Consider the following 221,636-nt stretch of genomic DNA (forward strand, 5'->3'; position numbering starts at 1 on the left):
CGCCTCACAGGCCACTCTAATCACCACCCAAATCACCACCCACGCCTGTGGGAGGGCGCAGCTCTCCAGTCTGCAGGGCAGACAGGCTGCAGTCTGTCAGAATCCTGAAAGAGGGAAGGTCTTTGAGAACAGAGACCTCATCTGCATGGCCCTGGGGGCCCTGCTTTGAACACAGCAGAGATGAAAGGGTAGATCTCCCAGACTACTAGACGAGCTGGTACACACGCAGCACAGACATAAAAATATTTATCACAGTCATCTATAAATGTATGCAAGAGCCTGAGACCCTGAGAGATGTACCTCATTCCATGCTAACCTCTTAAATGAATATCTGGATTTATTAAGAATGACTTTATTAATTCGCTATTATCAAGAATGATTCCCATTTTACATAATGGTGGATAATTTGAAAAGGAATTTCACACCATTGTCCGGATCCTCATAACGAATCGTGAAGGGTAGGAGAGCAGTTACCCTTGCTGGGACTGCAGTTCAGAGAGGTGACGTGTGACCTGTCGGATATCACACAGCTGGAAAGTGGTAGAGCTGGTGTAGAACCTCCAGGTATTCTGACCCCAGGTTTAGCGCTCTTCCCTCAGTCCTCTGTGTTGAGTGGAAGACTGTTTTCTCATCAGGTGGGATGCCTTAATAAGGAAGTACAAGGAGGAAAAGAAAGAGATGAGCTAACTGATGCCTAGAGCCAGCTGAATCGGCTCTGCCTACCAACAGAGAGCCAGCTGATAGGGCCAGATTGGGCCCCAGTCCCGAATCCCCTCTTCTTGACTCACATATTGCCCCTGGCTTATAAAAAAAAAAAACAGGTCAGAGTGCAAGCACTGTGTATTCTTTACAAAAGGAATCATCATAGAGAGCTTTGAATAGTCATCTCCCCAAGGGCATCTAAGATCTGGTTCAAACTACACAAACGGGTACGTAAACACAATTTAGGGAGAGATCAGTATATTGTATAAGGTTCATATACATAAGCAGTTACATATGCAGATAGACATTGGGGTAATTTGAGACAGGGGATGGGACAAAATAACCTCTGAAGGGTATAGGGGTGATGGTCTCTGACTCTTTCTCTCCCACGCTCTATAAAGAGGTTGTGGACTCACTCTGTGTGTGTGTGTGTACTCGTGGAAGAAGATATACACAGTGGGGGAAAGCCTGGTTTTAACACCAAGGCTGAAGTTCAATGATGCTGCTTTCCAAGAAGGTTGCCTTTGACTTTTCTAATGAAAAATTAATAGGCACTTACTTGCTGCTGCCTTTAATTACATTTGCTAAAGACAAGTGTCTGCCAACCGGCATGGCTCTGGCTGTCTTCTGTGCTGGATCTGCTCTCAGCAAAGCTCATTGGTTTGGGAGGAGAAAGGGTGCCATTTTGCCTGAGCAGTTGAAGAGGCAGAAACATCATGGGATGGAAATTGTATCACATTTTCTGCTAATGGATCCCCACCCATAAGCATTCACCTGACAGAGAAGCTGAATCAAACACGCCTTGGTAGAACACGGACCAGGATTCTAAAACTGTGGGTTGAGGACCCCAAAGGACCAAGGAGATTTTGAGAGAGGGCCACTAAGCCTTGTCTGTAGGCATATAAAATGCTCCCGTACAAATACAGAACTACTTTTCTACCGTATATAAATACTACTGGGATTAGTAAAGTATTAATTCATTTACTAAATGAAAATCTAAATTTATAATAGCTTTTTACCATTATGAATTTTCTTAACTAAAAGTACATATATACCATGTTGAGGTCCTCGAAAGTTTTTTACCTTAAAAATGAGCCTTCAGGGAATTCCCTGGTAGTCCAATGGTTAGGACTCCATGCTCTCCCAGTTGAGGGCCCAGGTTCAATCCCTGGTCAGGGAACTAAAATCCCATAAGCCATACGGTACGGCCAGGAGAAAATAAAAAAGAGACTTCATACAGGAAAAGACTAGGAACTTAAAACTAGGGTGTTCCTTCTATAACTAAGCAGGATTACTGAGGGAATGGTCTTTTCGGATCCCACTTTTTCCCCATTTTTAAACAGCTTTATTAAGATATAATTTGCATTCCATAAAGTTCATCCATTTAAAGTATGAAATTCAATTTTTCTGTAGTATATTTAGAGTTGTGGAACCATCACCACAATCTTAGAACAGCTTTCACCATCCCATTGTACTCATTAGCAATTAATCCCCATCTCCTACACCCATTTCCCCTGAGCTCTAGGCACTCAATGATCTCTTTTCTGTTTCTATAGATTTGCCTCTTTGGGACATTTCATATAATACGTGGATCATACAAGACGTGGTCTTTTGTGACTAGAGGAATGTTTTGAATCCTCAAAACTCCATCCAGTTGTTGTATATCCAACTCCCACACATACTTCTGTCCCCTTCTCACATCCCCCAGAAGCCTCTTGCTCCCCCGCCTATAAGAATACTTTCTCCTATTAGTTCTCAGCCGTCTGTTCAAGAAGCACTTGGCATGAGCTGCAAAGCCCATCTCTGCTGGCACTGTGCTGTTCTCCAGCTCCTTCTGTGATTTCCTCACCTCTGACTTCCTGGGGATGGCATCTTGCTGGTATACTTCTTGGGCTCCCCCCACTCGACTATGTGCTGCATAGTTTTCTGCTCGAAATGGGTAATCAGTTTATGTGTGTTGAAAGAATAAGTGACTCATGGGGATGTTCCCATACTTCTAGGAAAAAAGGATTCAGGAGAAAGTGCAAGAAAGCAAAGTCAAGAACAGGAACAAAGATACAGCGTGGAATGTGGGCATTCCAATCCAAAGGGCTGGCAGCTGTGGATCAGGAGTGATCTAGTATTGTGACTAGAGGGCATTAAAAGGCCCTGGGCCGCAAAGGGTCTCCCACTTCCAGCAGCAACTGAAAGAACATGTTAGTCACTCCAGCTGATGGCATTAATGGCCTCCATTACAAAGCAAATGTCAACACCTGGGAGAGTGGCAGATCGAGCTATTATCAGCCATTTCCACCTCAGCTACAATCTGAGCTCTTTGAACATTTCCTCTTCCCTGAGGCCCAGAGGTCTGGAGGTGAGTGTAGAGTCTGCAAAAATCTAGGGCCCAGTTCCCTATGGCCAACTGCACACTTTTACCATCCTTGATTCCCAAGCCAAGGAAGACAGAGGTCAAGAGTAAGATGGCTGATGTTCTTGGTTCCTCCTGAGAGCTCCTGGTGGGGGACGGGCTGGGGTGGAGGATGGCTCCCAGGGACCTCAGCCATCTGTGCCCAATGGCTAAGACACTGGGGCCCAAGCCTCCACAGATGACCTACCCTCAAGACACACAATGTTCCATCCTGTTAGCTACTCTCTGACTTGGGGAGAGTAAGTTAGTTCTTCAAAGGAAAGGTAAGTCATCTAGTCTGAGGTGTCGGACTTGCTCTCAAAATGCAAATATCCAGGGGAGGTTGACACACCTTTGGGGAATTAGATGATCTTTAAGATTCTTTCACCCTTAAGAGAACCTAGGGCTCTTAGAGTTCTTTAATTCCTTGTGAAGAACTCATTACAAGGCAGGGCTCTCCTAGGCAGTAGGCAAAGTTCGCTTTTAACCTCCAATTCCTAACTGGCTGTCATTTCTGCCATCCTCCTTCCTGCTCCCAGGCACCTGTGCCCTTTTCTGGTTCCATTTGCTCTGGAAACTGCTTAGTGGCCCCAACTGTTCTTTCCTTCCTTTCCCTAACTCATTCCTACTCCTAAGGAGCAAGCATCCAAACACATATATATGGAATCTAAAAAAAAAAAAAGGTCATGAAGAACCTAGGGGCAGGATGGGAATAAAGACGCAGACCTACTAGAGAATGGACTTGAGGACATAGGGAGGGGGAAGGGTAAGCTGGGACAAAGTGAAAGAGTGGCATGGACATATATACACTACCAAATGTAAAACAGATAGCTAGTGGGAAGCAGCCACATAGCACAGGGAGATCAGCTCTGTGCTTTGTGACCACCTAGAGGGGTGGGATAGGGAGGGTGGGAGGGAGGGAGATGCAAGAGGGAAGAGATATGGGGATATATGTATACGTACAGCTGATTCACTTTGTTGTAAAGCAGAAACTAACACACCATTGTAAAGCAATTATACTCCAATAAAGATGTTAAAAACAAAACAAAACAAAACAAAAAAGAGCAAGCATCCATTCTCTCAGTGAGAGAAACTTGTTTTGGCCTTAGCGGGGGAAGCCTGCTGATTAAATCCACACTAACTTAATAACGACTGGCAGTCCTGGTAAAAGTCCCTCAATCTCCCAGTGGTATCTGCATTCATTTTTTCAACCACTTTCTTGAAATGTAATTTATATACCATAAAGTTTACCCCGTTGGATTAAAGTGCAATTCAATGGTTTTTAGTATATTTCTCGAGTTGTGCGATGATCACCATAATCTAATTTTTTTTTTTTTTTTGCAGTACGTGGGCCTCTCACCGTTGTGGCCTCTCCCGTCGCAGAGCACAGGCTCCGGAGGCGCAGGCTCAGCGGCCATGGCTCACGGGCCCAGCCTTTCCGCGGCATGTGGGATCTTCCCGGACCGGGGCACGAACCCGTGTCCCCTGCATTGGCAGGCGGACTCTCAACCACTGCGCCACCAGGGAAGCCCCATAATCTAATTTTAGAACATTTTCATGACCTTCCCAAGGAAGGAGGGTCATGAAATTTTGTACCCATTAGCCATCACTTCCCATTCCTCCTCTTCTCCAGGCCTAAGCAAACACTAATTTACTTTCTGTCTCTAGATTTTCTGCATTCATTTTTAGGGAATAATTGTCATCCCAAAGCATGACTATCTAATGGTGGGATTTTCAGCATTGTGGGGAAAGTAGTTTTAGGTACAAGAGTATTACTGAGACCCACTTGTACAAATATTTCTAAACATTCTAAAATGTTAATATTCTAATTTCCAAAATGGAGCTATTCTTCCAAAAAGATGGCTGGGGGAAATGAAGAATGAAGTCCTGAAGGGTAACTGAGGTACAAGGGGAAGATGGCTGGAGGTGGGTGGTCTGCAGACCTCCCAAAAGTCCTGCTATGTCCTGAGGTGCATAGGCACCTCCCCTCTGCAAGCCAAGTACTCACTTCAGAGAGAGGCCCGAGGTGGTCAGCCCCTATCTGATGACAACGGCCAGGTGCACATCCTGGAGCAGCTCTTCAAAACCTCTGCCTTTTGTTCCTGTGACCCCCACCTTTCTTGGTTTTCATCTGACCTTTGGGACTCCTCCTCTACATGGTGGTTGACCTCTGGGTTTCCTCGTCAGCCCTTCACAGGTGTCCTCCAGCCAATGGCATCATTCCCATCACCATGTCACTTCTGGGCTCCATCAATCAATACATCTGCTCTGCCATAGCTTCCTGACTGGTCCCCTCTGCTCTTGGATCTTGCTTTTCCTATCTCGTTACAACATTGCCAGAGTTTGCCTCCCAGAATATAATGGCCCTTGACACCCCTGTCCCCCAATTCATGGACTCTTCATTGTCTTTAAACTGAAGCCCACCCTCCTCCACATAGCGTTAAAGAGCCCAACCCACCTTCACCCATGGTTGCCAGTCAGTCCCCTCACTCCACCCCACCCTTCAGACTCAATTCCCATCACTAATCCCCAGATGTACCATTTCTTTATCCAACAGACAGCCAAGGGGTCCCTCCTATGTGCCAGGTATGGGGCACAAGAATGAGTAAGATACCAATTCTGCCCTCAAAGAGTTCAGCAGACTGTGGAGACAGCTCTGAAAACAAGTCAAGATAATACAATGTAACAAGTGCTATAATAGAGATAAAAGCAAGGTGTGCTGGGAACTGAGGAAGGAGTGCCTAGCAGCCTGGGGCGGTGGGGGAGGAAAAGGCATTAGAGAGGCATCACAGAGATGCTACAGATTCGGTTCGTGCTGGGGGTGCATGTGAAAAGGGTGATCTCTGCAGAGATTTAAAGAGCCGTTACGGTGGCTGGATGATGTGCGGAACTGGTGGATAGTGAAAGCTAGCAGGGAGGAAGAGGCAGTTTTGGGGACAGTTTTCAGTTGGGTTGTGACAGGCATGATCAGATGGGGACAAAGTGGAGGACAGATTGGAGGGCAAGGAGGGAGAGTTGGTAATTGTCTAGGCAATGAGTAGGGAGGATCTGGGCGAAGGTATTAGCCAGAGAATGTGGAAGAAGAGACAGAAGTGAAAAGACAAGGGCACGGTGGCAGGACTCTGGGAACTGGGATAGGAGGGCTCACCACTCTAAGATCTGGGAGTTCTGAATCTGGGGTGCTGGTGGATACCAAGGAACATCCATGGGGAGTTCTCCAGTAGACAGGGGTAAGCTTGGAACTGGGAAGGGAGGCAGGGGCTGAAGACTCAGATTTCAGAAATCCTTAGCGAAAAAATGTTTATCCTTTGGCCCAGCAATTCTACTTGTAGGAATTTCTCCTAAGGATACAAGTAAAGATGTGTGTGAAGATTTATCTACAAAAATGCTCATTGTTTATAACAGTAAAACAGTGGAAACTTTACAAACTGCCAAGACAGTGAAAAATGCCCAACAGTAGGGGACTGGTTAAATAAATGATGCTGTATTCATGCAATGGAATTCTGTTTGGACAATAAAATGGATATTGTAGATGGATGCTTATTGGCATAAAAATATATCCACAATATTTTGCTAAGTAGAAAAAAGCAGATTCTAAAACTCTTTGTAAAGTCCCATTTTTTGTTAAGAAAAGAATTAAGATGTTAATGGTTCTTTCTAGGTGTTGTAATTATGAATGTGTTTTCTTTTCTTTCTCTATTCTACTTTTTACACACTTAATCATACACAGCTTTTGCTATAAGATGATGGTTACTTAAAATTTTTGAATAAAATGGAAAGGAATGACCTAGGGAGAGCTCAGGGAATGAGAAGGGAATCAATGATGGAACCCAATCACATTGAAGGCCATCTGGCTTCTGTCCATGCAGTGTTCCTCCCATATCGTATTTGCTACATGGCTGTGTGGCAGAGTGCAAGGAGCAGACTGAACTTATGTTTCATTCTACTACAAACTCTGGACCCTGGGCAAACTTTGATTCTCTAAGTCTCGGTTTTCTCACCTTTATAGTGGAGAGAATAACATCTTCCTCAAAACGGTTATGTGACAATAAGATGCACAGACATATTGTTGTTGCTTAATAAATATTAGTCCATCCTCCTTTTCTTCTGACTCCTCCTTCTCTGCTGGCCCCAGATTCAACCTCTAGAGTCTTTTTGGCCCTTACAGTGGGAATTAATGCCTCCTCTCTCCAAACTCCCAAAACGCTCTCTTTGGACCTCTATTGAACACTGACTGAACTGTGCTCTGAACTGGAATTAGTGGCTTAGCTCCTCTCCCTCCCTGACTGTAACCAGAGTTGAGTCACCTCTCTATCCCTAAGGCACCTAGCACGGTGCTTTGCACACAGGGGATGCTCTATGAATGTTTGCTGACTAAATTCATGGTGCTTTTTATGACTTTGCTAATCCTGGATTGATTACTCAAAGGCCGGAATACTCTAGGGTTAGTTTATTCAGATCTCTTGGAATGTTTCTCCTCCCAATTTGTAACTCTGGCAAGGTTTATCTTCCAATTTGTAAAGAGATGACCAACAGAAAAAGAAAGAGAAGCTCACCCAGACCTCTAGCCTCTTTGTCAGAAGCTCTGCAGAGAGAGCTGGAGGAAGAAGAGTAAAGTGAAGGTTGTTTCTCCCTCCCCGGAGTAGAGGTGACACGTCCCCACCCATCCCAGTGTTTAGACTGCTGGAGCTTCCAGCAGGACAGCTTAGGGCCAAGGGGAATTGGATAGGTACATCATTCCACAGGCCTAGGTCCTCTCTGACCCGAAGTAAAGTCCTCTCCACTCCTGCCTGTTTCTCGCTGGCGCTGTGCAGGAGTAACTTGTCCTTCTCTGCCCTCTCCCCCGTCCTCCTCCAGCCGGAGCTCTCCACCCTGCCCTGGGGCGCATCCTTCCGGCTAACACCTTGCTAGGTAGGCTAACACCTTGTTAGGTAGGGAGCCAGCCTGGCGCTGACGAAAGATCTTTCGGTTGCAAGTCAGGAGACCTGTGTGGCCCATGGCAAGTTAATTAGGCTCTGAAGCCTTAGTTTCCGCATTTATAAACTGGGAATAATCACACGGGCCCTGTCCCCTGTCACAACCCAGGGTTATTGAGGGGAATCAAATGAGATTTAAAAAAAAAAAAGTATGAACGGGCAAAGAGCTCTTCACAAACGCCAGGTGTTCGTAATGCTGTCTGTGGGGTTCCCTCTGGGTAACTCTCCACCAAAGCGTTCCTGTCCGCCCCGCCCTAGCTGCATCGGCCTCACCCACTGCATCTCCATCTTTCACGTCACTGTCTTCCTGCGCCTCAGAGATACTCAGTCTTTCCATCTCCACCGTCCATTTCCGGGTCTGGCTCTTGGGCCCCTCCGGCCCTCCAGGGACTCTGGTCTTCGTCTCCCTGCGGCAGTCGCTGCCTGGGCGCCCCCAGGCCGGTGCGCCCTCCTTTGGTATAGCCGCCCGGCCAGAGAATCGCCCAATAAGAGCGCCGGACTCAAATATGACAGCTCAGGAAGCGGCCAATCGAGCCGGGCCGGGGAAGGGGGGCGCAGCGCGGGGGCTGAAGTTGGGTTGAATGGGGGGATGGGGATTAAAGGGGGATACAAAAGAGGGGAGCTAGGACTAGGGGCGCAGGAACCCAAGCAAGGGGCGGGGGAGGACCGCACGGCAGCCACGTCCGGCGAAGGGACCACGGGCTGGACGCGGCTCCAGGCGCCAGGGAGGGAGGGGGCGCGGCGAGAATTTTAGGTGAGGAAGGGGAGCTGGGGCCCCCACGGTACCGGGCGCCTCACGAGGCCGGGCCTGAGGATGCCAGCGGGGCGCCGAGGCGGGGGCCGCGGCCCGGCCGGGGGCGGAGGCGGCCGCGCGCCGCTGTGAGCCGAGGCCCGAGCGGCGCGGGGGGCGGGGAGGCGGCGGGAGGAGGGGATGCGGAGGGCGCTCCGGCGGTGGCGGCGGCGGCGGCGGCGGCAACCGGGCGAGAAGGGAGGAGCGGCGCGAGCGGCCGGAGCAGCGCAGGGCCCGAGGCGTGCATGGCGCGCCCTGAGCCCGGCTCCCGCGGGTTCCCCCGCAGCGCCCCCGGGGCGCAGCGGCTCTTGGGCCGGCCCCTCTCGGCCGGCTGCCTCTGAGCGCCGGCCCTCGATCTCTGGATGCCGTGCTCCCTGGGAGAAGCCCGCCTGCGTTGGGGCGGAACGGCGGCGGTACTGCGCCGGATTCCGCCCTCAGCTTAGTCCTTCTGCGCCCGGCAGCGGTGGGCCCGCAGCCGGCGGCGAGGAGCCTGGAGCTTGCGGAGCCGGCGCGACAGCCCTCCTGGTCCAGCGGGTCCGGGCCAGCTCCGCTCCGTTTTGGGGGAAGGGGGAGGTGAGAGGGGAAGGGCCGCGCTGCAGGAGCCGGTCCTCGCCCCCGCCCCCCTGCGCGGACACGCTGAAGGCTGGGCTCGGCTTTCTAGGGGGCCAAGCTCCACTCTCAACGCGGGAGGTGGGGGATGCGGGCGACGGCCCCCTTGGGCTCCAGGACCCTCCCCCCAGGGCTCGGGAGCTGTTGCTCCGCCCGCCGCCCCCTCCCCCGTCCTCTCCACCCCCCCATCCCACCTCCCCACCCCTCGTAAGAAAATAATGCTGGCTGGCGCCCGCACCTCCCAGTCGCTCCCAGTCCGCCGCGAGGAAAGGGCGCCCGCTTGGTCTCCACGCCGGGACCCCTACCGAGCCGCCCTAGCTGCCGCCTCGCCGCGTGTGCCGCTGGGCTCCGCTTAGGCAGAATCTGCGAGCGCCGCGCCCGGGCATTGCCAGCTCCGGGGAGGCGCCGCCCGCAAGGACACCTCTCCGTCCCGACTCGTCCGCAACTCCGGTCCTTGTCGAGCTCGACGCGAGCCAGGAGTCCGGACGTCCCTCTGCGCGCAGCTCAGGAGCTCGAGTAGTCCCCGCTGCCCCAGCTCGGAGCCAACTCCATCTCGGACCTGGGACTCCTGACGCGGATTCTCAGCCACTTCTCACCTCGGGGCTGTGCCTGCCTCCCGCTTGCTCTCCCGCTGCCCTCCTTCTCCGCTCAGGACGGGGGTGCCAAGATGCCCCGCTACTGCCCAGGGCCCCGGGCCGCCCCCGACGTGTGACCCCAGCCTGGTCCCCCTGCTCGGCCGTCCGCCCTCCCCTTGGAGAACCCCGGCCCGGCCCCCGGGGGAGGAGGAAGAAGACGACGAGGCCGAGGGGGGGATGTCCAGCTCCAAAAGCGTGAGCCCCCCGGGCTACGCGGCGCAGACAGCGGCGGCGCCGGCGTCCCGGGGAGGCCCGGAACACCGCTCGGCGTGGGGCGAGGCCGACTCCCGCGCCAATGGCTACCCCCACGCCCCCGGGGGTTCGGCCCGCGGCTCCACCAAGAAACCCGGGGGGACGGTGACCCCGCAGCAGCAGCAGCAGCAGCGCCTGGCCAGCCGCTGGCGCAGCGACGACGACGACGATCCTCCGCTGAGTGGCGATGACCCCCTGGCTGGGGGCTTCGGCTTCAGTTTCCGTTCCAAGTCGGCCTGGCAGGAGCGCGGCGGCGACGACTGCGGTCGCGGCAGCCGGCGGCAGCGGCGGGGCGCGGCCGGCGGGGGCAGCACCCGGGCGCCCCCTGCGGGCGGCGGCGGCGGCTCGGCGGCGGCGGCGGCGGCGGCCGCAGCTGGCGGGACGGAGGTGCGCCCCCGTTCTGTGGAGCTGGGTCTGGAGGAGCGGCGGGGCAAGGGCCGCGCGGCCGACGAGCTGGAGGCCGGCGCCGTCGAGGAAGACGAGGGTTCCGGAGATGGCGGCAGCTTGGCGGGCTCGGGCGCGGGGCCTGGCGCGGTGCTTTCGCTGGGCGCCTGCTGCCTGGCACTGCTGCAGATATTCCGCTCGAAGAAGTTCCCGTCGGACAAGCTGGAGCGGCTGTACCAGCGCTACTTCTTCCGTCTGAACCAGAGCAGCCTCACTATGCTCATGGCTGTGCTGGTGCTCGTGTGCCTCGTCATGTTGGCCTTCCACGCGGCACGGCCCCCGCTGCAGCTGCCCTACCTGGTCGTGCTGGCGGCTGCCGTGGGTGTGATCCTCGTCATGGCCGTGCTCTGCAACCGCGCCGCCTTCCACCAGGACCACATGGGCCTGGCCTGCTACGCGCTCATCGCCGTGGTGCTGGCTGTCCAGGTGGTGGGCCTGCTGCTGCCTCAGCCGCGCAGCGCCTCCGAGGGCATCTGGTGGACTGTGTTCTTCATCTATACCATCTACACGCTGCTGCCCGTGCGCATGCGGGCCGCGGTACTCAGCGGGGTGCTCCTGTCTGCCCTCCACCTGGCCATCGCCCTGCGCACCAACGCCCAGGACCAGTTCCTGCTCAAGCAGGTAGGGGCCCACCTGGGCATAGGGACTGGATAGTGGGGTGCGCAGGCCTAGGCCTGACTCCAAAGAAAGGCAACCCACTTTCACCCTTTAAAGTGGTGAAAAGAGCCAGAAAGACATGGCTGTGTCAGCTGTGTGGTGTCTTCTAGCCCCCGAACCCCCTCTGAGCCCCATCATCTTCCTCTACAAAAAGTGCTCTTGTATGTAATGTTCCCGCTGGTAGAAGACACACCAAACCTTAGCCATTATTGTAGGGATGCTAACGAGGAAGAGTTGGAGGAGAAAATGCTATGGAGAGGTCCCCTTCTCTTCCTGTGGTTCTGTCTCTGTATATAAAAGGCCCCTGACAAAAGTGGCTGGCCCCTGTAGCAGCCTCCCCGCTCCTGAGGGTCACTGATGGTTTGTTAACCGAATGTCCTGGATGAAGGGTTGGGGAGGGGAGACCCTGGGCGCCCCTTGCCCAGTCTTTGGGAGGGGAAATGATATAATCCTGCCAGTTGTCTGGGACTGGGGGTTCGGGAGCTGGAGATATTTCTGAACTTGAGGGAGGACTGACAAGTTTGTTTCATTTGTGAAAGTGCCCCAAGCCAAAAAGCTGCCTTCAGCAAAGGTGGGAAGGAAACTTTGTGTGTGGTGACGGTCCCCCTCCTGGCCTGAGCAGAAAGCTAGTGTTGGAAGTCGTGACCCCTTCATGTGGGTGCTCCTGGTGGTTGCTTATGGTGGGGGCTTTTAACCCTCCTGGGACGGGTTAGGCCAGCCTTGAACGGTAGGCTTAGGAGGAAATAAAACTTCTCCCTGGTTAACTGGTGACTCCCCAGAAGACTTGTGGGAGAGAGGTGTGCTTGCCATGGCGACCTTGGGCGAGACCGGCTCCTCTGACATGCACACCTTCCCCCTTAGCGGTCCCCTTGTCTGTGGCTCCATGGGCCTCATCCATTGGCCCCTGCTGAGCCTGCTTGGTTGCGGTGCAACCTACTTGGCTGTGAGAGTCAAGTGGGCCTTTGCTGCAGGCCAGTCTCCTGACTGTGGAACCTAGTGCATCCCCCGACCTCTCTCCAGGCAACTGCATCCTCTAGCAGAACTTCTTAACTCTATTCCCTTGTCATTGCCTTCCTCCTCCCCACTTCTAGTGCCTTTTCTCAGACTTCAATCTTGTTGGGTACTGCGTCTTTCTTGAGGGGTTCTCCCGTGCCCCCTGGCTTCCTGGGTATCATACTCTCCCACAGGGAATACTGTGGGCTTCATGGCGCTGGGCTCTCGCTGCACCTCCAAGGTGCTCTGTGACTGGGAGGGAGGGAGCCTACAACCTCTCTGGGCCCCGGGTTCCTTGCCTAGTAAATGAGAGGCTTATGCATGCCCCTTCCAGTTCCAGCCCCTCTGTGCCAATCCTCACCTTCTGCAAGGAGCCCCTCTTTGCATTCCAGCCATACTGGCCTCTCCCTCTTTTGCATGGCCAACAATGGAGTCAGAGCCACAGAGTGGGGCACTTACTTATTCCCCAGTACCCCTTGGTTTTATTCCCCATCAAGTGTAAGCTCCTTGGATGCAGGAATCCTGAGGTGTGTGTGTTTTTCCTTCTCTACCCTCTCTCCCTTGTCTAGCACAGTGTAGGGTACTTAGTAGGGACTTAATAACTGCTTAACAATTTGATTGTGTTCCAGTAGGTGAAGTAGTTGGGCTTGTTGATGCTGACTTAAAGTTTTTCTGATCTGGGATCAGAAGGAAATAAAACCTTTAGAGATCAGCTTTGAACTTAAGAGAACAACCTATTGAGAGCTGGTTAAAAGAAAGTTAACTACTATTGTTAGTGCTTATAAAGGATCCAAATGTTTTGACCTGGGACCCAAGCTCTCACATGAGTATTATACCTTTGGGGGTTGTTCCTGGCTTGGATGGGAGGCAGGTTGCTTGGGTGGATATAGCTTTTCTACGGAAAGAAAGGCATGACATCCACATGGAGCAGCAGAGATTTCCAGGATCATTCAGAGTATTTACTGAACCAGATTTGGGACTCAGGGTCTGATTATAGCCCTAGGAAATCCTAGATGTGTGATTTTAGGAGACTGGAGTCAGATCCCAGGACAGGAGTGCTGGACTAGGGAGCTCCGTCTCCATCTTAGCATGAAGATGCCATTGCAGCAACAAGAGTTGGCTGACTGACTTCCCCATCTAGTTCCTCAGGCCTGTCCCTCTCCCTTCTCTCCCCACCTCCACCACCTCCCACCCCATGCTTCTTTTACCCATTATGGTCTTCAGACCTTCCCTTGTCTGTAGGCTTTTGGGTGGGTTTGCACTTAACTTCTCATGACCTACTCTGCTGAGTATAGCAGAGCTTGTTAGGAATGGTCTACGATAACAGAATGCAAGCATTCTTTCTATTTGACTTCAGAGAAAACTGTATCTTTTTTGGTTTGTATTTGACTTGCCTTTCTGTTTATGTCTGATATAAACTTTGTATTTCTTGAGCAAACCCTATTGGATGGTGGGAAATATTAGTGGGACAGGCAAGCATTATCCTCTGCCTCAGGTTACCCCAGAGCAGCAGGTGTTAGAAGATGGCTTGCGTTAGATGCCTTGTTCTTTTCTTTGGTGAAGATACACATCCAGGGGAATGGGGCAGCAGTATGCGGTCTCTAATGCGGGGGCTTTGGGAATTTGGGCCCTCAGGAAACTGTGTTGGCATTTTCCACTTCTCCTGAGAGGCCGGCCCCCTTGCTCCTACAGCCTAGATCTTCAACATCAGTATCTGATCTGGATTATTTTTTTTCCCTGGCCCCTCTTCTCTTTGGGGCTCTTCCCTTTGCTCCAATTAGGAGGAGAAACATCTAGTATCTCATCTGGTGCCTCTTGAGAGAGCGGAGAGGCAAGATGGGGCAGCCCTTTTGGGGGATGATGTTTCTTCCTTTTGCTACATCTCCTGATCTAGCTCTTCCCCTGGTATTCATCCCCCTCCCCCTGCTCTTCTTCTGTCCCTTCCTTTCTCTTGCCTCCCCCTTCAGTCCCCTGTTGTTCTCTGCCTACCTCTCCTCTCCTCTGCCTGCCTGCTTTTCTGCTTCCCCATCTCTTACTTCCCATTTGCAGCCTCTCAGCCTCGCCTTCTCTGCTCGCCTCACTGTCGTCTCCTTGGTGGGGTACAGTAGGGGCGTCACGGGTTGTCTTTTTTCTCCTTCTTTGCCTGTTAGAAGTCCCTCTGCTACACCCATACCATAAATAACACTCAAGCATCTGCCAAACACATTCCTCACTTGTGTTAATAGGCTGCAATGATGCTGGAGCCTGTTGCCATGGCAACCTCATTTTTGTTTGACTGTATCCCACTCTGCTACATAAAGCCTCTGCATGCACTCACACACAAACAAGTACACTCACACAACTATTGCACGTGCTTAACTATTAGAGATTATTTTGGAGAAAACATCTTTGGGCCCCATGGGGGTGGGCAGTCATTTGGCCAAGGAGATGAACGTCTCTGCTTGTCCAGTGTTACTCTAGGAGGTGATAATGGATGCAGGAGCTCTTTGAAAAGCAGAGAGTCCTGTTCAGATGTGGGGCATTATTCTGCAGCCACATTAAACCCACCTGACATGATTTCTGAAAAGAAGGTTCCGACCCTGTGTGGGTCCCCGTGAGCTTGGGAGTGCTGTCAGAGGTTGCCTTTGTGGTGTGGGCTGACCCATCCCTACCCAGCTATCATCAGCTCCTTCCTCTCTTCCCCCTAACCCTTTTGGAGAAACTCAGTGATTTCCTGCATTTCTGCCTTTGTGCCTGTTGGAACACACAACTGTCACCAGTTGTTCCAGAGATCAGAAAGGCACAGGTGCTGTGTGGGTGATGTTCTGTGGCCATGAGCACGTGTGAGTGTCTAAACTGAGGAGTCTGGGGCTGGATGGGGGTGGGGAAGCAGACCAAGAAGTGCCTGCTGTGGTTGCTGAGGGGTGGGTGCCTGGGTCCGTGTGTGGGAGTGTGTCTGTCACGTGGGCTGGCCCCAGTGTGTACGTGCATGCATGTGCATATGGACACGTGTGTGTGTGTGTGTGTGTGTGTGTATGTATCTATCTATCTGTCTGTCGTGTGGGCTGGCCTGGGTGGTGGAGGGGGGCCCAGGGAAGCCTTTGTGTTGACTTTGAAAGGAGATCATCACAGCTCTGTCCTGTTTATTCTCGGTTGGTGGCTGGCTTCCTATGGCTGTTTGCATTTCTTATTCTGGGCCTTGATTGACTTTCCGACCTTGACCTCTGGCTCCTCAGGGAAATACCCTGGATGCACACGCCCCCCCCCTTATCATAATGAGGCTGGGGGCTAGACTCGAGTGGTCAGCCCACTCCATGGAGTCCCATGGCTCCATGGAGTCCTACCCTTCCCTTTCAAAAACGCAAGCTGCCCACTCACTCAGCCATCCGGTGAGCCCCGTGGAGAGCTGGCCCCTCGCTCTGGAACTTGGTCCAGAGGCCTGTGCAGTGGGTTACTGTGTGTGCTGCTCCAGCCACTGCCTCCCTGCCCACGGAGGGGTGGGAGGACGGGGTGGTGGTATGGAAGAGGACACACACTTTCACAACTCCGGGAATAGTCTGCCGCCAGTTACTTCCCCCATTACCCCCATTTCTGGAAGAGAGAAATCTGGCCATAGTGAACCCCAGCAGCAACTGCAGGCTGGGGTGGGAGGCAGGCTCTGAGTTTGTAGCCGGGGAGGGTCTGCTTGTCTTGCCTCAACGATAATTGTATTTGCCAATTATATTTGCTAATTATTTTCAATGATTATGTTGCCTTCTTCTCTATGCAGCGGGAAGGGGGTGCTTGGAGGGGAGCAGAAGCCTCTGGGGTGGGGGTCGAGCAGAGCTTCTAGATGGAGGGTCATCTTGTGGATCTCAGGGGTGCCTCGAGGCCTGTGGGGGGGACTTCTGGAATGGCAGAGACCCAGCCGAGGAGCAGAACGATAAGCTGCTGTACTTGTGGCAATGTTGACTGTTAATAATTCAATCTAAGTTTTGATCTGGAGCAAGAGCATGAGGTCTGCGTGCTGTGCAACACGGAACAGCGTGCTCGTGTGTGTCTGTAAAGAGGACACAGACGATGTATTAAACCCCAGCTCGGAAACCTGCCCAGCTTCACAGAAGAGTTTTAAGTATCAGTGTAAAAGGCCTGGACAGAAGCTCTCCTGGGCAGACAGGCCCTGGCCACGGGTCACTCTGTCAGAGGGTGCAGCTGGCAGCAGAAGCAGAGCTGTGGCCCTTGCTGGGCCTGGCCTCGTGTTCTCCCGAGAGGTGCGGATGGAGCGCCCTCCTCGGTTCCAGCCAGGGGTGGGGTGGGTGTTGGGAGAGGGGACCAAGGTGGGAGCCTCTCTGTGACTGTACCAGTCTCTTGCTGGGTGACTTCCTGTCCACGGCTGTCCGCTTGGCACCTCCGTTAACTTTATTTATCTTGTGGTGGGTCCAGTTTGTGGTCGTTTACTTCCCAGGAGCATCGCCTATGTTGGGAATGGAAACAGTTTGCCCCAGGAGCTCCAATGTGCTGGTGCCCATAAATCCTTCGGGTGCAGTTACATAAGTCACACTTTAGCGTATCGTACCCTTCTTTCATCCCTGCCTGTGAGAGGTGGGGGGAGCTCGCTAGTGGAGGGCAGGATCAGTGTTGGTTTTTTGGTTTTTTAAAAAAATAAATTTATTTATTTATTTTTGGCCGCGTTGGGTCTTCGTTGCTGCACACAGGCTTTCTCTAGTTGCGGCGAGCGGGAGCTACTCTTCGTTGCGGTGCACGGGCTTCTCGTTGCAGTGGCTTCTCTTGTTGCGGAGCACGGGCACTAGGCATGCGGGCTTCAGTAGTTGTGCCTCGCGGGCTCTAGAGCACAGGCTCAGTAGTTGTGGTTGTTGGGCTTAGTTGCTCCACGGCATGTGGGATCTTCCTGGGCCAGGGCTCGAATCCGTGTCCCCTGCATTGGCAGGTGGATTCTTAATCACTGCAACACTAGGCAAGTCCTAGTGTTGATTTTCTCTCCCAAACACAAAACTCCATGAAGATGATCGGAAAGCCCTACTTCCGCCCACGCCCCCCCACATTTTCTCCAGGCAACGTCCAAACGTGGGGCAGGGGAGATCTCTCTTTATAACATTGAACAAAATCTAGGAGTTTCTAGTTAATGGACCATGAGCTTCATGTGGACCTGCATTTTGGTCTGGCTGTTAGAAAAGACCAGTGGGGTCTTGGTTAGGCTTATGGGCATATCCAGTTCATAGGAAGACTGAGGCCAGATCTGAAATACTATGTTTGATTCTAGAATTTAGAGGAGGGTACCAGATTGGTAAGGGGACTGGAAACCTTGACTTCTGAGAGAACACTTGAAAGGGTGGGAGATGTTTAGCTGGGAAGACAGCAGACTGTACAAAGGTAAGAAGGCAGAGACATGGGCAAAGTGTTAGTTATTGCTGGGATCCCTGTTGTCACATGTTAGAAGAGGGACTAAGTTTATTTTCGGTTACTCCCAAGGGCAGAGTTGGGGCAAATGGGTGGAAACAGTAGACAGATTTCAGCTCCAGGTAGAAGATATCTTTCTAGCCTTTGGGGTTGCAGCCATCTAACCATCTAGCCTCCTGAGGTAGCCAGCTGTGTCAGTGGAGGTGTTCAAGGGGAGACTGGACGGCTGACTGCCAGGCCTGTTACTGAGGAAGTGGAAGGCTCTGCTTCCAAAGGTCTGGGGCGGGTCCCAGGAAGGGGTCTATTTTTTCAACAGCGTGGATTTAGTTTTCCAAGCTCTCCAGCTGATATTGTTGATCAGCTCTTAGGTTTGGGATCATTGGCTAAGATAGCCGCTCAGGTCACACCCAACCCTCGGATTCTGTTGGTTTCACGTCTTACCACGGCATGAATGCCTGCTGCAATCTGTTGGGGTGTCCTGTCGTCATGCCCAGCTCAGCCTCTGTTTAAAAGAAAGTCACTGCAGACCTGCAGGCCCATTAGGAGATGTCTAGGTGGGGCTGGCAAGTGGACTGATGTAGGATGCAGAGCTGGAAGGCAATTGGTAATGGTGACGTAGGGTGGGAAGGGTGGCCCAGACCTGGACACATATTCTCCTCTCATCCTGCCTCCCAGCTGTTCCCATCCCCCAACTCTTGTTTGAGGCAAAGCAGGCTGTGAATCAGCACTGGTGGTGGTAGGGGTCAGCAGAAAGATGGACCTTAGTTTGACTCCTGGTTTATACATTCATGTGGTAAGTGAATATGAAAAACACTGAGGATACCCCAGGTCCACAATGGATAGTACAGAACGTGGCAAGTGGGGAGATCAAGGGGTAGGCAAGAGGTCGGGAATTAGGAGATGGTTTGAAGGAGGAGGAGTAGGCTGTAAGGAAGGGAAGAGGAGATTGGAGCTGTGAGTATGGGGAGGGGAAAAGCTTGGAAGTGGGGGCAGGGATGCTCTCTGGGAACAATGGGATATAGTCACAGAAAAGGGGGGTAAACAAACACACACCGGGGAGACAGTAATAGCTTTATTCTCTAGCCCAGCCTCATGTGTCAGCCTGGACACCCCCCCCACCCCCCCACCCTGACTCCCACACATACTTCTTGCTCTGAGAGCGTTATGAGCTGTTGCTTCTGGGCTTGAGGCATCCTGACCTCACACTTGGGTGGTCTCCTCTCCCTTCCCCTTAGGGGCTCCCTAGGGGTTATCACACAGATCACCACAGTCCCACTTGGCCCTTGGAAGGGGTCCTGAGGGACCTTGGTGCGCGACACGTAGTAGGTGCTCGGTGAGAGTTTGAATGAATGAATGAACGGGTGGTGGGGTGGGTGGGCAGCTGCATGCAGACTCTCAGCTGTACCGAAGTGCTAGACCAACACCTCCACAGAAGGAAGCGATACAGCTCGGCTTGGAAGCCTATTTTGGTGGATTGTTATCCTACACTCCGAGCGGGGCTTCCAAAATCCCTCCTGCTGCAATTTAAAACGTGTGCCTTCTTGGAAACAGAAAGCTGTTGCCTGGCACTGCCGGTACTATATCCCTTCACAGATTTGAAAACCATTATTAAGTTATTCTTTCAGCCTTTTCCCCATTCATTCAGACAACAACCGTTTATTAGATGCCTACAGTGTAACAGGCACTGGGCTAGACCCTGAGGGTCCAAAAATGACTCAGCCTGGGTCCCAGCGCCCAGCATTGCCTTTCGCCCAGATGCTCCCAGTGACTGTCCTTTGGGGGGATGTTAATAGATGTTTCACGTACACACATTCAGTCCCGTGTCAAATAAATTTAAGAAATACTGGGTTACACAGAATTCTTTATTGTAGAACTTTAAAGCTTTTAATATGTTAATATGCAGTAGAATTTGCCAAGAGGAGGCTATTGCATGAAGCCTTTATCAAACATATCTGACCCCAGAACCAGTTTTTGAAGGAACATAACAGAGGCATTAGTGTTTGTTGGAACTCCTTTTGGGACACACTGCTTCAGGGGCTGGGAGAATCGTTGAAAGTTCTCAGGGTCCAGCCCCCTGCCTCTGGGGTAGGCCTAGGCAAAGTCATCTAGATGGGGGCATTGGTTTGTTTGGGGGCTTTCCTCCCTCAAGAAGGAGATTACTCAGCTTGCATTGGCTGGCTACCTGTTTTAAAGTCTCATTCTGCATCTGCATCTGAAATCCTTTATAAAGTAAGATGATGGGGCTGGGAGGGACCAGCGAGATGCCTCCTTTATCTAGTTTCAGTTTCCTTTAGGGGTTTTCTGCTGTCATTAGACAAAGGAGCCTGTTGGGCTCTGCCCATGGGGAAGTCGTGATGGGCCATTTCAGAGCATCCTTCTTCCCCACATTTTCTTTGTATCCTTTGCACTCCCACCCTCCAAAAGGAGGAAGACCTTAAAGAATATTGATTATGAACCATGAGTATATATTGAGTTTTTGTTGTAAGCCTGGCACTGGGCTAATCCATTACATATGTGACCTCATTTAATCGTAATATTAACCCTTTGAGAAAGATATTTTTACCCCTATTTCAGGGCTGCAGAAAATGGGATAAGAGAAGGTAAGTAACTTCCCCAAGGTCACTCAGTGAGTGAGCATAGCAGATGGTTCAGCGCCCGCCCATATTCCCTGGGCATGTACCTTTCTTCTCTTGCCAGCCAGAGTGCCAGCTGTCAGCACCTGAGGGCTTTCTCTGGCCCTGAGCCTCTCTGCCTGTTTGTGGGACAGGTCAGAAGTGCTGGGGAGGGAGTGCCCATCCCTAGAGCAGTCCTCAACCAATGACTGTTGGGAGCTGGTGGATAAATACCCCAGCTCCCTTGACCCTGGTGTGGGGGGAGTATAACTTTGAGACAAGCCTTCTCTGTTGGCTTCTAGTCCTGCAGAAGGATTCAGCTCGGTTGCCCACAGTGCTATAGGTGTGAAAACATTTCTTTTTCTTTTTCTTTTCTTTTCTTTTCTTCCCCTTCCTCCCACCCTCCCTCCCTCCCTTTTCCCCTCCCTCCCTCTCGTCCTCCCCCTCTTTCTTTTTTTTTTTTCTTTCTTCCCTTCTTTGTCTCATTTCTCCATTCCCTGTCTAATGTTTTCTGGGGTCACCTCCCAGGTAAACCACTTCTTTCAAACCCTTGTCTCAGGATCTTTTCCCAGGGACAATCCAGATTGAGAGTGGAGAAGCTGGAATTCTAATCTGGGTTTGACTTGAACACTAGGGAGGGGAGTGGCCGCTTTGCTAGGGCAAAATGCATCAAGTGCAGAACTCTGTGGCAGAATCAGAACCCTAGTCCTGCCTGGCCCCTCACTCCTATCTGATAACATATTTTGTCACCAATAGAGTGGTTTCTGGACTAGTGGAACGGTGTGAAAATTTAAAAACTATATACATATTTTTTGTTCATATATATTTAATTTCTGCTTCTTAAAAATGTATGACTTTCTGTCACCTAGACAGTGGCTCAAATATCAGCCAAAGACTCAAATACTTGGACACCTGATTAACATTTTATAGAGGACACAGGACTTTACCACGTGTGATCTTACTTGCTTCTCATGACGGCTCTGAGGAGGTGATGAGTTAAGAAGGTGCAGACATTGGCTTTTGGGCCCACGGGCCCAGGAGAAGTCCCTGGTTATACGGTCCTGGCTGAGTGGCCTTACTCTCGCTCAGTCAGTTCCCTGACTGACAGGCTCTGTTGTTGGGTGCCGATAAGGTAATGCACGCAAGAGTACTCATAGTTACAGACCTGTGCTGCTGGTATTGTGTTGGAGAGGAGGAAGTAGGGGTTCAGAGAGGTTGAGTGACCTCACTCAGGTCACACAGCCAGTTAGCTTAGGAGCTACTATACAAATCCAGATCTCTGACTCCAAATCCAGTGCTCTTTTCACATTTGGACCCAGCCCTGAGTCCATCCCATGGTGCCGAAATTAGAAGGCACAGCTGCTATCAAGCAGTCGTCTTGGGTGGTGGAATGTGTGGTTTCTTATTTGTGATGCCTTCCTTCCCACGTGGTGTCTGGCTCAGATGGGCGTTAAATGATTTGTCATTTCCTGAGCCTGCAGTCATGCCGCGAGCGGGGGCAGCGCCGAAGTGTTCAGGGGGCACCTGGGATCAGATGTTTACCTGTGAAGAGCCCCCGCGTGGTCTTCTGGATGCGTGAGGAGGGACCGAGACCCAGGAGATGGGTCAGGCTCAACGCTGGGATAGCTCAGGTCTGGGTGTGAGGCTGCCTCATGTCCAGGCTTCTGGTGGTGTACGTGGAACAGGGGTGGGAAGGAGGTGGCTGGGGACACACATCAGGATCACTTCTCGGAGGTCAGACCTGGGGTCTTTCTGTAGAGTTGCATCTAGTAGATGGTGCAGTTTAGCGCTTACTCTAGGAGGTCTTTATTTCGTTTATTTATTTATTTGACCATGCCGTGATGCACGCAGGAGTCTAGTTCCCCGATCAGGGATCCAGCCCACGCCCCCTGCAGTGGAAGCGTAGAGCCTTAACCACTGGACCGCCAGGGAAGTCCCTCTAGGATGTCTTTAGAGCCCAGCTCCCCACAACCATCAACATCCTAAAAAGTACCCCAGACATCCTGCTTCAAATCCACTTCTGTCCTTGTCACTCTTCTCAAGAAAACTAAAGGAAAATGTAACTCCTACCCAAGTGCAATTCTTTTGCTAAGTGGATTTTCAAGGTTTTATTTTCGCATTCTCTTTTGGGGATGGGAAGGCTGTTTGTTTGTTCACTTCACATGCCCAAGCCCCCAGTCTTCCTCTGGCCAAGTCCCTTTTCCTGTAAGCATTTCACCACGCCATCTGGGAGGGACCCAGCCATCCTGACAGGCTCCCAGCGGGTAACACCAGCTCGGAAGTGCCTTGGCTCTGACATCTCAGCCAAGGAGGCTGCTGAGGGAGAGGGATCATCACTGAATCCCAGGTGAGCAGGGTAGGCTTGTACCCCTCCCTGCCGAGGGAGAGGCGCCCTGCCTTTGCAACATCTGACACTCTGCATCTAACATCTGAGTCACTCTGAAACACCCTCTTCTTTTTCTCTGTAGCACTCATACTGGTTTATAATTTTATCTCTATAGGTTTATCTCTGTCGTTCAGCTTGACAGTCAGCTGTCTGACGACAGGGGCCTTGTCTGTTTGAATACTCAGATATTTACTGAATGTTACTGACTTTCCGACCCCTACTGCCCAGCACTGTGGGAAGAAGGTGGACAGTTCCCATTCTCAGGTTCTGCAGGGAATGCTGACTCTTGGCAGCCAGGGGTCCCTCATGGTGCCCCCTCCCTGGACCAAGGCAAGCTTGTCCTCCACTGGCAAGGGGCTCTGGGCCTGGGGGTGTGGTCTTAGAAAATACTACTTTCCACCTTTGCCCTCCCTCCCTTGGGTTCCCTACTGGTGTGTTGGGTGATGTCAGGAAGGGTCCCTGTTGCCCCCATTTGCCTCTTTCTCCCATCCTTGGTCCCCTTTCTTCTTCTCAGCTTTCTTCTGGTATCTTTTTCCTCCTCCTGAGTCCTCCCACTTCCCTCTTTCCAGCTGTAAGATGTGGGAAAGACCTCAGAGACTTGCCAGGAGGCAAGTTCAACTGTAAGGACAATAAATATGAGCCTGGGTAACTTCACAGATTCCCAACAGTATTCTTCATTCTTTTCAAAGCAATCCCATGAAACAGCAGTTCTCACCGTGCGTTATAAACTCCCTTATGGTTGATTGCCCTGTATTACAGTGCATGTGTCAGCTCCGTTTTTCACCTCAAACGCCCAAGGCTGAGACTTCAGCTTTTGGGGTGGGTTAACCTCCAGTCACCCTACGGAGCTTAAGGCGTGGGAAGTAAGGCATATCTAGGAGTTTTTACATAACCCTGGTATCCAGGCTCATCTGGGGTGGGCCTGGGCACCAGCATTTTGGAACGCTCCTGCTGATTCTGACGTGCCCAGGGATGAGAGCTACTGTCCTGAGCCGCCCTTCATCAGCAGAGGGCTCACAAGGAAGACGCCGAGTCTGATTTATGGCTATATTGAAAGGGAAGTTGCCTATATCGAAAGGGGTTTATTGTGGTGATTCAGTAAAGAGTGATGGCCACTAAAAGTTATTACAGGCATGTGATAGGGGAAGAAAACTTGGTTGGTGTATAAAACCTTGTCAGGCAGGGCTCTGGCTCAGTATGTTTATGTTCCTCGTATCACCAGCAATTAGTCCCAAACATGGCTCGATAAATGGATTAGTGCAGTGCTATAATAACTGCAAGGATATTTTAGAAAATGAGTGCTATACCATGTGTTCAGTGGGGCCACCTTAGCAGAGCAGCAGATCTCACTCAACGTTCCCGACGGCCTCTTAGCTACAAACAAATGCCTAGTGATGAGTGTGAGCTCTTCCCTTCTCTCTTTTTTATGTGGTATTTCCCTTTTGAATAGGAGAAATTGTACATTATTCTCTGTGAGTCTCCCTCCAACTAGAATGTAAACTAGAAAATGTCTGTAGTAGATGCTCAATAAATACTTGTTAAAGGAATGGATGAATTTGCTCACAGCAGGTAAATAGCAATGTGAGTCCAGCACTAATACCGCCATTACTTTTTCTTCGACTCTTAAGCTCATGAAACATGTAAGGAATTGTATAGTTAGTGACTCCCCATTTGCACGTATTGTTATCAGCATGTGTGGCAAAGGCTAAAAGAGTGAAGAAAGGTGATGTGTAGGGTGATGAAGAGGTGGAGCTTGCACCCTGAAAGGATTTCCTTCCTGTGCACTTTGAAGCTACTTCTTTCCTAGCACCTTTGGCTAGAAAGGTACAGGATTCTGCTGTAGCCCTTGTGCTCTGGGAGGACTGAGAGATGCACATGAAATCAGGGTCCCTCTGAGGACTTGGAAGGATTGAAAACCACCAGGTGTGTGGGCTGAGGCCTGGGAAGCATCCCTTTCCAGCACCGAGAGACATCCTTGGGTTAAATCCTCTATGAAAGGCCACATGTGGATTACGACGTGGTCTTTTTTGGAAAAGGGTTATCTGGGGAGAGTTAATTTTGGATTTTGCTTTACATTTATTTTTAAAGTGGAATATTTCTCCGGCATTGATGACAATGGCCTAGAAAAGCCAGTTAGTCACCATCTGACATCTTCCCCATGTGGGGTGTTTGCTGCCCCTGCTTCTTTCCCACCTGATGTCTCTGGCGCTGGTTTAAATCCTCTCCCTCGGGGGCCTCTGGGGTGATTTCACTGGCAAACAGATCTACAGGGAAGTCCTGCTGGATCTAAGTGGTGTCACCCTCTGCTCTGGTCCTGGGTGACAGGGAGTGGCCCCTGGAGCTGCCCTTTGCTTCTCCTTGGAGGGGGCGATGGCATCCAGGTGAGGCCTTACCCTGCCACATCCAGGTCTGTAAGACTGGTTCCAGCCTGTGTTCTCCAGTAGTTTTTTTGTTCTTTAATTTTACTCTGTATAGTCTGCAGGGAGTAAAAGGAAAATCACCCAAAGCCTGTATTTAAAGAGCAGACTGGGTTTCTCTTAAGGGATCAAAAATATACGGACTGTTCCATCCCACCTCCCCTAGGGTCATCTCTGGTTCCACTGTGGAGCAGGAAGAGGGTCTCAGGGCAGACGCTGGAGCCTCTGTACTGCGAGGGGGTGGAAGGCGGGGGGAGGCACTGGGAGAGGTGACAGAGGCGGCATCCCTGCAAACTCAGTTGAGAGGTGGGGAGAAGGGCCGAGGCTGGCCCTGGAGTGATGTGCAGGGCATTTTCTGCTGGATCTTCACACCCCCAGTTGTAATTCATCTAAGAGGGACAACTTGAGGCCTGGAGGGAGTAGGGCAGTGGCTGTGGGCAGGTGAGCTCAGAGGACCTGTTGCAGTTGAGTGCAGGTGTAGAGTAGGGCACAGAGGCTCAGAGCCTTGGATCTCCAGGAAGCCAAGAAGCCACCGGGCCAGCCACACGCAGGTGCCATATGCCACCCTGACTTCTCCCACCTGTTCCCACCCCCTTGTGCAGCACCGCCCTTCCAGGGAATGGGTATCAGGTGGTCTCAGAAGTGCCTCCCTTCGTGTTTGCGTGAACTCTGACCTCTCCAGGCCCCCAGAGTGAAAAGCCTGGGGAACCTACCTTACTGGCAGGTGGGAGTGGGCAGGGCCAGGTGCCTGGGCTCCTGCTCTGAGGAGAGGAGGGCTTTGGGATCTGCCTCCATCCAGGGCTGGGGAGGGGCTGAGCACAGGCACTCCCTGGGGAGGGGGGCACTCCTCCTACTTCCTTTTCTCCGGGAACCCCTCTGGACTTGGAGGTGTCCTGATAGTAGGGTGGGCTGTCCACTGGGAACAGCAGCTCTTTCTTTTCCATTCACCAGTCTTTGCTGCAGTCCTGATGAAGCCCCGGGGCCTTGGGCATGGGGAGGAAAGAGGGGGCTTTGTCCTTCCCCTGGGGGAATGTTCAGTCTGATGGAAATCTTTTGCCTTTCTGAGATACCCAACTTAAAGATAGGACAGTGTTGCTAATTCCTACCATTTATCACGCACTTACTGCGTGCCAGGAAGCGCTGAGCACTTGGTAACTTATTTGATCCTCGTAATCTCCCTTTAGGTAGGTGTTGCTTTTTTTTTGAAGAGGATCATTTATAGATGAGAAAATTGAGGCCCAGAGAAGGTAAGTGGCTCCTGTAAGGTTGTACCTTTAGAGAGCGGTACAGCAGGCTCCAGAGCTCGTGCTCCCAGCCGGTACACCAGCAGCTCCCAAACTAGTGTGTGCGAGGACTCCCCATGAAGTTTATTTAAAAGTCAATTCCTGGGCCCCTTGTCAAGAGAGTCTGATCCAGTAAGATTAAGGTGGACCCCATGAATCTACATCTTAAGTAGACACCCTAAAATTTGAGGTAGGTGCCCCAGGGACACAGTTCCACCCTACAGTGCCTCCCCAGGTGGAGAAAGGATTGAGGCTGAAGTGATGGGGGGCGGTGCCCGGCCACCCGCAGAGACAGAGGTTTCTGTGTTGACTTCCCCAGGAGGTAGCTGGGGAAGGCAGAATGAGATGGTTAGACTGAGGGTAGGAGGTCCCTTTCTGCTGAGCCTGTGCCTGGTGGGTCTCAGGGGGCAGAGCTGGAGGAGGCTTTTGGAAGAACTGAGGGAGGGACTCTAATCTGGGGGGTGGGAGCGGGGAAGTGGTCCAGGAGAGAGCACGTGTCAACTGCCAGAGAAAGGAGGCAGACAAAGGGATTCTCAGATGATGGCAGGGACGCCGGCTGTGACACTGCAGGCACAGAAGTTTTGACCGGGAGACATCTGCTTCTGCCTCAGTTTCCTCATCTGGACAACGCAGATCAGACATTCTCTGAAGGTGCTTCCAGTGTGTACATTAACGGGGGCACTGGGCCCAAATGAGAAAGGACTTCACTCCAGAGGCCTGGATGGGGAGCAGGATGGGGACGAAAATGATACAACCCTGGGGGGACTGAGAGTCACACGGCCAGACAGTGCATGGCCCTCATGGTCCTTGTCCATTGATCCTCCTGGTCAGAGTCCCTCCAGCTCCTCGAACTCGGCATGTCCCCAAACAAAATTCGTCATGATCCCTAAATTGGCTTTATTTTTGTCAGGTCAGTTCTCTCTTTGCCTAGGTAGTGGTGTTAGATGTTTGCTGGACTGAATTATTTAACAACATCTACCATGTGTTAGGCACTGGGAAGCGAAGAGGAAAGAGCTGCAGACCCTGCCCTCAAGAGCAAGCCTGTGCACTGTGCCTCCCATGCGCCTGACTCTGTTCTAAGAGCTGTATTTTGTTCTGTTAACTCATTTAATCCCCACAACAGCCCTAGGAGGTGAACACTGTTGTTGTCACCCCCATTTGCAGATGAGGACACTGAGACTGGCAGGTTCAAGCTCACACAGTGAACCGGGCAGCCTGGCTCCAAGTCTGGGCTCTGACCTCCCAAGGGCAGTGGACAGACGGGCACTCACACCCTCTGGGCGCAGCATGACACCTGCGGTTTTAGCAGCAGAGCTAGCACGCAGCCTATACCAGGGAGGGAATGGGAAGAGGTATGTGGCAAAGGTGAGGCTTGTATGTGGACTAGGTTGGGAAGAGTATAGATTTCTGGGCCAAGGGGGTTGCATGTTTTGGAGGCAGTGGGGATCTCCAGAAGGTTCTCATGGCCCCATCTGTATTTGGAAAGGTGGCTCTAGTGTGTGGATCTGGAGGGAGCAGGCTCTTGGAAGAGGGAGAGCTGGTGCCGAGTGCAGAGGCTGCTGCCGTTGTCTGGGGAGGCTGGAGAAGTCCCGGGGGTGCTGGGGGGTTGAGGGTCAGGGCCTTTCCCTATTAGTTTCTCCTTGCCTTGGTTACCAGTGGTGCCACATCCACAGCCTCGTGCTCCCTAACTAGGAGACCAGCTCCCCAGCCTCCGGGAACTAGAGACCATCTTTTTCCCAGGGGACCTGAGGTGGCTCCTGAGGGCCCTCCTCCTTACTTTTTCTTGGGCTTTAAATGTCCCATGTCAGCCTCCTCTCCTCAAATGCCCGGGGCTCTGCGTTTATCTAGGTGTTAAGCGCCCAGACATTCAACCTCTGAGCTCCTCCTCCCTCTGGAACCCGGGAGCCCCCACCCCAACCCGCTCCGTTGCCCAGAGATCTCAAGTCTCTGAGAACTTCATCTCTCTCTGGGCCGCTGGCATCCTGGTCACCCTGACCCCCAGCAGAGCTCCTGGTGCTCCTGTAGGCCAAATATGACACCCTCCACGCACTGCCCCTTCTCGGGGGCCACTTGACAAAGTGCACATTTAAGCCCCTTGTTCATTGCTTGCCCGCTTCCCCTCCACCACTAGAATGTCAGCTTCCCCAGGCAGGGACTCCTCATGCTCATGGCTGTGTTCTCTGTGCCTACATGGTTCACATCCCAGCTCCCCCATGTCCCAGCTGTTTCTCCTTGGCAGGCTCCTTGTCCTTTCTGAGCCCAAGTGTACGCCCCAAAATGGGATATAATAAGAATTGCTGCCCCTGAAGGTTGTGTTGACCATTCTATGTGATGATGTATGCAAAGCACTTAGCACAGGGACTGCCAAGAAAAATGCCCTCCGTAAACGACCTGAGGTCTGTCCTGGCTACGTATAAGCTTTCAAATTCCCACACATTACAGGAGAGCCTGGTGTTTCTCTTGAAGGCCTTTGTGTTTGGACAGCAGTAAACAGGGTAGGAGAAAATTGCATTATATCCCCAAAGAAGGCTGACTGGAGGAAGGACTAGGTCCTGGGCCATGGGTTTTCCCCCCACCCCTGCCCCATCCTTATGCTGGCTGCTGGCCACCAAGGTCCAGCACAGACCGTCCAGGAGTGAGGCAGCCTCTAGAACTGACTGGGACCAGCCTGGGAGCTGGAGCCAGGAGTACCCTGGGTGAGTGTGAATGGGGGATGGGCTCAGCCAGGTCCCCCTGAATTTGGGGGTGGCTGTAGCTGAGGGATGCTGCAGGGATGTGACCAGCATCCTCTCCAAGGACCATTCTAGAGAGGCCAGTAAATAAACTGAGGATGGTTTTGAAAGGGTTGGAACCACTAGGGAAGAGAACGGAAAAACATCTGCTTTTCCCAGATGTGCTTCCTTCTATAACTTCATTATGACATGCACACCCAGCACAAAGGACAACAAAAGCACCCTTGGACCCCAGAGGCCTCAGGGTGGAGAACGCTCAGAGCCGGTGAGGCCTAGAGAAGGGCCTGAGAGAAATCAGATGAGACCCTTGAGGGATCTGGCCGAGGTCGAGCGACAACCAGGACATTGAGTCAAATCCCTCGCCCCCAAGTGAGTGTTTAGGGGGGGCAGGGCCCATGCCCAGGGCAAGAGATTGTGATGATGTCCAGAATATTCCCCCAGCTGGTTGGACCTTTGGGACTGGACACAGGGCTGGCCAGCTGGGTGGACCGTAGGAGGACTGCTGGCATGTGGCCTGCCGGCTTTCTGCCCATCCGTAATCTTGTGTGCCCCTGACTGGGCCCCTTCTCTCCAGGGCTGTTACCCTCACACTGAGCGAGGGGCCCCCTGCACCTGGGCTGCACTTAGGATGTGTGGGGAGGGGCTATGCCAGAGCCAGAAACCGCAACAGCCCCTGATCCTGGCTAATGGAGGCGGTCTTGAAATGGACATTTTTTTCTCTTTGGCTAAATTAACATTTGGCATTTCAGGGTGCTGGCCCAATGCCCGGCCACTTTGGCCTTCTGCCTGTCAGCTCCTTTGAGGCTATTTTTGCCATTCACTTATTTATTAACTATTATTGCTCCCCAGGACAGATGGGCGTGCGCACGCGCACACGCACACGCACACGCATGCACACACACACACACGCACACACACCCCCTTCAACCCAGAGCCCATTGGAAAAGCCAGCCTGCGCTCACCAGGCTGAACATGGGATGCAAAAGGGGGAAATGACCAAAAGATGGTCTCTCTGAGTCAGGGTGGAGGAAGGGCTGTGGGGGTGATGGGAGGCAGCGACCTCCCCACGCTCATCATTCCCCAGAAACACCTCCACCCCCAAGCCATTTCTGTTCCCCTTCTTTCGCTCTCAGGGGTGTTCAGCCCTGGGAAGGAGCCACGTGGGAGGGGATTGTGGATCCTGCCTGAACCATCTTTCCAGAGAAATCAGCAGGGAGACCTGGGAGATCTAAGGCCTCCTTGCTAGGAGGCAGGAGAGCCCTTGCTTCCTTCCTACAGGAGGCCTGCTTTTCTGCCCTGCCTCACCAAACCCTCACCTTCCAGAGGAGGGAAACTTGGCTTCTGCCTTCAGAGAGCTCCCAGCCTGGTGGGGACAACCCTGGGCTCTGGTCGTGAGATGAAGAGCTGCCACTGTCTGAGAGCAGAGAGCATCAGGAGGAACCGGCCTCCACTGAGGGGCAGCGTGCACATGGCCCTGACCACCATTTGATCCCTCTGAGAGCAGGTTGCTGGCAGCAGAGCAGGCGCCAGCCCCGCCACCCACACAGACCTGCGTGCAGGGCACTGTGTGCATGGTGTGAGATGATCCCCACACTTGCATCCAGTCTCCTTGCCTGAGGGCCAGCTTGTCTGCTCTGAGGCTGGGGCCCTGGCCGTGTTCCCTCCCCCGACAGCCTTGACCCTGGGACTCCCAAAGGCCAGCATGGGACCAACAGGAGGATAGAACGAGCGATAGGGACCTTCCTGCTTCCTTCGGCTGCCTGGTGCCTGACCTGGGCCTTGGTGTGTGCTTGTGAGAATTGCGAATGATGCTTTTGCCGTGTCCAAGGCAGTGAGTGAGGGGATCGGGGGCTGGAGTGGTGGCGACCAGGCCTGAGTCCCGGGATGGCTCCCTCTTTTCTCCCACTCAGCTGGCCGACCCCACCCTTCCCATCTTAGGGCACGTGCCATCCACTTTCCTTATCCTCAAGACCCCTTTCTTGGCCTCAGGAAGACACTGCACTCCTGGGACTGGATACTTACTGCAGAGGGACTGCCAGCTGCCAGGCTATGTCCTGTGGGGCTTTTCTGCCTTGGGTCTCAATGCCAGCCCTCTCGGAGTCAGGGAACTCCTTGAGGGCAGGGGCTTGCCCCTTCCGTCAGACTGGGAGTGAGGCCAGGGGCTGCATTTCCTCCGCTGAGACTAGGAGCTCCTGAGGACAAGGACCGTATCTCCCCCATCGGACTGGGAGCTCCCTGAGAATGGGATCAGGGCCCTCTTCCACCACTCAGGACCCAGTTCCTGGCTGTGGGACACAAAGGTGCGCCTGGGTGCCTGGAAAGAGGGTAGAATGCTGGGGAGCCACACAGCCTTATCTGGGGATATGGAAGATGAGAAACTTCCCATCTCCCTGCAGGAAGTCAGAGGCAAGAATTCCACCCCCTTAGTCAGGAGCTTCCCTCCACTTCCCCTTGTTCCCAGGGGTGGGGTAGGGATGGGTTTTATAGCTGGGGTCGGGGCAGGATTTCACAAGCCTGAGAGCCAGTTGGGCACTAAAGGTTTGTGCTAATAAGCTCAGGGCAGTCCGAGAGGCAGGCACAGGTGTGGAACAGGTGGGCAGTCAGAGAGGGCTGGGCTGGTGCCCCTGGTGGCCTTAAGACTAAGTGCCCTTTTGAGCTGCTGCCCCGTGTGACCTACTCCTGAGCTGAGGGCCAGGGCAGCCCCCGTCACTGGCCTGTCCCCTCCTCTGAGGTGCAGGGAAGTATCATCTCCTTGTCCTCGAGGTCAGTGCTGATGCTTCTCCCCGGGAGGGACGGTTGGGAAGTCCTCTCTGGTCTGTGCATCCAGACTGTGCCAACCCCTGGCAGACTGATGTATCTGTGTCTGTCTTTCTCCCCTACTTGATAAGGGACCATCTCATTAATTTGTGTGCTCGCGCCTCTCCTGGACTCAACCCTTGGTCTCTTCTGGAGTACAGTGGCTTCTCAGGGCTCCCAGCAGCACAAGGAGGGGGACCAAGCCTGCTGCTGGTGGGCCCCGCCTGGAAGCCAGTGTCCTAGGGTCTGGGAAGAGGTGGGTCCTCCTGGCTGGGTGTTCCGGTGGGGGCGGTGGCAGGAGATTTGCAGCCCCCAAGTTGTGAGCTGAGCTCTCTGCCCCTGGTGTGCAGGTCATGACTCAGTGGCTGCGTGGTTTAATGGCAGGCTTGGATTTGAAACTCAGCTCTGCCGCCTACCTGTGTACAGGTTACCTTGGATGAGTGACCACAGCTGTCTGACCCTCAGTGTCCCCATCTGACCACTTGGGGCTGTCGCTCTCCACGGCACAGTACTGCTGTGAGACTTGTGCACTAGTCTGTATAAAACACCCTGACCTTCCCCACTACCCACGGAAATCCCGTGGACAGGCCGAGAGAGGAGGTGGGTCAACGAGATGTCTAGCTCCTCTGGCCACTGCGCTGCCCTGATTTTTCCATGGTCTTGTGTACTTTACTTTTTAAAATTTTTCATTTATTTTTAAATTTTATTTATTTATTTTTGTCTGCGTTGGGTCTTCGTTGCTGCGCGCGGGCTTTTATCTGGTTGCGGTGAGCGGGGGCCACTCTTCACTGTGGTGCGCGGGCTTCTCATTGCGGTGGCTTCTCTTGTTGCAAAGCACGGGCTCTAGGCACGTGGGCTCAGCAGTTGTGGCAGGCTCTAGAGTGCAGCCTCAGTAGCTGTGGTGCATGGGCCTAGCCGCTCCGCGGCATGTGGGATCGTCCCGGACCAGGACTCGAACCCGTGTCCCCTGCATCGGCAGGCGGATTCTTAACCGCTGCGCCACCAGGGAACCCTGGTCTTGTGTACTTTAACTTCTGGCTGCTTTAACTACTCATCTAAATCTGGACTCAGCTTTGGTGCCACTTTGCTGAGAGAATTGGAGTGAGTGTGGCCGTATTAGGAGCTGGGCAGAACCCTTCGAGGGCCCCTTTCTGCCAGGGAGGAAGCTGGCAGTCCCAGTGCCTGCACGGTTTTTTGCCTCCCGGTAAAGACTCCACTATTATGAGCTAATGTCTGTGCTGTCCCCAGAGTAGCCAGGGAAGAAACACCGAGTAATATGATTAGTACAACAGTAATAATAGTAGCAGCAACATCGACAATCACACACAGTCATGGAGAAGGCTGAGACTTGAGGGCCTGGTTCCAGGCCAGGGCCGCGGTTAGTGTACCAGGGATGGCCGTGGGGCTTGAAGGCAGCAGATTTCAGGGTTTTCATGCTCAACTCCCTCTCCCACAGCCTTCCCCTATTAAAGAAAAAGCCTTCTGGACAAATCAGTAAGTTCCTTCCAGTAGAGCACAGTGTGGTCCTGTGCCCATCTAGGGACGGGTGGGGATGTCCCAGAAAGGGAGGCAGTGGGCTCCATTTGCCTTATGTGTCCCCTGCCCCCTGCTCTTCACTCACCCACTCAGAACTCCTCCCACCTTTGTATTGCCCCACTGCAGGCCTGTCTGCTCTCTTGGGTGGTGACTTGAGCCAGGGTCAGGGGGCAGTTGCCCTGTGAGACCTCGCCATGGCTCAATCTAATGGCCAGAGTGGACCACACCCAGGCTCTGGATTTAGGACAAGGTGTCAGAGTGAGATGGTACCTGTGTTGCCCAGAACTGGCACAAATGCTTACATCGTATGATGTGATTATTACAGTGCAATGGCTGAGGACCACCTGCGTTAGAATCCTGGCTTTGTCATGCATAAACTCTGTGACCTTGGGGAAGTTCCCTAACCTCTCTGGGCCTCAGCTTTCTCATCAGAAAGTGGAGATAATAAAAGTAACTTCATAGTGTTCTTATCCATGCTTATAATGGTACGTGGGACATGGTACGCCCGTGAGGGTCAGCTCTTTTTCAGTTACTATTTTTTCAGTAGGAACAATACCAGTACCTTCAGCAGCTCCCACCCTTGGGATCTGTTGTGCATTGAATTGTCTTCCTAAACGATGTTGAAGTCCTGACTCACAGTACCTTTGACTTTATTTGGAAACAGGGTCTTTGCAGGGTACTCAAGTTAGATGAGGTCATTAGGGAGGGCCCTAATCCGATATGCCTGGTGTCCTTAGAAAAAAGGGGAAATTTGGACCTAGAGGTAGATATACGTTGAGGGGAGATGGCCTGAAGACACAGGGCAAGTGCCGTCTACAAGCCAGGAACACCTGAGAGAGTCTCCCTCGCAGCTCTCAGAGGAACCAACCCTGCTGACTCCTTGATTTGAACTTCTGGCTCCTAGAACTGTGAGGCGATTATTTTTTGTCATTTGAGCCACCCGGTTTGTGGTCCTTTGTTAAGGCAGCCCTAGGAAATGAAGGCAGGGTCTGATAGGGGTATGGCCCCCTGCTTCCCACTGCTCCTCCGAGCTACCTGCCGCCTGCAGGGGAGAAGAATGGAGGTGGGACGAGCAGGCCAGGGTCCGGGGCCTCCCATCAGGCTTTGGCTGGCTGTGAGGCTCTGGCATCTCAGATGACCTGGGCTTCTGGCCATGCAGGTAAATGGAGCTGGAGCCGTTCGTAGGGCCTGGGGTGCAGATAGCCCACCCCTCGCCTCCCACCCTGCCTTCCTGCCTCTCGCCTCTGCTTCTTGGAGCACTCCCTACCTCACCCCTGCTCCAGACGGGAGGACATGGAGAAAGGAGGTAACAGATCCCTGGAGAGGACAAGCCACAGGGGGATGTAGGCCTGAACATCTCTGCCGCTCTCCTCGCCTGTCTCCTGGAACTTTAGCTTTGATCTCTAGTTGGGAAATGGTCTGCCTGTCTGGGGTGTATCCGTGTGTGTGTGTGTGTGTGTGTGTGTGTGTGTGTGTGTGTGAGTGAGTGTGTGTACTGAGAATGTCCCTCATTAAGCTTCTGTGGGCCTCGTGACCATGACTCATGAATGCACAATCAGGCTGCGCTGGACGGAGGAGACCTGTCCCCGGGGTGGGTGATGCCAGCTCCCGAAGCGCACCTCGGCAGCCCGCCCCTGCCTGCTCCCTCCAGAGAACGGGCTGTGCAGTATCACTTGAGGGAACAGACAGGTCTTATGTGTCTCTGTCTGCATGGCATGGGGATCCAGCGATGAGGAAGGTGCTGGCCTCGCCCGCCGGGAGCTTGTCATTTGCCGGGGCGGAGGGGTGGGTGGGCGTCTAAGACGAGCACAAAATAACTCTGAATCCGAGGGGAATAAAACAAGGAGTGCGGAGAAGCGCAAGCTGAGAGTGGAGGTGGGGGCTGTGGAGGAGGAGGAACTCAGCACAGGCAGTCGGGGACGTCTTGTCCCACGGAGGGGTGGAGGAAGATGCAGAGTAGTCCTCCAGCACGGTAAGACCCTGGACTAGCCATGGCCACCAACTCTTTTGTTGGGGCAAGGAGATAGCTCCTCTCAGGAATCAGAGTGGGTTCATTTCCCTGAAGAGCCCTGGCCACTAGGCCCACTGGCAGGTCTGAGCTACAAGCAGCCAGGGGCCCGGGAGCCAGGACCCACACTGGTCACAAAGGCCAGTGGCACATGTTCACCCCAGGATCCCACTTCACCACCTGCTCTGTGCTCCCTCCATCCCAGGTACCCCAGAGAGGGCCCTGCATCCCCCTTGTCCCACAGTGATTCTCCAGAGACCTGCCCTCTACCACACCAGAGGCCTGGTGTTGCACAGGTGGACGGCACAGAGCCAAGGCCAGGGAGGCACCCTCCCCCACCCCCCACTTCTCTTTGAATGGCAACACTGTTCCTTCACCCTGGCTCATCCCCCATGCCTCCTCTTCCTCACTTGCCAAATTCTGTCAGTTTTCCAAGAGAAAAGTCTTCCCTTCACTCTTTCTTCTAACTCCCACGATGCTCCCTCACCTGCGTCGGGGCTCATCCCCCAGACCTGCTTCAGCCTCTTTCCAGGGCACCCCCGGCTACATGCTCCCCACCCCACACACTCTCCTTGTCCACTCCCTTCTAAGGTGCAGCCTTAACCATGTGCCCGTGCCCACAAACCCCAAGGAATCCCCTCTGATGGCTACATTATACAGACACGCCTCGAGCCAGCATGTGAGGCCTCACTTCCCGCCTGCCCCAGGGAGGACCCTGCATGTGGGTCACTGGGAAGACTCAGTGCACCAGACACGTCCTGCCCGCTCCAACTTCCGGGCCTGTGCTTCCTCCCCGCCCCCTGCAGCAATGCTGGGGCCTCAGAGGCTCCTTCATGAAGCCCCCCATGGCCTGTGAGGGAGGAGGGCTCGCTGTTTCTGGCTGGCTTGGCTCGCTGTTTCTGGCTGGCTCGCTGTTTCTGTTTCTGGCTTGGCTTGGCCATCCAGCAGTGGTTTCCCTCACTGCCCTGTGGTGAGCCTAGGAAGAGGACCGAGGGGGACGGGGGGGCTCTCATTGGTACAGCTCCTCTTCTTCCCTGGAAAGGCAGACTCACTGTGGCCTTTCTATGCCTCCTGGCCCAGATCATGCGTGGTGGGACGAGGAGGAAGGAGGGAACTTGTACCTTGGGAGATGCTAAGAAATCAGGGGCACTTGAGCCAGACAGGTGTGCTTATTGGGTCAGTGGGACCACAGTGTGCCTTTGGGGTTCGTGTCTCTGAGGGGAAGGATTAGTCAGTTTGGGCTGCCCTAACAAAATACCACAGACTTGGTTTAAATAAGACATCTATTTTCTCACAGTTCTAGAGGCTGGAAGTGCAAGATCAAGGTGCCAGCAGGTTTGGTTTCTGGTAAGAACTCTTCTCCTGGCTTGCAGATGGCTGCCTTCTTGCTAGGTTCTCACATGGCCTTTCCTTTGTGCATGAGCTTGGGGGAGAGAGAGATCTCAGATGTCTCTTCCTCTAGTTATAAGGGCACCAGCCCTATTGGATGAGGGCCCCACCCTTATGACCTCATTAATCTTAATTACCTCCCCAAGACCCCATCTCCAAATACAGTCACATTGTGGGGGGGACCAATCAATTTAGGAGGACATAATTCAGTCCATAACAGAGAAGATTTGTGAACGAGAGCCTTGGGTTTGTATCTTCCTCATCATCAGGGTGCCCTGTCCATGGGTGTGAAAGACCTGATTGGTAGGAAATTTGCTCAAAATCTCAAGGTCTCTACAAATTTCTGTGAGAGAATTGTCACATCCTGTCAATTACCTCAGATGATGAGGCAGAGTCTGAGTGTCCCTCGTCCTTAAAGCTCCCTCCCCTCTTTCCCAATCAGATTGGGGTCAGGGAGGACCTTTGGGAGGCCAGCTAGGCTACTTCTCTGTGGGGCAGCCTGGTGTCTAACCCCAACCCAACGGGACAAAATGCCCTGATGATAAAAGTTCCAGAGAAGGAGATTCTTGCTGTTGGCCCTTTGTAGGAAAAGTCTGGAAGTGAGTCCTGAAGAATGAAGTCTCAGAGAGCTGTTGTGGGGGGAGGTGACCTGCCCAACAAGACAGCGGGTCCTGGAGAACACCACTCTCTGAGGGACAACATCGTCTCCGCTTCTGGCCCCCCTGCACCATCTCTTCCTTCTTTCTGTCCCTCCGTCTCCCTTTCCCTGTGTCCTCCCTGGGCACCTCACCTGGGTCCTGCATTATAACTTCCTGCCCTTGGGTGGGGCCTTTGTCTCAAATTTTTTAAATACGAAACACGGCAAAGTAGAGAGAATAATAGTGAGCTCCCACCCACCCATCATTCAGATTCGACAATTAGCATGATTTTTCCCACATTTACTTCCTTTATTCTTTTTTTCCTCTTGCTGAAATCTATTAACGCAAATTCCAGCCATCATGTCCACGTACCTGTATATACTTAGTGTTTCTGAAAAAAAAATGTGCATCCGAATTTGATCTCTGCCTCTCTGTGCCATCCCAGGTCAGTCAGTGATGCTCTCACTGCTCAGTTTCTTCACTGTGAATTTTTCCCAAGGGTGTGGTATTGGGTAACATAAAGGAGAACTTGAAAAGAACAACAGTGTAGTAAGAAGGTATGCCAGATTAAACCTGAGACCTGGGTTTTGTAATTAGACTGCGTTTTCCCTGGTTGGAGCTCCTCCCTAAGGCCACAGAGGCACTGTGGGGTGTGCCACCCCCTCTCTCTGGTCACAGGAAAAGTAATCATTTTCTAAACGGTCCCGCAGACACTGAAGAGAGGCTCATTAGTCCTCCCAGGGGCCGCTGTCACCCCTGGGAGGACAAGTGGCCCAGCTCAGAAAGAATCTGGGTCATCTTATCTTGTACCATGACGATCTCCCCAGGGCTCTGGTGAGAAGTAGCCCGACCAGCGAGGCCCCAGGCACACTAGCACGTGGCGTGGAGGTGTACTAGTGGATGGCAGGACTGGGGAGAGGCTGCTCAGGGTTCTGTCCAGGGCTGATTCCACCCTGTCCCCTGGTCCCCTGCTGAGTCAAAGGAAGTTTAATGGTTTCGTCTCATTCCTCTCTAACAAATGAATTTCTCTCCCTCTCTTGGCAACCTAAGCTGTGTTTACAGAAAATATCAGAGTCTAGAATAAACACTTCCTGTCAGACCCAAGGGCCAGTGGAGACCGTGGGAGGACTTGCAGGTCTGCTCCCTGTTGACTGGGAGGGGGCTGCAGGCCCCGCTGTGGCTCACCCCTCAGCTCTTCTCTCTGGGGGTCCCAGAGATTGCTGTGGTGAAGCTTTGGAGTCAGACAGACCCACATCAAATCCTGCTTCCCGCCTTGGTTACCCATGTGACCGTGGACAGGTTACCTAACCTTGCATAGCCTCAGTTTCCTCATTTGTAAATCCTCGGAAGGGTCGCTTTAAAGATGAGTTGTCAAGTCAAATCCCTAGCTTAGTACTGGTCCTCAGAAATGATGCTGCTTTCTCTCCCCGCTGACCTGGAGCTCCCATGTCCCTCTGGCATTCGGTACTGGACGCAGGGAATTATTGGCAAAAAAAAAAAAAAAAAAAAATTATTGATACAGTTTCTGAGGACCATTTCCCATACATTATCTCATTGGAATATCAGTGAAGTAGGAATTATTATCCTCATCCCCATTCTGTAGGTTTGAAAATTGAAGCTCAGAGAGGATAAGAGGATTGTGCAGAGTTGCACAGTAAGTGTGGAGGTGGGGCTCAGGTGTGGCACAGGCTAGTGGGTGAAATTGGTGTGGAGTGGCCAGAGGGCCAGGATTGTCCACCTGGGAGCAGAGAAGGCTGGGGGTGGAATGAGAAGTGGTTCAGGCCTTTGAAGATTCAGTGTCCCTGCGAGTCAGTCTTCACTCACCCATCCTGGGCAGATCCTCCAGCAGTTTGTATGCCTTTACCTGGCAATATACTGTCTGGACCATTTTTCAATCTCTCTCTCTCTCTCTCTCTCTTCCTCTCTGAGTTTTGTTTTATTTGAACCAGAGCTGACAGGGACTTTGGGGCTCACCTCCCCTAGCTCTGTCTGAGAGGGAGGCTCTGTGCACAGAGGTGAAATGACATGCCCAGGGGCACACAGTCTCCAGTGGGGCTGGGACGTGACTCCCAGGCATTGCTCTGTCCACTACACGGCCCAGCCCCTCCTTGGTCTTTGCTGCCTCTACGCTCCTTCGGGACAGAGCCTGGGGTTCCTGTCTCACATACCCACCACAATCATGTTTAATAAATACTCATCGAGCAAATCAAAGGGGAAGGGAACTGCTTTCTCTGTCCTTTCTGAGGCGAGAGTAAGAGATCCCTCAAGTTGCAGCCCGAGGCTCAGGCAGGGCCGCTTCCTGCGGTGGCCCTGCTGCCCCAGTCTCCGGAGACTGTGGACTCAGTCGTCCCCTCTGCTGAGAGTCACACTGGTTTGGGGGTGGTTTGGAGGAATCCTGGGCAGGTCTGGATGCAGAGCTGACCCCTGACTTGGCCTCCCAACTTCAGGCCTCGAGTTTCTGACGGGAGGCCCTCCCCATGGGCATTTTCTGGGGCTCTACTCCGCAAGTTCTGTCTGGGAGGGAGCATCTCCCTCCCTCCTCGGACTGAGGTCAGAGGCCTCCCAGGAACAGACAACCTTCCTCGGGCCCCAGCCCACCCATAGGCCTGAGCTCATAGCTCTGGGATCTCATCAGGGACGGGAAGTGCTCCTGCCTGCCTGCGTGCGATTAGGGTTCGGGGAAATGTGACGCGTTTTAGGCACGCTCAGCGCCTGCCTTCGGAAAGGTCACTGCTTAAGAAAACAGCCTGGTCTTGGGCTTGGCCTATCTGCCCGGAAGCAAGGTCTGCAGCTCCTCTCCCATAGACTGGCAGCATTTCTCAGATGAAAACAGGAAAACAGAACAGGGGAGAGAGGCTCATCGTCTCCTGGATGAGCCTGTGTCGTAGCCTGTGTCGTGAAGTCTGCTTCCGACGCCGAGTACGTCTCCGGGGGCGCAGTGATTTCTCACAAATCTGGATTTAACCAGGAAACAAAGTCCACGTCTGAGCTCTGATGGCCTGCTCTGGAGGCCCTACTGGGCCTCTGTACCTGGCAAGTGACGGTCCCCAGCCTTTGTGACAGGCGTGTGCATGGACGGGGCTGTTTAGGGCAATCATCGCCTGAGCACGTGACCATGACTGCCCTTTTTAGTTTTTGTTTGTTTTGTTAGCCTGAGGAGGGATCCAGATGTTTCTAGTTCTCCAGATGTTTTTCGTGGTAAAGCTGAAGACCAGAGATAGGAAATGACAGATGCAGGGAAGGTGGGTCCCAGAGCTTCCCACGTAACAGATAACCAGCTGATAATTTGTCTTCCATGGGGGCTCAGATTCTCTCTGCCCTGGACTCCCACCTTCAGCCCGACTGTTGAGTATGTCCCCCTCTTAGGTTTTTGTTTTTACCTTCTCTCAGAGCTCTCTTGCACTAGCACTGGAACTGCCATCTTCATTGCCTTAACACATCATCCCAAGAGCCCTCCGGGGGCGCTGGCCCCTTTGGGAGTCACTCGTTAAGGAGTGCCTGGATGTGGGGGACATGGTGGTTGCATTATTTGACATTTATTTGGAGTCAGAGGGAGACACACGGGGACAGTCCTCTCAGGTTTTTTTCTCTGTCACTCTGGTCCTATCCCTCCCATCGCCCCCATTTCCTAGTGGGGAGAATGTCTTCTCTAAGCACCTGCTGGCAGGGATCTGAACTACGACAGGGCAGCCAGGCTGGCCCAGGATAGCCCACAGGGGAAGCTGCTTTCTCTCCTCCGTGGCATATTCCCCTTTGGTCAGGAAGTCTCCCCGAAGTCTAGCCTCCTTCCCTCTTGTTGTCTCTTCTGAGCGTTCCCTACGTGGAGGAAGATTTTTGTGAGTGGGAGCCTTCTTGGCACCTTCCAGAGAGGAGGGCAGGTATCCCGAGCTCCTGGCTTGGTGTTTCGAAGCTTTGCTGGACTTTGTGGGGGGAGGGCGTGCTCCAGAAGATGGGAAGTTCTGTTTGGGTGGGTTTGCTAAGTGGGGGCCCACAGGCTGAAGGGACAGGAACTGGGCCGTGTGTGGGGAAGGGTGATGACAGCTGTGGTCTGTCCACCTGGGACTCTGTTGTGCAGTCAATGTGGGCTGAGAGCCGTGCATGGACTCCCTCACCTGTATTGACATGTCAGCCCAGCTGTCCCTTTAGGTTGAGCCGTCTGGGGACAGGCATGCCGGAGCCCGGAGGCCTGGGTCCCCAGGCTAGAGTCTGAGCTCGGGAGCAGCTTGAACCCCCTCCCTGCTTTGCTTTTAGGACTTGGGCTGAGTCCTGGGGGCAGAGCAGGTAGTGCTGGGCTGGCACTCTGTGAGAGCCAGGACTTGAAGCAACTCTGGATTAGCCATTGCAGGTGTTTGAATAAAGGACGGGCGTGATGGAGGCGATGAACGTAAGCGCTTCCGTTATTGAGCCTTTCCTATGTGTGCTTTGTGTTGTGTCCTTTGATTCCATCCTCGCTGCAGCCCTCTAAGGAGGGTATTGTTATCCCGGTTTTCCAGAAAACCGAGTCTCAAAGGTCACCCAACTAGTACGCGGTGGAAGTGTGATTCCAGAGCCAGATCAGGTGCAGGGTGTGGCCAAGGGCCTTGGAATAACGGAGGGAGAACTGACACCTGGGAGGTGGTGGTGGTCCCAGGCTGCTCCTTCCAGGAGAAGGAGAAGGAGGAGGGGAGGAGGACTCTTCCACAGGGCAGAGATGCCCCGGAAGGGAGTCTTCACGAGCTGTTTCCTGGGGAGTTCTAGAGAGGAAACTCCCAGTCACTCTGCCGCCCTTAAGAGTGATCAGCTGAATAAATTTTTTAAAAATTAAAAAAAAAAAAAGGGGGCTTCCCTGGTGGCGCAGTGGTTAAGAATCCACCTGCCAATGCAGGGGACATGGGTTCAATCCCTGGTCCGGGAAGATCCCACATGCCGCGGAGCAGCAAAGCCCGTGCACCGCAACTACTGAGCCTGCGCTCTAGAGCCCGTGCTCCACAACTACTGAGCCCGCGCACCTAGAGCCTGTGCTCCGAAGCAAGAGAAGCCACTGCAATGAGTAGCCGGTGCACCACAACGAAGAGTAGCCCCAGCTCGCCGCAGCTAGAGAAAGCCCATGCACAGCAACAAAGACCCAATGCAGCCAAAAATAAATAAATTAGTTAATTAATTTAAAAAAAAAGGGTGATCAGCTGTGTTCCCGCCCCCATCCCTCCCTCCCTCATCCCCCCAGCTCTGGAGGGGGCCCTGGGGGCAGATGGGGGCTTCCTGCTGAGCTGATAGGATCCGGGCCCTGGGCTGTGTGGGGAGAACAGTGGAATGTCCCTTTGCCTCCTCCTGTCTGGGGACCTCCGGGCTATGCGGCCACTGCCCTGGGGAGCATAGGTCTGGGGGTGGGGGAGTGGGTGTGGGAAGGGCTGTGGAAAAAGCTGGGGCCGTGTGACAGCAGACAGATTTATGATGGCTCTCCCTTTAGGTGTTTGCGTTTCCCAGGCCGGTGAGCTGGTGAAGAGAGGAAGAGTTAATCTATATCCAGCTGATAGATTAGCTCCTCTGAGCCCAGGAAACTTTCTCAGCTCAGCCGACTGGGGCCTGGGGGGTGGGCGGGGCCAGGCCGGGAAGGAGTGTCTTTCAGGGGCAGTTTCTACACTGTTAAGAAAGCAGGTGCTTAGAGGAGCAGTACCTTAACCACTTGGAGGGCTTTCCGGGGTGGGGCGGGGGGCACCCCAGAGTTTCCAGTTCCCAAGGTTGGGATGGGGCCCAAGAATGCACATTTCTAGCCAGTTCCCAGGTGATGCGGCTGCTGTTGGCTTGGGGATCCCACTTTGAGAGCCGTGGTGCTAGACACTCAAATGAGAGTTTATGGTTACTCTTCCCTCACCCCACCTTGCTGCTTAGATGGGTCTGTGATTCGGAACTCGCCCTCTCCACCTGAGAAAGCCACGTCCTGCCGTGAGGCCCTGGTTCAAAGGACACCTTCCCCCATGGCCACACTGAGAGCCAGGTGTACTGGGCCATCTGTCCTCATTTTCTTATTGTGCCTGGTTTTACAGTGCTGTTGCACACTCCCTGAACACTGCGAGTCACTCTCACTAATCCCTGGGCCCCTGTGGTGCCTCGCACAGGCCCTGGCACATAGAGGAACTAGGGGCAGAGTGGGTCTGGTTAAACTGAACCATTGTCATGGTTAAGCCGTTCTCAAAACCAGGAAATCAAGGTTCAGCTGGGGAGAGCATTGCACAGAGGCCTCCTAGGCTGGTTAGGGGCAGAATCAGAACTAGAATGTGGCTTCCTGGACTCCTACTATATACTCTCTGTGTAGACAGTTTTACCAAAGAAAGTTCATAAGCTTAAAACACCAGCTAGTTCTCTAAGTCTTTCCTATATCTACATAGGTGCATTGTGTATATGTAAATGCAGTCTGCATAGCTAGAATTTTGTGTCTACTGTTTTTTTTTAAACTTAACATTTTGCATACTAATTTTCTTGCTGAGACAAATGACTGTCTTCCGTGTGATGGCCCTATATTATCTCATTTAATTCTCACAACAGCACTGAAGGTAAGTATTATGACTGTTTTCTTGGAGTAGAATATCCCATGGAGGTGATGTTCTGTGGTTTGCTTAATGTTTCCCAAGCATCATGAACATTGAATTGGTGTTTGGAGTTTTCACTCTAGGTCCAGCTCTCTTTGTACCATCCCAGACCACCTCTTATATTTCTTTTTATGTGCCCACTGTACACTGTATATCATGGATGATTTGATCTGATTCTTTTTTAAAAATTGAGGTGAAATTCACATAATACAAAAGTAACCATTTTAAAGTATACAGTTCAACAGCATTTAGTACATTCATAATGCTGTGCAACCATGAGCTCTGTCTAGTCCAAAACATTTTTGTTACCCCCAAGAACACCCCATACCCATTAGTAGTCATTCCTAATTCTCCCCTTCCCCCAGCCCCTGGCAACAACGTTTCTGCTTTCTGCCTCTATGGAGTTACCTCTTCCGGATATTTCATATAAATGGAATCATGCAATATGTGTATTTTTGTGTCTGGCTTCTTTCACTTGGTATAGTGTCTTTGTAGTTCATCCACGTGGTAGCATATATCATGGGCATCGTTCCTGTTTGTGGCTGAATGATATTCAGCTGCATGGCTGTATCACATTTCGTTTTTCCAGTCCCATTCTTTTTGGTAACCAGGGAAATCCAAGGGCTAATGTTGGATTCTGGAGTGTGATGCTAATGTTTTGAGAAGAGAAGGGGGTCTCAAGAGGAGTTTAGTGATGGGGGCTGCATGGGACATGGGAGAGTGGTAGGGAGTCTTGAGAAGGTAGAGTTGGTGGTCAGAGGTGGGACTGGGTATGTGCCCTTGAGGGATCAAGGGGGCAGAGCAGGATGATGGAGCTTGGCATGGAGGGGCAGCTGAGCGGGTGTCACATTCCTAGAACAGAGGAGTAGTCAGTTCAGGGAAATGTGGTGGTTGAACTCCAACGATGTCCCCAAGCCTGCACGTGAATGGCTTCAAATTGAGGAATTTTGATCCACAACCAAGGCGTGACCTCGTGCCCAGATGGAAAAGGTCCTGGATTTCCTGGGAAACAGGAGCAATAGCTGTGGCCTGGCCTGCTGGGCGGGTGTGGGAGTGACAGGCTGGCTGAGCATGGCGGCGTATCCCTGAGAGGAGTGGCGTGGGACAGGAGAGGAGCGGGGCCTTATAAGGAGCCCAGCTGGGCGGAGTTGTGGGAATGCCAGCTTGCTCAACCCCAGGTCACCCGGGCGTTCTTGTCCCTCCCCGCATTACAACAGTCAGTGTTGATTAGAGCGTTGTTTGTGCCATCTGAGTGATCATGGGAGAAATGGAATAGCCCTGCGTCTCAAGAGCACAGTTTCAGGAGGGAAAAAAATCCATTTCCTCTCCCCCTCAGTCCTTCCAACTCAGATGAAACACCACTTTGCTGGTCAGTGGCACCAGACAGCTATCTTCGTAACTGACTGAAGAACCGTAGGGTTAAACTTATTTAAGTTTAAAACACTTAAAATGTAGGTGTTATTATTATCCAGGTTTGGTGAGACCAGCAGATCAGGAGACGGCTGCCACTGAAAAGGTAGTTTGTTACTCACAGGTCCCGAGAGGAGAGGATGCGTTACGCCATGGGCTGGGGGGCACCCGGGGAAGCACAGGGGTCAGTGAGGAGGCAGCGTGAGGGGAAACGTGGGCTAGAGCCTCTGTTGCGGTTTCTGCATGAAGGAATGGGTGAGGCAGGGTAAGCAGGCTTGGGATTGGCTAGTTTGAATAATGTCGGTGGGCTCTGAGGCGTAGGACTGTCCGAGTTACCTGGCACTTGTCCCTGGGGTGAGTAGGGCAGGGGAGTGGTGGGCCGGAGTGTGGGAGTGTAAGAGCTTGATAAAGAGGAAGGCTCACACACAGGCAAGAGGCAAGTCATTGACTCTGTCTCCGAATTGACTAGGTAGGCCCCAAGGCGTGGAAGCGTGTGAAATACAGAAAAACAAAAAGGCATGATTGGTACAGTGGGGAACCTCAGGACCTTGTTCTCAGCACAGTCCTACTCAGGCCTGGCAGGGGTGCTTCTCCCATCACGTCCTGCTCTCCTCCTTGCCTCTCGTAGCTCTCTCAGGTACCGAAGGAGAGAAGAAGGTTGGAGTCCTCTTCTCTGCCTGGGTGGCCTCTTGGAAGTGTTTGCCTTCCGGGGAGAAGAGGACTTGGAAGCTGTTCACGCTCCGGCCCGAGATGACTGGTGTCTGCCTGTCCATCTCTGTCAGCTCTAGGCTGGCGCTCAGAGCCTCACCCAGGGGCGCAAGGAGGAGCATGCAGGGCTGGGGCGCTGCGGGCCTCTGAGGGTCTGGGACTTGGCCACAAAGTCAAGGCCACGGCAGCAGGAAGGCAGGCCTGGGAGCTGGCGCTGGTTGGCCTGCAGGCCTGCTCCAGGCAGCTCTTGTTGCGGACGCTGCTCTGGCCAATCAGCAGCAGCCGCCACAGGTCACATTTCTGGTGGTTCTGGCACGCTCCGCTCGTTCCCCGCTGCCCTCCCTCGGTCGTCGCTGTGTTGTCCCAGCAGCACCCCGGAGGCAGGGAGGGTCCGTCTAGTTCTCTCTGTGGTACATGAAAATGGAGGCTCAGAGGAGGCCAGAATGGGGGGCCCAAGCCCCAAAGCAAACACGTTTACCAGACCCCTCGGACAGGGTTTCTCTCTGAGAGCCAGTTGAAGATGGAGTGTAAAAAGATGGAATAAGACAGAACTCTGTCTGTCAGCCACCTTCTCTTGCAGCTTGGGGTCACTCGTGCCCAGACGAGTCCAGGTTCTGCTTGACTCCTCCGGGGAACCCTGGTTGTGCGACTCTCCCACCAGGCTCCGTCTGGTCTGAGAACCCCCTAGAGCTGAACTCAGCGGCTCTGGTGACACACACACAGCCCACAGAGCTGCCAGGAGCCCTTGTCTGTTGGGGGTGGAGGCTCCCACTCACTCTTCCGAGCTGCCTTCCCACCTGGGGGGCCTGTGCAAGTGTTTGTTCTGGGCATAGTACACATTCTTCTCTCCAGAACACAGCTGGAGAGACGGGGGCAAGGCAGGAACCAGGCCTCAGTAGAGCACCAAGTCCGGGCTGGGGGGTGGTGAGTCAAGGGCCGGAGGTACCAGGAGGCCCTCTGCTCGATGCTCAGAGCTGACTGGCAGCTCCGGAGTAACCATGTCCATCCCCTGGGTCTGGCAGGGGCAGTGTTTGTCCAAGGTCGGAAGCTAGGGGAAGAGGAACCGTGTCTTCACTGGGGTCTCGTGTTCTCAGCACTCGGGTGCTTGGCAGTGCTTGTTCACCAGCCGGGGTTCACGCTGTATTTACGAGTCCCCTCCCGAAGCCGGCAGCAGTGGCTCTGCCTGGGGCGGGCAGGGTTGTGACTCGGACACAGCACCGATTGTGTCGCTTCTGCTGGCGCTTTGCAGTTGGCTGTTCTGCCTCATTCGGTGTTTCCTGGGTGGGCATAGCTCTGTACTTCCTCACTGTGTTTCAGATCCTTTGAGGGAAGAGGGCTGGGTCTTACTCCTTTCTTGTAAACTAACCAAACCCAAACTGTTTGCTAAATCAGGAAGGTGAGCACCTCCACGTAGCTGACTCTAATCGAGCAGCATGTGAGAAGGTGGTGGGGGAGAGAGAGATTCCCTTCTGGCTGGAGTGTCAGAGGAGACCTCACGGGGGAGGGACTATAGATGGGTATGGATTCCACAGAGAGATGGGACTGGACGCAGAAGGATAGAAGGAGGAATGTGACAAGGACACACAGGAAGGAGAGACCCGGGGTCCGTGAGGGAGGCTGTGTGAGGAGAGGCCCCCGTGGGCTGGGAAGGGATGGCTCAGGGGTTCATTCTCAATCTCATGGACAGCGGGAACCCTTTGGGAGCTTTTGATTGACGTGGTTGGTTCATTCACCTGGTGGTCGTATGGGGTGGATTGGGAGTAGGAAAAGGTGGCGTCCTTAGGACAGGACGATGGAACTAAGAATGGGTTCCTCACTGCACTGGGACATGGCCTGAGATTTTCCTCGTAGTGATTCTGGTAGGTGGATGTTACTACCATCCCCATCTCACCAACGAGAAAACTGAACCCAAGTCACACATTCTGTAGGTGGTGGAGCCACGAGTCAAAACCAGGTCTCTCTGGCTCTGAATCTGTGCTCTTCATGCTACTCAAAACTCTGCAAGACATGGTAAAGAAAGCTTTCGATTTCATTGTTCATCGCATCTGTATTGAGGGATGCTTTAATGGTTTCTTTTTTTTCTTTATTGCCAGTCTTTAATTAGATAATAAATATAGGTACATCTCCCCTGCCAAAAAGGAAAAAATGTAGACGTGACTAGAGCCCCATTTGAACACTTTTCCCAACCGTGGTCCTATGAGCTGCTCTGCCTTGGGATGGAGAGGTTGGAAGACACCCTTGCTTGTATTACAAGCCCTCCCCCGCAACCCCTGCCTTCTAACATCCTGCCAGCATTGTCAGTCACGCTGTCACCAGGGTTACCAGCAGTCCAGTGCTGTCCAGCAGCCAGATTTGATCCCAAGAATAGTAACTTTGGGTTAGAGCCATGCTCTGCAGCCCCAGCATTCCACCTCTGGGCCTAGCCCAAGCTATATATTTGGAGAGCGGAGGGTTGTCCTCCTTGCCATCAGCCTTAAAAGGTCCTGCTTGTGGTCCAGGCATCCCTCAGGTCCCTTGATATCCAGTCGTGGTTTTGCCTTCTCTTAATTTATCTGAACCCTCCATGAGCCTGTTCTGTTTTCAGCCTATCTCAGCTCTTAAGAGAGATGGGGACCAGGGGTTCCCGTCCAGCTTGGTAGAACGCACTTCCTTCTTATGTCTAACTGTGCTTCTTTAAGCTCTCAGGGGCATTTAGCCCTGGTCTTAGAGGAGTTGGTGCACAAAAGGTCTGCCTTTTCATGGCCCTTGTCTACTCGGCTCTCCCCTGGGGACCCGCTCCAGCCTGGCCAGGCCTTGTCTGAGGCATTGCCTGTGGATTCTGGGCCAGGGGCAGGCACCATGGGGTCATCCGGGGTCATCTCAGTCTCCTGATATGTTTCTTTCTTTTTTTTTTTTGCCTGCGTCGGGTCTTCGTTGCTGCATGCAGGCTTTCTCTAGTTGCGGCGAGCGGGGGCTATTCTTCGTTGCAGTGTGCGGGCTTCTCATTGCAGTGGCTTCTCTTGTTGCAGAGCACAGGCTCTAGGCGCACGTGGGCTTCAGTAGTTGCAGCACGCGGGCTCAGTAGTTGCGGCACAAGGACCCTAGAGGGCACAGGATTCAGTAGTTGTGGCGCGTGGGCTCTAGGGCACGTGGGCTTCGGTAGCTGTGGTGTGCAGGCTCAGTACCTGTGGCTCGCAGGCTCTAGAGCACAGGCTCAGTAGTTGTGGCTCATGGGCTTAGTTGCTTCGCGGCATGTGGGATCTTCCCGGACCAGGGATCAAACCCGTGTCCCCTGCATTGGCAGGCGGATTCTTAACCACTGCGTCACCAGGGAAGTCCCTCCTGATATGTTTCTAAGGCCCTTTCTGAGACAGGCCACGTTCTCTAGGTTCGTTTGGTTATAGCCACATGTCACAGCAGGGGCCCCAGAGAACAGCTGGAAAGTTTGGGAAGAAGTTGTTCCTACCATGAAGAATGCTGACCAGAGAGAGAGGTCAGGGCTCAGGGTGATCCCAGCTTTCTTTCCCACCCCCTCAGGAAAAGTTGCCTTGATCTTGCCACCGTGTGTTTCAATGAAATCTTATAGAGGTCTCTCTGGGAAAAACAGTTTATAATCATTTGGGTAGCCATCTCCCCTTCCTCTGCCCAGCTCCTCCACCGTGACCCCAGCTACTACCTGGGCTCCAAGGAGCACAGGTTGAAAGTCATCTGCTCTAGGCTGTAGAGTGATCAGACATATGCTTGTTTTTACCCTAAGTGCCAATAGCCATGAAATGGTCTTTTTTTGTTTTTTAAGTAGAGTGGTGGGATCGGGACGGTAGTTCCCCACTTGCACATGAATTATGCTGCCCTGGTGTCATGGTGTTTTGCTTTTCCTGAGAAGGAGTCCTCAGGCGCTGGGTTTCCCGTGACCAACCCAGGCATGTGCCTGGGCTTAGCATCCGAACCTCCCGCCCCATCTGCCTGATCCAGCCACCTGTTGGAGCCACGAGTACTCTTGGGGAACTTCAAATCAGGACCCTCATCATGTATTTTTTCCCAAAATTATTTATGCACATTTGGAAACTGAGAAAAGAAGAAAAAAACAAGCACCCGTAGTCCCGTCAGTCTAACTAGTCACTATTTGCATTATGGTGAATTTCCTTTGAGTTTTTGTGAACATATAGGTGTTGCACCCCCTATATAGGGGTGCAGAACTTCTTTTTTATTTCATTTATTTTTTATTTGTTTGTTTATTTATTTATTTATTTATTTTCGCAGTACGCGGGCGTCTCACTGTTGTGGCCTCTCCCGTTGCGGAGCACAGGCTCCGGACGCGCAGGCTCAGTGGCCATGGTTCACGGGCCCAGCCGCTCCATGGCATGTGGGATCTTCCCAGACTGGGGCACAAACCTGCATCCCCTGCATCGGCAGGCGGACTCTCAACCACTGCGCCACCAGGGGAGCCCAAAACCTCTTTTTTAAAAAAATTTAATTACAGTTATACAGTACCAGCCTTTTAATATCCTGTTTTTTTTTTCATGTGGCCAAAAGCACAGTCTATGTCAGTGCTCTGTTTTTTCAAATAACTGCATAATATTTCATTAAATGAAATGGCCATATCATAGTTTAGACATTCTCCTACTATTAGACTCTAGCTCATTATTAGTATTTTAGTGTCAGAAGTAGCGCTGAGATGAAAGTCCTTGCACATAAAGCTTTTTGCTTATTTAGGATTATTTCCTTAGGGTTCTCGGAAGTGGAATTACTGGGTCAAAGAGTTTGAACACTTCTAAGGCTCTTGACACATATTGCCAAATTGCTGTACAAAAGGATTGAGCTGGTTTGCATTCCCAATAGCAGGGTAAGCGGGTGCCTATCTAGCGGCTTCTCAAAGCATCCAGCTCCTATGTTACCGATGAGGAAACTGAAGTGCAGAGATGTGAGAGGAGTGGTGATCCAGGGGCGCACAGTTCCTTGAGCGCAGAGGTGATTCTGGAATCAAGGCCCATAGACTCCCACTTTAGACCTCTTAACTGTCCTCACTGCCTACTCCTGTTCTAATAATGTTTCCTTTCCTTTTATTGAGTTATGTCCTAGTCTTTCCTGTGGAAACAAGGAGAGCATATAGTTCTGCTGCTTCTGAACCATGTCTACTGCCCTTCCTGCATGTGTGCACTGGAAGGCGTCCGGGTGTCAAGGGTTTGGGTCCTAGTCCTGACACCACCTTTGCACACACCTGACTTAACCCCCCCTGACCTCTGTCCCCTTACCTCTTTTCCGGGGCTGTCAGTGCCTGACCTGCCTGCTTCACAGGGTCAGTGTGCAGAAAGCACCACAATACAGTAAGGAACAATCCAAACGAAACATGCTGTTACGATTATGGTTATTCTGAAAGTATTCCTGGGATGGGAGATTCAGCATTAGGACACTAAAGGTCTAACTTAATTAACTCATTTATAATACCAGTTTGTTCCAGAGAGAATATGAAGCATCTATCAGAGAGGGTATACATGAAGATAAATAAAACTAAGAAAAGTGACGCTGTATAACAAAGTGCATAAAGTTAACAATACTGTACCATATACATAAAATTTTGTTTAAAAAGGTAATTTCATGTTATGTGGTTTTTACCACATTAAGCAATATGGAGAGGGAGAAAGAAAAGTGAGACATGGGGACAGTTCAAAAGGAACACTCATTATACCCTTCAGAGGTCAAAGAGAGACTATCTTATGTGAATTTCTTTTTGCTCCGGACGCGGAGGCCCAGCGGCCATGGCTCACGGGCCCAGCCCGCGGCATGTGGGATCTTCCTGGACCGGGGCTCAAACCCGTGTCCCCTGCATTGGCAGGCGGACTCTCAACCACCGCGCCACCAGGGAAGCCCCAAAGAGAGACTATTTTAACTAAAAGGTACAGACCAGTAAACACACCCAGAGCTCCCTAGACTGCCACTATCCAGTAGGAACATAACATTAACCACATGTGTAATTAAAAATTTTTCCAGTAGCCACATTTTTAAATAATGAAAAGAAACAGGGAATTCCCCAGCAGTCCAGTGGTTAGGACTCGGCGCTTTCACTGCTGAGGGCCTGGGTTCAATCCCTGGTTGGGGAACTAAGATCCCACAGGCCATACGGCGCGGCCAAAAAAAAAAAAGAAAAGAAAAGAAACAGGTGGATTTATACTAGCACTATATTTGATGTAACCCAACATATCCAAAGTATTATCATTTTAATATGTAGCCAATATAGAAAATGATCAATGAGATATTTTGCATCTTTACTAAGTCTTTGAAATTGGTGTCTGTATTATACTTACAGTACATCTCATTTTAGACTCATCGCATGTCAAGTGCTCAGTACCCACGTGCGACTGGTGAGCAGCTCAGCTACAGAACGTTTGCAGTGCTGCTGGAAGTTCCAGTGAATAGCACTGCTCTACACTTTCACCCCTCGCCTTGCTTTGGAAGCTATGGCTGCGATATAGAGAAGCCCACGAGGGGCTGAGGCCTGGGGGAGGCGGGGAGGTGGCTCCCCAAGCCCTGTCCCTGGGGAATGCTAATGGGATAGTTGCGGTGCTTGTCTAGTGAGTGCCCAGTCTAATGGAGGAAGCTCTGTGTGTCCTCTGGGAGCCCCTAGTCTAACAGGGGGATCTTGCAGCCTAATGAAAGAGGAAGATCCCCCCATGAGTTTGCAGTGAAGTTAGAAATTTGGAACCCACAATCAAATGGTCATTTATAGCAACATCAAGGTAGATGCAAGTATCTGTAGTGACAGGATACAGCATGGCTTGTTGACGGAGAGGAATGTGAGCCAGGATGCAAGGACATGGCAGGAGGGGGATAATGGCATGAGCAAAGAGAACATGGCAGGAACGAGGAAATTGAGACAGAGAAGAGACGGGTGTGGCTGGAAAGGCAAGGCCCTGGGTTTGGGATTGGAGTGTGGGGGTGTGTACATAGTGTGAAGGTTTAGATATGATCTGATAAGCTGGGGCAGGCTATTTTAGGCGCTTGAGCTGAGGAGTGATTGGGTAAAAAGGGTACTTGAAGAAGATTATCCTGGTGGTGGTGGCTGTGAGCGCGATGGTTTAGAACACCGGAGACTGGCCTGGAATCTGGACCAGAGGTGATGAGGGCGGTAGACGGTGTGGTGATGATGGATGGTAAGGTACATTTGGATCCATCCTTGCAAACTCTCAGAGAACTGAGCACCTCCCAGTATCCCCTCAGCCTGGGGATCCCTGAGACAGGCCCCCTAGACCATGTGGTGGCCTGTACGAATGTCCTGAGTGAGGGTGCACGCTGGCCTCTCCCATCACTGTGTAGCCGGGGTGTGTGGGTCCCAGCTGAGGGGCAGGTAAAGCCCTTGGTTTTAGAGGGAAGGGGGCTTTGCTAGAGGTCAACTGGGGGCCTTTTCGCTGATGAGCCCCGCTCTCCAGGTGCTGGGAGAGCTGGTTGCCATGGCAATGGGCACAGGTTGGCAATGCTCTGAGGAGGAGGGCAGCAGATGGCTGCTTGGGTGCTACAAGGCTGAGGAGGGGGGGAACCCAGAGGAGGAGGTGTCTGAACCCCAAGATACCTGTGAACCCAACAGTCAGCTAGACTTTGCAACAGGAGGGTTAACCCTTAAGCTTTCCTTCTTACTTTCTCCTGTCCCCTCTTTGCTCTCCACAGTGGCGTCTCTGTGCTGGGTCTCCCCTACGTACCCCCTTCACTGTTTTAGTTTGAGCCAGAGATACCCTTAACTAAGGCCCCCTTTTCCTCATCCCTCTTCATCTCTGGTTTGAAAAGCCCACCACTTAAGATCAGAGGGCAAAAAAAAATGGTTGAGAGTGGGCAAGAAGATCCTTCCCACAGAACAGAAGAAGAGTTTTAAGCTAGATGTTGGGAAGACCTTCCAGACCTGACGATTAGGTGCTGGAATGGGTGAGTCAGTTGTTCCTTTCCTCAGCAGTCTCTGAGCACCAGGGAGACGCCTGCCTGGTCAAGTAGGAGAAAAGAGGGGCTGCGTGATTCTGGATGTTTCTGTGCTTATGCCCCCACTATGCCACAGCAAAGAGTAAGGAAAAAGTCAGTTAGGCAAGGCACAGAGGAAATTGTTGGCAGGACATCCTTCCCTTCCACCTAGTTCCACCCATTCTCAGGAACACCAGGGCAGAGACAAATTTAGCCCTTCTATTTTTCAGAGTTTATGGAGAAAAAAATTAGCATAAAATCCTTCTTGGGCAAGAGGGAATTCCTTCCCAGCTGGACCTCCTGTCATCCTTTCCCAATTCCAGGAGATCACATCCTCCGTGAGTTTCCCCAAAGTGGTGGGAAGGCATGTGTGTGAGGGTGCCTGTAGGCATGCACACCCGTGTGTGCTCCAGAAAGCAGGGCCCCTGATCTGCTGTGGTGTGGACACGGGTCTTCACATCTGACAAAAGTTTACTGAACGCCCGTGAGGCGCTGAGCATGCTGTCAGCTGTGGGGACCCAAACAGGCTGCGTGCTGTCTGCACACAGCTTACCGTCAAGCCGAGCAGGGGAGGCGGGCGTGCAGGCAGCGCCAGTCAACACAGGATGGAAAGGAGCTCGAGGGGAGGCCCAGGCCAGGGCACGTGAGGAGGATTTGCAGAGCAGGTGGGACTTTGATGGGGAGAGCGGTGGCAGGCTCTGTGAGGGAACACCGTGGGCAAACGCAGCCGGCGGCGTGAGGGTGTGTGGGCATGGTCAGGGGAGAGCAGGCAGACTGGGGTTGGAGCGTGGGTACGGTAGGCCCTCCTGGGGCCTCAGCGGACCCCAGTTTGGGGATGTTGCATAGACTGAGATTCCGCCTGGACATTGGGCACTGGCCGGATGGGCCCTTTGAGTGGGGAGTAGTCTATGTTATGGCCTGGAGAGCTGGGGCGCCCCTCTCCTCATCGCACAAGGCTGCTCAAAGTGGGGAGAGTCTGAGGGGCAATTCACTTAAGAAATGAAGTTGGCACGGTAACCCCCTTTTCTCCAGAACCCTTGGGGAGTACGCCATTCCGTGTGGCCTGCTTTTCCAGGTAATTAAGTATTTATGCTGCATTTATTATTATAACTATTTCTGATGGAAGTCTTCCTAAAATATGTACTTTGTCCACTCCTTAAATAGTTACTGATACAATGTAACCTTTTCTGGGTAACTCCAGCCATCACTGTGTCAGTTACTGTCTTCTGCTATAATACAGGGCAGACATGCTTGGGGGTTGCAGGGGTGTTTGCTCCTACATGAAATAGTCCAAGTACTGGGTTTTTTGGATAACTTACTCATACTTAAAAAAAATCATTTTCTGTCTTCTTCCTTGGTTAATAGACTGTCACTTGTCACTTCTCAAAGTTATCACAGCGCCTGCCCAAGCAGCTCTTCACCTCTCCCACCCCTATCCCACCACCAGTTCTAATTTGCTATTTCTAAACTGCATGAGCTTGGCAACTATATTATTAGAATTTGTGGAAACTAACAGTTATCAGGTACTTAGAGATAACCTGAGATGATCACTCATGGGTAAACTTTATGAATGTGAGCGCATAGTCTAAGTGCATTTGTTTTGTCCCATATAGGGTATCTTTTTGGCTATTTCTGGGTTCTCAGCTGTGCTATAGAAGGCTAGCGTAAATACGCATTCTTTTTTATTCATTCAAAAACGGTCAGGTCCCTGGAAGGGAAGAGAAAACAGTTGATTGGTTAAGTATTGGAGGCAACATCCTTTATTATTTATAATTCGGGTGAGAAAAAAATATTTTTTAATCAAATTAAGAGGATAAAGACAAGGTAAATACTTTTTAAAGTTAGAAAAGTAAATTTAAAATGTTACTATCTTAAAATTAGTTGTTGTTGTTGTACATAGTCCCTGAGGGTCCTCAGCAGCTGGCGCTGGAGGGGAGGAGGGAGGACTGGGAATGGGCCGGCCCGGGCCTGCGGCTGGTATGGGGGTGGAAGGTGGGTCTGCAGAAGGCCCAAGTTCATGACAGCAGTAGCTGCCAGTTAGTGAGCACCTGGCCAGACCAACTCGAATGGGCACTTGGCTCACGTTATCTAGTTCTCATGTGATACCACGCCCCTAGGAGCAAAAGTTCTCGTCCTCATTTTGCACGGGGTTTCAGAGAAGAGGACTAACATGCCCACAGCCGCAGAGCTCAGCTCCGAGTGAAACAGCTTGAACCAAGGCCCGTGTCGGTACGGTGGGGTGGGGGGCGATTCAGGCAGAAGGTGCGTGGATTTCTGTGCCTGGCTACTCGCTTGTCTGCCTGGTATGTGGCCTGATTACAGGGACTGAAGTCCTGAGTCTTCCTACTGGGTGCCATTGTCTAGGCCCAGTGCATTTAGAGTCACATGTCCCTTGAGCCACCTGGGGTAGGGGAGACTGGTGGCCTCCCACAAACACGAAAAAAGAGCTTGTTCTATTGGGGGAGTGGGATAGGTAAGGGCTGTGTGTGTGTGTGTGTGTGTGTGTGTGTGTGTGTGTGTGTGTGTGTGTGTGTGTGTGTGTGTGTGTGTGTGTGTGTGTGTGTTTGTGAAACAGAGACAGAGAGATGCAGAGCAGGGTAACAACAGTGTTCTCTGCCTGGGGGTTGAGAGCCCTGGGTTCAGACTCCACTTGGCCGCTAACTCCTGGCTAACGGACTTTAGGCCAGCCTCGTGCCCTCTGGGCCTCGGGCAACCCGTCATAAGCTGAGTGAGCTGGAAATGGTTTCCTTGGTCTCTCTAACTCTGTGGTGTATGAGAATCTCAAGGAACACGCCCTCACCTGTGATACCTGCAGACAGCAGCCCGTCTTCACCGCTCCTCAGACTTTCTACAAACCCGACAGATTTTGTCCTACCTAGAACTCACAGAATTTTCCACTCAAGGTTTCTCTGAGGAATAAAATCTTTACTGCACGCATAGCTTTCTTTCTCTGATCATAAAAGCTATATATATCCTTTGAAGAAATCTGGAAGATTAAAAAAAAGTCTAAAGGAGAAAATGGAAAATCACCCTTAATTCTACGCATTTTGATACTTCCTTCTAATCATTTAAAACTGAAATTAGTATAATACAGGATATTCTGTTCTGTAACTTGCTTCCCCCATGCCTGCCACGACATAGTGCATCTTTCTTAATAATGTGAAGCAAATTGGACCTGAGGAAGAGGTGGAGCTGGCTGCCCTTCAGCGGCCTGTGTCAGCAGCTGCGCTTCTGAGGCCTCTGGAAACCTGTGGCCCTGCCCTTAGCCTCGGAGTCCTGGTCTGCCAGGACTGACCATGACAGAGGTGCCATGGCAGGGACTGCAGGGTCACCTGGCCACCCGCTTGCCTGCAGGGCTATGGGGCAAAGCCCTGTAGCTGCAGAGGGAGCTGTTCACACATAATCTGCATTGAGTGGCGCCCCCTGGAGTTGTGCAATGAGAGGTTGTACCAAAGCCCGAGGGACTGCCCGTGTCACTCCTGTGAGTTAATAGGAGCCCTGGGCCCTGGAAATGGCTCAGCACATCTCACAGGGCAAGGTTATTTCGGTTGTGCTTCCATCCTGTGGTCTTTGGACCTTGGGAAGGGGAGCTGGGGGGTGGGAGCTGGGCTGGAAGAAGGAGACCAGGGATGGCCCCGGTGGGGTTGTTCGGGGGCGTTGTTGCTTCTCAGCCTCCTGGGCTGGGTGGAGGCTGCCTCCTCTCCGGAAGGACATACCCATCTTCCGCCCTCAGGCCTCAGCCCTGGGGTCTCTCCCTCCTGGGTGGGAAGTCAAAATTGTCATTTATAGTCTCTCTTTCCCAAGAGATGATCTTTCACTTTGTTTTGTCTGAGCTGCACTTGCTGTCCCCTGTAAGGCCCTCAAGGACATCTGGAAGTGTTTAGACAGTCTGTGGTCCTCACGCAGTGGCCCCACGAACCGACCGGCAAGGGTGGGTTGGGCCTAGTTTAGTGGCCCAGCGGCCCCAGGGGTGGCACATGCTTTGAAATTCTGAGAATGTAGCTCGCTTTTCTCATCTCAGACCCACATACTTTGGCTTCATTTCCCATCCATATCCTCCCATCTCACCCACCTGGAGGGATCAGTGTACCTGTACATCCTTCAAGCTTCCGCGCACCCCGGCCAGTCTGTTTGGGCAGCTGGTCCTTGTGTGCAGGTGCACGGGGCGGCCCCCAAGCCCCTGGAGGGGCGGATGGGAGGTGCACTGGCCCCTACCCACAGCTGGATCAGCACAAAGTGCTTTAGTGTTTGCTTCTGGTTTTCCAAAGTCATTCCAGGGAGGAGAGGCAGCTCGAAATGCCCCCTTCATGCCCCAGGTCTCTGTAGCCCCAGGTCTCTCGAAGGTTGAACAAATACTCTCTTCTCAGGTAGAGATTTTAGGGGACAGACCACAGAAGTGAACCTTCGTGGATGCAAACTCCAGCCTGCTGTCCTGAGCAGGTGAAGGGGAGAGAAAGAACAGGACAAGTCCATTCCAAGGATGTGACTGGGTGGCCTCACCTTGATGGCCCAGGACTACCAGGGGATTATGAGGAGGGTGCTCTACCCACATCCACAGGAGTCCAGGACCAGCCCTCGTTCCATACTCCACAGCACCTCTTAATTCTCGAAAGCAACTTTGTATCCTCCTTTGTGTCTCAGCCCCTCGGAAAAATCTAGGGAAGGCTATTAACCCTCCCTGCAGGGAAATGTACCATTTTAGGGAGACCTGGGCTCCTGAAGACCACCTATACAAGCCTCAGGTAGAGCCCCTGCTAACCAGATCTCACAGAGAGGCTGGCCCTCCGTGGCCCATTCCACTAGCATGCACGTGGGAAACAGGCTTGAAGATGCAGTGGGAGACCTCGCGAGTAAGCACTAGACGGATGCCCCACTGGGTGGTCAAGCAGATTCTGAAGGCTCCTCTGCTTCTGCCACAATGACAGCATTCAGGGACCACCAGCTCCCTCTTCTTTCCCCCTTTTTCTACAAGCAGCACAAAAGTCAGGCTTGGCTGTGAGCTGTGTCTGCTGGGGATGAGCAGTAGGGGACGGGTTCTGTTTTCTGAGCCGATGGTTCAAAGTGTCTGTCCAGCTTCCCAGCCTGAGACTGAAGCTGGAAGCTTGATGGCCCAGGGATTGGCAGCCACCCTCACCCCCATCACCCAGGGCCACCTGCTCTGTCCCAGTGTCCAGACGTCTGTAGGACGACTCCCCAGGCCCCTCCCCTGGCTCTGCCCCCATTGTACACTCCCCCACCCTGGCCTGCTCTTGGGGAAGGACGCGGGCCATTTTGGACATCTGTGTACCCTCCATGCAATTAGGTTCCAGTCGTATTCACTTCACGCTGGAGTTTATCCTGCTCCGAGCCACGGACTGAGAAGCACTTGTTCTGGGAGGGTTGATTGACCCTGTGGTCAGCGAGGGGGAAAGTTATAGGTTTTTCTAACCTCAGGGTTAGTGTCCCTCTCATCTGTTTGTCACATGCCTCTCTACATGTGGTGCTGTGCTGGGGGCGTCACCAAGAGCAAGAAACAGATGTGGGTCTGTGCTGGACTGGAGTCCTGGCTGTGGTGTGCAGGGAGTGTGTGTGTGGGGGGGTTAGCTGTCTTTTGTTTGCTTGTTTTTAAGATTTAATTTTCTTTATTTTTGGCTGCGTTGGGTCTTCGTTGCTCTGTGCGGGCTTTCTATAGTTGCGGCGAGCGGGGGCTACTCTTCGTTGCGGTGCGCAGGCTTCTCATTGCAGTGGCTTCTCTTGTTGCGGAACACGGGCTCTAGGCGGAGGGGCTTCAGTAGTTGTGGCTCACAGGCTCTAGAGCGCAGGCTCAGTAGTTGTGGCACACGGGCTTAGTTGCTCTGAAGCATGTGGGATCTTCCTGGACCAGGGATCAAACCCGTGTCCTCTGCATTGGCAGGCGGATTCTTTAACCACTGTGCCACCAGGGAAGTCCCCAGTTAGCTGTCTTTTATGAAAGCTCTCCATGTGCAAAAGGACCCTACTTGTATTGGGGAAAAGGGACTGAAAGGCTTAGGGACAAGACTATAAATCTTAGCCCAGAGGAAACTCTTTAAGTTGTGTTCCTAATTTTTCTGAACCAGTTCCCTTCCCCTCCAGGGCCATAATTTCTTGCAAGGATTTTCTAATGAGGTTCACAGTTTTATCCATATCCTCCTCCCCAGAGTAGCCAGCTGGAGCCCTCCCCACTGTCTCTCTCTGGCTTCCAGTTCTGTGTCACCACTAAGCCCTCATTGTTTGCAGATGAACTTCCTGCCTCCCTGAGGACCCCTCAACCCCTGTGCCTCTCTGTCTCAACTACCTCCTGGGTGCCCTTCCCAGCCCCGACCTTCTCCTGCCTGGGGTGCTCCCTCCACTGGCCTGGCCTCTGTTCTGCTCTTTCTCCATCATTTCTAGTGTCATTCAGCCTCTGCTCCCTCAGATGCTGAGTGAGGACACAGGTTCTCCCGCATCAAACCCACCCTCAGTCTCTTTCAGGCCTCCACCTCTCACGTTCTCTCTCTTCTCTGTTACCACCAGCCTTCTCAACGGGGGAGCTTTCCCTAAACTCAGCAATGCCCCCCCACGATGAAGGAAGCCCTTGCTTCACATATTGGGGTCTCCTGGCTACCATGTGGTCGAGCCCCCTCAGCTGCTGGTCTCCTGCCTCTCGTCAGCCCGGCCCCGCCTCCTTCCTGACACTGCTGGTTCTCATTCCATCTCCTATCTGGACCTGCAGTCCTCTCCTTCCTCCTTAACACTGAGGTGTTTCCCAGGCTCCGCAGTGGGCCCGCTTCCGGCTGATCTTGCCAGCCTCTGTGATTCAGTTAGTTGTCCCTCATATCTGTCCCTTTGGCCCTGATTTCTCTGGAGATCCACTCGCAGATCTCAAGCTGTCTGTTGCTCCCAGGCTGTTCTCAAATACCTATCGTGGCACTGCCTGATGCACCACCCCACTTTCCCGACAAGGCCAGCTTCTCTTCTGCATCTTGTTTTCTGGCATCACCCTCCCCTGGTGCCCAGTTGAAAACTGGGAGTCATCCTTGACCACGCCCTCTCCTTGCCTCCCACTTTCACCTGGTCGTCTGGTGCTGATGGTTGTGACTCTGAAAACCCTCTCGCCCTTCCTGCACCTCCCACATCGCCTCCGAGCCTGCCCTGCTTAGCCCTCATCATCTCTCATCTACCCCACTGCGACAGCCTTTTAACGGGGTACCCTGACTTGGCTGTTTCCCTCTTTGGTGCACCTTCCACACAGCTGTATTACGCTGCATTTCCATAACTCAGGACTGAGCACATCACTTCCGGGGCATTCTGGCTCTGCATGTTGGCTCCCCCCCAGCCCCCATCTGCCATGCATAGCTCCCTCTCCAAGCTTTCTTGGAAGGCTTTCAGTCCCTCCAACTGCTTCTTGTTCAGCCACTACTCATCTGCATTCCAGAATCCAAGTCAAAGTTCACCTCCTCCAGGAAGCCTTCCTGGGCCATACCCCAAGTTGCAGGGTTAGGCTTTTTCCTTCCTTCCTTGGGACCCCTCTCTGACCACACTCACTCAGCTGTTGTGCCCTCCTGGTTCTATTTCTCTTTCTCCCCCTAGACTAGGTGTGTCTCAAGATCTGAGATCGGGCTTTATTTATTGCTGATTTCTCCAGCCCTAGCAGAGTGCCTGGCCTGCCATTGGCCTCAGAACATGTTTGTCTAATTAATGTTGTATGAAGATAAATTCTCTCTTGCATCTGCTGATAGACCTTTTTAAAGGAGGTTACTATGTTGCTTGGTTTGAATGTCCCATATTTGTGACTGGGCTGGGCTGAGATCAATGTCCTCCTCAGCTTCTCTCAGGCTTTCTCAGCTGTCCTCAGGCTTCACTCTGCAGGCTTTTGGATTTGCATGTTCTTTTATTCTCGCCTTCTGTTTGCATTCGGTTTACCCCCAGCCTCCTGCATGCTGGTCACATCCTGGGCAATTAATCCATACTTCCAGATTGATAAAGTTGGCCAAATTGATTTTTTTTCCCCTGGCTAGCTTCCTCAAACCCAGGCATTTTCTGAGAATGTAGAAGAGGTCTCGGAATCCAGGCTCATTTGAATAACAATGTACTATCAAATGGGCTAAAACATCATCAAGGAGGAAAAGTATTGAAAAAAAATATCACCTAATGCATTTCAAAGCCTGATTCCAGTGATTTTCAGATTCCTGGGATAGCTCACAACTCACAAGCACAAATAACTAAATTTCTATGTGCATATGTGTGTGTGTCTCCATCCTAATTCTATAGGTTGTATATATACTTTAAATTTGTGGGTTCTGGTTCCACTGACTATAGGACACAGCCTTGAGCCTGGTTGATGTTTTTTTTTTTTTTTTTTTTTTGCAATATGCAGGCCTCTCACTGTTGTGGCCTCTCCCGTTGTGGAGCACAGGCTCCGGACGCGCAGGCCCAGAGGCCATGGCTCACGGGCCCAGCTGCTCCGCGGCATGTGGGATCTTCCCAGACCGGGGCGCGAACCTGTGTCCCCTGCATCGGCAAGCGGACTCTCAACCACTGCGCCACCAGGGAAGCCCCTGGTTGATGTTTAATCAATTTTTGTTGAATGAATGAACAAACAAACAGACTAGAGCTTGAGGGAGTATCTGTTTCTCTCCTTGAAGATACGGTGATTTCTCATGGATCCTAGCGCATCCACGAGCGGTGCTGGGTGATCCTTCTGGCCGCCTCCTTTCTTCTGGAGTGGCCATTTTCCATTTTCTGCTGGCTTATGACCTTCGGTCACTTATGTGGTGTTGAGAAGGCCCAGCTGGGCCCCTTCTAGAAGTCACAGGCATGGGTGGCTGGCAGGCAGTGTGGGAAGAAAGTTTCTATAGCCTGGAAAATCAATGAAGCTGGTCAGGGGCATTTCTTAAAGGTCCTTGGAACTGCCCAAGGACGGTGGGCTGCCCCCCTTAAGGGCAGATTTAGGCCCAGGGCTCCGGAGCTGTGCGTGGGGAGTCAGAGTATGGTGTCCATATAATTTAGCATCAAAACCAGGACCCTTTTGGCAGTTAAAGGGGAGGGAACACTGAATAATTGCTCCAGAACATCAGGCATAAACCAGGACTGTCCTGGGCAAATGAGAACAGAGGGCCTCCTGAATGGAAGACAGGCCTGCTCTGGGAGCTCTTCAGTTCCATCCAGAGGACACCCCAGGCAGACTGGGGCATCACGGGCAGTGTGGCGGGAAGCTGAGAAGCTGGCGTGCGAGCTGGGAGCCTGTGGGCGTCCTTCTCCCCGGAACTCAGGGTTCTGACAGAACGCTAGCAGGTCTCCCCTCCCACCCTGCACACACCTCTGTCTCAGCAGCTAGGTCTCCAGAAAGTAGAGGAGTCGTGATTTCTGGCACTGACACTGCATGTCTGGCTGGGGCTAAGTGGGACTTATTTATAAAAGGTTTTAATAAAATAAGCCTTTTGGCTCTATTGACATTCCCTCTCCTTTCTCCACTGCTCCCCCACCCCTGCCTCTCTCTCTCACACATACACACACACACAGACACATACACAGATTATAACCCTGGTCGTGAGTGTGTGTGTGTGTGTGTGTGTGTGTGTGTGTGTGTGTACGTCTGCGATGGACATTTTTTGCCCCTAGAAGGACGTGCTCTCGAGTGGAGTGCAGCGCAGGCTCCAGGGTGACCTCTGCGGGAGGGGCAGCTAGCTTGGCTCCAGCGTCTTGCTTGTTTGTTTGTTTACCGGGGCTGTGTGGGGGGGTGCGGAGTATAAGGAGAGGGACCTGTGTTCACATTGTTCAGAGGCATCTGCTGTTTGCTGTAACTTGCCAGCCAGGCGGAGCTGCTGGATGGCTGGCTTTGCAGTGTTCCCTGTAAATACTATGACTTGGAGGAGGGGGCGGGGTCCCAGGGACTTCAAGGAGACTGAAGGGCTGGTCCTGCACTTGGTGGCCGCGTCTCTGAAGTCCTATTTTCCACTCCTTCTTCTGAGCTGAGGGTCACAGAAGGAGTGGTGCCTTTAGGAGCAGCAGGGGGGCCAAGATGGTTATTGGTGCAGCAGGGGGGCCAAGATGGTTATTGGTGGCTTCTCTGCTCCTTAAATTAGAAAAGTTGGGGCTCACAGCTTGTCCCAGAGCCGAGCACCAGAGCGGGAGGTTGGGAGAGAAGAGGTGCCCTTGGGCTTTGGGCCAGTTCCTGTGGCTTTAATGGGGAGGGGCAAAGAAGGAGCAATTTCTTGGGCAGCGAATTTACATGGCCCCTGGAGCTTGGTTCTGGGGTCAGAGAAAGGGCAGTGCGTGTGACAGTGGGCAGGCTTTACAAGGACACACCTGGCTTCAAGTCCCAGCTCTGGCCCTTATGCACTGTGTGCCCTGAGGCAAGGCTCTCAGCATCTCTGAGGTAATGTATGGAAAGGGCACAGCCAGTGATGGCGCAGATACAGCTGGTGTGGTCAAGGGCTCCAAAGGCCATCTACGCTACCCCTCGTCCACAGGTGGGCCACACTTGACCCTGCCCAAGGGAAGAGGCAGCCTTCTGTGAGGCACTCATGCTCCGGGACCAGACTCCGTGACTCAGTGTTTTAGATTTCCCTTGGTTGGACGGCTCATCCTCAAGTCCAACCAAATTCCTTGATAATATGTACTGTTGAGCCGTCCTGCTCTGTTCTCAGCGGGGACAGCTGGTCCCATCTGCAGCTGCGGTCTAAAGGCTGTTTATTATTAAATCTCCCTCAGGGTCTTTTCTTGGGACCTAGCCACCTCTGACCCGGGAGTCATATGGTCATGTGGTTAATACTATGTAGTGGGGCCTGACTGGGTTCAGAACTGCAGGGAGTAAAGGATTGACAGATTCCCTTCCTCTCACAGGGCGGGAAGGAGAATTCATGAGGCCCACGGGGAGGAAGGGTGTGCGTGTGCACACGTGCATGTGCACGGGCGCCTGTGCGTGTACATGGTTGTATGTGCACGTGCATGGGTGCATGCGTGCATGTGTGTGTTTATTTCCTTGCCCTTCTGTGTGGCCCCATAGTGTAAACCTCCCTAGCTGACTTTAACAGGAGCCTTTGCACAGGGAGCTGTCCCTGCTGCTGTGGAGCCTAAAATTAGCCCCGTGGGCAGGCACTTTTCCATCTGGCTTTCCTCTCCCTAAAGAGCTTGTCCATCTCCAGAAGGTGGGAGCCTGGAGCTCAGCTGGGCAACCCCATCCCACCCTGGTTTTGGGGCAGAGCTGTGAGCATCGCAAACTTCCCTGGAGACCAGAAGAATCTGTCTCTCCCCTCTCATCCTTGACCGATGGCTGGTAAAGCCAAAGGGGGAGCCGAGAGTGGGCCTGAGAGCTTGCCTGAGTGCAAGGGTGGCGCCGACCCACTTCACATCCCTGCAGCAGCGGCGGGCTGGGCTGCGGAGGGGACGGAGGGCTCCTCCCTTCCTTCTGTCACACACTGTGGCCATGCGTGCCCCTGACTTGGCTTTGCTGAAGCCCACAGTCCTGGAGGCAGAATCAGAGGCCCCCAGATGCCTCACCAGCGACTGCCTTTCCCTTTGCACTTTCCACCCATTCACAAAGCCCCATTTCCTCGGCAAGAGACTTCCCGTGTATATCTGTGCCTGAGCGCCCCTCACAGGATATCACTAGGGAATGCGGCAGACCGGGAGAACCCCCTTCCCTCTGCAGGGCGGGGCAGCACTCGGCCACCCGCTGTGCATGATGGTCAGTGTCACCTGGTAGCAGCATCAGACCCTGGGGCGGGTGTGGAGGAGGCCGAGGGGGTCAAGGAGGGAGGGCGAGGTCCAGAATGGTTCCGTGTGCAATTGAGTCTTTTAACCTCATGATTGTTCCTCGACTTTTTGTTATCATGGCAAAATATAAATAACATAAAATTTGTCACTCTAACCGTTTTTAAGTGTACAATTCAGTGGCATTAAACACATTCACCATGTTGTACAGCCATCACCCCCTTCCATTTCCATACCTTTTTCTATACTAAACAGAAGCTATATGCCTGTTAAACAATAACTCCCCATTCCTCCCTTCTCCAGCCCCTGGTAACCATTATTCTACTTTCTGTCTTTATGAATTCTACTGATTTTAGGTACCTCGTGTAAGTTGAATCATACAATACCTGTACTTTTGTGTCTGCCCTAGTTCACTTAGCATAATGTTCTCAGAGTTCATCCACATGGTAGCATGTGTCAGAATTTCATTCCTTTTTAAGGCTGAATAATATTACGTTGTGTATATAGCACATTTTGTTTATCCATTCATCCATCCATGGGCATTTGAGTTGTTTCCACCTTTTGGCTATTGTGAATAATGCCACTGTGAACATGGGTGTACGAATACCTGTTTGAGTCCCTGCTTTCAATTTTTTTGGTATATACCCAAAGGTTAAATTGCTGGATCAGGTGGTAATTCTATGTTTAATTTTCTGAGGAACCGCCATACTCTTTTCCACAGGGGCTGCACTATTTTACATTCCCACCAGCAATACACAAGGGTTGCAGTTTCTCCACATCCTTACCAACACTCTATGCTTTTTAAAGTCTGGATTAAGTGCAGTCCAGCTTAGGGACAAAGGGATAGGTATGATTTTAGAGGACTTTTCTGACTAGAAAGGGATGTTTGGTCCTCTGTTTGGGGAAGGATATCGGGGTAGGGGTGTCCTGTGCAGAGGTAACAGCCAGAGCAAAGGCCCTGGGGTTAGAATGTGCCTGGTCAGTGAGGGAAGGAGAAGGGTGTAGACTGTGAAAGGCCTCAAGACCACTGTCACGACTTGGCCCTTCCTTTTACTCTGAGTGGGATGAGAGCTACATTTATTAGCACTGTTAGCACTTTATAATACAGTAACTCATTTAATCCTCATGCTAACCTAGAAGGTGTCCCCATTTCACAGGAGACGAGACTGAGGCACAGTCAGGTTCTTCCCTTGGGTAGAGATGAAGCACCACGGGAGGGGCACCATGCTGTTTGCACTTCTCATGGGGGAAGGTTGGGATATGAGGAGGGCCCGTGGTGGTGACCCCATGCCTGGCACTGTGGGTATGTGCCCACCCTAACTTTAGGGAGGCGGGCCCCTGTGGGGCATCCTGACTCCAAGAAAGGGAGCCAGCAATGCTCGTGTTTATAAAGAGGGCAGGTGGGGGGCAGTTTGCAGCACATGGTTTTGGTTGGTAAGTGAACTGACAAAGCTCACCTAGGTCTCCCCTCTTCTCTCTGCACTCCCCACTCTGGGGCCCAGGATTCACAGTCCCCCAAATGCTGCTCAGACCTTGGCTTTGCTTGACAGGACCAGAATCCTGTTGAGGGCAGAGGGTAGTATAGTCATTTTCCCACCCACCACTAGGCTTGTTCCCCATTTACCTGGCTCCCTGTAAATGTTTGTGGTTGGTAATTATACCAAGGCATTGGTCGTTGTAACCGGGACTTTTCTGGCTTATTTTTCCTGGGAAACCGAAATGTACTCAAGCCTGGATTCACTCTTTCTGAGAAGAGAGGCGAGGGAAGTCCCCTAATTTCTTCTAATTCGGGAATTAGTCCTAACTAGGAGAGTCTGGCCTATTGATGGGAGAGGAAATTCAGACCCAGATGTCTGGCTGTGTCCTTTGGGCTAAAAGGACCTGGACTTGAATTCTCACCCTGCATTTAATATTTTATCTGCGTGTCCTTGGGTTGAGTTGGTTTCTCCTTTGAGTCTCGGTTTCCTCTTCTGGAAAAATTAGGGTAATCTGTTCAAGTTGCTGTAGAGACCTGGGGTAAGATACGTGACAGGAAGGAGAAATGCAGTTCTAGGAACGCTTTTAGCCCGGAGTCTCTCTGCTGTTCAGACAAGGTCTGATCAGAAGTTGGCGGAGACCTGGGGCCTCAGGTTGGGCTTCTCAATTTTGCCGTTGCCGCTCCACCCCACCCCCCGCCCCGCTCTGAAGTCCCCATGTCTCTGAGCCCCCGTGAGGCGACCCTACCCTCACCCACACACCCTTCCCACACTCTGTGCTGTCACAGAGCTGTTCCTGACAGCCTCCATTGTCTGCCTCGCCCCCTCTCTTCTCACACCTTCTCCCCCCCCCGCCCCGTTCCCATTGCCCCCACTTCCAAGCAACCCCCCCCACCTCGCCCCCCGCAGTAATTGCTGTCCTGGAGTCTCCCAGAGTTCCTGCAAACCCACCTGCTCTGTGGGCCTGCAGCCTCTCCCCTCCTGCCCTGTGTCAGTTCCTTTCTTACCTCATAAGACTCCCCCTCCCCAGAGCGGAGAGACTCAGTGCTATTTCAAACAGGCAGAGAGAATTGCCTCAGAAGTCCTCCGTGAGGGGAGCTGATGGGAGGTCTCGACCCAGGGAAGCCAAAGCGTGCCCCAGGCTCAGCCTCCTGGGGGTCTCGAACATTCCCCACCGCACCCCTCGTCCTCTCTATCAGCCCTGCCCTCCAACACCGGAACTTCTGCCAGCAAGAGACCAAGCACTACGGTCAAGTGCTACGAGTGGTCCTGTGTCCCTCGGCTGGAGGTGGTGGAACCTGTCTGTGAGAGGGTGGGCGAATGAAGCATGTAGGAAAGTAAACATTTGCGCCTGATGCTCTTTCCAAGGACCATAGGACAATAGCCAGTACCAGGAATTCATTTCACCTGGAGAAGTTCAGCCTGAGTTCCTGGAAACCGGGGACGTGTACCCTGAAAACGAGAGTGTGGGACAGGGCATTGACAACATGGGCCTTTTTGCAGAGTCAGAGGATGGCCAAAGAGAAGGAGCGGCCTTGGAGCTTTAGAGGACTTTCTCTGTTGATAGTAACTGATGTCGTGTTCATCTGAACATTATTCCTCCCCCTCCTCTTGAATCCACACACTAACCCTCGGCCAGTGGAGGATAGGGTGGAGTTGGTGCTGGGCATCTCCAGTTTACCTTTGGGGAAACAAAGGCACGAAGAGACACAACTAAAGACATTTGGCCAGTCAGAGCAGCCCTCGGCATCTCTGGCAGATGACAGGGATAAGAGCCTCCCGTTTCAACACGGTAGTGGGGCTTCCCTAGGACAGTGTCATGCTGCCCTCCTGCAGGATGGGACCAGCTGGACCTTCTGAGGAGTGAGGTCAGGGTGATTGGAGCAGGAGGGCGTGGTCTCCCCACCACCTCAGTCCTTCCGTAGCGACTCCCACACCAGTCGGGAGGACCACATGCTGATCTCTGCCTGGGGCGCTGTGCTCTGGGAAATTGGGCTCCTAGTCAGCGTGTCATCTTGGGATAGGAGGCTTTGTCCTCCCAGTGGGGACATGGGGCCACTAGGTCAGTGGAGGCTGCAGGGCTCTTCAGGACTCTGGACAGAATTAGCCCTAGTTGGGGCCACACAGCAGTGTGGAGATGTGCTCTCCACGTCATTCTCTTTTTGTGGGTACTTGGGAAGACTGTGTTCCTGAGCCTCCCTCACAATTAATTTGGGGCAACGTGACTGAGTGGTAGCCAGTGGAATGTGGGCGAAAGCCGTGTACAGCTCGATGTGTACCACCTCCAGGCCTGGTCTATGAAAATACCCAGTGCCTTCTCTTTGCCCCTTCCACAGGGACCTGACATGGACCTTCCACATGGTCCAAATGTGGCCTGTATCACATTTTTTATGAGCCAGAACTCAACTTGTACGGAGCCAAGTGCTGGAGTTGCCGGGGTGTATTTGTTCCTGTAGCATAGCCTTGCCTGTTCTGACTAACACAGCAGCATATTAGAATCAAGGGGCCTGATGTAGTCCTGCTGTCCTGCTGCCTGAAAGTGTGATCTGAGGCACTGAACCCATCTCCTCATCTGAAAAAGTAGAGCGTCAAGCCCTCTCAGGGTCTGAAATTTGGAGAGGCTGTGAAGATCAGAGTTGAGTAAACATGCTGGAGAAGGAAGGTTTCCTGGGCTCAGGGTGAAAAGAGGCAGGGCAGGTGGCTGCTATGCCCAAGCTGTTTCTCAGCTTCATCCTCAGGTGGAATTATGGATGGCTCTAGCTTTGGAGAATGCCCAGCTCGTAAGTGATTTGATTTTCTTGTCCATTCATTCATTCATCCACTCATTCATTCATGCACAGTTTCTTGAGCATTTATTACATGCCGGGCACCATGCTAGGTGCTGATGTTTCGCTGGTGAGCAGACAGGTCCTACCCTTATGGGGCTCTCACTTTAGTGGGAAAGTTGTACACTGATGAGAAATCACACTGGTAATGGTAAAATTCCAGCCGTACTCGACACAAAAGGGAGAGAGACATGGGCTTTGGTAGCTGTTGGGGGAACGTCACTTTGGGAGGTCAGAAAAGGCTTTTCAGAGGAATTGGATATTTGGCTGCAATCTAAAAGAAGAGTAGGAGGGGGAACTTCCCCGGTGGTCCAGTAGGTAAGACTCCGAGCTCCCAATGCAGGGGCCTGGGTTCTATCCCTGATCGGGGAACCAGATCCCTCATGCATGCTGCAACTAAGAAGTCTGCGTGCCGCAACCAAGAAGCCCACATGCCACAACTAAGAGCCGGTGTGCTGCAGCAAAGATCCCGTGTGCCACAACTAAGAGCCAGCACAGCCAAAACAAATAAATAAATGAATATTTTAAAAACTAAAAGAGCAGTAGGAGGTAACTAGGTAGAGAGGGGTGGGAATGGGGTTTTCTTGGGAGAGGGACCAGCATATGCAGAAGCCCTGTGGCCAGATGGAGTGGAATTGAACTTAAGGTAGTGATGGCAAGAGGTGATGTGAGATGAGGCTGGAGATGCAGAAGGAGGCAGATGACACGAGCCCAGGGAGCTGAGTTAGGAGACTGGATTTTATTCCAAGGGACTTGGACGTTATCAGAGTTTGAAGTGGGAGAGGATGTGTAGTTTACACGATCAAATTTGTGTTTTGAAAAGATCACCTTGGCTGCTGTGTACAACTCCAGTTCTTGTGTGTTCTGCCCTCGTCAACTGCAGGTGGACAGGTTATGTGTGGAGGGCGGAACATACGTATGATTTTAGAAAGCCTTCAATCCAAGGCTGCCTGCTTCTTGGTGGTGCACATCTCACCCTGGACTACCTCAGCACAGATTAGACGTGTTCCATGCTTGAAACACCAGAGGATGAAACTTCCCCAGGGAATGACGGGAATTCACCAGAAGCAGATCCTAATTCTGCGAAGAATGCTGGTGGAGAAAGGAACTATTGTCTAAAATTAGGCTTTGGGAATATTTCAGTGAAGCTTCTTCCTGACCTTTCCTTGCTGAGGGCTTGGTGCTGGTTCCTCCCTCCTGCCTGCCCAGACCTCTCTTTTCCAGCCTCTCCTCATCCTCTTAGCTCACCCGGCCCCCTCTGCTCTGGAACTAAGGATGAGGGGTTTATTGTTACTTATTTTTTTGTTTTTTATTTTTTTTGCTGCACTGTGCAGCTTGCGGGATCTTAGTCCCCCAACTGGAGATTGAACCTGGGCCCCGCTGAGTCCTAACCACTGGACCACCAGAGGAGTCCCCATTGTTACCTATTTTAGACCTCCCTGGGCATCCAAATAGTGGGCAGACTGGCTATGGGCTGATCGTGATTTTCACTTAGCAGGTTATGTCCTGAGGCCTCGAGTAGAGGAAAGGCCTCTAGGAACAAGTGTTCCCTCCTCCTAATGAGACATTTCTCAAAAACATACAGCCTGGACTGGGAAGCCCCAGGCAGGAAGGACTTACAGTCCTCAGAAGAAATTCTGATTTCTCTTATGGAAGTGCCAAGGTCCAGAGCCTGCCCCTGGACCCCTTAGCTTAACTGTGACCCCCTGTGCCACACTCTTGGCATTTGCTTGCTCTTCTATCCTGTGGGCCCCCAAACCAAAGACCACCTTAGCCACAGTCCTGCTGAGACAAGCAGAACTGCCAAGCAGTCCTTGAGTCTCCCCTCACCCCACTGTAGCCCCTTGCCCTGGAGAGCAGGCAGATTGAGGAATTCCAGGTCTGCAGCACACATGCCCCCACACAGCCATGAAGGAACTCAACTTTCGGCTTAAAACCCCTGTACCACTATCACCATCATGACTCCCACCACCACTCTGAAGGCTTTGCATGGAGCCCAGCTGTGGGGCTCTGCTAGGCTTCCTCACTGTGTGTGCCTAAGAATTGCCAGGACAGACGCTGATGTGGACAGGTGAGCAAGGTGTTTGCTTCTTGGGTTTAAACAAGGCCTTTGAAGTCACCCTCCCAGCCTCCCAGCTATCCCCTGCTGTGTGAGTGCCCTGTCCAGCTTCCCCAGATGCCAGAGTACCCGGCACACAGGGACCCCTCAGTTAACACTGAAGGATGAAACCAGCTCTTAGAATGGCTGGGCTGCCAGAAGCCTCCTGTCCCTCTGACCCCTCATGCATTCTTGGGGCAAACCCTTAGCTGCAGACATTCTTTCTCAAGAAAGCAAGATGGCGCCTGCTGACCTTGGGTTGTAAATATCCTTCGTTCTCCAGATTTCTCTGTCCCAGATGGGTGGCTGAGCCCAGAGGGGAGTAGGCTGGTTGTTGGGGTGATGCCTTGACACTTCACCGTCAGGGCCCAGAGTCTTCAGGAAGGACACCCTATGCAGAGCCCTCTTGGCTGGGATTACTGGCAGCAGGACCTGGGAAAGCTCAGTGCCTGGTTTCTCTCTGTTTGTCGTCCACTGAGGGAAAATGAGAGCGTGCTTCCTTCTTGGAGGCAGAGCTGTTTATATCTGCAGGATCTTGACACATACGTGCATGCTTTCACACGCACAGCCTTGGAAATAAGAAGTCCCCCACTTTGGACTCCATGGCAGTGAACAGACACTAACCAGATCCTGTCCGTTTCCCCCGGGGATAGATGTGCTTCCCTGGAGAAGGGACTCTGGTAGGGGTGGATGTGTCATTGAGACGGGGCCTGTGGAAGGGATGAGGGAAGGTGGGAGCTTCAGTCCCCTGGAGGGAAACTTGTGAAAACCCGGGCTGCAGGTGAAGATTAGGCTATGTGGGAGAAGAACTCAACGAGGAGAGAGACGGCAGTGTCCACTCTGTGGACAACTCACAACTCTTCACACTGAACCCATCATCTGCCCCATACTTGGTGCCTTTCTCAACTTTTCCATTCCTGTCAAGAGTCCCCTAAACATTTGAGTCTCCCTGAGGCTTGGTATGGGTTTGTCCCAAATTTTGCCAATACTTTCCTCATGGACTCTCTGGATTCAGCTCTCCTCTCCAGCCCCATCCTGTCCTCGTCTCCCTGACGTAACAGTATTCCTGGCCTGCAGACACAGGTTCCCAGTGGATGCTGCGGCTCCTCCCTTTTGCCATATCCATGCCTCTTTGCAACTGCCGACAATGTATTCTTCCTTCTTGGGGGCCAGGTAGCGTAGTGGTTAGCCACGTCCTAGCTGTGTGCACTTGAGCACGTTGCTTAACTTTGCCATGCCTCACAAGTCTCCTTGTCTGTAAAATGGGAATTCTAATTGCATCCACCTCATAGGATTGTCCTGAGGATTATAGAAGGTTATATCTGCACGTTGTAGTCATTCAATAGACAGTAGTTGCTATTAAAAATCATTTCATCGTGAAACTCCCCCCTCGCCCACCAACCTTCAGTGGCTCCTTATTGCTTGTGATCCCAAGACAAGCTTTCCATCCTGGTAGACCTTGGTTCACACCTGGGCCACAGCTGGCTGCAGCATTGTCACCGGTCACTCTCTGATCCTGCTGGGCAGTCTCTTCACCACCCCAGCCATGCCAGGATTTTTCCAGGGCTGTCACTTTCATCTGGAAATTTCCCCTCCCTATCCAAACCCTAGTCAGCTCCCCACCCAAACCTCGCCCCCCTCCCTGAAGCCTGTCTTGGCCTCTGTGGCCCACAGAGGTGTTTGCAGTCTAAACCCAGCCATCTTGCTCTCCATCATCTATTCCTGTGATTTATCCCGTGTCATCCACCTAACTGTGAGCACCTTGAAGGCAGGGGCCACATCTTGAATGTCTCCAGCCTGTCTCATGGGGCCAGCCACGGACTGATTTGACTCCCCTAATGTGGAGAGTTGGGAGTTGACGATAATGATCAGTAGAAACTTGTCCATCAAATATAGGGAAGTCCTATCCTGATTTGATAGGGGCCAAAAGGTCAAGAAACGTATCCTAAAGTTCCCAAGTGACCATGCAGATGAAATGGGATTGGACTCCAGCCCAGGTCCTGTATTCCCTCAGCCCTGATCCCTTGTTACCCTAGGGGCTCCTGGCTTCTTGGCCGAATTCCACAGCTCAGCAAGTGGCAGAGATGAAAGCAGGGACCAGCCCTGCAAGTGCCTGCAATGGTTTGTTTTGACAGGGCGATTTAGCTCACTTGGCCTGTGCTAGCACTTGAGGTGCTCACCAGGACTCCTGCCCCAACTCCCTCCCCAGGGCCCTTCAGGGCAGGGGGGTCACTGCTGTGAGACCATGGGGTTGGGGTGGGGAGATCTTGTGCCCCCTCAGCCCTCATTCTCCCAGTCCCAGTCTGGCTGCCGGAGCAGCCCAGCTGAGACTGGTCAGCTCCAAGAGAGTCCTCTGTCCCTCTGAGTGTTCATCCAGTTAGCGCCATTAAGCTAGGAAGCCAGAGGCATGGATAATACCAAACAGCAGAGGATTTCTAAATGCATTTGATAGTTTGGAATGCACTGGATGATTTGTAGCAGACTTCCTCTCTTAATTATTTTGGGCTCATGCTGAGGTCAGATCAGTCTGTATTCCTTGTGTACATATCGCTGCCTGGAAATGGCTGTGGTGAGGACGAGCCAGTCATTCCTTGATGTGTTTTCCCATTCTCCTGCCCACCCAGCATTTATCAAGTACCTGTAGCATGCTAAGCACAGTGTGGGGCACTGAGGCTCTGCGAGATATGGTCCCTGTGCCCAGAGAGCAGCCTGGCTGACCCTGGCTCGTCATCTGCTGTAGATAATTCCCACAGTGGATGAGCACCTGAGCTCACCAGGAGAGAACAGGAGGCCGAGTGGTACAGTGTCCACCTTTCTGAGCCCCTCTGCCCCAGCCTCTGCTTGTCAGGGTTCAGGCTGCTTGGGGTCCAAGGTGGCTTTGCCAGACTCTGCTTTCTGCTGTAGCTGTGGCCCTTTTTAAGAGAGCGCAGTTGACGAACATCCAGACTTGCAAAGCCGATTTACTAGGGGAGTGGCCCTTTGCTTCAGATAGGGTGCGCCCTAGGCTACCTTACCACGGCAGCTCCCTTGGTGCAGACATTGAGCCACAGGGGACTGTCACATGGCTCTGTTGCCAGACACGAGCCTGGTTGGGCTTTCCTGCCCTCACTGCTGGCGTGGGGCAGGGCGGGGGGGGGGGGTTGGTGGGGAGGCAGGCTGCTATGTTCTTCTCCTCTCTTGTTCTCACGCTCTGTCACTCCAGGCACATGCACGTGGCCGGAGAATGGAGAGCATCTGGTATTGCTGGCTCAGGTTCCACTCCAGAATCCTTTCCGAGGACTCGGGCTCTCTCCATCCACGTCTGAGCCCTGGGAAGGACTCTGCTTCCCCCAGATGAAGAGGAGAAAGGACTCTCCTGGCTCCTCTCACCCGGGGCCCTCTCAGAATGGGAGTACCGTTCGGGGGTTGGTATCCTGCCCCACAGGGCATCGTGATGCTTTTCCAGATCCCGTGGTATTCCTGGGAAATGCCCTCTCTGCCTGTGTTTTGGGGGGGGCAAAGCAGAGTACTGCTGCCCAGTCTTTGGGGAGAGGTGAGGAGGACCAGCCACGACGGGGCTGGGGCTGGAGTAGGTGTGAGCAGGTGGGACCGAGAAGGCTTGGTATTCTAGCAGGGAGCATGGGGGTAAACCGAGGCAAGAGAAGAGGCGTTGGACTGGCGTGGCAGCTCACCTTTCAAGGCTCCTGGACGCACCCCAGGACAGAGAGGCAAAGTCTGCAGGATGGTCATCTGATGGTGGTGCTGGGGTATCAGGGACCCCTCCGGGACCGGGAGGGCGCTGAGCTTGAGTGCACTTTTCTCCACCAACTCAAATAATTTTTTTGAAGAAAGAAAAGAGCTTGGATTGTAGAAGGGAGGGAGGAAAAGAATGTCTACGTGTGTATAACGGAGTCACTTTGCTGTACAGCAGAGGTTGGCACAGCATGGTAAATCAACTGTATTTTAATAAAAAAAATAAAATAAAATAAAATTCGAAGAGAAGGAGGAAAAAGGGCTCAAAGATGAGAAGGGAACCACCGGGCCAGGGGTCCCAGGCCCTCTTTCTAGTCTCACTACAGACCTCAGAGACTTTGCTGCCCCACCCTCTCAAAGATCCCTCATTCTTCCCCAAGCCTGGCTGAGGAGCAGCCCAAGGGCCTCAAGCAGCGCCTGAGGGCCACTCCCGAGCTGTGGCCCTCAGGCGCCTTTTGCTTTCCTGTGCTTCACTGTGTGGAAATGCCGAGTGACCATGAGGCAGGAAGCTAAGGTTCAGACGCCTCTGCTGGTGCATGCCTGACAGTTTGCTGAGAGCCCCCTGAGAAGAGAAGCTTTGGTCTTTGCTTTCACTCCCACTCAAGGCCTGTCGTCGTCAGGCTAGAGCCTGCAGTGGCCACTGGACAGAGGAGAGGAGCTCCCTTCTCCAGCTCCTCTCATCTGTGGAGGCCTCTGCCCCCAGGGCTATGGGAGTGACAGCCTTGCCCTAGCCCTTGCCTGGTCCTCCAGGCGTGGGTGAGAGAGGCCAGGCTGCCTGTGCGCAGGGTCCTGAGGCTCCAGACTAGGACTCTCGGGCGCTTGGCCACGTGTCCCTTTCCCTGGGAGATGCTCTGAGAAACACTCCCAGCCCCGTTCCTGGTGCCTGACAAATACTGACCGATGTTCTTATCCTCCCCACTCCACTCCCCACGCTGGGACTGGGCATAGATGGGTCGCGGTTCTCAGTTTCTCGCTTTCACTATAACTAAACCAGGTAGGCGGTGGGAGAATAACTGCTTTTCTGACATTTTATATTATTACCCTGTTTAGTTTATCGAGAAGTTTATTTAGTTTATTTAGTTTACTTGAGAAGTAGATAGTATCTTCCTATTTTCTAGGAGAATCTGAGGCGTTCTAAGGTGAAATGACTCAGTCCGCACCACTCATCTCATAAGTAACTGAGCCAGGTCCTGAACCCAGGTCTTCTGATACCAGGTGCCGTGTTCTTTCCCACACCATGCTTCATCTCCTTGAGATAACGCAGAGCCCGTTCCTTCTTTCCTCTGGGCCTCCGTTTCCCACCTTGTGGAGTACAGCCACTCTACTTCCTCCTGCCCTTGAGAATCCAGCCAGTCTGTCTGCTTTGCCTCTGGTCTGGTTTCTGGGCTCAGGCTCAGTTCTTGTCAGGACCACTGCCTCGGAAACCGTCCACTGTTTTTGAAGTGGGCTTCCCATTTTCACATCTCCCACCCCATCCTGCCTTCCGTCATCTTCTGTGCTCTGCGTGTTGTGGTTTCTCCCTTCTGCACTGGAGGAAGTGATGGGAGAGGAGGGGGAAGGACGGGATCAGGCTGTCATTGGACGCTCCAGTCTATGGACCTCTGCTGTTTGCAGGCATGTTAGTGTAACAAAGAGACACCAAGATACGGTCACTTTCAGAAGATGAGAGTTTCTTCCTCTCTCAGGTAATAGTCCCAGAGTGACCCGGTCTGGTCCCATGTGGTTGCTCCACCACCCAAAAGGCCATTATCCTCACCTATATCATCAAAGCTGCGTTTGGGGGCTATCCATGTTCCAGCCTAGAAGAAAGTGAAAAATGGTGCTGGTCCAGGTAGGGCAAGGGGCTTGTCTGATGGTGGAGAGGGAGATGGCATAGAAGTTGCACACATCACTTCTGTTCACATCCCTTTGACCTGAACATAGTCACATGACCACACCTAGCCGCAACGTTGGCTGAAAAATACTCTAGCTGGGCAGCCATGTGTCCAGCTACGGTGTAATGTTTTGGAAGAAGGGGAGAATGAATTTAGGTGGACAACTAACAGACTCTGTCATGGCCCTTAAAATTATTATTTTTTTCAATTTAGTTCTTATTGGAGTATAGTTGATTTACAATGTTGTGTTAGTTTATGCTGTACAACAAAGTGAATCAGTTATACATATACATATATCTATTCTTTTGCGTTACGCGGGCCTCTCACTGTTGTGGCCTCTCCCGTTGCGGAGCACAGGCTCTGGATGCGCAGGCTCAGCGGCCATGGCTCACAGGCCCAGCCACTCCGTGGCATGTGGGATCTTCCCGGACCGGGACATGAACTCGTGTCCCCTGCATCGGCAGGCGGACTCTCAACCACTGCATCACCAGGGAAGCCCTATTTTTTATATAGGTCATTACAGAGTACTGAGAAGAGTTCCCTGTGCTATACAGTAGGTCCTTATTAGTTATCTATTTTATATATAGTGGTGTGTATATGTCAATCCCAGTCTCCCAATTTATCTCTCCCCCTGCCCTTTTCCCCCGGTAACCATAAGTTTGTTTTCTACATCTGTGACTATTTCTGTTTTGTAAATAAGTTCATTTGTACCATTTGTTTAGATTTCACATATAAACGCTGTCATATGATATTTGTCTTTCTCGGTGGGACTTACTTCACTCAGTATGACAATCTCTAGGTCTATCCATGTTGTTGCAAATGTAAAATTAATTTTTAAGTAAAAGGGTTAATCCTAATTATCTACTCTAAAGGGACAAGGTGGGAGGTGGTAGTGTGATAATCTATAGTCCATCACATGGCCCTCGAGCTGAAAGTACGTTTCTGGGGTTTCAGTTTGCAAATGAACATTTGCTGCACTCTTTCCACTAGGCGCTTTTTATAGACTTGCATCAGTAATGGTTGAGTTTAATGGCTCACCCTTTGGCACCCAGGTCGTGTCTCGTGAGGAAGAAGACTTAACTCTTTTTAACTCTTTCGTCCCAAGAATTGGGCTCTTAGTCTCAGTGCCAGCCCCGGTCAACCTTCCTACCTCTCGTTAGCAGGACAGCTGGGAGTAAGTGGCGGCCAGGGCCACCTCTTGGTTTTCTCTCCGGGAGGCTGAATCACATCACAGAGAAGGCCCCCCCCCACCCCGAGTCCTAGGATGTCAGGGCCCTTGTGAAGCAGCTGAGAGACGTGGGGTCGTGTTCTCCTGTTTTACATAAGAAGAAACCTCAGGAGGCAGCCCAGCCTGTGGGGAGAAGGGCAGGCCCTGCAGTGATCCAGGTCCTTACGGTTTATCAAGCCTTTTCACAAGCCTCATTTCCACATTATCTCATTTCTCCTCCCACGTCCAGCCTCCAGGGATTTCCCAGTGATCTGCTCAAAGCCAGCCAGCTAGTCAGGGGCCCACCAAGACCACACGTGGGTCTCCCAGGTCCCAGCCCAGCAGAGCTGTGCACCCGCTCACAGGGACACGTAGACGTGCTTCCTGGCTCATCTGTCTGGTAGAAACCGTCTCCAAGCCCTTAGCGGCCACGGCACGTACTGCCACATTCATTTGTCCATCTTTCTCGGCCTTATCTGTGTTCTATTTAATTCTAACCCAGGCCTTTGAATTCCAATGGATGGGGTCCTGTAACCCCCTCTCCTGCCTTGTGCTTGGTGCTCAGCATCAGAGGCAAAGATGGCTGGGGGTCTGGACTGTCTTCTGACGTGAGCTGGAATATTCAAGGCCTTGAAAGTACCCTGTAGCCCTCAATGTCCTTCTCATCCATTTATTCGTTTAATAAGTGTTTATTGGTGCCTGATACGTATCAGCCTGTCCTGGAGGATGAGGATGGAATAGTGAGCAGAAGGAGGCGTGGCCAGCCCCTGGAGGGCTTTTATCTAGTTCTCACCCCTCCCAGCCACTCCGGGCATCGCTAGACCAACTTGTATTGCTTTACACCTGTGATGTGTTTGCACTGGCAAAGTCAGCAGGCATCCATAGCTCCATTTCAGAGCTAGCTCTGGAGCTCATGTGATTTGCCCAAAGTCACAAGGCCAGCAAAGGTCAGTCCGGGTCCCCTGACTCCCAGCAAAGCACTCCTTCCATGGTATCTCCTTGCCTCTCTCTCCAGGCAACCTCTGGGGTAACGTCTGGAGCCCCCTGAATCCCTGCTGTGGTACCTGACGGAGCTGGGCAAGCCTGCCTTGTCCCGAGCAGCTGCAGGGTGACCCTCCATCCTGGGTCATTCACAGGGTGCCCACGCCTGCCACACAGACAGACACAGCCCCATACATGTTCTGCACTCAAGTAGAGGTTAGGTAAGCAGCGTGGTGGCAATTTCACTTTCTCTTTAGTGTTTCTTTCTTCCTTCCAAATTCAGCAGACCTAAAATGGGCCCCTGGAGGTGAGGACCGGAGGGAGGGAGGAGGTGTGGGTAGGGAAGGCACGAGGGAAAGCCGCGCTATACCTGTGTAGGGTGGAAAGCCGAATTCAGTGTTTGGGGAGGGGCCGCTCTGTTCCCTCCCGGCGGGGTCTGATTCCAGCATTTTGTCAGCCCCTTCCCTCCACCTACACAGCCCAGCATCATCCTCAGCTGTCACCACTGCTCACCTAGAACAATGAAGGCTTGTCTGATTTTCCTGGAAGGGGGAGGAGGATGCTGAGGGTGGAGGAGCCCGGGGAGGTGGGGCTGGATAATTGTTCTCCAGGATGGAGGAGAGAAACTTCATTTGCACTCAGATTATAAATAAACTTCTAGACCACAGAAACTCCTTGCCAGGCCACAGAGCAAACTCTCCCTTACCGCAGAGGTCAGAGAACTGCGTGGGAAGCAGTTTATGGGTGGCGAAGCCCCATCCAGCTTCTCTAGAAAGCCTTACCAAGGCACTCCCACTGAGCTAGCCTGTCCATCACCCCCGACCCCTCTGCCCCAACTCATAGCTTTGGTTTGTGTGGGAACGTATCTGCATTTCCACACTGCTTTGTACGTGTGATTCCCACACCATGGGGGTGCTTGAGGGGGGTCGTTGCCTGGCATAGGTTTTGAAGGACTCCGGCTTCCTCTGGGATTCCCCACAGATTCAGCATGGATCAGACGGGAGACTTTTGTATGACTTCCAGGTGTGACCAGCTGTCTTGAAGCTGCAGCTTATATGCTGAAACGTTGGGCATTTTATTGCATTTCAGAAGAACATGGGACAGAATATTTGAAATCAGGTTTCCCAGAAAACCCTGTAAGTGGTGTCCCCATTTATAGTGGTGTGCCCAGGGCGGTTGCGCTGCCAGAGCCCCAGAACGCGGCCACTCCATGGACTGTCCCAGGTGGCAGAGACCTTGGCCATCACCCACTGCCTCTCCGGTTTTATAGACAAGGAAGCTGAAGCCCATAGAGGAAAAGTGACTTGCTTAGAGCCAAAGTGCTTTTTTTTTTTTTTTTTTGCGGTACGCGGGCCTCTCACTGTTGTGGCCTCTCCCGTTGCGGAGCACAGGCTCCGGACGCGCAGGCTCAGCGGCCATGGCTCACGGGCCCAGCCGCTCCGTGACATGTGGGATCTTCCCGGACCGGGGCACGAACCCGTGTCCCCTGCATCGGCAGGCAGACTCTCAACCACTGAGCCACTAGGGAAGCCCCCAAAGTGCTATTTTTTTTTTCTGTGGCAAATCCAGGATGAGAACTTAGCCTCCTAAGTCCCTAGTACTTTCTTTACACTGTGCTGCTTCCAGACATTTGTTCATTGCTCTCGGGCTGCCCCTTCTCCCCATGGTTTTAAATTCATATACTTTCCCAAAGCCCCCAAGTTTCATGACATGCTAGAAACGTTGACATCCTGTCTTAATACGGTCTTAATACCTCAGTCTATACCTGAGCCCCCCGTGAGAGACTTTCTGGTCCCTTGGGGTCTTATGGTTGAGTCTCAGCGCCCAGAGACCCCTGTCCCTTTTCTCCTGCACATTTCATGCTCCCAAAAGCCAGAGAGAGTGGCTGTCTTGGGGCACACCATCTGAAGTCTGCTCTGAGCCTAGTAGATGAAAGAATCTGAGTCTTTGGAAAATGACCCCCTAAAGGGCAGGGAGGGAGGCCAGTCCCTCTGTGGCCCAAAGGTGGGGCTCTAGGTCAATTCACTGAGTGTCAGCTTTTCAAAAACAGCAGTTTGATATTGTGCAAATCAGCTTGTGGTCTGTCCCCTGTCTACCGTGTTCCCAGTCCCTCTTGCTTTGCCTCCCCTTTGTTCTACAGCTGCGCTGTCCAACAGAAATATAATGAGAGCTACATACATAATTTTAACTTTTCCAGTAGCTAAAAAAGTTTTTAAAAATGGGTGAAATTTAGACTTCCCTGGTGGCGCAGTGTTTAAGAATCCGCTTGCCAGTGCAGGGGACACGGGTTCGAGCCCTGATCTGGGAAGACCCCACATGCCGCAGAGCAAATAAGCCGTGCGTCACAACTGCTGAGCCTGCGCTCTAGAGCCCGCAAGCCACAACTACTGAGCCGATGTGCCACAACTACTGAAGCCTGTGCGCCTAGAGCCCATGCTCCGCAACGAGAAGCCACTGCAGTGAGAAGCCCGCGCACCGCAAACGAAGAGTAGCCCCTGCTCGCTGCAACTAGAGAAAGCCTGCGCACAGCAACGAACACCCAACGTAGCAAATAATTAATTAAAAAAAAAATTTTTAACGGGTGAAATTAATTTTAATAGTGTATTTTTACTTCACCCAGTATCTTTAGTATATCATTTAAACAAGTAATTAAAAAATGATTTCAAACTTGGATGTGTATTTACACTTACAGCACACCGCAGTTCAGACTAGTCAAACTCTGATGTGTATTTACACTTACAGCACACCGCAGTTCAGACTAGTCAAACTCTGATGTGTATTTACACTTACAGCACACCGCAGTTCAGACTAGTCAAACTCTGATGTGTATTTACACTTACAGCACACCGCAGTTCAGACTAGTCAAACTCTGATGTGTATTTACACTTACAGCACACCGCAGTTCAGACTAGTCAAACTCTGATGTGTATTTACACTTACAGCACACCGCAGTTCAGACTAGTCAAACTCTGATGTGTATTTACACTTACAGCACACCGCAGTTCAGACTAGTCAAACTCTGATGTGTATTTACACTTACAGCACACCGCAGTTCAGACTAGTCAAACTCTGATGTGTATTTACACTTACAGCACACCGCAGTTCAGACTAGTCAAACTCTGATGTGTATTTACACTTACAGCACACCGCAGTTCAGACTAGTCAAACTCTGATGTGTATTTACACTTACAGCACACCGCAGTTCAGACTAGTCAAACTCTGATGTGTATTTACACTTACAGCACACCGCAGTTCAGACTAGTCAAACTCTGATGTGTATTTACACTTACAGCACACCGCAGTTCAGACTAGTCAAACTCTGATGTGTATTTACACTTACAGCACACCGCAGTTCAGACTAGTCAAACTCTGATGTGTATTTACACTTACAGCACACCGCAGTTCAGACTAGTCAAACTCTGATGTGTATTTACACTTACAGCACACCGCAGTTCAGACTAGTCAAACTCTGATGTGTATTTACACTTACAGCACACCGCAGTTCAGACTAGTCAAACTCTGATGTGTATTTACACTTACAGCACACCGCAGTTCAGACTAGTCAAACTCTGATGTGTATTTACACTTACAGCACACCGCAGTTCAGACTAGTCAAACTCTGATGTGTATTTACACTTACAGCACACCGCAGTTCAGACTAGTCAAACTCTGATGTGTATTTACACTTACAGCACACCGCAGTTCAGACTAGTCAAACTCTGATGTGTATTTACACTTACAGCACACCGCAGTTCAGACTAGTCAAACTCTGATGTGTATTTACACTTACAGCACACCGCAGTTCAGACTAGTCAAACTCTGATGTGTATTTACACTTACAGCACACCGCAGTTCAGACTAGTCACATTTCAAGTGCCCACAGCTGCGTGCAGCTGGCGGCTGCTGTTGTGGACAGTGCTGTCCTGCAGCTCAATAGACTTCTGTCCTCCTTTGCCCCTGTAGTCCTCCCCCGCCTCTGCCTTTGGATAAATCTGGTTCTCCCACCTTTTCCTTCATTCCACGCTCCCTCTCAAGCATCCTAAGAAAGAGTCACCTTCACAGTCCCTGTGACTTAATCCGTTGCAGTCTAGACCCCTCTTCTACCCAATCTCCCTCAGCGGTCACCTGTGGGAGGGCCCTAACAACCTTTGATTCATGGTACCTTGTCAGCCTCTTCCACAGACTTGACTCGGTTGGCCCTCCAACTCTTCCTTTAATCTCTCTCTTCCAGTTAGCTTTCGTGACACTGTCTCACTCATTCCACTCACCATGGAAACTTCCCTTCCCCTGGAGAGCTACTTCTGGCAAATGTCTTGCTTGGGACCTCCCAACACGGCTTCCCCTTCCCTTTGCAGGCCCCTAGCCCCCCTCAGGCCCTGGCCTTTCTCATCTGTGCCATTTCCCCACCTCTCCTTTTGGTTTCTCCATCTCTAGCACCTTCCTCTTGACTACCTCTTTCCCAGCTGTCGAATTAATCTTTCTGAAGTGCATCTCTGATCACATTTCCCTGTGGAAAGCCTGCAGCATTAGAAGTTGTAATAACAGGGGAACTTGTTTACACTACAGCGTTGAGTGAAAAAAGCAGGATACCAAATCATAGAAACAGTAAGATCCCAGCTTCACAAAAACAAAAACAAAAAACTGTGAGTAGATTAGAGAGGAAGGAGGGAAGGAAGGAAGGAACCAGACAGCACTGGTTGTCTTTGGGGGGTAAATTGATTTTTTTCTATGATTTTGAAATTTTCTCTAATGAAAGCACATTTTATAAGTTGAAAAATTAATATACTTTTTATTTTGGGAAATGCAGCCACCAAGAGGTTTTAATGCTTCCTGGGTCATGTGCCAGCTCCTTACCTGACAAGCATGTCCTTCGTGATCCAGCCACGAACCCCACCCTGTCTCTGCCCGGTTCCCCTTGCTGGCTCTGTCCCAGTCAGCGTTGACTCCCTCGCATTCCACAGGCAGCCTTGCACCTGTCTCCCTCCACCCCTTTATTCAGGTTGTTTCTGCCACCTGGACACCCCTCCCCTGTCATGCTGGCTGCCCGGATGCTGCCCACGCTGCAGGTTCCATCCCCAGACACTTCTAGCCTTCTTGGTCCCCACTGCCCAGACGTGACGTCTTTTTCTTTTTCGAATCTCTTTTCCCGTTTGACTTATTCTGGCTGATTTTGTAGGCATTTGAATTCTGATCTCTTCAGTTAGGATAAGAGGTTCCTTCAGCCTGCCATGCTCAGAGTAAAAGCATGTAAGATTTTCCTCCTTTTAAAATAAATTCATCATTTTTCTCTTTTAAGATTCGTACGTATGGTAGAAAAGTAGGAAAGTATTCAGTGGTCTAAAGAAAAAAGGTAAAAATACTTATAATGCTACCACCTAGAGACAGTCTACCACTGTTAACATACATATACTTTCAGATTGGGATCATGCTGAATGTGCAATTCTGTATTGTCTTTTTACCCCACTTGACATTATATTTTGCAGACTTCCCCATGATGTTGAATCTTCCTCAAATAAAACATTTGAAAGGCCTTGACATATTCCAGGGTATTGAAGCACCATAATTTATTTATCCTCTAGTTGTTCAACATTTATCTGTTCCCCATTTTTAAGTTTTCTAATTCTCCTTGGATATAAAGCCCTGTCCAAGCTACTGAGTTTCTGTAGCACAGATTCCTGAGAGGAGACTGAATCTAGGTCAAAGAGTATAAACATTTTTAAAGGTCTTCATACACATGGCCAGATTGCTTTCCAGAAGGTTGTGCCTTCATATCCCCACTGATGGTATGGTGCCTCTTCTGTTGCATTCTTGCCATCATTATTACCATGAAAAAAAGCTTTGCTAGTTTAATAGGCAAAATATTGTTTTCATTTGTGTTTCTTTGCTTACTGGTGAGGGTCACATTTTTCATATCGTGTGTTTATAAGTCATTTGTAATTTTACTTCTTTGAAAAGCTTCTTCATCTACGTTATCCATTTTTCTGTGAAATTTTACTTATTCCTTGTTAATTTATAAACCACTTCATTATAATAACAGTATTATCTCCTCTGCCATATTTGTTGAGCGTTTGTGGAACTAACTTGGGATTAGCGACACTGCAAGGCCTACAGAGTTTGTGTCCTCTCAGATGCTTCTGTGCATATGCCTTCCTCCACCACCAGACCTGGAGTCCTGGAGGGCAGGGGCTGGGTGGCCGGGGTTAAGGTTCCCCAGTGCCCCAGTATGGTGCTCTGCACTGGATGCTTAGTCAATGCTTTTTGAGCGAATTCAGAGGATGTCCTGTTCAAATAAGTACTGTTATATGAAAGCTGTTGTTTTTCTCTGGCTGTGTACACAAGGTCTGGGGTCTTCCTAGGAATAAGTGACCAAAGATGACAAAAATAAAGTGTACAGTGTGGCCATTTCTCTCTAAAGGCACAGCTGTTTAAGTTACAGAGTAGACGACCTTACATTTTCTTGTCACTATTTGCTTTAAATTGTAAGGGAATCAAAATCACAATGAGATACCACCTCACTCCCACTAGGATGGCTGTAATAAAAAAGACAGACAAAACAAGTGTTGGCGAGGATTGTGGAGAGTCAGAACCCTCAGTCACAGCTGGTTGGAATATAAAAGGTGCAGCCACTTTGGAAAACACTTGGACAGTTCCTCAAAATGTTTAACATAGTGTTACCATGTGACCAGCGTCTTAGTCCATCCAGTTTGCTCTAACGAAATACCATAGCCTGGGTGGCTTAAACAACATTTATTTCTCACATTCAGGAGGCTGGGAAATCAAGTTCAAGTCACCAGCAGATTTGGGTCTGGTGAGAGCCCACTTCCTGGTTCATAATTTTTCACTGTGTACACACTTAGATTAGAGAGTACTCACTTAATTAGAGATTAGAAAACTCTATGAGATCTCTTTTGTAAGGGTGCTGATCCCACTCATGAATGCTCCACCCTCATACCTAATCATCTTCCCAAAGCCCCACCTCCTAATACCATCACACTGGGGGTCAGGATTTTAACGTATGCGTTTAGGGGAAGAGGACACAAACATTCAATCCATAACATCTAGCAATTCCACTCCTAGGTATATACCCAAGAGAATTGAAAACAGATGTCTCTGAAAGAAGCTGTACATAAATGTTCATAGCAACATTATTCATAACAGTCAAAAAGTAGATACAACCCAAATGTCTATAACTGATGGATGAATAAACAAAATGTGGTATATCTGTACTATGGAATGTTATTTGGCCATAAAAAGGAATGAAGTACTGATACATGCTAAACAGAGATGAATCTTGAAAATATTATGCTAAGTGAAAAGAGCTAGACATGGGAGGCTATTACATGATACATTTATATGAAATGTCTAGAACAGGCAAGTCCATCAAGACAGAAAGTAAATCAGTAGTTGACGGAGCTGGGGGTGGGGCTGCGGGGGGAAATAAGCGAGGATTAATGGGTGTGGGATTTCTTTGGGGGATGTTAATAATGTTCTGGAGTCAGTGGTGAGGGTTGCACAACCTTGAGATTGCATTAAAAGCTACTGAATTGGGCTTCCCTGATGGCGCAGTGGTTGAGAGTCCGCCTGCCGATGCAGGGGACACGGGTTCGTGCCCGGGTCCGGGAAGATCCCACATGCCGCGGGACGGCTGGACCCGTGAGCCATGGCTGCTGGGCCTGCGCGTCCGGAGCCTGTGCTCCGCGACGGGAGAGGCCACAACAGTGAGAGGCCCGCGTACCGCAAAAAAAAAAAAAAAAGCTACTGAATTGTATACTCTAAACGGATGAATTCTATGGTATGGTATATGAATTGTATCTCGCTGAAAACATAATTAAAGGACACTCTACGAGGGTAAGGCTTGGCCTCACAAGACAGGCAATAGGCCTTTCTCACCCGCAGGGGTGAGTTCCTGGGAGAGAGCTGGGCTGGAGGCAGCAGCTGGGAGGAGGGCCCTAATCAGCAGCATTTTATGTGACCAGGATCTATGAAGAAGGCCTGGGGCACTTAGGACGAGGGTGAAAGAAAGTCGAGTGTTTCTTTATTAAATAGAATAAAACAAAAGTGGACCTAAATTAAGTTGGGATAAATAACAGCTTTGTACAGTAGAGCAGGACAAGCTCTGAACTCAGAATGAAAATCCGATTGAGTTCTGCCGCCGTCTTGCTGTGTGACTGCCTTTGAGGCTCCTGCCTCGAGCCTTAGTTCCTGCATCAGCAGGAGGGGGTGATGCCACCCAACTTGCTTATCTTAGAAGGATGCAATGAAATATTACCTGTGAAGGTGTTTTGAAGGCTGTAAATTGCTGACCCCCATCATTCCTAGGTACTTGTCTTTTTTCTACTTTAGTCTACGTTGTCTTTCCTAAATATGGATTAAGCAGATGCTAATTATTGATTTGTTTTCAGTAATAGTAAAATTGTATTAAACATCGTACTTTTATAGATTACTTTTTTAAAAACCATTGAATTACACACTTTATTATTTTTTAAGAATTTTATTTATTTTTGGCTGTGTTGGGTCTTCATTGCTGTGCACGGGCTTTCTATAGTTGTGACGAGAGGGGGCTACTCTTCGTTGCGGTGCGCGGTCTTCTCATTGCAGTGGCTTCTCTTGTTGTGGAGCACGGACTCTAGGCGGGGGCTTCAGTAGTTGCAGCACTCAGGCTCAGTAGTTGCAGCTTGTGGGCCCTAGAGCACGCGGGCTACATTAGTTGCAGCACGTGGGCCTAGTTGCTCTGCAGCGTGTGGGATCTTCCCAGACCAGGGATCGAACCCTTGTCCCCTGCATTGGCAGGCAGATTCTTTTTTAAATTTTTTTTTTTTTTTGATGATGCCGTATTTTATTTTATTTTATTTTTTTGCGGTGCGGGCCTCTCACTGTTGTGGCCTCTCCCGTTGCGGAGCACAGGCTCCGGACGCGCAGGCTCAGCGGCCATGGCTCACGGGCCCAGCCGCTTTGCGGCATGTGGGATCTTCCCGGACCGGGGCACGAACCCGTGTCCCCTGCCTCGCCAGGCGGACTCTCAACCACTGCGCCACCAGGGAAGCCCGGCAGGCAGATTCTTAACCACTGCACCACCAGGGAAGTCCCAAACATTGTACTTTTAGAATCATATTGTAGATTGGTATTTCCAGAGGCAGTGAGTAGCCCATATGGTTGGGGTAGTGAGGAGAAGGGGAACATGGCCCACAATGGGACTTGTAGAATCTAAATACCAGCACAGGAGTGTGGGCTTTATTTTACTGGTGGGCTTTTGAGCAGGAAAGTGTCATGACATAAGGGGATATGAGGATCACTGACATAGAGGATAGTTGCATAGAGGATTCCAGTGCAGGAGACATTGACAAGCACTGAGCAGCTAGATCCTGGCTGGAATGGAGAGGAGGAGGGGGTGCCACCTGGGCAGAACCCTAGCAGGAATGAAGTGAGCGGAGACCCTGGTCTTGTTTGTCCAGAGCCATTGAGTTGGACCAGCCACCTCTATGAAAGAGGACCTCGTCACAGAAACCCTCAGGCAGAGATAATGTGGCTTTGATCACAAAAAAAGTACACACTCTTTATTCTCTGTAAAGGAAAAATTTTAAAAGAGGCATCACTATGATGAAAAAAAGTTAATATATGTAATATTTTTAAAAAGCCATTTAGCACCTAATTGAGCATGGTACAGTATACAAGAAACCCTGCTGATATGCCTTCTCAGTATATAATTTAAGATTATCCTTCCTTGATTTATTTTACATCATAATGGGATTCCACCGAGGTCCCCCAAGCTTCCCACCAGCACCACGGAGGAGAAGTGAAATCTGGGACAGGCAGAAGGAACCCTTGTCCTGCTTGTCAGCTCCTTTTATTTGGGACTCATTTGGTTGCTAGTTTTGTGTGTTTGTAAACAGAAAAAGGACTAGGACAGAAAGGGTTCTGCCTGTCTTTAAGGCTGGAGTCCCAGGTCACAGCTGCAGAGTACTGGGGAGCTGGTCCTCAGCCCCCAGGGCCCTGAGTTGGTCTAGCCCCCTGGGTCCAGGCGGGTGGATTTGGAAAATTCGATCTCAGCTTTGACCTGCACTTAAGTGGGGTGATTTCAGGCCCTGATGTGAAGAGGAATTACTGTAGTCCATCTGTGCAGGAGCCACTGAGAGTGGAAGAGGGTCTGGAAGAGGAAGTGGGGCGGAGTGGGGGCTGGGTCACGTTTAGCGTGCTGGGGCTCAGCCGGGGGGGCGGGGTCAGCTGGGGGAGGGCAGGTTTGAAAGGGCTCCCCGTTAGCGTTGTCAGTGAAAATACAGTCGCCCAGTTAAACTTGAACTTCAGATAAACAAATAATTTTGTCGTATAGGTCCCCAATATTGCATGGGACATACTTATACTAAAAAAAATTGTTGTTTATCTGAAATTCAAATATAACTGAACATCTTGCCCCCTCTCCCCAGTCACCAAATCTGGCTCCCTGGGGAATTCTCATTCCCCATCTCCTGCCAGATCCACCCTGTGAACCAACTTGCAAGGGCAAGCTGGCTTGTCCAGAACAGAATTCGTGCAAAATAGCAGATTGTGAGGGGGTCTTCCCCAGCTTATTTCCTTCTATTCCAAACTGTTCATTCCTCATTCCTCTTTGCTGTGTGCCTTTCTCAAGACTGGTTAGTAGCAGGCCTATGGCAGCGGGCCCTTGGGTCCCCCCTGAAAACTCAGAGAGAAGAGGCAGCAAGGATGGCAGTGCCCAAGGCAAGCTCCTTTCAACCTTTGCCATGGAGACACTGCACACACTGAGGACTGTCTCTTCACTTGTGGCCAAATGAAACCTGCAGCCTACACACAGCCAAAGATTGGGTTTCTGAAGTGCTGGGGTTTTAGAAATGCCAGCGGAGTTGTACATATGCCTAGGCATCTCCTCTGGGTTTCCACTAGGAGACCAGAATTCCAAACATTCCCCACTCACGGGGTTTCTCCTGGTGTGGTCCTGGGACCTCCCAGACCCAAACCATATGTAGGCCTGGTTTTAAAAGCAAATGCTGAGGCCACTGCCAGGACTGAGGTTTGCTGTATTGTCAGGTGTCCCTGTTACTCCACCTGGTGTAATGTAGGTATCCCTTCACACACACACACGCACGCGCGCACGCGCGTGCGCGCCTCTTCCACGTGGTTGGACATGTCCTGTGAGGTCGGCCGGCCCAAGGAAAACCAACAAACCCTTAATTAGGCCTTGCTTACTTGTTGTGAATGATACCTGCTATTATTTACTAATTAAGTATTTTACATAAGGACATATGAAGGGGCTCAATATTTGATAATTATTTTTAGTAGAGAAGAAAGCTGGTCCGCATTTAGACCCTTGTGCCTGAGGTGTGAGATCATTTTTAAGCTACAAACTCCTTCCTGGAAGGCCGTAAGCAGAATTCCATCAGATTTTACTGACGTTTCCTCTCCATTCATAACCTTAGTGTCTGCACAGTGGCCTTAGCATCTATTAAAACCTGGCACACAGATTCCTGCTTTTTTGATGGGTGGCGTGTGTGTGTGTGAGTGTGTGTGGTGTGTGTGTTTGTTTGATGTGTTCATCTCTTTTTCACTCTCAGGTCCAATTTGCTGAAATCACCCTTCCCAGTGGGGCCTTGCTCAAGACCCCTCTCTCATACCCAGCACTCTCTTCCTCCTCACCCCATTGTGTGTTTAGTGAATGGGAGAGGGGAACACTGAGGCGTGCTAAGCTTAGCCAAGCCATTTGGACCCTATTGGGTTACGGAGCATCATTTTACCTGGATTTGCACCGTCTGTTGCTATTGGCCTTCTGGCTGCAGGAGGAGTAAGGTTACAGCAGGAGAGGTCAGGAGGATTAGTACTGAGATACAGCATCGGCCAGTTGATAATTACTTCGGAGATCATGTCTCAGAAGAGAGTCTGGTCCCTCTTTCTGGCCTCAGAGAGAGGAAAGGCTGCCCTTTCCCCATCCAGCCGGCTCCTCGTATTCTCTCTGCTAGTCCCTCCTGGATCATAGTCCTGTCCTTTCTTTATTAAAGTATAACTTACATACAGCAGAATTCAGCTTCTCTGGCGTGCAGTTCTGTGGATTTGGCAAAGGCATATAGATGTGTAACTACCAGCACAATCATGATATGGAACAGTTCCATCACCCTGAAAGATTTCCTCCTGCTGCCCCTTTTAGCCGACCTCTCCTCCTGCCTCCTGGCAACCACTGATCTGTTTTCAGTCCCTGCAGTTTTATCTTTGCCAGAATGCCACATAAATGGAATCATATAGTATGTAGCCTTTTGAGTGTGGCTTCTTTCACTCAGCATAGTGTATTTAAGACTCGTTCATGTTGTGTGTTATCACTAGATTGTTCCATTTTATAGATGGGTAGTATTCCATAAACATTCCTGCACAGATTTTTGTGTGAACATAACTTTTCATTTGATTTGGACAGATACCTAGGAGTGAGGTTGCTGGTCACATGGCAGGCATAAGTATGAGAAATGCCAGAATGTTTCCCAAGGTGGCTGTACCATTTTTCATTCCTACTAGCAAGGTATGAGAGTTCCAGTTGCTACACACTCTCACCTGTACCAGTGTTGGCAGTTCTTTCTTCTTTTCTTTTCGTTTTCTATTTTATTTTAACCATTCTAATAGTGTTTAGTAGTATCTCATTGTTTGTTTTAAATTTGCATTTCCCTAATGGCTAATGATTTTGAGCATCTGTCTCTGTGCTTATTTGTCATCTTATATCTTCTTTGGTGAATTGTCTACTTAAATATTTTGCTCTTTTAAAAAGTGGGTTGTTGGTTTTCTTATTTTTGACCTGAGAGCTCTTTATGAGTTTTGGGTACAAGTCTTTTTTATTAGATATATGATTTACAAATAATTTTTCCCATTCTGCTGCTTGTCTTTTCATTTTCTTAACAGTGTCTTTTGAAGGCAAATGTTCTTAATTTTGATGAAGTCTGATTTATCAATTCATCATTTCTTTTCTTTCATGGATCATGTTTTGCTGTGGTATATAAGAAATCTTTGCCTAACCCAAAGTCTTGTGTTTTCTTCTGGAAGTTTAATAGTTTTAGGTTTTACATTCAGGCCTATGAACTGTTCTGAGTAAATTTTTGTATATTTTGAGTTAATCATATGGGTATCCAATTTTTCTGGCACCGTTTGTTGAGAAGATTTTCCTTTCTCCATTTAATTGCCTTTGTATATTTGTCAAAAATAAAGATGTGATAAATGATTTGCAGATATTTTCTCCCATTCTGTGGGTTGTCTTTTCACTTTCTTGATGATTCCTTTAGAAGCACAGGACTTCTTAAATTTGATGAAGGGCAGTTTATCTCTTTTTTTATCTTTTATCATTTGTGCTTTTGGTGTAATGTCTAAGAAATCATTGCCTAATCCTAGGTCATGAAGATTTATTCCTATATTTTCTTCTAAGAGTTTTATAACTGTAGCTCTCATGTTTAGGTCTCTGATCCACTTTGAGTTAATTTTGTATATGGTATGAGTTATGAGGTACAACTTCATTTTTTTGCATGTGGATATGAAGTTATCTCAGTATCATTTGCTAAAAAGACTATTCCTTTCCCATTGAATTGTCTTGGTACTCTTGTTAAAAATCAGCAAACCATAAATGTAAGGGTTTATTTCTGGACTCTCAATTCTATTCCATTGATCTATATTTCTATCCTTAGGCCAGTACTGCACTAGATTAATTACTGTACTTTTATAGTCAGTCTTAAAATTGAGTAGTATGAGTCTTCCAACTTGGTTCATCTTCTTCAAAATTGTTTTGGCTATGCTAGTTGTTTTGCTTTTCCATATAAATTTTAGAGTCAGCTTGTCAATTTCTTTTTAAAACCCTGGTTGGGTTTTGATTATGATTACGTTGCATCTATACATCAATTTGGGGTGAATTGACATCTGAACAATACTGAGTTTTCCAATACGTGCACATGGTATGTCTCTCCATTTATTTAGGTCTTTTAAAATTTCTTTCATTAGTGTTTTATAGTTTTCAGTGAACAGGTTTGCAATATTTTGTTAGATTTATGGATAAATATTTCATAGTTTTGGTGATATATAAATGGCACTTTAAAAAAATTTCACTTCTGATTGTTGCTTGCCTGTAGAAATACAGTTGCTTTTTTGTATGTTGACTTTGTTTCCTGTGATCATGTATGTTTGTATTCTAAACTTGCTTATTAATTCTGGTAGCTGTTTTGGAGATTCTTTGGGATTTTCTACACAGACAAACATGTCATCTGCAAATACAGACAGTTTTATTTCTTTCTTTCCAATCTGTATGCATTTTATTTTTTTCTCTTATTGCATGGCCTTGGACCTCCAATATGAAGTTGAATACATGTAATGAGAGAGGACAATCTCGCTTTGTTCCTGATCTTAGGGGAAAACATTCAGTCTTTCACCATTAAGTATGATGTAAGCTATAGGTTTTTGTATATGCCATTGATTGGCATATACCAGGATTGAGCAATTTCCCTTCTATTCCTGATTTGTTAGGAGTTAAAAAAAAAAATCTTGTATAGGGACTTCCCTGGTGGTCCAGCGGTTAAGACTCCACGTTTCCAGGGCAGGGGACACTGGTTCGATCCCTGGTGGGGGAACCAAGATCCCAATGCTGCACAGTGCGGCCAAAAAAATAAAAAAATTAAATTAAACTAAACATCTTGCATAGATGTTAAGTTTTGTCAAATACTTCTTCAGTAACTATTGAAATAACCATATGGTTTTCTATTTAGTCGGTTAATGTGGTGAATTACATTGATTTTTGATGTTGAAACAGCCTTCCATTCGTGGCCATGTTGCATCATCATGCTGCATTATTCTGTCTGAGGGTAACTTTTCATATTCTCCTTTCCGGTTTCTCCTCACTCCTTTTTTTATCATCCGGCACCTTCCTCTCACCTTTCAAAAGCTATCCCCTAAAGAGAACATTCTTCAGAATTCCCTGTAGCCTGCACCTTCACCTCCACCTCCTCCTCTCCTTCTCTCTCCTTAGCCCTCTCGCAGTGGTCCCCAGCGACTTCCAGGAGGTGTGCCCTTGGGCTCTCCCTTCACAGTCATTGCATTGCTTCCTACTGCAGGCTGCAGTCTGTTTCTTCCCTGCCCTTGGGGGCTCTTCTTTCTGAGTCGGCTCTGCCTTGCCAGCCCCCAGCCTCATGTAGGTCTTTGTTCCCTCATGCTTTGGGCTTCAGTGGTGGCCTCCTGGCCCATCTCTCGACGCGCTGCATTCCTCTTGCCCCATGAACCTTCCTGAAGCCGTGTGCTCATCCTGCCGTTCTTTGCTTCGGCAGTGTTCGTGGCTCCTGTTGTAGGATTGTGCCAGCACTTCTCAGCCTGACATGCAGATGCCTCTTCATTCTGGCTCCAGTCTGCCTTTCCAGCTCCAGCTCCTCTCTGTGGACTTGCCCTCAGGATCAGAGAGCCTGGCTTGTTTACTCAAGGACCCTGAGTACCTCGCAAGCCTGAGCTTCCTGGATGCCCTCTCCAGGGACGCCCTTTCTTACGTCTGCCAGCCTCGGCAAACATGGCCCTAACCGCAGGCCCAGGGAGCCCGGGCCTGCCCAGCGGTCTCTCCTCACTCTGTGCTCTCTTCCGCTCCCTCTTGCTTGGCATGAGTCAGTTTCTGCTTCCTGTTGCTGGTTCTCTGTCAGTCTTGACCGCTTATCTCCTCAACTGGACTGTAAGCTTCTGTAGAGCAGGGGTCTTCTTTGCTTGTGATAAATAGGTTGGGGTTTTTCTCTGCAGTGCGTTTACATAAGATGACAGTGGTAGGATTCGGGGGTGGCTGAGGTTGGGGTGGGGGCGCCGGGAGTGAGCAGCTGAGTTGGTGGAGCTGTGGAGCTGGTAATCTGAGTTTGCCCCTTCCCTGAAGGGTCCTCAGGGAGGCATCTGGAGGGGAGCCAGGAGGTGCTTGAGGGGAGCCCACAGTGTCCTTCAGCCAGAAAATCAGAATGTTTTTGTAGCCGAGGAGAGAGCAAGACTGAGACGGGAGAGGAGAAGTCTCTTTCTGTGCATGGACTGGGACAGACATGGTATAGGATGTCTCCAGGGAAAGACGGCAGCACATCTGGTATGGAGCCCACATGGCTCTGGGCCTGGGTGGAGGTCAGGGCCACCTCAGAGCTGGACTGGGGAAAGCCTTCAGGTAGAATGCAGAGCAGAGCCAAGGACAGGACCTCTAGGTCCAGAGACACCCCGGAAGAAGAGTCGCTGCCAGGCAGCTGAAGTCCCAGAGGGAGGCCCTTTGCGATCCCAACAGACAAGTGGACTAGAGACCAGTGCAGGGCTCCTGCGGGCTGGAGGAGCCGCAGCGGGAGGCGCAGGGGTCGGCCTGGGCTCCCCCTCTGCAGTTGGGACTAAGAACTAAATGTTTGGAGGGAGTGATTGAGGTCTAGAAAGCTGAGCCTCTGTGTGGCTTCTGTCCGGTGTGGCCTGAGGCAAGGGCAGGACCAGGATCTGTTTACCCAGATACCCCAGGAGCTGTACCTGCCAAGAGAAGTTCTGAGCAAACAGTACCTTTGCCAGGACCTGGAATGTGCTACGTCAACCCTGCTTTTGTGGGTTGAGTTGTGTTTTCCCTTAGCTTTTCAGTAAGTATTGCTTTCAAAAGAATTGCAGCCTTGTCTCTGACCCGAGGGACAGTGGTCTTTCTCCACACACATCTCTGTCTGCACCGAGGAGGGCATCCGTGAGGACTGGGGGTAATGGTGGGTGCTTGCCAACAGGTGTGCTGGTGGGGTCGTCAGGAGGCCCTGGTGCTGGTGCAGAGAAAGAGATGAGACCTGTGTGGACACATCCCTGCTGGCCAGGGACCTCATCCTTCCCTCAGTCCCCAGAGGACTTCACGCAGTGCTGGGTATCAGCAAGTATTTGCTTCTTGGAGCTGATTCCTGGGGAAGAGCCAGCTAAGGCCTCTCTGTGGAAGAGCAGCCCTTTGTCCTACGTGGACCCTGTCGCACTTTCAAACAATGAAACCCTGTCCCCCTCAAGGAGCCTTCCCTGCCGAGCCCTTGCCACCCCCAACACACACAGCTCTGTCACAGCGTCCCCAAGACACCTAACCTTTTAGCCTTTGGTACCGTGGACACGGCCAGTGCGAGTATTCAGTGACTCAGCATCCTTGGGGCCATATCCTGTCACAGGCCAGCCAAGCTTTAGCCTCTGAGGACATCAGAGAGCCTGACTGATGACACTTGGCTACTCCCAGCAGTTGGCTGTGGGTGGGTGCCCTTGGCATTTGTTTGCGGGCAGCTAGGTGTGTGTTTGCTACCGTGGGGCCCGGGGGGCTCCGAGCTCTGGGACTGGGAGGGTCATGGCTGAGGCTCCAGTGCCTGGTGCCTGCTCCAGGCCTGAGCTCCGTGTCCTCCTCTCTCCCTCTGCAGCTCGTCTCCAATGTCCTCATTTTCTCCTGCACCAACATCGTGGGCGTCTGCACCCACTACCCGGCTGAGGTCTCCCAGAGACAGGCCTTCCAGGAGACCCGGGAGTGCATCCAGGCTCGGCTGCACTCGCAGCGGGAGAACCAGCAGCAGGTGAGTGAGGCCCTCCTGCCCTGAGCACAGCTGGCAGGGAGCCTTCCTCGGCCCAGCTGCTGCCTGCCCACCAGCTGTGCTCAGGGCAGCTGTCCAGCCCCGCCTCCCTGGGGGCGTGCCCAGCCTATGGGGAACGTTTCCCCTGGAGGGAGCCCAGAGTTCCTGGCTCTGTGGGAATGCTCTAGGGGCGGCTCTGGAGCACCAGCTCTAGCCCTGCCCTTGCCTGTTGCGTCCTCAGTCTCCCTGGGGTTTGCAAGCAAACCAAGCAGCTCGGGCGGCAGGAAGCAGCCCTCCGCCTCTCCCCCGGGGCTGATGAGTTGGGGTGGTGAGAGCATCAGCATTCCCTCCTGGGATCAAGGTGCCCGCCAGGCGAGGGGGGAGGGGGGAGGAGAGGAGACCAAGCTGTCAGCCCCTGTGACACCCTCACTAGGCACTTCCTCTGTGATGATCTCTGGGGTTTGGTTAGTTCAGAGAAAGGAAGACGACTGTGTCTCACCCTAACCCTCACCCTCCGGAGACTCCTGGGCCGGGAGGCAGGCCATTCATGCAGCTCACAGACTCGGGGGCTTCTCCCCGTGAGCCCCGGGCAGAGGGACCTGCCCCTGGGTACTCCTCTGGCTGAGGCAGGGCAAGGACTGAGGACTTGTCAGGGTTCCCTGCCTGGCATCCTGGGGGTGTCCTGTTTGGGGTTCAGGTCTGGCTGGCTCACCACTGTGTCTTCTCCTGTGTGTGAACCAGATAGAAGTTGGGATCTCTGAGACTGTGCATGGCTCCCAGACAGCAGGCCCGGAGGGAGACCCCGGGGGAGAGTGGGCAGGTCAGCAGGGTGCTGGGGCTCCCACTGGGCTTGGACTCGTCCCGGCTCTCAGAGATAAGGTTACTCCAAAGCGGAGGGGCCTCCCTCTCTTCTTAGGTTCGTGTCTTGCCAAATCCTGCACGAACACTGGAGGAGGAGTCCTCTTCTGTGCTGCACACCGTGTCGGCCGACGACAGGTGTAAACACGGAGGTCTGCCTTCAATCGTGAGGACAGGGAACCGGAGGCCTGGACGGCAGTAGTCATCTGTGCCCTCCCGCCCAGCACGGCGTGTGCGCTGTGAACACCCCACGAGCACAGAGTTTGCCACAGTGTGAGGGCCTCTCTGCCTCTGTCTGGATTCAGCCCACGGCTGGTGGCATCCAGATGGCTGAGCCGGGGGGAGAGCTCTGCTGAGCCTCTCCAGGCCCTCCCCCAGTCACCATCTGCCCCTGCTTCCCTTCCAGCCCCGCGCCCGGCCGCTGTGCCTGGCTAAGTCCCCAGCTCAGGCAGTCCAGTCTGAGGCCTGGCCTTCCCATGTGCTCTCTTAGCCCCATCTGGGCTCCAGGTCCAGCCTCTTGAATGAAACCTGTCCCCAGGGGTGTCCCTGAGTCTTCCCACTGTCTCCTCTTGACAAACTTACCTCACCTCTCTGCACCCTGCTCACCCCCAAGCTCCTACCTGCCTCAAAAGCCCCCCTCTCATCCCTGTTCCAGACCCCAGCATCTCTCACGTGAGATCAGGATACCTTCCTTCCCCTCTGGATTAGGGAATGTTCCCCCTCACTCCTGGGTCCTGTCCCTTCTCCAGTAAAATTAGCATCTACAGGGCTTCCCTGGTGGCGCAGCGGTTGAGAGTCCGCCTGCCGATGCAGGGGACACGGGTTCGTGCCCCGGTCCGGGAAGATCCCACATGCCGCGGAGCGGCTGGGCCCGTGAGCCATGGCCGCTGAGCCTGCGCCTCCGGAGCCTGTGCTCCGCAACGGGAGAGGCCACAACAGTGAGAGGCCCGCGTACCGCAAAAAAAAAAGAAAAAAAAATTAGCATTTACAGTGCCTCACAGTTTACTTGCACTGGCCCTGGCCAGGCTGGACATTCCAGAAATTCCACAGGGATTTGGGGGAGAAAATATGTTTGCCATACCATGTTTCAGGCCAAGGTACTGGGGAGGGAGGCATGCTTCCAGGGGACAGGCACTCCTCACCGAGCCGGGGCCCAGAGTCAGGCCTCCCCTGCCCTCTGCAGGAAAGGATGCTCTTAGATCTGAGGATGCTCCCAGGTGCCCCCTGACGAGGGGACTCAGCACTGTTCCCCAGCCAGCCCCTGCCCACTCGTCCTGGCCCTCAGCCCCAGGGCTAGTTATAAATGTAGGAAGGTCTCTCATGAATCTATACAATTTGTAGCACACTTTCTCCCAGTCATCCTGTATTTCCACAGAATTGTCCTTTAGCTTGTATTGATATTTTTATCACCAGTAGCTGTTCACTGAGAGTTCAGTAAATATGAAACGGCCTTTAATGGCCGTGTGCACTGATGTCTGGGGTGGCCAGACTAGCCCACAGAGAGCACCATTCCTCACTAGTCCACTAGAGTTTGCTAAGCATAAGGCTGTCAGCTCTGGAGCTGAACAAGACGCAGTTCCCACCCTCAGGAGACCCCAGTAACAGAACATTGACATTGAAATGCAGAGTGATCAGGGGGTCTGTAAGAAGGCCCAGGGTGGCAAGGGGATGCTGGAAGCTGGAGCCAGGACCCTCCTCCTGGGAGAGTGCTGAGCCCGAGGTAGGTTAGCAGCAGTACTTGAGGATGGTGATTCTAGTTGAGGAGCAAGGCCTTGACCTTCGTGATCAGGAGGACGGGGGTGCCATGGACAAAGGCAGGGAACTTGAGAAGAAGGACCATCGGGGGCATGGTGAGCATGGTGTGGGCATGACGTCATCTGCCGGTGGCAAGACATAAGGCGGGCAGCCGGCCGAGGCAGTGGGTGTGGGAGGTGAGCAGCGGAGGCGCTGATGGAAACCTTGCTCCCAGAGGCCAGGAGGAGGGAGGGGAGCAGCAGAAGAGTCTTAGGGCCACGTGAGAGAGCGGCCCAGCTTCCGGTGCTGAAGGAGTGGAGAGAGAATGAGGACGGCTGGAGACCGCCAGGAGGAAAGGCTCCAGATGAGAGGATTCGTGAGCGAGCCTGGCAGAGCTCCTGGTGTGGGGAGGGGGCTACAGAGGGTGCAGGTAGAGGTTGGACCTCTTGGAGCAGGCAGGCCCCGGAGGAGAACACAGAAAGGGGGCCAAGTCCAGACCCCATCAAGGGCTGCCATGACCCTACCCAACTTCACAGGGTGGCCCTGGCCCCTCGCCTGGCTTTTCTCCAACCTCTCCTTCAGCCGGTCTTAATTTCTTGGTTTCTCAAAGTCGGCAAGCTTTCCCATCCTCCTGGGCCACCATCCCCTACGTCGAAATGGAGCCCCCTCCGTCACAGGTCATCCTCTGGTGCCCACGAAGCCTTCTGTGACCACCCTGCTTCTCCCCAGCCTGCGTCAGGTCACCCTGCTCAGTGCTCTGTAGTACCTGTAGCCCCACAAGACTGGGAATTCGTGAAGGAGGAACTTTGCCCGTCTTGTTCACGGTTCTCTCTCCTGGCACCCGGCATGACGCCAGGAACATGGGCGGTGCTCAGTGAATATTTGGTGACTGAACGAATCTCATCGAGAGCTCCCAACAACCCCATCCCTATTTATAGATAAGGAACTGGAGGCTCAGAGAAGTTCAGTCATTTGCCCAAAGTCTCAGGTGACACCCAGGATTCTGACCCCAGGTGCCTGGTACTACAGATTCACCAGGAGTACTTTTCCCCAGGTACGCGGAAGAACCAGGAGCTGTCCCAGGGAGATGGGGGCCAGGTAGCCCTGGGGCATGACTCCACACCCAGCACATACAAGCGTTAGCTCCATGAGTTTCCAGAGAGCTGAAAAGTTTTCCAGGGCCCTGTGGGTGGGGGCTCAGGTGGGGAGGAGTGAAGCCTGGGGAGGGGAGGGGACTGCCAGGCAGGGGGAGGAGCTGTGATGAAAGCATCTGCTTCCCTCCCCAGGAGCGGCTCCTGCTGTCTGTCCTTCCCCGTCACGTTGCCATGGAGATGAAAGCAGACATCAATGCCAAACAGGAGGATATGATGTTCCATAAAATTTACATCCAGAAACATGACAACGTGAGGTAGGGGTGAGGCTTGGGGGCAAAGGCAGGGTGGGAAGACTGAACCCCAAAAGAGGTGACATGTCCCTTCCCTCCCCTTCACGAGGGCACAGCCCAGCGGGGTGGTCTGGTGGCTTTGGAACGTGTGTTGTCTGGGGCACCCCAGCCCTGCCCCTCTAGGTCTGTTAAGTGAATTAGTATCGGTGGGGAGGAGGTGAGGCCGCAGCAAGGAGGAGGGAGGAGAAAGCAACACCACCAGCTCTTGGGGAAACTCCTAGCCTAACAAGGGAGACAGAAAGTACAGACTTGGGACCCACATGTCACCATCATTGTCTCAATCTTCACCACCATCCAGCAGCCTCCATGCCTTCTAAGCCAGTGTGTGCCAGGCACTGTACCAGGCATTATCCACCTCGCTGCTAATCCTGTCAGGAGGCTGACAACCCTGCAGGGTGGGGACCCTTATTAACATCCCTTGTTTAGAGATTGAGCTCAGAATGGCTAAGACCCCCGGCCAAGGTCACTCAGCCAGGAGTGGTAAAGCGGTGTGTGCCCAGGTCGGCCCACCTTGAAGCCCACGCTCCTTGTAGTGCGTGTTTGTGGCTTCCCTAGACGGAAGCTCTGACAGCAGGGACGAGCAAACAGATGTAGATTAACAGAGTGCAAAATCTGCCTCTGTGTTCCACGGGGACATGAAGCGACGCAGTGGCCTTCATCCAGCATGGCTTCCTGGAGAGCCTGCTAATTCTCCCACATGCCCAGAAAAGGAGCTGCTGCGTTTGCCTTCGAGAGGGTTGCTTCCTCCCTGGGCGAGTTTTCCTAGGACCCATGAGTCCTCTAAGGTTGGTGTAAAGAGGACATTTTGGAGGTTTGGGCTGAATTTTCAAGTTTGGGTTAAAGAGAATAATACAAATTATTGTGCGTGGGTGCACGTGCACGCACACACAAATACACACATTCGAGGTGAGGCTGATGGCAGCAGGAGTGGGGAGGGCATGTGTTGTCTTGCAGAGTGGACAGAGCTGCCCAGTCCCCAGGGTGCCCTGGAATCCGACACTGCCGATTCTGCCCGTGTGTCCTCCATCCAACTCCCAAGACAGATTTGAAGCCTTTGGGAGAAAATAGTACCTGGACAATATATTTGTCCTCAGTTTTCAGAGTATCCCAGCCCCATGACGCCCACCCACACTCCACTGTCAGGCAGGGAGAGTGTGGCCAGCAGCAGCCTCAGACTCTCAGGAAGAAAGCTGCCCTGGCCGAGTCTCCACGCCGAGGAGGTGTCCCGAGGGGCTGCGGGCTCACCTCAAGAGGGAGGTGGGGTCCAGGCCTCGGTAGGTGGTGCTGATGCGAGGTCTCCATCCTCGGCTCGTCACATCTGCCTCTGTCCTCACATGGTGGAATAATCACTGGCAATAGTTAATGCTTGTATAGAGCTTTCTTTAACCCAAGCACTGTTCTAAGCGCTTTTGTATATTCGCTTAATCCCCACAACAAATATAAGAGGTTGGTACTATTGTTATCTCCTTTTAACAGGTGAATAAACAGGCACAGAGATTAACTTGTCCAAGATCCATAACTGGTTAAGTGAGGGAATCGCCCCCAGAAAGCTTTTTGGTATTGGAGTTTTTACCTGGTCTGACTACTTGACAGATTTATTTCATACGCCAGCAGAAGGGGTTTGTGGATGACTCTGTAGGAAGGAGGCTTGAGGAGCCCTCAGGGAAGAGGGACTCAGAGGAGAGGAGGAGAGAGGTTTGGCTTCCCACCTGCGTGTGTGCGACTCAGGAGCCACGGGGCCTTTCCTGTCTGCTGGCTGCCCCTCAAATCTGGGGGGCCCCACCTTAGGACATGTAAAGAAACAGCCTTATTTATCAGAACAAGTCCCAGAGGTCCAAAGTTCAGGTGGGAAGGAGTGACCCGCCAGGTGGACCCAACACATACAAACCCCTGAGCTCCGCCCTTTGGAATTTTCTCTCTCGGTCCCGTCTTCACCACGCTGCTGGCCCTGGCATTGCTCTGTTCCAGGCAGAGCATGGACAGAAGGTGCTTTCCTTGATTGCTCTTAGCACAGCAGAGCTTTCAGCAGATTTACTAAACTAAAAAGTGGAACCCAAAGGAAATCCAGAAAATTCACCACTCAGGAACCGTCTGGCGCTCAAGGCACAGGTTCTCAGCCTGGCTTGGCTGGCACGGCTGCCACGTCTGGCCTCCTCTGCATCTCTGTCCAGTACCTTGCCCTCTCACCCCTCTGTCCTCCCAAATGGGGGGCTTCGTCTCACTTCCCGTCCCTCTGGTGCTGGCTCTTGGGCCCACAGCCCTCCAGCAAAAGGGTTTGGTCAGAGAGGCTGACTCAGGCCTCTTCCGCAGTGACTGCCCTACAGAGTGGCCCACCTTCTGGGTGACACCCCCTCCCCCCTCCACTCCCACAAAGGCTGTGACTTCGGGTCAATACAAGAATCACAAGAGTGGCTAGAGCATCGGCACGGCAAGAATCAGAATCAGACCCAGCCATGGGGGGTGGGGATTGTCTGTTCTAGAATGCGCTCAGGATCAATAAGAGCAATCAGGAAAGAGATGAAAGGACAGAAGAGCTAAGATGCCATCATTTTCACGGGGACAGACATAATTCTGGCTCTGAAATTGCCAGGACTAGGGGTGGCTGGTACACATCAGAGGCCAGCCGCAAGCAATCATATGCAAATATCCCGCTGGGGCCCCTTCCCTGTTTCATCAGCCTCCGCGTGCTGCTCTTGGTGGAAACACATTGCTTGCTCTGGTCTCTGGTTTTGGGCTGAACCTTTGGCTGGGGTTGGGGGTTGAGTAGTAGGTGGAGGGATGACATCACAGTGTAGAAATGCACTTTGGGGCTTGGCTCAGGGTCCAGTGATTAGCCCTGGGGCCCTAGGCAAGGCGGCCCTTCATGTCATTCTGGCTCTGCTGTGTGGCCAGGGCAAGTTACAGGCATTGAGCCACTCTGAACCTGTTTCCTCATCTGCATAATAGGATAGGAAAAGTACCTACTTAACAGGGTTTGTTAAAGAGGAAATGAAGGGCTTCCCTGGTGGCGCAGTGGTTAAGAATCCGCCTGCCCATGCAGTGGACATAGGTTCGAGCCCTGGTCCAGGAAGATCCCACATGCCACGCAGCAACTAAGCCCGTGCGCCACAACTACTGAACCTGCGCTCTAGAACCCGCGAGCCACAAGTACCGAAGCCTGTGCACCTAGAGCCTGTGCTTCTCAACGAAGAGTAGCCCCCACTTACCGCAACTAGAGAAAGCCCGTGCGCAGCAATGAAGACCCAACGCAGCCAAAAATAAAATAAATCAATTTATTTAAAAAAAAAGAAAAACAGTAAATGGAATAATATGAGGAAAGCGCTTAGCACAATATCTGGCACCGAACAAGTGTTCACTAATTGGGAGCAGCTATTGTTACTGTTATTATTATGGTTATTACCACACTCCTATCAGCAAAGAAAGGCCTGGGGATTCTCAATCTGGAGTGGAAGGGTGATGAGTCACATTCGTCAATTCTCTGTGGAGTTGTAATATTTAGACAGGGTGATGACATGCTGTTCTCTAACCCCACTGAGAGCAAGGCCCCAAGAAAAATAAATCAACTCTGAGGTGTGACAGTATGGGCCTGGATCTAAGGGAGAGAAGAGACTAATGGGTGGCCAGAGAGTTTGGCCTGGGCAGGGAAGGGGGACAGACAGGTGCCCATCACTTTCCGTGGCCTCATTCTCCCCAGGCCCCGAGGAGGATCATTGCACAGTATACAATTCTCAGGATTCCGGGGGGCCTGTTGGATGCTCTGGTGCTGGGCCACCACTGGCTGTGGGTTGAGGCAGGCCAGAGGCCAAGGAACCCGCAAGACCCCCGTGGAGCCCCCCAGATGCCTCTGCTGTCTGATGTGTCGGGTGGAGATGTTTCAGCCCCCCTTGCTGGACAGCTCAGTTGGGGCTGGGGCCATGGCTGGATTCAGACCTGTGACTTGAGAGCCCTCCTGCCTACCCTGCCCTCCCCCCAGACATCTGGCCCTGCTGCGGCCACAGCGCCAGGGTGAGAGGGGGGCCGTGCTGTCCCTACTCCTGGGACAAGGGCCTCCGGGACATGTCAGCGGAGGCTGTTCTGGGCTGGGGGCTCCTGGCGCTCTGCTCTGAGGGGAGGGAGATGGGGGTTGGAGGAAGGGACACCCAGAGGACGTACCACATGAGGGAGCAGAGTAAAGGTACTGATGCAGCCAGAACCCAGGTGCCACCGGGTTCCCCCTGCCAAGAGGTCACCATTGTGGAGGAAGATGAGTGTCTTTGTTGAGCAGGCTAGTTCACTCCCCGCTCTGCCACTTAGTAGCTGTGGGCACTTGGGCAGGTCACCTAGTCTAAGCCTCGGTTTCCTCATCTGTGACATGGGAATGGTGATGTCCTTCCATTCATCCATTCAGCAGAGGTTTCACCTCTACCTCCATCGCTGGGAATCACCAGCTGTGCTCTCAGACGCTTAGCCAGAGGCAGGACCGTGCTGGCAATGGGCCGGGGAGGGACACTGTCTCTGTCATGGGGAAGCTCCTCTTCTGTTTGGGAGGACACACAAACAACAGGTTAATTAGTAAATTGGGGATGCATCACATGGGGAGTCGGGGTAGTGACCTGGCGACATGGACTTTGCATTCTGACAGAATATGGTGCTAGACAGCCCACCTCTCAGTCCCTGAGGAGCAGAGCCTGTAGGAGGGGGGCCCTGGGGCTTCTTGCAGGGGTGCTGGAAGGGTAGGGCAGCTACAGCGTTCAGTGTGGGAAGCACCAGGCCCAGGAGGTGGCTGCACACTGCCCTGCGGAAGCCGAGCAGGCTCCTGGGCAGGCTACCAGGTGAGCGTCAAGGTCAGGTAACCCCAGAGGTTTCAGGAGGAAGGGAACACCCAGCCAGGCCTGAGAGGGTACTGAAGGGTCCCCTGCTTCCGCAAGGGTCCCTGCTGGATGAGAAAGACCTGTACCTGATTGGCCAGTACGCTGGAGCCCTTAGGTTTTACAGGTTGCATGGTGGGATCATTCCAGACTCTGCTCTCTGTGGGGGTGGAGAGAAGGCCACCTCCTCCAGGGGGCGCTGGTCCTCTGCTGAAGGAGTGCTGGGGTGGGGCGGGGTGCAGTCTTGACTCACTGGCTTGAATGAGAGCCTCATTCTCAGAGACCCAGGAGCCCTGTGGGGCTGGAGCTGGGGGCCTGGCAGAGGAGCTGCTGTCCCGGGGGTGGAAGTGAGGTTACACCTTCGCCTTACACAGGGTGGGTGTAGCAGAGTCTGGGGAGGGCTGCCCTTCCCCCGCCCTTCCCTTCTTTCCCTGTCTCTCCCCAGCCTCCCCCTTTTAAGGTTATCGGCTCCTCTCCTGTCTCCTTCAAGGGCTTGGCTGCGTCCCCAGGTCACTCCGGGCGTCTGGCTCAGCTACGGCGTGGTTCTGAATTATAATGACCACTCCGCAACGTCTGCGATGCTCTGATACCCGTGGGCGATTGTGCACCCTGTGGGCAGAGACTGAAAATGTTTACCTCCCCATGTCCCCAGCCAGCGGATGGACGAGAGGCGTGGCCCACAAACATGCAGCTTTCCTGTCTCCGGCTTGATATTAAGAAAAGTATTCTTTTCTTGTCATCTTCTGTATCAATTATAGATATAAGTGGTCTTATATTATCCTCTCATTCATTCCACAAACATTGATTGAGCTGCTACTGTGTGCCAGACATGACTCAAGAGGAGATGGAAAAGACACCATGCTTGCCCCTTAAGGAATATCCAGCCCTCACCAGTGAGGTAGGGCTGAGCCGGGTGCTCTGGGAACGTGGCTGACGACCCAGCTGGAGCCGCTGGGGTTGGGTCTTTTCTTTCAATCAGTCAATCAATTAATTAATTATTTTCGTTGTGGTAAAATATACATAGTATAAAATGTGCCATTTTAACCATTTTAGGTGTACAGTTCAGTGGTATTAAGAACATTCACATTGTTGTGCAACCGTCACCACCATCCGTCTCCGGAAGTCTTTTCATCTTGCAGAACTGAAACTCTTTACTCATTAAATACTAACTCCCCATTCCTCAACTCCCCCCAGCCCCTGGCAACCACCATTCCACTTTCTGTGTATTTGGCTACTTCCAGGTACCACATTTAAATGGGATCATCCAGTATGTGTCCTTTTGTGTCTTGCTTATTTCACTAAATGTCTTCAAGGTTCACTCATGTTATAGAATGTATCATGTTTTCCTTACTTTTTGAAGGCTGAATCATATTCCATTGTATGTATTCACCACATTTTGTTTATCTGTGCATCCGTAGATGGACACTTGGGTTTCTTCCATCTCTTGGCTATTGTGAACAGTGCTGCTATGAACATGGGTGCACAAATATCTCCTTGAGTCCCTGCTTTCAAACTTCTGGGTATATGCCTAGAAGTGAAATTGCTATATCACATGGTAATTCTATTTCTGACTTTTTGAAGAGCCCCATACTGTTTTCCGTAGTGGTTCACGATTTTACCTCTGCACCAGCAGTGCACAAAGGTTCCAGTTTCTTCGCATCCTTGCCTGGGATTGGGTCTTGACAACAGACCTGAGTTTGTCCTGGGACACAGAATGGGGATCAGTGGGGAATGGAGCCAGCACTGCTCTGGACTCAAAATGGGGGGCCCTGGGGAAACTAGAAGAGAGAGAAGTTGGGGCACAGGGGTCACTGACCAGTTAAACATGTCAGGCTATCTTGGAAACAGCTGGAATCAGTTGTGCTTTGTGATTCTGATTCTAATAAGAATTCAGACCTAAGAAGGCTGATTCTGGGCAGGGTGAGTCAAAGAAGGCATCGTGAAGATGGAAGGGTTAGAATCTTCTTTCAGAAGGCCTGAAAGAAGAATGTGATTTATTTTCCATCTTTTAAAAATTAACACTTTTATTATACAAAGGATGTAGGTTCTTTATAGAAAAAGTGGAAAATAAGAGCAGCATGAGAAGAAAATCAAAAGCACCCATCTTCTCACCACTGAGAGGTCCCGACTGCGGCTTGGTTCTGGGGCAGTTCCCCTCCCTTCAGTGTTTCTCCTTAAGGAAGCGTTTCCCCAGACTCTGGAAACAGAAAGCCTGCAAGTGCCGTAGGGCTTCATTGTCTGGGTGGGGGGAGTAGGATTCGGTGGGCAGAAATAAGAGCGAGGCGCTGGGGCGTTGGAATGGGGTCGGCAGGAGGCCCTGAGGCCGGCAGTGGGGATCCCAGGACATACCTTGATCCCAGACCCCCTGGACCTGGTCCTGGTGGTCAGGCTTGTCACAGAACCCTCTGCTTCCTGAAGGAAGGTGTCCCGTCTCTGTGGGAGTGGAGAGGGCACGGCTGTCCCAGGGCAGATTCTCCGTGTAGGTGGAAGTGTACCCAGTGTATTCAGCATCCTCTCGCTGGCTTTCCCCCTTTGCCTCTCGCAGCCTGTGTCCTCAGGCTGGTCCTCTGGCTGCTCCCAGTTCAGATGCCCCGCTGATCGTTTTCCACCACCCCTCAGAAAATGTCCAGTCGTCTGGAGCCCATTCTCAGCCGGGTGGTAATAGGACCACACCTGACTGTGTTGCTCACCTAGGGCACGGCAGAGGCCCACTGACCCTCCTTTATCTTACAAGGGGCCTGGACCTGGGTGGCTTTCTGGGTGGTAGGGCTTGGAGCAAATAGAGCGATGCTGAGGGGGCAGCCCTCTTGGTCCGGAAGAGACCCCTGGCTTGTGGCTGGGCTTCCCCGAGCTACACACTGGGGGCCTCCAGGGCACTTCCTGCCCTGCTTCCCCAGAACCTTCCGCTGCCTCTGGGCCCACAGTCCCAGGAGTTGGGCTGAGACCTTGCCATGCTCCCTTCCCGGCCCCCACCCCATGACCTCTGTTTCCCCAGGCCCCTGCTCTTCCTGGGCCCACCTGGACGGATGGCTTGCTTCCTGGCATTTCTCAAGTTCCCTCTCTGTGCCAGGCGGGGAGTGCTGGAGTTCAGACGGGTGGGTTCTCATGCTGCTGCCCGCCCAGGCCCCTAGCTCCTGGCTGTTCAGAGATGCTATGGAATGTGGCTTCTGCACAGGAACGGGATCAGATGCCGGCGGTTCCATAAGTCCTAGAGCCTGTTGGCAGTGAGAGGGAGCAACAGTGAGGAAAGGCACTTAACCAAAACTGCACGTGGGAAGGCTGAGCTGAAGCTGCGACAGAGCTGAAGGGCCTGTTGTGGTAATTGGGATGAAGAGCCTGCCCGCTCCTGCCTCTGGAACAGAATGCAGGCGACCACGAGTGATGGACGGCAGGCAATTAGGGAGGAGCGCACAGCCGGAGCGGGCCTACCCAGCTTCCGCAGACCCACCACGAGGGCCTGATCACGTTGCCAAGACAAGCTCTCAAGTGGGAGCTAATCGACGAATTAGTACCTTGCCACGTGTCTGGGCCCCGCGCTGTTGTAAAATGGCCTTCGGAATTACCAAGGAGCGGATCAGGCAATGTTGGCCAGCAGAACAGACAGCCTGCCGTTGGGTAAGCCTCGTAAAACAGAGGAGCCTCCAGAAGTGACAGACACGAAGCAGAATCCTCCCCCGAGGAGGCAGAGGAGTGTGACTTTGCCTGTGACAGGAGGTGGGGGAATGTGGAGGTGGCAGAGTCTCCACCAGCGTGGAGCAGAGGCTGCAGGGCTCAGACGTGGGACCTGTCCCAGCTCCGCACCAGCTAGAAGCCTTGCTTGGAGCAACCTGCTCCCTGGCTGCTGGTCTCTGTCACACCACCTGAAGGAAGGGAACCAGCAACCTGCCCCTCCCTGATTCCTCAGTAGCTGTCGAAAGAACTTCTTTTACGGAAGAATAGGTCCCAGCAGATTGGAGGGAGGGTCAGCCTTTCTTTTTGTTTTCTTTTTAAATTTTAATTAATTTATTTATTTTTTGGCTGCACTGGGTCTTCATTGCTGTGCGCGGGCTTTCTCTAGTTGTGGCGAGCGGGAGCTACTCTCCGTTGCAGTGCGCGGGCTTCTCGTTGCAGTGGCTTCTCTTGCTGTGGAGCGTGGGCTCTAGGCACGTGGGCTTCAGTGGTTGTGGCACGCAGGCTCAGTAGTTGTGGCTCACGCGCTCTAGAGCGCAGGCTCATTAGTTGTGGCCCACAGGCTCAGTTGCTCTGCAGCATGTGGGATCTTCCCGGACCAGGGCTCGAACCCGTGTCCCCTTCTTTGGCAGGCAGATTCTTAACCACTGCGCCACCAGGGAAGTCCCGGAGGGTCAGGCTTTCTAAGGCACCTGGAGGTCCCGTCCACACGGATGTTGTTTCCGATGTCCTCTGGCACAGACCAGGAAGATGCCTGGCCTCCATCACTATTCTACCGTTTGTCCCGTGAACACTGCTGGATATCTGCTGGGTGCCAGGCCCGGGGCTCCCCACACTCGTGTCTCAGATAACGTGCTTGGGACCTCAAGAGGCCCAGTGGGGTAGAAGGAAGAGCTACTGGAGTTACTGGTCCTGCCTCTTCCTTGCTTTACACTATGAATATTCTCTTCCATTCAACAAATATATATTAGACACTGTGTGGGTTGAACTGTGCCCTCCTAAAAGATACGTTGAAGTGCTAACCCCTCGTATCTGTGAATGTGACCTTATTTGGAAATAGGGTCTTTGTGGATGAAATCAAGTTAAGATGAGGTCATGCTGGAGAGGGTGGGCCCCTGATCCAATATAAGTGGTGTCCTTATAGGAAGAGGAAAATGCCATGCAAAGACACAGATACGCATGGACAACGCCTTATGAGGACAGAGACAGGTTGGAGTGACACAGCTGCAAGGTGAGGAGCACCAGGATTGACAGCCACCACTGGAGGCAGGAAGAAGAAAGGAGGGGTTCTACCCAGAGTCGCAGAGGAGCGTGGCCCTGCCGACACCTTGACTTCAGACTTCCAGCCTCCAGGACTGTTGTCTTAAGCGGCCCAGCTTGTGGTACTTTGCTATAGCAGCCCTAGGAAACTAACAGGCACCTACTCTGTGCTGTGTATTGAGCAGTTCCTCTGTGTGCCAGACATTGTACTAGGGGCCGGGATGTGGTATTGAAAGAAATAGACTAAATCCCTACTTCAGGACTTCCCTGGTGGCGCAGTGGTTAAGAATCCGCCTGCCAATACAGGGGACACGGGTTCAAGCCCTGGTCCGGGAAGATCCCACATGCTGCGGAGCCACAACTGTTGAACCTGCGCTCTAGAGCCCGCAATCCACAACTGTTGAGCCCATATGCCACAACTACTGAAGCCCGCGTGCCTAGAATCTGTGCTCCGCAACAAGAAGGCGCCGCAATGGGAAGCCTACGCACCGCAATGAAGAGTAGCATAACGAAGAGTAGCCTCCGCTCGCCGCAACTAGAGAAAGCCCGTGCACAGCAACGAAGACCCAATGCAGCCAGAAACAAAAGAACAACAAAAAATCCCTCCTTCAAAGACTACATTCTAGTGGGGAGAGGCAGACAGGAACGTGATAATAAATAACAACAACAATAATAAATAATATATTAAATGGTGAAAAGTGCAATGGAGAAAAATACAGTAGATAAGGGACTTAGACATATGGGAGGGGTTGTAGATTTAAATAGGGTGGAGGAAGCCTTGAGAAGGTGACATTTAAACCAGTACCCTGGTTCTCAACCCTGGCTGCGTATTAGAGTCACCAGGGAAGATTACAATAAAACAAAACAGAACAGAAGAGAACAAAACCAATCAATAGCAGAGCCCCACCCCAGGCCGATGAAGTCCGAATCTCTGGGGATGGGGCTGCGGGACTTCTCCATATAAAAGCTCCAGGGGGATTCTGATGGACACCAGCTCTGAGAACCACTGGTCTAGCAGATGAAAGCTGCAGTGGAGAAAGTGCTCTCCTAGGCCCAGCCAGGTCCCTGTGGAGAAGGAGAAGGGTTGCAGGCCTGCCCATGTCCACATGTGGCGGGCAGAGGCCATCCTGGCTGAGTGGCTAGGTGAGCTGAAGCAGCTGCAGGGCTCAGGGCTCAGTGAAGCGAGGCCCCCGAGCCCTGGTCCACACACGTCTGCCTAGTGCTTCTAGGGGCGGCCCGTGCTTTTCCTCCTTCCCTCTTCTCCCTGGCTTGGTGCTGCGGGTCACCCTGCCCAGTAGCGTTCCTGCCTCTGCCGGGTTTGGAGATTTTTTTTCCTTCCCACCATGGGGGGCGTCTCATCAGCCCCCAAAGCCAGGCTTCTGCTCTGTAGCCTGGGACCCAGTGTGGAACAGCTGCTGGGCCTGGTGCCTGCGGCTTTGCATTCGAAATACTGACACTTATTAAAGGTGTTCTTGACTCCGGAGCAGCTGTCTTGACCCCAACTCCCCTTGGCTTTGATTATCTAAGTTAAAGAAGAATTTCCAGAACAACTATGTCATGGTGCTTTCACATAGACCAGGAGAGACCTTTCCCTTCTTCCCGGGTGGGGTGGGGCTCCTGAGAGACTGAGAGCCAGGGAGGTGGCTGGTGGGCTGGGCTAGGGGTCTGAACGTCCTTGGGGAGCCGGGGTCAGCATCTGGAGCATGGCCGCTTCCCTTCACGTGCTTCTCTCTCACCATTGTGGATGCCCACAGACTCCCCCGGGCGGGGTGCTGAGCCTGTCTGCCAGACACCAGGCCTCAAAGCCTGATGGGGGGGGGGCTTCCCTGGTGGCGCAGTGGTGGAGAGTCCGCCTGCCGATGCAGGGGACACGGGTTCGTGCCCCGGTCCGGGAAGAACCCACATGCCGTGGAGCGGCTGGGCCCGTGAGCCATGGCCGCTGAGCCTGCGCGTCTGGAGCCTGTGCTCCGCAACGGGAGAGGCCACAGCAGTGAGAGGCCCGCGTACCGCAAAAAAAAACAAAAACAAAACAAAACAAAACAAAAGCCTGATGGGGGCTCTGGCTCCCTTTCATCTTCTGAGCCCCGGCCCCGTGGCTGCCACTCTGGAGCTGCTTGTCTGGTTTCTGAGTCCTGTGGGCTGACAGTCTCTGCTCCTCCTCCTTACCTTTCCTTCCGTCCCCCTCACTTGTCTCCTCTCTTGCCAGCTCCCCCATTTCTCCCACCCTCTTTGGCTTTCCTCCTGCACTTGTCTGCTGGTCTGAACTGGGGTCAGGATGGCCAGAGGAGCCTCGGAGCCGGGAAACAGCACTGGGCTCAGGGCCTGGGGGCTGCCCTCCTGTACTTTGCTTGTACTTGCCTAGCCCAAGCCCCGAGATGCGCTCCCACTTCCCCTCGTGTAAGCTGGTGCAGAGCGTGTCCCCTCACGATGGAGTCCTGTACTTGCCCGCCTACGGCAGCCCACACCTGTCCCTCCACCTCCCTCTGCCCCGTATACAATGCCCGACCAGTGAACTGTGCTTCTACTCATTTAAGATGACTATGGGGCCAACAGACAGCATAGCACTTATTGGCTTAACTCCTGGATCGTGGACCCACACGAGCCTGTGTGGCCTTGGGCAGGTGACTCGACCTCTCTGTGCCTCAGTTTTCTTACCTCGAAAAGGATTCCAACCTCAAAGGGTGGTTGTGAGGCTTAAATGAGTTCATACATGTAAAGTGCTTAGAACAATGTCCAACTATTTTAAAATGTAGGTGTTATTATTATCCAGGTATGGTGAGGCCAACAGATCAGGAGACGGCTGCCACTGAAAAGATAGTTTGTTACTCACAGGTCCGGAGGGGAGAGGATGCGTTACGCCATGGGCTGGGGGGCCATACAGGGAAGCACAGGGGTCAGTGAGGAGGCAGCGTGAGGGGAAACGTGGGCTAGAGCCTCTGTTGTGGTTTCTGCAGGAAGGAATGGGTGAGGCAGGGTAAGCAGGCTTGGGATTGGCTAGTTTGAATAATGTCGGTGGGCTCTGAGGCGTAGGACTGTCCGAGTTACCTGGCACTTGTCCCTGGGGTGAGTAGGGCAGGGGAGTGGTGGGCCAGGTGTGGGAACCTGACTGGAGTGGGAGGCTCTGGACTCCAAGGCGAGTGGTTGACCATCTCTAGGACCTGGCTGGCCTGGGAGAGGCAGGCTCCCCAGGTCAGGAAGACCCCGGATGTCAGACGGCAGAATGAAAAGATATGCTTAATGCATGAACACACATTTTCCAAATAAAATGACAAGGCGTGTTTAGTTCTACACTCTAATTTGAAGCGAGACTGTCGGTCCGGAGCCTCGGGAGCCGCGTAGATCAGAGGAGAGAGCAGAGGCCGTGGGGAAGAGCCCCCAAGCTACCGTCCGTGGCTCTTCCCCAAGGCTCCTCATCCTGGGATGGGCCCACCGGGCCCCCCTTCAGGGCTGCCTGGAGGGCTCAGTGAGGTGGCAGGTCGGAAACCCCAGCCCCCGTGCCCAACCACCAGGAGCATCTCAGCCCACAAGAGTTAGTGCATTTCTGTGTCCATTTTAAGAAAAAACTCTCGGGGCCCTTACACATTCTGGCCCTGGGGCCTCACCTCTCGTAGTCTGTTTGGAAAGAAAAGGAAGACACGTTCAGTCTCGGGAACAGATGAAAGATCACAGCGTGCGATGCAGGGACCAGCGGGTGCACCCGAGGGCCCCGGGGATGAGGCCGAAGGAGCCGGCAGGACAAGTTGGGGGGCTTCCAGAGACGCTTACTGGCTGTGTCTTCCTCTCCCTCCTCCCTGGGCCTCTTTATTCTGTCTCTTCTAGAGGACTCCCTCGGTATGGAGGGCCTGGGGTTGGATTCCCTGTGTGTGGGTTTGGGAAGTGAGACCTCTGTACGGCCGCCATTAGGGCCTGAAACACTTTCCAGACAAGATGAACCAGAGACCCTTCTCCTGGACCCAGCTACCTTGAGGGGGCTGCTCAGGGGTCAAACGGGGGGCAGGCCTGAGAGGTGGCTGAGGGTGAGGGGAGCAGGCCCTGTTTGCATGGCCTCAGGCAGACGTACGCCCCCCGGCCTCACGCACCTCGGCCCCCCTTTCCTCCTGGGTGGGAGCGAGGGTGCAGGGAGTTACAGAAAGGAGGGCTGGCCTGGCATTTCCCTACCAGCTGGGAGAGACCACCAGCGTCAGCTCTCTCTCTCCCCTCCCCAGCAGCCGTTTGGAGCTCCCGGGACTCTTGCTGGCTGGCAGCCCTCCTAAGGCGGAGGGTGGTCCCAGCTGCGTCCCCCTGACCTTCCTTCCTCACGGGGGTCTTGCCCCCTGTCTCTCTAGCATCCTGTTTGCTGACATCGAGGGCTTCACCAGCCTGGCGTCCCAGTGCACTGCCCAGGAGCTCGTCATGACCCTCAACGAGCTCTTCGCCCGCTTCGACAAGCTGGCTGCAGTGAGTCACCTTTTGCCCACTGCCCTGGGGACCCTGTGTGCCCGAGCCGGGGCCCGAAGGGTGGCCTGATCTGGGCCGCCTGGGGTAGGGTGCTGTGGAGTCCGCCATCGGGGACTGGGGAGGCGGGGCCGTACAGGCTGTGGCTGCGTGTCCTCACGCCTCACGTCAGCCCCGACGCACATTCAGAGATGCTCACAGTGTCACCGGTCGCAAGGGAGCAAGCCCTCCATCGGTGGAAAGGGGTGGTGAGGCCTGCAGGAAATGCTGCCCTGACCCCTGAATTTGTGGAATTTGTGTTTGGAGGAGCAAATTCGGTGCCACAGAGCCACGTTGCTGATGAGGGTGGCCAGAGTGATAAAAAAAAAATAATAAATGAGTCTGAATCTCACCTGGCCTGCAGACAGCTGTGTGTCACCCAAGAGACTTATGGAAAGAGGACTCTTCCACGTTGGGACAGATTGGAAGTGACCCCCTCCCCGGGCATGGAGTGGTGAGGGACACACGTTCGTTAGTCCCTGTTTATACTCTGCCGTCCTTTCCCAGCCTTTGTGGCTCTGAGCGATGCTCTGTGCCTTTGGAGAGTCCTGTGTCGGGGCCCACTTACTGCAGTGTCCACCGAGAGGTGGACACGTCCCCTGGGCCGTCACAGGACACCAGGCAGATCATGGATGAGAGACGGTGCCAAGGGCCTCCAAGGGCATTGATGGTGGGCCTCACACCTCACTGATTTTATCACCGAGTGTGGGCGAGGTGAACGGGGACATGCTCGGCCCTTGGGTTTTGGAAGGGCCTTAAAGGAGAGTCCAGGGCACACAGATACTTGGGTCCCAGCGTACCAGCTTCACGAAGTAACCTCTGGGAAGCAGACTTGGACAGCTCAGAATTGGTGATTAATGACAGTCCATCTCAATCCCAGTTATGCATCGGTTGCGGCCTGAGGGGTGACCTTGCAGCGGGCGGGTGCTTCCGCTCTGTGACTGTCTTAGCACGCACGTGCTTGCTGGCTTAGCAGAACTGTCTTGGATAAAAATCTCAGGCTGGGGGTCAAGCGAGCTTTGGTTAAATCTCACTTCTGCTTCAGTCTTTTCATAAAAGGAGAATCATAAAACTGTTAGTAGAGCCGTAGGCCAAGAGTCGGAGCGTGTCGCAGGGCTGGGAGTGGGATGGGCCCCTCGCTCTCAGCTCGGGGCCTCTCACACTGACGAGTCTGCCCCATTTGCTGCCACATTGGACCAGCTGTATTCTTCTTGGGCCTCAGCTGTGGCCAAAAGAGTGAGTTCCTGGGCCTGGGGTGGCTGGAATGCTTGTCGAGCGCGGCTCAGCCTGTCCTCCGTCCCCCACGGCTCCCGATAAGCCTGTCCCCAGGCTGGGGCCACACCTCATGCCGGCACTGGGTCTGTGCTCGCTGCCCTAAAAGGCAGGTTATTCCAGGCATGGGGTGAATCTGTTTGCTTCCTGTTTCTTTCCCTCCCACTTCTCTTTCCTACTATTTTTAATTTTTAAAATTAATTTGCTTTCCAGGAGAATCACTGTTTACGTATTAAGATCCTGGGAGATTGTTATTACTGCGTCTCAGGGCTGCCTGAAGCCAGGGCTGACCATGCCCACTGCTGCGTGGAGATGGGCATGGACATGATTGAGGCCATCTCGTAAGTGCCCGTCTCCAGGGTGACTGCCCGCCTGTGGGGACACTGTCCATCTCCAGTGGGACCGTCCATCTGCAGGGGGACTGTCCCATATCCCGAGTAACTGACTCATTGTTGGACTGATGGAAGCAGGGAAATAGTGGGGCAAAGCCACCTCCCAAGGACCCTGGCCACACCGGAGGGTTGATTCACACCTCCAGGCTCTGAGCCTTCTCCCGGGCTCCTGTGCTCACAGCAGCCTGGGAAGCTCTGCACAGAGGGACATGTCCTGGAAGAAGGGAGGGCTTTGCAGACTCCAGGGCAGCAGGAGGTATGGAGTCACCCCTCTAGGAAAGGAGGACTGGCTGGCGGCTGTGCTGTACCCTGTGCCATGGCAGGGCCTTGCACCCCAGGCCTCATGTCTTCTCACAACCACCCAGCCAGGGGTAGAAGTCACCAGTCCCATGTCTTCACAGATGAGAAAGGTTGGGCTGACAGAGGCTAAACGGCTCCCCAGGGTAATACTGCTAGGCAGGTGGATGCAAACACAGGTGTTCCCGTTTAAGAAAGTCCATCCTCCCTGCCAGCAGTAGCAGCCAGGATCTTTGGCCGATGCTTGGTCACTGCTGACCGCAGAAGGAGCCCCAGTCATTAGGCAACATGGACAAGCCAAGCTTACAGGTCAGCCAAGGGAGTAGGCCAGAGATTGCGTCCAGGTTCCAAAACTGGGAGCTTTAGAAGTAGACTGGGTGGGGCAAAGGAAAGGCCACAGTGGGCAAGGTCAGAGGTCAGAGTAACTGGCCCAGAAGGGGGCCGGGTCCATCCTGTTTGGCTCAGTTCCTTTCGGCAGTGTTTGCCGAGTGCCCGTGTGTGCCCGGGCTAGACAGGGGGTCCCTTGCCCAGAAGCACAGAGCCTGTTGAGGGGCCAGGACTCCCGTTGCTCTGATACCAGGCATGCCCAGTGGACACCATCAGGTAAGAGAGGCAAACTGCGGTGGGAGGGGCCAGGAGGGGGCAGTTGATTTCACTGGGAGGACCCAGAAAGGCTTCATGAAGAAGGTGGCCTTGGAGTGAAGCCAAAAAGGTAGAATGAGAGATATCAACCTAAGCCAGTGGCCAGAGGCCCTGTGGATGGAAGGCACAGCTCCAGCAGAGGTATTTGCAGAGTTGATCCCAGGACGAGAGAAATAGATGGATGACATAAATATTCCCTGTGGTAGGTGTCAGCCTCTCAGTGGTGAGGTGGGGTGAGAGCTGGAGCCCACATGGTGGTCCTGCCCACCAGGCCAAGTCGGACTGCCGGCCCCATGGCTGGCTGAGTGGGTCCATCCCCAGGGAGCCAAGGAAGGTCCAGGTCCCCAAGAAGTGCACATTGTGACCCTCCCCCCAGAGCACCGGCTCCCTTTTCCACAGACCCCGGGCCCCAGACGCATACCCAGAGCTGTAGAGCTTCCATCCCACTCCCCCTCCTACAGGCGGCCCGCCCCGAATACATGCGTGGTGCATGTGATGGGGTTGGTGCTGTCTTCTAGCACGTGGAGCACCCCTGGTCCCCTGCACCTGCCCCAGCTCCCCTATCTTTCCTGGGCAGGGCCTATGTTCTCTTTTTCTCCATTATCCTGCTAATGTCAAAGAAGCAGCAATGTGGGTAAATCCGAGAATTACATGAGTGGGGTTTGGGGTGACTATAACTTTCCTGTCGACTCAAATCGGCACTAATGTGCGCTTGCATTTTCAGAACACAACTTAATTATTGACTGAGGGTAGCGCTGGCTCAGGTGCCCTCGCTGGGGAGAAGCAGTGGGCCTGGGACGTAGTGTGAGGCACTGCGCCACCTTGCGGGCAAGCTGGGAAGCGGCGCCTCTCACAACCCTCAGCCCCTGGGCACCAGGGCCCAGCCCTACCCTTCGGGATGCGCAGTCTCAGACTCTGCATTTGGGCTGGCCTGGAGAGAAATGACTCTTTGACCCCTGCACCTTCTCACGCACCCTGACCTCTCTGCGCCTGGCCCTGACCCCCTTCCGGCCTTACCCCTACTCCATCCCTAGGCTGGTCCGGGAGGTGACAGGTGTCAACGTGAACATGCGTGTGGGAATCCACAGCGGGCGAGTGCACTGTGGCGTCCTTGGCCTCAGGAAGTGGCAGTTCGACGTCTGGTCTAACGACGTCACGCTGGCCAACCACATGGAGGCTGGAGGCAAGGCGGGGTGAGTGAGTGAGGGCAGCTTCCCGCCCGGCCCACCCAGGTGGCTGTCATGGGGAAAGGGCTAGGGTGGGCAGGACCGGGTAGCTGCAGCCCTGGGGTTGGCAGAATTTAAGTGGAATTCCTCTAGTAACCAAGCACTGACGCCACACATGGCAACTTGTAGGGAGCGTGGCCCCAACCTTCACCCAGAAAATATTTACACAGAACCTGGCGGCCTGTCGTGAGACGCAGGAGGTCAGGGTAGGCTTCTAGAGGAGGGAGGACCCCTGGATAATTCCGGGGGTGGCCAGGAGGTGGAAGGTCAGCTAGCCTGGCAGACGGGGCAGGATGGGGGCAGGTGAGGAAGGTGAGGGTCAGGGGAGCTGCCAGGCTGAGGACAGGCACAGGCAGAGGAAAACACAGTACTTCAGGGAATGCAAGTAGAGCAGATGGCCTTTTAGGAACCAGTGGGAGAAACAGTGCCTGTGTTAAGGACGTGCATGCCAGGCTGGGGGTCTGGACGCAGTCCTGCAGTCAGCAGGAACCACTGCTGGCTCCTGAGCAGGTTTGCAAAGTTTGTGAGACCGGAGGCCGTGCTCTCCCGGCAGGCCGATGTGTTACCTCACTGTAAAAACGTGATGCCGACGTGACGCGGTGTGGTCTCGGTGAACACGAGCTGGCGAGGGGCCCACCTTGCCATCTTGATGAGGTTGGAGGGATACAGTCCATTGAGAGATCCAGGTAGGGGTTAGCATTTGAGTCAGAGTTTGGGGCCCTGGGATTCGAAGGCTGACTGAGTTGCTTACAGTTTGGTTCTGCATGGGAGCAGGGGTTCTGAATTCACGTCTGCTGCCCTCCTCTCCCTGCTTCCCCCCCTACCCGTAGACGCATCCACATCACCAAGGCCACACTCAACTACCTGAACGGCGACTACGAAGTGGAGCCGGGCGGTGGGGGCGAGCGCAACGCCTACCTCAAAGAGCACAGTATCGAGACCTTCCTCATCCTGCGCTGCACCCAGAAGCGGGTCCGGGGACCGAGGGCTGGGGTGGGGGGCGGGGGGGTGGGAGGGCTTCATTCTTTGGGGAGGAATGTTGCTTAGCCTGCTGCTTCCTTCTCCTCTTACTCTTTCGTTGAGGCAAGTCCTGAATTTCTTATGCAGTCGTGGTTCCCGCATCTCAGGAAGGACGTGAGAGCTACAGAGGCTTTGTAAAGGCTGGTGGCAAAGAGGGGAGGTTTTCATTTTGCTTCTGTTGCAGAAAAAGCAACAGACCTCTGATCGGTTAGTAACAATACAGCAGAAGGCCACGAGATGGAAAAGAAGCATCAGGGAACTCTGTGTATACCACGTCCTTTATTTCCATCTCGTTCCTTGTCTGTTACCTAAACTAGGTGCATCTCGCTCTCTCTCTGCCTGTCCTTATATACCTCTGTTTCTTGAAACTCTGTCTTTTCCCCTCTTGCACTTTCCAGTCTTTCTTCTTCCTTCTTTTGTCTCAGCCCACACTTGCCAAAATATAAAACTGAATTATTAGCAGACTTCAGTGTTCTATTTTTAATAGTGTCACGTTCCACGTTCTTAATTTTTAAAGCAAACGAGAACATTTTATATTTTACATTTTTCCTTAATTAAAATGCCTTTTACTTATAAATCTTTCAATTGAATTTATCTATTGGTCAGAGCCCTTTGATAGAGAAAAGCTTCCCTGTTTCTGTCCTAAGGAATTAGACTGAAGACAAAATTAAGCTGCGAGAAAAGTTCAGAGAAAGTCTTGGAGACAGCAAAAGTAGATTCTTCAAGGTGGGCAGAGCTCTTTGAGGCAGGTGTCCACCCTGAGAGGGACATCAGAGGGACACCTCACCCTCCACACATCCCAGCACACAGGACCTGGCTACGGGGTGCCTCTGAGGGAGCGGTCTCAGGCCCTGCCACAGACATCCGGAAAGAGGGATGGGAGGATTTAGGGACTCTGGGGAAAGCACTTAGTGGCTTAATCGACTCATTTTAAAGCATTTGCTTGTTGTTTGGCTGGAGTATAAATGAACCGAAATCCTCCCAGGCCCCCTCCCACACTCCTTCTGTCTGCTGGGCCCATAGCGCCTCTAGCCTCACCTTCCTGCCCCGCCCAGGCTGAAGGGTTACCCTCTGCCCTGGGTTCTCTGGGTCTTGATTCTTCTAGCTCGACAAGTGGCTCAGAAAAGATGAAATGGAGACAGAAAAGGACACCCCCCCACCCCTCCAGCCCCGACCCAGAGCAGTGTCTGCTGAAGCAGGCTGTGTCCCCTCCCCTCTGCCTCTGATCTGGCCGGCTCCCTTCCCAGGCTCAGGGAGGGAGTTGAAGGGAAGGCCACCCAGGTCCCCCCAGGGCCTCTCCAACCCTCCACCTCGAGCTCATTTGGATGGATGGACAGATAGGTTGTGGTTGGCACGTGGAGAGCTGGCTGAGGCCCCGTTGGTGTATTTGTGCCATGCGCGTCAGCCCTTGCATCTCATGTTTTAATGACCCAAACGTCCAGAAGCTGCAGGGCCTGTCCTACTACCCGCTCTGCTAGAACATGCCTGTTTTGGGGTGGAAATTGGAATCTCATGTTTCCTTTCCGTCCATCACCCCCCAAGCACTTTCAGACCCAGGCTCTGCCCACATCTAAAATTCTATGCCAGCGACAGATGTTCCCATGCCCCTTGGCTTTCGAACAAGACAAACCTCGTCATCCTGTTCTGCTGCTCCCACCTGAGGCTCCCAGCCAGAGCTGGCGCTGGGGAGTTCGGAGGGATTTAGGATGATTTCTTGGGTGAGCTCTAGGATCTTGGCAGACCTCAGGGCTCCGGGCTGTGCAGAGAAGGGAGGGAGGTACTGCCTTCACCCCTGCCTGGCCAGGCACCTGGGAGGAATGAGAAACTCCCTACTTGGGCTCACCTGATGGGCCCTACTCACAGGCTGACGCATCTATGTTGCTCTCCCAGAAAGAAGAGAAGGCCATGATTGCCAAGATGAATCGCCAGAGAACCAACTCGATCGGGCACAACCCGCCACACTGGGGGGCCGAGCGCCCCTTCTACAACCACCTGGGTGGCAACCAGGTGTCCAAGGAGATGAAACGGATGGTGAGTAGCTGGCAGGGCAGTGTGTGGGCCGCACTGTCCAGAGCTAGGGCCTTCTGTGGGTGTGAGGACTGGGCCAGGCCCCTCCTGTTACCCAGAAGGAATCGTTGGAAGGGGGCTCACCCTGATTTTGGGCCAGGAGACAGAGCGCCTGACTGCCGGCCCTGGGCTTTCTCCGTGGGCCCCACCGTCTCTTGGCAGGCCGGATTTGGCTTTGGAGCAGAGCGGTGAAGCCCCTTCTTCCCACCCCTTGGCAGACCTTGCTGGTGTAGGCTGGAAGCAGACCCATCTGGCTGGACTCAAGGTCCAAACACAGCCTCCGGGGCCTCTTGGCCCTGTCTGGGGAGCCCCGGGGAGTTGGGTGGGCACAGGCTTGTCAGACACCTTCCAGCATCTGTTGCATTTCCCAGGCAGTTGAAACACATCTTCTGGCCCAGTCACTCAGAAACCATCCCAGTGCTTTTTGGCAAGTGCCAGGTGATGTTCTTTTTGCCCTCTGTGCTGAGAACCGCCCTGCTCATTCCAGTCTTCCTGTGGGAGCACGCAGGCTGAGTGAGCAGAGGCCGTGGTAGGGGTGCTGCCTCCATCTCAAGGGACCCTGCCGGCCTCAGAAGACAGACACCCTCAACCACCCCTGCACACAGCAGGGACGGGCTAATTCAGGATGCCCTGCCTGTGTTCTATCAGTAATGCTAGAAAGAAGACTTCAGAGGGTGGGAAGAAGAGAATGAGGGATGACAAGAAGTCAGTTTGAAGCAGTTCTTTATTTTTATCTGAGATCTTGGCTTCTGCATGTGAGCGCACTCCTCAAGTCAAGGGCAGCCTGGTACCCAGGCAGGAGTTGCCCGCTCTGAGGGAGGGATGGGTGAGGAAGCCGTGTGTGTGTGTGTGTGTGTGTGTCCACTGAGTTCCCACAGATCCAGGTAGAGGAATGGGGGGCCATGCCGACACTAGGATCCCCACGTTGGGGGCCTGTGGATCAGACTGGGTTTAAGCTGCAGCAGCAGGGATTAGAGAGAGACTCCATGGGAGTCCAGCTGAGTCGGCAGACAGATCCAGGGGTCTGAGGGAGGGGACAGGCTAGGGACCAGTCATTCTGCTCCTTGCCAGCTAGCAAATAGCAGATGACAAAGGTTTAAGGAAAATGTACAGAAGGAAAAAGTGGATTGAGTCAAGATCACCATTTTAACTTCTGGTGGTAAAGAAACAACTCGCAGGACACCAAGGTCCTAAGCGACGAAGAGTGGGAAAGGTCAGCCTTGCCCCAGGGCTTTGAACTTAGACGTCCCAGGCCTGGTCAGTGCCACCCAGGGCTCCAGGCCCCACTCCTGCTCCCTCCAGGCCCCTCCCCAAAGCAAAGAGCAGTTGCTGGATCCCCCCCTGTTCTCACCCCAGTTCTTGAATCATCTCCTGTGGACTCTCTACCCACTTGACCAGGACAGCCAAGAGGTGAGAGAGGGAGTGAGAGGAAAAGGGGAGACTGAGAGCAGAATGCAAGGAGGGAGGCTCTCATCCAGGTGGGAGGAAAGAGGAGGACAGGTCTCAGGAAGACCAGAGCGGGAGGACAGAGAGGGTAAGGGGGAGATGCGGGGCGGGGAGCAGGAGATGAGGGAGAGCAGGGAATAAAAAGATGGGACAGGACAGAGGTGGAGAGGAACCACCAGCAGGCAAGAAAGGTGCCTGCTGGTACGTTCTCCGTTTAAAATCTTCGGAAAGTTTTTTTCTTCAGCGATATTTGGTGTAGGTGGACTCTTTAGGTATTTCAGAGTCTCCAAGGGGGCAGTTTGGACTATAAGCACCGATTTGGCAGACATTAATCATTGTTAGGACAAGAAACCTTGGAAGAATTAGCAGAAGCGCTGTAACTGGGGAAACAGTCTCACGGGAGACTGGCTGTCGGAAAGGTTTCTCTGTGGTGTTGGTTGCTTCACCCAGTGGAGAGGGAATGCAAAGTGATCAGAAAGCTCGGGGACACCCCTGTAGAGGGAGAGAAGAGGCTCCCCATCCCCGTCCTTGCTGGGCAGAGTCACCCGAGGGGCCAGCATCAAAGTACCATCCCCTGGGCCCCTGCCAGCCCAGTATCTAGGCCAGGGATGGGATGGGATCTGGCAGCCGCCAGGCACACCATTGGCTTTTGGTGTTAAACTCGCCCAGAAACCCTTGGGAAAGATACGCAAAGAGAAAGCTTCTACCCCAACTTCCACTGAAGATGCGGTGGAGGAGAGGGGATTGCATTAAGCTGTGACTGAGAGCAGTTAGAGGGGAGTAACTTGTAGTCAGCAGTTTATTTCTTTAAATCTTGTTCCAACTTTTACTCAGCTTTTAAGATGTAGTAATGAGCTGTGCTGGTTTAGGCATGAGTGTTGTAAGGTCTCTAAGGTTCTTTTTTTAAAAATTATTTTTATGTATTTATTTTTTAAATTAATTTATTTATTTTTTGGTTGCGTTGGGTCTTCGTTGCTGCTGGCAGGCTTTCTCTAGTCGCAGCGATCGGGGGCTACTCTTTGTTGCGGTGTGCAGGCTTCTCATTGCGGTGGCTTCTCTTGTTGCGGAGCACGGGCTCTAGGCGCGTGGGCTTCAGTAGTTGTGGCACACGGGCTCAGTAGTTGTGGCTCACGGGCTCTAGAGCGCAGGTTCAGTAGCTGTGGCTCACGGGCTTAGTTGCTCCGCGGCATGTGGGATCTTCACAGACCAGGGCTCGAACTCGTGTCCCCTGCATTGGCAGGCAGATTTTTTTTTTTTTTAACATCTTTATTGGAGTATAATTGCTTTACAATGGTGTGTTAGTTTCTGCTTTACAACAAAATGTATCAGTTATATATATACGTATGTTCCCATATCTCTTCCCTCTTGCGTCTCCCTCCCTCCCACCCTCCCTATCCCACCCCTCCAGGCGGTCACAAAGCACCGAGCTGATCTCCCTGTGCTATGTGGCTGCTTCCCACTAGCTATCTACCTTACGTTTGGTAGTGTATATATGTCCACGCCTCTCTCTCGCTTTGTCACAGCTTACCCTTCCCCCTCCCCATATCCTCAAGTCCATTCTCTAGTAGGTCTGTGTCTTTATTCCTGTCTTACCCCTAGGTTCTTCATGACATTTTTTCCCTTAAATTCCATATATATGTGTTAGCATACAGCATTTGTCTCTCTCTTTCTGACTTACTTAACTCTGTATGACAGACTCTAAGTCTATCCACCTCATTACAAATAGCTCAATTTCATTTATTTTTATGGCTGAGTAATATTCCATTGTATATATGTGCCACATCTTCTTTATCCATTCATCCAATGATGGACACTTAGGTTGTTTCCATCTCTGGGCTATTGTAAATAGAGCTGCAATGAACATTTTAGTACATGACTCTTTTTGAATTATGATTTTCTCAGGGTATATGCCCAGTAGTGGGATTGCTGGGTCATATGGTAGTTCTATTTGTAGTTTTTTTAAGGAACCTCCATACTGTTCTCCACAGTGGCTGTATCAATTTACATTCCCACCAACAGTGCAAGAGGGTTCCCTTTTCTCCACACCCTCTCCAGCATTTATTGTTTGTAGATTTTTTGATGATGGCCATTCTGACCGGTGTGAGATGATATCTCATTGTAGTTTTGATTTGCATTTCTCTAATGATTAGTGATGTTGAGCATTCTTTCATGTGTTTGTTAGCAGTCTGTATATCTTCTTTGGAGAAATGTCTATTTAGGTCTTCTGCCCATTTTTGGATTGGGTTGTTTGTTTTTTTTGTTATTAAGCTGCATGAGCTGCTTATAAATTTTGTAGATTAATCCTTTGTCAGTTGCTTCATTTGCAAATATTTTCTCCCATTCTGTGGGTTGTCTTTTGGTCTTATTTATGGTTTCCTTTGCTGTGCAAAAGCTTTGAAGTTTCATGAGGTCCCATTTGTTTATTTTTGTTTTTATTTCCATTTCCCTAGGAGGTGGGTCAAAAAGGATCTTGCTGGGATTTATGTCATAGAGTGCCCTGCCTATATTTTCCTCTAAGAGTTTGATAGTTTCTGGCCTTACATTTAAGTCTTTAATCCATTTTGAGCTTATTTTTGTGTATGGTGTTAGGGAGTGATCTAATCTCATACTTTTACATGTACCTGTCCAGTTTTCCCAGCACCAGTTATTGAAGAGGCTGTCCTTTCTCCACTGTACATTCCTGCCTCCTTTATCAAAGATAAGGTGACCATATGTGCATGGGTTTATCTCTGGGCTTTCTATCCTGTTCCATTGATCTATCTTTCTGTTTTTGTGCCAGTACCATACTGTCTTGATTACTGTAGCTTTGTAGTATAGTCTGAAGTCAGGGAGCCTGATTCCTCCAGCTCCGGTTTTCATTCTCAAGATTGCTTTGGCTATTTGGGGTCTTTTGTGTTTCCATACAAATTGTGAAATTTTTTGTTCTAGTTCTGTGAAAAAATGCCAGTGGTAGTTTGATAGGGATTGCATTGAATCTGTAGATTGCTTTGGGTAGTAGAGTCATTTTCAGGCAGATTCTTAACCACTGCGCCACCAGGGACGTCCTCTAAGGTTCTTTATTAATAAAAAGGTTGACGGGAGATCGTACGTGGACTCCTGCTCATCTAACCGGGCTCGGGTAAGCTGTGCATTCTTCAGAGGCGGCAGGCTGGGCCTAAGTGTTACCCACAGCAGCTTTGCCAGGGCAGGCGTGCAAACTGGAGTCTGCACCTCAGTGTGGACGAGCAGAGGGGCCCACGGCCTCTGGTCTTGCTGTAGGTCAGAAGGAGAGGACTCGGGGACCAAACAGAAACACTGAGCTGAGCTGCTCTCCAGAAGTGCTGAGGCGCAATGGCAGGAACCCATCTGAGTGTCCTCCTTGCCGGCTGGGGACCGTTGTCCTAGGACTAGAAAGCAGGTCGGACTGGAACCCAGTCTGCTGGCCTGTGTTTTTAAAGGCCCTTTGCCATGGTTTATCCACCAAAGTGTTCCCTGACTGCGGTCAGTTCACCACCCCAGCCCGGTACCCAGGAAGCCTAGAGCGGACCTGGCCCCCAACACCAGCCCCTGCAAACCACCAAAGGAGCACTGGAGGAAGTCAGAGACAGGTTCATTAGACACATTTCAGGTATAGTTCTGAGCTGTAGAGACCAGCGTAGGCATAATGTGGCTTGGATGTCCTCCGAGTAAAATCGTTGCTGGCCCCTGGGGTGGAGATCAGCGGGCCAGCCCCTCGCCATGGTCCACAGAGACTAGCCTGTCCGGACTCTCTGCCGCCCACTCGAGCTTGTGCCCTAGAGATCCTGCCTGCCCCCAGATGGGGCACTCACATGAGAGACCCCAATTCCTCTAGCCTCGAGTGGGGACAGTGAGGTGGGCGGGGCCCTGCAGCCTGGACCGAGGGCTTGGTGATTCTCAGAGGACGAGGAGAAAGGAAGACAGCAACTGGGCAGCCCGGGAGGAGCTCAGAGCCCACGGCTGGGCACTTGGATGTAGCACTAGGGGCTGCCAAGGCCCCTGGGAGCCTTGAGCTGGTGAGGAGAATAGACAGCACCTCAGTGCCCACGGGCCCCACGTCTATTTCGGAGCCCGGCAGCTCCGGCTCGTGGAGAGCATCGTAAACCCCACTCCTCAGTGGGAATGAAGAGAGCTGTGTTCATTTGGGGTTTGGGTTCCCCCGACATTTGCCAAGCCCCCTGGCTGCCCAGCAGCGTGTTCCATGCTGGGCCACAGGCACAAGAGGCCACCCTCTGTCCTTGTCTTGGCAACCTGAAGCCGCCTGTCCTGGGGTGCTTGTGCCTCCCCCACTGCCTCCCTGATCCAACCCCTTCCCATTTTAGGGGCCCCTCCCTCCATTCTGCCACAGTTGGTCAGACCCTGACACACTTCTGTCCTTTATAGATGAACTCTAGGTAGGGCCTTGAGTTTGGCAACCAGTAAGGGCCCTTCCCACCCTCACCCCTGCCCTGTATGTGTGAACATCAGAACAGTAATCAAACCAGGGCAGGCAGGTTCCTCACCTCCTGGGTCCCCAGCCAGCTCCAGCCTTAGAAGAACACATTGGTTCTCAGATACCAGAAGAGCTGTTGCAGGTAACCAGAGTTTAGTTTTCTTAAGCTCAAAACTTGTGAAGTCCCAGGAGATTTTATGTGTGCTTGGCGGGAGTTGGGGGTGTGTGAGTGTGCATGAGCTGTGTGTGTGCACAGGTGTGCACAGGCGTGTGGGGATTGATCGGCCTGGCAGTTTCTCTTATTTCCATCTGAGTAGGTGGCAGAATTGGGAGGGGACCCACCAAGCCCAGGGTCCAGGAGGAGGGTGAAGGAAGGTTTGGGGAATGACAAGGAATTGGGTTTGGGGACACGAAGAGCTTAGACTCATGGATTTTGCCAGTGGATGAAGTAAGATCACAGTGCGCCCCAGCATCTAGCGTGGAGCCTGTCCCAAACCCAGCTGTATTTGCCAAATGAAGGAAGGAGGGGATGACGGAGTGACAGTGCTCTCCGTGACCTGTGAGAGGGGATGCGCTGCAGCCTCTCCGTTTGCATCCCCTTGGTTCTCATCCTCCTCTCCTCCTCTCTCCGTCCCTCTCTTTTAGGGCTTTGAAGATCCCAAGGACAAGTGAGTAACCTGTCCTTCTTCTCTTGAGCTCCCTCGGCCTGGGGGATGTCTCCAAATCTGCCTGGAGCTCAGTTTCCGTACTCCATGGAGAAGGAGCCCAGGTCTCGCAGTCTTGGCTGGGAGTGAACAGAGCCCACTGCACCTGAGAGACGAGCAGCCCGGGAGCCCAGGCCCCCGGCGGAGAGGCTGGGCCTGGGCATCCCCCATTTATAATCTCCACTCCACACACACACACACACACACGTATGCACACACAACTACACACAACACACTCAGCACACGCATGTGCGCGCGCACACACACACACACGCGGCTCCCAGGAAGATGCAGGCTTTGCACATTGGTCGCCAGTGCCTGGCCACATCCCAGCACCCTGAAGGAATGTGCCTGTCTCTCTCCTCCACTCCCCAGTCTCAGGGGCTGTCAGAAATCCCACTCGAGGACTGGGCTCCACGCTACAAGCAGAGTGTTTAGTTCAGCACCCAAAGATTGTGAAACGTGCTTCCCAGAGAGTCCCCTGGGCCAGGCGAGAGCAGCCAGGTGGCTCCCAGGCCCTGCGGCAGAGGTCTTGCCTCCTGGTCTCAGCCTTCAATTCAGGATGACAGTACAGCTACAGCTAGAGAGTGAAGAGCAGAGACTGTTACCTGTAGGGGAAAAACAAACCCTTGAGAATAATTCATATTATCATTATCATTTAATAATACATCAATAGGGTGAGAAAATCCTTACTGTCAGTGAGGCCCCCCCAGCCCGCGGGTCTGAGCCTTGGGCAGTGTTCTGCGTATGTGAGTACTCGGGCTTCTGGCCCGTCCTGGTGTCAATCCCAGCTTCCCCACCCCTTATTAGAGCTGATCAAGCCCCTCTGATGGGTCTGGGTGTGCGGGCTGAGCCGGCCCCCTAGCGGCGCCCCCTGGTGGTCAGCCTGTCTTGTGTCTGCGCCCCTTGCTCCCCAGGAACGCCCAGGAAAGTGCGAACCCCGAGGATGAAGTGGATGAATTTCTGGGCCGTGCCATTGACGCCAGGAGCATCGACAGGCTACGATCTGAGCATGTTCGCAAGTTCCTCTTGACCTTCAGGGAGCCTGACTTAGAGAAGAAGGTACAGCACCCTGGGGGGGACCACCCCCCACCCCAACCCCCCCTACCCTGGTGCAGAACCAGGACCAAGGGGAGGGAAAGGAGGCAACAGGACAGCTCCCTCCCCTGTCTCCTTCTTGTCACTTCCATTTCCCACCTCTGATGCTACCCTACCCAGGAAATGGGGGTTTTAGGGAGACTTCCTTGGTGGAAAAGGATACATCTTAATTTCTTTGTGTCTCAGTTTCCTTATCTGGGAAATGGGGATTTTTAACATACCTACCTCATGGTGTCATAGGGAGGATTAAACATCCATATATGTAAAACACGTGAAACAGTACCTGCCACATAGTAGATGTTCAATAAACACTGCTATTTGTATTATTTTATTGCTATTGTTATTATTATTATAGTTTCCAATGGACCATCCAGCTGCCTTTGGCACACTGGAACCTCAGAGTATTAGAGTTGGAAGGGGCAGTCAAGAGCTCTTTGTCCTGTCGCCTTAAATTGTGACTGAGAAAGTAAAGCTCAGAGTATCTGGGTGACTTGCTCTAGGCCACCCAGTGAAGTAGTGACAGAGCCAGAACAAGACCCTGGTCCAGGGTCTTTGCTACATGTCACAGGGTCTCCCATGTGTTCCGTCAACATGGGCTCCTGTGAACTCATGCCGTGGTCAAATGAGGCACGCCTAATCAGGAGGGAAGAATTATGGGAAGGGAACTTAGTCTGTTTACCAGCATAAATGGAACTGACTCATGGATTACCCTCTCTGGGTGACTCTGCCAGCACGGCCATTTGTGCAGCTGGTTGGTGTCGTGGGGAGGGTGGGGGCTGGGAGTCAGGACCTTGGAGATGAGCTCTGTGACACTGGACAAGTTGAGTGACCTCTCTGATCCTCAGCTCGCTCATCTCTGAAGTAGAAACAGCAGCAGTCCTGTGCCTATTTCCTGGGGCTCTCGTGAGGATGTGCAGTGATGGTTGCAAGCCCCAGCACGTGTTCTGGTGTGTAGTTGGTGCTCAGGAATGTGAGCCGTGATCATTATGAGTTATTCTCATGGTGACCCACCCTGCAGAGTTTCTGGTTTAACATAATTCAACGGCCCTCCCCACAGGCAGCACCATGTAGTGAGTGGACTGGTTTCTTGAGAGCTAAGGCCTGTGCTGGTTCTCGACTGGGTCTTCCAAGTCTTGGGAGTGTGCTGTCCCAGGTGTGTCTGGGGTGGAGGGGGGCTGGAGCAGACAGGGCCAGGTGCCTCCGCCCACTCACCCTGCCCGTGTCCTCTCAGTACTCCAAGCAGGTGGATGACCGATTCGGTGCCTACGTGGCATGTGCCTCGCTCGTCTTCCTCTTCATCTGCTTTGTCCAGATCACCATTGTGCCCCAGTAAGTACCCCATCCCTCCCGGGCTCCCTCCTCTGGCTGCAGGGGCTCCAGGGGTGGGAGGGGAGGTCGTGTAGGAGAGCAGAGGCGGGAGTCTGAGCTGAATTTGCTCAGGCAGGGAGAAAAGTTTACAGTCTTGTCCTCAGTGAGACCAGGAAGCCAAGAGTCTGCCTCCCCCATGATGGGTAGGCCATGTGCTCATTGCAGGTGGAAAACTTCTGTCTGGGCACTGCCCAGCGCACGGGAGACCCCTTCTCTCCACTTCATCCTCTCATTCCATTTTAACGCAGACCACTGTTGCCCATTGAGTCACCCAAAGTATTAACCAAGCTGGTTTCTGCATGACCTTTGGTTCTTGCAAAAAAACAGTATATCTTCAAAAAATAAGGCTTTTATGCTACTCCAGATATTTCAAAGAATGGATTTCAGATTCTGAAGACTTTTCTCTAAGAGGTGTTCCTGAAATCTTCTGAGGACTGGCTGTGTCACTGAGAGAGGCCTGTGGCTTCCAAGGGGACCACTCTGAAATGGGCTGTTGGACATGAAGTGTTTGTTAGGTAGTCATTCACAGTAGGGTCACAGCTAAGTGAGAAAGATAACCTCTCCATGTATGTATGTGTGTGTATACATATGTATATATGCACATATATATATATATACACATTTTTTTTACTTTTTATTATGCAATATTTCAAACATACAGAAACATAAAGTAATTAATATAATCAACACTCATCCCCTAGATAGAACAATTGTTCTTTTTTTAAATTATTTATTTATTTATTTATTTTTGGCTGTGTTGGGTCTTCGTTGCTGCGTGCAGGGGGTTTTCTCTAGTTGCAGCGAGCAGGGGCTACTCTTTGTTGCAGTGCGCGGGCTCCTCATTGCGGTGGCTTCTCTTGTTGCAGAGCATGGGCTCCAGGTGCACGGGCTTCAGTAGTTGTGGCACGTAGGCTCAGTAGTTGTGGCTCGCAGGTTCTAGAGCACAGGCTCAGTAGTTGTGGCGCACGGGCTTAGTTGCTCCATAGCATGTGGGATCTTCCCAGACCAGGGTTTGAATGTGTCCTCTGCATTGGCAGGTGGATTCTTAACCACTGCGCCACCAGGGAAGTCCCAGAACAATTGTTAATATTTTGAAAGGTTTTTTAATCTATCTTTTTCTGATTTTTTAAATTGAAGTATAGTTGCTTTAGAATGTTGTGTTAGTTACAGGTATATTTCTGATTTTTTAAGGTAAATTTTAGACACAAGGACATTTGCCCCTAAACACGTCAATAGACACCTGTTTTCATGGCATTTTGCTTCTTAACCACAATGCTTTATGTACCAAACTAAACTAACCCCGGTTCCTCTATAATCATCTAATACCAAGTCTGTATTCAAATCTCCCAGACTGTCCCCCTAAATGTCTTCTACTCTTAGTTTATTCACAGCCAGGATCTACTCAAGATCCGCTGGATGTGTTTGGATATGTCTCATAAATCTAACTTAATCTGGAAGAGTCCCCTCACTCCAACACCTTCTGTTTCTCATTTTGAAATAATTATAGACTTAGAGAAAGTTTACAAAAGTACTACGGGGAGTTTCTGTACATCCTTCATCCAGTTTCCCGTGCTATTGACAACTTATATAACTGCAGGAGAGTAATCAAAATCAGGAAATAACACTGCAATGATATATGAACTAATCTGTTGGCTGTGTTCTGATTTCATCAGCATTCCCCCAAATGTCCTTTCTGTGTTCCAAGAGCTGGGCCAGGGCCCCACATTGGATTTAGCTGCTGTAGCTCCTTAGTCCCCTCCCATCTGTGGTGCTTCCTTGGCCTTTACTTACCTCTCATGGCCTTGGCACTTCCGATAAGTACTGGCTAATTGAAGTGTAGACTCTCTCAAATCGGATTTGTCTGATGCTTTTTCATGATTGGATGGAGGTTATGTATTTTTCACAAGAATCCCACAGGAGTGGCGTGTCCTGCTCGGGGCATCACATCAGGAGGTGCGTGGCGTTGGCATGTCTTATCACTCAGTGCCTTTTATTTTTAATGGCACCTTATCGTTGAAGAGATGGCCCTTGCGTTTGTGTCTGCTATGACCCTGTCAGGATACCAGACACTGGCAGCCAGCTGCACCCTGGCTATGCAGTTAATGTCCGTTGCCCCCTGCACTGAGACCGTGCAGAGCTGGTGGGATTGTGGGTCTTTGCTGTCATAGGACTCATTTCCTGTATTGAAATGGAGCTATAGGTATAATAAGCAACCTAGACTTTCCGTCCCATTGCAGCTGAGAGTCCCCTTCACTTGGGGGCATAATCCTGCCTCTTTGCTGCTTCTCTCTTTCGGTAGCGTGGCTTGGGGCCGGGTTATACCAGCTCCCTGCTCTGCCCGCAGTAGCTTCACTCCCTCCTCTGGCCGCAGCTCCGAGCTGCTAAGGCACGGATGGAGGTCGTTCTCTGGCCGTCCTCTCTCCAGGGAAGCCTTAAAAGCTACTTGAAAGGTCTTTCTTTCCCTCTGAAGAGAGTTCTCTCCCCTGTTCTGTTTGTTTCAGGCAGCTATGTGCTGGCTTCTGGGGGAGCCTGGAACAAAGATGCCTCCCTAGAGGCCTTCACCTGCCTTCTTGTGTCCTCCACTTGCCTTTAACCTGCTGACAACACCTGTCATGTCAGGCTGTCTCACTCCCTGAGAGGGAGAAGGGGTTTCTGGGGCCTCCTGTGGTTGGCAGGGAGTGCTGTGCCTCGACCAGCCCCTGCCCCAGAAGGGCCACAGCGGGCTCCGGATGGAAAGTCACTTGCAGTTCTTTCGCCCGAGGATACTAGCCCTTTGTGAACATTGAGCTCACCTGTGATCTGCCTCTGTGAGGAGGGGCAGCAGGAGATCCTTGCAGTTTTCTTTTTTTGTTTTTTTTTTTTTAATTTCATTTATTTATTTATTTTTGGCTGTGCTGGGTCTTCTTTTCTGTGCGTGGGCTTTCTCTAGTTGCGGCGAGCGGGGGCCACCCTTCATCGCGGTGCGCGGGCCTCTCACTGCCGCGGCCTCTCTTGTTGTGGAGCACAAGCTCCAGACGCGCAGGCTCAGCAGTTGTGGCTCACAGGCCCAGCCGCTCCACAGCATGTGGTATCTTCCCGGACCGGGGCACAAACCCGTGTCCCCTGTAGACTCTCAACCACTGCGGCACCAGGGAAACCCGATCCTTGCAGTTTTTACGGTTGTTGTTGAGCTGGGTGGGAATAGGGGAACAGAAGCTGAACAGGACTTGTGCGTCTGGCAAATAGGAAGGGGACAGGGTTTAGGGACTCTGTCCTCCAAAGGGACATGTCACTGCTGTTCCTCAGAGTAGCTGGTTGGGCTGTTGACAAATGCATTTCTATACAGGATGGCCGTTTATCAAACCAGTGTTCAGCCTTCAGAGTTACTTGTCAGGCCATAAGTGACTACCTAGAGAGAACAGCCAGGTGATTTTTAAAATGGGTCCTTCCAGGCTAAATGAAGTGAGTCTATGGATAGCTAAGAATTAGGCAAAATATTGGGCAGGTGTCACTCCGTTCTTCGTTTGGCTCCTGTGTGGGCTATGCTCCCCCAGGAAAGTGACAAGACCGGGAGGAAGGGCAGGAGCCAGACCGTTACGGAGGCAGGTTCCGAATTGGTTCACGAGGCTCAGTAATCCCTCCTCAGTGGGTCAGGGGCCGGGCACCCAAGACTGGGCAGGAGGTGCAGCAGAAACGGAGCAAATTCTGCTTCCTTCGCGGGGCGTCTCAGAGCCCCAGAAGTCCCCACCTCCTCTCTCCTTCCAGCTCCGTGTTCATGTTGAGTTTCTACCTGACCTGTTTCCTGCTGCTGACCTTGGTGGTATTTGTGTCCGTGATCTACTCCTGCGTGAAGGTGAGTCCAGCTTATACCTGAACCCCAGTTGCCTTCTTCCCTCCCTTCCTAGCCCACTGATAGGGCCCCTCCCAGGGGCTGGAGAGTCACACCCGGGATCCAGGTGCCTGATGCTGGATCACAGCTCTTGATTGGCATTCGCAGCAAGCCAGACTGCAGGGGGCGTAGTTTGTCCGAGGAGCCTTATTTGTACTGGCTGTTTCAGTTAGCCTTTGCAAATCTCTGCAAGAAGATACTGTTGCTGTCTCTTCTGTCTGTCCCCTGGGTATCAGGTAGGCCAAAGGAAGGGCACGTAGCACAATGCCTGGCACAGAGCAGTGGTCAATAAACATTTGCTGAAAGAATGAGTGTGAAAGGGATCGCTCTTGACACCCCTTCTCTGTTCCAATGTGCCCTGGAAATGGCCCTGGAGGGAGGCCATAGAGATGATGGCTTTTGAGCTGCCCATCGTATAGATGAGAGGGAGACCCAGAGTGGTTCATTGTTTCAGACAGGGCCACACAGCTAGTAGCATGGGCGTGAGACCCTGTTCTGTGTTCTTCTCCCACGCCACCTCTTAGGCATGCTGTGTCGCCATCCAAGCTGTGTCCTTCAAGGGGACCTGACCACAGGTCACTAGGGTCTGTTGTAGAAATCACTCAGGTTCCTGTTTGCCTTGCCCACCAAGCCTCTTCCTCAGTTCCTTCGCCACTGGTTTAAGAATTCCCATGGGCCTTCCCTGGCAGTCCAGTGTTGGGACTTTGCCTTCCAATGCCGGGTGGGGGGGCGGGGGCAGGGGCGTGGGATGGTGCAGGTTCGATCCCTTTTCTGGGAGCTGAGATCCCATGTGCCTCACGGCCAAAGAACCAAAACAAAAAAACAGAAGCAATATTGTAACAAAAATTCAATAAAGACTTAAAAAATGGTCCACATCAAAAAAAAAAAAACAAAAGAATTCCCTGGTGGGGCCAGCCTGGTTCCAGAAACCTCTCTGTCCCAGCAGAGACAAGCTCTTTCTAGCTTCTGCTGTAACCATTTCTCTGCTCCTCCCTGACACTCACTTGGAGCCAAGCCCCTGGGGGGCCCAGGCCCTGCCAGCACTCCCTACACCCTTTGCGGTGGGCACCGTGTTCTCCTTCCTGGGGGATTGGACCTTTGTCGTCTCCCAAGTCCCCTTTCTCGCTCCATCCTCCAAACAGAGTCCTTCATTAGGCTGTAAACTGTTTAATCACCTGATGGTCAAGATCTTGGTGGACTGATTGTCAGAACTGGAAGGCCCTTAGAAGCATCTGGTGTGCTGCAGTGTGCCCCTGAGCAGGTGCAGAAGTGGATGCCCAGAGAGCGGCAGGACCGGCCGGGGTCACTCGGCAAGTTGAGCAATGTGCTTAGCCAGTTCCTTCACTGCATCGTAGGGGTTAATCCTGGCTCCCTGCCTCTCCACCAGCTCCTTCCTCAAGGCTATGACCTCCCTCCTGCTCTGTGTTCAGTCTCTCATGCCTTTTGGTCTTGACGTTGTCAGGCACCCCAGCCTGCTTTTCCCCCAGTGGACAGTCCCACCTTCTTCCTCCCATGGCTATAAAAGCACGCCGTACATTCACAAGAGCCAAAAGGTGGAAAAGACCCAGGTGTCCAATAACAAAGGGGTCCCCACCCCCCGGGCCTCGGACTTCCACGGCCTGTTAGGAACCAGGCCGCACAGCAGGAGGTGAGTGGCTGGTGAGACAGCGAAGCTGCATCTGCGGCTCCCCATGGCTCGCAGTACCGCCTGAACCCTCGCTTGCATTAGCTCCTGAACAATCCCCCCCCAACCCCATCCGTGGAAGAATTGTCTTCCACGAAACCGGTCCCTGGTGCCAAAAAGGTTGGGGACCGCGGCATTAACAGATGAACGAATAAACAAAAGTGCTGTGTCTGTACAATGGAATATTGTTCTACCATAAAAAGGACTGAGATTCTGACACACACTCCGACATGGATGAACCTTGAAGACATTACGCTAAGTGAAAGAAGCCAGACACAAAAGGGCATATATTGTATGATTCCAGTTGTATGAAATATCTATTCTAGACAAATTCATAGGGACAAAAAGTAGACTACAGGGTAGCCTGGGCGGGGGGAGGGGGAGTGGAGAGTTATTGCTTCTTGGGTACAGAGCTTCCGTTCGGAGTGATGAAAGGGTTTTGGAGATAAATAGCAGTGATGGTTTCACAATACCGTGCAAGTAATTCACGCCACTGAATTGTACACTTAAAAATGGTTAAATTGGCACATTTACGTTATATATATCTTACCACAGTAAAACAACCTAACAAAAAGCATACCATAGCTAAAAGACCCATTCTTTGGGTGAACACTCAAAAAGAATCTTAAGTTATAAACTGAGTCAAAGTCATTGTTTCGTTTGTTCATCTGAGGCACTTAATTAGGCTGTTCAAATCAGAATCAAAGCTATCTGTTGTTTACAAATTGTAAACTGGAGCCAAGCTTCTCTCTTTTCTGTTTGCTGCTTTGGTGAACCTGAGCTTCATGGACTGCATTTGGTTTGTGTTGCCTGACTTGCGTGTGTATCTGCTGGTGAGAGAAGAGAAGGAAGCAGAGGGGGAGGAGGTGGGGAGGGGAGGGGACGGGCCCCGCCTGCACTGGCCATTTTAAGTTAGTTCCTGGGTCTAGTGAATTCTTTTTGCCACTGTTAGAGATTATTTATAAAAGTCATTCCTGCCTCCTTGTGTTTTATAGAATCGACCTATTTTGTAATCAGTGTCACAGTCAATAATCTTGTTCTCAATTCCTTCGTCCAGCCCAGTGATCTTTCTGATGGCTCTGAGGCCTCAGTTTCCCAAGGGGGGGGCCGGTGGATGGAACACTCCCCTCCCTGCCCTGACTCCATTCTGCCCACCTCCCCACACCCTTCCCACCAGAGGAGCCTGCTTCTTCCATCTTGCAGTTGTAGAGCTTCTGTAAGGAGTTTGTTTAGAAAAAAAGTGCTCTGTGACTTACCAAGCCTGAAACCTGCTCATCTGGACCAAAAGTTGAAGAGACACTAATACCCATCTTGGGCTCCTAGCTGTGTGCTTCTCTCACAGTCTCTGAGAAGCCATTGTCTCAGCATTTATCCACTCTCTGGAAAGTAGACCCCGACCTGAGCAATTGTTTGTAGCGTGAACTCCTCTTCCAGTTAATAATCAGTCTTCTTTCCTCTTTGTGTTGTGGATTAACTGCATAGTAAGATGTGAAAGGGGTAAGTCTCCCTTTTGGCATCTCTGCAGCAGGGCGGCCTGGCCCCCCTTCCCCTGTCACACTGCCTGCAGGCCGACTGACTGAAAGTTGATTGTATCACCTTTTCAGGTACTGCTGTGAAGCTGACTGGACTGGAATTTTCAGTGTCATTCTGTTTCTCCCTGTGAAAAGATTTGCCAGAACTCAGACATTTTTCATCTGATTTCCACAATTTCTCAGAAGTCATGCCTAGTGGCTTTCCGATGAGATACAGCAGTTCCTAAATTACCCCTGCCTGCTATGGGTTCCGCAGGTCCAAAGCCAAACAGTTCTGTCAGACGTGGTCTCTTTCTCTGTTTCATTTACTTTTCCAGTTCCCCAAAACAACTTGGACTTACTTTCTTAAATCATCCATATTTTATCCTTTTCGAAGAGAGAAACATGAAGAAAGTGTGGTCTGAGTTAGTCAACGTAGTCGTCTTAGCTGTCTGTCAGGGAGCAACTCCTGCGTCCTTTCTGCTTTTCTGAAATGTACGGCTCACCGAAGGCTCTGATTGTTTTCTCCATCTTGGGCCTGTATGATCTTTTCCTGACACAGCTTGGCCCAGGTCACACACACACCCCTAGATTTCTCAGAGCATCAGCTGCCCTCTGGAGCCCCTCTGTCTCTGGGATGCCTTGTCCTAGGGATCCTCCCCTGAGCGTGTCCTTCTGGTGAAGCTGTCTTAGGGGCCAGTCTGAACATCTGCACACACCACTCCTTCCTTCCCTTGGCATCGGTGCTCATCTGGGCTCCAGAGCTGCTTTCATCAGAGAAAACCATGCTAAATCCCTTCTTGCCGTCACATGTGGTCCCCAAACTCAGAGAATCTCAAATTGGTAGGGGCCCGAACAGTGAGGCAGCCCAGACACCCTCCTGAGGCCGGAACCCCTTTGCATAACCCTGCAAGGGGTGGGCCAGCCTCTGCCGTGTCAGCTCACGTCTCCTGAGTGCAGCCCCTTCCCTCCTTGGCCAGCTCTGACTGCTCTGTCAGGCCCCCTGTGGCATCTGCCCCCTCATCCTGTGAGGCAGCTCAGGCCTGCCCCTGACAGTGCCAGCCCTTCTGCTGCCACCGCCCACGTAGGTGGAAGAGAGTGGCTCCCTTCTGTCCCCGCACTTGACTGGGCCCCCTTGCTCTCCAGTGGCTCATTAGCACGTTCTCACTCAGAAGGCCAAACTCTGCTTTCCTGCAGTTCGGGGGTTGGGTACAGACAGGCCCAGAAGGAGTACTCAGCTACAGGGCCGCGCATGTGTGTGTGTGTGCGTGTGTGCGTGTGTGTGTGCGTGTGCATGTTTAAATCTCTTTCATCTTCTAGGCTGCTGGCTCCCTCTTGGCTTGTCTCCCACTGACGACCTGGACCTGATTGTCTGACCTCCTGGAAACTGACCAGGGCTTCCTCTAGGCCCTTGTCTGCTCTGTGCAGTCACCTAAAAGCCTCCTCTCCTCTCCCCGAAGCCTGAAGCTAGCCAGGTCCCGCCTTGCCGGCTCTCCTTCCTACCACGCCCTCCTGACTCCCGTCCACAGCTTCTAAAACAGGGCCCTACTCCTCAACCAGTACCTCTCACCTCCCAGCTGGCTTCTGTCTTGTGACGACTTCAGAATCCCCACACTCCCCTTTCCAGAGACTCGGAGTCACACTTTGTCCACTTGAAGAGGATGTGTTGCTGTCAGGCACATGTTCGTTTGGGGGTGGAGAAGGCTTCATTTTCAGGAAGGAGATCTTAGGTTCCTCCCATGGCTTTTAAGTCAAGCCATCTTGGGTCCAGAGCCCAGCCATGCCACCTTGACCAGCGTTTCCCAAACCTTTAAGGTGGCTTTTATTATATCCACTTTGCAGATGAGGAGAATGAGGCTCCAGGCGGTGAGACAGCTTTCCCTAGGTCCCGAAGCTAAGAAGTGGTATCGCTGGGGTTTAAACCCAGATGGTTCTTGACTCCAGAGCCCACAGTCCTTCCCCTCCAGGACACTGCCTTTGTTAATATGTCCAGTTGACCGCTGAAAGGCCAGGTGATAAGAGCAGTAGTCAGTGTCTACCGTGGGCCAGCATCTGCCTGTCTTGTTCTGAAGTTTTCATATCTTTAAAAATATTTTTCTGAAGTAGGAGCCACTGCTTCATTTATTAACTCCTTGTCAGAAAGTCTGTTTTCTTACATTATTTTGCTGTCAGATTTCATCACCTTATTTCATTCGTGCAATACCCTGGTCCCACGTGACAGACAGGGAGCCAGGACCCCAGGGAGGTCATTGATTTGCCTGGAGACTTCCTGAGAGGCCAGGATCAAAACTGTCCCTCACTTCAGTCATGGTTTATTAATTGTGTCGCCATTCCCATTTTTCAAGTTGAATTGATTTGAATTAATCATATTGGGGTTGGAACTTTTTCTTTCAATTGATTCTTTTTCTGAGCTCTGATGGTGAACAGGCACTGAGCAATTGGTTTGCACAGACACAATCATCCTCCCAGAAAAATGCTCTCCAGGATCTGTATGCAGCTGTAGAGCAGCCCTGCGAGGAGATTCTACTCCAGGTGAAGAATTTTATTGTCCACACCGGGATTAGTAAAGGTGGGATTTGGGGTCAACATACAGGTGAACTTTTTGTTACAGGAGATGAGATACTCTATAAACCAGTGCCAGGGCAGGATGTCAAATCTTCTGGAGACTTCAAAAAGGCAGCAATTCCTGGGTTCCTGCTGAGACTTTAAGTCAAGAGCAGGTCTTTTGAAAGGGTGACAAGGGAAAATGGCTTGTAAAAAGGCAATGCATTGAGGTGATCACTCATTAGATGTTAGAGCTGTAGCAGCGGTCCCCAACCTTTTTGGCACCAGGCACTGGTTTCGTGGAAGACAATTTTTCCACGGGCGGGATGGGGGTGGGAGGGGCTGGCTCAGGCGGTAATGCGAGCGATGGGGAGTCGCAGATGAAGCTTCACTCGCTGGCCCGCTGCTCACCTCCTGCTGTGCGGCCCGGTTCCTAACAGGCCGGGGGTTGGGGACCCCTGAGCTGTAGTATTCCAGGTTGGATTTTGTTTTAAAAGCCTGCAGTTCTTCTCTGGGTGGCCCCTGTGGGGCTCCTGGTCCCAGGTTCACCAGGAAGCCTGTGTGCATATACTGTTCCCCAACCACCTTCTATAAAGGCTTTACCATCTTCTAATAAGTTTTGTCTAAACCAAGTCATTACACTGGCGATGAAAGAAGCCGTTCAATTGATGGATAGGGTGATCAGGACTGAAATGGTTTAAGCAACACGGGGGATGGGGGGATGAAATGGCAAAATTTTAAGCAGGCAAAGATTAGAAGCCATCTGTCATACCATTTCAGAGTAAGATCCTCATGCTAGTGCCAAAACACTTTCCACAGCTGTGAAACCAAAAATTCCTTTACTGAGAAACAAGGACTTTTGTTCTTATCGGCAACATAGCTCTTTAAAATGCAAATATTAAGTAAATTTTCTATCGAATTTAACAGCTTTCAAAGCACTTTCAAATGCATCATTTCATAACCACCCTGGAAAATCTACCACCCTGGAAGGTAGATATTCCCTGTTTACCAATAAGGAAACTCAGAGCCCTTGATGACTTCCCCAGGATCACACAGTAAGAAGCTGAGCAGGATTTTTTTTAATAAGTGCTTTATTGAGATATAATTCACATACCATAAAATTCACCTTTATAAAGGTTATAAAATTATAATTCAGTAGTTTTTACTATATTCATAAAGTTCTGCAACTATCACCACTAATTCCAGAACATTGTCATCATCCCCAGAAGAAGCCCATACCTTTAGCAGTCACTCCTCATTCCCTGTTCCCTGTTCCCACAGCTCCTAGCAACCTCATATCTACTTCCTGTTTCTGTGAATGTGCCTGTTCTGGACATTTTGTATAAATGGAACCATACACTATGTGGCCTTTTGAGATTGGCTTCTTTCACTTAGCATATTTCAAGGTTCGTTCATGATGTACTGACAGCGCTTTATTCCTTTTTATGGCCAAGTAATGTTCCATCATGTAGATATACCACATTTTGTTTATTCCTTCATCAGTTGATGGATATTTGGGTAGTTTCCACTTTGAGGCTGTTATTAATAATGCTGCTATGAACATTTGTGTACAAGGTTTTGTATGGACTTATGTTTTCAGTTCTCTTGGGTATGTACCTAAGAGTATAATTGTTGGGTCATATTTTGAGGAACTGAAAAGCTGTTTTTCAAAGCAGCTGCACTATTTTACGTTCCCACCAGCAGTGTACAAGGGTTCCAATTTCTCTACATCCTCACTAGCACCTGTTATTATCTGACTTTTTGATTATAGCCATCCTGATGGATGCGAAGTGGTTGCTTTTGTTTTTGGTTTGCATTTCCCTGATGACTATTGATGTCAAATATCTTTTCATGTGCTTGTTGTCCATTTGTGTAGATTCTTTGGAGAAATGTCTATTCATAGTATTTGTGGGCTTTTTTTGTTTTGTTTTTGGCCACATCTCGTGGCTTGTGTGATCCCAGTTCCCTGACCAGGCCATGGCAGTGAAAGCCTGGAATCCTAACCACTAGGCCACCAGGGAACTCCCTGTTTGTCCATTTTTTAATTGGGTTATTTGTCTTTTCTTGTTGAGTTGTAAGAGTTCTGTGTATATTCTGGTTATAAGACCCTTATTAGATAATATGGTTTACAACAATTTTCTCCCATTCTGTGGGTTGTCTTTTCATTTTCCTTTTCATAATCACTTTTAATTTATGGTAAAATATACATAATATAAATTTTTTATTTTAACTGTTTTTAAGTTTACAGTAGAGTGGCATTAAGTACATTCATATTGTCGTGCAACCATCACCACTATCCATCTCCAGGACGTTTTTATCTTTCCAAACTGAAACTTTATACTCATTAAACAATAACTTCCCATTCTGCCCTGTTCCCTGGCAACCACCATTCTGCTTTCTGTCTCTATGAATTTGACTGCTCTGGGTACCTCAAAAAAGTGGAATCATATAGTATTTGTCCTTTTGTGACTTGCTTCTTTCATAGTGTCTTCGAGGTGCCGTCCATGCTGTAGTGTGTTTCAGAATTTCATTCCTTTTCAAGGCTGGGTAATATTCCATTGTGTATGTATACCACATATGTTTACCCACTCATCCATAGCTGGACACTAGAGTTGCTTTAACCTTTTGGCTATTGAAAATAATGCTGCTATAAACATGAGTGTGCCAATATCTGTATAAGCCCCTGCTTTCTATTCTTCTGGGTATATACTCAGAAATGGAATTGCTGGATCATATGATAATTCTGTGTTTAATTTTTTAAGGAATCGTCATACTGTTTTCTACAGCAACTATATCATTTTACATAACTACCAGCGACAAACAAAGGTCCCAATTTCTCCACATCCTCACCAACACCTTTTTTACTTTCTTGATGGTGTTATTTGAAGGAAAATTTTTCAAATTTTTTTTTTTTTTTTTTTGGCTGTGTTGGGTCTTCGTTTCTGTGCGAGGGCTTTCTCTAGTTGTGGCGAGCGGGGGCCACTCTTCATCGCGGTGCGTGGGCCTCTCACTATCGCGGCCTCTCTTGTTGCGGAGCACAGGCTCCAGACGCGCAGGCTCAGTAGTTGTGGCTCACGGGCCTAGTTGCTCCGCGGCACGTGGGATCTTCCCAGACCAGGGCTCGAACCCGTGTCCCCTGCATTGGCAGGCAGATTCTCAACCACTGCGCCACCAGGGAAGCCCAAATTTTCAAAATTTTGATGAAGTCCAACTTATCTGTTTTTTCCTTTTTGCTTGTGCTTTTGGTGTCATATTTAAGAAACCATTGCCTAATCCAGTCACAGAGATTTACTTATGTATTTTCTTTTAAGACTTTTATAGTTTTAGCTCCTACATTTACGTTTCTGATCCATTTCAAGTTAATTATTGTATGTGGTGTGAGGTAAGCTCCAAATTCATTCTTTTGCATGTGGAGATACAGTTGTCTTAGCGCCATTTGTTGAAAAGACTATTCTTTCCCCATTCAGTTTTCTTGGCTACCTTGTCAAAATCAATCAATCGTAAAGGTAAGGGTTTATTTCTGGACTCTCACTCTATTCCATTGATCTCTATGTGTAGTAAAGCAATATTTTAATCCAAGCTTATGTTCTCCAAATCACACATGTCTTTTCTTCTGCCATGTTAGAGGGTTCAGTCAGAGTGCCTCCTTTATTACCCCAGAAGGAAGTGTTTTTTCAGAAGAATGCCACAGACTTGATGATCCATGAACACATCTGAGAGGCACCCCTGCTGGGGACATGGAGGTCCAAGGTCTTCACCACTCAGCCTAGAGCCTGAATGGCTTGCAGGCCTCTGCCACTGCTGCATTCCTTCTCTGTGGTCCCTTCTTTCCCTCTGCTGAATAGGAAGTGGCCTTGTTGGAAGGGTGGAGGAGGATTTGGGGTGGAAAGATATACTGCTTCCCTACATGCATGCCCAGCCCAAAGCCCAAGACTGAGGGGGTAAGCAGGGTACTTTCTTGGTGTCAAGAAGTATGAAGGGTCTGAGATTTGGTTTTACCCTAATTACAAGCTAATAAATTAGCTTGTTGCTCTTTCATAGATACTGGCAGACGTCACGAGACCCCTGGGTCAGAGACAAGAGACTTTATTACTCGCAGCATAGCAAGCAGCACAAGCATCAGCATATTTGTGTCGGTTTCCCAAAGGCCCATGAGGGCAACCTGATGGGCCCATGTAGATGCCCTGCATGTAGTGAGTTTGGGTCACAGCTGAGAGACACTGGACCAAGGGCCCGGCACTTGCTGGCCTTAAACATTGTAGCACACAAGCCAGTCCTCTCCGCACTGGGAACGAGCAGTCACACCGTGGTCCCAGTGTGTCCCCTTGCCTACTTAGCTGTCTGTGTGACCAGCTACAGAAACGCTCTGTGTCGGAGGGTGGATCAACCTTGCAGTCTGGCACTCTCAGCCAGAATGCGCAGGTGTGCTCAGGGGTCACACAGGAAAAGCCACGCCTAGAACCCGGGCCTCCAGGCTCTGGTGAGTGCTTTTTCCACCACCTTCGTCCGCCCTTAGGGGTTTCCAAAGGGCACATGGCATGCTTGCAGATCAGCCTTACCAGGAGGCATTAAGGTAGGTAGGATGGGGGAAGCACGAATCCACTACTTCACTTTTCTGGGGTCTGTCAACTTCTTTTGTAGTCTAGGTTGCTTGGGAGATGAAGGGCACATGGGGGCCAAGGCCAAGTATATCAGATTTGGTAGACCCAATCATTTAATTACCAAAACCGCAGTGGGTCTTGAGTGGACATACAGTTTGTCTAGCTGAAGGAAATACAGGGAGGATTTGGTGAGGGAAATGGCAGATCCATGGGCATCCTGCTGAAGAAAAGCTCACTTAATTCACACGACTGGGGCCCCGCTGTCCGCTTACACGCTGCTCTGCCCCCTTCTCACATGCCCATCCCTTTCCTCCAGACCCCAGGTTCTCTCCAAGCCCTCAGACCCACAGCTCCCTACTTCTTCCCTGAAGCCTTCTGACCCTCCCTGGAAACGTTCTGGGCACCTCAATGTCTCCTTCACTCCCACTTCCTGCCCCTCCCTGATTGTAACTCCAAGCGGCCCAGCATTCACACAGCGGGTACATGTGCTTTTTTCTCTGCTTCCCCATTGGGGTGAAGGTAGCATCTTTCCTTTCGTCCTACCTCTCTTACCTGTGAGCTCCCCAGGTGGACCCTCTTCTGGCCAGCTGCAGAATCTGTGCTGTGGTTGGCTTGGAAGCGGGGGTGCAATGGTGTGAGGCTGGAGGCTCGCCCACAGGGAGGGGGTCAGGAAAGCCCCTGTGGTTCTGTTGGCGAGAGACAAAGGTGGGGAGGGCGTCCACCGAGCTCCTCTGTGGCGGTGTGCGGAGTCCACTGAATTCTGTTCCATGTCTGTCCTCCCTCTACCCCGCGACAGCTCTTCCCGGCCCCGCTGCAGAGGCTCTCCAGGAAGATCGTGCGGTCCAAGATGAACAGCACCCTGGTGGGCGTGTTCACCATCACCCTGGTGTTCCTGTCGGCTTTTGTCAACATGGTGGGTGGCTCCACCTCCCCAGCACTTCCTCAGCCCATTGGGTGAAACCCAGTGGAGCCCTGTACCTCACAAGCATGGGCCAGGAGGAGACTTTCCCCCAGGCCCTGGCGTTCTCCCCCCTGGAGGTTCTTATTTGGGTCTCACCTTGGGTCTGGGATCAGATTTAGCTCCTAAAGCCTCTTACACAGCCTTATGTCCTCACTCTCGAGGCTGGAGGAGCCAGAGAGACTCAGGGAAGTATGCCCCAAGGGAGGTTTACAAGCCCTGCACTGGGTAGCTGGGCAAATCTTGCCCGTTCCTCGGCCTCTTCCAGGCTCCTCTCCTGTCGCGGCCAGTGTCAGGCTGCACCTGAGGCGAGGCGGGATGGGCACCTGCTGCCTGTGGAGATAAGCTACCCTGGCCTGGTCCCCACAGGCTGACCCTCTCCTCCCCCACCAGTTCACGTGCAACTCCAAGGACCTGATTGGCTGCCTGGCGGACGAACACAACATCAATGCCAGCCAGATCAGCGCGTGCCACGTGGTGGAGTCAGCCGGCAACTACAGCCTGGGTGATGAGCGGGGCTTCTGCGGCAGCCCCTGGCCCAACTGCAACTTCCCCGAGGTACTGGGCAGGGAGGGACTGGACACGGATGGGGACCTGCCACCCCAGCCCTTTCTACCCTTGGCTACTCTGATGGACAGTCAGGGGCCCTCTGCCATTACAGAGACCTCCTTCCCCCTCAGTCTCTCTCACTCTTTGTGCCGGACACCAGTGAACAAGGCCGACCTCCTCAGTATAGCAATAACGACAATAATAGCATAGCTATTGTTTATATGGTATTTACCATGTGCCAGACACTGTGCTAAGGGCTTTACATTTACTCATTTAATCCTCACAGCAACCCTATGACAAAGATACTATTTTATACAGATGACATTGAGGCACCGAGAGGTTAAGTAACTTGCCTAAGGTCACACAGCTAGTAAGGGCAGAGCCAGAGCTCCCACCCAGGTCACCTAGCTTCAGAATTCTTGCTCTTAACCTGAAGCCAGAGCTGTTTTTCAGCCTCAGCAGCATTCCTGATATGGCCTCAGGAGGACCTGTCTGACCCCTCTGCCGTGGGTCAGAGAGCAGAGCGGAGCAAAGGGAACCCAATCCCAAACCAGTACTACCACCAAGTTCACCCATTCAAAGTATAATTCAGTAGCTTTTAGTATATTCACAAACTTGTGCAGCCATCATCATAATCTAATCTTAGAACATTTTCGTCACCCCAAAAAGAAATCACGTACCTACAGGCTATTGGGTTTGAAAAATGGCGAGAACCTTTCGAGAGCAGTGAGCAGCAGGGCCAGGCTTCCAGCCCAGGGTATTTGCTCCAAGCTTTGGGTGATTCCCACAACCCGGCTCCCTGACGGGGCTCACGTGAAACCTGTAAGATGGTGGCAGCTTTTGCCCTTTTCTGGGGAGAAAGCCCGTGCTTTCATCCAATTCCCAAAGGGCCCATGACTCATAACAAGGGTTCAGAACCGCAGTGAGGGCCCCGTGGGCTGTCACAGTGCTGGCCTCCCTCCCCCGCCCCAGGGAATGGACCTGATCCTACTCCCCTGTACACATGGGCAAGGGAAACTCAGTGAGGGGTAGGGCTCACCCTCACCAGTGCTCACCTAGACCAGTTGTCCCTGGGCCCCCGCCAAGCCCTCCCTCTGCCCAGGCAGCCATGCTCCAGCACCCGCCCTCTGCTCCCCACCTCTCTTCCCTCTCACATCTGGCCGACAGCCCACAGGAGCTGCTGCCTGAGGGCTGTTTGCTGAGAAGCAGAGGCTGGTTTTGGTCTTGGCACATGCCCCTTGGTGGTTGCTCCGTGGGAGAATGGGGGAACAAAGCAGTGGTGTCAGGGCCTGTTCTGGCTCCTCGTTTGTGGCAGATGGTTGGCTGGTCACCGACTTCAGCTCTCACCAGCCCGATCAATTTCAGGCCCTCAGATCCCAGGCCCTACCAGCTACAGACCCCTCGGGCTGACCCCATCCCACAAGTGTTGTTCTTTTTCAGCAACTCCTCACAGACCCTGAGGTGGACCTCAGTATTATGCCTTGGCCTCCTGGATGTCTGGGCCCAGGGTCTGAATAGGAATCCAGGCTGGCACTTGGGTTCCCCTCCCCATCCCGCAAGGACAGGACTATTATCCTTAGGGCTGATATATCGGGTTGTGCCTTCCCTACTCCTTCCTCTGCCCCTTTCCTGCTGGTTACTTGAGGCTGGTCCCTCCCCCTCCCAACCACCAGGGGCCTCTGCAGTCCCTCTCTGGGTTCCTGAAGGCCTAGGCAGAAGGGACTGCCCCACTGCCAGCCACCAAATTTGGCCCCTAGCCCAAGACGGAGGCAGCGAACAGTGAGTCGCTCTGCCTGATGCAGAAATAACAATGCTAAAGCTAAAAGAGAAAAATAATAGTTGCTGACCTGACTAGGACTAGTGTCAGGGGACAACAGAGCAGAAGTCGACCTCTGAGATCACCCGGTTTGGCCCCTTGGTTGTCTGAGAAAGAAACTGAGGTTCAGAGACCAGGATTTCCCCAAAGTACGGGGAAGAGCACAGTCCCTCATCTGAAGCCTTTTGGGTCAGATGTGTCTTGGACTTGGGAATTTTTCAGGTTTTAAAAGGTTACCTCACACCCCAGTGCAGTATGGGCAGCACCTGATAATGAAACACAGAAATATTTCTGCAGCAAAATGTATGAATAGTCACAGGAAGCAGGACAAAGGTGATAATTTGCATCACATCAGTAGGTCGGTTTGGCCACCAAATAAGGTCAGTTCAGATGTTGCCACCACATGTTATGTTGCAGATCAGGGGCTGAGGCCTGCGGTCCCACAGTAATGGAGGGCACCATGCACTGTGCCAGGGGCTTCCTATTGTGTAATCATCACAGTAAGCCCACGAGATAGAAGGTTTTGCATATGGGGAAACTGAGGCTTAGGTTGAATAAATGGCTTAAGTCACACAAACAATCCATAATGAATCAGGGCTGAAACTCAAGTCTGCCTGAGCCTGGAGCCCTGCTCTAACCATTGGGCGACACTGCTGGTAGTGGCCCTCCTCAGCCTGGAGCCCCACCTCCTGGTTCCTACCCAGGGCCACTCACACCACAGTACAAGTTTGCATCAGCAGAAGCATCCCCAAACCCCCGGTTTCACCTGAGGACAGCTCAAGACTGGAGGGATGCAGGGGGGGGGCGGGGGCGGGGGCGGGGCCGGGGGAGGGCGGGGCCCGGGGCGCTGAAGCCGCTACCCTCTCTCCACAGTACTTCACCTACAGCGTGCTGCTCAGTCTGCTGGCCTGCTCCGTGTTCCTGCAGATCAGCTGCATCGGGAAGCTGGTGCTCATGCTGGCCATCGAGCTCATCTACGTGCTTGTCGTTGAGGTGCCCGGTGTCACGCTCTTTGACAATGCCGACCTACTGGTCACAGCCAACGCCATGTAGGTGGCACCCGCCTCGCGCTCTGCACGGGGTCTGGGGCATTGCAGAGAGGCAGGAAGAGCGGGAGGCTGGGTTCCTGGGCTGCAGGGGGCTTGCCAGGGGAGTGTTCTGTTGCTCCCAGCTCTGACCACCGGGGCAAAGCAACACAGTGTCTTGTTTCTTTCCCTCCATCCCTCCCCCAGTGGTGAGGGTGGCCTCAGAGCTACTAGGTCCCCTGTCCCTCTGCCTCCAGCCTCCTACTCAGTCCTGACCTCAGGCTTCAGTGAATTGTTCCTCTGTCCAGGGCAGCCTTTGATGACCTATTTTCACCTAACTGCCCTTGCGCCTCAGGCCCAGAGGGGTCAAGGTCCAACAGAGCTGGAAAGCAAGGTGTGTGCAAGCAAAGGAACAACCTTTGCTGTTCGTAGGCACTTGTCCTGCCTCGAACCAGACAGTTGGACATACATTATCCCTTTCATCCTCATAGCAACTCAGCAAAGTAGGCAGGGCCACCCTGGACGGTTGGGTAGTTTGTGCACTGCTCAAAGGCTCCTGGCTGTGATGGTGAGCAGTTTAATCCTACAGCCCAGAGGTGGCAAGTATGGGGGTTGTGCCCCAGGCTATCTAGCTGGCAGTCAGCCTGGTCATATAGTGACAGATGTCAGATTTCCAGGGGAGGTAGCTCCGTGAGGGGAAAGAGCTCTGATCTTGGGTCAAATTGAGTTTGAATCTCAGCCTCAGACACACATTTGGCTATTTTTCCTGAACCTCATTATTTTTTCCCAGTAAACTGGGAATAGTAATACCTACAGTAGTAAGATGTATGTAAAGTGCTTGATATGTAGTACCTTTCTCTTCCCATTACCATCCCCCCCCACACACACATACATCAGGAAGAGCAAAACACGTGAGTGACAGGTCTGTGTCCCCTGAGAAAATGCAGTGAACTGTACTTTCTCTGAGTTAGAGGAAGGAATCCATTCATCCATCTATCCATTCACTGAAAAATATTTATTGAGGGCCTACCCTGTTCCAGGCACTGAGCTTGGCAGTGAAGGTACAGTCATGGATAAAATAGGCAATAACTCCAGGGTCAGAAATGTTACCTTCTTGTGCAGAGTATCGCCTGAGAAAAGGAAGATGTTGTGAAGGATCTAAGTCAGATGCAAGGAAGAACCTCTCCACAGCTGTGCAGGGCTGTGGGCAGATGACAGGGAGACGCTGTAGCATCATGAGCGGTGCAGGCTGCAGTCCCTTGGGGACAGGAGAGGGAGGAGGTCGACCCTTCTCCCTGTGGATCAGGGCGGGAGCTGGGAACTTTGCCTCCTCTTTCTCTCCTGCCCCACCCCTCCCCAGAGCCCCTCCACTCTTCCTGCTGCAGCAGTCACAGAGAATGGAGGTCCTGTCTGGGTTGGGAGACCCTGGTGTGGCTCTAGGGCAGCACTGTCCACTAGATAAATCATGCAAGCCACAGATGTAATTTAAAATTTTCTAGTAGCTATATGAAAAAGGCAAAACAAGCAATTTAAATAATGTATTTATTTAACCAATATATTCAGAGTATTATTTTCATATATAGTCAGTTTAAAATGATTAATGGAATATTTGACATTTTTCCACACTAATTCTTTAAAACCTGGTATCTATTTTACACTTACAGGACATTTTAACCTGTACTAGCCACATTTTAAGCTCAATAGCCACATGTAGCTAGTGGCTACCATACTGGACAGTGCAGGTGTAGTGTTTCTCCTCCTCCGGGTGGCAGCGACTGGCTGGGGTGGGAGAGGGGACAGGCTTCAGCCCAGGTGGATGTGCTGGGGGGGCCCCAGGCTCCCAGGTAAGGGCTGGGTGATTTGTGGTCATGGTGACCAGATGCTAATTGGGGCTGGCCTTTCTGCAAGCCTCCCATCCTGAAAGTGACCTTGGATTGGGAAGAGGGGTGCTGTGGGGGGGGGGTGGCAAAGGAGCAGCAGTGGTGGGGGCAGAAGTAGGAGGCGTGGGGAAGCAGAGCTGGGTGTAGAGGGGCACAGCAGGGCTGGGGGGCAGCAGAGCAGGCATGGAGGCTGCTGATGCAGGGAGCAGCCCTGAACAGCCCTCCCCAACTCCTGTTCACAGAGACTTCAACAACAACGGGACCTCCCAGTGGTGAGTTGAAGCTGTTTCTCCGAGTTCCCTGATACAACCCCTGCCTGCCCTTGGCACCGAGCAGCCAGAGGCCACCAGCGGTACCCAGGTGGGAGGGGGCCTTGGTGGCAAGGTGGGTGATGAAGGAGGAGGCCCTCCCCTCCCTTGGTACCAAGGGGGCCTCACTGGGTAGGTGCCCTTCTTTCATGCTCTCTCTACCACCCCAAGATGATTTATAGACTCAGTGGCCAAGGTCATCAGGATCCACAGGTCATTCCACAGGCCTCAAGCTCTCCCCAGGGGCATGCACGAGATCCTGGGTGCAGGAGAACAGGTGCCCCTTCTGCCACCAGAGGAGAGGAGCAGAGGAGAGGCCTGCAGGGTGTGTAGGTTAGGCCCTGCCTCGGGGCTGCTCCTGGGCAGGGAGTCTACACAGCCTTCAAGGTTTGGGCTCTCTGCTGGGACAGGAGCAGGGTTAGGGACAGCTGTTTTTATTGGGAGGATTAATAATGTTAACAGAAATATAGTCAGACAATAATAGCTACCAGTTTTGGATTTTCTACTGTTTGTCAGACACTGTACAAGGAGTTTGCATACAGTGTCTGTAATTCTTGCCACAATCTTGAAATATGGGTGTTATCCCATTTTACAGATTAGGAAACTAAGGTTCAGAGAAGTTAAGAGGACTTGCCCAAGGTTGCCCAAAGATGGTCAGTATGGCCTGCCTGGCTCCCCTGTTACAACCCCTGTCTTGTCAACTGAGAAAGACCTGAGATGCACATGCTGCCTTTTACAAGGGCCTCGTTCATCCCCTGATGTAACCAGAAGGAAGCGCCCCAGTGATGGGGGAGAGGGAGCCATCAGGAGAAGAGTGCTGGCTGCTGAGCCGGGGCTGCCCACTGAGAAGGCTTCCTGGAGGAGGCACACCTCAGGCAGTTAGAGAAGGAGGGTGAGGATAGGGGGGCTGGAGCGGGAGGTAGAAACAAAGGCCTGAGGGGCCTCAGAGCCCGGCCTGAAGTGCCAGGACATCTCCCTCCCGCCTGCAGCCCTGAGCACGCGACCAAGGTGGCGCTGAAGGTGGTGACGCCCATCATCATCTCCGTCTTTGTGCTGGCCCTGTACCTGCACGCCCAGCAGGTGGAGTCTACCGCCCGCCTCGACTTCCTCTGGAAACTGCAGGTGGGTGGTCCCGGGCTTGGGGGTCGGGGGTGGGGGGGGTGGGGCGGGACCCCCAGGCCTCATGGCACTTTGTGAGTGAGCAGTTCATCCGCTGGGCTGGGCTGGGCCTGGGTTCTGCACTGACAAGGCGTCCTGCTCACCAGCTGACCGGTGCCCCGCGTCCCAGCGAGTCTGCTCCCTGCTCTCTGGGGCCAAGAGGCAAAACCCTGGAGCTCCAGACAAACCCACCCTTGACAGTACCTGGTACCGGGACTCTGATGGGCCTGGGAGAGAGGCTCTTCAGCCACAAAGACAGTGGGCATCCAGATGCCGGGACAGAGGGGAGGCATGGACAGGCCCAGTTTGTGGCAGAGGCAGCAAGGAGTCAGGAGGGCAGGGGGAAAACAGTGGCAGGAGGAGAGGAGAGAAGTAGGGGGAGTGCAGTCCTGGGGCCGCGGAGGCCTTAGTGCAGGAGTTGATGCCAGAGGCTTCTGAGCAGGGCTCGATGTGACCTAAACTGGGCTTGAAGACCCCTCCAGGGGAAGATGGCTGGAAGGGGCATCAAAGATCGTCGACAGGAAGTCCAGCCAGGTGGCTGTGCCCTGGCCTTGATGAGAGGTGGCTCAGGCAGGGGCAGAGGTGCTGGGTGCTGGGTGCCCCGGTGGGGCTGGAACCCAGCCAGCACTCTGCCCTCCAGGCTCTGTGCCCTGCGCCGTGATTGTGTCCACCTGCGGGAGGGGTGCTGCTGGGCCGTGCACAGAGTACTCCAGGTGCTACAGCAGCAGCCCCTATGGCCCCTTCCGACCTGCTGGACCACCTCAAAAGATGCAGGAGAGGGCACCCAAGGGCCCATGAGAAAGCCTGGTCTTGCCTTTTATATATATATATATATATATATATAAGTTTATTTTATTTATTTTTGGCTGTGTTGCGTCTCCGTTGCTGTGCACGGGCTTTCTCTATTTGCGGCGAGCGCGGGCCACTCTTCGTTATGGTGCGCGGGCTTCTCATTGTGGTGGCTTCTCTTGTTGCGGAGCACTGGCTCTGGGTATGTGGGCTTCAGTAGTTGCGGCACACGGGCTCAGTAGTTGTGGCTCGTGGGCTCTAGAGCGCAGGCTCAGTAGTTGTGGCGCACGGGCTTAGTTGCTCCGCGGCATGTGGGATCTTGCCGGACCAGGGCTCGAACCCATGTACCCTGCATTGGCAGGTGGATTCTTAACCACTGCGCCACCAGGGAAGCCCCAGGAGAAAGCCTGGTCTTAGATGGGAGTGAAGGTGGGGTACAGACCTGTTATTCTAGCCCAGCCGCCTGCAAGGCCTAGCTTAGCCCGGCTTTTTTTGCCTCCCCTGGCCTGGCCCCTGTGTGCAGACCACTTCTTCAGCTCATCTGCAACTCGCTTAGGCCTCCTCCATCCTCTGCTTCCTAGTAATGTTGAGATTAAAGTCTTCGGGCCGGGGCAGGAGGCCCTGGATTTTCACTGGCTGCTGAGTGAAGACGGGGGCATCTATTGGGTGTCTCTGGTGGGGATGCCCTGAGGCTGGGGGAGCATGTTTTCCATGCGGAATGCCCTGGGTTGGGAGGGGCCTCGGGGTTACCCAGTGTGAGGCTGCACCCTCTCTTCTCAGAGAGCAGCCTCCCAGCCTCCTCCCGACTTGCTCACGCCTCTCTTCTTGGGGAAGCTCCCAGGAGGTCCCCAGGTCTCTCCTGGGGGCTGACCAGGCTTTGTGGGGTCCAGGGCCAACGCCCCTCCACTCCTCTGTTCACACCCCCGCCTCCCCCAGGAGCCCCCAGGGAGCCCCTCCCAAGGTGGTTGCTGTTGGGTGACCCTGTTGTGTTACAAAGGCCCCGAGAAAGGGGCGGAGGCCAGGGAGGGTGAGCCTGCCACTCCGCATCTTTGTGACCAGCATCTCGGGGCCTTGTCCAGCTCCTGAGGGCACAGGGTCAAACCGAGGCCGCCTGCCTGCTGAGCAGAGTAGCCTGGAGCTTCCCCGGAGCCCCTACCTCTGGCTCCCCGGTGCCCAGGCAATAGCAGCTTTCTTGTAGCCCCGGAAGACCTGGAGGAGCCATGAGGCGGGGTGCCTGTCTCTCCCAGAGAGCTGAAACCTTCCAGCTTTCAGCCAGGGTGAACCTCCCTGAACCAAAACAGCCAGGGAAAAAGGGGTGTGTTGTGGACAAGACTTCCTCCAGTCCCCTTGGTTTGAGGCCCCAACATCTGCCCAAAGCACTCCCGTTGCCTCCTGCGTCCCCGGCTGCAGCCTGCCCCCATCCATCCCCCCACCGACCCCAGCTGTGCTGAGGGTTTGGGGAGGTTTGGAGACCCAGTCGATGTCAGGCACTTGTATTGTTAGTGTTTCTCTCCACATGTGGCTGCAGAAACAGGTCATTTCCACTCTTTATCTTTCCTTCCTGACTTCCTACCCCACACCCATGCACCCCCCCCCATTTTTATCTTCTTTTATGGAAGTTTTAAAAAATAACTTTAAACTTACAGAATAGTTAAAAGAACAGTATAAAGAACTCCACCAGTCCCTTCATCAGATTCCCCAGCCATTTGTCTACATTTGCTCCGTCACCCCCTCTCTCTCTTTTCTGAAACGATGCCCCATCAACCCCCTAAATTCTCCAGTGTCTACCTCCCAAAAGCAGGGACACTCTCTGCATTATCCCTGTGCGAACTCCCAGTCAGGAAATCAACACCGTCCACCCACAATGCCATCCCACCCACAGAGCTGTTCACGTTGTGTCAACTGTCCCAGTTATGGCCCTGGATCCCATCTGGTGTACCCTATGCATGTAGTTGTCATGTCTCCTGTCTTTCTTCTCCTCTCATGTTTGCCTATCTTAAAGAGGTCCTTATTCTGTGACTCTCAGTCTAGAGCCCTTGATGTTTCCCATGTCCAGACTCAGGCCATGCCTTCTTGGAGGAAAACCGTGGAGATGACACTGTGCACTTCTCAGAGCATCACCCTGGGGACTCCTCTACGTTGGTCTGTCCCACCCCTGGTGACATTTACCTTGATCACCCACTCAAGTGGGCGTCTGCCAGATTTCTCCACTGTCAGGTCCCCATCTTCCCCTTTGTACTCAATTAGCATTTTGTGGAAAGATACTCTGGTATTACGCCAATGTTCTGATCTTCAGCAAACCTCACCCACCAGCCTCTGCATCCGTTGCTGACTCCTGCCTGCCAGTGATGACCTATGTCTGTCATTCCTTCTGCATTTGTTAATCGGCATTCTCATGTAAGGCAGAGCTCTCCTCCTCCCCCTCGCATTTACTTGGTCATTCATTTATCTACATCAGCACAGACTCCCAGATTCCTATCGGATTCAGTGGGGTTTACTCTGCTCCTCTCATTATTTATTTCAATGCTTTAATTGTCCTGGCTCTGGTTGGTGTGTCTTCAGTTGGCTCCATCATTCTTTGAGCATCTTCTTACTTTCTGGCACAAGAAGATGTCTGGGGCTCATCACGTACTTTCCCCTCAAAGTGCCCCAATTCTTTTTAGTGGAGAGTGGTATTTAGAAACCCAGATCAGGGCACTCAGTGTGCTCACTGTTCTAGGTCCTCTCTGTGGACAAAGCCAGGAAATGTATGTAGGTATAGAGGAACATAGAAACAAATACACATACACGCATACATATAGATGGATACTACTCCAATATCTGTCTGTTGATATTTAAAACCGTGAGTTTACAGCAGCACCCCCATTGCCAGTGCAACACCTCAGGCTTCTTTCTAGGCTTCTCCCTTCCATGCATGCAAATATCATCTCTGGCAGTGAGAACCTCCCCTTCCATTCCTTTCATCTATTTACTCATTTGCTCGGCGGAACCGACCTCCCACCCACCCCAGCCCCCTTCTCTGCCCTACCATGCCGTCTCCCCCTCACTGCCCTGCTTCCTTGCACACTGGACATACCACACGTGGCACCCCTTCCTCTGATCACTTCCTTCTTCAGGCACTGAGGGCTCTGCACGAGGGCGGGAAGGAAGGGAAATTGGAAGGGAAGTGGCTGACCACGTCCCATTTTGAAAACAATTAAGAAGGCCATGTACACTGTGTGTGTGTCTGCGGGCGGGTGGTGAGCGTGTCTCTACCTGCTATAGGTGTGTCAGCCTCTCTCCACTCAAGCTCTCTGACAGGCTCATGATGCGTCCACCTCCCTCCATCTCCCCTTGTGCTCCAGGGCTTTGGGGAGGGATAAACAATAACCTGAACGCAGGTCCTTGGGATGGGTGAGTGATGGTCCAATCCGCACGCCCAGTCTTATGCAGCAGCCCATTTAGCTGTCGGGTCTGTGGTCATGATGGGTGGGTGCGGTGCTGACGGGGAGGTGGGGAGCCTGGGGTTCTTAGCTTCCCTGAAGCACCTGCACGAGGAACACACCCTAACCCGCAAGGCCCCCTCCACTCGGCCTCAGCTCTTGGGAGAGCCCATTCTTGTCCCCTCCCACAGCATTGAACTTACTAGGACCAGCAAGCGTCTGTGGACCCCGAAGCTATCCTGCCTGGGCAGAGCCCAGCCCTAGAAGCAGCTGGCTGTGCTGCATGTCTTGGGCAGAGTTCCCCAGATGTGGCAGCCATACCTGGCCAGGGCCTCTGCGCTTGGCGTGCGTCCCCAGCCGCGTCTCTGCTCCCTGAGTCCCCACCCACAGCCTCCACAGCCACCCTGCCTGCCATGTTGGGCAGAGGCTCTCTGGGAAGGCACGTGTCACATTTCTGCCACCTGCAGGCTGATCCGAGGAGCTGAGGCGCTCCAGCGTCCCCAGACATGTGGGGAGCAGGGGTGGGGGCAGTCAGGTGCATTTTCAGAGGCAGATGGACCAGCTGGGGCTCCTCCACGGGACAGCAGGCGGGAAGCAGGGGGTTCCCGCTCCAGCCTTCTCCCTCTGGCGCACCCGTCCCGAGCAGGAGAAGGTGGCCCTTATTTATGGGGAGGGGGGTGGTCAAACTGTCCCACCTCATAGGAGCAGAGGTCCCCTGGCAGGAGGACCGCCCCCAGGCACCTGAGGGTCCAGGAGCTTCCTCGGGTGTGATCCCCATCCTTGTGGCCACGTTTCCAGTGGCTCCAGGAATGAAGTGGGTCCTCTCCCCTCAGAGGCAAGGCTTGGACCCTGAGCCTTAGGGTCCCTGGGCTTCCTCCTTCCCTGCTGGGCCCAGTCCTGCAGGGGTGCCAGCTCCTTCCCTGCAGGCAGCCACGCCTCCCGGGAGATCCGGCGCCCTGAGAAATAGTCCTGGCCCTCTTGGATGTTCTAGTTGCAGTGAATAGAAGGGCCTCCATGTGTGGTTAGGGAAGGCCCTGGCGGGCTGGCTGGATCCTTTAAACAGCCCTGCCAGTGATCCTTTGCCTGCCTGCCTGCCTGCCTGCCTGCCTTACCAACACGGCCACCCCCAGTTCAGGGGGCCATTTTGTTTGCCATCGAGGGGAGGAAGCCTGCAGACTCCAGTCTGTACCCCCGTGTCCCTGGAACACTCTGGTCATCTGGCTCGTCGCATGCCGAGGTGCAGGACTACCTCTGTGCTTCAGCCTGTGGGCCACTGTTGGCCTCTTGACCCGAGGGCTCTGCACTGCCCCTTTATCCTGGAGAGTGAGCTTGTCCCAGACCCAGGAACCAAGCTAGGGGAGAACCAAAGTCATCAGTGATGTCCTTGTCCCGCCCAGGTGGGAACCTCGGGGTACCTGCACCTCCTGGCCCTGCGGGTTGCGTCTGGCCCCGGGATGAGTCAGCTCTCAGGGAACCAGGGAGAACGGGCAGTGCTTCGAGCCCTTTTCTCTGTGGTCAGTCTGCTAAAGTGATTTTTCTCAAACCGCCTTTCCGATCGCATTTCCCGATATGAAGGGGAAAATGGAAGGTCGAGGAGCCTTTGGGTGGCTGGAGAGCCATTTGGGTGTGGTTTGGGACCATCCCTTTACCCTCCTGCCTTCTCCTCATCTGGGGCAGACAGGATCCTTCTGGCCTCTCCTCCAGGACCTGTGTCCACTCAGGGTTCCCTCCTTCAGGATCAATGCTCTCATAGGCGTCGCTTTCCAAGAGGTAGGCGGGAAGAGTTAGCTACCTACAGAGCTCTCTTTTCTGTTGGTCAAAGTAAGAGATGCTCTTCATAGAAAACCAGGAAGTAGAGACAGCAGCGAGGATGCAAAGTCAGCACTTGCTGAAATCTTGGGCCTGCGTTGGCACGTGGGCGGATTGCACTGCCTTTTTCTGAGCAGCACGATGCTTGCCCTCCCTCTGACCGAGTCCTCTGTCCCAGGCCACCGAGGAGAAGGAGGAGATGGAGGAGCTGCAGGCCTACAACCGGCGGCTGCTGCACAACATCCTGCCCAAGGACGTAGCCGCGCACTTCCTGGCCCGCGAGCGGCGCAATGATGAGCTCTACTATCAGTCGTGTGAGTGTGTGGCCGTCATGTTCGCCTCCATCGCCAACTTCTCCGAGTTCTACGTGGAGCTGGAGGCCAACAACGAGGGCGTCGAGTGCCTGAGGCTGCTCAACGAGATCATCGCCGACTTTGACGAGGTGCGGCCGGGCCCCAACGCCCCCTTTCCCATCACCAGATGCGAGCAGAGGCGTCAGGCGCTCTGTGTCCCAGGCACTGTCACAGGCATCTGCATACATTTCCTCCCCATCACCATGTCACAATGGGGAGGACGTGGCCCCCGCACGTTAAGCGTCCTGCCTTGGGTCACTGCCTGCAAGCGGCAGAGCTGGAGTTCCAGCCCAGCTGTTTGAATTCGCAGTCTGTGCACGTTGGCTGCCCCGTCGAAGCCCCGGCTGGCTGACTCGCCCCCATCACCCGCCATTCCTCTCATGCCATCTAGGACTGGATGGGGCTCAGGCTGGGACTCAGCATTTGAGCGAGTCCGAGGGAGGAGGAGTTCCCAGGCTCCAGGAGGAGGCAGGACAAAGATGCAAAGCCCTGAACAGCAGAGGCAGAAACAAAGACATTTTCTTCTTGGTTTATTACTCCCTTGTTGAGCACCCAGTGTGCGCCACCTGGGGATGCTGTGACCGGTAGAGCAATCTCAGGGCTGGGAGCTCACCGCCTAGTGAGCGTGAGAGGGACGAGCCCAGCGGGAATCCAGGGGCTGGGGCGTGGAGTGGGGACCAGGCAGTGTCAGAAGCAGGCCCCAAGACTCCCGGGCGGCGGGGTAACTGGAGTTGGCTGCAATGGGTGTGGACAGGCTTCCGGCAGGTCCTGGAGACAGGAGGAGAGTGTCCTGCTGGACAATGGTGAGGAGGTCTCCCTGGGAGGGATGGAGACCTGAGCCGGGAAAGGGGAAAACGGCTGCCAATCCCTGTCGGAGGACAGAGCCCCAGAGGTGACTAGTGACCTGGCCCCAGGGGCTCTTGTACGGGGCTGGGCTCATAGATAGCCCACAGCCACTAGACAGCCACAGGGTAAGTGCTGGAGAAGGCCAGACTGTTGGGGAGCACCAGGGCTTTGCACTGAGTTGGTGACGGAAATGGGCCCCCTGTGTGAACTGAGGCAACAAGAGGGGCCGTGCTGCTGCACTTCCCTGCAGACCTCAGTGCCCAACTTGGGGGTGACCCAGCTTGTCCTCCATCTGTCCAGATCATCAGTGAGGATCGGTTCAGGCAGCTGGAAAAGATCAAGACCATCGGCAGCACCTACATGGCCGCCTCGGGCCTCAACGACTCCACCTATGACAAGGTGGGCAAGACCCACATCAAAGCCCTGGCTGACTTCGCCATGAAGCTGATGGACCAGATGAAGTACATCAACGAGCACTCCTTCAACAACTTCCAGATGAAGATCGGTGAGCCCAGCCTGGAGGCCCGAGGGCTTGTTGGGACTCCCACCCCCCATCCCCCCTGCCGCCACCATGACCCAGTCCAAGCAGAGGCTAACACTGCAGTGTGTCCCTGCCCGAGGGGTGGGGGTAGGCCCCCATCCCACAGCAGAGTTCTCCCAGGGCCTGGAGGTGCCTCCTCTGCATGGTGGTAAGCACTGGACACCCTCTTTCCGAGTTCCTGCCTCTCCCACTCACTGTGCCTGCCAGAAAGGCTTTGTGTGGGGATGCTGTGCGCCAAGGGCAGAGGGGCCCCCAGTGGGAGAGGCGGGAACTCAGAGAGAGGTTATCACTGAGCTCCAAGTGGTTTCTGTGCACACGTGAGCACGATCTTCTAGGTGCTCTTCTGGTCTACGTGAACTGGGGAAAGAAATGGTGAGGATGTGGAGATAAGTCAAGTCCACATATCTTCCCTGGATCCCTTCTTTGTCAAATGCCTTGGCCCTCGCTGTGTGGCTTTGAGGAGCTTCGTAGATGCTGTGGTGTCCTGGAGGCAGGGCTGCTGCGGGAGAGAGTGGGGAGCTCTGAGCAGAGGCCCTGGGTCAGTTTCAAAACAGGCAGAGCCATACTCTACTTGTTCAGAAAATCTTTGAACCAAAACCCTATATAATTTGTTTTCATTATTTGTATTAATTTTATTATTTTATTTCTTAATTGAAGTATAGTTGATTTACAATATTATATTAGTTGTGGGTGTACAACATAGTGATTCAATATTTTTATAGATTATACTCCATTTAAAGTTATTATAAAATATTGGCTATATTCCCTGTGCCGTACACCTTTTGGTATTCAATTTTGTTGTTTTATTACCCCAACCTTTTATTCTGACACGTTTCAACTCTACAGAAGAGCTGAAAGAATAGCGCAGAGAAAACCCACGTACATCAGCACACTTGCCTGTTCGCTCCCCTACTATATCCACAAGATGATCTCAGAATCACAACTCTGTGTTGCTTGATAAGGTTCAAGGTGTCTCAGCAGTTTGTTTTTTTAGCATGTATCTTGCCAAGGATGCCCAGGCTTTCAGAGTAAGTGTTCCTTTTTCAGAAGAAACTGCTTTGTCAAGCATTGCTCTCTCCTCCTGCTGAGGATGGTGGAGGTAAAGAATGCTTTCCAAAAGAGCAGGCCTTTGTTCTTGTCAAAATTTTACTGTATGATCGACCCCCCCTCCAAGAAATATCTCAGGCCAAAAATTATTCAGATTTCAAATTTTGTAAAAAAGGAACAGAGATTCACCAACAAAAATACTGGTGTTTCAGTTCTACAAATTAGCACATTAGACTGAAATATTGGATTCCTAAAAGTCAATATTGTGATCATGAATGTCCTCAGGAGACCTTTCGTTCTGGCCCGAGTGCTGGGAACTGGGCTTTCCCCGAGGGGCTGGCCGTGTGGGCCTGTGGACACATGCCTATGGACTGGACCAGGTTTTCGTTTTGCATCGGCTGCTGGAAAGCCAGACCAGATCCAGCTGGGGGCCTGCTTTAACCGACGGGCAGCCTGTGCTTCTGTGTTAATGTCACTCTTGGTTTCCTGGGATGTTGCCATTCTTATTTTCCTTTCACCCCATCTCCCTCATCCGCACTCATCTGCACTTTTCTCCCAGTGTGTACTTATTTCTGTGAGCTGCCCCAGCTCCTTCATTGGACCAGGACTGGGGACTGAGTGGCAGGCAGATAAGTAGCTGGGCAGGCAGTTGGGAGCCTTGTGTGGCAGATCCCGTCCTACAGACTCAGGAACGTCTTCCCTGGGGAGCGTGGCTTTTGGCCAGTGAGGGCGACAGTCCAGCCTGGGGTAAAAAGCTACATGTGGTTTGATGGGACCAAAGAGGAGGGTCGTGGAGGAAACAGTTTTGAAAACTGATGACATTTCTGACTTAGTGAGTGGCCATGGGGTGTATGTGGGAGCTTCTGCTGTGTTTGTGGTCCTGCAGCTCACACACAAGAGTTAAGCAACAGTGAGGCTTAATAAGGCACAGTGTGAGAGACAGTTTATGTAATAGGAGGCAGCACCCTGGGGCTTGGAGATGGGGCAGGAAATGTCTAGCGAATGCCGGTTGAGGCAGATGTGTCCAGGAAGGACTTCACCAGGAGAGAAGGAGGAAGGACACTTGAGGTGGAGACCAGCACGGCAGAGGCTCAGGGGCAGGGTTGCTCAGTGTGGTCTTGGGCGGGACTGGGAAGGCGGACAGACCGGAGCAGAAGTGTAGGAGAGAGATGCAGAGGGAGAGCCCATGTGGACGGTGCTGCAGCACCACCGCCCCGGCTCAGAGGCCTGAGGGAGGATTACCTGGAGGAGGAGACTCTGGGGGCAGGGAGGTGGGCTAGGAGGTAGGTTCTAAGAACGAGAATGGTGGCACCCCTGAAACAAACAGAGGAGCAAGGAAGAAGAAAATGGCGAGTCTGGTATATTGAGTCTGAGTTGAAGGTGAAAACTTAAATGCCACCGAGAGAGGGGGAATTAAGGAAAGGCAATCAGACAACGCAGAGGTTACTGGAAACTTTGAAGAGGGCAGTCTAGCGGTGGATTTGCAGGAGCTGAACGTTGCCTGGGTGGCGAGGACACAGGAGCAGCGGCTAAGTGATTGGGTTCCTGTGGTCTCAAGATAGCAAGCATGCAACGGGAGCAGAGCAGTGGCAGCTGTGGCGTTAGGCACAGCCTCAGGGCGGGAGGACCCTGGGTGTCTTCAGGCCAAGAGTCGGGGGTGGGGGGGAACGGTAGTGAGGGCAGGCAGGGCAAGCGTCAGTCTGAACCCTGATGAGCACTCTCACTTCTGTCCCCTGCAGGGCTCAATATCGGCCCCGTAGTGGCTGGGGTGATTGGGGCCCGCAAACCTCAGTACGACATCTGGGGCAATACCGTGAACGTGGCCAGCCGCATGGACAGCACCGGCGTGCCCGACCGCATCCAGGTGAGTGCAGGAGCACCCCTGTGGGGACCTCTGTGTGATGCTAAGTGGTCTTCCGGCAGGCCGCCCGCTGTCCCCAGTCAGAATTTCCACAGCCAGATTTGAGGGTGATGGGGCAGTTGGCGCTGGTATCTTGGAAGCTTGGAGAACACAATTGTGTTTTGGTCCGTCGGTACCTTGGACAGATCTTCTACCCTGTGCAAGCCCTCTACTGGCCACAGAAGGAACTGGGGGGATGAGGGCAGCCAGCTGCAGATGCCAAGCCACCAGGCACGCAGAGCGGACACGAGGCGGCCGCAACGAGCAGGGTCTTGCCAGATGGAGCCCACAGCACGCAGGGCCTAGCTGTGAGAACCAGACGAGGCCACTGGTCCCGGGATGGCGCTCCCACCAGCCTCAACAGCCAAGGCGCCTGGCCAGAGACCTGGAGACGTTCTCCCCTCTTCATCCTTTGCACTGGTGCTTGGGATTCCCAGGCCTGCTGCTCTTCAGCCTCTTTTCTTTGTTTTTCTCAGGCCTTCCTTGGTTCTTTCTGCTCCAATCTGACACAGAGAGGCCCTGGACTGGGCTCTAGTCCGGCACCCCTGGGTCCCTGTGAGGCTGTGGCCGGTCATTTAGCCTCCCCGGCCTCGGGGGCCACTGTTAAGGTCCTTGCTCACACGGACGCTGCGTAACTGGCCCCTAACTTCTCTCCCCTGGGGGGCCTCTGAACAAAGGGGCTGGCCTGGCTGCTGCCTGAGGGCCCTGGCCAGATGGCCTTCTCTCACCTCCATCCCTGTGCCAAAGCGGGGGGCGGGGGAAGGGACAGCAGGATGGGAGTGGGGGTCCTCAAGGGAGATGGGGAGACAGAGCCTCCAACCCCACCCACAGACAGGTGTGAGGGGCTCAGTCAGTAACCACAAGACAACCCAGCACCTCGCCTTTGCATGGGGCTTACCTTTCACGGAACATGCTGCCCCCTCCTCCCTGGTCCGACAGCAGGCGTGTGATGGGGGCGCTGGCGGGGGGCGGGTGCTGGCTATGCTCGGAAATGGCTCTTGGATCACCTTGGGGTGAGGCACTCGTCGTCCTGCTGCTCCTGTGCCCCCTGCTCTGGCCCTTCGCCCTGCAGTAGTGCTGTGTCATTACTGAAACCACCTGTGAGTTCTCCTCTTTGTTCCAAAAGCCAGAGCAGAGACAGGCATCTGAAGTGAATCCGGGCTCTAGCATTTATTAGCTACGTAACATCGGGCAAGTGACTTAGATTTTATGAGCCTGAGATCATGGTTCTTACCTCACAGAAGGATGAAATGAGATCAGCAGTGGTTCTCCAACTGTCTGTGGTGAAAAACTGGTTTCTAGAACTTTCTGATCACTCAGGAGTGAGACTTTGGTAAACCCTTGGGCACTGATTGTGGGGAGTCAGACGGCTGTGAGCTCCTGAGCGCCTCCCCTCAGCGTTGCGTTTCTCCCGCTGTGGACGATGGCAGGCAGTTTGCGGGCCGCAGGCACACGCGAGGTGCTCGCCACGCCACGCAGCAGGGGTGGGTGCTGCCGTCCTTCCGGTTTCTGAGGCTCTTCGTTGGAGGAGCCGGCCCGCAGGGGCACGCCGCCCATCCTTCCGAGTCGGAGGCAGTCAGGGCTCAGGTCATGAATGGCCTGTCCTCTCTCCTCGTTTGCCTCTAGGTCACCACAGACATGTACCAGGTGCTGGCCGCCAACACGTACCAGCTGGAGTGCCGGGGTGTGGTCAAGGTCAAGGGCAAAGGCGAGATGATGACATACTTCCTCAACGGAGGGCCCCCGCCCAGTTAGCAGCCGCTGCGTACGCCAGGCAGCCTGGCCTCCAGAGAAACGGTGGAAGCCTCGCTCCAGCCCACGAAGCCGCCCTGAGATTTTCCACTTTGACTCCAGAAGCAGCTTCTGCCTTGGCGGGCGGGCGCTCTCCGTCCCAGGCCCCGGGGTGCCAGCGTCCTGCGAGCACCAAGCTGACCAAAGATGTCTCCCCCTGTAGTAGACGCCGCCAGACTCGGTCGGAATCTCGTTTTCTAGCGGGTGCTGCGGCGCGTGCGCGGGCGGAGAGGCGCCGCTGGAGGGGCCTGGGCGCGCGGCAGCTCTGTGTGCGGCTCCGCGGGAGCACGGCCTCGGCGGGCGGGAGGCGGCGCCACCTGGCCTCGGGCCCTGGGGCTGCTTTTCTATGTGAGCCTTTAAACTTCAGACCGAGGCCGAGGCCCTACTCCGTGGTGGAGGAGGCCTGGGTCAGGAGTGCTGGCTTTGGAGGGACCGAGGCCTTCCTCGCGGGCTCCTCCCACACCGACACACACAGCCGGTGCCCCTGGAGGGGGCAGAACTGCGAGGGGGAGGCCAGAGGCCCCGGAGCAAGGAGTGGCGGTTCTGAGAAAAAGAAAATATTTATTAAATAAAACAAAACACGTTTCTGTGCCCTTCTTTAGACTATGCTAGTTGTATGCGTGTAAGAAACCCACAGGCAAAGCAGGATGCCACTGGGGAGGGAGGGCGGGGATCCCAACTTGTCTTTTTGTATTTTTTACTTTGTATTATTGAAAACCTTGGAGATCTAACAAATATACCAAATTCTATATTTTGTAAATTCTCTATATTAGAAAACAGCTGTGCACAGCAGGGCATTTGTGCTCATTTGTACTGTACGTATGTCAGTGTACTGGAGTGTGTGTGTGTCTGTTTATGCTGCGGAACTGGTCTCATTCAGGACACCTGTTTCCCTCACTTCAGATTTCCCCAGGTCCAACCAGAACAGTGAGCATGTCCTTTCGGGGTACCATAGGTAGGAAGATGCATGCACACATTACCCCACCTCTCTCTCTCTCTCTTTCACACACACACACACACACACACACATCACTTCCCCTAAGTAAAATGCAAACAAAATGAAAAGAAGACAAAAGCTGCTTTCCCATCTCAGGCCAAGTCGGAATCAAGGGAAGCAGCCTCAACCTGCCGTGGACAGCTCGGCCACCTTCCACCCTTCTGCTCCCTGAGATGTCAGCGTTTGCTGCCTGCAGAGAGGCAGCTTCTGCAACTCTGAGAGCTCAGCTGGTGTTGGGGGTGTGAGGAAACCTCGCCTGCCTGGCTCCTCTGTTGGCCGAGGTGCAGGTGGCTCTCTCGGGAGATGATCCCTCAGACTTGGGGATGTAATGTGCAGCTCTCAGGCAAGGAAAGGGCGGTGGCCTTGCTCTCCACCTGCAAACCAGACAGAGGAAAGAGTAGAGGCCAGCTTCGGAGTCCATGGGGCAAAGCTAGCAGAAATTTCGTTTTGTCTGAGTTTTGTTTTGGGGGGAGGGAGCAGTCAAATACACGAAGAAAAAGCTCTATTTTTTATACCCTATGAGGGAGGCATTTGGGAAATGATATACTATTATAGAGACATATTCAAACAGAATCCTTTGGTCCTGTGCCCAGATCTTCTCGTTGCTTCTCAGGGCAGCATTATTCTTCCCTGCAACATGGGCTTGAAGGAGGTGAGGAGGCAGCTACATGCCAGCTGCGAAATGTTACTTTGATGCCCATCTGCACCACCTCTCACTGGACACTAGCACCACCCTCCCCTTTCCACACACTGTCTCCCACCCCAGTTTGAACACAGCTCTGAGAAGCAAAGCTTATGGACCTAAAACTGGCAGCCTTAGTCTCTCTGTGCTTTTGCTGCTCCAGCCTCTGAATTCTGCATCACGCCTCTTGCATCTGTCACGAGGGGCCGGCTCTCTCCCTGGTGTTGTATTCAAGTCCCTGACCCCTCCATATGGCCCACCAGTGGTGCTGGGTTTTCATTTTGCTCCCAACCTGAGTAATATGTGTGCTGAGTTTCTCCGGTGTTTCCCCTGTTGGTCATGGCCTCCCTGGCCTTGTGGGGACCCATCCTCCCCATCCTGGCAGTGACTGGTGACAACGTGTAGTGCTAGCTCTTCATTCCCTCCAAGGGGTGTGCACACTTTTTATCCCTGCTCTTGCAAAAATGAATACAATTATGATTTCCCATGGAAATTGAAAAGTCTATTTAACTAATTTAACTATTAAACACTTTCACTGGTAACGTGTCCTGGTCTGATTTACATCTTGGGCCGTGGGCCTGGCTCCAGTTGGAAAAACAGTGCACTCAGCACAGGAGAGGCACTGTGGAGGGAGCCTCAGAGGGTGGAGAGCGCCCCTGAGTGGGCACAGCGCACTGCTGTGGCGAGAATGTCAGCTGAAGACTGCAGTCATTGTAGCAGCAGGTGGGAGAACGCTGGTGACCTTGGACTGGTGACCTTTGACATGCCAGGGTACAGGAGGCTGAGGGATGGAGAGATGAGGAGAGGGGCCAGGGGTGAAGGGGACAAGGGATGGAGGATGGAACCAGAAAAGATCCAGGGTCAAGGGGAGGATGTTTTAAAACAGGTGAGCCAAACATGTTTCTTTGCTAAGTGAATGAAAATTGAAAATACAAGAGGGAACACAGATCATCGAAAGGACCCAAGTAGGTGGCAGTGGGGGAGATGAAGGCAGGAGGTGAACTGACTTGACCTGGATAGCTAAGAACAAGGGCTACCATTTATTAGGCACTCTGTGTGCCAGAGCATGGGATAAGCACCCTGCAAACATGATGTCATTTAATCATCCTGGCCACCGCATTTCGCTGATGAAGAAACAGAGAGGTTGAGTTACTTGCCTAAGTCCACACAGCTGGTAATTAACAGATGAGATTAAAGCGGGCCTGTCTGGTAAGCCCACGCAGGGGAGTAAGTTCACGTGTGTCCAGGACTCCTCCTCCCCTGAGAGGAAAGGAAAGGGGGTAGGAAGCCAGGGGACACTTTTCAGCAATTCCCAGCTGCTGCACCCATCAAATGCAGGGTTATATTTGGGTTCAGGAAATAAAACCAGAGGGGCTTGGTCAAATTAAATTGAACACAAGTGAAAATGAAGGAACCGTTGAAAGACACTTCACTGGGGTTCATTGCAAAATGGCCACATGGGGACACAGATGTGGTAGTCCTGGTCCTAGGCAGGTCTCCTGCCCCAAAGAGAATAGGCATTAGGAATTCAAATGTGCGTGGTGAAGGATGTAATTGCATAGAGCTAAAGTTTAATTCGAAGATCTTTTCAGGCAGGAGTGAAACCATGGGTAATTGTTAGTCAATTCCATTTCACCTGTAACCTGCCTTCGCTAATCAAGGTCATTTTAATTGTTGCTACAAAAGACTTGCGTGTCCTTCAATCTGCACGTAGCCGAAACAATAACATATTGGCCCGAGTTGTTTTCCAGAAACTTAAGAGTCAGCTGCTTCTGGTTCAAGCTGAGCTGGTTAAGACTCTTCACCACCAACCCTTCAACTAGGCATGCGCAAGTGACCTTTTGACCGAGCAGAGGCCTGTAGCTTAGTTACGCTTGCGCAGAACAAGGATTTTTGCACCTTTCTCCTATCACCTTTCCCCACACTCCCTGGTTCTCATACCGCCCTGCTTCTTTATTGGTTATCCTATATAAATACCCCGAGCCCCTTGCCTTGGGGAGGTGGATCTGAGGTGTGTTCTCCCGTCTCCTCTCTTAGCTGCCTTGCAAATTAAACCCTCTGTTTGCTGCAAACCTTGGCGTCTCAGCGTTTCGGCTTGCTGTGCTTCGGTGAGCATGAACCTGGTTCCCTAACAGGTTTGGTGAGCCAGCCAGAAGGTAAGTCCAAACGGAGTTTTGCCCATGGTTCATCAGCCCCCTGCCAGTATTGAGAGCCTGTAGACAAGTCCAAGTAGCGGCCTGGGCCATTTGTTCCAGGGGCGACCTCTCCCACCCACTACCCCGGATTTACGCGGGGAGGCGCCGCTGACCTCCGGCGCTTAGTTTCCTTTTGGAGTGAAGGAACAGTTTGGAAGATGTCTTTTGGATGAGAAACCTTGTTAAAGAAACATACCTGTGCAAGCCTGACCAGATCATGGGCTGGAGGCCCACCTGGCGGGATTGTGGCAGATGAGGTAAAAGGTTACAGCTGCTGAGGGACCCTGAACCTGGGTTAAAGGCTTGGGACTCCCGCGGTTTGGGTTTGGTTTGGTTTTGTCTTGGTCTTGTTTATCCATGTCTGTGTTGGGTTGTCTTACTTATTAAGAACTGGCTATTGGGGATGGAGCTTCTTGGTGACTATAGCAAGGACTGGTAGAAAGATTTTGTTGCTGTGAGCACCTGGCAGTAAAGCCCCTTCAAAATCGGAAATGTTCATTCAGTTCCCTCTCGCAGCCTTCTAGGCTGCGTTCTCCAAAACTGGGGAGATCTCAGTGATGAATCCATGGAAAAGAAAAAGATGCTATTTTTTGGTAACACTGCATGGCTTTAGGCCTAAGACCAAAATGGCCTGAAAATGGATCCTTAAATTATGATACAGTTTTCTTTGACTTTTGAATTTTATTTTATTTTTTTATACAACAGGTTCCTATTAGTCATCCATTTTACACACATCAGTGTATACATGTCAATCCCAATCTCCCAATTCATCACTGGCCCCTAGTTTGACCATCTCCTAAGAGTTTAATAATAGGTCTGGCATTCTGTGTGCCCCCTCAGGATATGTCTTCTGTCTACACTTTGATTACCAGTCTTGGGCCTATGAATGCCTTGACAGCTGACACGTAGGTGGTATTTGATTACTGGGATTGAGGAAAGGGAATGTCGCCTGCTATTCCAGTTCAAGAATCAAGCTCCCAGTCACGACAGCCACTGCCTGTTGCTCTCGTGGTGTGCACTGAGGGGAATTCAGTATGGAAAACCAGGATGCATGTTGTGCTTTGGATGATGGCCCTATATAGTAAAGATGCATATCTAAGGAATAATTTGAATGAGCCCAGACTCCAAAGACCCCAAATAGCCAAAACAATTTTTATTTTTTTTGAATTTTATTTTTTTATACAGCAGGTTCTTATTAGTTATCCATTTTATACATATTAGTGTATACATGTCAATCCCAACTCCCAATTCATCTCACCACCACCAACACCCCCCCCACCACTTTCCCCCCTTGGTGTCCATACGTTTGTTCTCTACATCTGTGTCTCAATTTCTGCCCTGCAAACCGGTTCATCTGTACCAATAATTGTTTTTCTCTTTCTGACTTACTTCACTCTGTATGATAGTCTCTAGATCCATCCACGTCTCTACAAATGACCCAATTCCGTTCATTTTTATGGCTGAGTAATATTCCACTGTATATATGCACCACATCTTCTTTATCTATTCTTCTGTCGATGGGCATTTAGGTTGCTTCCATGTCCTGGCTATTGTAAATAGTGCTGCAATGAACATTGGGGTGCATGTGTCTTTTTGAATTACGGTTTTCTCTGGGTATATGCCCAGTAGTGGGATTGCTGGGTCATATGGTAATTCTATTTTTAGCTTTTTAAGGAACCTCCATCCTGTTCTCCATAGTGGCTGTATCAATTTACATTCCCACCAACAGTGCAAGAGGGTTCCCTTTTCTCCATACCCTCTCCAGCATTTGATGTTTGTAGGTTTTCTGATGATGCCCATCCTAACTGGTGTGAGGTGATACCTCATTGTAGTTTTGATTTGCATTTCTCTAATAATTAGTGATGTTGAGCAGCTTTTCATGTGCTTCTTGGCCATCTGTATGTCTTCTTTGGAAAATGTCTATTTAGGTCTTCTGCCCATTTTTGGATTGGGTTGTTTGTTTTTTAATATTGAGCTGCATGAGCTGTTTATATATTTTGGAGATTAATCTTTTGTCTATTGATTCGTTTGCTAATAATTTCTCCCATTCTGAGGGTTGTCTTTTCATCTTGTTTGTAGCTTCCTTTGCTGTGCAAAAGCTTTTAAGTATCATTAGGTCCCATTCGTTTATTTTTGGTTTTATTTCCATTACTCTAGGAGGTGGATCCAAAAAGAGCTTGCTGTGATTAATGTCAAAGAGTGTTCTGCCTATGTTTTCCTCTAAGAGTTTTATAGTGTCTGGTTTTACATTTAGGTCTCTAATCCATTTTGAGTTTATTTTTGTGTATGGTGTTAGGGAGTGTTCTAATTTCATTCTTTTACATGTAGCTGTCCAGTTTTCCCAGCACCACTTATTGAAGAGACTGTCTTTTCTCCATTGTATATCTTTGCCTCCTTTGTCATAGATTAGTTGACCATAGGTGTGTGGGTTTATCTCTGGGCTTTCTATCCTGTCCCACTGACCTATGTTTCTGTTTCTGTGCCAGTACCATATTGTCTTGATTACTGTAGCTTTGTACTATAGTATGAAGTCAGGGAGTCTGATTCCTCCAGCTCTGTTTTTTTCCCTCCAGACCGCTTTGGCTATTCAGGGTGTTTTGTGTCTCCATACAAATTTTAAGATTTTTTGTTCTAGTTCTGTAAAAAAAAAAAAAAAAAAATGCCATTGGTAATTTGATAGGGATTGAATTGAATCTGTAGATTGCTTTGGGTAGTATAATCATTTTCACAATATTGATTCTTCTAATCCAAGAACGTGGTATATCTCTCTATCTGTTTGTATCATCTTTAATTTCTTTCATCAGTGTCTTATAGTTTTCTGCATATAGGTCTTTTGTATCCCTAGGTAGGTTTATGCCTAGGTATTTTATTCTTTTTGTTGCAATGGTAAATGGGAGTGTTTCCTTAATTTCTCTTTCAGATTTTTTATCATTAGTGTATAGGAATGCAAGAGATTTCTGTGCATTAATTTTGTATCCTGAGGCTTTACCAAATTCATTGATTAGCTCTAGTAGTTTTCTGGTGGCATCTTTAGCATTCTCTATGTATAGTATCATGTCATCTGCAAACAGTGACAGTTTGACTTCTTTTTTTCCAATTTGTATTCTTTTTATTTCTTTTTCTTCTCTGATTACCATGGTTAGGACTTCCAAAACTATGTTGAATAATAGTGGTGAGAGTGGACATCCTTGTCTTGCTCCTGATCTTAGAGGAAATGCTTTCAGTTTTTCACCATTGAGAATGATGTTTGCTGTGGGTTTGTCATGTGTGGCCTTTATTATGTTGAGGTAGGTTCCCTCTCTGCCCACCTTCTGGAGAGTTTTTATCATAAATGGGTGTTGAATTTTGTCAAAAGCTTTTTCCTGAATATTGAGATAATCATATGGTTTTTATCCTTCAATTTGTTAATATGGTGTATCACATTGATTGATTTGCATATATTGAGGACCCTTGCATCCCTGGGATAAATCCCACTTGATCCTGGTGTATGATCCTTTTAATGTGTTGTTGGATTATGTTTGCTAGTATTTTGTTGAGGATTTTTGCATCTATATTCATCAGGGATATTGGTCTGTAATTTTCCTTTTTTGTAGTATCTTTGTCTAGTTTTGGTATCAGGGTTATGGTGGCCTCATAGAATGAGTTTGGGAGTGGTCCTTCCTCTGCAATTTTTTAGAAGAGTTTGAGAAGGATGGGTGTTAGCTCTTCTCTAAATGTTTGTTAGAATTCACGTGTGAAGCCATCTGGTCCTGGACTTTTGCTTGTTGGAAGATTTTTAATCACAGTTTCAATTTCATTACTTGTGATTGGTCTGTTCATAGTTTCTATTTCTTCCTGGTTCAGTCTTGGAAGGTTATACCTTTCTAAGAATTTGTCCATTTCTTCCAGGTTGTCCATTTTATTGGCATAGAGTTGCTTGTAATAGTCTCTTAGGATGCTTTGTATTTCTGCATTGCTGTTGTAACTTCTCCTTTTTCCTTTCTAATTTTATTGATTTGATCTCCCTCTTTTTCTTGGTGAGTCCAGCTAATGGTTTATCCATTTAGTTTATCTCCTCAAAGAACCAGCTTTTAGTTTTATTGATCTTTGCTATTGTTTTCTTTGTTTCTATTTCACTTATTTCTGCTCTAATCTTTATGATTTCTTTCCTTCTACTAACTTTGGGTTTTGTTTGTTCTTCTTTCTCTAGTTCCTTTAGGTGTAAGGTTAGATTAGATTGTTTATTTGGGATGTTTCTTGTTTCTTGAGGTAGGGTTGTATTGCTATAAACTTCCCTCTTAGAACTGCTTTTGCTGCATCCCATAGGTTTTGGATCGTCGTGTTTTCATTGTCATTTGTCTCTAGGTATTTTTTGATTTCCTCTTTGATTTCTTCAGTGATCTCTTGGTTATGTAGTAATGTATTGTTAGCCTCCATGTGTTTGTGTTTCTTACATTTTTTTCCCTGTAATTGATTTCTAATCTCATAGAGTTGTGGTCATAAAAGATGCTTGATATGATTTCAATTTTCTCAAATTTACTGAGGTTTGATTTGTGACCCAAGGTGTGATCTATCCTGGAGAATGTTCCGTGTGCACTTGAGAAGAAAGTGTAATCTGCTGTTTTTGGATGGAATATCCTGTAAATATCAATTAAATCTATCTGGTCTACTGTGTCCTTTAAAGCTTGTGTTTCCTTATTAATTTTCTGTTTGGATGATCTGTCTATTGGTGTAAGTGAGGTGTTAAAGTCCCCCACTATTATTGTGTTACTGTCGATTTCCTCTTTTATAGCTGTTAGTAGTTGTCTATGTATTGAGGTGCTCCTATGTTGGGTGCATATATATTTATAATAGTTATATCTTCTTCTTGAATTGATCCCTTGATCATTCTGTAGTGTCCTTCCTTGTCTCTTGTAACATTCTTTATTTTAAAGTCTGTTTTATCTGATATGAGTATTGCTACTCCAGCTTTCCTGTGAGTTCCATTTGCATGGAATATCTTTTTCCATCCTGTCACTTTCATTCTGTATGTATCCCTAGGTCTGAAATGGGTCTCTTGTAGACAGTATATGGGTCTTGTTTTGTATCCATTCAGTGAACCTGTGTCTTTTGGTTGGAGCCTTTAATCCATTCACACTTAAGGTAATTATTGATATGTATGTTCCTATTACCATTTTCTTAATTGTTTTGGGTTTGTTTTTATAGGTCCTTTTCTTCTCTTGTGTTTCCCACTTAGAGAAGTTCCTTTAGCATTTGTTTGTTTGTAAAGCTTTTGATTTCTCCATCGAATCTGAATGAGATCCTTGCCGGATAGAGTGATCTTGGTTGTAGGTTCTTCCCTTTAATCACTTTAAGTATATCATGCCACTCCCTTCTGGCTTGTAGAGTTTCTGCTGAGAAATCAGCTGTTAACCTTATGGGAGTTCCCTTGTATGTTACTTGTTGTTTTTCCCTTGATGCTTTCAGTAATTTTTCTTTGTCTTTAATTTTTGCCAATTTGATTACTATGTGTCTCAGCGTGTTTCTCCTTGGGTTTAAGCTGTATGGGACTCTCTGTGCTTCCTGGACTTGGGTGGCTATTTCCTTTCCCGTGTTAGGGAAGTTTTTGACTATAATCTCTTCAAATATTTTCTTGGGTCCTTTCTCTCTCTCTTCTTGTGGGACCCCAATAATGAGAATGTTTTTACGTTCAATGTTGTCCCATAGGTCTGTTAGGCTGTCTTCATTTCTTTTCATTCTTTTTTCTTTATTCTGCTCCACAGCAGTGAATTCCACCATTCTGTCTTCCAGGTCACTTATCTGGTCTTCTGTCCCAGTTTTTCTGCTATTGATTCCTTCTAGTGTATTTTTCATTTTAGTTACTGTATTGTTTATCTCTGTTTGTTCTTTAATTCTTCTAGGTCTTTGAACATTTCTTGTGTCTTCTTTTTTTTTTTTTTTTTTGCGGTATGCAGGCCGCTCACTGTTGTGGCCTCAGGCTCCGGACGCGCAGGCTCAGCAGCCATGGCCCACGGGCCCAGCTGCTCCACGGCATGTGGGGTCTTCCCGGACTGGGGCACGAACCCGTGTCCCCTGCATCGGCAGGTGGACCCTCAACCACTGCGCCACCAGGGAAGCCCTTGCATCTTCTTGATCTTTGCCTCCATTGTTTTTCCGAGGTCCTGGATCATTTTCACTATCATTATTCTGAGTTATTTTTCTGGAAGGTTGCCTATCTCCACTTCATTTAGTTGTTTTTCTGGGGTTTTATCTTGTTCCTTCATCTGGTACATAGCCCTCTGCCTTTTCATCTTGTCTATCTTTCTGTCTAAATTATGTTACAATTTTGCAACTAGATTTATTTTGTAAATAGGAAGAAAAGTGGAATGAAATACCTTATGTACAGTCTTTTATGTCATTGTATCAGAGTAAACCTGTATAAAGAAAATAAGATTACAATCCAATAGGAAGGGAAGGCAAAGAAGCCTGTTTTACTTGATCCCAATGAAAAGGAGGACGACTTGCTGTTAATTCAGTGGAACACTCTGCCTGCTCCTCCTCCACCCCCATATGATAAGGCTGCTGCTCCTTCCCTGCCAGTGCCTGAGCCACAGTCTCAGGCCCCCTTCCCCGCTGTCTCTGAGGATCGAGAAATAGGAATGGTCTCCCCCTCTCATATCCACCAGGGAGCTACCCAAACTCTGGTAGGGCAATCCCACCGTCAAGGCAAATCCCCATTGGAGGTATAAATGCTGAGACTGAGCAGCCGATGGCATTGATCTGGGTCCACGCCCCCTTTTCAACTTCAGGTTTAATCGATTAGAAGAACAATATGCCAGGACTTTCCTGGCGATCCAGTGGTTAAGACCCCTGCTTCCACTGCAGGAGCCCGGGTTCGATCTCTGGTCAGAGAACTAAGATCCCACATGCTGCACAGTGCAGCCAAAACAAAACAGAAACAACAATATGCCAGTTTACAGAGATGACCCCCAGAAAATGGAAAGTGTCCTTCTGATTTCTGAAACCCACAACCCGGGCAGTTGTTGAAAGTTTATTAAATTCCCTCCGCACTTCAGAAGAACATAGAAAGGTGCTGGATAAAGCTAGGGAGGAAGTAGATGGGCTTCATACAGAAGCCCCTGGTAACCCCGTACAGGCTGCTGCAAGTGTAGCTAGCTGTAGCAACAATGGACCCTAACTGGGACGAGAATGCTGAACATTATCGAGATTGCATTCTTGCAGGATTGCGAAGAGGGTGCCAAAACAAAGAAGCCTTAATAGAGTACGGGAGGTAAAACAGAAACCGAATGAGGATCCTTCAGAATTTCTAGAAAGGGTCTTTAAAGCCTATAGGCAACATGCAGATATAGACCCTAAGACCCAGGTGGGATTGCCCTACCTGAGTTTGGGTAGCTCCCTGGTGGATATGAGAATTTAAAAGATGTTTAATGACTTTTGGTGAGAGCAACCCTGATACACAGAAGAAACTGCAGAAGGTGGAAGGGGCTCTAGGGCTGCCTGTGTCTCATCTTGTTGAAATTGCCTTCAAAGTTTTTCATGGCAAAAACCAGGTTCAGGAGAAAAGGGAACAGTGGAGAGCAAAATAGGCCGCTGCCTTAACACAGGGGAGAGCTAGATCAAATCGAGGACCCTCACAAGGGACTCGGCAAAAGGTAGGAGGCCTCAAGTCCCGAACTCCCACTCGAATGGGGCACTCAACAGTGGGACCCCGCCAATGTGCATATTGCAAACAGGAGGGACACTGGAAAAGAGACTGTCACATCCTAAATAAGACTCTTTTTTTTTTTTTTTTTTTTTTTTGCGGTACGTGGGCCTCTCACTGTTGCGGCCTCTCCCGTTGCGGAGCACAGGCTACGGACGCACAGGCCCAGCGGCCATGGCTCACGGGCCCAGCTGCTCCGCGACATGCGGGATCCTCCCGGACCGGGGCACGAACCCGTGTCCCCTGCATCGGCAGGTGGACTCCCAACCACTGCGCCACCAGGGAAACCCCCAAATAAGACTCTTGAAGGTAAACAGGCAGATCAGATGTGCGAGCTGAGAATGACAGTGACTGAGAGTGACAGGGACCAGGGGCTCCTTTACATCCTGCATCCATCAATATGGAACCCCAGGTGGGAAGTCAACTTCTGGGCTTTCTAATGGATACCGAGGCCACTTAAGTCTTAAATACCCAGCTTTCTAAACTGTCTTCTGAGACTAGGGTATCCGGAGAGACCTTGAAAAAGCCTTTTCTCCAGATGCTAGACAGTCAGATGGGGGACACCCATCTAAAGCATGGCTTTTTATACATGCCTGAAGTTCCCATCCCCTTCTGGGGTGAGATTTACTAAGTTAAATGCCAAAGGTACCTTTGCACCTAGATGAATGGACATTAAAATACCACCAGAGCAGGCTTACACATTGCAGGCTCTATTGCTCTGACCCTGAAGAGAACATCCAGTAACTGTCCAAGGAGAGATATGGCAGAAGGTAGGAGGCCCAGAGGTGTGGGTGGATGTGAGACCGGGGAGAACAAAGACAGTTATGCTATACAGGTTAGGCTTTGCCCTGGGGCAAAAATTCCAAACTTAAAAGCATTACCCATTAAAGAAACAGTGAAAGCATGGAAATCAACCCCTGCTACTGGCCTTCCTTGAATATGATTTAATACACCCTGCCTGTCACCTTCTAGTACTCTTGATTTTACCAGTCAGAAACCACACACAGATGAATACTGGTTTGTGCACAAGACCAAAAACAATCAAACTGTAGAAGATATTCATCTAGTGCCTAAACCACACACTCTGCTCACTACTTTGGAGATTTTTGTTGGTTTACCATTTTGGATTTGAAAGATGCCATTTTTGGGTGTACCCTTGAGTTTTGAATCACAAGAGTTGTCTGCTTTCGAATGGGAAGATCTAGATACAAAAGTTAAACAGTACTGCTGGACAATACTTCCTCATGAAACCGTACAACTTGTCTTGGGACTCAGTAGAGCGTAAGTTGCTGAAAACTCAGAACTCATCGCAGGGCTTAATGAAGCACAGGTTCTTTTGTCTCGGCGCAGAAAGAATTCAGCGAGAGGCAAAGGGACAGGCAAGATGTGATTTATTAGTATAAGACGCTTGTGAGAGATACAAACAGGCAGGCAAGGGAGTGCCACCCCGAGAACTTAGTGGGCTATAGGTTTATAATCAGAGGAAAAGTGGGGAGGGGGAGCAGACCACCTTCTTCCTCGTTCTGGAGTAGATGTCAAACTTCCAGCGTCAGCCCCTCCTCCACGTCGGGCAGGGGAGTCTTCTTGTCCCTACATAGTCAAACTGGCACTGTCAGGGCGCTAAGGAAATGAGCAAAAAGGCGGTAACATATATGAAAACATGGTAAATCATCTCAGGTTTCAGTATAATGTCACCTTTCACTTATATTTCTCCTCTTAGTACATGCAGAAAAAGCGCCTTCTCAACGTTCATTAACTTGCTGACTTCACTGGGCAGGATGTGGGTCTCATTCCACCATTGTTTTGTTTGGGGGCTTGTCTCGTGTTTCTGTTGCTTGGTTTAGTTGTTAAGCAAGCTTCCTTTCTTGAGTGGTCATTAACTTACAGGGGTCTCCCATACTTTTTTCTCTACGCACAGTCCCCTAATGGAATTAACTATTTGATCACCTACTCTGTCCCTATCACTCAAGAATTTTAAAATCCCCATGATATTTGGAGAAATCTTGGCAAAAGACTTGAGGGACTCTCAATTAAATGAGGGAGCCCTGCTCCAGTGTGTAGATAATAGTCTGTTTTCTTATAAGACAAAGGACACCTCAGACCAAAATACAGTTTTGACTTTGAACTTCTTGGTTGAACGAGGCTATGAGGTGTTTAATAAAAAGGCACAGATTTCTCAGCCTTCTGTTAAATATTTGGGTTTTGAACTTTCACAAGGACAGAGACTTAATCTTTGACAGAAGGGAAGATCTCGCCAGGGTTGCAGTTCACTAATAAGAGACAATTGTGGGGATTTCTATATATGGCCGGTTCTGCATTTGGATCCCTAACTTTGCACTCGTAGCAAAACCTTTTTATGAAGCTCTTAAAGGAGTAGACAGTGAACCTCTAAACTGGACTGGGGATGCCATAAGGCATTCCAGGTCAAGAAACTAACTGCCCTGGCTGTAGGTCTTCCAGATATCATAAAGCCCTTTGACTTATTATTGAGAAACAAGGAATCGGCCTTGGAGTCCTAACTCAGAACCTGGGCAGCATAAGGAGGCCTGCTGCGTATTTCTCAAAGCATTTAGATACAGTCACTAAGGGACGGCCGGTTTGCCTTCTGGCCACAGCAGCTACCTATGAGCTTATATAAGAAGCAGAGAATTTTACACTAGGAGAACTTACCACTGTGCATGCCCCTCACTGTGTACTTCCCATCCTAGAACAGAAGGGAGAATACTGCTTAACTTCAGGAAGATGGGGAAAATATCAGGCCATATTATTGGGTAATCCTAATGTTTCTCTGAAAGCAGTCTCTACTCTGGACACAGAATGTCACCTGCTGTATCAGCAAAGAATGTTGCAGCCCTCAGCCACTGCAGCGGCCCCTGACAGTGCACCCTGAGGGGATTCAGGATGGAGAAAAATGGGATAGGTTGTTATGGTGCATATCAAAGGAATGATTTCAGTGAGCCCAGACTCTTGCATCTTCCCATACAAAGAAAAGCGCCAAATTCATTAACTTGAGATGTCTGTTGCTTTAATTAGCAGTAATGTTCGACTACCTGTTGTTTTTGATTTTTTCTGCAAAAACTCCTCTATATCCTAGCTCCTCCGTACCTCTTCAGTACAGTCCCTCAGAGCTATCTAAGAGGCTGTATCCTGGGCTTATATCCTCAGTAATGCCCCAAATAAGACATAATTCTCAACTTTCAGGTTGTGAATTTTTAAGTTGACAAGATGTTCATAGATGGAAGCAGCTTTAGGAACCAGGGTCAATGCAAAGCTGTGTATGTGGTACTGACTCATCAAAAGACACTGGAAGCTGAAGCCATTCCCCAGGCACCTCTGCACAAAAGGTGGAACTTAATAGCCCTGATGAGTCTTCCACCTAGGTAAGGATGAGAGAATAACTATTTTCACTGATTCCAAATATGCTTTCTTGGTGGTCCATGCCCATGGGGCTGTTTGGAAAAAGGACTGTTAACTGCAGAAAAGAAGGAAACTAAACATGCCAAGAAACTTTAAACTTGTTGGAAGCTGTCATGGAGCCAAAAGAATTGGCTGTTGTCCACTGTGCAGGACGTCAGAAATCTGGTTGTCTGACTGCTTGAGGGAATAATCTAGCAGATCAAGTGGCAAAGCTAACAGTCAGGACTAAAACACCTGGGTTCCCAATTTGGCCCTTACCTCTGACATGGATTTGACAAAATGCTATCCAAAGTAGTCTTCTGAAGACTTAGAAAGGGCCAGTGAATGGGGATTTGACTGGAGTCCTGTCCATTGTCAGGAGGCTGACTGTATAGGTACACCAAGGAAGGGTGGGTTTAGAATAGACAAGGCAAGGTGCTTGTACCTGAGTACCTTATGGAAGATCTAATAAATTATATACAGGGAGTTTACATAAAATCCCTGCAGTGGATTCAGAAATTCACTATAGGACCAAACATGCAAAGGGCAATTCAAAAGGTGATACAGAAATGCATGGTATGTGCTAAAAATAACGCTAAACCTGGGCTACCACCAATCAAAGGAGTTGAGACTGTAGGTGCTAGACCCCGAGATTGGTAGACTGATTTCACTGTGATGCCAAGAGCCACTGGAAACCTTAGGTACTTACTAGTATTTGTGGACACTTTTACTGGCTGGTGAGAAGCATTTCCTTGTTGGTCTGAAAAAGCTTCTGAGGTTGTAAAAACCCTACTAAAAGAAATAATTCCTAGGTTTGGGTTAACTGTCCATTCAGAGTGACAGTGGAGGGGCCTTTATAGTAACTCAAGCATCTAGAGCTTGAAACCTTCGTTGGGGTTGCCATGAAGCATGTAATTTCTAACCTACTGGCAAAACAAAAGATGAATCATAATCTTAAAAAGACTAGTCTCTTGAGCTTCCCTGGTGGCGCAGTGGTTGAGAATCTGCCTGCTAATGCAGGGGACACGGGTTCGAGCCCTGGTCTGGGAGGATCCCACATGCCGTGGAGCAACTGGGCCCGTGAACCACAACTACTGAGCCTGCGCGTCTGTCAGTTTGTCAAAATTGTCAATTTTGTGACCATCCCTAACATCACTGTGACTTAGGATAAAAAGCCCTCAGATATAACCAGGTTAGGCTAATCAACAATTTCCTGCCCCGTTTTTTTCTTGACTAAGCCAAAATTTGGTCTTTTCCTGTCCTAAAAACAAACAAAAAAAAACCCCAAAAAAACAACCCCCCCAAAAACAAAACCCTGGTGTCTACCTTTGTCAAAATTCTACTTGGTCAGGATATTGTAGAAACAGGACAGTTTTTCCCAGTCGATGTCCCTTCCATATATAATATCCGAGTGTTTCACCCAAACTGATAAAGACATTTCAATATATAAAAGGTAAAACAAGAAAAAACGTCCTCTCGAGGGCTGCTCACACCTCTGCCTATTTGCTAATTAAATGATTCCTCGTGGATGTTGCCTTACATGGATCCCTGGCTTGGCTGTGTCCTAGATAAAATTCCTAAAAATAGCATACATTTTAACAATATACCTGGCATTCTGTGTCCCTTAGGCTACATCTTTGTCTGTGGTTTCCATTGCTAATCTTAGGCCTATGAATGCCTTGACAGCTGGTACCTAGGTAGTATTTGTTTATTGGGATACTTAGTCACCTCCTTTCTGTCCACAATCCAAATGAGACCCAACATTGGACCAGGTCTTTAAAATTGTTCTCTAGAATAAAAAGGACCACCTACTTGCTTGGGTATCAAGAAGATAAATTGCTCGTGAGAGCAATTTTGCCACGTTGGGGAGTCTCATCACATGATCAGAAACCTGACCCCTAGGCTAGCTGAAACAGCAAATGAAAATGCTTTAGCTATGACGGGCCTACAAAGAGAGATTGGCTCATTAGCCAAAGTAATCCTAGAGAACTGCATAGCTCTAGATTATATTCTGGCTCCAAAGAGGAGGATTTATGCTATTGGTGACACCTCCTGTGTATAAATTAATGATTCTGCTGAAACAGAAAACAGTCTAGACAATTCAGCAACTGGCTATAAGTATCCCCAGAAGTATTGGGTCCAGACTGGTTTTCAGGACTATTTTCTTGGATTCTCCAAGAGATTAGATCTATATGTCAGAGACTATTAAAACTTGGTTTATTTATACTTCTCATCCTTTTATTTGTGTATTTAGCTATAAACTGTTCTCTTAAATGCTGTACCAAGACTTGTTAACTTGAAACCAGGAACGAGAGTATTTTCAATGAATGCTAAACAGTTTCATTCCTAAAGCCCTTGTTAGGGCTATGCTACTTAGCAGCAAGTAGCCCAGAGTGGTCATAACCCCTCTTCCCTCAGGACTGAAAAATAATCAAAAGATTCAGGGGACTGAAACAGTGGGTAAACATTAGCTAATTCCATTTCAGCTGTAATCTGCCTTTGTTAATCAAGGTCATTCTAATTGTTGCTACAAGACTTGCATATCCTCCAAGCCTCATGTAGCCTAAACAATAGGATGTTTGCCCGAGTTTTCCAGGAACTTGATTTAGCTGTGTCTAGCTCAGCTGAGCCAGAGTTAGCTGTGTCTAGATAGAGCTTAGCTGGTTAAGACTGGATGGGACCACTAACCCTTCAACTGGGCATGTGCGAGCATCTTCTCAGTGACCTTTTGACATGAGGGCTAAAACTGCACCCTCAGAACATGCAGAGGCCTGTAGCCTAGTTATACCTGCACAGAATGTGGATTACCACACCTTATTCCAATCACCTTTCCCCACACTCCCCATGCTTCAGACCGCCCTGCTTCTTTTTTCTTCATCCCATAAATACCCTGAACCCCTTGCCTTCCTGGAGGAAGATTTGAGATTTGTTCTCCCATCACCTCTCCTGACTGCCTTGTGAATCAACAAGGCTTGCAGTAAACAGTTCTCAGCATTTTGGCTTGCTGTGTGACAGGCAAAACAAACCTAGTTTGGTAACAAATTTGGCAAGCCAGCCAGGTTACCTCCAGATGGAGCTTTTGCCCATGGTTTGTTGGCCCCTTGCTGGTATTGAGAGCCTGTGGACAAGTCTCAGCAGTTCCCAGATTCTAGGGACCATCCCCTGGAATTCCCCAGGGAGGCACTGCAGACTTCTGGCACTTAATTTTCTTTTGCAGTGAAAAAACTGTTCGGGGTTTGGGTTGGAAGGTGTCTTTTGAGTGAGTAACCTCGTTAAAGAAATGTCCCTGTGCCAAGATTGTTTGGCAGTCCTGTCCAGGTCCTGGGTTGGAGGTCCGCCTGGTGAGAATTTGGCAGACAATATGAAAGGTTACAGCTGCTGAGGTACTCAGTACCTGGGTTAAAGGCTCGGGCCTCTGGATTGTTTTTTTTTTGTTTGCTTGTTTTGGTCTTGTTCATGTCCATCTATGTCAGATTATCTTAGTTATTAATAGCTGTCTTGGGGCTTCCCTGGTTGCGCAGTGGTTAAGAATCTGCCTGCCAATGCAGGGGACACGGGTTCGAGCCCTGATCCGGGAAGATCCCACATGCTGCGGAGCAACGAAGCCCGTGCGCCACTACTACTGAGCCTGCGCTCTGGATCCTGTGAGCCACAACCACTGAAGCCTGTGCGCCTGGAGCCCGTGCTCTGCAGCAGGAGAAGCCACCACAATGAGAAGCCTGCGCACCGCAACGAAGAGTAGCCCCTGCTCGCTGCAACTAGAGAAAGCCCGCGCACAGCAATGGACACCCAATGCAGCCAAAAATAAATAAATAATTAATTAAAAAAAAAAAAGTTGTCTAGCCAGAGGAAAGGTCATGTGAGCACTAAGTGGGCATTTTCAAGCCAAGAGAGACATCTCAAAAGAAACCAAACCTGGTGACACTTTGATCTTGGATTTCCAGCCTCCAGGACGATGAGGAAATAAATTTCTGTTGTTTAAGTAAAAAAAAAAAAAAAGTCGGTTGGGGGGCTGAGTTCCTTTGCAACAGTAGCAAAACTTTGTTGCTGTGGCCACCTGGAGGAAAAACCTCTTCAAAATAAGAAATGTTGGGCTTCGCTGGTGGCGCAGTGGTTGAGAGTCCGCCTGCCGATGCGGGGGACACGGGTTCGTGCTCCGGTCCGGGAAGATCTCACATGCCGCGGAGCGACCGGGTCCGTGAGCCATGGCCGCTGATCCTGTGCGTCCCGAGCCTGTGCTCCGCAACGGGAGAGACCACAGCGGTGAGAGGCCCGCGTACCGCAAAAAAAAAAAAAAAAAAGGGTTTAATTCGATTTTCTCCTTGGGGCATTCTCCACAATTGGGTGACTTTCAAAGGAAAAACTTTTTTGTAACAGTGCATGGCCACAATACTCCTTAGATTCCAGAGAAAAATGCCCAAGATGGGGCTCCTTTGACGTTCCAAAACTGGTTTTGTGTATGTGTTAGAGAAAGCTGGCTTGATTAAAACATTTTCAGAATTCTGACCCTAAGGAAAGAAGTCTTTTTAGGAAGATCTTGCATTTCTATCCCTGTGCCTTTGAGATGTCAGTGTTCAACCAGGACTCTCAGGAACTCCTATCTTACTCTTATTTAGACTATCTCTAAGTCCTGAGATGAGAGAAGAAAAAGAGGCCTTTTTAAACTCAAGGAGAAAAACTGAGATCTGTCTGTGTCTATAGGGATGTATGTATGTCTATGTGTACAATTATAAATATGTCTCTACCTCTGGATTTCACCAAAATTAACTTGTAAATGAGCTCTATTTAATTGGCTTAAAGGAAATTAAAGTTTATATGAATCCTAAAACACAAGAACTAAGCTAAATTTTTAAAAGGATCACACGATCTAGGATTTCTTCAATGAATAACAAGTTTAAGTTGTTGATTTAATACAGACATATCTTTAAAGTCATTAAGTATAATACTTTCATTGTACCTAGATTTACTATGTCAAGTTCATATTTGTTACAAAATGTTTCAACAAGAAAATTAACTTGGTATGATAAAACTTAAGTAAATTGAATGTAAATGAGAAGAGGTTTTTAGGTGAACTCTTCAGGAATAACTATGTTTTTGGAATGTCTAAAAATAGTCTCTACAGATTTTGGTAACTTGAAGGTTCAGAATTTTGCTAAATTAAGTTAAATAAATTCATTAAATATCCAGATTATTTCAAATAAGATACCGTTAGAACATTAATTGCTAAACAGGTCTGTTTACTTTTTGTCCTCTTACTAGAGAGGAACTCAAGGTGTTTGGGTTTACTAGACACACCTCTTATACCACATTGAGGAAAGAAATTATGCTGTGAGAAAATGTTTCTAGAGGCTATAGAATATGTTCATAAGTTGGTTAATCAGGAAATGCTGGTATGACAGTTCACAATTACTTCTTGTTTTTTGCTGGAGATGAAGGTTTTAAAGAGTTAAATTGTAACTAAAACTACTAGAAATATGGGAAATGGTTCAGTATGCAAGGAAAGTAGGATGTATGTGTTCAGTAAAAAGGTATGAGGAATGAAAATCTATTGTGTTAAGGGAAAAGAAAGTAATTTTGTGCTAAAGCTGGTTATTTCAAAATAGGAAAGAAAATAAGGGATTAACTAACAGATACAGAAATTTATGGGAAGTTTGTAGAAAAGGAACCTTGATGAGTTTTGTGCATGGTCAGGGCTGGTTAGATTGGATTGAATACAATGGTGAATGAATTTTTATTAAAAACCGATGAGACTGGAGTTTGATTTCTCTCTCAGGAGAACCAAGTTTTTTTTGGAATACTGAGCTGCTATTGATAACAGATTTGATGTTTCTGTACCTTTTTAAAGTGATCTGTTGTAACTTTCTGTATTGTCTTTGAAGTCTTTGAAATCTCTTACTGTCACTTAAGTGAATAAGTATAATTTCACAGTGAACTATGAGCCTATTTGACCATTTTAAAGCTTTTTTCAGATATATTTTTAATAAACTTCCAAAGAATAAAATTCCAGTTGAAGTTTGTTTCTAGCAAAACTTTATTTAGCGTTTTCCAGGAGGTCCCTGGAAAACCTCAAGAGATTTCTTTTCTCTCTGTAGCAAAGAAAGATATTGAACTAATTAGGATTATATGATATGTTAAATTACATGGGAAGCACTGTCAAATGAGTGGTAAACATTTGATTACATTTTATGGGTAAATGTCATTAATATAAATGTCTTATTATCTGAAATATTTTATAGCACAGAAATACCCAAATTCCCTTGATAGTTGCATTGTAATCAAGTCTTTAACTGTGTCAAGTCTTTTTTTAATTAATTTTTATTTTATAGTATAGTTGATGTACAATTTTCTGTTTCAGGTATACAGAAAAATGATTCAGTTTTACATATATATATCCATTCTTTTTCACATTCTTTTCTCATATAGGTTATCACAGAGTACTGAGTAGAGTTCCCTGTGCTATACAGTATGTCCTTGCTGGTTATCTTATACATAGTAGTGTCTGTAGGTTAATCCCAAACTCCTGATTAATCTCTCCCCCACCCACGGTTCCCCTTTGGTAACCATAAGTTTGTTTTCAATATCTGTACATCTGTTTCTGTTTTGTAAGTAAGTTCACTTGAATCAGTTTAAAAAATTAGATTCCACATATGAGTGATAGCATATGGTATTTGTCTTTCTGTCTGACTTCACTTAGTATGATGATCTCTAGGTCCATCCATGTTGCTGCAGATGGCATTATTTCATTCTTTTTTATGGCAGAGTAACATTCCATTGTATATACATACCACATCTTCTTTATTCATTCCTCTGTCTATGGACATTTAGGTTGTTTCCATGTCTGTTGTAAATAGTGCTGCAGTGAACATTGGGGTGCATGTATCTTTTTGAATTATGGTTCTCTCAGGGCATATGCCCAGTAGTGGGATTGCTGGGTCATATGGTAGTTCTATTTTTTAATTTTTTAAGGAACCTCCATACTGTTCCCCATAGTGGTTGTACCGATTTATATTCCCACCAACAGTGCAAGAGGGTTCCCTTTTCTCCACACCCTCTCCAGCATTTATTTGTAGACTTTTTGATAATGGCCATTCTGACCAGTGTGAGGTGATACCTCATTGTAGTTTTGATTTGCATTTCTCTGATAATTACTGATGTTGAGCATCTTTTCATGTGCTGTTTGGCCATCTGTATGTCTTCTTCGGAGAAGTGTCTACTTAGGTCTTCTGCGCATTTTTTGATTGGGCTGTTTGGGTTTTTTGATATAGAGCTGCATGAGCTGTTGTATATTCTGGAGATTAATCCCTTGTCAGTTGCTTCATTTGCAAATATTTTCTCCCATTCTGTGGGTTCTCTTTTCATTTTGTTTATGGTTTCCTTGCTGTACAGAAACTTTTAAGTTTAATTAGGTCTCATTTGTCTGTTTTTTGTTTTCATTATTCTAGGAGGTGGGCCAAAAAAGATATTGCTGTGATTTATGTCAGAGAGTGTTCTGCTTATGTTTTCCTCTAAGAGTCTTATAGTATCCAGTCTTACATTTAGATCTTTAATCTATTGTGAGTTTATTTTGTGTATGATGTTAGAGAATGTTCTAGTTTCATTCTTTAACACGTAGCTGTCCAGTTTACACCACTTATTGAAGAGACTGTCTTTTCTCCACTGTATAGTCTTGCCTCCTTTTTTCATAGACTAATTGATCATGGGTTTATTTCTGGGCTTTCTATCCTGTTCCATTGATCTATATTTCTGTTGTTGTGCCAGTGCCATACTGTTCTGATGACTGTAGCTTTGTAGTATAATCTGAAGCCAGGGAGCCTGATTCCTCCAGCTCCGTTTTCTTTCTCAGGATTGCTTTGGCTATTTAGGGTCTTTTGTGTTTCCATACAAATTTTAAAATTTATTGTAGTTCTGTGAAAAATGCCATTGGTAATTTGATAGGGATTGCATTGAACCTGTAGATTGCCTTGGGTAGTCTAGGATGGTCGTTTTAACAATACCGATTCTTCCAATCCAAGAACACAGTGTATCTTTCCATTTGTTTGTGTCATCTTCAATTTCTTTCATCAATGTCTTATAGTTTTTGGAGCACAGGTCTTTTGCTTCCTTAGGTAGGTTTATTCCTAGGCATTTTATTCTTTTTGAAGTGATGGTGAATGGGATTGTTTCCCTAATTTCTCTTTCTGATCTTTTGTTGTTAGTGTATAGGAATGCAAGAGATTTCTGTGTATTAATTTTGTATCCTGCAACTTTACCAAATTCATTGATGAGCTCTAGTAGTTTTCAGGTAGCATCTTTAGGATTCTTTATGTTTAGTATCATGTCATCTGCAAACAGTGACAGTTTTACTTCTTTTCCAATTTAGATTCCTTTTCTTTTTCTTCTGTAATTGTTGTGGCTAGGACTTCCAAAACTATGTTGGATAAAAGTGGCAAGGGTGGGGCTTCCTTGGTGGTGCAATGGTTGAGAGTCCACCTGCCGATGCAGGGGATACGGGTTCGTGCCCCAGACAGGGAAGATCCCACATGCCGTGGAGCGGCTGGGCCCGTGAGCCATGGCTGCTGAGCCTTTGCATCCGGAGCCTGTGCTCCGCAATGGGAGAGGCCACAACAGTGAGAGGCCCGCATACAGAAAAAAAAAAAAAGTGGCAAGAGTGAACATCCTTGTCATGTTACTGATCTTAGAGGGATGCTTTCAGCTTTTCACCATTAAGTATGATATTAGCTGTGAGTGTGTCATATATGGCCTTTATTATGTTGAGTTAGTTTCCCTCTATGTCCACTATCTGGAGAGGTTTTTTTTTTTAAATCATAAGTTGGTGTTGAATTTCATCAAAAGCTTTTTCTGCATCTATTGAGATGATCTTACGGTTTTTATTCTTCAATTTGTTACTGTGGTATATCACATTGATTGATATGCAAATATTGAAAAATCCTTGCATCCCTGTGATAAATCCCACTTGATCATGGTGTATGATCCTTTCAATGTATTGTTGGATTTGGTTTGCTAGTATTTTCTTGAGGATTTTTATGTCTATGTTCATCAGTGATGTTGGCCTGTCATTTTCTCTTTTTGTGGTATCTTTGTCTGGTTTTGCTGTCAGGGTGATGGTGGCCTCATAGAATGAGTCGGGGGGTGTTCTTTCCTCTGTAGTTTTTTGGAAGAGTTTCAGAAGGATAGGTGTTAACTCTTCCCTAAATGTTTGATAGAATTCGCCTGTGAAGACATCTGGTCCTGGACTTTTGTTAGTTGGAAGTTTCCTAATCACAGTTTCAATTTCAGTACTTGTGATAGGTCTGTTCATATTTTCTGTTTCTTCTTAGTTCAGTCTTGGAGGATTGTACCTTTCTAAGAATTTGTCCATTTCTTCTAGGTTGTCCATTTGATTGGCATATAGTTGCTTGCAGTCATCTCTTATGATCCTTTGTATTTCTGTAGTGTCGGTTGTAACTTCTTTTTCATTTCTAATTTTATTGATTTGAGTTCTCTCCTTTTTTTCTTGATGAGTCAGCTAAAGGTTTATCAATTTTATCTTTTCAAAGAACCAGCTCTTAGTTTAGTTGATCTTTTTGATTTTCTTCATCTGTCATTTATTAATATTTCTGCTCTGATCTTTATGATTTCTTTCCTTCTACTAACTTTAGGTTTTGTTTGTTCTTCATCCTCTAGTTGCTTTAGGTAAAAGGTTAGGTTGTTGACAGGAGATTTTTCTTGTTTCCTGAGTTAAGGTTGTATTGCTGTAAACCTCCCTCTTAGAACGGCTTTTGCTGCATCCCATAGGTTTTGGATCATTGTGGTTTTTGTTTCCCTTTTAATAAACTTTTAAAATTCAAATATAACGTATTCCAAAAAGCATACAAATCATGAATGTACAAAGAACTTATACAAAGTTAACATACTCATGTAACTACCATCCTAGTCAAGTACAAGAAAACTCCAGAAATTGACCTCATATACCATCCCATCAACTAATCTCCCTCCTTAAAGGTAGCCACTCTACTGACTCCTTACTCATATATTAGTTTTGCTTGTTTTTTTATTGGAGTATAGTTGATTTACAATGTTGTGTTACTTTCAGGTGTACAGCAAAGTGATTCAGTTATACATATTACATATATTCATTTGTTTTCAGATTTTCTCATATAGGTTATCACAGAATATTGAGTAGAATTCCCTGTGCTATAAAGTAGGGCCTTGCTGGTTATCTTATATGTAATAGTGTGTGTATGTTTATCCCAAGCTTCTGATTTATCTCTCATCCCTCCATGGTTCCCCTTTTGTAACTATAAGTTTGTTCTTGATATCTGTAAGTCTATTTCACTTTGGAAACAAGTTCATTTGTATCATTTAAAAAAAATTAGATTCCACATATGAGTGATATCATATGGTATTTGTCTGACTTACTTCACTTTAAATATATCGTGCCACTCCCTTCTGGCCTGCAGAGTTTCTGCAGAAAAATCAGCTCATATCCTTATGGGGATTCCCTTGTATATTATTTGTTGCTTTTCCCTTGTTGCTTTTAATATTTTCCCTTTGTCTTTAATTTTTGTCAGTTTGATTAACATGGCCTCAGTGTGGTCCTCCTTCAGTTTATCCTGTATGGGACTCTCTGCGCTTCCTGGACCCGTTCCATACTTGCTGGATTGGACCTTATGAGGTGCCACTTGTGACCCATTCCTCAGTGAAGGGAATTAAGAACGGAATTAAGACATGGATTCATCACACTCGCAGTAAGCTCATCTTGCAGAGATCAACAGAGCCACACATCTGTCTACAGGAAATGGAAACCATGTGGAAGGAGAGAACTTTGACAGATCATGCAAAACATGGCTGGTTTCAGACTCTGACACAGGCTTCTCCAAGTGGGCAAGTGAACCTCTAACAGTTCTTAAGTTGCTTTTCAGAAGGAAGCTGCAAGAAAGAAATTGAGGTGAACAGAATTGCTGCAGTGGTAACTTTGTAAAGTAAAACTTTTCAGAAGGCAATTTAAATATCAATAGCTTGTTAGTTACCAGAATGATTGTTTTCCTTTATTATGCTTCTGCTTTGTTTCTAACTTCCCAAGCTTGGAAGAACAATTCAATAATGAGGATTTCTCAGACTTTGGCAAAAGCAGGTAATCTCTCTAACTGTTGGATATGTCATCCAAAACTATTTTCTGTATTTGACATGCTGACCCCTGGGTTGTGCCTCTCATGAATTTTCAACCATCCCTAACGTCACTGTGACTTACAAAAACAGTCCTCGGTTGTAACATATCAGGTTAGGCTAATCAACAGAATTTCCTGTCCCCTGTTTTTTTGACTAAGTTGAAATTTGGCCCTCAGATTTAAAAAAAAGACCTTTGTGTACCTATATTTCCCAGCGTACGTACTTCCATATTTAATATCAAAGTGTTTGAGCCAAACTAAGAATGACTGAGAAAGTCAAATTTGTAAAGGTAAAAGACACTGGTCCCTAGCTTGACCATGTCCTAAAAGCTTAATAATAGGTCTGGCATTCTGTGTGCCCCCTCAGGATATGTCTTCTGTCTACACTTTGATTACCAATCTAGGGCCTGTGAATGCCTTGACAGCTGACACGTAGGTGGTATTTGATTACTGGGATTGTGGAAAGGGAATGTTGTCTGCCATTCCAGTTCAAGAATCAAGCTACCAGTCACGACAGCCACTGCCTGTTGCTCCCATGGTGTGCACTGAGGGGAATTCAGTATGGAAAAACAGGATGCATGTTGTGCCTTGGATGATGGCCCTATATAGTAAAGATGCATATCTAAGGGATAATTTGAATGAGCCCAGACTCCAAAGACCCCAAATAGCCAAAACAATTTTTTTTTGAATTTTATTTTTTTTATACAGCAGGTTCTTATTAGTTATCCATTTTATACATATTAGTGTATATATGTTAATCCCAATCTCCCAATTCATCACACCCCCACCCCCACCACTTTCCCCCCTTGGTGTCCATACGTTTGTTCTCTACATCTGTGTCTCAATTTCTGCCCTGCAAACCGGTTCATCTGTACCATTTTTCTAAGTTCCACATATATGCATGAATATACAGTATTTGTTTTTCTCTTTCTGACTTACTTCACTCTGTATGATAGTCTCTAGATCCATCCACGTCTCTGCAAATGACCCAATTCTGTTCATTTTTATGGCTGAGTAATATTCCACTGTATATATGTACCACATCTTCTTTATCCATTCGTCTGTCTATGGGCATTTAGGTTGCTTCCATGTCCTGGCTATTGTAAATAGTGCTGCAATGAACATTGGGGTGCATGTGTCTTTTTGAATTACGGTTTTCTCTGGGTATATGCCCAGTAGTGGGACTGCTGGGTCATATGGTAATTCTATTTTTAGTTTTTTGAGGAACCTCCATACTGTTCTCCATAGTGGCTGTATCAATTTACATTCCCACCAACAGTGCAAGAGGGTTCCCTTTTCTCCACACCCTCTCCAGCATTTGATGTTTGTAGGTTTTCTGATGATGCCCATTCTAACTGGTGTGAGGTGATACCTCATTGTCGTTTTGATTTGTATTTCTCTAATAATTAGTGATGTTGAGCAGCTTTTCATGTGCTTCTTGGCCATCTGTATGTCTTCTTTGGAAAATGTCTATTTACGTCTTCTGCCCATTTTTGGATTGGGTGGGTTGTTTTTCAATATTGAGCTGCATGAGCTGTTTATATATTTTGGAGATTAATCTTTTGTCTTTTGATTCATTTGCTAATATTTTCTCCCATTCTGAGGGTTGTCTTTTCATCTTCTTTGTAGTTTCCTTTGCTGTGCAAAAGCTTTTAAGTTTCATTAGGTCCCATTTGTTTATTTTTTTTTCCATTACTCTAGGAGGTGGATCAAAAAAGATATTGCTGTGATTTATGACAAAGAGTGTTCTTCCTATGTTTTCCGCTAAGAGTTTTATAGTGTCCAGTCTTACATTTAGGTCTCTAATCCATTTTGAGTTTATTTTTGTGTATGGCGTTAGGGAGTGTTCTAATTTCATTCTTTTATGTGTACCTGTCCAGTTTTCCCAGCACCACTTATTGAAGAGACTGTCTTTTCTCCATTGTATGTCCTTGCCTCCTTTGTCATAGATTAGTTGACCATAGGTGCGTGGGTTTATCTCTGGGCTTTCTATCCTGTTCCACTGACCTATGTTTCTGTTTCTGTGCCAGTACCATATTGTCTTGATTACCGTAGCTTTGTAGTATAGTATGAAGTCAGGGAGTCTGATTCCTCCAGCTCTGTTTTTTTCCCTCCAGACCGCTTTGGCTATTCAGGGTGTTTTGTGTCTCCATACAAATTTTAAGATTTTTTGTTCTAGTTCTGTAAAAAAAAAAAAAAAATGCGATTGGTAATTTGATAGGGATTGTATTGAATCTGTAGATTGCTTTGGGTAGTATAGTCATTTTCACAATATTGATTCTTCCAATCCAAGAACATGGTATATCTCTCCATCAGTTGGTATCATCTTTAATTTCTTTCATCACTGTCTTATAGTTTTCTGAGTATAGGTCTTTTACCTCCTTAGGTAGGTTTATTCCTAGGTATTTTATTCTCTTTGTTGCAATGGTGAATGGGATTGTTTCCTTAATTTCTCTTTCTGATCTTTTGTTGTTAGTGTATAGGAATGCAAGAGATTTCTGTGCATTAATTTTGTATCCTGTGACTTTACCAAATTCATTGATTAGCTCTAGTAGTTGGCTGGTGGCAACTTTAGGATTCTCTATGTAGAGTATCATGTCATCTGCAAACAGTGACAGTTTTACTTCTTGCTTTCCAATCTGTATTCCTTTTATTATTTCTTTTTCTTCACTAATTGCTGTTTCTAGTACTTCCAAAGCTATGTTGAATAATAGTGGCGAGAGTGGACATCCTTGTTTTGTGCCTGATCTTAGAGGAAATGCTTTCAGTTTTTCACCATTGAGAATGATGTTTGCTGTGGGTTTGTCATGTACGGGCTTTATTATATTGAGGTATGTTCCCTTTAGGACCACTTTCTGGAGAGTTTTTATCATAAAAGCGTGTTGAATTTTGTCAAAGGTTTTTCTACATCTATTGAGATGATCATATGGTTTTTATTCTTCAATTTGTTAATATGGTGTATCACACTAATTCATTTGTGTATATTGAAGAATCCTTGCATCCCTGGGATAAATCCCACTTAATCATGGTGTATGATCCTTTTAATGTATTGTTTGATTCTGTTTGCTAGTATTTTGTTGAGGATTTTTGCATCTATATTCATCAGTGATATTGGTCGGTAATTTTCTTTTTTTTGTTGTATCTTTGTCTGGTTTTGGTATCAGGGTGATGGTGGCCTCAAAGAATGAGTTTGGGTGTGTTCCTTCCTCTGCAATTTTTTGGAAGAGTTTGAGAAAGACGGGTGTTAGCTCTTCTCTAAATGTTTGATAGAATTCACCTGTGAAGCCATCTGGTTCTGGACTTTTACCTGTTGGAAGATTTTTAATCACAGTTTCAATTTCATTACTTGTGATTGGTCTGTTCATATTTTCTATTTCTTCCTGGTTCAGTCGTGGAAGGTTATACCTTTCTAAGAATTTGTCCATGTCTTCCAGGCTGTCCATTTTATTGGCACAGAGTTGCTTGTTGTAGTCTCTTAGGATGCTTTATATTTCTGCATTGTCTGTTGTAACTTCTTTTTCCTTACTAATTTTATTGATTTGAGTCTTCTCCCTCTTGATGAGTCTGGCTAATGGTTTATCAATTTTATCTTCTCAAAGAACCAACTTTTACTTTTATTGATCTTTACTATTGTTTTCTTTGTTCCTATTTCATTTATTTCTGCTCTGATCTTTATGATTTCTTTTTTTTTAACATCTTTATTGGGGTATAATTGCTTTACAATGGTGTGTTTCTGCTTTATAACAAAGTGAATCAGTTATACATATACATATGTTCCCATATCTCTTCCCTCTTGCATCTCCCTCCCTCCTACCCTCCCCATCCCACCCCTCCAGGCGGTCACAAAGCACCGAGCTGATCTCCCTGTGCTATGCGGCTGCTTCCCACTAGCTATCTACCTTACGTTTGGTAGTGTATATATGTCCATGCCTCTCTCTTGCTTTGTCACAGCTCACCCTTCCCCCTCCCTATATCCTCAAGTCCATTCTCCAGTAGGTCTGTGTCTTTATTCCTGTCTTACCCCTAGGTTCTTCATGACTTTTTTTTTCCCTTAAATTCCATATATATGTGTTAGCATATGGTATTTGTCTTTCTCTTTCTGACTTACTTCACTCTGTATGACAGACTCTAAGTCTATCCACCTCATTACAAATAGCTCAATTTCGTTTATTTTTATGGCTGAGTAATATTCCATTGTATATATGTGCCACATCTTCTTTATCCATTCATCCGATGATGGGCACTTAGGTTGTTTCCATCTCCGGGCTATTGTAAATAGAGCTGCAATGAACATTTTGGTACATGACTCTTTTTGAATTATGGTTTTCTCAGGGTATATGCCCAGTAGTGGGATTGCTGGGTCATATGGTAGCTCTATTTGTAGTTTTTTTTTTTTTTTTATGTAGTACTTCTATGTTATTTATTTATTTTTTAACATCTTTATTGGGGTGTAATTGCTTTACAATGGTGTGTTAGTTTCTGCTTTATAACAAAGTAAATCAGTTATACATATACATATGTTCCCATATATCTTCCCTCTTGCGTCTCCCTCCCTCCCACCCTCCCTATCCCACCCATCCAGGCTGTCACAAAGCACCGAGCCAATATCCCTGTGCCATGCGGCTGCTTCCCACTAGCTATCTACCTTACTACGTTTGATAGTGTGTATATGTCCATGACTCTCTCTCACCCTGTCACAGCTAACACTTCCCCCTCCCCATATCCTCAAGTCCGTTCTCCAGTAGGTCTGCGTCTTTATTCCTGCCTTACCCCTAGGTTCTTCATGACATTTTTTTTCTTAAATTCCATATATATGTGTTAGCATACGGTATTTGTCTTTTTCCTTCTGACTTACTTCACTCTGTATGACAGACTCTAGGTCTATCCACCTCATTACAAATAGCTCAATTTCGTTTATTTTTATGGCTGAGTAATATTCCATTGTATATATGTGCCACATTTTCTTTATCCATTCATCTGATGATGGGCACTTAGGTTGTTTCCATCTCCTGGCTATTGTAAATAGAGCTGCAATGAACATTTTGGTACATGACTCTTTTTGAATTTTCGTTTTCTCAGGGTATATGCCCAGTAGTGGGATTGCTGGGTCATATGGTAGTTCTATTTGTAGTTTTTTAAGGAACCTCCATACTGTTCTCCATAGTGGCTGAACCAATTCACATTCCCACCAGCAGTGCAAGAGTGTTCCCTTTTCTTCACACCCTTTCCAGCATTTATTGTTTCTAGATTTTTTGATGATGGCCATTCTGACTGGTGTGAGGTGATATCTCATTGTAGTTTTGATTTGCATTTCTCTAATGATTAATGATGTTGAGCATTCTTTCATGTGTTTGTTGGCAGTCTGTATATCTTCTTTGGAGAAATGTCTATTTAGGTCTTCTGCCCATTTTTGGATTGGGTTGTTTGTTTTTTTGTTATTAAGCTGCATGAGCTGCTTGTAAATTTTGGAGATTAACCCTTTGTCAGTTGCTTCATTTGCAAATATTTTCTCCCATTCTGAGGGTTTTCTTTTGGTCTTGTTTATGGTTTCCTTTGCTGTGCAAAAGCTTTGAAGTTTCATGAGGTCCCATTTGTTTATTTTTGTTTTTATTTCCATTTCTCTAGGAGGTGGGTCAAAAAGGATCTTGCTGGGATTTATGTCATAGAGTGTTCTGCCTATGTTTTCCTCTAAGAGTTTGATAGTTTCTGGCCTTACATTTAGGTCTTTAATCCATTTTGAGCTTATTTTTGTGTATGATGTTAGGGAGTGTTCTAATCTCATACTTTTACATGTACCTGTACAGTTTGCCCAGCACCAGTTATTGAAGAGGTTGTCCTTTCTCCACTGTACATTCCTGCCTCCTTTATCAAAGATAAGGTGACCATATGTGCGTGGGTTTATCTCTGGGCTTTCTATCCTGTTCCATTGATCTATCTTTCTGTTTTTGTGCCAGTACCATACTGTCTTGATTACTGTAACTTTGTAGTATAGTCTGAAGTCAGGGAGCCTGATTCCTCCAGCTCCGCTTTTTGTTCTCAAGATTGCTTTGGCTATTCGGGGTCTTTTGTGTTTCCATACAAATTGTGAAATTTTTTGTTCTAGTTCTGTGAAAAATGCCAGTGGTAGTTTGATAGGGATTGCATTGAATCTATAGATTGCTTTGGGTAGTAGAGTCATTTTCACAATGTTGATTCTTCCAATCCAAGAACATGGTATATCTCTCCATCTATTTGTATCATCTTTAATTTCTTTCATCAGTGTCTTACAGTTTTCTGCATACAAGTCTTTTGTCTCCTTAGGTAGGTTTATTCCTAGACATTTTATTCTTTTTGTTGCAATGGTAAATGGGAGTGTTTTCTTGATTTCACTTTCAGATTTTTCATCATTAGTGTATAGGAATGCCAGAGATTTCTGTGCATTAATTTTGTATCCTGCAACTTTACCAAATTCATTGATTAGCTCTAGTAGTTTTCTGGTAGCATCTTTAGGATTCTCTATGTATAGTATCATGTCATCTGCAAAGAGTGACAGCTTTACTTCTTTTCCGATTTGGATTCCTTTTATTTCCTTTTCTTCTCTGATTGCTGTGGCTAAAACTTCCAAAACTATATTGAATAATAGTGGTGAGAGTGGGCAACCTTGTCTTGTTCCTGATCTTAGTGGAAATGCTTTCAGTTTTTCACCATTGAGGAGGATGTTGGCTGTGGGTTTGTCATACATGGCCTTTATTATGTTGAGGAACGTTCCCTCTATGCCTACTTTCTGCAGGGTTTTTATCATAAATGGGTGTTGAATTTTGTCAGAAGCTTTCTCTGCATCTATTGAGATGATCATATGGTTTTTCTCCTTCAATTTGTTAATATGGTTTATCACATTGATTTTGCGTATATTGAAGAACCCTTGCATTCCTGGAATAAACCCCACTTGATCATGGTGTATGATCCTTTTAATGTGCTTTTGGATTCTGTTTGCTAGTATTTTGTTGAGGATTTCTGCATCTATGTTCATCAGTGATATTGTCCTGTAGTTTTCTTTCTTTGTGACATCCTTGTCTGGTTTTGGCATCAAGGTGATGGTGGCCTCGTAGAATGAATTTGGGAGTGTTCCTCCCTCTGCTGTATTTTGGAAGAGTTTGAGAAGGATAGGTGTTAGCTCTTCTCTAAATGTTTGATAGAATTTGCCTGTGAAGCATCTGGTCCTGGGCTTTTTTTTGTTGGAAGATTTTTAAATCACAGTTTTAATTTCATTACTTGTGATTGGTCTGTTCATATTTTCTATTTCTTCCTGAATCAGTCTTGGCAGGTTGTGCATTTCTAAGAATTTGTCCATTTCTTCCAGGTTGTCCATTTTATTGGCATAGAGTTGCTTGTAGTAATCTCTCATGATCTTTTGTATTTCTGCAGTGTCAGTTGTTACTTCTCCTTTTTCATTTCTAATTCTAATGATTTGAGTCTTCTCCTTTTTTCTTGATGAGTCTGGCTAATGGTTTATCTATTTTGTTTATCTTCTCAAAGAACCAGCTTTTAGTTTTATTGATCTTTGCTATTGTTTACTTCATTTCTTTTTCATTTATTTCTGATCTGATTTTTATGATTTCTTTCCTTCTGCTAACTTTGGGGGTTTTTTGTTCTTCTTTCTCTAATTGCTTTAGGTGCAAGGTTAGGTTGTTTATTCAAGATGTTTCCTGTTTCTTAAGGTGGGCTTGTATTGCAATAAACTTCCCTCTTAGAACTGTCTTGCTGCATCCCATAGGTTTTGGGTTGTCGTGTCTCCATTGTCATTTGTTTCTAGGTATTTTTTAATTTCCTCTTTGATATCTTCAGTGATCACTTCGTTATTAAGTAGTGTATTGTTTAGCCTCCTTGTGGTTGTATTTTTTACAGATTTTTTCCTGTAATTGATATCTAGTCTCATGGTGTTGTGGTCGGAAAAGATACTTGATACAGTTTCAATTTTCTTAAATTTACCAAGGCTTGATTTTTGACCCAAGATATGATCTATCCTGGAGAATGTTCCATGAGCACTTGAGAAAAATGTGTATTCTGTTGTTTTTGGATGGAGTGTCCTATAAATATCAATTAAGTCCATCTTGTTTAATGTATCATTTAAAGCTTGTGTTTCCTTATTTATTTTCATTTTGGATGATCTGTCCATGGGTGAAAGTGGGGTGTTAAAGTCCCCTACTATGAATGTGTTACTGTTGATTTCCCCTTTTATGGCTGTTAGTATTTGCCTTATGTATTGACGTCCTCCTATGTTGGGTGCATAAATATTTACAATTGTTATATCTTCTTCTTGGATCGATCCCTTGATCATTATGTAGTGTCCTTCTTTGTCTCTTCTAATACTCTTTATTTTAAAGTCTATTTTGTCTGATATGAGAATTGCTACTCCAGCTTTCTTTTGGTTTCCATTTGCATGGAATATCTTTTTCCATCCCCTTACTTTCAGTCTGTATGTGTCTCTAGGTCTGAAGTGGGTCTCTTGTAGACAGCATATATATGGGTCTTGTTTTTGTATCCATTCAGCCAATCTGTGTCTCTTGGTGGGAGCATTTAGTCCATTTACATTTAAGGTAATTATTGATATGTATGTTCCTATTCCCATTTTCTAAATTATTTTGGGTTCGTTATTGTAGGTCTTTTCCTTCTCTTTGTTTCTTGCCTAGAGAAGTTCCTTTAGCATTTGTTGTAAAGCTGGTTTGGTGGTGCTGAACTCTCTCAGCTTTTGCTTGTCTGTAAAGGTTTTAATTTCTCCATCAAATCTGAATGAGATCCTTGCTGGGTAATCTTGTTTGCAGGTTTTTCTCCTTCATCACTTTCAGTATGTCCTGCCACTCCCTTCTGGCTTGCAGAGTTTCTGCTGAAAGATCAGCTGTTAACCTTATGGGGATTCCCTTGTGTGTTATTTGTTGTTTTTCCCTTGCTGCTTTTTTTTTTTTTTTTTTTGTGGTACGTGGGCCTCTGACTGTTGTGGCCTCTCCCGTTGCGGAGCACAGGCTACGGACACGCAGGCTCAGCGGCCATGGCTCACAGGCCCAGCCGCTCCGTGGCATGTGGGATCTTCCCAGACGGGGGCATGAACCCGTGTCCCCTGCATCGGCAGGCAGACTCTCAACCACTGTGCCACCAGGGAAGCCTCCTTGCTGCTTTTAATATGCTTTCTTTGTATTTAATTTTTGACAGTTTGATTAATATGTGTCTTGGTGTATTTCTCCTTGGATTTATCCTGTATGGGACTCTCTGTGCTTCCTGGACTTGATTATTTCCTTTCCCATATTAGGGAAGTTGTCAACTATAATCTCTTCAAATATTTTCTCAGTCCCTTTCTTTTTCTCTTCTTCTTCTGGAACCCCTATAATTCGAATGTTGGTGTGTTTAATGTTGTCCCAGAGGTCTCTGAGACTGTCCTCAGTTCTTTTCATTCTTTTTTCTTTATTCTGCTCTGCAGTAGTTATTTCCACTATTTTATCTTCCAGGTCACTTATCCGTTCTTCTGCCTCAGTTATTCTGCTATTGATCCCATCTAGAGTATTTTTCATTTCATTTATTGTGTTGTTCATCATTGTTTGTTTCATCTTTAGTTCTTCTAGGTCCTTGTTAAATGTTTCTTGCATTTTGTCTTGTCTATTTCCAAGATTTTGGATCATCTTTACTATCATTATTCTGAATTCTTTTTCAGGTAGACTGCCTATTTCCTCTTCATTTGTTAGGTCTTGTGGGTTTTTATCTTGCTCCTTCATCTGCTGTGTGTTTTTCTGTCTTCTCATTTTGCTTATCTTACTGTGTTTGGGGTCTCCTTTTTGCAGGCTGCAGGTTCATAGTTGCCGTTTTTGATGTCTGTCCCCAGTGGCTAAGGTTGGTTCAGTGGGTTGTGTAGGCTTCCTGGTGGAGGGGACTAGTGCCTGTGTTCTGGTGGATGAGGCTGGATCTTGTCTCTCTGGTGGGCAGGTCCTCGTCTGGTGGTGTGTTTTGGGGTGTCTGTGGACTTATTATGATTTTAGGCAGCCTCACTGCTAATGGGTGGGGTTGTGTTCCTGTTTTGCTAGTTGTTTGGCATAGGGTGTCCAGCACTGTAGCTTGCTGATCGTTGAGTGAAGCTGGGTGCTGGTGTTGAGATGGAGATCTCTGGGAGATTTTTGCCGTTTGATATTATGTGGAGCTGGGAGGTCTTGTGGACCAGTGTCCTGAAGTTGGCTCTCCCACCTCAGAGGCAGAGCACTGACTCCTGGCTGCAGAACCAAGAGCCTTTCATCCACATGGCTCAGAATAAAAGGGAGAAAAAGTAGAGAGAAAGAATTAGTAGAAGTAGAAAGAAAGAAAGAAAGGAGGGAAGGAAGGAAGAAAGAAGGAAAGAAGGAAAGAAAGGAGGGAGGGAGGGATGGTGGCAGGAAGGAAGGAGGGAAGGAAGGAAAAAACAAAGAAAGAAGATAAAGTAAAATAAAAATATAATAAAGTTATTAAATTAAAAAATAATTATTAAGGAAAAAAAGGACAGATAGAACCTTAGGACAAGTGGTAGAAGCAAAGCTATACAGACAAAATCTCACACAGAAGCATACACACTCACAAAAAGAGGAAAAGGGGAAAAAATCATAAATCTTGCTCTCAAAGTCCACCTCCTCAATTTGGGATCATTCGTTGTCTAAAGGAGGGAAGGAAGGGAGGAAGGGAGGAAGGGAGGAAGGAAGATAAAGCAAAATAAAATAAAGTTATTAAAGTTAATTATTAAGAAAAAAATATTTAAAAAAAACAGACGGATAGAACCCTAGGACAAATGGTGGAAGCAAAGCTATACAGACAAAATCTCACAGAGAAGCATACACATACACACTCACAAAAAGAGGAAAAGGGGAAATAATCTTAAAATCTTGCTCTCAAAGTCCACCTCCTCAATTTGGGATGACTCGTCGTCTATTCATGTATTCCCCAGATGCAAGGTACATCAAGTTGATTGTGGAGCTTTAATCTGCTGCTTCTGAGGCTGCTGGGAGAGATTTCCCTTTCTCTTCTTTGTTCTCAGAGCTCACAGGGGCTCAGCTTTGGATTTGGCCCCGCCTCTGCGTGTAGGTCGCTGGAGGGCGTCTGTTTTTTGCTCAGACAGCATGGGGTTAAAGGAGCTGCTGATTCGGGGGCTCTGGCTCACTCAGGCCGGGGGGAGGGAGGGGCGCGGAGTGCAGGGCAAGCCTGCGGCGGCAGAGGCCGGCATGACGTTGCACCAGCCTGAGGCCCGCCATGCATTCTCCTGGGGAAGTTGTCCCTGGATCCCGGGAACCTGGCAGTGGTGGGCTGCACAGGCTCCCCGGAAGAGGGGTGTGGACAGTGACTTGTGCTCGTACACAAGCCCCTTGGTGGAGGCAGCAGCAGCCTTAGCGTCTCCCGCCCATCTCTGGGGTCCGCGCTTTTAGCCGTGGCTCGCACCCGTCTCTGGGGTCCGCGTTTTTAGCCGTGGCTCGCGCCTGTCTCTGGGGTTCGCGCTTTTAGCCGCCGCTCGCGCCCATCTCTGGAGTTCCTTTAAGGAGCGCTCTTAATCCCCTCTCCTCACGCACCAGGAAACAAAGAGGGAAGAAAAAGTCTCTTGCCTCTTCGGCAGCTCCAGACCTTTTCCCGGACTCCCTTCCGGCTAGCCGTGGTGCACTAACCCCTTCAGGCTGTGTTCACGCAGCCAACCCCAGTCCTCTCCCTGCGCTCCCACCAAAGCCCGAGCCTCAGCTCACAGCCCCGCCCACCCCGGGCGGGTGAGCAGACAAGCCTCTTGGGCTGGTGAGTGCCGGTCGGCACCGATCCTCTGTGCAGGAATCTCTCCGCTTTGCCCTCCGCACCCCTGTTCCTGTGCTCTCCACTGCGGCTCCAAAGCTTCCCCCTCCGCCACCCGCAGTCTCCGCCTGCGAAGGGGCTTCCTAGTGTGTGGAAACCTTTCCTCCTTCACAGCTCCCTCCCACTGGTGCAGGTCCCATCCCTATTCTTTTGTCTCTGTTTTTTCTTTTTTTCTTTTGCCCTACCCAGGTACGTGGGGAGTTTCTTGCCTTTTGGGAGGTCTGAGGTCTTCTGCCAGCATTCAGTAGGTGTTCTGTAGGAGTTGCTCCACGTGTAGATGTATTTCTGGTGTATCTGTGGGGAGGAAGGTGATCTCCACATCTTACTCTTCTGCCATCTTCCCCTCCGCTTATGATTTCTTTCCTTCTAGTAACTTTGGGTTTTGTTTGTTCTTCTTTCTCTAGTTCCTTTAGATGTAAGGTTAGATTGAGATATTTGTTGTTTCTTGAGGTAGGATTGTATTGCTATAAACTTCCCTCTTACAACTGCTTTTGGTGCATCCCATAGGTTTTGGATCGTCGTGTTTTCATTGTTATTTGTCTCTAGGTATTTTATTTCCTCTGATTTCTTCACTGATCTCTTGGTTATATTGTAACGTATCGTTAACCTCCATGTGTTTGTGTTTTTTACGTTTTTTCCCTTGTAACTAATTTCTAATCTCATAGTGTTGTGGTCAGAAAAGATGCTTGATATGATTTCAATTTTCTTAAATTTATTGAGGCTTGATTTGTGACCCAAGATGTGATCCTGGAGAATGTTCCATGTGCACTTGAGAAGAAAGTATAATCTGCTTTTTGGGGATGGAATGTCTTATAAATATCAATTAAATCATCTGGTCTACTGTGTCCTTTAAAGTTTGTGTTTCCTTATTAATTTTCTGTTTGGATGATCTGTCCATTGTGTAAGTGAGGTGTTAAAGTCCCCCACTATTATTGTGTTACTGTCGATTTCCTCTTTTATAGCTGTTAGCAGTTGCCTTATGTATTGAGGTGCTCCTATGTTAGGTGCATATATTGTTATATCTTCTTGAATTGATCCCTTGATCATTATGTAGTGTCCTTCCTTGTCTCTTGTAACATTCTTTATTTTAAAGTCTGTTTTATCTGATATGAGTATTGCTACTCCAGCTTTCTTGTGAGTTCCATTTGCATGGAATATCTTTTTCCATCCTGTCACTTTCATTCTGTATATATCCCTAGGTCTGAAATGGGTCTCTTGTAGACAGTATATGGGTCTTGTTTTGTATCCATTCAGTGAGCCTGTGTCTTTTGGTTGGAGCCTTTAATCCATTCACGTTCAAGGTAATTATCAATATGTATATTCCTATGACCATTTTCTTAATTGTTTTGGGTTTTCGTAGGTCCTTTTCTTCTCGTGTGTTTCCCACTTAGAGAAGTTCCTTTAGCATTTGTTGTAGAGCTGGTTTGGTGGTGCTGAATTCTCTTAGCTTTTAAAGCTTTTGACTTCTCCATCAAATCTGAATGAGATCCTTGCTGGGTAGAGTAATCTTAGTTGTAGCTTCTTCCCTTTCCTCACTTTAAATATGTCATGTCACTCCCTTCTGGCTTGTAGAGTTTCTGCTGAGAAATCAGCTGTTAACCTTACGGGAGTTTCCTTGTATGTTTTTCGTTTTTCCCTTGCTGCTGTCAATGATTTTTCTTTGTCTTTAATTTTTGCCAATTTGATTACTATGTTTCTTGGCATTTTTCTCCTTGGTTTTATTCTGTATGGGACTCTCTGTGCTTCCTGGACGTGGGTGGCTATTTCCTTTCCCATGTTAGGGAAGTTTCCGAGTATAATCTCTTCAAATATTTTCTCAGGTCCTTTCTCTCTTCTCCTTCTGGGACCCCTATAATGCAAATGTTGTTGTGTTTAATGTTGTCCCAGAGGTCTGTTAGGCTGTCTTCATTTCTTTTCATTCTTTTTTCTTTATTCTGACCTGCAGCAGTGAATTCCACCATTCTGTCTTCCAGGTCACTTATCTGTACTTCTGTCTCAGTTAATCTGCTGTTGAATCCTTCTAGTGTATTTTTCATTTAAGTTATTGTATTGTTCATTTCTGTTCTTTAAGTCTTCTACGTCTTTGTTAAACATTTCTTGCATCTTCTCGATCTTTGCTTCCATTCTTTTTCCGAGGTCCTGGATCATCTTCACTATCATTATTCTGAATTCTTTTTCTGGAAGGTTACCTATCTCCACTTCATTTAGTTGTTTTTCTGGGGTTTTATCTTGTTCCTTCATCTGGTACATAGCCCTCTCCCTTTTCATCTTGTCTATCTTTCTGTGAATGTGGTTTTTGTTCCACAGGCTGCAGGATTGTAGTTCTTCTTGCTTCTGCTGTCTGCCCTCTGGTGGATGGGCTATCTAAGAGGCCTGTGCAAGTTTCCTGATGGGAGGGACTGGTGGTGGGTAGAGCTGGCTGTTGCTCTGGTGGGCAGAGCTCAGTAAAACTGTAATCTGCTTGTCTGCTGATGGGTGGGGCTGGGTTCCCTCCATGTTGGTTGTTTCGTCTGTGACCCAACACTGGAGCCTACGTGGGCTCTTTGTTGGGGCTAATGGCAGACTCTGGGAGGGCTCATGCCAAGGGGTACTTCCCAGAACTTCTGCTGCCAGTGTCCTTGTCCTCACAATGAGACACAGCCACCCCCGGCCTCTGCAGGAGACCATCCAACACTAGCAGGTAGGTCTGGTTCAGTCTCTTATGGAGTCCCTGCTCCTTCCCCTGGGTCCTGATGCGCACATTATTGTGTGTGTGCCCTCCACGAGTGGAGTCTGTTTCCCCCAGTCCTGTTGATGTCCTGCAGTGAAATCCTGATAGACTTCAAAGTCTGACTCTCTAGGATTTCCTCCTCCTGTTGCTAGATCCCCAGGTTGGGCAGCCTGACGTGGGGCTCAGAATCTTCACTCCAGTGGGTGGACTTTTGTGGTATAAAAGTGTTCTACATTTTGTGAGTCACCCACTCAGTAGTTTTGTGATTGCACCCCTCCTACCATCTCATTGTGGCTTCTCCTTTGTCTTTGGATGTGGGGTATCTTTTTTAGTGAGGTAGTGTCTTCCTGTCGATGATTGTTCCGCAGTTCGTTGTGATTCTGGTTGTCTCACAAGAGGGAGTGAGAGCATGTCCTTCTACTCCACCATCTTGAACCAATCCATCCAAAACAATTTTTAAAGAACAACTCGAATCACACTTCCTGATTTCAGACTATACAACGAAGCTACAGCAATCAAAACAGTATGATACTAGCACAGAAACAGACACACAGATAAATGGAACAGAATAGACAGCCCAGAAATAAACCCACGTACCTATGGTCAATTAATCTGCAACAAAAGAAGCAAGCATCCATACCGGAAAAGAGTCTCTTCAACAAGTGGTACTGGGAAAACTGGACGGCTACATGTAAGAGAAATGAAAGCATTTTCTCAAACCATCTACAAAAACTCAAAATAGATTAATACCTAAATGTAAGACCTGAAACCATAGAACTTCTAAAAGAGAACATAGGTAGAACACTCTAACATAGATCCGAAAAAAATTTTGCTACAATTTGTCTTATAAGGCAAAAGACACAAAAGCAAAAATTAATGGGACCTAATTAAAGCTTTTGCACAGCAAAGGAAACCATTAATGAAAAGAAGATCCTACTGAATGCAAGAAAAATACCTGCAAATGATATGTCCAATAAGGGGTTAATATCTAAAAGATATGAATAGCTTATACAACTCAAGATCAAAAAACCAATTAAAAAATAGGCAGAAGACCTGAATAGACATTGTTCCAAAAAAGATATACAGATGGCCCACAGGCATATGAAAAGATGCTCAACATCGCTAACCACCAGGAAAATGCAAATCAAAAACACAATGAGATATCACCTCACACCTGTCAGAATGGCTCTCCTCAAAAAGAACACAAACAACAAATGCCGGCAAGAATGTGGAGAAAACAGAACCCCACCCAACAACTTGTAAGCACCAGTGTTGTGATGCCTCAGGCCAAACAACCAATTGAGCAGGGACACAGTCCCACCCATCAGCAGTAAGGCTGCCTAAAGGCTTCCTGAGCCCATAGCCACCTCTAGACACATCCATAGACACAGCCCTTCCCACCAGAGGGCCAAGACCCAGCTCCACCCACTCTTGGGCAGGCACCGGCCCTACTCTCGAGGAAGCCTTCACTAGCCTCTAAATCAGCCTCACCCACCAGGGGTCAGACACCAGACACAGGAAAATTACAATCCAGCAGCCTGTAGACCCAGCTACCCACAGCAGGCCAGACCCTTCTCTGTGACCATCTGGGCCCTGTCCACTAGCAGACCAATGCAAACTTCAGGACACCCCAGACCCCACACTCAACTGTGTTAGAAATTGCCCTAACAGTATCCACCACCCCAACAATCTGAAATGAGCTCTGGGATCCCTGGGCCCTGCAGCCAGATTCCAAGAACCAGCTCTACCTGCCAGCAGTCCAGCACTAACCCCAGGATCTGGCTTCACCTGCCAGTGGGTGGATAACAGCCCGAGTCTTCCAGACCCTGACTCTGCCCACCACTGAGCCAGCACTAGCCCCAGGGCCCCCTAGGGTTCTGCAGCCAGCTGCCTTGTGACCAGGTCCTGCTAAGCAGCAGCCCACAGCATCCACCCAAAGAAGGGACTGGCAACCAACCAGGCTAAGGGCCAACCAAGCCTACCAGAATGCCCACCTAGTCACCTGCCAAGACAGAAGGACCCACACAGCCCTCTTCGGGGGAACCCCTAGAGCATATACCTTGGGTGACGAGGGGGGAGTGCACTGCTGGGGCTCATAGGATGGCTCCTACAGAATGCCACTTCTCCAAGGTTGAGGCACATAACTAACCTACACATACATAAAAATACAAATAGCAACTTAGGCAAAATGAGGTGGGCACAGGAACATGTTCCAGACAAAAGAACAAGCTAAAACCCCAGAACAACAAAGTGAAGGGGAGACAGACAATCTACCCAAGAAGGAGTTCAGAGTAATGATCATAAAGATGATCAAAGAACTTGGGAAAATAATGAATGCACAGCAGTAAGTTAGAAATTATCAATAAAGAGTTAGAAAATATAAAGAGCAACCAGCCAGAGATGGAGAATACAATAACTGAAATGAAAAATAAACTAGAAGGAATCAATAATAGATAAATGATACAAAGGAACAGATCAGTGAGCTGGAAAACAGTACTGGAAATCGCTGTCATCAAACAGAAAAAAGAATGAAAAGAAATGTGGACAGTTTAAGAGATCTCTGGGACAACATCAAGCGCACTAATATTTGCATTATAGCTGTTCCAAAAGGATATGAGAGAAAAGACCTAAGAAAATATTTGAAGACATAATAGCTGAAAACATCCCTAACCTGGGAAAGGAAACAGTCACCCAAGCCCATGAAGCAGAGAGTCCCATACAGTATGAACCCAAAGAGGAACACACCACAACATGTAATTAAAATGACAAAAATTAAAGATTAAGAGAATATTAAAAGCAGCAAGGGAAAAGCAACAAATAACATACAGGAAATGCCCATAACGCTATCAGCTGATTTTTTTAGCAGAAACTCTGCAGGCCAGAAGGGAGTGGCATGATTATTTAACATGATGAAAGGGAAAAACCTACATCCAAGAATATTCTACCCAGCAAAGCTCTTGTTCAGATTTGATGGAGAGATCAAAATCTTTACAGACAAGCAAAAGCTAAGAGTTCACCACCAAACCAGCTTTACAACAAATGTTAAAGGAACTTCTCTAGGTGAAAAAGAAAATGCCACAACTAGAAAGAAGAAAATTATGAAATGAAAAAGCTCACCAGTAAAGGCAAACATACAGTAAAGTTAGGAAATCATCAATATACAAAGCTAATAGGGAGGTTAAAAGACAAAAATAGTAAAAATCATCTATCTCCTCAATAAGAAGGAATACACAAAACAATTAGATGTAAAATATATCAAAGGGATTTTTAAATGCATTTGAAATTAAGAGATCAGCAACTTAAAACAATCATATATACATACACACACACACACACACACACACACACACACACACACATATATATATAGACAGCTATACAGATACTTCCTACCAAAAATCTATAATATATATACACACAACAAAGAAAAAGCAATCCAAGCATAACACTAAAGATAGTCATCAAATCATAAGAGAAAAGAAAAAAAGAAAAAGGGGCAGAAAAGACCTAGAAAAACAAATCCAAAACGATTAACATGGCAATAGTAACATACATATTGATAATTACCTTAGACGTAAATGGACTAAATGCTCCAACTCAAAAGACAAAGAGTGGCGGAATGGATACAAAAACAAGACCTGTATATATGCTGCCTACAAGAGACTCACTTCAGACCTAGAGACACATACAGACTGAAAGTGAGGGGATAGCAAAATGTTTTCCATGCAAATGGAAATCAAAGCTAGAGTAGGAGTGCTTATATCAGACAAAATAGACTTTAAAATAAAGACTGTTATAAGAATCAAAGCACACTACAAGATGATCAAGGGATCAATCCAAGAAGAAGCTATAACAAATCCAAGAAGCTATAAATATATATGCACCCAACATAGGAACACCACAATATATAAGGCAAATATTAACAGACATAAAAGGAGAAATTGACAGTAACACAATAATAGTGGGGGACTCTTAACATCCCACTTAAATCAATGGACAGATCATCCAGACAGAAAATCAATAAAGAAACACAGGCCATAAATAACACATTAGACCAAATGGACTTAATTGATATTTATAGAGCACTCCATCTGAAAGCAGCAGAATACACATTCTTTTCAAGGGCACATGGAACATTCTCCAGGATAGATCACATGCTAGGCCACAAAACAAGACTCAGTAAATTTAAGAAAACTGAAATCATATCAAGCATCTTTTTCAAACACAATGCTATGAGACTAGAAATCAACTACAAGAAAAAAATTGTAAGAAAACACAAACACATGGAGCCTAAACAAATATGCTACTAAACAACTAATGAATCACTGAAGAAATCAAAGAGGAAATTAAAAAGTACCTAGAGATAAATGAAAATGAAAACATGATGATCCAAAACCTATGGGAGGCAGCAAAAACAGTTTTAAGAGGGAAACTTATAGTGATACAATCTTACCTCAGGAAACAAGAAAAATCTCCAGTCAACAACCTAACTTTACACCTAAAAGCAACTAGAGAAAGAAGAACAAACACAACCCAAAGTTAGTAGAAGGAAAAAGATCATAAAGCTCAGAGCAGAAATAAATAAAATAGAGACTAAAAATACAATAGAAAAGATCAATTAAACTAAAAGCTGGTTCTTTGAAAAGATAAACAAAATTGATAAACCTTTATCCAGACTCATCAGAAAAAAAGGGAGAGGGCTCAAATCAATAAAATCAGAAATGAAAAAGTTACAACCAACACTACAGAAATAGAAAAGATCATAACAGACTACTATGAACAACTACATGCCAATAAAATGGACAACTTAGAAGAAATAGAAAAATTCATAGAAAGGTACAATCTTCTAAGACTGAACTAGGAAGAAACAGAAAATATGAAGAGACCAATTACCAGTAATGAAATTTAATCAGTAATTTAAAAACTCCCAATACACAAAAGTTCATGACCAGATTGCTTCACAGGTGTATGATACAAAACATTTAGAGAAGAGTTAAAACCTATCCTTCTCAAACTATTCCAAAGAATTGGGAACACTTCCCAACTCATTCTATATGGCCACCATTACCCTGACAAAGATATCAAAAATCAAGAAAATTACAGGCCATTATCACTGATGAACATAGTTGCAAAAATCCTCAACAAAATACTAGCAAACTGAATCTAACAATACATTAAAAGGATCATACACCATGATCAAGTGGGGTTTATCCCAAGGACGCAGTATCCGCAAATCCATCAATGTGATACACCATATTAACAAACTGAAAAATCAAAACCGTATGATCATCTCAATAGATGCAGAAAAAACTTTCACTAAAATTCAACATCCATTTCTGATAAAAACTCTCCAGAAAGCAGGCATAGAGGGAACATACCTCAACATAATAAAGACCATATATGACAAATCCACAGCTAAACATCATATTCAACAGTGAAAAGCTGAAAGCATTTCCTCTATGATCAGGAAAAAGACAAGGATGTCCATTCTCACCACTTTTATTCAACATAGTTTTGGAAGTTCTAGCCATGGCAATTACAGAAGAAAAAGAAATAAAAGGAATCTAAGTTGGAAAAGAAGTAAAACTGTCATTGTTTGCAGATGACACGATACTAAACATATAAAATCCTAAAGATAACACCAGAAAACTACTAGAGCTCATCAATGAATGTGGTAAAGTTGCAGGATACAAAATTAATATACAGAAATCTGTTGCATTTCTATACGCTAACAATGAACTATCAGAAGGATAAATTAGGGAACAATCCCATTTACCATCACATCAAAAAGAATAAAATACCTAGGAATAAACCTACCTAAGGAAGCAAAAGACCTGTGCTCCAAAAACTGTAAGAGATTGACGAAAGAAATGGAAGATGACACAAACAGAAAGATACACTGTGTTCTTGGATTGGAAGAATCAGTATTGTTAAAATGACTACACTAGACTACCCAAGGCAATCTATAGGTTAAATGCAATCCCTATCAAAATACCAATGGCATTTTTCACAGAACTAGAACAAAAATTTAAAAAATTTGTATGGAAACACAAAAGACCCTGAATAGCCAAAACAATCTTGAGAAAGAAGAATTGAGCTGGAGGAATCAGGCTCCCTGACTTTAGACTACACTACAAAGCTACAGTAATCAAAAAGTTTGGTACTGGCACAAAAACAGACACATGGATCGATGGAACAAAACAGAAAGCCTAAAAGTAAATCCATGCACTTATGGTCAATTAATCAATGAGAAAGGAGACAAGAATATACAAGGAGAAAAGACAGCCTCTTCAATAAGTGGTGCTGGGAAAACTGGACAGCTACATGTAAAACAATGAAATTAGAATATTCTCTAACATCATATACAAAAATAAAATCAAAATGTGTTAAAGACCTAAATATAAGGCCGGACACTATAAAACTCCTAGAGGAGCACATAGGCAGAACACTCTTTACAAATTGCAGTAATGTTGTTTTTTGGATCTGTCTCCTAAAGTAAAGGAAATAAAAGCAAAATAAACAAAGAGGAGCTAATTAAACTTAAAAACCTTTTGCACAGCAAAGGAAACCTTTGAGAAAATGAGAAGGTAACCTACTGAATGGAAGAAAATATTTGCAAATGATAATCCGATAAGGGACTAATTTCTAACACATATAAACAGCTCATACAATGCAATATCAAAAAAAGAAAAACCTGATTAAAAAATGAGCAGAGGGCTTCCCTGATTAAAAAATGAGCAGAGGGCTTCCCTGATTAAAAAATGAGCAGAGGGCTTCAGCGTCTGCCTGCTGATGCAGGGGACACGGGTTCGTGCCCTGGTCCGGGAAGATCCCACATGCCACGGAGCGGCTGGGCCTGTGAGCTATGGCTCCTAAGCCTGCGCGTCCAGAGCCTGTGCTCTGCAATGGGAGAGGCCACAACAGTGAGAGGCCCACGTACTGCCAAAAAAAAAAAAAGCAGAAGAACTGATTAGACATTTTTCCAAAGAGGAAATGCAGATGGTCAACAGGCACATGAAAAGATGCTCAACATTGCTAATCATCAGGGAAGTGCAAGTCAAAACCACAATGAGATATCACCTTACACCTGTCAGAACAGCTATCCTCAAAAAGAACACAAATAACAAATGTTGGCAAGGATGTGGAGAAAAGGGAACCCTGGTATACTGTTGGTGGGAATGTAAATTGCTGCAGCCGCTGTGGAAAACAGGAGTGAGGTTCCTCAAATAACAAAAACAGAACTACCATATGACCCCAAAATTCCACTCCTGGGTATGTATCCAAAAAAATCAAAAACATTAATTTGAAAAGATAACAATGTTTACAGCAGCATTATTTACAATAGCCGAGATATGGAAGCAACCTAAGTGTCCATCAACGGATGAATGGATAAAGAAGATGTGGTATATCTACACAATGGAATACTACTCAACCATAAAAAAGAACAAAATTTTGCCATTTGCAGCAATGTGGATGGACCTGGAGGACATTATGCTAAGTGAAATAAGTCAGACAGAGAAAGATAAATACTGTATGGTTTCACTTACATGTGGAACCTAAACAATACAACAAACTAGTGAATATCACAAAAAAGGAGCAGACTCACAGATATAGAGAACAAACTAGTGGTTACCAGTGGGGGGGGAGAAGGGGCACTGTAGGGGTGGGCGAGTGGAAGGTACAAACTATTGTAAGATAGGCTACAAGGATGTATAACCCAGGGAATATAGCTAATATTTTGTAATAACTGTAAATAGAAATGTAACCTTTACATAAAACATTTAAAAATAAATTTTAAAAAAGTTGAAAAAGCAAAACAAAAATAACACATTGCATGGACTATCAACCAAATCCTCATCTGTCCTAGGAATGAAAATTCTTGGCACCATCGGATAAATAAGTCATGAAATGCCTTCCAAACCTTGGTCAAATTTATGACCAAGAGGGGGCCCTGTGGAAAGGGAATGTTGCCTGCCATTCCAGTTCTACAAGGATCAAGCCAACAGCCACTGCTGCCCCCTGATGGTGCACCCTGAGGGGAATCCATTAGGGAGAAATAAAGGAAGCATTCTGTATTTTGAATACTGGCCCTATATAATTAAGATGCATATCAAAGGAATAATTTCAATGAGCCCAGACTCTTGCATCTTCCCATACACAGAAAAAGACTAAAATCATTAACTTGAGATGTCTGGGTTTTTTTGTGAATAGGAGTAATGTTTTGATGGTTAACTACACTTTTTTTTCCAGCAAAAAGTCATATATATACTGGCTCCTCCCTTACCTCTTCAGAGCAGCTCATCAGAGATACTTGAGAGACTGTCTTCTAGGCTAGTTCTCAGTAAGGTCCCCAAATTAAACTTAACTCACAACTTTTAGGTGGTGTGCTTTTCCTCAGTTAACAGGGTCAAAATGTTAACTTGAAGCAGGGAACAAGAGAATATTTTCAAATGAGTGCTAAACAGACTCATTCCTTAAGCCCTCATGAGGTCTAGTCTACATCCCTTATCAGCAGGATATAGCCAGAATGGTCACTGCCCTGAAACAGGGCTCCCCTAAAACCAAGTTCCTTTGCCAAGATTATGATTAACCTCTCTATCCCAAACTATTCCCTTTTTTATCCCTCCCCTGTTCCCTTCAGGATTGAGGAGTATCAAAGAAAAGGGGGGACTGAAACTGAGCAGGACCTTGCAGGGCCATTCCATGTACAAAAGACCCTTTGTGTTCCCTGTTTCCTGTTTGTAGAAAAAAGGTTTTAGTCTCCTAGGCCTTCCCTGAGTTCCAAAGAGCAGACTCAAGCAGTTACTAATTAGGGAAGTGAGAGAATGCAGAAACCAAAGAAAAGCAGTCAAGCAAGTAATGATAGCTTAAACAAAACAGTCCTAGTTCCTCCTCAAGGGACATATATATATATGACAATCTGATGCATATCTCTGAGTTCTGCAGAAACTAAGACCCCCCACCTAGGTTAAGGATAGTGACTACATGCTGACCACAAGCAGTAGAACCCAGACTGGTTGGAACCAGAAGGTTGATGATTAAAATTCCTGAAACAATACCCTGTTACCTCACCACCAACCAACAGAAGGTCATGCCCCTTGCAACCCTTACCCCAAATGTTGCCTTTCAAAACCTTCCCCTGAAAGCCACCAGGGAGTTTGGGTCATTTGAGCACAAGATGCCTGTTCTCCTTACTGGGCACCCTTCAATAAACGCCGTACTATCCACCACAGCCAGGTGTCAGTATATTGGCTTTGCTGTGCTGTGGCTAGCAGACCTAACTTCTGTTCAGTAACAGCCCCTCTTCCCCCATGACTGAGGAATGATCAAAAGCTAGGGGGAACTGAAACCATGGGTTAAATCCATTTCACCTGTTTTCACTAATCAAGGTAGTTTTAAGACTTGCATGCCTTCCAAGGGGCACAGAGCCTAAAAAACAAGATGTTTGCAGCTGTGTCTAGTTCAGCTTAGCCAAGAGTCAGCTGTGTCCAGTTCAAGCTGAGCTGGTTAAGACTAGGTAGGACCACCAATCCTTCAACTGGGCATGTGCAAGCATCCTCTCAGTGACCTTTTGACATCAGAGGGCTGAAAACTCCATCTTCAGAAAACGCAGAGGACTATAGCCTAGTAATGCCTGCACAAAACGTCAATTACCACACCTTTTTCCAATCATCTTTCCCCACACTCCCCATGCCACAGTCCGCCCTGCTTCTTTATTTATCCCATAAATACCCCAAGTCCCTTGCTTTTGGGGAGGCGGATTTGAGATTTGTTCTGTAGTTTCCTTGTTTGCTTTGCGAATAAACCCTGTCTTTGCTGCAAACCTTAGCATCACAGCATTTTGTCTTGCTGCACATCCAGCAAAATGAACCTGGTTCAGTTAACACTCCCGCCCTGCTGTGGGTAGTGGAGACCAAGCCTCAGGCAGGCCCATGAAACCATGCACGCAGGCATGTGCACACCCAGGCCACACCACGACAACAAAGGACACATCTCAGACCTTCCCATCCCCATCTCCATTGAGCTAATCTCAGAGAACATATTTGTTTCTCCCATAGAGATTTATACTTTTTTTTCCACAAGCACATCCATACCTAGAATGTTAATTGGCAAGGGCACCATTATTATGTAGAGTGAGTTTTGAACACCACTTTAATGCCCACTGACAGCAAAGAAGCAAAGACTGCTAAAGCCATGATCTGACTTCACCCAACAGGGGGATGACTTGATGGTGGTAGGGAGGTAGCAATGTTAGCAGGAAGGCACAGTGAACCTTGGTGTACTGAGAAAGCTGAAGGTAAATATTCACCAGGTAGCCATGTTACGTTAAGACTTTCAAAATTACAAATACATTTACAGAACTTTTCCTAAAGCAAATTTCACCTGAGTGGCACATAGATAAATCATGCTCAGAACTGTAGTCTTTACAAGAGAAAACATGGGTGTTTCCATATGCAATCTGGCCATGAGTTGCTAATCGATAGAAAATGAGCTTCCCAGAGCCTGCAAGAGATGTTGAGTTCATGTTGTCATAGGGCAGGAAAGCATGCTTAGGCACAAGATGTACACACCCAACAGTAGTGCTGAGCAGACTCACTGCCACCTGAACAAGAGAACTGCACAGGTAGGGACAAGCACACTATGAAACCCCACAGCTTTTGAATTTTTCTAGATCGAAACAACTCCACAATGAAGAGAATACTGTACAGATCATCATGTCCAGAAGGGAGGAGTGACACGGCTGGGCCATGCTGGCTGTGGCAAGCAGCATGGAACACAGGTGTCAGGAGGAGAGTTGGAAGCGCTGGTGTTATCTGTGGGCCGGGGGGTGAGGGGACAGACGACCAGAGAATACCATGTCCCCTCATTTGGATGAACTTCACAGTAAATAAAGAGCTTTCACGTACATTTTCTCACTGTGCTTCCCCCTAGGCCTAGGAGGCAGTGGGAGAAATTGGTGCAGCTCCTGCAGTGGCTTGGACACTTGGGGACAAAACCTGTGGCATTAGCCCAGGGGCACTTCTGTTCATTGGGCCCACCTGGCTAAGTACCGATGATCTTGGCAGGAACAGAGGGCTCGCCACTCTTCAAGGTTGACAGTAGGTGAAATGAGATCCCATTACTGTGGTACAATATAGCTTTCCTTATCTTTCCAAACTTTCAAAAAGGCCCTATGGTGGGTTTTTTCCTCTCTGTCTTGGGAGGAAAAATATATTTGCTCTCTTCCTCCAGCCTATCTTTCCTTCCTACCGGCAAAGTCACTGCTTCACAAGACAGACACAAGAACAAAGCCGAGTGAGGCCATTAAAATGGCTGACCTCCAAGGTTTCTTCCTCCTCTGGCATTCCCTAACTCTAAATATTTGTGCAACTCTTTATCCTATCTATCCTATGTAGTGCCAGACTACATGGATGGTGAAAACATAAAACACAGTCCAATTAGGATTTTAAGATGCTAGAGTCAACAGCAGAGACAAAAATGGGATGAAAACATGTTGCCAAGGGGGCTCTGTGGGAAGATCACCTTCAAACCAAAGTTGGAAGCAGCCTTTGTTCTATCCTCCTCCTGCCAACCCAGCAGCGGCAGCAGTGGTGCATGATGGATGCCCTTTTCTATCAAGAGCCCTGATCCACGGAGTGGGGAGAGGTGATGGAGGTCAACCTAGGTTCACAGAGCAATCAGAGGTCCAGAAAGGCAGGATGATGGTGAGAAGACAAAGAGAAGGAAAAGGATTCTTTGGGGCTGAGGGGCAAGTAGGCATCCTGTCCCCACTGGCTTGCCTGCCCCAAACCTCACCGTCTGTTTCTAGTGAGCAGAGCTGAGCTACCCTCTCCCTTGGAGAGTGCATATTCATCCCCAAGGCCCTTTTCATATTGCTGGTCTATTAGGCCTGTGAATTTAGGCCTGTGAGTCTCACTGGCACAGATGTAGAGAACGTATGGACACCAAGGGGGGAAAGCAGGGGGTGGGGGTGGTGGCGGGATGAATTGGGAGACTGAGATTGATATATATACACTAGTATGTATAAAATAATTAATATGTATAAAATAGATAATAACCTGCTGTATAAAAAAATAAAATTCAAAAAAATAAACTTCACTAGAATCTATTGGGAGCCTCATCACTTTTTCCCTCCCAGCCAACTTCCAATTTAGACCCGCCTGTAATCTTTAGTTTGTCAGCATCTCTGGTTATTCTAACTTAGACTGTTTTCCAATTTTGCAAAATTTGCTTCTCTGCTTTGACTTTGTTAGCTAAAGTGGCATTTCCCTGGCTCACATGGGATTTTTTTTTTTTGGAGGGGCGAGTGGTACATTCTCTTCTGATCACTCTCAAGAGCTACACTGCATTTGCTTTTAAGAGTGCCTTGAGCTCTCACGTCCTGAGCGTCTATATATTTCCATACTGCGCTTGAGGGCTGCTGGCTGCCTTCCCCACCCCTTCCTCTCATCCATACACAGACCACATGCACATACACACCCACGGGGGCCCTATAGAGTAGTGGACATTAGGTGGCGGCCAACCAGGAATACCCGATAGACCGAGATTGGATGTTCAAAGCAAAGGATGATGGGGCCATAGTGCCGGTGCCACACTGTATAAGGTGAGCTTCCCAGAGGTACCTTCCCCACTTGACAGCAGTGCTCCAGTACCTAGGAGACTTCAGGGTCCTGGAGAGCAGGCTACTTCTTCCAGGCTGAGTGACACTGGATTAAGTGACAACTTAATCCTGCTTACTTACCTCAAATGGAATTTGTTAAGCTCACATAAAGCCTGTATGTAAAACACCTGATGTACAGCAGGCATTTGGCAAATGTCAATCCCTCAATGCCCTTCTCTGTCTTTGAATGCATCCCCAGTGCACTGCCCAGAAATCTTCACACAAGAGCTTGCCAGGGCAGGGCACCTGCCTATTAAATATTTCAATAGGATCCTCTCTTAATTCACAATTTCCGAAAAGCGATGTGCAATGATGTATTTGGGGGCATTTGTGATTTAAAAGACTCCTATTATCTTGAAAGTAATGGTAACACCAACCAGAGAGACCACAGCGAGGTAGCAAATGCTGTCCTAGCACTTGCTGCGCCAGGCTCTAGGTGATTTACATTTATTGACTCATTCAATCCTCACAACACTTTGCCCAAAGCACTATTATCTCTACTTCAAAGATGAGGAGACTGAGGCAGAGAGGTTACATGACTTGTCGAGGTCACAATGCCAGTGGCAGGGAGAGCCAGGGGTCTGGCTCTAAACTCATAATCACTATTCGATAAAGCAAATAGTTACCTTCTATCTTTTGTTTAATGTTTTCAGATATAGGGACTACTTAAAGCAGAATTCCCATGAAATTACTTCATATTAAAGAACCAATCTACGCTGGCCTTCAGCTAGAAAAAGTAAATATTTGTAACACATGAATCACCAATGAAGCTTTAACATTCTATATCAAGAATCACTAACTTGGGCTTCTCTGGTGGCGCAGTGATTGCGAGTCCCCCTGCCGATGCAGGGGACATGGGTTCGTGCCCTGGTCGGGAAGATCCCACATGCCGCGGAGCGGCTGGGCCTGTGAGCCATGGCCGCTGAGCCTGCGCATCCGGAGCCTGTGCTCCGCAACGGGAGAGGCCACAACGGTGAGAGGCCCGCGTACCACAAAAAAAAAAAGAAAAAGCACTAACTCGTGTTAGTTTTATGAGAAAGACTAAACTTTATACCTCCTTGCCCTAAAATCTAAGGCACACTTAAGGTTCACTATACCTATGGCAGCCATCTGTCCTATGTGACTGTTATAGATGTAGGAGTTTTAGGAAACAATTTTATTCAGTCTAGGACATCTATACTGCAGGAATTAGCAGTGACCTGATCTCTCTTAAGAGCAATGTGTGTTACTTGTGTATACATATATATTCCTTATATATTTCAACATATTTCCTAGCTTAATATTTACAGGGTGGTTAAAGAGTGTGAGTTCTGAGTAAGACTGATCTGGATTGAAATCCTGGTGCCACCACATAGGTTAGATTGTGACTGTGTTCAAGCCACTTAACTTCTTTAGGGCTCAGGTGCTTCATCTATAAAACAGAAAGCCTTCATAAAGCTTCCTGTGAGGATGCTTAGCATACACAGTGCTATTTTCCCCTCCCTGATGGCTTCATCTGTTCTCTCTGCTGCTGTAACAGTAAGAGCCCAGTGTTGTCAGCACACGAAGAACTTTCTCTCTGAAAGGCTCTGTTGGCATGGAAAAATGAGCACCAATTTTTGAGTCGTTTAATCCTGAATCCCAGGTTTGAACCTGAGCCTGTTTCCTCAAGTGAACATGAGATAGTGCCCATCCCCGCCACCGTAGGCTGCCATAAGGATTAACTACTATGTAGGAGGTCCTCACTAGTGCAAAAGGTGCTAACAAGCTTTCTTACAACATTAGTCCTAGGTATGGAGGAATTCAAAGTGCAAGGGCAAAATATTCTTTGTTCACCTTCAGGCAAGGTCCCCTTGACAACCCAGCCTTAAAGAAAAGCATTGGCTCAGAGGAGGCAGGTGACCTAGGCAGAGCTGGGAAGGGGCTGCTGGGACCAGACAGGAAACAAAACATATGAGCCCTATTTTCCTACTGTTAGATGGAGCCTGAATGTGCTTCTGCAGGCGATGCTGCACTTCTGTACTGTGGGATGTAGGAGAAAAGGGCAAATGTGAACCATGGGTGGGGTTGGGCTGAAAATACCGTTTGTTGCCAAG

The 221,636-nt window shown here is 49.6% G+C and overlaps 1 protein-coding gene and 1 long non-coding RNA gene across 7 annotated transcripts; one reads left to right on the forward strand and one right to left on the reverse strand.

Annotated features, from left to right (window-relative positions):
• Positions 1–336: 336 nt before the first annotated feature.
• LOC132521147 (uncharacterized) lies at positions 337–8,921 on the reverse strand. Of its 6 annotated transcripts, none has more exons than XR_009540747.1 (6): positions 8,342–8,921; positions 7,645–7,685; positions 6,237–6,429; positions 5,628–5,744; positions 1,262–1,391; positions 337–644 (listed from the first exon to the last, which is right to left on the reverse strand). It is a non-coding gene; the product is annotated as an uncharacterized LOC132521147 (long non-coding RNA). The 6 variants fall into 6 exon arrangements; XR_009540749.1 differs by having other exon boundaries at positions 7,090–7,685; XR_009540744.1 differs by having other exon boundaries at positions 8,338–8,921.
• An 802-nt stretch (positions 8,922–9,723) lies between these two features.
• Positions 9,724–168,490, forward strand: ADCY5 (adenylate cyclase 5). Its single transcript, XM_060150460.1, has 21 exons — positions 9,724–11,415; positions 97,483–97,632; positions 101,508–101,629; positions 115,767–115,878; positions 117,400–117,527; positions 119,552–119,710; positions 120,574–120,715; positions 122,654–122,794; positions 129,351–129,373; positions 130,327–130,471; positions 131,739–131,836; positions 135,620–135,707; positions 146,880–146,996; positions 147,435–147,599; positions 150,280–150,455; positions 152,554–152,583; positions 153,609–153,741; positions 159,976–160,239; positions 161,297–161,501; positions 164,324–164,448; positions 166,111–168,490. The coding sequence occupies exons 1-21, from the start codon at positions 10,276–10,278 to the stop codon at positions 166,237–166,239; spliced, it is 3,792 nt and encodes a 1,263-aa protein (XP_060006443.1). The 5' UTR covers positions 9,724–10,275; the 3' UTR covers positions 166,240–168,490.
• Positions 168,491–221,636: the final 53,146 nt, after the last annotated feature.

This window comes from Lagenorhynchus albirostris, chromosome 5 (assembly GCF_949774975.1).
Source record: "Lagenorhynchus albirostris chromosome 5, mLagAlb1.1, whole genome shotgun sequence".
Lineage (NCBI taxonomy): Eukaryota > Metazoa > Chordata > Mammalia > Artiodactyla > Delphinidae > Lagenorhynchus > Lagenorhynchus albirostris.

Coding starts and splice junctions, on each gene's coding strand:
- ADCY5 (XM_060150460.1), top strand. CDS start 10,276: ATGTCCAGCTCCAAAAGCGTGAGCCCCCCGGGCTACGCGGCGCAGACA. Junction 11,416..97,482: donor ACCAGTTCCTGCTCAAGCAG/GTAGGGGCCCAC, acceptor CTCCCTCTGCAG/CTCGTCTCCAATGTCCTCAT. Junction 164,449..166,110: donor GCGTGCCCGACCGCATCCAG/GTGAGTGCAGGA, acceptor GTTTGCCTCTAG/GTCACCACAGACATGTACCA.